Here is a 288,358-nt window from a genome sequence, read left to right as displayed (position 1 = left end):
CTGTGCCAGGTGTTGCCCCCTCTCCAAACAAGCCCTCAGTTTAGCATCACTGGCTTCAATCTTAAAAATTAATTACTGGCTTCCCTGGTGGTGCAGTGGTTGAGAATCCGCCTGCCAATGCAGGGGACACGGGTTCGAGCCCTGGTCTGGGAAGATCCCACATGCCGCGGAGCAAGTGGGCCCGTGAGCCACAACTACTGAGCCTGCGCGTCTGGAGCCTATGCTCCGCAACAAGAGAGGCCGCGATAGTGAGAGGCCCGCGCACAGCAATGAAGAGTGGCCCTCGCTTGCCACAACTAGAGAAAGCCCTCGCACAGAAACGAACACCCAACACAGCCAAAAATAAATAAATTAATTAATTAAATGTTTTTTTAAAAAGTTTAAAAAAAAATTACTAAATTCCTGCCTACTTTTTTAAAAATCTGAGTTTATATGTTTATATGTTCAACATGCTTGCTTCCTCTCAGCCCCTTCCTTCTCATTCTCCCATTGCACTGCTTGCTCTGCAGCTGTACCCTCAGATCCTAACATAGTACCTGGGACACAGTAAAGTCTCAACACATGTTAATAGACAAACAGCTTCCTTCATTTATGAGCATGTTCCCTGGCCAGGCCCTGTGCCAGCTTCTGGGGGAGCAGAGATGCATCTGGCTGGCTCCTTTACCCTGGATCACCACCTCTATGGCCTAGCTCTCGGCCTCCATGCCTGGCTCCCTTGACTGGGGATCCTGGAGAGCAGACCGCCTACACTACTTAGCTCCACTCCCCATGGCCCAGGATCCACCTCAGAACAGGGGCTCAGAAACCATGGAATTAGGTAAGCAGAGAAGCAGATGTTTTGACTCTGATGAAAAGTCAAAAGCAGAGTGGCCAATAAGCTAGAGCTGCTACCATCTCTTGCTGTCTGTCTCCACCTCTCTGTCTCTCCCCCTCTGGATCTGTCCTCCCTTCTGAGTCCTTCCCCACTTTCCTTCCTCCTCCCTCTCCCCTAATGTCTGCCTCTGGTTCATAAACCTGCTCACATTTTTTTTTATGGGTTAGCTTAGAAATAAAGATTAGCTCTCATTTACCCAACGTACAGCCAGGATGACTGGTGGCAATAATCAGCATAAAATACAATTGACAAAGGCTAAAGCTCCACATGGTGGAAATTTCATTGACTAAAAATTGACCAAAGCACCAAATCATCTTGATGTTGATTTGCTAAATATGACCCAAGAAACTTGGGCTTGGTCAAAATAGTGGTCAAGAAAAGAAAAGCTACAGTGGCAGATGCTATCATGAGTCAATTTTAAGAAAAGAGAAAGAAAACTGATTGATAAACCAAGTCTTCATGGTGAAACAATGGCCTTGACTGAAATAATTTCAATAAGATTTGAGAAAAGATAAACTAAATTAAAGAGGAAAATGGACCAAAGAAGTCCATTAACTTTAAGGTGCTGGCTTTGAAAAATAACTTTTCCATAATATTAATTAGTGTTGATATAATTCTTATTAAAATACTAGTAACAGCACAGTCAAATGCCCAGACTGGGGGTGCAGTTAAGGGAGACATGGATGAGTGGTCTTGGTCAACCTGCGTGCTGTCTCTTACTGCTCACTCTGCACCCCCCACTGCCTGTGACGAGCTGGCCCAGTTCCTCCTGATTTGTAATCATCACTGTCTTGCCAGTGGTTTTTGTACTTCCAAAGCAGTTAAGTTTTTACACTAATCGCTGCCTCCTTAATCAATTAATGAGACTTATAAGGTCATTTATCATTGGTAATTGCAACTGGAATCACCAGAGCATTACACTGGCCCACAGATGCTAAGGAATTGCATCCTACATTGATAATTGTACCCTGGCTTTAATGAGATTCTTATTAACATATACATTATTAATTAGACCATTAATGCAGATGTCATTTTGAGTCACACCAGGATTCCCAATGGCTCACATGGTTATTAAGCCTTGCTAACTTGCACAAGGAATTAATACTATATTAAAGGTTCTCTCCACCGTGTATACTAAATTAAACGCTTACTTTTGACATCTCACCCGCCGCATCCACTCATACTTGTTAAAGAGAGGAATAAGAGGGAAGCATTTTCATGCTAAGACTTGAGAGCTTCCTATTTTGCAAGTACCTTTGGTGTCTGGAAGTAGATAGAGAAGGAAAGGCTGAGAGAGTGGGAGGGGAGAGAAATCCCCTCCCTCCCCACCCCCACTCCTTGGGAGAAACCTACTGGTATTTAATTAGCAAGGTTTCCTAAGGTGTCTAAAATAGAATGTTTAAATTTTTTTCTTGTTATAAAGTATCATTTATTCATTGTAAATAATTTAGGAAATACACAGAGCAAAAAGGAGAAAATTTTCATCACCCAGTCTCTCAGCACCCGGTAATTACCACTGTAAAACATCTCATGTGCTATTTTAGCATATTTTCTTTATGCTTAAATAGACACAGTTTCACACAAATAGAATACTCTATATATTGTTTTATAACCTGCCTTTTTTAACTTAATATTTCATGAACACTTTTCTATATCATTAAATGTTCTAGAGCATCATGAATTGTCATGTTATACAATCTCCTTCATTTTGTGGGATGGTCAGCTTGATAGCTCAACTTGGTTAGGCTATGGTTCCCAGTTATTCAGTCACACACTAAATTAGGTATTGCCATGACGGTATTTTGTAGCTGTGATTAAAGCCCCTAATTAGTTAACTGTAAGGGAGATTATCCTAGATAATGTGGGAGGGCCTCAGTCAGCCAGCTGCAAACCTGAAGAGCACAACTGAGGCTTCACTGAGGAAGAACCTGTGCCTGTGGCCTGCAGCTTCAGCTTGTGCCCTTCCTGGTGGGCTGCCCTACAGACTCACCTAGCCAGAGCCCCCAGTTATGTAAGCCAACAAATCTTTGAATACATATATCTCCTACTGGCTCTGTTTCTCTGGTTGAAACCTGACCGACACAGGCTGTGTAGATTTTATTATATAACTATATTATAATTCAGTTAACCAATCCCCCATTGTTGGATATTGTGCTGGATTATCTTGCTGTCAACTTGGCACCATCACTCCTTTTACAGGCTGGAACTTCACTTCCCAGTATGCTGTTTCCTGAATGTTCCAGGATGGAGCTTGCCAACGAGAGCAACCTGTACAAAATTTGGAAGTGAGATGCCAACAGGAAGCCGTTGTTATTGGGAAGCCATGGAAGTCAGACATGACTGCAGAGTCACCAGGCATGGCAGTTTCAACAGACACAGTGGATTTGCAGACCTCCCGGTGAGCTCTCATCCCACAGACCCACTTTGGGGGCCAGATGCATGCAGCTTCTCAGGTTTTCCCACCCGTGCTACCTGTACCACCTTTGCCACCTGTAATTCAGGTGGAAGTGGTTAGCAACTGCTTCTCAAACCCTTCAACTTTCCCCTTCTAGAACCTCACCCCGATGGTTACTCTCAGATTTGCAGAAGCCCTACCTCCTATGTTAAACCCCTTATTCTTATCATACTTGTAATGGCTCTGTTTTCCTGACTGAAATCACTAGTGGTTCAAGAAACAGAGCCTTAAGGATGAGAGTGTGAAATTCTCTCACTAATATTAGAATTAACGACACCATTGTTACATCATGGTAATCCATGGCATAAAGTGACAAAACTTTGCTTAAATTATTACCTATCTGAAGTCAGGTATCTGTGGAAAGAAAGTCAAGTGACCAACTAGCTCTGCAATAGAACTTTTATAGTGGAAGTAAAGATTATAAGGACTGTGGGATTAGTTGGCTATTTCTAATTGTGCTGAAGAATTTAAAAAAGAAAGTGATGAGTTCAGGCTTTAAGTTCCCAACTCAAGGTCTGAGTAAGAAAACATAAAGCTTTGGTGACTGCTCTGAAATAATCCTTGGGTTCAAGTTCCCAGAATTTGCTAATCTGACCGTGTTTTCCATCACTCTGAAACAGCAGGTCTGATAGGCACCAGCTGGGTGACGAGATGTTGCAGTCTAGGGTAATGGGGCATGTGCTCTTACTCAGTAACCTATGTATGCTACTGTGTCTCCCACAGCCAGGATTCAGAGGTCCGAGGATCAATAAGGGGAAGTATAAGTGGCTCACATCACTATTACCCTTAACGATACACCAGCAACATTTTTGCTTCTATCCCCATGACTTTGGCTCTTTGGCATAGAAGTCTTGGTTCCCAGAGGAAGACTACTTCCTTCAAGGGAGGCAACAACGGTCCATTCTGTATTACTGGAATGATTAGACCTGGTTACCAAGGGGAAATTAAGTTGCTACTTCACAATGGGGCCTGCTATAGATTAAATGTTTGTGTCCCCCCAAAATTCATATGTTGAAATTCATCACCCAAAGTGCTGGTATCCGGAGGTGGGACCTTTGGAAGGTAATTAGGTCATGAGGGTGAAGCCCTCATGAATGGAATTAGTGCTCTTATAAAAGAGACCTCAAAGAGCTCCCTGGACCCTTCCACCATGTGAGGTTACAATGAAAAGACAGCCATTAATGAGGAAGCAAGTCCTTACCAGACACTGAATCTGCTGACACCACGATCTTTGACTTCCCAGCCTCCAGAACTGTGAGAAATAGATGTTTTTTGCTTATATACAACAGTCTTGGTTATTTGTTATAGTAGCCCAAACAGACTAAGACAGGGATAAAGAGAAGTCTTGCTGGGACCCAGGAAATTTTCTGGATGTTTTCTAATACTCTCATGTTCTGTGGTAAAAGTGCATGGAAAACATCAGCATAGTCTAATGACATAGACTCCTCAGGAATGAAGGTTTGAGTTATTCCACCAGACAAGGAACCATAACTAGTCAAAATGCTTGCTAAGAGCAAAAAAGATTAAGGAATGGGTAGTAAAAGAAAGAAGTCAAATTCCAGCTACAACCACATGACCAGTTGCCAAAATGGGAACTACTTGCTTTCTTGTTTTCTTGCTTTGATATGAGTATATTTATATCTGTTAACCACTTCTTTTTCTGTTTTCCCCTCACCCATTCTCTTCTAGCTAATATGAAGTGCATTAATAGTGTTTAATCCTATATCTCCATATTAAGTTACAGGGTATAAAAGGGGGGAGGATGATCCAGCTAGATGAGTAAACATCATCCAGAGATGGATAAAGTTTCCTATGAGACTTTGTGTTTCCTCTTTTGGCGGAAGGAGGGGCCAGTGAGCTTGTCTTCAGCTGTACCGAGGAGAGAGGCATCGTTTCAGGTGGAGTGTGCTGTCGTTCCTGTTTTTATTCAGAAGTCAGTCTTAGTGAAAGCAATGTGTGTGGATGCCAAGTTGACAGTGGGCTCTTCTGGATCTTCTAGCAACCACTGCTCCTGTTATCAGACTGGAAACTACATTTGCCAGAATCTCCTTTCCTGTAGGGTTTGTAGGATTAAAGTTTGTCAAAGAGAGGAACTCTTGGAAGGCAGAAGTGAAGCAGAAGCCACTTTTCTCAGGATATCACAGCAGCAGCCATGGTCGCAGTCAGATGTGGCAGCTTCTCGGAGGGCTCCATGAGCTCTCACGTCATGGCCCCCCCTTACGTGGACACATGCTGGGCTCCTCAGGCCTTCTCCCCATCCCCCCAACACACCTTTCCCACCCGCCTGCCATTCCTTCAGTATAAACTGGTTAGTACTAAATCTCCTGACTCCCCTTCCAGATCTTCACTGCCCAGCTCCAACATCCAGAAACTGGGCATCCTCAGACACTGGCCTGGCCACATCATCTTGCAGGCCCCTCAGTTATGATTTTCACTAAATCCTTTGACTGGGGAAATAGTATACCATCTGGTTTGTTTGTTTGTTTGTTTTTTAAAGAAAAGTGTAGAAAATGGGAGCTTATGGAAAGAAGTATTGGAGAGAAATAATTAGCTGTGCAAATGGATCCTTCACCCTCTAAAGCAGTGATTTTCAAATGGGGGCTATCTTGCCCCCCAGGGACATTTGGCAATGTCTGGAGACATTTTTGGTTGTCACACGGGGTGGAGGGGCAAGCACGTTGCTCCTGGCATCTAGTGGGTAGAGGCCAGGAATGCCACTAAACTTCCTGCAATGCACAGGGCAGACCTCCCCCCGCTGCCCCAGCGAAGAATTTCTGGCCCCGAACATCAATCATCCCTCCGTTGAGAAGCCCTGCTCTGGTACATGCTTTGGTTTTAGTCTCAACCCTGCAATTCCAAGTGTTCTCTAGTAGGAACACCTTCAAGGAGGTCCAGGAGGGAGAGAAGCAATTTCAATATTCCAAAAGCTAAGCATACAGGCTCCCCTGATTTAAAGGGGTTCCCTTATTATTGTAAGGACCTTTAAAATGGCGAATTCTCCTAGTTGAAGTTTCAAAATCATTCAATTACAAAAAGTCAGTTTGGCTACAATTTTCCAAACCTCACCCACTGGTGAAGCAGTGTCCCTCCCTGCTCTGCTAGGACACACAGCACTGTTGCTCGGAGGCCTCACTGCTAGTCCACATGGCACCTTGATGCAAATTAGAACAAGCCACCCATCTTCCAAGTACAGTTTTAAATAGGTACGCTATTTACTTCTTAAAAATAATAATTATAACAAAGTCATTTTTTTGTAAAATAAATCAATTGCAAAATATAAAAGAATACTTGGAATTCATTGAGCTGTACACTTAAGATTTGTGTTCCATGTGTTCATTAAACCAAAATTAAATGCTCTAAGTAAAATAGAAAATTTGAGCTTTTATTCACAATAATTAGAGCTAGACTAAAATGATTTGTTCTTAAGTATTACACATTGTATCAGATACCTCTCATGCCCCACCTCACATCCTCTCAGTCACTTTTTTACTCCAGCTGTTTTTGAGGCAACCAGCTGTGTGTTAAGTGTCACCTGAGAGCACGTCACCTCAGCTACCTGCCTATCTCCTATTTTCTGCTCTGGGACTTTTCTGATGTGGTCACAGAGGACATTCTGACAAATGTGCAAACTTTGAAGTACAAGAGGGTTAACTCCTCAGAGAGCAACAACCCTTGACCAATGGGGGATGGACACCAGTAGAGAAATGCTCCCTTCTTCTGCCCAATGGGGTGCATTCCTCATGGCTCCTCAGGGTCCCAGCCAGATGGAGCCCAGGTGCTCACAGCAGATGCCAGCTACATAACAGGGAGCTCCCTACCTGTTTCACTTTTCCCAGTTCCCTGGCGCCAGTTTCCCTAAATGAACCACCTTCACGTCTCAGTCTCTGCCTTTTAGGGGAACCTAGGCTAAGACACGCATCTCACTTTCATGGAAACAAAATGTTTATGATTATTTTAATGCTTACTTCCCCCCATATCTTGTTTTCTCTAGAAATGATCACTAGATTTGACCCACTATAAATCCTGAGTAATTTAAAATCCGTATTTATTTGACCAATTGGTTTCTATACGGTCAAACTGGGGTTGAGGCAAGTCCCCATCTCCCTTTTCTTTTTTTTTTTTTTTAAAGATTTTTTTGATGTGGACCATTTTTAAAGTCTTTATTGAATTTGCTACAGTATTGCTTCTGTTTTATGTCTTGGTATTTTGGCCCTGCCCTGATCCTACCTAGTGACATCCTCCCCACTGGGGACCTCTCTTCCCCAAATCTCCAGAGCACTGTTTACAAGTCATTTGGGCCTGACTCCTGACCAGAATGTGAACTCTCCAAGACAAGGAATAGATCTGCTCCATCTTGGCTTTCTGGGAGTCGAGCCCAACCCACAGTGGGCTTGGGAAAATGGGATGAATTGTAAAAGGCCTAGGATCCAGGAGGCTCTCTGAGGACAGTGGTTATTTCTTGGTAGTGGCACTGGCTGCTGTATAACTTAGTAGCGTTGGGATGATGATGGGCTGATTCTCCGAGGACTCTTCATGGGCAGAGAGGGCCCCCACCTGGGAGCAGGGAGACAGGTACTATGAGGAATAACCTTCCTGAATAAGTCTTCCCTCCAGTTGGGCTGTCCTGTGGACACTGGGGCCTTTGCTAACTGCTTCAGCAATTTAGCACTTATTGAGTACCTACTGTGTACTAGGCCCTCAGATAAACCAGACTCTGGTCCAAGGAATACACAACCTGATGAGGAAGATACTTGTGAGACAGTGATGACAGCACAGTGTGTCTCTGTTACGTGTTTATGAGATGGAAGGGTTAGATTTGATGCAGGCACAAATCAGGCAGCACCTGGAGGAAGTGATATCGAAGCTAAAATGAAGGCTGAGGAGGAATTTCTCAGGGGAGAAAGTCTAGGGGTGGAATTCCAGCGGGGAGGGAACAGCATGTACAAAGACATAGAGGTGTGAAATGGCCTAGCCTTTCTGGGGAACAGTCTAGCCTTTCTGGGGTCATTTGGTATGACTGGGCATTCAGATCTGAGTAGAGAAATACCCCTTAGAGACTGGTACAAGCCAGATCGTGATGCCTGAGAGATTAGACTTTATCCTGAAAGCAATAGGGATCCTCTGAAAGAATGTAGGCAAGCAGAGTGACACGGCCAGGTTGGAGTTTTAGGAAGGTCATCCTGGTGTGATCCACATGCCCTGGAGGCTAAGTCAAGCAACATGACTCTGAAGGTTCATAAAATGCAAATAAAGGGCACATGGGTCACCTGGGGATCTTGTTAAAACACAGCTTCTGATTCAGTAGGTTTAGGGTGGGGCCTGCTATTCTGCATTTCCCAGAAAGCTCCCAGGTGATGCTGATACTCCTGGTCCATGGGCCACACTCTGAGTAACAAGGGAATGAAACCTATTTGCTGGCCCAGTCATTAATGAATGCTGTGAATTTATAGACCACCTTCTGTATTCTCAGGTTTTCTCTTGCACAGGGTTGAAACCACTTTCATTGGGCCCTTCCTGTCCCACCCCTCCTCCACATACACAGAGGAATCAGGAGGTGCCTATGTCCTTAAGTGGAAGCAAGGAGTCATTGGTAGATGGACACTGGGTCACAAGGTCGTTTGTCTCAGGCTAATATACAGGCAGCTCCTAGTCCTGCAGTAAGCATTAAAAGAACACATTCATCACAGCATATGTCCATCCCACACTTCTGGAGTGCTGTGCTCAGCTCCGGGAGGGGGACAATGGAGAACCATAATGCATGAGGGGTGAGAGGACAGGATGGGAAGAGGACCCAGTGTTGAGGGATTTGGGACACTTAACCTGGAGAAGACAGGCTCAATGGGACATGGTCACTTCCAAGTCTCTGAGGGCTGTCACAGAACAAAGGGAGCAGACATGATCTGGGGTACTCAGGAGCTAAGCTAAGACAAATCAATGGATTTGAACCCCAACAGGAGAGCTCTTGCTTCACTGTAGAAAAACAAATTCCAATAGTCAGAGCTACCCAAATAAGAGATGAGCTACCTTGGATAGTAGTCAGCTCCTCGTTATTGAGGATGTGCAGGACTGTTTTAAATAGCAGATTGAATGGGATGATCACTGACTCCTGAGATTCTCTCATCCACTCATCCAGCTCAAGATACCCTATTTACTGCAGTGAGCCCCAAAACCCTGTTGCTGTCCCCAGTGGGACTCCAGAGCCAACCTAGTTATTTAATCCTTTGTGCAAATAATCAAATACTAATCATATTTTCACACTGACCATTCATATCCTACCTCCTTTTCCTGGCTGTACCATGCTTCAGAGAATTCCCCAACACTAGGCTGGAGATCAGGAACCCTGTGTTGGGCCTCTCTCACCACTTTGCTCTGTGACCCTGGGAATGCTGTCTCCTCTCTCTGGACTTCAGTCCTGACATGGTTAACTAAACATCACACCCTGACCCACTGCCAAATATGACAAGTGGAAGTCCACTCAGGATGAAGACTGTCTCAGGTTCACTGATGAGCCCCAGGACCTAAAATATAGTAGATGTTCAATAAATAGTGGATGAACTGCATTGTGCTCAGCACAGTGACTGGGTCTGTTGAACTGAGTTGAGTTGAGTTGAATTGAATTCACAAATGTTTTTGGCCCAGAGCAGCTGAATGTTGGTGCTAGATTAAATTTATAAACCATTTGGCCCCAGCCTCTCACCATTCACCCTTCCTTCCCTATGACACCCCCATCTTCTGTTGACAGACAAAGGGGCTGAGGAGGCCTGGTCTCTTTTATCACAGAAAACAATGTCTCTGAACCATCTCACCTGTGCTGAAAGTTTTAACTTTTTGCTTTCAAACCAGACCTCTCTCCTAAGCTCCAGACCTGTTTGGCCTCTGCCCACCAATATTCCTATGATGATTCCACATGCACCACAAAATCAACATGTCCTGCGTCCCCCAAATCTGTCCCTCTACTGAGTTCCCAATTCATCCCCCAATCCCTTACTTAGGAAACCTGGGGTCATTCTGGACTTTCCTGACTTTTTCAAAAATTGGGCTGATTCCTGAGGGTGGAAAGTAAAGTAATGAATGATTCCTGAGTCTACTATTTTTACGTCACTGATAAACTCAATTTTGCAAGCTTAGAATAATAATTTGAAAAAGACGCAGTGCAGAATTGATCTGCAAGTGTACCTTTCAGCAAAGTACACAAATATTTGCTTTAATAGCCAGATTATAAATTCCATACTCATCACAGTTTTCTTCCAGAAGCTTCATCCCCTCCCCACCAGGCTGGTCTTGCTGACAGCCAACCTGGATCATGCTTTCCTGCCTAGGAGGGGTTGGATCTACTTCAAGGGCCTCAGAGGGGCTATTGAGCACCTGATGGTCAGGAGACCTGGCTTCTTCTTTCCCCACCTGTAGTGGGGTCAGGGAGTTGGATTAGAGCATCAGAATGCAGATGTCCAGGCCTCACTGGTTCAGTAAGTTGGACACTAGAACATGTATCTTCAACAGGCTTCTCAAGTGATCCTGATACAGTTGGTTTGCCAGCACCACTTTGAAAATTACCTGACTAGACCCTCTTAAGAGGTCCTCTGGGACTGATACCTATGAAGCTATGACAGATGCCCCCTTCTGTCCATGCCCAGAATGGGAGCTGGCTCTTATGTGTGACCGGAACCACTACAAACCACATTTATGTTATACCCCAACATGCCTACCACCTGAGAATGGGGCCAGCCACGCTCAGAATCAGAATAAGGAATGAATCAGCAGTCTGGATGGTAATTTATAAGGGCACTAAAATATTCCTGGAAATATAACTGCATTTATTTCCCAGAATGCTCCTTAAGATAGAACCATGTATGCCTGGAAAGTATCCCCTGACAGACAACCTGCTTGGTCTGGGATAAGATGATGACCTGCCTTCTCAGGAGAGTGATGTAAGTGCCAGGGCTCCTATTAGCAAGCAAAAGAAACAGATTCTAGCTGATAATAAGCAGAAAGTAAATGTAGTGAAAGCATAATGAACAACTCACAGTGTGGTTGGGACAGATGCAGAGTCGGGATTAGAAAATGGGCAGAGGCCAGGACCACAGCCAAAATTCCACTACAGAGCCAGGATATCAAGGACACTACTACTGGCCCCAAGTCCTGCTAGCCACAGCTCACTGGGCACTGGATGTCACCACCCACCCCACTGCCGCTATGGCCCCTGGAGGCTGGGTGCTGCTGCTGCACCAGGGTAGAGCCTCCACTGTCTCTTTGTGTCACTGGAGCAGGTGGGTCTGAGTGCCCCTGGCCTACTACAAGGCAGGCCTGGGAAGTGAGTGTCCAGCTTTTCTGCTTCTATAGTGAGTCAGGCCCAAACATAGGCAGGATGTTCAGAAGCCAGGACACTTCCTAACATTTGGTGTCCACTCCAAAAAGACTTGGCTACCTGCAGGGTTCTAGTCTTACAGAATAGAAGAGTCACATTTGGGGCCAGAATTAAATATCTCAGGACAGTAGAAAGAGGATTCATGATGCCATTAACTATCCCCTCTTTCTAAATGCCAAGGCTTTCATTCTGAAGCTGAGGTAAACTATCTGCCTGCCCAGCACACTTTCATGACTCAGAACCTGACCATTCCCCAATTATGACTTCTGTTGGGTCAGGTCAGGAAGGACTTAGACCTTGATGTGCAGGGAGGTCTAAGCTTACGTCCTTGGAATGAGCCATGGAGGCCTCTCTCTAATTGTGGGAACCTGGAGTGAGAAGAGTGTGGCCTGCATTCTGGGCTCTGGAAATTGCGGTGGTGTGCTCTGTGAGATTAGGAAAGCTATGTAGCTGAGAGCACAAGGAGGACACAATGACAAATCGCTTTTATTTTTGCCGCATATCTGCCTACACCGTGAAGGTCCTCCGGGGCTGGGATGACACAGTTGTGTGGCCCTACACCCTCCCCCTCCCTGTTGACTCCCAATTGTCCACAACCCATCATTTCGCAGGCAAATTACTGAGACCCAGAGAGAGTGATAGATGGCACCTCATTTGGCAAAAACCAGAGATTGCAGGAACCCAGGTAGGAGCAGGCTGCATCCCTTTTCCAAGATGTGGGTTGGGACCAGCTTGGATTTGAAAGGGCCAGAATCAGTCAGCTTTTGCCAACAGCCCTGAAATGTCAATAACACACAACAAACATTTATTTCTGGCTCACATCCGTATCTACTGTGGGTCAGCTCTAGCTCTTTTCCACTCCATCTTCATTTCAAGACCCAGACTAGATGAGAACAACTTATTCTGGTCCTGTGGAAGAAGGGAAAGAGCGGTAATAGAAATATCTGACAGCTCTGAAAGCTGCTACTCAGAACTAGCATATGGCACTTCCCTTTACTTTCAGTGGCCAAAGTAAGTCACGTGGCCAAATCGGATGTCAGTGAGGTGGGGCAATTATGATCTCACAAGGAGGGCAGAAAACAAGGGACACAGTAACACAACCTGCCACAGAGCCATCCCATCAGAAGCCACAACAGTGGCACCTAAGCCAGGTCTCCTGCTCCTCTGACCTACATGTCCTCCAGGTTTGTCCCATTTCTCTTGTTTCTTCTAAACTTTCCATAGGGTTTGGTCCCACCGTCCTAGTCCCATTTTAGAGACGTGGAGACTGAGGACCACAGAGGAGCCCCGGGTCACCAACTCCTCCCTAATGCCCTTCCCTAGCCAAGGGGCTCCCCGTCTACCCCATCCTCTTCCTTGCCTACCCCGAGTCACCAGAAATACTTGCTCTCTATGGAGCACCAACACACACCTGCTATCAATCCATATGATCCTCACTTAGTCTCCCGAGCACTCTGTGAGGTCAGTCATTTATAAGGCAGAGCTGGAATGGGAGCTGCCTCTCCAAGCCCCCAGTCCTGAGCAGCAAACCAGACTGGACCCCAGTTTTGCCCAACTCTGAAGCTGGTGTCCTGCCACTGCCCTTCATGCTGGCCTCAATACCTTCCTCCTCAGCCCCAGCCCACATTCATTGCCACCTGTGGTGTCATCCCGGGTCAGGATGTCACAGCCATGGAGCTGTTCCCTCCTCACCAGCCGGAACTAATCTTTAATTCAGACCCACAAAGCTGGCCCTTCAGTTCCCATTGCCAGGCACAGAAATGAGGATAAATGTGGCTGTCAGCGGCTTCCTACCTCTTTGTTTTTTTTTAATTTACTTAGAGTTGGGCAGCAGAGATGGCAGGAGAGGAAGCAGATGGCTCAGTGTGACAGATGGGATCCTATCCAGTGACACAAGGACAAGGTGAGAGAAAGTGTGATCAAGAGAAAATGCAGGCTCTGCGTGAGAGCGGGTGTGCACGGGCCCCTGTGCCAGGATGTCTGTGTTCCGGCCAGCTCGCCAGGCTCAGGGCACTGGGCTGGGGCTCCAGTTTGCCCAGCCCCACACCGTCACCTGACAGTGAGGAGAGTGAGGCAGACAGGGTCACCCAGTCACGCGCTCGAAGGACACCTGACTCCACGCAGTCCCAGCTACACTGTGGTATGTGTGATGGGCGATGGCTGTGGACTGGCTCCCAGGGCTGTCCCACCCTTGCCACCCCCTACCATACGTTTTTACAGAAGTCTACCTTCAGCCCTGCCTTGCCTATGCTAACGATTCTCCAGGCGGGCTTTCAGAGGAGTGTTTCATGCCTAGAACATCCCAACATCTCCAGCGCTAGGGCTCCAATCCAGGACTGGGAGCTTGGAAAGGGCAGCTCCCCTTCCACCTCTGGAAAGACCCCCTGAGAAAGCATGCAGGTGGAAGAAAAAGATGATAGGGGGTCTTACCGGCGGCAGAGCTTTCAGATCTCGCAGTGCCCTGCCCTGGTTATGTCATGGATGGGTAATAGTCCTGTGTACATGGGCACTGTTCAAAGGGGAGAGGAGCATAAGATGAAAGACCCTTCTGTTCTCCTGGGTACACTCAAGAGATTTGGGCAGGACAGGTGGCCTGCAGCAGAACTGGGGAGCAGGGGCACCAGATTGCAGAGCTCAGCACAACAGTGAGAATTTGGAGCTCCCAGGACAATCAGGAGGAAGGGGAAAGGAAAGGAGATGGACTGGGGAGAGGAAGCCCAGAGCCTGCATTGGCAAAGTGCAAGCTTTTTTCTCTTTTGGGGAAGTCTGGTTTTGCAAAAATTATGGAAAGGGCTGAATATCTCATTAACAGTATAGGAAAGAAACAACATGGGAGAGATAAAAGGATGATCCAGAAATGGGACTAACTCAGAGCCAAAGGTGACCATGGGAAACGAATTCCCTTCAGAATTTAGAGAAATCTTGGGGAGCATTGGATCCTCCTCAGAATTGGGGGTTGGAGGTTTGAGTCGATATTAACGTAAAAGGCTGCGTTTGGGACAGTATTATGAAGGTCATTTTGTAGGAGAGATAGAAAGGTAGAAATGGGGAAATTGCTTTCTCCAGGAGCACTGTACTCGAGTGGGGAGGACCTGAGGATGAGCACGTGTGGGTCACAGGACCAGCCTATATCCCAGCCCTTCCCATCTATACCACATGCAATCCTCGCGGTCACCTTGGAGCATGGAGGCTATTATCACTCTCCTTTTACATATGAGGAAAGGGACTCAGCAATGAAGTGATTTGCCCATGGCCACCCAGTGTGTAAGAAGAGGATCCAGGATTCAATCTCAGGTCTATCCAATCCTAAAAGTCAGCTATTTCTTCTCCTGGAAACCAGGTTCCACTTGGACATGATAAGCTTGAAGGTAGGACGAGGCCTTTCTCCTCACTGACCATGTGGTTTTCCTCACCTCCCCCACGTGAGCCACGTGATATACTTGTCATTTCTAGGGACCCCCAAGGCTGGGCCCTGGGGGGTGAAACACAGAGGCACTGCACACTTGGACCAGCAGACAAGACCTTAAGCCACCAGGCCCTAGAGGGGTGAGCATTTCCTATCCAGATGTGCCCAGCCTCCCTGTGATGAAGAAGCCCAGCAGGAGGGCCATCCTCACATGCTGAGATGAGGGAGAAGGCAGGGGACAGGGATTCTCTCAAACCATGTAGGTTCCTGGAGGATAAAGACTTCTGTATCTATTTACTGAGAGTGCTAAAGCCAAGCTCTGCAATCAAACCAGAGGAGTCCAGAGGTGAACAAGGCAGGAACCCCTATCTCCAGCCTGAAATCTCCTCTCAGTCAGGATCTTGGCAAGAAATATAAATCCATTCACTGAAGAGACTTTGGCAAAGGGACCATGTGCAGGGATGTGAGCAGGATGGTGAAGCACCCAGAGACTTGTCACAAAGGGAGTCATTCCACACCGAGGCCTGGAGGGGCAGAGGGAAGAAATGGTGTCTCAGAGTCTCATGAGAGCTGAAGCCACAGAGGAGCAGCCGCCTGCTCACGACAGTCATGGAGGGACTCAGACCCTGCCACAGACATGATGCCAGAGCAGGACGGGAGTGGGCAAGAAATACCTGACCTCTCCTGTCTTCCACCCTCCCATTTCCTGTGCTGCCTCCCTAGACTGAACCTAACCAGATGCCCGAGGGCAAAGGAGATGGTGCATTCCGTGGGGGTCAGAGAAAGTCAGAGACTGGAATGGAAGGGAATTGCAATGGAGAAGAACCATCAGACTTCTCCCACAAGCCCCTCCTGATCAGGGCTTGACAAACCCACTGTTATTTATCGGTTAGAGGTTGAAATGAGAATCCTATAGTCAGGGACAGGCAGATTTTCTTCACTGCCTCACACTTCTAGGAAGTTGTTGATTCTCATGTTGACCCGGAGCCCCTTGGGCCCTCTTGTCTCAGACAAATGTGAAGATCACGTTTCAGGTTGGAGATCACGTTCTCCATCCCCTCCAGCTCAGCGAGCTCCTCCTGGGTAGCACCAGAGAATCTGCCCTGACACTAGACACTCCCTTCATAAGTGTTCCTGAGGACTCAAAAGACAGTCAGCATAAAGAGCCGTCTTCATGGATTCTCACTGCACTGAAAATTACACAAGTCTCCAATTAAACACAGAACTTTTCCCTTCCCACTGAGTTTTCTCCTCTCCCCTTATTCCTGCTCTAATCTGGGACTGGCCACTAGAATTCAAAATCATTCCTGGTGAGAAAAACTAACTTGGAAGCTCTAAGTCACTGGAAGAGGTACAGGTGATCCTTGAAGCGATGCTCCCAATGACTTTGAGAGAAGAGGAATGCACGTGAACCAAAGACCTGTCTGTCACCCTCCATAAGATAATGCTGCAAAGATTTGTTGGATTTCAATAGGTTGGCAAAACCACATTGTTATTAGCCAGAGCCTGTCTGTACTCAGCATGGATTCAGCAAACCCAATATTACTGCAATTTTGATATCCTACGATTTACACGTTTCATTCTCCTGGTCAATAATTTCCCAACACACTTGCTCACCTCCAAATCCCCCAAATTCTTTACATCCTTCAAGGCCTGTCTCAAGAGGCATCACCATCTATCATTCATTTATTCAACAAATATTTTCGAAACCTGCTTTGTGCCGAGCACATTTATGGAGCTGCGGCAGTAATCAAGACAGACTTGACCCCCGTCCTTGAGTGTGTTTTCTTCATCATGCAGTCTCTTCCATCTTTGATCTCTCCCTGAGCACCAGCTCTGATGATCATATCACATTTGACCTTCAACGATGATCTCCCCAGTCTTGTGTCTAGTCCTTCCCTCCAGAACAGGAGCTCCTGAAAAACTGAGACTACACCTTCCTCTGTATTAACCAGTGCAACACCAAACATACGTGAGACTGGAATCCAACCACGATCTTTCTTTTTTTTTTTTTTATAAATTTATTTATTTATCTTTATTTATTTATGGCTGTGTTGGGTCTTCGTTTCTGTGCGAGGGCTTTCTCTAGTTGTGGCAAGCGGGGGCCACTCTTCATCGCGGTGCACAGGCCTCTCACTATCGCGGCCTCTCTTGTTGCGGAGCACAGGCTCCAGACGCGCAGGCTCAGTAGTTGTGGCTCACGGGCCCAGTTGCTCCGCGGCATGTGGGATCTTCCCAGACCAGGGCTCGAACCCGTGTCCCCTGCATTGGCAGGCAGATTCTCAACCACTGCGCCACCAGGGAAGCCCCAACCACGATCTTTCAAGCAGCTGAGGCCAATCTCTTAACCTTGGTCTCTTCATCTATATAATGGGAGACATTATCTCAGGGTTTCCTGAGTTGAATTTTCTGAGTTGATGAATGTAAAAGCACTTTGCACACTGTTAACCTCCCAGCACAGTAGCCCGACCACCCAAAACAGTTAATCTAAAAGGAATTCTGTCCGGCTCTTCCGCAGATCAGCGGTTGCAGTGTGCTCCAGGGTGAAGCTCAGACATCAGAGAGACAAAGCAAGCACTGACGAATCTGCCACCCCACCGCCTCTCCCTGCAGTTAAAAGGCGGGTCAATTACCATCGGCTCATTTGTAATCATTACAGTTGTCTAGAGTTTTCTCTGCTGATTGCTTGGGTTACGAAGCCCCTAATCAGTGGAAGGGGTGTGGGGTCTTGAGAGTGCCTTTTGTCTGCAAGCCCCATCCAGTCTTGCCTGGAAGCTGTGGGGAAAGGATGTCAGGAGTCCGTCTGTCCTTGGTATCGTATCCACAGGCTTTGTGGAGCCTCGGAGGTTTTTCCGGGCTGACCTCTGATGGAGGAGCTGGGGAGGTAATCCCATTCCGGAAAGGGACCCCTGGAAATTTTCATTACTATTAATGCATACCGTCCATATTTCACCGTCACCAAGGCAGGTTTTCTCACTCTTTTGACAGGAAAACAGACAGGTGGAGTCGTTTTGATTTGGACTGCCTAGTTTCTTCCCCAGGGAAGCTGCTTCCTCTAGCTTGCATGATAATTGAATTTCACGGATGGAATCTTCCACATACTTCTCAATTAGGCATGTGTACAGGCAGTGAGATTTTTCAGGTGTTAATCTATGATTGTCACCCCCTTTATTTTAACCTTTAAATTAATTTTCTTAATTTCTGCCAGCTCTAAATCCAGCTTTGCTAAATAGCATTATTCTGACTTAAATGGTCTAACCTGTTTGTCATAAACTGGGTAGAGCTGAAAATCATGTAGGCGGCAGACTTCCTCATTAATCACAGCTGACAAGAAGTCAGAAATGAAGAAACAAAATTGTCTCTGAAGGCAAAGTGGGGAAGGATTGGGAAAAGCAGCCAACTTGGTGTGATGGCCGAGTTGGGAGGGCAGGGGAACAGTGAGTCCCAGCTCCAATTGGGTGACCTTGGTTAAGTCCTTGTCTTCTTGGGGCTTCACTTTCTACCCTGAAAAAAAATGCAGGCAGGGGTGGGATAGGGGGTTCAGATCAGCTGAGTCCTCTGGGACCTTTTCAGCTGTAACATTCTCTGAGCCTACACATGGCTTCTCAGGGAAATGCCACCAAAGTGACATCTCAGTATTTAAGTGCACAGCTGTTGTTGAGAATACCAAGAGGACCTACATTCTCAATACTTCACCATAGCATTCTCCAAAACGAGGAAGGCAAGATGATTTTAGGTAGTAAAGGGACACAGACTTCAGTACCCTGGGAGTGCTGAGTCCCTGTGGAGTCTCCATCCCCCTGAGCAGATCTGTCTGGCACAGTGCATCTTAAATGCCTCCCTGATGCCGGTGCTCCTCCCAGGTTATCAGAGAAGGAGCATTCTCAGACTCAAATCCTTTGTCAGGCAGCAGATCCAGTTAGAATCCAACACTTGAGGACTTCCCTGGTGGTCCAGTGGTAAAGAATCTGCTTTCCAAAGCAGGGGACGGGGGTTCAATCCCTGGATGGGGAACTAAGATTCCCACATGCCACGGGACAACTAAGCCCATACGCCACAGCTACTGAGCTTGCACACCTCAACTAGAGAGCCTGCGTGCCGCAAACTACTGAGCCCACGTGCCCTGGAAGCCGCATGCCACAACTAGAGAGAAGCCCGAGTGCCCCAACGAAGAGCCTACGCGCTGCAACAAAAAGATCCCCCATGCCTCAATGAAGATCCCATGTGCCTGCAACTAAGACCTGACGCAACCAAAATAAATAAATATTTAGGAGAAAAAAAGAATCCAACACTTGTTTGGTGGTGGTGAGAGAGGTTCCTTTGTTTTTCTCCATGTAGGGTAGAGATTGTTTCCTTTTAAGACATATTTACTAAGGAGCTGATTTTGAAGAATATTAAGTTAATGCAGAAGCTGTGTGGCTTGGGAAAAATTAAAAGTAGCATGTGAATGTCTGCTTTTGCAGTCTCTGGAAAAGTATTTAGAGTCTCTGTAGAGAGCCAGGCGCTATTCAGGCACTGGGAAGACAGGTGAGTAACACCTTTAGGTCCTTACCCTCCCTCCCAACCCCGCACTGCCATATCCTGAGTGTGCAGGCCATGCTCCCGTCCCTTGCAGAGGCCTCCATCCAGGCACTGATTCCAGAAACCAGCATCCTCATAGCCCTTGGATCCCCGTGCTGTCACCACTCTGCCCAGTTGGGTGACCAACCACCCTGAGGGAGTTTCTGGAACATGGGACTTTCAGTTTTAAAACCAGGACAGTCCCAGGCAAACAGAGACAAGCTGGCCCTCTTACCAGTGATCCAGCCCAATCCTAAAGCAATGCTACCCTCCACCTTCTCCGTCCTCCGCCTTAGTGGCTGCAGCTGCAAGTGAATCAGTCTCCCTTCCCCCACTCCCCACAGACTGGCAGCCTTCCAAATTCTGGTCTCTGCTTAGCACTGCCTGTCAGTCTTTTGTAACCCTCCCCCACACCCTCAAGAGCTATTTCACACCTCTCCAGCCCTCCCCAACACCCTCCATACACCACCCATCTGCCCCTGCACAGCTGAGTTTGCTCCACGGAGAACGGAGGAGAGGGCAGCAAGCACTGACGACCACTTCTCACCTCCCACTGTACATGCACGCAGTACCCACCCCGCCCACTGCTCTGTCCGTCTGTCCTCCTTGCTCTCTCCTGTACCTGCAGTCACTCGCATCCTACTGGAAGCTTCTCTTCAATTTAATAACACTTGGTCTCTCAGAACCCTTTCACACCCTCCCCACTGAACCACCACTCCCTCTTCTCCTCACATTCCCATCCAAACAGCTCTAAGGAGTTGCCTCCACTTCCCTTTCTCACCCTTTCAGGTCACTCATTCCTCCGTCCCTGCACTTGGGCTTCTGCCTCCTCTAAATTAGCTCTCTCCACATCTCTGATGCCCTGCTAATTGCCAATTCCAGTGCCTTTTATTGAGTGTTTTACAGATATCAACTCATTTGACGAAAACTATGTATGTGTTGTTAAAGTAAAATAAAATATGTCAACCTAGTAAGATAACTTATCTTTTACTCCCATTTTACAGCTGAAGAAACAGGAACAGAGCGGTTAAATAACTTGTCCATGGTCACACAGCTACATGTGATAGAGCAGATGGTTCAGAAGTCTGTGCCCCTCACACTCTCCTCTGGTACCTCTCCGCTGCCTTCACCTCTGTAGTCCATTCCCTTCCTCCTAATCTTTGTCCCCAGCACCTGAGATAGGGTCTGACACGAGAGGGTGCTCAAAAAATGCTTGTGGTCTGAACTAACTGAATGTCTGTGACACACTCAGGGAAGTCACCATCCAGGGGAGGAAGATCAAACAGCAGCCACCAGTGTGTCGAATGGTACACATCACATGGTCCGAGGGCTCTGACAACAGTGACAAGAAAAAACAGTAACAGCCACAATGACAGTGCCCACCATTTCTTGAATTCTAATATACACCAAGAGGTATACTAAATAGTTTTTCTGTTAGCTCATTGAGTTCAAAACAATTCTCCAAGGTAAGTATTATTTTTAAGCTCATTTTACAGATTAAGAAAAGGAAGTTCAGAGAGGTCCCCAGGAAAAAAGCATATGTGAGGGAGCCTCAGACAGAGAGTGGGTGGCTAGGAAGGCTTCCCAGGGGAGGTGCCTCCTGAGTAGGGTTTTGAAGCACGAGCAGGAATTAGTCAACTGAAGAAGAGCACAAGGGTATTCCAAGTAGGGAACAGTGTCTGCAATGGCTCAAGGTCATAAGAGCATGTACCCATCAGGGAACCTCAGACAGCTGGCCTGGCTGGAGGTCAGAGAATGAGATGGGGAGTAGGAGAGGCGAGGCTTTCAAGGGAAGTAGGAAGAGGAGGAGGGGAGCCTCGCAGGCCACAGGAAGGAATTTCAACATGATGGGGCCTCAGCTCTCAAACTGGGGTGTGCATCAGAATTGCAAAACTGCGACCCTAGGCCTCCTCCCCACATAATCAGTAGACCTAGGACAGGGCTCAGGAATTTTGTGTGTGTGTGTATCTTACTAAGGCTCAAATGTACTTAAACAGCTTTATTACATATAACTAACATACAATAAACTGGACATATTTAAAGTATAAATTTGATATAGTTTAAGATACACACACACACACACGCAGCACACACAGACGTGAAACCACCACAATCAGGAGAGTGAGCATATTCATCATTCCCAAAGGTTTCCTCATAATCTTCAAAATCCCTTCCTCCCAACCCCATCCTCACTGATCTGCTATCTCTCATTATAGATTAGTTTGCATTTTCTAGAATTTTATAAATGAGATATAATATATATACCCTTTTGTCTGGCTTCTTTCGCTCAGCATTATTATTTTAAAATTCATTTTGAGACAGGCACATGTTGTTTGTAGAAATAATTCATTCCTTTTTATTGCAGAATAGTGCTCCATTGTGTGGAGGTGCCATATTTTGTTTACCCATTTACTTGTTGATGCATAAATAATACTGCTGTGAACAGTTGTGTAGAAGTCTTTGAATGGGCATAAGCTTTCATTTGTCTTGGGTAAATACCTAGGAGAAGGACGGCTGGATCATATGGTAGCTTTTTAAGAAATGCCAAATTATTTTCCAAAATAGTAGTAACATTTTATATTCAAACCAGCGGGTATTACATCCAATACCAATGAGTGGTATCTCATTGTGGTTTTTAATTTGCATTTCCTTGATAATTACTAATGATGAGCATCTTTATGTTCTTATTTGCCATCCCTGAATCTTCTTTGATGAAGCATCTGTTCAACTCTCTTGTCCATTTTTAAACTGGATTCCTTATTTTCATATTATTGAGTTTTGAGAGTTCATTCTATATTCTGGATATAGGTCCTTTTTCAGATATATGAATTGCAAATATGTTTTTCCAGTCTGTTGCTTACATTTTATTCTCATAACAATATCTTTTGAAGAGAAGTTTTTAACTTGATCAAGTCCAGTTTATCAAATTTGCTTCTGTGGATTGTGCTTTTGGTGACATATTTAAGAAATTTTTGCCTAATCCAAGGTTATGAAGATTTTGTCTTATGCCTCCATGTGAAAAAAAGAACTACAGTTTTAGGTTTTACATTTAGGTCTATGATCCACTGAATTAATTTTTGTATATAGTATAAGATATAAATCCATATTTTTGGTTTTGGGGCCTTTTTTTTTTTAAATTTGGATACCTAGTTGTTCTAGCCTTTGCTAAAAAGTGTCCTTTTCTCCACAGCATTTCCTTTGCACCTTTGTCAAAAATCAGTTGTCACTATACTTGTGGTTATATTTCTGGTCACTTTATTCAGACTCCTTATTCTCTTTATTCTGTCTCATTTATCTATTTGCTTTTATGCCAATATCATGATTTTTATTACTATATGTTTATAAGTCTTGCATTCAGCTAGTGTGAGCCTTCCAGTTTTGTCCTTCTTTTTCAAAAAATATTTTAGCTATTATGGACTCTGTGCATTTTAGTATGAATATTAGAATCAACATATGAATTTCTGCCAAAAAGCCCTGTTAGGAATTTGATTGACATTGTGCTGCATTTATAGATCACAATTTGGGGAGAACTGACATCTGAACAATATTGATTCTTCCAACTTCTTTTTTTTAGGTTTTCTTTAATTTCTCTCAGCAATATTTTATAGTTTCAGGGTACAGTTCTTTTATAACTTTCCTCAGATTTATCCCTAAGTATTTTATATCTTTTGATACTACTGATAAGTGGTAAGTTTTAAAATTTCTATTTCCAATTGTTTGTTGCTAGTGTGTAGAATACATTGAAATTTTGTAAATTGATCTAGTATCCTGCAGCTTTGCAAAACTTATTTATTACTACTAGTAGCTTTTTGTAGATTCCAGTAGACTTCCTACATAGATGATTATGTTGTGTGTGAACAAAGACAGTTTTACATTACCAATCTGAATGTCTCATTTCTTTTCCTTGCCTGATTGCACTGGCTAAGACCTCCAGTACAATGTTTAATAGAAGTGGCAAGAAAGGATAGCCCTGTCTCATTCCTGATCTTAGTGGAAAGGTATTCAGTCTTTAATGATTAAGTATGATGTTAGCTATTGAGATTTTATAGATGTCCTTAATCATGGTGAGCAAGTCCTTTTCATCACTAGTTTGCTGATGGTTTTTATCAGGAATGGATGTTGGATTTTGTCAAATGCATTTTCTGTATTTATGAGATCACGATTTTTTTTTTTCTTTTTTAGTCTGTTAATATCGTGAATCACATTGATTGATTTTTTAATGTTAAACCAACCTTGCATTTCTGGGGAAAACCCTGCTTGGTCCTGACACAAATATCCTTTTAGTCTATTGTTTGATTCAATTTGTGTTTGTAAGGGATTATTAGACTATAGTTCTCTTTTTTTATAATGCCCTTGTCTGCTTTTGGTATCAGGGTGAATGAAGCTGGCCTCATAGAACGAATTGGGAAATATTTCCTCCCCCTTTCCCCCACTCCTTTAAACTTTTTGAAAGAATTTGTGTTAAATTGGTATTATGTCTTTCTTTAATGTTTTGTGGAATTTATCAGCGTGAGAAAGTTTTTATAACCTGTAAATTCAATTTCTTTTATAGATAAAGAGTTTTTTCAAGTTAACTATTTCTCCTTGAGTAAGCTTTGGTAATTTGTGTCCTACAGGGAATTTGTCCAGTTCATCTGAGTAGTCGGATGTATTGGTATAAAGTTGTTCGTAATGTTCCCTTATTATCTGGAGAATCTATAGTGATACCACTACTATTCCTGATGTTAGAAATATGTATCTTTGCTCTATTTTCCCTGGTCAGTCTAACTAGAGGTTTATCACTCTTACTGATCTTCCCAAAGAACAAGCTTTTGTTTTCATTGATTCTTTCTACTGTTTTTCTATATTATTTCATTTATTTTCACTTTGATCTTTATCATTCCTTTCTTCAGTTGTTTTGGGTTTCATTTGCTCTCCTCTTTCTATCCTTAAGGTGGGAATCAAGGTCAATGATTTCAAACTTTTCTTTTTCTAATATAGCCATTTAGTGCTAGAAATCTCCCCATAAGTGCTGCGTTAGCAACATTCCACAAATTTTGGTATTGTATTTTTATTTCATTCTGTTCTAAATATCTTCTAATTTCAGTTTTCATTTTTTCTTTGATCCATGGGTTACTTAGGAGTTAAGTGTGTTACTTAGTTCCCAAACATTTGAGATCTTTCTGTTATTGATTTATAATTTAATTCTAGTGTGACTTGAGAAAATAATTTATATGAAGTGATTTGTTTTAAATTTGTTGAGACTTGTCCTGAATAGACTCTATCTCAGTAAATGTGCCATATGCTCTTGGTAAGAATGTAAATTTTGCTGTTGTTAGGAGTATTCACTAAATGTCATTTGGATTAAGTTACTTAACAGTGTTGTTCAAGTTGTCTATAGTCTCACTGATTTTCTGTCTACTCATTCTATCAATTTTTGGTTATTTAAATCCCCAACAACTGTTGACTTTTCTATTTCTCCTTTCAGTTGTATTAGTTTTGCTTTATGAATTTTCAAGCTTTATGATTAGGCACATAACATTTAGGATTATGTTATGTTGATCGACTCCCTCTTGTAATCATAAAATGACCTTCTCTATCTCTGGTAATATTTTTTGCTCTGAAATATACTTCGATATTAATATAGCCTCTCCAGCTTTCTTTTGACTAGTGTTAGCATAGTATTTTTCCCATCAATCCATTTTTAACCTATTTGTGTATTTATAGTTAAAATGTTTTTCTTACAGGCAACATTTGTGCTATTGTTGTTATGCATTTTACATTTACATATATTATAAATCCCACGTTACACTGCAGTTATTTTAATATTAACAGTAAAATATCATTAAGAGAATTTTAAATAATACAAATATATTGCATACACTTACCATATAGTTACCATTTTGAATGCTTTTCATTACTTTCTGTGAATTCAAAATTCCATCTGGTGTCATTTTCCTTCTGTCTAATCAACTTCTTTTAGCATTTCTTTTAGTGTGGGTGAGCTAATGCCTCAGCTTTTATATGTCTGAAAAAGTCTTTATTTTGCCATTGGTTTTAAATGATATTTTTGCTGAATATAAAATTCTAGGTTGAAAGGCTTTTTTTTTAATCATACAGTATGTCAAAGGTGTTGCTTATACTGTTTCTGATAAGAAATCTCCTATAGTCCTCATCTTTTTTCCTCTGTACATGTCTTTTTTTCTCTTGTTGTTTTTTAAATTTTCTCTTTATCAATGCTTTTGAGCAATTATATCATGATATGCTTTGATATCATTTTCTTCATGTTTCTTGTTCTTGGAGCTCACTGAGCTTCTTAATCTGTACCTTTATATTCATCACTGTTTGTAGTCTGAGAACATACTCTGTAAGTCCTTGATTTTTTAAAATTTATCAATGCTTGTTTTATTTTCTGGCCCAGTATACGGTCTATCCTGATGAATGTTCCATGGGCACTTGAAAAAAATAAGTATTCTACAATTGTTGGATGTCAAAGTGCTTCGTAATGTTGTTGAGATCTTTCATATCTTCACTATTGTTGTTCTAATAATTCTATCAATTACCAGGAGAGTAAAAACTATGGTTGTAGTTTTATATTTTTCTCCATCAATTTTTGCTTTGTGTATTCTGATACTCTGTTTTTGCACATATTCAAAATTATAATTGTTTTGTCTTCCTGATGAACTGACCCACTTTTCATTATAAAGTTTACTTCTTTATCTCTGATAATACCTCTTGCCTTGATGTTTATATTATCTGAAATTAATACAGCTACTCCAGCTTTCTTATAATTAGTGCTTTTGCATAGTACATCTCTTTCCATCCTTTTACTTTCAACCTTTCTTTCACTTGTAGACAGCAGTGTCCACAGAAAGCTGACACCTGTAAACAGCAGTTAACTAGCTCTTGTTCTTTTAACCAGTCTGAAAACGTGTGCCTTTAATTGAAATATTTAGTTCTACATGTAATATTATTTTTGATATGGCTGCCTTTAGGATAGCCACTTTATTATTTGCTTTCTATTTGTCCTGTTTTCTTTTTCTCTGTTTCTCCTTTTGTGTTCTTTGGAGTTAATCAAAATATTTTTAGTATTCCATTTTAATTACCCTATTGAACTTTTTTCTCTTTCCAACATCTTATTATGAAAAATGTCAAACATACCAAAAAGTTGAAAAAGTTTTTCAGTGAACACCTATGTGCCTACCATCAACAGTTTCTCTTCCTATAGAAAAGAATAGAAAAGACCTCATTTTGTCAACCCACCTTCCATATTGGATGCCTTATCTCTTGATTTAAATAGGGTAGAGGTAAACACATTGAAAGGGTTGCATTAATAGAAATGTAATTCTCAGAATTTGGGAAGTGAGGGTCCCATCTTTACATATATCAAGTCTTTACTCTGAGAGGGAGCAGGACAATCTGGACTGTGTCCAGAGTGGATAACCACGACAAGGCAGTGACTGGATGCTGGGTCATTTTGAGGAAGGAACTGGCTGTGGAAGAACAGAGGGAGTTAAGGAGAGACATTTATAGGTCATAGCATTTCAGCCTCGGGGAGGAGGGGGAAGCTGTCTTTGGGAGAGTCCATGATTCAGGACTAGATAGATGGATGCTCCAGGAAAATAGATGTAGCTCAGTAAAAGGAACAACTAACAGGAAAAGGTGTCAAAGATGGGCAAGACTATCAAAAGACAGTGAACTCCCCGTCACTTGAGGTATGCAAGCACTCACTCATTCAACAATATTTATTGAGCCTTTATATGGCAAGCACTGGGCTATGCACTGTGGATCAAGTGATAAATAAAACAGACAGGCATCTTGTCTTCATGAGGTGGTAAATATTAAACGATCCCACAAATCTGTAAGTATCAATAGTGATTCATGCAGGACATGTGCTCTGGCAAAAACTGGAGAACAGGATTAAATGTTTTCTAACTCTGAGACTAAACAGCATTTAAACAGGAAGCCCTACATAAGTGATGGCTTCTATTCTTACATTATTATTAACATAATTATTATTGTTTGTTCTAGTGTTCATTCATTTCACATTTCCTGAGCACCCACTATGGGCTGTGCAAGGAGGCAGAGCTGCATGAGATGGGTCTTTGTCCTTCAAGTGGAAGGGTCGCTCTGTTACAGACCATCCAATACAAGGGGAAGTGCTGTGGTTAGAAACCAGGATCCCAGGGAGGCACTGGCTACCCAGGAAGCAGTTGAGGGTAAGTGGGGGGAGTCCTGGGGTGGGGGGAGTCCTGGGGTGGGGGGAGTCCTGGGGTGGGGGGAGCGGGGCGGGGGGAGCTTCCTGGAGTATGTGGGAGTGAGTTGGATCTTGAAGGACAAGGAGAAAACTGCTGTGTGTTGGTTCCCCTCATTCCCTGAGGGGTCCCCTCCTCTCTCTAACCCCCCTCCTCCTCTCCCAGCCTCATCCCCCTACCCACTTGGCGGTGGAGGGTTTCCGCTCAGCTGGGCCCCTCAGCCAATTAACACTCTTTGCCTCTGAAAAGCTCAAATCAGCTTCTCAAAGGTGTTAGAGATCAGAGCAATTAAGGTCTCTTTCTAATGCAAATCTAAACCCAAAATTGAATGTTTGTCTCCTTGGAAAATTAGGCTCCCAAGTTCTATGAGGAGACAGTGAAATTCAGCAAGGGGAGGTGATAGCTTCAAGAACTAGAAGCCAATTTGTTGGGATGCTCTCCAGAAATATTTGATTCAATCAAATAAAAATTTACTCCACATGGCAGTGGAAGTGATTTCTTTAAACATGAATCAGATCCTCTCTCCCCTGGTCTCTGATGCACTTGCATTAACATCCAAAGCCCTCACCACAGTCTCAAGGCCCCACATAATCTGACCCTTGTCTCCCCCATAACTTCATCTCAGGCTCCTTTATAAAGTGCTTGTCACACTTTGTAATTATTTTATTTACTGGTCGGCCTCCCTCACATCATTAAGTAAATACATCGCCGTTACTGCTCACCCTGGAGCACAATATATAAAGTTATCCAAGTGAAAAACAGCACGATTGCAAATCAGAGTTTGCGATTTGGAATGTGCCCTAGAGCCATTCGGAATAGGGCTCAGATTCAAACTGACCTTGTTTTCCCCTCAACACCATCCCTGGCTGTTGTAGTAGCATCAGGCGTCGCTGACCTCTAGCTGTATCTAAGAGCTCATTTTTCTGGAGAACAACTAACTGCTCTCTCTTTGAGATGCCCCTCGGCGTCCCAAGCACTCTTCACAAATGGCTCATTTTTAAGTTGGACACTACTCACAGATAACCTCCAAATGCAAGAAAATTCCTCTCGCCATGGGAACAGACAGAAATGACGTTTTATTTAACTAAGTTGTTTACTCTTCTTTTTCCTGTCTCCCAGTTGGAATGTATGGAGGGCGGGAACCTGTGTCTATCTTGGTCACCACCTATCAGCAGCACCCAGAACAGTGCCTGGTACTTGATGGATATTCCAGAAATATAAATATTTTGAATGGATTTTCTGAAACTGCCTGTGTATAGGCTCAGTGCCAACACAATGGGCACAGAGGTGGGCAAACCCAGATTCAGCCTTGGAGGAGCTCATAGCTCAGTGGGGGGACCCACAGGACCAAGGATTCATTTGTTCATTAAGCACTTGAGCGCCCCCTACAGGGGAGTCAGAACCTCGGTGCAAAGAGACACAACATAGGCAAATTCCAGCATGTGAGTTTGGGGGGGAAAAAGGAAGCAAGAAATAACCATCTTCCCATTGTTGGCAATTCCCCCAGCTAGGAGGGATCCTAACACCTCCTTTAGCCATCAAACAGACACTGCTTTGGGCACTGAGATACACTGATGAATTAAGGCTGCCCTCGTCCTCAAGTGAATCAGTCTAATAGATGGCAATGTCACATGGTAACAATAGAAATATTTATGAGTCCAAACCTCTCGCAGAAGTGAAGGTGATTTACCACAGAGGAGAGTACAGTGAGATCTGTTAGAAAAGACAATTCCTGAGCTGGGTTTTTTCAGCTGAATAGGAGTTTTCCTGGCAGACAAAGGAGAGGAGAATGGCATTCCAGGGAGAGGGCAAACCAGGTGCAAAGGCACAGAAATGTAAACCAACATGATGAATTTGAAGAACTGCAAGCCATTTGGGGGTCATTGCTAAAGTATAAAGTAAAAAGGGAGATCTGGAGGCAGGAGAAGTAGCTGGGCCCAGATGTTGCAAGGTTTCACCTGGACTTTATGTTACAAGGGGCCAGTGTTGGGGTTTAATCACAAGAATGATAAATTGGCTTTTGCCACATAATAAACCACCCCAAATCGCAGTGGCTTAAAACAACAGTGTTCATGACTTACCCATCTGGGGTCAGCTGGGGGCTGGCTGGTCCTGGCTGGGCTTTGATGAACTGGTTCGGTTCTTCGTGAGTCTCTTATCTTCCTCCTGGGGCCATCAGGCCTGCGTTGACATGTCTTTCTCATAGCAATGGCAGAGGCATAAAAGTGCAAAAGGAGACATGCAAGGCATCTTGAGGCCTGGGCTCAGCACTGGCACATTATCACTTCCACCTCATTCTGTTGACCAAAGGACACCATGTGGCCTAGTCTGGATTCAAAGGCATGCACCTGCAAAGTCATATGAGGAAGGGCATGAGCATAGGAAGCATTGAGGTATGGGGTCCGTCAATGCACTCTAGCACAAGCTATGCAATCAGATCTCTGCATTAGGTCTCATGCCTGAGATGCGGAGGGTGGATTAGAAGGGATAAGGCAGTTTCAGAGATTCAGGCCTGAGCTAAATGAATGCCCCAGGATCCCACGATTCGCTCTTTCCTCTATTCCGGGTACGGGGATTTAGCCAGATCAGGCAAAGGGGAGGCTTATCTTTAGTCTTTTGTTTGATTCTAAGAACTCAGCCTGAGCACTTTGGTGCTTGCAGCAGTAAATAAGGAGCCTTTGAAATAAGCAGATAAAGGCTAATATTCAATAAACTAGTAAACAAGGGTTTTCTGTAACTCTCTTGGAAAAGACATCTCTGAGACAAAAACAGAGCTGAGCTGCAATATTGGATATGGCCCACTGATCACAAGAAAACCTAACATAGGTAATTGACTATTGGCAAATGCAACAGAACCAAATAAAGCAAGTAATTAACAATTACTGTGCTTGGAGGTAATGGAACTACAAATCCAGGCTGCCTATGTGTTTGTCCCGGCATTGATAAGAACAAAGTGGGTGAGTAACCCAGGTGTGAAATTCATTTTATTAGGCTAGATCTAAAAATAGGCTTGAATCAGACAGTGGAAAAGAACAGAATTCATCACCACTTGCTCACAGGGGCACATGGGGATAAACTCAAGCTCTGGTTTTTGTTTAAAAAGAGGGAATTATGGTAGATTGTTTGCAAAAGTGACCCCCATTATTTCCCTTCCTGTATCTATGCTGCTTCGTGGATGTGACTTTGTAACTCTTCCCATCAGGACATGGAGTCTGTTTCCCCACCCCATGAGACTGTCTAGTTTTGACCAATAAACTGTGGCAGAGGTGACATTGTGCTAATTCCAAGCCTTAGCCTCAAGACACCTTGCACCCTGCCACTCGCTCTCTTGGGATTTTTGTCCCTGCCATGTGAACAAGTCCAGGAGAGGCTGCTAGAGACGAGTTAATGTCAACTCAGTTGTCCCAGCAGAGGCCCCCAACCATGTGAAGAGCTCAGCCAAAATCAGCAAAGCCAGCCACAGCTGACCACAGAAGCAGGAGGAATGCCAGCTGAGTCCAGAAAACCTGCTGGCTGAGCCCAACCTAAACGGCCAACCTACAGAATCTTGAGGTTAATAAATGGTTGTTATTTTAAGCCACTACATTTTTTTTAACATCTTTATTGGAGTGTAATTGCTTTACAATGGTGTGTTAGTTTCTGCTTTATAATAAGCCACTAAATTTTAAAGTGATTTGTTACACAGTAACAGATAACAGATACAGGAATATTCTGCATCAAAACAGCTAGAAATAAGCTGGTACTTCAGTAAAAACACGATAATCACCGCTACAAATAACTGGGCACCTATTGTCTACTGGGAACTTTGTGCATCTGAAACTTTGCTGGGTACTTTACATATTCCATGCAGGGTTACATCATCGAAACTCTGCAAGGCAGAGTTATTTTCATCATTTTGCAAGTGGGGCAGATGAGGAAACGGAGGCTGGGAAGACAGTTTATGCAACTTGCCCAAGGTCACACAGCTATTGTTTTCTCATCCTGAGGCAAGTGGGGCTTCTCAGAGGCTAAGAGAGGCCTGGGCCACTTCCAATTTTTGAGGTGCTTTGTATACTAGTAAATGAAGATATGAAGAAACAATTACACGAATGGTGACATATTTTAAATCTTTACATTTATTAAGTGATCACTTTTAATATCAAAGAAAAAAGCAATGCACTATAATTGCTAATCACAAGATAATCACGCATTTATTTTAAAAGCATATTAATTTATAGTAAACCGCAAGTGATATGATTTGGTAATGAGACGCAAACGTTATTTTGTTGGCTGAGCATTTTCTGCTTTTATCAGGTCAGGGTACCTCTGTGATGGGACCTATAACTCATGTAACCTCCCTTGGAAATAACATCAAAAGATGAAATATGAGGCCTTTCAGTGAGGTCAAGCCCAGCCACAGGGCACACCCTGCCATCCCCCAGCCCAACCCAGCCCTCAGGAGAGGCCTGTGCATGGCCAAAGGAGTCCATTCTACACCCTCAAACAGCCCTTGGCTGAGGGATGAGCTTCCAGGGAGGGCTCGTACAGAAACTGAATTTCCTGCTCTCATCAGAGAATTAAGTCATCTTTATTTTCTATCACAAAATGACTGCATTCTAAGATGTTTCACTCCATTGTGTCCAGGCTTACCCAGAACCAAGCAAAGTAGGGATTTACCAAGAAGCCAGACAACATTGCCAGTCTAAACACAGAGAAGGGAAAGGGGATGCAGGACTCTACATGGTCCAGAGGGTTGAGAAGTCATCTTAGAGATAACTTTGAGGCTGGATCTTGAAGCATGAATAGGAGTCTGCTGGGTGGAGGAGAGCATGCCACGTGGCTGGAACAGTGCTGGAAAAGGTATGGGATTAAGAAAAGACGTGTACGCGTAGGAATGGTGCAGATGCCAGTGTAACTAGAGCCCAGGGTGGGTGGGGGGAGGGTGGAGGCAGTTGAGGCCAGAGAGGATATTGGGGAAAAATAGTGGAGGGTATTTTACCCAAGAAGGCAGCCAAGTCTCAATCCCTTGCGGGTATGGCCTCTTGCTGCCAAGGAGGAATCTCAGTCTTAGAACGCAGCTGTGCACCCAGAATAAATCCCTACAGACCTGACTCCATCTGCTCTTTGCAGTAGCCCATCCACTGTCCTCCTTCCCAAAGACTTCAACCGTCCCCCCTCTGCAGGTGGCGCTCCTGCAAACTGCTGCAAGCCGAGTGTTCCCTGGAATCTAAACCCTGCATTTCTCCACTAATCTGCATAATATACAAACCAGGTCTGAGGTCTTTCACACAGACGATTCTATTTAGAACAAAAAATGTAACCAAGTTTTGAAGCAGCAGCCTCACGGTTTTTTCATAATTTTACAGACTTAAGAGTAGAGAAGGGTTAGATTTCCCTGGTGGCGCACTGGTTAAGAATCCACCTGCCAATGCAGGGGACACGGGTTCAAGCCCTGGTCCTGGAAGATCCCACATGCCGCAGAGCAACTAAGCCCGTGTGTCACAACTACTGAGCCTGCGCTCTAGAGCCCGCGAACCACAACTACTGAGCCCGCAAGCCACAACTACTGAAGCCTGCACGCCTAGAGCCCGTACTCCGCAACAAGAGAAGCCACCACAGTGAGAAGCCCACGCACTGCAACAACGAGTAGCCCCCACTCGCCGCAACTGGAGAAAGCCCACGTGCAGCAAGGAAGACCCAAGGCAGCCAAAAATAAATAAATAAATAAATTTATTTAAAAAAAAGAGTAGAGAAGGGCCAAGAAGTTTGGCTTAAAGGTAGAGGAATAACGGAAGTGACCTAGCAGCATTAAGTCTTGGCATCTGGAGCCATCAGGGCCCTCTGGGATCACCTAGTCCAGGGATGGAAAATATATGACACATGGGCCAACCTCCTGCCATCTGGTGTCCAGGGCAGACATTGCTAATCTATTACCACACACTCTTTGGCTGAGCCCAGAAACAACTGAATCCTCCTGTACACAGCACTGTGGGCAGCCTCTACCCATCAGTCAGAGTCAGCCATAAATGAAAACCAGCTGGTCATTCCTGATGGTTTCCATTACTCCCAGTTCACAGAGGAGAAAATAGAGGCACAAGGAGGGTAAGGGACTTGTCCAAGGTGGGCTTTCCTGTCCCTTCGGGCAGAGCTTTCCCCTACACCACATGGCCTCCCTATTTCCATATGGTTGTAGAGGACAAACACTTCCATGCCTCAACTGTAATTCAGGGAATGACTCTAGCACATGGGATGGAGTTTTAAAAGCAACGTCGTTTTTCTTTTGCTTCCAGTTCAAGTTGTTATTTGGTCATGCTTTAAAATGTAGATTTGTATTATCATAATAAAAGGACATATAAACAGTTAGTAGATTCTGCCCACACACTTAATAAAACCCTAAGGAATTCATTCATTCACCTATGGGCCAGGCAGGGTGCTGGGCATTGAGTTTATGAGAACACAAAGGACATCCCAGGTGCCCAGGGAGCTAAAATGCTCAAATCTGACATTCTGCTTAGCTTGGGGGAATGTGCTCAGTTCAACTCCCCCATCCTAGCGCTGAAGGGACCCAGAGATTCCACACATGCCACCCCTCACCCTGTGCAGTCCTCCCTAGAGCCCTTTAACAGGCCCTTGTCCACACACCTCCAATGATGGGGAGACCACTACCTCCCAAGGCTGCCAATTGGACCTTCAGATGATTCAGCCTGCTACAAATTCTTCCTTTTGCTAAAAGAAAATGAGCCTCCCCATGTCCTCCACGTATTGGTCCTGCCTTTGTCCCACGGGGCACTAACTTTCTGGGAACCTAAGAGAGAACTTTGAGGGGGAGGGTTGTCCAGTGAAATAGAGACAAGAAAAGGGGAGAGGAAAGGCATTAAAACCATCCTTTACAGTGTGGCAAGACCATTTCATATCCTTGCTCATAATTCTTACTCATATCAGTGGAATATCATCGTGCCCATTCTGCCCCAGTATATGCTGAGATCCTTATAAACCCAGCTCCTCCAGAAGGCCCAAAATGCATTTGCTATGGGATCCTGTGCAAGAGAGCTGGTTGCTATGGTAGCAATTGAATGTAAATTTCCCAGAACCCCCAAGTAAACTATTAATCAGAAAGATGAAGAAAGGGCCAAGGGGGTAAATAAATCAGTTAAGAAATCGGCTCCTACCGGGAAGGACAGGGAGCAGGGCCACCCCAACCTGCTGAGGCAATAACTCATCCCTCCCTTTGATCCTTTAAATGCAGAAGGAGGGGCGGCTGGAGCCCAAGGGGATGCTATCTCACTCCCTTCTCCAACTGTTCTGTCTGTTATTCTTTTGGAGTCAGAGAGGCTTGATGGTGGAAGCTGCACCTGGCATCCCATCAGTGGAGAATAAGAACAAGGCCCCCTGCTAGCAGGAATATCAAAGGTAAAGATGTTTGACCCTGAAATAAATGTTCTGGCCAGCTTGAAAGAAGCGTTCTGCTGAAGTGTGGTGATGATAGTGGGATTAGGTTCAGCACTGGTGGATAATAGAAGGATTAGAGTGATGGAGCACAAATTTTATCTAGAAGTTTGTGGGATTTGTTTGTTGGTTTTTTTCCCCAGGACTTTATCTTGCTTTCTTTAATGTTTATATTTGGTTCTTAATAAGGATTATTATGGGAAGGCTTACTAAGCTTCCTTGAAGTAAAGTAGACCCACCTAGAACCTGGTGGGTCCCACCACACAGCCCCCTTGGGTGGGTGGGAGTGCTCTAATTAAAACGCTCCTGGGAGGAAAGGAACAAAGGGTACTATCCCGGTGTACACAGAAGCCTGCAAAGGGAACATCCATGTGACCAAGAAGGGATCTCAGACCTCAGGACAGGGAGAGGGACATTCAAGGTAAGCATGGTGGGCTCCACTGTGACTGTGGCCCCTGCTGACCAGACCCAGTGGTGGTCCCACCCCTGGCTTATGTAGGCAGGGCTATGGCAAGGGGGGAAGAGTGCACTGGAGAGGACCAGCCCTGGCTCCACAGCAAACTCACCCTGGGATCTTGGGCAAAGCCCTTCCCTTGTCTGGGCCTCAGTTTCCCAAACTGTACAAGGATGGGCCTGGGGTGACTGAGGTCAAAGTCACCATGTAGCTGGCAGTAATGGGCCTTGATGCAAAGTCTAACATGGGACCCTCTCCCCCTACCTTTTGTTTCTCCTTCAAGGGGAAAAAGGGGTTTAATCAAGAGTGTCATCCTTGGGTAAGAAGTGGGGGCAAGGGAGGGGGGAATCCCACCTCAAAAGCCACCCTGGGGGAGATCTTACCAGAGACTAGAGAGGGATGCCTCCAGGACTCCAACAGAGGGGCCCTCGAAGGCTTCTTTGGTGCTCTCCGGCTCTGAAATTTAAGTCTCTTAATTGAGAAAAGAGGAAGGGGAGGTGACAGAGGACAGAAGGGGCTTTCTACCCTGTAGGCCAAGGTTGAATTAAAGTCACAAAGAGAAAATCCAAGGGCACCCTGCCTCTCTCCCCCACAAAGCAAGTCTTCACCCCAGAAAAAGCACTTGGCTATGCAAGCCACTTTGCCTGCTGCCTCCTGTAAGCCTCCTCAGAGAACTGTTTTAAGCTCATCAAAGTGAGGAGGCCTTGGAGGGAGCACTGAGGCCCAGAGAGGGGAATGATGGACCCACAGCCTCACAGTGAGGAGGTGGGAGAGGCGGGACTCGCAGCCAGGTCTCCCACCCCAGACCTATGCAGTTTCCACTGCCAAATATCCTTACACTGTCTTCCCTGGGCTCTTGCTATAATTCATGTACATTGTACAGTGAAAATGGCAGGGAGAGATCTTGCCGGGATTGGTAATTTTTCACCATGGGAGGCACTGAGGCTTCCCTATTCCCTGGAGGAGGGAAATGAAGGGTTGATTAAGTTCTCGAAACATCCCTGCCTGTGGACCATTTAATAAGTGCCTCGTCCATCTCTCAGGCATTAGGACAGACATCTGGTCTGCTAATCCAACTTGGCCAGCCTCTCCAAGGCTGCTATCACTGGCTGCTGGGCGCCATTTTGTTTGACGTGTTAGGAATCAATGCCAGCTCCCTGCAATTGCTCTCACTACTGCTTGATTAATTACAAATGAGACCTCTCCCCTTGCATTAATGTTCCACTAGAGACAGAGCAACCTGCAATGGTCCAAGAAGCTTTGAGGATCTGCTGATGACCCAGCAACTCCCCTGATTCTCTCAGCATATTTCCTGGATGTGAATAAATCATCAGAAAGTAGGTGTGGGGTCTGCAAATCTTCACACCCTAAACTGTGATTTACGCTATGCTGTCCACTTGGCTAAGTGTCACCAGACTCCTCACCTACATGATTTGGTCCCAAGTCATCCTCTCCCAAACCCCTCCTCAGGAGACCACAGGTGTCCCTGTGACCAATTCAGTATCCTTTCTATGGAGGTGAGGCTCGTCATGTCACACCAGAGGCCTCTTTGGCACCCTAATTCAAGGATAGTTGGGCTTTGTCGATGACCTCCCAGACACTCCTTTCCGAGCACCTCTTGCTGGCCTCCCCTTCAGTGCAGACTGAAGGACAGTCTTGTCCTCTCTCCGCTCGTGTTCTCATTCCCGCCTTTGACCGTCTGTCTGCTGATGCTTCCAAGTCTCTCTCCAGCCAGGCTTCTCTGGAACTGTCCACCTGGGTGCTCCCTGCTCCGGGCATCTCAGCCTCAACATCTCCCACCTCTGTGAGAGCACCTTGGTCATGGCAGCTTAAAGACTCAGGACATGTCTTTTCTCACTCACACTCTGCCTCCATCCAACTGGTCACCAAGCCCAGGCAGACATCTACCTGATGTCCCCAGAGTTCACTTCTACTCCCAGTTCCCACTGTTACTGCTTCAATTCCTGTCAAAACCTGGTCTCCACACTGCTGGTATCCCCCCCTCCAACTTACTCTCCATGCTTCCATCCAAAACTCCTCCAAAAATGCTGCCTTCACCTTGTAGTTTCCCTGCTCATAATCCTCAAGGGCTCCCTGTCACCAGACTCCTCACCTACATGATTTGGTCCCACAGTAAGAATAATCCAGCATAAAGTTCATCTTTTCCTACAAACGCCTCATACTTCCCTACCTCCACATCTTTGCTTACATAGTTCTATCTTCTTCAATCTCAACCAATTGAACTCCTACTCATCTGTCAAAGCCCAGCTCCAATGCCCCTTCCTCTAAGAAACCTTTTAACTACCCCCACCTTAAGAGTCAACTTACAGACAGCCATAGACAGATATGTACCCAATCCATTGCTAGAACAATTATAAAGTCACACAGGCCCACCCTTGACGACTTAAGAACCCAGGACAAGTAAAAGAGGGAGTCTTGCAGCCCACAGCACCTGCTCCCCTCTTTCCACCCTCCTGCCTGACTTCATCCTGCGCTGTAAGGATCTTGTGCACACGTAAGGTTCTTGTTCAAGCCCTCACGCCCAAGATCCACTCCACACCCCCATAACCCCTCTCTTACTCCCACAGTCACCCTTTGACCATCCCTTGGGGCTACGGGTGCAACAGCCTTGCAGAAGAGACAAGTACAAGTCCTGGATGCAGGCTTGGTCCCTTTGGGCAGGAAATCCCAGGATGGAGAGTGCTGGAGTGAGGTCCAGAAAGGGCCTGGGCTCTGGGTGGTCCTCATTACCTGTGGGGAGGACCAAGGGAGGAGGGCAGAGCTATAGCCTCTGCAGTAGAGCTTCTCACACTTGTGTGCACATGGATCAGGAGACCCTGCATTTATAACAAACTCCCAGGGGATGCAGATGCTGCTGGCCACAGACCACACTGAGAGTAGCAAGGGACTGGAGCACCAGGCCCAGGTCCAAGGGTGGACGGATGCTAGATTAGCTGTATGCTGACTTCTTTGCCACTTGATGAGGAAAAAACACTAGAAGGTGTGGTTCTCCAGAATGAGGGAAAGAGCTCAGGAAAAATAGGTTCCCATGAGGACAACTCTTTCTCACCTCCATAGCTCCCGGGTCCTCCCTGCAGACCATGGAGACAATGACCAGGCAGGTTGGTAGATTTGGGCCTCCTGACTTTAAGTCCAGGCCCTTTGTCTACCTGGTGCTGAGAGGAGTCCACCAGACCCTGGGAGCGGTAGTAGAAGGAAATCAGGTCATTTCCTGTGTACATATGCCTGCCCGTGAAAACAAACCTCACCATCAAAACTGCAGAACTAGAATGATCCCAGGTGGCATCTCGGGGACTTAAAGGTAGGGAGACACTGCGCTCCCCCCAGAGGTCTTCCCTTCCCCTGCTCTCTCTCATGCTCTAATTTCACACCCTGGCTAATTACTCCACTCTCTTCTCCCCTCAGCAATATTGCTACCACCACCATTGGGCCCCCTTCCAGCTCTTTGGCCCCCAGGCAATAGGATGTGGCATGAAGGCTGGGAAGCAGAGTCAAGGAGTAGGGAAGGGCAGTACCTCTCTCCTTTTGGTTGTTTCTGGAGTCTTAATAAACCACTTGAGCATATATATATATATATATATATATATATATATATATATATATATAAAATATATTTACTCAGTATATATATATTGTCTTACCTGGAGTCACTGAGCATCAGGACTGAAAGTGCTCTTGTACAATTCTCTCACTTTAAAAATGGGGAAACTGAGACCCAGAGAGGGGTGGTGACTTGCCTGAAGTCCTACAAGTTAGGATGGAGCCTTAGCTAAGACACAGGTCTCCCCACTCCCAGTGCAGCTCTGCCCACTGCCCCACACTGTCTCTTTGCTAAACCCACCCCTCATCCACATTGAGCATATAAGCGACCTCCCTCAGTTAACATCTGAATGAGTTTCAGGAAGCCATTTCACCTATCTGAGCCTCAGTTTCCTTACTGCTCAGAGGAGAGAAGCAAGTCCCACCCCGGAGTTGTGGGGAGAATTGGGGGAGCCAGCACAGGGCCTGGAAGCGTGAAGCAATACGATTAAGTAAAGAAAACAGTCCCTTTATTAGTTCCCTTTGGCTGCTGTGACAAATTACCACAAACTGAGTGGCTTAAAACAACACAAATTTCTTGCAGTTTTTGAGGTCAGAAGTCTAAAATGGGTCTCACATGACTAAAATCAAGGTGTCGGCAGGGCTGCATTCCGTTCTAGAGGCTCTAGGTGAGAATCTGTTTTCTGGCCTTTTTAGCTTCTAGAGGCCACTCACATTCCTTGGCTCATGATCCCCTTCCTTCAAAGCCAATGATGGCTGGTTGGGTCTTTCTCATACTCCTGCACACCTCTCCTGCTTCCCTCTTTCACTTAGAAGGACTCTTGTGATTACTCTGGGCCCACCTGGATGTCCAGGATGCTCTCTCCATCTCAAGGTCAGCAGATTAGCATCTTTAATTCCATCTGCAACCTTAATTCTCCTTTGCCATGTAATATAGCATATTCACAGGTTCTGGGATCAGGATGTGGGAGGCCATTATTCTGCCTATCACGGTCCTAAACCATCTGGGAAGTTGGAGAACCTAAGGAAAACCAGGTTTGAAGAAAAATACACATGCAAAAACATTTTGGCATGTAATCTCAGGGGGTTCACGGGCACCCAAGCATGGACTCTAGTATGAACTCTTGGACTAAAAGGATGATATGGGTCCCCCACCCTTTATGACAATTGTCATTAAGTATTTTAGAGTTCACCCACATGCACATATGCATACTCATATACTCGTGCACACACATATACTCATGCACACATGTGTGCACATGCATACATGTGCCTATACCTGCACGCATGCCCTGTGTGCACACACGCATATTTATACTGATACACACACGTACATAGACATATACATACCACGCAATTTTCCTACACAAATTGGAAGACCTTCGTTGGCTTCTCTGCGTGAGATGCAGCCAGGAAGACACAGGAAAAGTCTGCCCCTGCTTTACTTCTCCAACCAGCTCATTTCACCTCCACCCCCGCCCCTTGGGGTCTGTGGCCATTCTGTGCTTGTCACTGACGTTCATCAGTGACCCTTGGCAGGTCTCCCCTGGTGGAGAGTGCGGACTAGCTGCTGGCTGGCACAAGCCCTGTGGCTTATTCTTCTGCAGGGTGTTCAGCTTGCAAAGCTGCTTCCCTAAGGCTTCAGCTTGAGTTATTGCTCTGTACATTTATTTTTTTGAGTGGCAACACTTTAGGAGCCCCAGCTCTTACACCTGTGCATTCAGAGCCAAAGATGAAATTGATAGAGGCTACTCACAAGGAAGACAAGAGGGTCTGATTGCACCCAGGCACCCACATGTCCATGTACACTCACTCTCGGACATGCCCATCAACACAGGTTTATACACACTTACACACACACACGCACACACAGATCTATTTCTGACAGGGCTGCCTATCAAGACACCCAGGAAATCCACCCCCACCCCCCGAATACATGTACATCTCGAGGATGGCAGGTCCCCCAAAAGAGGAAGTCACAAGGGAAAGAGTGGCCTGGCCCCTTCCTCAGCAGGCAAATACACATAGCTGTCCCCAGCCAACCTCCCACACAAGCCCACTCTCTCAGCCCCACAGTTGCAGGCTCCTTTGAGCTCCACTTCTTCTGCCAGAGTTCCCACCTCATCCTAAATCCCAGCCTCCAGCTTCAGCTGTCAGTCACCATTTACTTTGCTTGAGTTCTGCTGCTCGACATGGTAGCGGATGCTCCAAGTCTCAAGGGTAAAGGGGAGCAGGGTGAGATCACTGTGATCTAGCCTCAGGTGAAATATCTAAAGTTTGGCATACTTTTGAGCCCACAAAAAATGATTCTTGTTGGCATATCTCCAGTAACTAATTATGTAAAAAGATATCTCTTTCCTTCCCAGACTTGAGTCATGCTCCCAAAAATATCGTTGTCTTTATTACATTAACTTTGAAAGGGGCAGGGTCCCAGAGGGGAGGAGAACTAACCGAGGCCCCCAGCTGGAGCTGGATCCCTGTGGTTGGTCTGGGTGAGGCCCTCACCTTCCCAGAGAGACACAACTCGCTGATCTACAGGAATGCAGCAAACCCTTCTGGCAGCTCTTCAGAGGACAATAGTCCATAACCAGGTGGTGATAAGGTCCTTCCACACCTGGATGAAGGGGGAGCTGGGAGGCAGGTGGCACCTGGCCCCTGCACTGCTCATGCCGGTTAGCTCTGTGACAACCACTGGGTCCACAGACAATGGCATGTTCCTGGAGGCACGGCTTAGGGGGAGCACTGAGTAGCCACCTGGGGTTTCCCACTCTCAGCTTCTCTGTCCAGAGCATTTCAGCCCTGGCTGGGAGTGACATAGAGATGGAGGCTCTTGGCTCAAGGTGGAGGAACTGCAGGGAAGACCTGTATATGGGGGCAGGGAAAAGATGCTGGATTAGAAGGTCAAGGCCAGAGAGAAAGAGTGGAGAGGAGAGGGCAGTGTGGCAGAGACTGCTCATAGCCAATGTCATAGTTAATTCCCCTTCTTCCTGGTTTTCTTGTTGACAGTGTGCCGGGGCTCCACGGCAGCCATCAGTGGCCACAGCATATAGTCATGGCCAATGAGATGTAAGCAGAGTCATTTGGGCGGGTTTCTGAGAAAGCATTTTTAGTACTCAGTCTGTCCTCAGACCCCACTCTGGGTCCCATGATTTAGTGGGCCTTGTATATCATGTGGACACACACACACACACACACACACACACACACAAGCACACCCATTTCTTAATGAACACAAAGATGGTCTCTATCATTTGGGATCACGTGCTTAACACTGACACAAGCAATCCATGCCCTAAACATCTATTCTTATTACAAGCACCATTCAGGCCCCAGGGAAATACACTTCCACATCCCTTGCCCTGTTTCCTTGAAACAATACTGAGTCTGGAAATTTTGTGTCTGTGCCTGATGACAGTGGAGATGAATGCTGCTTCTGAAATCAGGAAGGACTGAATGGCAGAAGAGCTTAGGTAATGGGAAAAATTGTTAATTCCTTCCCAGCACATAGCATGAATGTTATGTTCTTACAGACCAAAGTATCATTTCCCTCTTGTGCCAAGCATCTATTTTCTTGCTCCTTTCCCAGTTCCAATCCCCTTCTGGAGGTACTCACTATTAGCAGGGTGTTCACAGCAGTTGTACATGGCAGCTGAAGAACATGTTGCCATACTTAACAATTCATATTACTCTCAAATTTGTATACTTGTAGGTCTAGACAGAACGTACACAAAGCATGATATGAGGCATTTACCTTGGCAATCACGTGGATGTTGAATGACAGAATGCCAAGTTTTATTTCTATAGAAATGTTTACTATGATTTGTTTAACTAAATTTTAAAAACAAAATGAATTTATTTAAATATTTCAATACATGAATTATAATTTATATTTTAACTTTTAATTGTCAAATAATTATGACTTCTGTAGAAAAAATAACTTCTCTAGAATATGTACATGAAAAATGATTTTAATTCTTTGGTTTTTATGTTTACTTATTTTGTTTTGTTGTTGTTGTTGTTTTGAGCCATGCTGCACGGCTTGCAGGATCTTATTTCCCACACCAAGGAACAAACCCAGGCCCTCGGCAGTAAAAGCGCAGAGTCCTAACCATGGACTGCCAGGGAATTCCCTACATTCACTTATTTTTAACTAATGCTTTTTGATAAAAATATATTCAACTTCTGTATACTTTCATTACACTTACATTTTATGTTTTTATCCTTTAGATCAGGGGTTGGCAAACTTTTTCTCAAAGGGTCAGAAATTTCAAGCTTATTAGGCTATACAATCTCTGTCACAACTATTCACCTCTGACACTAATGTGATAACAGCCGTAGACAATATGTAAAAAAATGAGCCTGGCTAAGTGCCAGTAAAACTTTATTTACAAAAACAGGCAACAGACCAGCAGGTCATAGTTTGCCAACCTCTGCTTTAGATCATTACTGCCAACAGAATACAAATCTGTGAAAATCTTGATGATTACATAATTATTGAATTTTGCTGAGATAAAAGCAAAAATATAAAATTTATAGAATAACTATATAATAACTTATAAATTATGTATACCTTGATTTTATTATTCATTCAGACTTTGCAAGCTCATCAACAGAATACCCAGATATATTCAGTCATAATTAAATTCAATTGTCTTTGGTACTTTGTTGATCTTCAGTCATATAAAAATTATAGCCTGACATATATTCTAGATTTTGTCATTTTGAAGGTATTTTTGTCAAAGCAATAAGACAAAGATATGTTATTTAACAGTCTTCTCACTTGAATTAACAACTTTTAAATTGATAAACCTACGGTATCTGGGTCTCCCTTCATACTCTTGCCCTGGTCCCTGCAAATATCTGGAGTAGCCTAAGCCCTTTAGGAGGGGACAGGCTTGGCTGGCTTTCCCTTTCACCATTTTGACCTTCCTGCTTTCCTGGAACACAGACATGATGGTTGGAGTTTGGCTACTACATTGCCACCATGAGGAAGCAGCCAAGTGACTGGCAGAGACTTAGGCCTGACAGCACTAAACCTAATTTAGAAACCACCCACCCCCAGACCCTTACCATGTGAAGAAAATGAATCACTATGTTGTTAGGTCACTGTTACTTGGGTTTTCTGTTACAAGCAGCCAAACACAATTTCCTAGACATAAATTCCAACCAGGAGGTGGCTCTCCCTCCACAGTTCTTCTGATGCATCTATCACAGCTCCCATCACAGGCTGGTATGTGTCACAGTACATTCATTCATTCATTCATTCAATAAATATTCACAAGGGCTTATTCTGTGCCATGGCCCAGAGTAGTTCTGGGGCTACCGTGAGGAACTGGAGAGAAACATGGGGCGAGATCTTCGTAAGGAGCTCACAGCCTGATGATGGAGACAAGCATGGAAACAATTACAATGGATCCTTGATTTACTATGGTGTTAGTTAAGAAATAGGTAAGAAACCATAAGTCTGGGCTGGTATGGCAGCTCTGGCTGTGAAGCTGTCAGGGGCCCAGGCCTCCTCTCTCTTGTTGCTCTGTCATCCTGGGGTTTCCTCATTCACCTGGTCCAAAATGACTCACCCATGTGTCCATATTCCAGCCAGCTAGAAAGGGCAGAGGAGAACATGCCTCTTCCCTTTAAGGGCACAACCTCCAAGTTTCACTCATCACTTACATCCATTGGGCAGAACTTTATTACACAGCTTTATTAACTTTATTAACTAGCTGCAGGGAAGTCTGGGAAATGTAGTCTTTTTTCTGGGCAGCCATGTGCTCAGCAAAAAACTCACCTATCTATTCTATACAAGAAAGGAAACCAGCCATTACTGCCACACTTTCCAAAACACTTCTGAACCACCAAAATAATGAACTCAGATATATAGGCTCATGATTTCTAGAATCACATTCCCACAAGACACTGGTATTTACTGTTCTCACTTGCCCCATATGACCACTACTAGTTAACTGCCTTTTGAAGATTTCATTAAAGTTTTGTTTATCTCCACTTACTACATACATGTGCACATATACCCATACAACAAACAAAAAATAAACCAAAGTTTTTATCACGTTAAGTAGAGTCATTCCCTAAGTGATGAACTGAGAACACCAAAACTTCAGAGAATTGGATGCCAGGCAGTCAGCTAGGTTCACTCACTAGCTCAGTATCTTGGTTCAGCACATTGGCCTCACAACCCAGGATTCCAATCCACGGCTTTTAGGGTCTTCAGAAAAAGCCAAAACTATGTGTGTTATGTCTGTGAATCCTTTGACCTGAGGTGAGGGTTGTGATGGGCATATAAGTGAAGCAGTCCATTTTAACGTTTCTATTTTCATTCCAAGGGCATTTCAATGTGGTACTTTTACGAGGTCATTTTGAGCTGTATCAAAACATAAAAGCTGTTTGTTTTCTGTGTAAACCCACCTTTAATCCCACCCTATTTCTCAGCCTCAATCTACTTCTTGTTCTACTCCCTCCTCACTCATTGTCATTCAACCACAAAATTTATGACCACAGCAAACGGCCCATGATAAATGGGCCTTAGTAAAACATCTGTAAATCCACCATTCTGCTCCCATGGGAGATTTAATAAAAATGAACTCAGATAAAAATACTCATTAAAAATTGAAACAGAGACTGAGAGACAGTGCTTAATTTATAATTAATACATGAGAAAATTACAGTCTCTTTCTCAAGGGTATTTGAAAATATTTTACTGTCATAATTTTTTACCAGCATCAAAATTGTTCTATCAATTCTCCTATTTTAATAATGCCTGTTATGGGGTTTTCCTTTATACATAGAGATAGTATCCCAGGTCTTTTTTGGGTTGGTCCCAGCACTGGCAAATTTCCAGATGGCTTCGACTGGATTGACATTTTTAGTCATTACCTTTCATTTTCCTTTTATGACCTGACCTAACATTAGCAGAAATAATGAGGTTTAGTGGGGTTTATTTTTGACAACTTTGGTAGCTTTAAACAAGTGTCTTTGACCCAATTTTTAAATGGCTGCATATTTTGAGGGGTATTATCTACTAAAGCATCAGATGGAACCTCTGGGTCATTAGTTGCCAAAAACAGATTCATTTGAGATACAAAGGAAAAATTCAAACCACTTCTGTTTGGTTCTTTTTTTTAATAAATTTTTTTTTTTTTTTTTTTGGCTGCGTTGGGTCTTTGTTGCCGCACGCAGGCTTTCTCCAGTTGCGGCAAGCAAGAGCTGCTCTTCATTGCAGTGCACGGGCTTCTCATTGCGCTGGCTTCTCTTGTTGCGGAGCACGGGCTCTAGGCGCACAGGCTTCAGTAGTTGTGGCACGTGGGCTCAGTAGTTGTGGCTCCCGGGCTCTAGAGCACAGGCTCAGTAGTTGTGGCGCACGGGCTTAGTTGCTCCGCAGCATATGGGATCTTCCCGGAACAGGGCTCGAACCCACGTCTCCTGCATTGGCAGGCGGATTCTTAACCACTGCACCACCAGGTAAGTCCCGTTTGGTTCTTTTAACTCTTTCTAAGTTAATGTCTTTTACAGTTTTGGGGGGCACTAAATGGAAAATATTTTTAGTTCTCAAGAAGAGCGAATGGGTGGAATCTAGTGTGTCCTGCTCCTAAATCATTACCACACATACTCAATTTCCTCATCTGTGAAAGGGAATAATAGTGGTACCTAATTCACAGTGTTTGAGGATTAAATTAAGATATGGAAAGTGCTTAGCATGGCGCCTGGCACATAATAAATGCTCACTGGATGATACCTATTGTTCTATTGTTATTCTTCTATTTTCCTTTCTTTTAATTTTTGAATTTTATTTATTTTTTTATACAGCAGGTTCTTATTAGTCATCAATTTTCTACACATCAGTGTATAGATGTCAATCCCAATCGCCCAATTCATCACACCACCATCCCCACCCCACCGCGGCATTCCCCCCTTGGTGTCCATAAGTTTGTTCTCTACATCTGTGTCTCAACTTTTGCCTTACAAACCGGTTCATCTGTACCATTTTTCTAGGTTCCACATACATGCATTAATATACGACATTTGTTTTTCTCTTTCAGACTTACTTCACTCTGTATGACAGTCTCTAGATCCATCCACGTCTCAACAAAGGACCCAATTTCGTTCTTTTTTACGGCTGAGTAATATTCCATTGTATATATGTACCACAACTTCTTTATCCATTCGTCTGTCGATGGGCATTTAGGTTGCTTCCATGTCCTGGCTATTGTAAACAGTGCTGCAGTGAACATTGGGGTGCATGCGTCTTTTTGAATTATGGTTTTCTCTGGGTATATGCCCAGTAGTGGGATTGCTGGGTCATAAGGTAATTCTATTTTTAGTTTTTTAAGGAACCTCCATATTGTTCTCCATAGTGGCTGTATCAATTTACATTCCCACCAACAGTGCAAGAGGGTTCCCTTTTCTCCACACCCTCTCTAGCATTTGTTGTTTGTAGATTTTCTGATGATGCCCATTCTAACTGGTGTGAGGTGATACCTCATTGTAGTTTTGATTTGCATTTCTCTAATAATTAGTGATGTTGAGCAGCTTTTCATGTGCTTCTTGGCCATCTGTATGTCTTCTTTGGAGAAATGTCTATTTAGGTCTTCTGCCCATTTTTGGATTGGCTTGTTTGTTTCTTTAATATTGAGCTGCATGAGCTATTTATATATTTTGGAGATTAAACCTTTGTCCGTTGATTCGTTTGCAAATATATTCTCCCATTCTGAGGGTTGTCTTTTCGTCTTGTTTATGGTTTCCTTTGCTGTGCAAAAGCTTTTACGTTTCATTAGGGCCCATTTGTTTATTTTTGTTTTTATTTCCATTACTCTAGGAGGTGGATCAAAAAAGATCTTGCTGTGATTTATGTCAAAGAGTGTTCTTCCTATGTTTTCCTCTAAGAGTTTTATAGTGTCTGGTCTTACCTTTAGGTCTCTAATCCATTTTGAGTTTATTTTTGTGTATGGTGTTAGGGAGTATTCTAATTTCATTCTTTTACATGTAGCTGTCCAGTTTTCCCAGCACCACTTATTGAAGAGACTGTCTTTTCTCCATTGTATATCCTTGCCTCCTTTGTCATAGATTAGTTGACCATAGGTGCGTGGGTTTATCTCTGGGCTCTGTTATCTTGTTCCACTGATCTACGTTTCTGTTTTTCTGCCAGTACCATATTGTCTTGACTACCATATTGTCTTGTAGCTTTGTAGTATAGTCTGAAGTCAGGGAGTCTGATTCCTCCAGCTCCATTTTTTCCCCTCAAGACTGCTTTGGCTATTCAGGGTCTTTTGTGTCTCCATACAAATTTTAAGAGTTTTTGTTCTAGTTCTGTAAAAAATGCCATTGGTAATTTGATAGGGATTGCATTGAATCTGTAGATTGCTTTGGGTAGTATAGTCATTTTCACAATAATGATTCTTCCAATCCAAAAACATGGTATATCTCTCCATCTGTTGGTATCATCTTTAATTTCTTTCATCAGTGTCTTATAGTTTTCTGCATACAGGTCTTTTGTCTCCCTAGGTAGGTTTATTCCTAGGTATTTTATTCTTTTTATTGCAGTGGTAAATGGAAGTGTTTCCTTAATTTCTCTTTCAGATTTTTCATCATTAGTGTATAGGAATGCAAGAGATTTCTGTGCATTAATTTTGTATCCTGCAACTTTACCAAATTCATTGATTAGCTCTAGTAGTTTTCTGGTGGCAATTTTAGGATTCTCTATGTATAGTATCATGTCATCTGCAAACAGTTACAGTTGTACTTCTGCTTTTCCAATTTGTATTCCTTTTATTTCTTTTTCTTCTCTGATTGCCGTGGCTAAGACTTTGAAAAGTATGTTGAATAACAGTGGTGAGAGTGGACAGCCTTGTCTTATTCCTGATCTTAGAGGAAATGCTTTCAGTTTTTCACCGGTGAGAATGATGTTTGCTGTGGGTTTGTCATATATGGCCTTTATTATGTTGAGGTAGGTTCGCTCTATGCCCACTTCCTGGAGAGTTTTTATCATAAATGGGTGTTGAGTTTTGTCAAAAGCTTTTTTTCTGCATCTATTGAGATGATCATATGGTTTTTCTTCTTCAATTTTTTAATATGATGTATCACAATGATTGATTTGCATATATTGAAGAATCCTTGCATCCCTGGGATAAATCCCACTTGATCATGGTATATGATCCTTTTAATATGTTGTTGGATTCTGTTTGCTAGTATGTTGTTGAGGATTTTTGCATCTATATTCATCAGTGATATTGGTCTGTAATTTTCTTTTTTTGTAGTATATTTGTCTGGTTTTGGTATCAGGGTGATGGTGGCCTCATTGAATGAGTTTGGGAGTGTTCCTTCCTCTGCAATTTTTTGGAAGAGTTTGAGAAGGATGGGTGTTAGCTCTTCTCTAAATGTTTGATAGAATTCACCTGTGAAGCCATCTGGTCCTGGACTTTTCTTCGTTGGAAGATTTTTAATCACAGTTTCAATTTCATTACTTGTGATTGGTCTGTTCATATTTTCTATTTCTTCCTGGTTCAGTCTTGGAAGGTTGTACCTTTCTAAGAATTTGTCCATTTCTTCCAGGTTGTCCATTTTACTGGCATAGAGTTGCTTGTAGTAGTCTCTTAGGATGCTTTGTATTTCTGCGGTGTCTGTTGTAACTTCTCCTTTTTCTTTCTAATTTTATTGATTTGAGTCCTCTCCCTCATTTTCTTGATGAGTCTGGCTAATGGTTTATCAATTTTGTTTATCTTCTCAAAGAACCAGCTTTTAGTTTTATTGATCTTTGCTTCTATTTCATTTATTTCTGCTCTGATCCTTATGATTTCTTTCCTTCTGCTAACTTTGGGTTTTGTTTGTTCTTCTTTCTCTAGCTCCTTTAGGTGTAAGGTTAGATTGTTTGTTTGAGATTTTTCTTGTTTCTTGAGGTAGGCTTGCATAGCTATAAAATTCCCTCTTAGAACTGCTTTTGCTGCATCCCATAGGTTTTGGATTGTCGTGTTTTCATTGTCATTTGTCTCTAGGTATTTTTTTATTTCCTCTTTGATTTCTTCAGTGATCCCTTGGTTATTTAGTAACGTATTGTTTAGCCTCCATGTGTTTGTGTTTTTTACGTTTTTTCCCTGTAACTGACTTCTAATCTCATAGCGTTGTGGTCAGAAAAGATGCTGGATATGATTTCAATTTTCTTAAATTTACTGAGGCTTGATTTGTGACCCAAGATGTGATCTATCCTGGAGAGTGTTCCGTGCACACTTGAGGAGAAAGTGTAATCTGCTGTTTTTGGATGGAATGTCCTATAAATATCAATTAAATCTATCTGGTCTATTGTGTCATTTAAAGCTTCTGTTTTCTTATTTCATTTTAGATGATCCGTCCATTGGTGTAAGTGAGCTGTTAAAGTCCCCCACTATTATTGTGTTACTGTCGATTTCCTCTTTTATAGCTGTTAGCAGTTGCCTTATGTATTGAGGTGCTCCTATGTTGTGTGCATATATATTTATAATTGTTATATCTTCTTCTTGGATTGATCCCTTGATCATTATGTAGTGTCCTTCCTTGTCTCTTGTAACATTCTTTATTTTAAAGTCTATTTTATCAGATATGAGTATTGCTACTCCAGGTTTCTTTTGATTTCCATTTGCATGGAATATCTTTTTCCATCCCCTCACTTTCAGTCTGTGTGTGTCCCTAGGTCTGAAGTGGGTCTCTTGTAGACAGCATATATATGGGTCTTGTTTTTGTATCCATTCAGCAAGCCTGTGTCTTTTGGTTGGAGCATTTAATCCATTCACATTTAAGGTAATTATTGATATGTATGTTCCTATGACCATTTTCTTAATTGTTTTGGGTTTGTTTTTGTAGGTCCTTTTCTTCTCTTGTGTTTCCCACTTAGAGAAGTTCCTTTAGCATTTGTTGTAGAGCTGGTTTGGTGGTGCTGAATTCTCTTAGCTTTTGCTTGTCTGTAAAGCTTTTGATTTCTCCATCGAATCTGAATGAGATCCTTTCCAGGTAGAGTAATCTTGGTTGTAGGTTCTTCCCTTTCATCACTTTATCATTCCACTCCCTTCTGGCTTGTAGAGTTTCTGCTGGGAAATCAGCTGTTAACATTATGGGAGTTCCCTTGTATGTTATTAGTCATTTTTCCCTTGCTGCTTTCAATAATTGTTCTTTGTCTTTAATTTTTGCCAATTTGATTACTATGTGTCTCGGCGTGTTTCTCCTTGGGTTTATCCTGTGTGGGACTCGCTGCGCTTCCTGCACTTGGGTGGCTATTTCCTTTCCCATGTTAGGGAAGTTTTCGACTATAATCTCTTCAAATATTTTCTCGGGTCCTTTCTCTCTCTCTTCTCCTTCTGGGACCCCTATAATGCGAATGTTGTTGCGTTTAATGTTGTCCCAGAGGTCTCTTAGGCTGTCTTCATTTCTTTTCATTCTTTTTTCTTTATTCTGTTCCACAGCAGTGAATTGCACCATTTTGTCTTCCAGGTCACTTATCCGTTCTTCTGCCTCAGTTATTCTGCTACTGATTCCTTCTAGTGTAGTTTTCATCTCAGTTATTGTATTGTTCATCTCTGTTTGTTTGTTCTTTAATTCTTCTAGGTCTTTGTTAAACATTTCTTGCATCTTCTCTATCTTTGCCTCCATTCTTTTCCGAGGTCCTGGATCATCTTCACTATCATTATTCTGAATTCTTTTTCTGGAAGGTTGCCTATCTCCACTTCATTTAGTTGTTTTTCTGGTGTTTTATCTTGTTCCTTCATCTGGTACATAGCCCTCGGCCTTTTCATCTTGTCTTTCTGTGAATGTGGTTTTTGAACCACAGGCTGCAGGACTGTAGTTCTCCTTGCTTCTGCTGTCTGCCTTCTGGTGGATGAGGCTATCTAAGAGGCTTGTGTAAGTTTCCTGATGGGAGGGACTGGTGGTGGGTAGAGCTGACTGCTGCTCTGGTGGGCAGAGCTCAGTAGAACTTTAATCCACTTGACTGCTGATGGGTGGGGCTGGGTTCCCTCCCTGTTGGTTGTTTGGCCTGAGGCAACCCAACACTGGAGCCTACCTGGGCTCTTTGGTGGGGCTAATGACAGACTCTGGGAGGGCTCCCCTGGGGTCACTGCTCCTTCCCCTGGGTCCTGATGCGCACACTACTTTGTGTGTGCCCTCCAGGAGTGGAGTCTCTCTTTCCCCCAGTCCTGTCGAAGTCCTGCAATCAAATCTCACTAGGCTTCAAAGTCTGATTCTCTAGGAATTCCTCCTCCCGTTGCCGGACCCCCAGGTTCGGAAGCCTGATGTGGGGCTCAGAACCTTCACTCCAGTGGGTGGACTTCTGTGGTGTAACTGTTCTCCAGTGTGTGAGTCACCCACCCAGCAGTTATGGGATTTGATTTTACTGGGATTGCGCCCCTCCTACGTCTCATTGTGGCTTCTCCTTTGTCTTTGGATGTGAGGTATCTTTTTTGGTGAGTTCCAGTGTCTTCCTGTCGATGATTGTCCAGCAGCTAGTTGTGATTCTGGTGTTCTCACGAGAGTGAGAGCACATCCTTCTACTCCGCCATCTTGGTTCCTCCACCTCTATTGTTATTCTTTAGGGCAAAGTTAAATCATAAATGTTTTACTCCCTCAAAAAGGCACCTGTGAATATTGGCATAGTCTCATACCATGTCCCCACCAGTTACCAAGGGGAAAATGGTGCCTTCACAATGGAGTAAGGTGGGAGACAACGATATAACCAGGTGATTAAAGTTAAATCAGCAGTGGTGCAATGACTGACATCGCATTCTCCCGACACAGTGCACTGAAAGAGACCAGTGCAGTTTTTATGTGATTCCTGCCAAGAAAGCACGGCCTGAGTCTGGACATGAGAAAACATTGGATGGACCCAGGCCGAGGAACCTGATCCAGAATGAGAGGCCTGTACCATTTAAAACCGTCAGGGTGTACATGAGTAGGAAAGACTGGGGGATGGCTCCAGATTGAAGGAGACCAAAGAGACATGATTACTAAGTGCAACATGTTAGCCTGGGTTGGTCCTGGACCAGAGAGGGAACAGAGACTCTGCGGGACAGTTGACAACAATGAGAGTTCTCTGTACAACTGGTTCTGCAAATTTCCACTAAATTTGAAATTATTTCAAAATGAATTATTATTATTATATATTTCTTCATGCCTTGACGAGGCAATGGGTTCCAAACTGGAAACACAATTGTTCCATTTTAGCTGAAACTATACACCTGCCGCAAGGGAGTGGCCACCAGCCTGAATGTACCTTCTGGTGACTCCAGGTAACATGAGATCATCAGGCAAATAGCAAACTATGAGTCAGAGCACTTCCACTTCTGCTCATGAAGGATTAACAGCTACAGAAATTGCCATCCTAAACAACTAAAAACCAAACAAAATGAGTAAAATGTCTTATACACATATTGGACCCAGGATACAGGACTCAGGAAAAACCACAGGTGAGGCTCTACAGCTGTCCCAGCTGACTGCCTGGAGGGGGTTTCCAAGCCACAGCACAGGGAGGGGGACCCAAACCAAGACCAGCAAACCTGCTGAGTTGGGGAACAGATCAGAGTTCAAGGAGGCAGAGGCAGCTAGAATCGGCAGTATAGAATGCCGAAGATGGCAGAGATGCTCCGTGGGAGCTCCGGAGACCCACAACAGACACGACTAGAAAGCAGATCAGTGGTTGCCCATGACTGAGGGTGTGCAAAGGGAACTGGCTGTAAAGCAACGCCAGGAAACTTTTCGGGGTGATAGAAATTTTTATACCTTGATTGTGGTGATGGTGGTTACACAACTGAAAACACTTGTCAAAACCCATTGAATTGTACACTTAAAGTTGGTGATATTGTATGTAAAATATATCACAATAGAACTGTCGATAAATCAAGCAGCAAAATCACTTGTGGCCTTGAGATGTCTAGAAGCCATGTCCGTGCTGGCCCTGATAATCTCTGGCCTCACCTTCACTGGACTACATTTTTTTGCTGTTTCAGTGTTCAGCAATTTCCCTTTTTTGATCTTGGAAGCACCTTAAAAAGCGCCATTGAGAACTATAGATGGAGCCTGAAGAGTTTCTCAAATGCAATTCTTGTCACCTTAAACTCTGGGACTCTCTTCCACATTCAAAAAATCGTCCACCCGTGGCTGAAGTTCCTCTGCTGCCACAGAATGATGCAAGGTGGCTTTTTAGTCACATGAAACACCCTGTCACCATCCCAAAATCAAATGGCTTCTTTGAGGTTAAGTCTATCAAAGCAGCAAACAGACATTACCTTTGTCCTACTGGCTTCTGTTTGGCACCGGTACAAGAGGAATAAAAATGCCTTGTGAACAGGTTCCTGAACTACTGCCAAAAGTTTTCTTTTGACCTGTTGCTGTGATAAATTGCACCAATGCACTTCCTCATCTGAGTCATCTTTACATTCTTGAAATAAAACTGACTTGACTATAAGGTATTATTCTTCTAACATATCACTGGATTGATCACTATTTCATTTGGGATTTCGGCCTCTATGTTCTTAAATGTGTAACCAGTGTATCAAACAGTTTGAAGTCAGCAGGGCATAAACATAAAATGGTTTTATTTCTTTGTCCATTCGCTTACCTTCAAACAAGTTCTGTCAAATCTCTCCTTCCTGCCCCACACTGGCATTTGAACAGATCACATGGCTTTCTGGTCACTTTTAGTTTTTAAAAAATCCAGGCCAACCTATTACAGGTTTAAAACTTCTGTTACAGTGTAGGCAGCCTCACGTCCAAGTCTAAGCCTGTCAAGAATGTTTCCTTATCTAAGGCTGCCGAGAAAAGTTTAGGGCTCAGAACCCCGCAGAAGAGCTTCAGAAGTGTGCAGGCACCTACAAATACTATTTGATCCTCTTCATCGCCAGTGTGAGTTATAGCAGGCTGAGGACATTCAGAACACCTGGAAATAGCAGATGTCCTTTGGCAAGATCAAAGTGGTGACCACGGTGGCCTTGGGCAGAAGCCTATCTGTAAAGTACAAAGACAATCCCCACCAGGCTGGCAAGGAGTTTCTGGGAGAAGTTACGGGTCTCTGATCCACCAACCACCTAAGGAGGAAGCGAATGACATGCCCTGAAATTAGCCACGTTCACCACGAGCCTGGATGTGGGGGTCTCTGGAGATACTCCCCTACTCCATGGATCCACACTTGGCCTGCTCACTACCCTCAAGAGGAATGTGGAAGAAATGAAGTGCTGATGCAGGTTACAACATGGACAATCCTTGGAAACCTAATACTAAGTGAAAGAAACCAGTCACAAAAGACTACATACTATATGATTCCACTCATCTGAAATTCCAAACTAGGGAAATCTATAACAACAGAGTAGATTAGCGGTTTCTTAGGGTTGGGGGCTGGGGGTTGGGGAGATAGAGGGATGATAGCTGAAGGTTACAGGGTTTCTTTATTTTGAGATGATGAAAATGTTCTAATATTGACTATGGTGATGGTTACACAAATCTGTGAATTTACTAAAAACCACTGAATGATACACACTTTTAACAGGTGAATTGTATGGGAGGCGAATTATCTTTCAAAAAAGTTATTGAGAAAGAGAGAGAGAGACTCTCCCAGCTACAGCGTACAGGAAAAGCAATTTGTTAAGGCACAATAGGTCCCTGTCTATAGGTGTGAGATGTCTGAATTCATAGTGGCCATCTGATCCACACAGCGGTGCAGCTGGGAAGGTTCGAATCAATGATGATGAGGCATGAAGCACGTCCAAGTCCTCAGAAGTATGGGAGGAAGGGGATCATGACTACTGGGGTACTCAGGCCTAAGAGCATCCCCTGCCCCCCAGGTCACGGGGCTCTTCTTCCTGCCCTCCCCTCCCTGGGAATCACTTACTTGATGCTGGTCTGGGGACAAGGAAGGGAAACAGAGAAGGACTATTTCTATGAAAAATAATAATTTTTGTCTGCAGATAACTCCCTGTGGTAGCAAAAGGGCCATTTCTTAGAAAAGAACTCTGAAGTCATGCTTTCTTCTGGATTTCCAATATCAGAGCTTCTTCCCAGCCCTGGTTGTGCTGTAGGTGCCCGTGCACCAGCAGCTTCCCTGCACTGGGAGTGAGCAGCAGAAACTTCAGAGCTAGGATGTCTCTCCTTTCTTTGCCTCTGGTTGGAATGAAGACTTGCTGAGGGACATGAGCTCCCTGGTGATCCTAACCCTTGCCCCATTCCCCACTCCCACTGGGAAGAGGCCTGGGTCCTGCTGTGCCTTAGCCCTATGAATGTCAACTAGAAGAGAAAAGAGTTCAGCAAGGATAAGGCCCCTGATGGAGCTTAGGGGGTGTAGGATAGGTGAGTGATGTTTTCAGTAGCCAACAGTGATCTAAGAGGTTTTAGTCTTCTCCTTGGGGGTGACTCAAATGGAGGGTTTTGCCAAAATTGTTCCATTCATAGAGTAGAGAGGGGTTGAGAAAAAAGCTCCTTTGGTGCATGTCCCCCCTTTTCTATCACATTCAACAAAGGGAGAGCCATTGTGGACCCCGCTGTTGAGAGGCCAGGCTAATTCCCTAATTCCAATGAAGGAGGCTGGAAGCAGCAATACCCCAATAGCAATGAGCACACCTAGTGCCCAGATCTTGACTTCTAAATACCAGTATACACTGAAAGGAACAAGGACTCCTTGGAGAAATGGCTGACTCCAGGGTTTAGAAAGGGAAAGTACAAATGAACCTGGAACATCTTGTCTTGCTAGAAAGTAAGGAAGTACTCAAAGGACGATGGAGGCACAGGAACCAGCTTAAAGGCACTACCAAACACCAAATCTACTGGCCAACCTCTAATCTACCTTCTGTCTCTATGAATTTGCTTACTCTAGGTACCACGTGTAAATGGAATCATACAGTATTTGTTCTTCTATGTCTGGCTTCTTTCAATTAGCATAATGTATTCAAGCTTCATCCATGTTGTAGCATGTATCAGAACTTCATTCCTTTTTAGGGAGGAATAACATTCCTTTGTATCTACATGCCACGTTTTGTTTATTCATTCATCTGTTGATGGACACTTGGTTTGTTCCCACCTTTTGACTATTGTGAAAAATGCAGCTATGAACATTGATATACAAGTATCCATTTGAGTTCATGCTTTCAACTCTTTAGGTACAAACCTAGAGTGGAATTGCTGAATCCCATTTGCTTTTTAATTCCTGCTTCACTAAGTTCCTCTTATAGATAGCATATAGTCTAAGAATTTTTGTCTTAAAGAAATGCAACCCATTTACATTAATTGTTGTAACATATATTTAGTATTATATCTATCACCTGAAGAAAATTAAAAGCTTTTTTTTCTGATAAGAACTTTTAAGATCTACTCTCCTTGTCAAAAGGCACAATCTTCCAGTTATAAAATAAATAAGTCATAGGATGTAATGTACAGCATGGTGACTATAGTTAATAATATTGGATTGCATGTTTGAAAGTTACTAAGAGAGTCATCTTGAAAGACCTAAAGATTATTTTAATGCTTGCTCTTTCTAGTGTTTGCTGTTTGGTGTGGGACCATGTATTCTTTGGTTTTTATCAGAGAGAGAGAGAAAGAGTATACACACATATGTATTACATTATATCTCATGTATTATACATTATAGTGTATTTTATATTGTGTATATGTATATATGAGATACATATTCTGTCTATAATTCAACAGTTTTAATTTTTTTAGAAGTATTCTTTAATCCACATTTTTTTCTAAATATCAGACAAGAGTAAATCAGTACTTCCTGAGTCCTCTTGCCTCTTTTTGAGAATATTTTTAACTTTCATTATTTTGTACCACTTTTACAACTTCTTATATTTTTCTCTGTTTAACAGGCACTTGCTCCCTGTCCTCTTGCACCAGGGCTTCCCCACTTTCAGTTCTTAAATTTGCTTCATCTCTTGACAATATTTAATGCTCTTTCAAGTTCCTTATTCGAAAGGGTACAAGGTGGTATGTCCTTCAAACTCTTGCATACTTGAGAGTATGAAAACTTTAAACTCTTGCATATTTGAGCGTATCTTTCTTGAGACTTCAAATATTAAATGTACCTGGGTGGGGCATCAAATAATTGGATTGCAATTTTTTTCTTTATTCTTCTGAAAACTGAGGGCAGCAAGAGTCTGAAGCCAGTTTGATTTCTCTTCCTTTGTAGGTTCCTCTTTATTCTGCGCATATACTCGTAGGATTTTTAAGATCCTACTACTTAAACATTTTTGTGAGGTGTCTAGATATAGTACCATCTTCAGCGATGTTTGTGTGGCACACGTTGATCTCTTCCGAGCTGCACACTCAGGATTCGTGTGGTGTTCTCTTGTCTATTGCAGCGGTCCCCAACCTTTTTGGCACCAGGGACCGGTTTCGGGGAAAAGAAGTTTTCCATGGACGGGGGTTGGGGGGGGATGGTTCAGGCTTCGTGGAAAAGAAGTTTTCCATGGACGGGGGTTGGGGGGGGATGGTTCAGGCGGTAATGCGAGCAATGGGGAGCAGGAGATAAGCTTCAATTGCTCGCCTCCGCTCACCTCCTGCTGTGCGGCCGGTTCCTAACAGGTCTCAGACCGGTACTGGTCCGCGGCCCAGGGGTTGGGGAGCCCTGGTTTATTGGATGATTGCTTCTCTCCAGTCTCACCCACAGAAGCATGGAGTGTCTGCTTGGCACTGCTTTAGTCTCTGGTCTCCATACCTATCTTGCCATTTTAATTTCTTTGTCTTTTCCCCTGCATTTTTGATGAGAGTTTTCAACCTTGACCTCTACAGCACTGATTTAATATTTCACAGCACCAATTCTGTTCTTTAATCTCACCAAGGGATTAGTGAGGAGTTTTAAATCTGTGATTACATTTTTAGTTTCTATCACAGTGTTTCCTTTTCTCATTAATTCTTTTTTCATTTAACTTTTAAAAAAATCTCATTCTGTGGCTTGTCTGTCCCTCTATTCCTATGGCTTTCTGCCTTTATTTCATAGGGGCCATATCTTTTGACATATGCAACAGAATGTTGAATAGGTTTTTCCTTATTGATCCAGAGTTGTTGTTAAGACCCAAAATGAGGATAAGGAGCTGGGTGCTCAAGTTCAGGGGATGCAGCCCATGTAGACCCCATGACTTGATCCTGTGCATTCGTCTTGGTGGGGGCTACAGGGCATTCATGGGGCTCCTGAACAGACAGCCAGGGCTGCATTTCTTTTTCTTTTTTTAAATAAATTTATTTATTTATTTATTTTTGGCTGTGTTGGGTCTTTGTTGCTGTGCGCAGGCTTTCTCTAGTTGTGGCAAGCGGGGGCTACTCTTCGTTGTGGTGCGCAGGTTTCTCATTGTCTTGGCTTCTCTTGTTGCAGAGCACGGGCTCTAGGCGCGCAGGCTTCAGTAGTTGCGGGTTCAGTAGTTGCAGCGCATGGACTCTAGGGTGTGCAGGCTCAGCAGTTGTGGCTAGCGGGCTCTAGAGTGCAGGCTCAGTAGTTGTGGCGCACGGGCTTAGTTGCTCCGCGGCATGTGGGATCTTCCCCGGCCAGGGCTCGAACCCGTTTCCCCTGCATTGGCAGGCAGATTCCTAACCACTGCACCACCAGGGAAGCCCCAGGCCTGCATTTCTGAGAATGCTCCCACAGAGGGATGACAAAGACCCTCCTGCCAGCTTCCCTCCTTCCAGTGAAGCTGGCAAAGCAGACCTTCCAGAGCCCAGGAGGCTTCTTTTACAGGAAAAAGCTCTAGGGCTTCACCTAGTCAACATCAACCCTGGAGGGAAACTCAGCGTTTTCCCCAGCTTCAAACTCCTTCAGTTTTCTCCCCAGCACTTCCTCCTTGCCTCAGCCTGGGAACAAAGACATTTGAACAAATCCACAGGAGCATGCTAATTAGCAAACAACTCAGGCTCTCACTGCCCTGAGGGGGGTCACAGGCCTATTGGGCACTGCTTGGGCCCAACACCTTGGCAATAGCACCCAAGCCTATATTTTAATGTATTCAAATATGTCCCCTCAAGGAGTTTGCAGGCCCTCAGGGATACAGGGAGTCTGAGCTGAAACAATTTCTCCTAATTGCTGAAGCAGACACCCAAATAGAATTCTGTATATGAGGCTCCCATATGGAAATGGGCTCACTCTGGCTACAGGGTCGGCAAAGACCCCATGTAAATCAGGGTCTGCCAAAGTGGGTTTCTCACAGCACTATTTCCATGGAATGTCAATAGGTATTTTTGAAAATAGGGTTCCAGTGAAAATAAATTTGAGATATGCATAGTAAACAAAGGGTCAGTTTCCTTTCTGCAGGACTTCTTGGCATCTTGCATACTAATGGCCTATTACAGTATTCAGTCAGTCATTCTGCATACACTGAGTGTCTACTGTGCGCCAAGCATTATGGAAACAAACGAGATTCCACATGGTCCATGCTTGCAAGCAGCTCACAGCCGAGCATTCCAACAGCTTTAGTACTCAAATCCTGGTCTGGGCCAGTAGCAGCAACACCAACTGAAAACTTGTTAGAAATGCAGATTCTCCAGCCCCACCTCCAGACCTACTGAATCAGAATCTGCATTTTAACAAGTTCCCCAGGTGATTCATGTACATTAAAGTATGAGAAGCCTGGACTAACACATTGCTAGGGGAGAAAAATAAGGTAAGGAAAAGGGTTACTCTGGGAATCTGAAGACCTTTTGCTGTGGAGCCCAAGTAAAACAGTAAGTAGCAGAGTTGGGGAGTGACTCATTGCCTCACTCCAGCATGGACACAGAGAGGCTCTGGTCAGGAGGACTGAGAAGAACACAGTTCCATTTTGGCATCAGTATTTGTTGAGGTAAGGTTCAGCTTTGAGGAAAAGAAAAACCCTAAAAATAGCGTCTTAAACAACATAAAAGTTTATTCTTCTCTAACTTTTGAGAAGTCCAGCAATAAGAAATACTGAGCTGGTATGGCATACCACAGGATCAAGAACCCATGTTCTGGGCTTCCCTGGTGGCGCAGTGGTTAAGAATCCGCCTGTCAACGCAGGGGACACAGGTTCGAGCCCTGGTCCGGGAAGATCCCACATATCGCGGAGCAACTAAGCCCATGTGCCACAACTACTGAGCCTGTGCTCTAGAGCCCACGAGCCACAACTACTGAGCCCACGTGCTGCAACTACTGAAGCCCGCGCACCTAGAGCCGGACTCCGCAACAAGAGAAGCCACCACAGTGAGAAGCCTGCACACCGCAATGAAGAGTAGCCCCCACTCCCCGCAACCAGAGAAAGCCGCGCACAGCAACAAAGAAACAAAGCAGCCAGAAGTAAATAAAGAAAGAAAGAAAGAAAGAAAGAACCCATGTTCCTTCTATCTTGCTACTCTACCTTGCATTCCCAAAGTTGACTCATGGTTCTATGTGACTGCCGGACCTCCATCCATTACAGCTGCATTCCAGCAAGCAAGAAGTAATAAAGAAGGACATCTCTTCCTACTTTTAAAGATACTTCCTTAAGGTTTATATACCATCTCTATTTATATCCCATTGTGTGAACACATGTGGGACATGCTCAGGGAACAACCTGGAGAGAATTTAAGAGGTGGTTGAAGAACTAGCAGAATTTAAGTTATTATTGTTAATGTAACTTTCTTTGCACCCACAGTGAGTTAGGACCAGGGAATTAAGGAGACTCTGTTTCCATAGGTTCATTCTCCAGAGAGAATGAGACAGTTGGACACAGTTCTCCAACTCTGGTGCTTTGGGAGTTGAATAGGGTCATCTACTCAATGGTTTCCACATAATGATAATAACATTAAGTTCATGGGGAGAATGTGCTGAATTAAAATTTTTTATTTGATACATTTTTCTTAAAACTAGTGCTTGGGGCTTCCCTGGTGGCGCAGTGGTTGAGAATCTGCCTGCCAATGCAGGGGACACGGGTTCAAGCCCTGGTCTGGGAAGATCCCACATGCCGCAGAGCAACTAGGCCCGTGAGCCACAATTGCTGAGCCTGCGCGTCTGGAGCCTGTGCTCCGCAACAAGAGAGGCCGCGATAATGAGAGGCCTGCGCACTGCGATGAAGATTGGCCCCCACTTGCCGCAACTGGAGAGAGCCCTCGCACAGAAACGAAGACCCAACACAGCCATAAATAAATAAATAAATAAATAAAATTTAAAAAAAAAAAAAAAAAAAAAAAAACTAGTGCTTGGAACTACTTGTCTACTTTTTTTTTTTTTTTAAAGGAATTCCTTTATTTTTATTATTTATTTATTTATTTATTTATTTTTGGCTGTGTTGGGTCTTCGTTTCTGCGCAAGGGCTCTCTCTAGTTGTGGCGAGCGGGGGCCACTCTTCATCGCGGTGCGCGGGCCTCTCACTATCGCGGCCTCTCCCATTGCGGAGCACAGGCTCCAGACGCGCAGGCTCAGTAGCTGTGGCTCACGGGCCTAGTCGCTCCGCGGCATGTGGGATCCTCCCAGACCAGGGCTCGAACCCGTGTCCCCTGCATTGGCAGGCAGATTCTCAACCACTGCACCACCAGGGAAGCCCTACTTGTCTACTTTTGAGCAAAGATTTTTTTTAACAAAAATTAGTGAACAAATGACAAATGGAGAAATGAATATTAATGGGAAACAGAATAAAACTGCAAGTTCAACAACTTTTCCATGAGCGTATGGTTTTTACTATATTTTGCACACACAGAACAGAGCCCTGTTTCCTACAGGTAAACTGTTTCTGGTTCTCTTTTGCACGATGAACTTAAATGTGTTGAGATTTCCCAGGGAACTACAAAGTGTACAGCGATGTACAGACACTCCATCCTTGAATGGAGGTGAGGTCCACTGCTCTAGGCCAAGGCCAAGGCAGGCCCTGAAACCTGAGAGGCTGAATCGAAGGACCCCACCGTCCTCTGTGGCCCAAACCAGAAACCTGGGAGCATGTCAGAGTTGCCCTCACCCTCACCCACACACCCCAGCACTCACAAGTCCTGCTCAGGCACCCCAAATTCCTCCCTCTGCTCCTCCTGCACACTGAGAGACAGGAGAGCTTACGGCAAAGGGTCTGGACTATGGAGCTCAACTGCCTGGTGCAAATCTTGGCTTGATTTAGTAGCTCTGTGGCCAAGGGCAAGTCTCCTAACTGCTCTGGGCCTCAGTTTTCACATCAGTGAAGTGGGAATAATAATAGCACTTAGCACTGAGGGCTATGGAGGGTAAAGGAGTCCACAGACCTGAAGCAACTGAAACGATGCCTGGCTCACAGGAGCCATGTGAGCGTCAGCAATTCTCACTATCACTATGGCCACTACCTTAAACGAGGCCTCACAGAGGCCAGTAACCATCTCCTCAAAGCCAAGGTCAAAACCACTAAACAGCAAGGGCCCAAAGCCCTGAACCCTTCACTAACTCATTCAGAAAACTCCAGGGGCTTCTTGTGAACCACAGAATTAAGTAGAAACTTTTAATCATCCCATTCAATGCCCTTTATGATATGGAGCTCGACAGATATCTAAGGAGGGAAGAAGAGAATAGAACAAAAAAATGCAGGAAAGGAAGAAAACGATGAACTAGAGAATTCCATCATCAGCTCTGCTTATTGGCTACTATCCTAAATAAGTAGTCAAGTTGGCAAACACATGTTGACATGTGTTTGTTCCACATCAATCGTTAGATTAAGTTGGTCATCTCAGGAGAATCTATTCCCTGTGCATTTCAAAACCTAGACTGTAAATGGGTTAATGTCAAAAGTGACTTACCACTCTGAGATAGGCAAGTCTGTACCAGCTTGAAGCTTACTCCTTGAAGCTGTGTGTGTGTGTGTGTGTGTGTGTGGTGTGTGTATATGTGCGTGCATGAAGGTATGTGAAAATAAACAAAGAAACACCAGGTCCTGGTGTGCCTGCAACAGAGTCAAGCTAAACGAAAGGCTTTGTCCTCAATACACACATACATACTCATGTTCACATTCATTCATTCATGCACACACGTTCTCACACACATGAAGTAGCCTATGTCCACACACAGGGCCAAAGTCACAGGCACAAAAGCTCACCTACCCACACATACATATGCACATGCACTCACATGCACCTCCAGGCCTGAGCAGGGGCCACCTCCTGGATCCCACATCTGTCCCCCTCTCCTGACAGTGATGGTGCCATGTCAGTAGCACTCGGAGGTCGATTTCCAGGTATAGTAGTGCCACATGTTTCTATCCTGGCCAGTATGTGGCTATCTCCAGATCTTTCCGTCCAGATTCCTGGAATTATGCTGAGCCTTCCCTCCCACCTGTGGCAACCCATTCCCAGAACAGCCTCAGGACAAATGAATCACCACAGTGTTTGTCATCTTGCCACTGGGTAGCTTCCATCTCTACCTTACCTCACAGGATGTGAGTTGCAGGACCTCCTTTTTTAGTTGAAAGGTGTCTTAGAGATCATCCCTTCTGACCTCCTCAATGTGTAGAAGGGAGACTGAGGCTCAGAAAGGGATAGGATTTGCCCAAGGTCACCCAGCAAGTCAAAGGCAGAGCTGAACTTGAACCCTAACTCTAGGGCCAGGGCTCCTTCTACCTCATGGCCCCCCAAAAGAAGCCCCTCTCTTCTACTGGAGTCCTGATCCTACTAGTGGGCCTTCCTGGAAAAGTTAGGGGGGAAGAGCACAAGATAACAGCTACGAGTGGCCAAGAGTGCCCAGTGACACACTGACCACAGTCAGGAGGGGCCAGGGGTGCTGCTGTCCAGCCTGTGAGATGCCGCCACACACTGCCCTCATTTCCCCATGCAGGCCCCTCAAATGACTTACTATTCCTAGGTCCCTGGAGCTCAGGGTGATGGAGCCAGGGGAGGCAGTGGGCAGAGAGGCAGGCAGGGAGGTGTCCAGAGCTCCAGCACCTCCTTTTTCTAGAAAATAAAATATAACTCAGTCATTCCATAAATCATCTTTTTGCTCCCCATGCCTGCTCTGCCCCCACCAGGTCCACCCATTCTCCCTGCCTGGTGTCCAGATCCATGACAAACACAGGGGTACCAAGAGGAATCAGAGCTGGGGCTACCACCTCCCCCAAAACCCACCACTGCAACCCAGCGTGGGAGGAGCAGGAAGAGCTCGGTGGAGGGGTGCTTTCCGGAGGAGGGGATACCCCAGCAAGGCTGGCAAGGGTTAGCCCCGTGGAGGGGTGGGGGGGAGGGGCATTCCAGGAAGAGGGCAGGCAGGTACAAAGGCCAGGAGGGGAGAGCACTCTGACGGATCATTTAGCATGAGTGGGGCAGAAATGCAAGGAGGAGAGGAGTCAGAAGAAAAACACACAGACACCATGGAGGCAGGAGGAGGGCAGTGCTGCGGGAGGGTAGCCTGGGTCCCAGGCGCACTCTGGTGGTTCTCAGAGCTGAACCTGATCCCAAGTCAGCCTCATCACAAGCCTGCCAGAAACAGCGTACTAAAGAAGAACAAGGTCAGTCCTCCCCTACTACCAAAGGGGAAACTGAGGCCCAGAGAGAGGTAGACACTTGCCTGAGGTCACATTGCTGGCAGAAGCAGTGTGAACAACAGAACCTCAGCCCCTAACTAATGATCTGATTATCAGGTCAAATCATTCCTTGCTGCTTGCAAGTTCTGCCCATCCCAAGCTGGGGTATCAAGACGATCCTAGTGACAGTGGTAAGAGCACAAGGTTGTGGATGGTGGTAGCTGTTCCTTACAGGAAACAGCCCACTGAGAGCAGAGATGGGAGCCCCATAGAGACCCGTGGCTAAGCAGGTGTTGGTTCCCATGAGGCCGGATGTTCCAGGCAGTACACAGCTTGAAAGTCCAGCTCTGAGGCTGGGTGAGGCCCTGAGCCTGCGGAAGGCTCTGGAGACAGAGGAAGCATCTTCATGTCCTGTCTGTTGCTGTGTATACTTGGTCAGGAGAGTTATCTCAGGAGAGAAGAAGCAATTATCTTTAGGATATTCTGTCCTATACATTATTCAGTTGAAAAAAGAATGTCACTTTTGCTGTAAAAATCGATTGTAATAAGGGAAATACTTCTACACTCAACAAAATTCTCAGCCTCAGGATACACAAGCATCAATTAATAATGCCGTCATTCCATCTTTTGTCACCCCCCCCAACCCCAATTCAACAGGAGGACACAGGGTCAAAGAATCCCATTGTGGGAGGGACAGGAAATACCCCTCGGGGAGGGGGCCCTATGCTCTGCTAACAGACCACTCCCTAACTTCCTGGGGCAGCACCGGCCGTGGCACAAAAGTAGGGAATGGAGCAGGTTATCCCAGAAGACAGGCAGAGGGGATCTGCCAAAGTCCCAGCAAAATCCCTTAGCTGTCCAGCTTAGCACAGGCATCAGCAAAGGGACCCAACACATAGCTCTGCCATCTGTAAAATAATGAGGGAGTTGGCTCTTCCAGCTATTATGTTCTGTGATTCTGGAGTCTAGACCCGGTTGGCAAACTATAGCCTGCAGACCAAATCAAGCCCATAACTGTTTCTGCATGGCCTGCGAGCTAGGAATTGTTTTTACATTTTTAAAGGGCTGTAAAAAAAAGAAAGCAAATTACAAGGAAGGCTATGTGACAGATACTGTATATGGCCTGAAAGACCTTAAATAAACTATCTAGCCCTTTACAGAAAGTTTGCTGATTTCTGCTTTAGATTATGTTGGATCTGTGCTCCTTCCCCATTAGAGTTCATAGAACTCTCTGGAACTCTGTGGGATAAGTAGGATTTCTCACAGCTGTGCAATCCATGTTTAATTCTCTCTCCTCCACTGTCCTGTGGCTCCAAGGCACTCCTAGACCCTAGCATGTAGCAGATCTTTAGTCTGAATGAATGAAGTCTATGCTTCTTGCATCCCTGTAGCCTATATGCACACTGCTCAGGCTGAAAAATTACTCCTGCATAATGGAGACTGTAACCATAGGCTTATTTTATCCAATTAACCACCACTGAGGGCTTTACAAGTATTCCATGCTAGGCTGGCGCTCAGGGCTGGCTCTGTCCACCAGGAGCTCACAGTCCAATAAGAAAAATCAGACAAGTAATGATAATACAAGCTAGACCATGCAGAAAGGTAGAGAAAGTGAAACGCACACACAGAAGAAGGAAGCAATTAAATCTGAGCAGAATTAACATGCCACTAGATAAATGGGCAAAACCAGGAAAAGACAATTCACAAAAGAGAATGTACTCTAATAAAACAAATATATGAGAAAATCTTCAGCCTCACCAGTAGCCAGAAAAATGCTAATAAAAATTACAGAGATATATTTTTATGATTATTAAAATAGTAAAAAAATCTATTTCAAGTCATAATGCCCAGTGTTCTCAATGGTACAATGAAAAGGCTCTCTCACACAATGGGAGCGAATTGAATAACTCTTTGAAATCAATTTGGTAATAATATCATATATAAAAATTACGAACTTTGTGATCCAGTCATCCCACTTCTAAGAATTGGACCAAAGAAAATAATTCAAAATAAGGAAAAGTTTATATGCTAATACATGCAATGACTACTGTAGCAGTTATTTGGAGGCAATATAAAATCTCACCATGGGATTCTCGTCCCAGGATCCCTTTTCTACACCAGCTACCGGGTTATTCAAGGATGACCCACATTAGTAGAATGTGACCCTGCCCCTAACTACACAAAAGGAGTCTGCTCCTGAGAAAGAGGGACCAGTCTCTGAGGGGTGGCTGAATTATCACATGTAAAGCTTGGGCATGGTGTGTGGGTGTTCTCTGCCACGTGAACAGGAAAATCAGAGGAAGAAGATCAGGTGGGAAAGAAGGAAGGAATGAAGTTGACACAGACACAGGATAATACCTCATGGCATTTGCATCCTTGTTCTGGGGGTCCCCAAGGCCCAGCCAGAAGCCTACCCCTGGCTTCTGTGAGATGCCCCAGTATCATCTGCATAAAGATTCCCTTTCTGTTGAAGCTTATTTAGGTTGAGTTTCTGTCACTTAGAACCAAAAGATTAGTAACACACAATGGAACAATGCACAACCTTTAAAAACTGTGATGAAGACTATGGAAGCAAATGGGAGAAAAGCCTTTTGACCTAATAAGGATAAAAAAGAAATCAGCTACAACATTACAAGCATGCTACACATTCAAAGCATGTGGACAGGACTTCCCTGGTGGCACAGTGGTTAAGAATCTGCCTGCCAGTGCAGGGGACAGGGGTTCGATTCCTGGTCTGGGAAGATCCCACATGCCGCGGAGCAACTGAGCCCATGCGCCACAATTACTGAGCCTGCGCTCTAGAGCCTGTGAGCCACAACTACTGAGCCCGTGTGCCACAACTACTAAAGCCTGAGCACCTAGAGCCCGTGCTTCACAACAAGAGAAGCCACCACAATGAGAAGCCCATGCACCACAACAAAGAGTAGGCCTTGCTCGCCGCAACTAGAGAAAGCCCGTGGCAGCAACGAAGACCCAACGCAGCCAAAAATGAATGAATAAATAAATAAATAAATAAATTTATTTATTTTAAAAAAAAACACGTGGACAGAAAAACTAGAAAGGAATACATAAAATGATAAAAGTTGTGCCAGCAGTGGGATATTAAGTGATTATTTTCTCTCTTCCCACACTGCTGCATTGCTTTCTTAAAGTTAAGAAAAAATTCTGAGGAGATGAGTCATAAACCAAAACACCTGTGATACTGAGTGAAATAATGCTTGTTGCCCAGACAGAGGGCAGATACAGGGTCATGGAACCCAACGGAAGGATATTTTTATTACCTCCACTGGAAAGATCAGAGAAAAAGCCATGAAGGACACAACATTTGAAATGGGCTTTCAGCAATGAGAACAAGGAGCAAGGTATCCAGACAAAGAGGGAATTGAAATGGAGAGAAAGAGAAACAAAAGCTTGGAGGTGGAAGGGTACCATGTTTGGGGAAAGATGAGCCATTCCCTAAGAGCAGAAGGACAGAGTGAAGATCAGTAGGAAATCAGGTTACACTGCAGAGGTTTTAAAGTAGCCACCTTCGGGCCACATTGGCCTAGTTGTTTTTTATTCAGTCAACATAGTGATCACATCTTTCTAAATTAGTTGCTATGCCTTTCACCTCTAACCCTACTCCTAAATTCTGCATTGTGATGCCAGACCTGGGACTCTGTTGTTGTTGGGTTTGACCAGTTGGCGCCTTCTTAGCCTCTGCCAATAGGGGGCACTAGAGGGAGACCACAAGGTAAAGGAGAGGGGGAAACACACACTGCAGGTGGGAGCATTTGTTGATTTGGCTTTAACTTATGGGGTTGACTGTTCACATACTATATGATCCAGCAGTCCCACTCCAAGATATGTCTTTGAGAAACTCTTCCATACGCACTGGGAGACATGTCCAAGAATGGTCATGGCAGCATTATTCATCAGAGCAAAATACTAGAAGCAAACCGAATGTCCAGCAGCAAAAGAATAGATCAATAATATGTGGCATTCCACACAGTGGAATATTATACAGTGGGGAAAATGAATTAACTATAGCTACATGCATCAACACAGATGGATTTTAGAAAAAAACACTGAGTTTAAAAAAGAATTCACAGAAGATAATATAGATTATAATACTACTTGAAGTTCAAATGCTGGCAAAAGTAAGTAACGTATGGCTTTGGGATCTATACATGTGTGCTAAAACTATTACAAAATAGGAAGGAAATGACAAACAACGAAATCTGGGTCGTGGTCACCCCTGGGGGAAGCAAGGAGATAAGATAGGGAAGATGCACCCAGACACATGCAAGAATGCCAGGAAAATTCTAGTTCCAAAGGTGGGTGGTGGGTCACAGGTGCTAATTTTACCATTATGCTTTTCCATGAGTAAATACATCACAAATATCTGTGTGTGTATAGACATATATGCATATACATACAATTACATAATAAACATCTTGAAAAATTCAATCACAAACTAGTTTGTGACCAACAAATAGTATCCATAGGTGGTCTCTGTGGGCTCTGCCCCCTGCTGAGGGCCAGGAGTGGATGGAAGATGGTGGGCTGGACCCTGGCCAGCACCACGTCCAGGCATCCCACCTGTCTGCTGCATCCACAGGCATGGCCACTCCTGAGGGGAGCAGGGAAAGCCCTGGCCTGGAAGGCTGCGCCCCTGGGTTTCCAGCTCTGCCTCTAATTACTGGGTGACTTTGGTCCGGACCCCCGCCCAGCCTCAGTTTCCCCATTTGTTCCATGGGTGGTCAGAGCAGGTGCTTGCTCAGAGCCTTTGTTCTTAGTGTTATTGACTGACCTGGTTTCTTGATGGCAAGATCTGCTGGGAACTTGATGGTCCTGCCATAATGACCTGGGGGACTTTGAGCAAGTTACTTGACTTCTCTCTGCTTAGTTTCCTCAAGTGTTAAATGAGGATGGAACTAGTATCTGTCTCATAGGGTTTTTGTGAGGACTGAAGGAAATGAAACTTGTAAAGTATCTAGCACATAATCTAGAAAGAGGGAGTCCCTAATAGATGACAGCCATGGTGAGGAAGACCAAGCAGCCAGGTAACCACACCATGCCTTAGAGGGTGTCCTCCCACATTGCCACACTCCAGGAAGTGACACCCGGCCAGGCTATTTCCAGCTTTAGCTTTAGCCATAGCTGAAACTGATCACATCACTCTTGCCTTCTCTTTATTACCTCCTCAGCCTGGCATCCAATCCCCTCCAAAGCCAAACCCCAACCTCCTGCCCTGACTTCTCCCTCATGTCACCCTATAATGTGGCTCATTCTTTGGATGCTCCCTCTGGCTCCTGCACCACTCCCATCCCCTATCTGGGACATCATTTTCCCAACCCTGTCTCTCCTGGGCCAAAATTCTCTTCCATTGAGGTTCAGTAGGAATGGGCCCTCCTCCAGGGAGCCTTCTCTGATTTCGGCAGCTAGGGATATAACCATGCCCTTGCCCCACACCCTCGACCCCTCACACCCGCCCCAGCTTTTTGTCCCTGTCTCAGGACTACAAGCTCTGCACCCCAGCATCGCGGCTGTTTGTGTCTGCCCCAGCTGACAGAGAGGCCCTGGAGAGCATGGCTGCATCTGACAGTGTCTGATTGTAGTCTGCTACACCGGCGTGGATTATGGCTTCACTTCAAAAGGAGGGTGCTAGTCCTATTCACGTCCCTTGTGGATAAGAGGCCTGAGGTTTGCTCCATGGCTCACAGGGCACAGGGACTATTTCATGCTTTCTATAATAAAGCCCATTTGCCCACACATGTCCATGGTCGACAAGAAGTCCCTCCACCTCCCTTGGATGGTACAAGAAGCCCCCAGGTTTACACAGTCCAGGTCTTGGGGCCGCTGCTCCTCATGGTCACAGCTGCCTACGTTCTTGCTCAGACCTGTAGGGCCATCCAAAATCAGGTCACTCTGCTGGTCGTTCTACTCCCTTCTGCCCCAAGAAATGCCATCAGGGTTGGGAGACAGTCTCTGCTGAGGCTCCTGGGGTTCCTGGGCTCCCATGCAGTCACCCCCACCCCAGGCCACTCCCCCAGGAGCCACACTGTGGTGAGGTTCAGGCCTCCCCATGCACTTAGGAACCCACCACCCCCCAGGGTAGAGAATGGGGAGGGAAAACAGGTAGGCAGTGTATCCTAGGGTTGCACACTCCTTTTTCCAACCCCCAGAGCACAAAGCCTCACACCCTCTCCCCAGACGCCCTGGGGTCACCATCCCCATTCAAGGAGAGCCTCAGTTAACCTCCACGAGGCCAATTCTCTACTCTGGCCAGAGGACACAAGAAAACCTGCTTCCCTCCCCAGTGAATGGTTAAACAAAAGGCCCAGACCTTTGGAAAAACAGACAGGTTCCTCCCTGGGTAGAGATATCAGGGCTATGGTAAAGCCTGGGGAGAAAATGCTTTTGTTCCTTCTGCAAAGCCTACAGTAGTCAACAAAACAAGACACCAATTAATTTCTCAGTAATTCTGTCTGTTGCATAGCCAGTGTTAGCCAAAATCCAATCTAGCCTACTTTGAAAGAATAATTCTTATCTGCCCCAACCCATAAAATACAAGCTAAAAGGAGAGAAAGCTGCACACAGCAGGTAAGTAATGATCTTCAGAGTGGCAGGAAAAAGACTGTCTCCTCTGTGAGAGAGTTGCTGAAATGCATCCTGGTTCCCTCTGAGCTCTGTGGTTGGCTGAGGAATGAGCCCAGAGATAACGAAGCCCTCATCCTGGAACCTGGGACTGTCACCTGATATGGCAAAGGGGCTTCACAGATATGATTACGTTAAGGGTGTTGAGTTGGGGAGATTATCCTGGATTATCTAGGTGGGCCCTAAATGTGATCACAAGGAAGCTTATGAGAGGGAAGCAGAGGGAGATTTACACAGACCAGGAAAATGCAATGTGACCTCGGAGGGAGAGTTTGGAGTGATGCAGCCACAAGCTAAGAAACGCCCACAGCCACTAGAAGCTGGAAGAGGCAAGGAAATGGAGCATCCCCTGGAGCATCCTGAGGGAATGGGAGTTAGCCTGATAAGATTCAATTTAGACTTCTGACCTCTAGAACTCTAAGAGTATAAATTTCTGTTTCTTAAGCTACTAAGTTTGAGGTAATTTGTTAGAGCAGCCACAGGAAACTAAGATAAGCCCTGACTGCCAGAAACCTGACCTCAGTGACAGCAACTTTCTTAGCCTTGGAGGCCTGGATAATTAGTTTCCCCTGACTTATCTATAGGGGATAAAGAATGTGCATCTAGGAAGAAGAAGGGAAGTGAAACTGAATAGGTAAACTGAGGCCAGATCATGAAAGACCTTAAATGACAAGCTAAAGACTATGGTCCTTACCCTGAAGATTCTGGGAAGCCATAGGTTTGCAATAGGGAAATGATATGAATAGATTTTTAAAAAATACACCTCAGTTCAGTAGAGAAGGAAATGAGAAGCACAAAACCATATGCTAGGATACAGGAAAGAGGTGGCTGCAATAACACAGGGAAGAGATGAGGATGAATGGAGCCTGAAAGAGAGGTCAGGTGGAGGAATGCCCACAAAGGCCTTAAATCTGGCAGAGAAAATGAAGAGAAGGTATGCAGGGCAGCAGGTAATTTCCAAAAAGGACAATGCAGGTTCCGTCTTATTTAGATGACATATACAGGAAAAGGAAGCCATTTGATCACACCTTTCTAGATACGTTTTTAAATGGCAAAAGCCAACCAAAATAATTCACTTTAAAAGAGAAACTCTTTTAAATTCCAAGAAGACCAGCGCAATTCTGACTGATCCAACGATCAGGGAAAGCCAGCTTGCACACTCACTTTTGACCCAAATTTTGAAGAGCATCCAGCTGCATTTCACATGGGCCTCGTGTGATCAACCCAAGCATGCAGATATGGGGCTTTTACAAGGGAAGTGACTGGGGAAAGAGGAAGATCCTTCAGGCTGGGATGCAGGAGCTCATGGGTTCAGTCCTGGCTTTGCCACTGGCTGTGTGGCCTCAGGCAAGTCCTTGCCCCTCTCTGGGCCTGTCTCCCCCTAGATCAGCAGTGTTAAAACTGGGTGGCAGAGCTCTCGAATTCTGAAGAGGCACCCAGCGGCCATACAGTCCTGGGAACTGTAGGGAGAGGGTAGGAGTCCCTCTCGTGCCCTGAGGAGGGCTGGCCATATGTTGTCTTCCTTTGGCTGACATTTATTGACTACTCACTATTTGCCAAGCACTGTTCTAAGGCCCTACTTATAGTACGTGTTTGGCAGATGAGGAAACTGAGGCACAGAGAGATAAAATGGCTCGTTCAAGGCTGCAGAGCTGAGAGAGGACAGACCTGGGATATGAACACACATAGTCTGGCTCCAGGGCCTGTGGTTTTAGAGGCTTGTTTCATGTGCCAGGTTATGTGCTCTCCCTCCTCTGTGCTCACAGAGCTCCAGGTTGTCCTTCATCTCACCCCTCTAGCACGCTGTCCACTTAGCCCTTCCCGGCCACACTGGGAGCACTTTGAGGATCAGGACTGAGTCAGGTTTATCTCTGTCCCTCCACAGCACAGCCTGGCCATGGGCTTGGCTCTTGCTGACTGTTACTGAGGGGCTATCGAATGAAGCTTTGAATGAATGGAGTCAGAGGGAGCCCAGCAATGAAGTGGGTTCTCTGCCCACTTACTGGGCACTCCCTCTGTACCAAACCCCTGTACTGGTGCTGTGGACGAAGAGAGGAATCCAACGGGCCCCTGACCTCCGGAAGCCCAGCCTGGCCAAGTAGACAGATCTGGAAGCTGATAACAAAACCCTGTATGCTACTGTCTAGTGTCACCCAGACAAACCCCACTGTACTGGGGAAATAATAACGGGATCATACGAAATCTGCCTGTGCCCCTGACAGCCACCACACCCAGCCCCAGACTTGGAGCCTGGCTGGCCATGGGGGCGGGCAGGCAGAGGGTGACACCGGCAGGCCAGCCCCCCTCCCTCTGCCACAGAGGGCCCTTCCTTCCATCATTCAGCCAGACACGATCAAGCAGTGCCGGGGCTGGCCCTGGAGGGCACAGACAAGATGGATCAGACACATTCCCTGCCCTTGGGGATGCCCCAGGCCAGTGGGCATGGTAAGCTGCAGACACATAACCGCCCCACTAACACACAAGACTCAGACACTGGCAAAGCACCTCCAGATGCCAGGTTGGGGAAACAGATTCATGGATCACAACTGCTAAACACACATTTAACCAAACTTTGATTTTACAGGTACAGAAATTGTGTGCCAAAGGGAGGGGGCTTGCCCACAGTCACACAGAGACCAGTGGCAGAACCAGGACAGGAACCCAAGCATTCTCTCCCTCTTCACACCCCACTCCTTTCCCCAGTTTGGAAGGTAGAAATCTTCCCCCAATCTCAGCAACTGCTCTCCCAGCAGTTGCTGAGATTTGGGGAGCAACAGACAAAAGAACTCCATGCTCCCATTCCTGACACCCACCCCCCAGGCCCACATGGACAGCAGCCACAGCCCTGGTGCAGCCGCTGCTCTCACACCCATCCTAGGCCAGGGCCTGCCTGGGGACCCGGCCCCTGACCTTCACATCTGCTCCCAGAGCCCCAGGACCTTGTCACCTGCTGAGGCACTTCTGTCCAGGGCGGAAATCTTCGGGAAGGGGAGGAGGAGGAGGTGGGAGCTCCCACTTGCTGAGCACCTACTAGGGGCTGGGATAGTGCTAAGACCTTCCCACATGTTGTCTCCATTCATCCTCACGACTCTCGTCTAGGTGGGTAGGATGACCCCGTCTTTCAGATAAGGAGACTCAGGTTCAAAGAGGGGCTGCCGGGGTCACCGCTGGCCAGTCACCAAGCTCTGCAAGCAAGAAGGGGACTCGGCATCACCCTAAAGACCTGCGGGACTCACCGTCCATTTGTGAACACCATTTCCTGTAGCTTTGTTCCCTCAGTCACGGCTGGGCTTCCTTCTACAAGTGCAGGATTCCAGATTCACAAAGCATGCTCTCATCAGGCGTCTCTCTGAGCCCCAAAGTCCTGTGAAGGAAGAGTGGGGAAGTCAGCCTCCTGTTTCACAGATGAGGAAGCTGGGGCCCAAGAGCCAATAGGTGGTCAAGCTGACCCAGGTCTCCCTGGCCAGAGTTCTCTGAGAACCCTAGACCCAAAGTTAGTTTTTGCCAGGAATTATTTTGGGGTTCATTGTGATCCTGGGTTGAGATGGCAAGAAAGGAGAAAGCTGCTAATAGCTTTTCACGAAGGAGGAGAGGTAGTACGGGCATGAAGCAGGGTTCAGGGTGGGTCAAGGATTCCGGACAGAGACACATGGTCTGGGTCCCTCAGCCCTGACTCACACTATTGGTTGGACCCAGTCGTTCAGGACCATGGGTGTCCCCAGATGGAGTCAGCATCGTCACCTAAACAGGCCTCATTCTCAGGCCCCATTCTCAACCCCCTTTGTAGTACAAGTAGATGCTATAATGGGTTGCAGAGGGCTGAGCACAAGCCGATACTGGGAGAGTCTTGCCAGTATGCTGAGGCAACAAAGGGGGCTCCCAGAGGCAGTGTGTGTGGTTGGCAGGAGCATGGGCTCTGGAAGCAGATGGAATGTAACGTCAGGTAAGGGGCTTAGCACCCAAGAACCTCAGTTTCCTCATCTGTAAGATGGGGATGACAGGTACCACCTCCAAAAGGCTGTGAGGACTGATGAGTTAATGCATGTAAAGCACTGAGCATGGTGCCTGGTGAGCAGGGAGAACTCAGGGGACAAGAGCTGCTGGGAGTAGTAACAGCAGCATGAGTGGTATCAACAGTGGTGTCCCGGAATGGATAAAGGCCACAGGTTTTGGACTGGGTCTGCAGGGCCTTGGGGCTCTGAGGAGCTACCCCAGAGCTCAGGGGCCACTAGACATGGTGGAATCAGGAAAGGCTAGAAGGGAGCAGAGCCTGGGGCAATTCAACTAATGCAGAGGCTACCTTATCAAGTATGTAAATAATGAATATCATAAAAAGTAGGTGCTTGATGGTGGCAATCTTAGTATAGTACAGTTAGCAGTGCCTCATGGCACCCTGCCTTTCCCCCCATGCAATGCAAGGGGTCTAGGGATGTAGGGAAGTGCCAAATGTTTTTGCTCATTCCCTGTTCCCAGTACCTAGCACAGAGCCAGCCACCTACTAGGTCCTCAATAATTTTTGTTGGATGAAAGAACAATCAGGTATGGCTCTGAATCCAGTCAAAGGAGAGCCTTTTTTTTTTTTTTTTTCCGCACTGCACTGCATGCGGGATCTTAGTACACCGACGAGGGATCGAACCCGTGCCCCCTGCAGTGGAAGCGCGGAGTCTTAACTACTGGACCGCCAGGGAAGTCCGAGCTTCTCTTTTCTGTTTTACATAACAGGCTTCAATGTAGATATTCCTTTGAACGAAAAAGGGTTTTTAAAAAAATAAAATTGAAACCCAATGACGTAGTTCATGCTCCTCCTTTTACAGAAAGTCGGAAGGACTTGCCCAAAGGCACACAGCTCAGCAGCTCGGTCAGTGAGTTCCCACAGACTTAGGCTTTCTCCTCCACCCTGCTAGGTCATCTTCCAGGATGCTGAAGCTGTGGGCCCAAGAGCGGGACTGGGCTGGGCACTGCTGGAGATGAAGCCTCTGGGTGCCTGGTGCCAGAAGTGCAGGGAGGGTGAGGATTCTCCAATCGCTCCCATCACTGGAAATGGACCTTGAGTGCAGTCAAAGATGGCGTCCAAGATTTATGCACCAGGACGTTTACCATCATGTTATTTATAATATTGAAAAATTGGAAACGACCTAGAAACAGTTTAATAAATTATGCCACAACCTTTCAGTGGAATATAATGCAGCTACCTAAATTCATCTCTTTGGAGACTGTTAAATGCTAAGTTAGAATCAAGGCAAGATTCAAACCTCTTAAGGCTGACACCAATTTTTAAAAATACATATATACCAAAAAAAAAAAGGCTGTTGGAAATATATCCTAATGTTAAGAATGGTTATTTCTGGAGAGGTTGGAAGGGGTGGTTAATAAAGGGGGTGGTGATTATTTTTTCTCCTACATATTTTTCTGTACTTTCCAAATTTTCTACAATAAGCTTTAGAATCAGAAAGGGAAAAAAAATTAAGATTCCCTGACCAGGGCCAGGTCCCCCTAAGAGGGTCAAGTCTCACTCATCCTTTGATCCAGTGAATATTCACTCAACATCTTGTTTCAGGCCCTTGTGTCTCCAGACATTGGAAATGTCTCAGCTTAAAGGCATACAAATGCCATTTTTAATCAATTTCATGAGTCAGTCACCGGATATTAATAGGCTGTCTCTTAATTGCTCAACCAACAATTAGAGATCCTGAAAACGTTGTAGTACGTATTTTGCATTTAGGAAAGCAATTTAAATGTTCAAGCTTTAAAGCTCCAAAAGATAGTATTTGTGCCTTTTGCACACTGTAGACTGCTCTTTGTCTTCTAAGAAGGAAGCATGCCAACTCTCTCCCCTGCATAGACTGAAGGTTCTTTTTTCTTCCACCTGATCTTATCACGGGTGCTAAAAGTCCCTGGTGTACTGTGTGATTTTGAACCAGTCCCTTGACCTCTCTGGACTTTAGCGTCCCCTTCTGTAAGGGCTTTTCCAGCAGGAGATTCTTAGCTTCTCTCAGTTTCTTTGGCGGTAGGCAGCTTCCAGTGTCAAAATTAAGAGCTTCAGCCTCCAGACCCCTTGACTGTATCCTTACAAGATACCCCTCAAATTCTGGGCTGTTGATTTCCACATCCAGACTTCCAGGCATTTCAGAGAAGAAGTGGCATCCTTCAGGGGTGATGCTAAGATAAAATCAGCATCCTAAATGGGCAAATCATTCTGATCTAAATCTTTGTGGGCTCCCAGTGCCTCATTAAACAACCAAGGCCCCCAGGCTCTGAATCACAGCTCCTCTTCCCTTGCAGCCCTTCAGGAGGACTTCTGATTATCCCATAAATTACATGGTGTCAGAGGGTATCTGCAGGCTCTTCATCTTGCAATCCAGCCACCAACGTTTTTATGGGATATGGATCCTGCCAGGCTCCTACTCTCCTCCATCCCCATGGTTACCAGGGAGGGCCTAGCAGAACATCTTTCTTGGACATTCACTGGCTCACTCTCCACTGATGTCTCTCCCCTCCCAGGAATGCATTAAATCCTCCGGAATGGAGAGTTCTTTCTACCAGAAGCCTTTGTTCTCAGCTCTCCTGCCAATATGAAGTCTAGGTGGCCTGTGGATCCTGCTGCCTCAGTGAAACTGACTGACTTTCCAGACACTCTTACCCCTCTTGGGAGCTCAAAGGGGCTTTGCCAGTGGTCAGACCCCAAATAGTAGCCATAGTGACCAGCCAGCCAAGCACCATAATGATGGAGCCATAAAAACATCAGGTCAGGGAAGCTGTAAAAACATCAAATGTAAAGAAGGTCAACATCCTCTCAGCTCACACCCTAGGCTCAAAATCTCTGTCTCTCAGCTCCAAGGGGCTTGCCTTTGATTCCCGTGCCTGGAATGCCTCCATCTCACCCCTCTGGCCACTTAGGTCCATCGCCCACCGTGTTAACTTGGGTTTTCCCAGATGTTGCACATCAGGAAGCACCTGCTGGAGGCAGGGAAGGGAAGGCAGCCAATAAGGGGGCGTGGTCCAGCCTCAACCCACTGGGGAGCCCTGGGGGTCAGAGTTCTCCATCCCCCTCAGTCATTGGTTGGAGGCTGCTGGGGAGGACACTTAGTTCTCTGGCACTTCTGACCTGCCATGGGCTCTGGCCAGCAGGATAAGCCCCTGGGAAAAGAGATGCAGATGCTAACACTGGAAATCAGGTGTTCATCACAATGGGAAGGGCAAAGGGATCATCTGCTACAGCTTCTTAGACACTTGGCAAGCAGCTTATCTCCCCTGGGAAGCTGTTCTGGCTACCACGTCCTGTGCCGAGTTAGGCCAGCTTGATCCCCTTTCGTAACCTTGCCTCCATTCAAGGGAAGAGGGAATGTGTGGACACTGGGCCCCAGGGAAGAAAGTGAGTGCCCTAACAGCCAGTGGCTATGAGGATAGGACCCACCTGCTAATATCACCAGGTTTGATGGTCCCTCTCCAACCTGATGCCCCTCCATTCCCAAGGTGATACATTTGTTCTCTCAAGAAAATTTGGGGAACCCAGATGCTTGATGATACATCTCTAGTGGCTGCCTTCCCTTCCCTGCCTTCCCTTCTCAGTCTCCTACAACTTGCACTCAGGTCTACCTCTGGGAAACCCAAACAAAGGTAGCAGGCAATGGGCAAAAATGGTCAGAGAGGTGAGATGGGGGCACCTTTTGGAGAAGTCTGTATAACAAGACTGAATAATATAAAAATGTCAGTCCTTCACAAATTAAATTCTCTGCTTAATACAATTCAATCAAAACCACAGTGGAACAACATTTAGAACTTAGTTTTTAAAAGGAATTTTAAGTTAGTGTATCAGTTTCCTGTTGCTGCTATAACAAATTGCCAAAAACTTAGTGGCTTAAAATAACACAGATTTACTCTCCTACAGTTCTGGAGGGTCAGAAGTCTGAGGTGAAGCGTAAGGAGCTAAAATCGAGATGTTGGCAGGGCTTGTTCCTTCCAAAGGCTCCAGAAGATAATCTGTTCCTTGTCTTTTCCAGCTTCTAGAGGCTGCCTACATTTCTTGGCTTGTGGCCCTGTCATCTTCTCTCTCTGCTACTCCTGCCTCCCTCTTATAAGAAGCATTGTGATTACATTGGGCCAATTTGGATAATCCAAGACACTCTTCTCATATCAAGATCCTTAAATTAATCACATCTGCAAAATCCCCTTTGCCATGTAAGGTAACATTCACAGGTTCCAAGGATTAGGACACAGACATCTTTGGGAGGCCATTATTCAGCCTACTACAGTTAGATTAGACAAATAAATGAATTGGAATTGTTAAGAAACTTTTGATGAAATAAAGGGAAATGAAAGTAAACTTGCTTACTTGATAAATAAACTCTAATAGTTAAAAGTATACTATGTGTAGAAAAATCAGCAGTAACACAGTAGCATAGAAATAGATCCAAGTATATGTTAAAGACTGGTTTAAGATAAATGTGGTAAATCAAATAAGTGGGGAAAGAAAGGAGTGATTATTCAATATATAGTTCAGTTGGTTAATTATATGAGGACAAATAGTTTCCTTACAACTTAAAACAAAAAAAATTATAGGTAGATTAAGGAGTTTAATGTTTAGGAGTTTAATCAGTAAAGTAGTAGAAGGAAATATAAGTAAAAAGTTCAGAGACGAAGAACACTGAGCTCAGCATGTTGTCTATGCTGACCATGAATTTTTATTCTGACTCACAAATTCCTTCCCCCCTCTCTCATCTTTGTAGCCACCACCATGACCTAGAGTCCTAGCCTTTCAGTTCTCAGTCTACACTACCCAAAATCTTTTCAAACATGGCCTCTCCCACGTTCTCATGCAAGAGATTGACTTGATTGATAATCTGGTATCAGTCAATAACGTCCCAGAAGGTCACAGAGCTGGAGGAAATAAGGTTTCCCTGATATGTATAAGAATGTGCTACCCATCAAATGAGCAGAGAAGAGGGACAGGCAGTTCAGAGAGATGAAATTCAGTTAATTAACAAACATATGTAAAAATTCAACTTCATGGGTAATAAAAAAATCCAAATGAAATTAAGGCCCTATTTTTATCTATAAAATTAGCAAGAATTAATTGTTATTAACAAACCCAAGCTGATAAGAGTATAATGAAATTGAGGGTACTATGTATTGTACTGTCCCTTGAGAAAGCAATTTGACAATACGTATTGGGGCATAAAAATGTCCACGCTATTGACCCAGCAATTCATCTTTTGAAATGGTACACTAAAGAAAAAAGTCTAAAAGAGAAGAGAAAAAAGCTTTATGTACAAAGATGTTCACAGTCATTTGGAAACAACATAAATAACCCACAAGAATACAGCTGAATAAATTAGGACACATACATAAAATGAAATATTCTGTAGGCCTTAAAGGAGTGTGACTCATTAAAATGGAAAAGCAATTCACTGAAAAATGATCAGCCACCCTGGTGATTAAATAAATGCAATTAAAGCAATAGAGATATCCCATTTTTCACTTTTCAGACTAGTAAAGATTAAAAATTTTGTTAATGTCCTCTTGGGAAAATGGGAGCATGCTCATTTACTGTTCATGGGAGTGTAAATATTGTGTGTGTGGGGGGGTAAACTATCCAAGCATACAGAAAAATATGGACAGGAATATAATAAACACCTGCATATCTCTAACTCAAATTTTGAAATGTTATCATCTATAGCACTTCTCCGAAGAGCAATTTGCCATTATCTATCACTCTTTTAAAAGCATATACTCTTATATACTCCAATAATTCCATTTAATAATATATATTCTCTTTGAATGTATATATTGTTATATACTCCAATAATTCAATTACTAGGAATTTACTGTACAAAAATAGTTCTTTCTGCACACAAAGATACCTGTAGTAAAATGCACACTGAAGTATTATTTCTAATGGCAATAGATTGGAGACAACAGTAAGTTCATGCAGTGGAGAACTGGTTGAACAGACCCTGCTCCAGTCCACAATAGAACACCATCCTGCTTTTGGAACAGAATAAGTGATCTCAATACATGCTAATAAGGAAGTATCTCTAAGATACATCATTGAGTGGAAAAAGCAAGGTGCAGAACAGAATGCACTCTAGGATCTCACTTGTCTATTTTAAAATATATGTATATATACACTTACATATGCATGAAAAGTTTTTGGAAGAATTCCCAAGAAAACTTTTAAAAACAGTTATACCTTGAGGAAGGCAGCCTGGGGGAAACGGAAAAGACCAATATTTTATATGTTTATTCCTTTCTGAATTATTTGCATTCTGTTTTATCATATACAAATGTTATTTTTGTAATTAAAAAACTAATTTTAAAAGATAAGTATAAATACCGTAAGGCAAATGGGAAATGCATATGCTGTAATATTAAGTCACCAAAACAATAAAAAACAAGGTGGATTGTGCACTCTGCATGTAGCATGGCTGTGTGCAGGGGGTCTTTCGGAGACAAAGGTAATCCTGCTGCCTCTGTCCTTCATTCCAGCCCTGCCCATGTGCTCCAGCATTTCCTCCCTGTTCCCAAACTTCAACCTCTCCCTTAAGCACTAACACATGATCAAGTGTCTCCTCATTAAGACAAAAACAAAAACAAAAACTCACTGACCTCTCTGGTTCCCTCACTCTCTTGTTCCTTTCATAGCCCCTCCAAGGTGGCTTCCATCCCACCCCTCCCTGGCTTTTTCCAAGCTCATCAGTGGCTTAATTGCTAAGTCACGGACACCTTTCCACTGCTGATTCACTGGAGCTATCTGCAGTGAATCACATCATCATTTCCTCCTTGAAATGTCTCCTCCTGGGGCTTGGGTTGACCTAGACCCTTCCTGCCTGTCATGGGTCCTGGAAGACCCTTAATGGCCACTCTTCTGCCTGTACTCTTGCCCTGAACTTGGGCAGGTTGAGCGTTGAGCCTTAGTCCTCTCCTCTCGTCTCTCTATAGCCTCATCCACTCGTCTAGCTTCAGAATCACCACCTGTGCAGTGAAGCTGCCCAGACATAGCCCATGGATGCTGCTGTGTTCATTGGCCCACATGCATACCCAGCAACAATACCCCACTTCTACTCTGGAGAATTCCTCTCTCCCTATTCCACATGGTCATAGTGGAACTGCCAATCATAATGGCAGCCCTCCCTTTACCCCAGTGCTGGGTACCCTTATCCAGTCCTGGCCAATCAAAGTTCTCCCAGGACTTTGCTGCTGGCAGAAATTAGCCTCTTTCCACTGAAGATACTAAGCCTATGTGATAGAGAGAGGCTACATGAAGAATGAAGCCAAGCAGAGACCACAGCAGAACTGAGATGTGAACAGACAGACAAAGCTCCAACAACACCACTGAACCCCTAGATGCAGCCACATCTAACAGGATCATCATCCTTTGGACTTACACGAGCCAAAAAATTGCTTTTGGCTTCACATAGTTAAAGTTGGGATTACGTCTCTCACAACTAGAAAAACCCTGGCTAATATACTCCCAAATCTACACCCGAAACTTCAAATTCATAAACACAACAGTCTTCTGGAAATCTCCACTTGGGAGCCACCGTGCACCTCAGGCCAGAACTAAACATGTCTTCCCCTCCCCCAGCAGACCTGCTCCTCCATCTGTGTTTCTTTTCTCAGCCTCTCCAGCCGCTAGACACCCAGGCAAAAACTGAGCCAACAGGAAGCTTAAAATGACAGCTCTTTCTACTCTGTTTGAGATTTTCCAATTCAATTGTTAAAGCATCAAATATTCAGTTGTACAAGCTCCAGGAAACTAGGTTAAAATGGCATCCTTAGAAAGATTGAGGATCACCTGAACAGGAGCTGTGCATTGATGCCTCAAGCAACCGCTTTCCAAAAGGTTAGGCTTGCTCCCACTTCACTGACCCAGAAATCATTGCTAATTAAGTCCACACATATTGGATTTCACTTTTCTCAAACCTAATACTTTTAGCTAATGGCAGTCTCAACACTGCCATTAGAAGTGACTTGCTAATCACTGCACACCTCCCACCCCATCACTCCACTCTTCAAGAATATTCTGTGCATCTCCGTCAACAAAATGCTCCAGCCATCCGAGATCCATGCCATTCCCTGGACATAATGCACAGGTTCCTGCTCCTGGGGCTGCTCTGAGTCTTGTCCCTCGTCCTTCTATTTCCACCTCTTCTCCGCTTCCATTCTCCCAAGGTGTGGCTCAAACTCTGTCTCATCCAGGATGTCTTTGGTGACTCCTGAATGCCCAATTAGGAAAAAATGTCCTCTTATTCCAAAACCCAAAGTACTCGTTTGTATCTCTGATGCCTCTGAGAACATACTGCCTTTGGCCTGTGTGTTTGCACAGCTCTTCTCTCCAGGGAGGTTGCCAGGTCTACCTGAAGCCTCGCCTGAGGCTGGATGGACATCTTCCTCCTCCAGCTCCCACTGCAACGGGGAACGTCTCCTCACACTGCCTATCACAGTGACTGTCACTGCCTCTTCCCAAATCTGGCTCTCCTCTTGGAGTGCAGGGCCAGGCAGACTCATCTCTGTCTTCATGACAAGACCAGATGGAAGAAGGACCCCTGATGCCTTTGCCTGATGCCCTCTAATACTATCTCCCTAACCGGATGCCCAGGTGCCTATGGGAGCTTGAATCAATTGAGCTCGACCCGAAAGGAGCAGTTGCTGCTTTATCTAGGGCAAGAGAGGCGAGAGGACACAGTGGGACTCCTCTGAGGGCACCAGCAATCAAGGCTAAATGCATGGGCCTGGTCACCCCTTCAACTGCTGACAGCCCCTGCCCTGGGATCCTGATGGCAGGCTTGCACAAGCACATCACACTGAAAGCTGCCAAGCCTTCTCCCTTAGAAACACTTCAGGAGCTTGAAGAAAAATCAGGGAAGACGAGGAGGAGCAGTCTGAGAAGAGGAGAAAAATCAAAAGAGCCAGGTGTCGAGGAACCAAGGAAAGAGTTTCAAGAAAAAGAGAGTGATCTGCAGGGCCAAATCCTGCAGCCGGGGAGAGGTCTGGAGAAGGAGCCTGAAGGCACTGGCTTCCCTGACCTAAAGGAAGGGCAATTTGGCTGGCAGTGATGGGGAGGGCGGGATAAGTGCGGAGCAGCTAGACTCCTTCAGACCTGCTCCCATAACTACTAGGAGGAGAAACTCTCTAATGTCACTTCCTTCCACCTGCAAAGTCCTCTCTACCTTCACTGCCCAGCTTGATATCACCTCTCCACTAAGCTGTCCCCCGGATGTCCCCAGATGGGAGGGATTGCCCTGTCCTCTGAGCCTAATGCTTTGACTCTTGCCAAAACGCATTCATCCTGCTGCACATCACAGTTATGTGTGGTCTATCCTGCCCTCTAAGCTATGAGAGCAAGACGAATGGCAAGTGGGGAGGAGGAAGGGCAGCAACTCCTGTAGACCCACTGTGTGCCAAGTCCAGGTCCAGGATGCTCTCTCCGCCTCTGATCCGAAAGATCCCGAGGACAGAGAAGCCTGAATGAACACACCCCAGGCTTTGAGGGTGAGGTTCAAAGCAGCCATCAGAGGCAAGATATTTCTTTTCCTTTTAAAAATGTATGCAAAAAAAAAAAAAAATGTATGCACAAAACCACAATGAGGTACTACCTCACACCCATTAGGATGGCTACTATGAAAAAGAAAACAGAAAATAGTGAGTGTTGACTGGGATGTGGAGAAACTGGGACCTTATGCACAGTGATGGGAATGTAAAATGGTACAGCTGGTGTGAAAAGCAGTATGGCAGTTCCTCAAAAAATTAAATATAGAACTACTATATGATCCAGCAATTCCACTTTTGGGTATATACCCAAAAGAATTGAAAGTAGGGTCTCAAATATTTGCATACCCATGTTCATAGCAGCATATTCACAAAAGCCAAAAGGTAGAAGCAACCCAAGTATTCCACAGATGGATGAATGGATAAGCAAAATGTGGTATATACATACAATGGGGTGTTATTCAGCCTTAAAAGGAAGGAAATCCTGTCACTGCTATAACATGGAGGAAACTTGAGGACATTATGCTAAGTGAAATAAGCCATTCACAAAAAGGAAAATACTGTATGATTCCACTTATATGGAGTACCTAGAATAGTCAGACTCATAGAGGCAGCAAGTAGAATGGTGGCTGCCAGGAACTGGGGGGAGGGGAGGATGAGAAGTTATTGTTTAGTGGGTACAGAGTTTCAGTTTTGCAAGATGAAATGAGTTCCGGAGATTGGTTGCACAACATTGTGAGTATACTTAACACTATTGAACTGTACACCTAAATATGGTTAAGGTGGTCAATTTTATGTTAAAAATTTTTACCAAAAATTTTTTAAACTGTGTAAAACGTGCATTCTATTCCATAATATATCCATCTGATTTTAATATAAAAATGATGCATGATTTTTCTCTTCCAAAATCTTTGATAACAATTGATGCTCCAGGAAGATGCTCTCTGTTTATCCTGACCCAGGAGGGAACCCAAAGACCAGAATCTCTATGAGGGGAGGCCATGTGTCTGACCCTTCCCTGTCCTCTCCGTCTCCAGGGCCTCAGGTGCTCTCCTGTCACCAGCCAAGCTGCCAAGAGCTTCCTCCTCACCACAGTGGCTGGCCAAAACTTCGGATTACTCCAGGCCCTAAAGGACAGAACCTAACTGCCTACCTCAACTAGCTAATGGCAGAGCCAAGGCCAGGGAAGGAAAGCTAAGTGGATGTTAGAATTTGACCAAAAGCAGCTTCTTCGGTTGATGAATTAAGTTTCACAAAGCAATCCCTTTTTTCTTTCCTTAGAGTAGTGATGTCTCTCTCCTGGCTCCCACATGCAGAAACAGCCATACGGAACAAAGGAGCTCAATTATGCTAATATAGATTTTCCATAATTGTGCATGGAGTGCTGAGGCCACCCTAGGATAAGCCCGTGGCTAAAACTCACCCCCTCTTCCGACTTCTATCTTAGCCCTTTCTTTCCACACACCACTGAAAGGGAGTTCCTAAAACAGGCCACTCAGCAACCCTATGCCAGACAAACCGCTAAACCACATAGGACAGAGTCACACAAGTCTGACCCCGTCACTTTCCTGTCCTCCGTGGCCCCCGATTGCCTTCAGGTCAAATCTGAAACCCCGTAGCCTCATTCATAAGCCTCATCTCCTGCTACCTGCCCCATACACTGGAGGTTCCCGGTTCCCACGAGCTTTTACACATTCTGCTCTCTCTCACTGATTCTAAAACTGCTCTCATCCCAGAGCACCACCTCTGTCTCTCTTTAGCCGGGGGCACTCCTGCCTTGTGCTTTGTTCCCAGGTTCAACTGTGATGGCCCTAAATCTGAGGCTGCTCACAGCTCAGCCCCAACAGGGCATGGCATGTAGGAGATATCAACAAGCACTCTAAAGAAATCAACCAGCATAGGCTCCTGGAAGAAGGATCCCTTAGCTCACTGTGGTTTCTGTTCTCTGGAGACAGACCCCAACACCCTATGGTTCAGGCCGTGGGTGGACATCTCACCCAACCCCAGGATGGTTTAAGTCCTTCTGGGGATGTCCCCAACTGGACCTGAGGAAAGAGGAGCCATCTGTCCCTTGTGGCAAAGCTCTGAGCCGTGGGATACTGGAGAATGGTCAGCGTTGTGTCCCCTAACATGCAAAAAGCTGTTAAAGAACGGGGCTGACACACAGATAAGCGAGCTGAAAGATGGGAGGAGGGACTTGGCTGCCTCCTCGAATTCTTGTGTCCCTGCAGTCAACCTGGATATGATTTGTTGATGTGAGAAAGGCCTTTCCATGATTTAGTGGCATAGGAAAGCCCAGTATCTTCCCAATAACCTCCTCTCTCCCTTGTCCTACACGTATGTGAGTTGGGTTTCTGTGATAACCAAAAGCATCCTGACTGAGTGAACAAAGTGCATTCTGAGTTTTGCCTCTATCCTAAGGAATCCTGTAGTCAAGCTTGGAAGACTCCCTGCAGGAAGAGGCCCCATTAAACCCCCTCATCTGCCTGGGGCAACAAGAAGCCTCAACCATGCCTCTGCTCCTTATTCACCTGCTTTAATCTCCCTCCACCTTCCCTTCTAGAGAATTCTATAAAATCCCAAAGGACCTATCCTAACAGGGGGCTGCCTGTCTATCCGTCTTGGTTCCAGAAGCACAAACCCAAAGGAGTTACTCACTATTACTCACTCCTCCCCTGCCCAGACTTTGTCCTGAGACCCCACACAGATAGCCTGGCCAGCAGAGGAGCAACTGGGAGGGAGGCCTGGGGTGGCTTCCACTGCTGGGCTTGGGTACGGGGCATGGGAATGGGGAAGGGTTTGTCTCAAATGATACACTGTACAAGCCAAGAGCTATTCAAAAGTCAATTTGAAGATCCCATCTCAGTGCTGCCTCTCCAGCCCCTCATCCTTAATGAGATGAGACAAGATGAGATGAGATAAGATAATCGGCAAGAGACAGGCTGAAGCACTGGAAAACCCCTGGCTGGTTCAGACGCCTCAGGCTCTAGTCCCAGCTCGGCCCTGACTGGCCATGTGGCCAAGGACAGCCCCTTCCACACTCTGGGCCTCTTTCTCCAGCTGTGAAATGAGGGAGCTGAAAGATTTCGAAGGGCCCTTCTAACTCTGATGTTGGTGGATTCCCCTGTTGCATGGAAAGGGAGAGGTAACAGGGAATTCCCAGGCTGGGAAGAGAGAATACAGCACAGACATCAGGGGTGCGGAGCCATATATATGGCAGGCTGGGAACCCAGTCCCAGGCACAGCCTGAGACCAATGCTTGCCACCCTACCCCAAGCCCCTCACTCCAGACAGCAGGGTGACATGGGGGCCCCATACCAGAGATAAGGCCCTCACGAACAAGTTCTCAGCTCTAGCCCCAGAATGGAAGTCTCTGCAGCCTAAAAAGGCATCTCTCTGCATCCTACTATGTCTCCTATTCCACTTCATCTTGGCCCTTTTGATGGCAGTAAAAAGGGCAAGGAGGACCAGGGGACAAGTCGGAAAAAAGGTACCTTGGAGGGAGGCTTCAGGAGTGGGGGACGGGGGACGAGTCCCTGGCTAGGAGACAGGAGACCCTGGTTCACGGCCCAACTCTGCCACTGTCTGCTGTAAGCCCCCAAGCAGTCCCTTCCCCTCTCCAGGCCCAGGTTTCTGCACAATGAGGGGTGAGAACATTTGACTGCTGAGAACCCTCCACATCTGACATTCTGTCTTTCTGGGAGGGGCTACTCCAATAATGATTCCAGGTCTCATTCTCCCAGGGAGGTGCAGCTTGATAACCTCATAACCTCATTTACCAGGGCATTTGATGACCATTGAGAAGGAGAGAGAGAAACAGTCCTTTTCACTCAATTTACAATCTTCAGTCATCCATGGGCAGCCAAGGTACCTTATAGATGAGACCTGTGCCACCTCCCCATGCCAACCCTGCCACCATTCCCAACCTCAGGAGACAGGCCACATCTTTTATGTGGCTCAGAAAAGTGGGGTGAGAAGGATTTGGGCAGAAACAACCACCTGCCTGCCCCAGGGAAGGTGTAGCCCAGCAGAGCAGGCACCTGTGCTGTGGAAAGACCCCAGGATCTAAGAGTCAGCTGTGTGGTCTCAAGTTGGCCGAGAGACAGAGGAATGCACAAGATCACAAGATCAGGAAAGGGGAGGCATAAGGAAGGGGAGTTGTGGTCTCCTGACTTCTCTGCACCCAGAGCATCGGAGCTTCCTGGTGGACTCCATTTAGCTCCCTGAGTAAACACTCCCACATTTAAACATAGGCCCAGGGCAGCCCAAATATGGAAAAAATGATTTGTGAATTGTATCAACCGCACCTTCACTCTATGTGAATAGATGAAGAGTTGGTTCTACCCCCGCTAGACCTTGTCCTGTAAGATCTGGGCCCTGTCCTGGGACCTTGCTGATGTTCAATCACTGAGACTGTAGGACTGTTTTTACTGCAGGTCGCTTACCCTGACTCATATATTATCCAAAGTAAGTAACTAGATTCATCTTTCCTTAACTGCACGGTGCCTGAGGTTCTCCTTGGTATCTTAAGGATCCCCAGGAAGCACTCCCATTTCTCTGGGGAGTCCTCTGTCCATTCTAGCTCTCCATGTCTGCACCCAGATCAATCCCCCCTCATTCCCAGCATTTCATCACCAGCCTCCAGGCCTGGCCCTCTGCCCACAGCTCTTAACCCCACCCCCACCCCAGAACCATCAACCACTAGAGCCACATAAGTTCACTGAAGGTCTGAGGGTCACAGCAGGGAATTACTTTACAGAATAAGAAAACCATTTAAAATTAAACATGAGGCATCACTCTTGCTAAAGCTTGCCAGCCAAACATACCATGGGGAGTCCCTTATTGCTTCAGCTTCTGGTAAGACTCCAGCCTCCTTATGCTTACTTATTCATTCAACAATACTGACTGTGCACCTTCCATGCTCTGGGCACCCCTCCTAAGTGCTGGGGACATGCAGAAAACAGCACAAAGTTCCCACTATTTTGACGCTTACTTTCTAGTAGGGACAGAAGACAAAAGCAAACAAGCATATGATGTCAAAGTTAAGAAAAATTATTCAAAATATGAAAATAACACCCTTTCAGCTACAGCATTGTCTAACAAGCTGTCTAACTGTCATCAGGGGACTTCCCTGGTGACATAATGGTTAAGAATCCGCCTGCCAATGCAGGGGACATGGGTTCAATCCCTGGTCCAGGAAGATCCCACACGCCACGGAGCAATTAAGCCCATGCACCTCAACGACTGAGCCTGCGCTCTAGAGCCCACGAGCCACAACTACTGAAGCCCGAGCGCTGCAAGTACTGAGCCCGCGTGCTGCAACTACTGAAGCCCGTGCGCCTAGAGCCCATGCTCCACAGCAAGAGAAGCCACCGCAATGAGAAGCCTGCGCACTGCTACGAAGAGTAGCCCCTGGTCGCCGCAACTAGAGAAAGCCAGCGTGCAGCAACGAAGACCTTTATAAATTTATTTTATAAATAAATTTATAAAAAATAAATAAATAAATGTCATCAGACATCCCAGGGCTATGCTGTCCAATAGGGTAGCCAGTAAAATTTATGGTGGCCATTTAAATTTAAATTTTAACTTATTAACTTTGTATTAGTTGATGAAATATATTTAATATAATAAATATATATTTACATGTAATTTCTATTTATATCATATTGAACTATTTATATCACACTATATTTATATCACATTGTTATATATATTGGTATACACATAAACATAAAGTATATTTAATGTAGCAATTAAATTTATTGAGATTTCATTTAATTTAAATAATTAAATATTAAAATTCTGTTTCTCAGTCACACCAACCACATTTCAAGAGCTGACTAGCCCCATGAAGCTAGGGCCTATCATATTGGATGGCATAGACATATTGAATAGAACATTTCCTTCATTATAGAAAGTCCTTTTGGACAGCACTGCTCTAGGAGAGCAACTTTTGTTTGACTTACTATTTGCTATTGATTAGGACCCAGACTCCAAGAAGTAAAATGCTAACTTAAAGAAGACTGATGAGCGGCAAATGATCTTTGTCCAGCAGAGATGCAAATGATTTCTGTCTGGAGGAAAGGGCAACCCCAAAGGTTACGGTTTTGTTGTGCTATAGGACATTAACCAGCTTAGTATCTAACTTTGCAATCTTATTCCAGTGCTCTTTTTCTATTGATTATATACATCAGCTTCTCATACTTCCTTTGAACCAGCTTTGTCATCCTGCTGATTCCCTCACTATGAGTTAAATAAATCACTGGCACATCCCACTGGATGCTTGTGAGAGGGTCATGTTTTTGACTCTTTGGAAATTATACTTTGACATCAGGTAATGATGGGGGCTTGAGGGAAATTTAAGCAGAGTGAGGAGTTAGAGAGCGACAGAATGCAATTTTAGCTAGGCAGGTCAGGGGGGGCCTTTCTGAGCAGGTGACATTGGAGCAAAGACTGAATGAAATGGAGGAGCAGGCTGTTTGGATATCTAGGGGTGCATGGTCCAGCATGGGGGGGACACAGGTGCAAAGGCAGGTGCTGAAGCTGTCTTGTGCTTGGTGTCTGAGGGGAGCTGGGAAGCTGGTGTGGGTTGAGCTATGTGATCCTGATGGGCGGAAGAGCTATGGGAGAGGCAGGGGCCTGATTTTATAGGGCCTTGAGTCCAAGGTAAGGACTCTGGAATGCATTTTACAGATGGCTGATTATTTTAAGGTAGAAGCATAACTCCCTTTCATATTCCAGGGGTAGTGTTGAAAAGCATCCTTTGTGATCTATCCTGCTGAGGCTCTCCTGGGCAGGGGTGGTGGGAGGGAATGGGACACCCTTCACCACGTGCTGAGTCCCATTCATGTAGAAGCACTGTGGATGGGCACCTAGAGGTGCAGAAGGCCCAACCTAGGAGAAACCTCCCCTGACACCCCCCAGCCCCACCCACCCCGTGTCTCACCTAAAGGTTCTTAAAAGAGCTTCTCTAAAGGAGCAATTATCTCTGGAAGAAGACTCTGGCAGACCTTCCAGAAGGTTCCAAAGTAGCCAGCTTTCAAACGAGAGGGTTTTGTCTCATTCCAGATAGGTGAAGCTGGGTTTTCACCAGACATGGTAGCAGGTCTGGGGCTTCAGAGAGCGGATGAGGTTGCTAGTACGAGTCCAAGGATTTGGGATGATAAAATGAAGATAGGAAGGGCTAAAAGATTGGGTGAAATGGGGGAGGGTACAAAAAGCACCTAGAAGTGTCTCTAAGGTAGAAGAGCAAGGGCAGAGGGAAGCTGTAGCCAGGGAGTGAGATGTGACAGCTGAGATTTCAGGGATGGGGAAGGCCCTGGTGGATGTGGGTCCTGGCACAATGGTGCCTGCATCAAATCCCAGCTCTGCTACTTAGAACCTGCAAGACCTTGGGCAAATCATGTACCCTCTCTACGATGCACTTTCCTCGTGTGTAAAATGGTAGGATAATAGTATTCCCTTGGAAGAGTTCATTGTTGGAGCACCAAATGAGATAACATGTGGAGGCCTTAAAACAGTGCCTGGCATGGGGCAAGTGCACCATAAATACTAACTGCTGCTCTTGTTATAAAGGGCTATCCTGAGACTGCAGGGCTGAAGCTGAGTGTGAGTCCAGGGGACACTGAGGTCACTGAGTATGGCGGTGGGGCTTAGGTAGAGAGGAAGTGTGTGTTGAATTGAATGCTGCCGTTGGTGTGTTGAGGCGAGGGCTGTCAGAATGATGACCTGGCTGTCCGGGCATCCTCCAGGGACATCTTCCAGGCTCCAACTCCTGCTCCCCTCCCCCCAGAGGAGCCCAGGGTAAACCCCAAGCCACTCAGAAGCCCTCAGTGCCTCCCAGCATTATAAGTCCTGGGAGCTTTACATGCATCATCACATTCCATTCTCTTACAGCCCTGAAAGACAAGTATGACCATCCCCATCTCACACTTCAATCCATGGTTAGGGGTGAGTTGATCAAGGGCTAAGCTAGGCAGGAACTTCTTCCTTTGCTTCAACCAGAGCAACTCCTTTCTGTTGGTGTCCATGTTGGATTTTCACTGAAGACATTGCTTGACAAAAGAATGCCACAGCTTAAAAAATAACAAGGATGGAAGGACTGAAAAGACCTGGACTTGATCACCTTTAAAAGGCTCTTAAAATTCGGATACTTTTTTGCTCTCAAACTGAACTGAAAACTTCCAAGTAACCCTTAGTATCAGTAGGACCCAAAGAGGTCTTTTCCCGCAAGGTCACTGCTAAGCATGCTCCTTTAGCATCACACAGATCCACAAATAAACAGAAATGTCAGGGATTCTGGGAGGCTCTGCTCATGGGCAGGGAAGGAGAAGGGGTGGTGCCAAGGGAGCAGAGGAAAGGAGTATTATCTTGTTCCTTTCCAGATCTCCCTTGCTCACTGAGATTCGGCAGCAGCCTGCTTGGATACACTTCGATACGTTCCCTGAGAGTGACACACAGAATGCAATGATCCGAGAAGCTTATCTGCTCACCCAGGCGGGTCACAGGACAAAGGGCACGGCAAAGGGAGAGCCCATTCTGCTCCACCCCACCCCACCCTACCCCTGTCCAATTCTGTCAGCAGTATGTCCACTTTCATTGCCCCATGTGTCACTTCTCTTCCCCGAGGGAGGGCAGGACCCTTGCCCATGGTGATGGACATGGCTGCTCTGGAACAATCCCTACCCCTTAGACACTTTCATTCCATCACTCATACTGCTTCCTCCATCTGGGAGGGAATGTCCTTCTGAGTCGGGAACCTCTCAACCTCCATCTCTGAGTGTAAAAATGACCTCTCTCAGGACTTCCCTGGTGGTCCAGTGATAAAGAATCTGCCTTCCAATGCAGGGGACGCAGGTTCGATCCCTGGTCAGGGAACTAAGATCCCACATGCCATGGGGCAACTAAGCCTGCGTGCCACAACTACTGAGCCTGCACACCTCAACTACAGAGCCCACGTGCTCTGGAGACCGTGCACCACAGCTAGAGAGAAGCCCTCATGCTGCAACGAAAGATCCCGTATGCCGCAAGGAAGATCCCACGTGCCGCAACTAAGACCCGCCGCAACCAAGAATAAAACTAATTAATTTAAAAATAAAATGACCTCTCTCCCCCATCTTTATGTCTAGGAAGTGAGATTTTGGTTAATTTTAAAATTTTCTTATTTGTACTTTTCTATACTTCTTGGTTCTGTTGAATTAGCAGGTATTACAAATATAAAAGCAATAAAACTATTATTTTTATGTAGATTTCTTCTTTTATTATGGCTATTTACCATTCAGCGTCCAGGAAGAACTTCCTGAGCCCTAGCCAGCAAAAACTTCTATCTCTACCAAAACCCCAAAACTCTTCATTTCCCTCTCCCACATCCCTGAGCACTGTATGTCTGCAGTTAAGGTGTTATGGCCAGGTCATACCTCCTTCCCAACCAGACTGCAAGTACACTGAGGACCTAACTGGGTGATCCTGTCTCCACTGCCCAACTGGCCACCTCCAATATCTCCACCATTTACCACCACCATTTCCCTTTTCCACAACACCACACTATCACACCCACCACCCACTAACATCATCACTGTCACCTCTACCCCCATCCCTACAACCACTATCACCCATCACCATCACTACACTCACCATCACTGACACCACAACCAACAGCAACCACCAGAGTTACCACCACCATCATCATTATCATCACCACCATCACCATCACCACCACTCCCACCATCACCACCATCACCACCACTCCCACCATCACCACCACCAGCACTCTCACCATCACCACTATCACCACCACCACCACCACCATAACCCCTATGACAGGCAGAAAAATTACTTTCCAAAGATGTCCACAACCTAATCCCTGGGACCTGTAAATATATTACCTTACATAGCAAAAGGACTCTGTAGATGTGATTAAGGATAAGAACCTTGAAATGGGGCAATTATCCTGGGTTATCTGGGTGGGTCCAATCTAACCACATGAGTCCATAAAAACAGAGAATCTTTCCTGGCTGTGATTAGAGAGATTTACAATGAGAGGAGGGTCAGAGAGATGTGACATTGCTGGCCTTGAAGATGGAAGTAGGGGCCCATGAGCCAAGGAATGTGAATGTTCTCTAAGAGCTAGAAGAGGCCAGGAAATAGATTTTCCCTTAGAGCCTCCAGAGTGGAACTCAGCCGGCTGATACCTTAATATTAGCCTAGTGAGCCCTGCATTGAACTTCTGACCTACAGAACTATACGGTAATAAATTTGTGTTGGTTTAAGCCACTAAATTTGTGGTACCTTTTGTGACAGCAATAGAAAATACAACCTCCATCAACAATACTGCCACAGTCACAACCACTCACCCACCATCACTACCCCCCAAAACACTACCCCATTACCATCATTAAAAACACCATCACAAGCACCATCTCCAAAACCACCACCACCATGAACAACAACACATCACTGTTACCATTACCCCTATTAAAAATACCTTTACCCTAAAACAACACCTGTCACTACTATCCCCACCCCCACCACCACCATAAATGACACTCCCCACCACCACAACCCACATCAGCACCACCACTTTTACCCCATCAACAACACTACAGTCACCACTGCCCATCGATACACTCCCCCAAAAAAACACCCATCTCCCACCACTACCCATCGTTACCAATACCAACAACCTATCACCACCACCCACTACCACCACAATATCAGCACCACCACAATCACCAACACTCAACAATACCACCCACCAATTAAAGCACCTGCTACCACTACCATCACCACCACCAATGCCACCCACTTCCACAACCATCACCACTCCTGAGAATGTGCATCATGAATGACTGGTCGGTTGGTTACATGAGTGAATGAGTACGTATATGAATGAATAAGTAAAGGAATGAAGAAAAAGCCCCAGAATGCCTATGAAAGTCAGCTCCATCATTTGGTGATTTGTGGTGTGTAATGTAAATAGATTTGCACGTCAGAGCTTCATCTTTTTAACATCCCTTTCATCTTCCCAGCTACCCCATCTGCTGCCTTCTTCAGCCACTGTCTAGCACTCCCCGAAGCCTGAAGCAACCTCCTCCAAGACAGTGCTTGAGATCAGTGTGTCCAGATCGATGGCTGGCAAGGCTCTGAGACAGAGGAGCTGAAAGTCTGAGTTCTTGGTGAATGAAAAGTAAGTGTGCATCCAGTTGCCTCTCAGCTCCTGGAGCAATGATGTGGGGCTATCCAACGAGCTCTGAATAACAACCTAATTTAAAGTGTGGAGCAGGAAGGGAGAAGCAGTGCCACTCAACCCAAATTCTGGGGATGTTTCTGGTGCCTTGGCTATTCTCACTGCCTATGAGACCCCAGTCTTGTCCTCCCAACTTCCCTCCCTGCCACTCAGCATATAGCCCTAACACCCTGGGACATGGCTGGGAACCAACAGATCTAAGTCCTAGCTTCTAGCTCCTGCCCTGGCAATGGTTTTCTGGGTCTCTGTCTCCCATCTGAGCAATGAGTAATTTAGGAAAGATGTGTCTTGTGCTCCTCCAGTTCTGATGGTCTGTAACTTAACATTTCTACCACGAACATTTTTTTGTTGGAGGCATCAACATAGGAAGTCAGTCATCCCTCTCTGTTCACATCCTTGATGGCAGACACAATTCCAGAGTAATGACTGAGCATCCAAGAAGAGCTGGAACCCTTTATCTTTATATCCAATGGCTCAGTCATGAATTTTAAGCCAGAAGGCCTCAAGGGGAGCTGATCCAAAGCCTGAGCTGAAAACCTTCTCAAGACGCCCAGCCAGGCAGTGCCATACCCCAAACCAGGGCCAGAGTTCCTGACATCCCTGCTCTGCTGAGCTCTTTCTGCAGCTCCAGGAAACCTGGAAGAAGCTACTGGATAAACCCCAGTAGTTTTCTTGAAGTCTCATCTCATACCCACATAGCTGCTGCAGCCCACACACCACCTGAAGAGCTGAAGTCCCAGCCCCCAGTAAAGAAATCTTAGGACTTCTGAGGCCACATCATCCTATGAGCCTCAGAGAACCCAAAGGAACAACAGCTGTACTCACCTTTGAAGCACTTCCCAGGGCTGGGTAGAGGAAGGAGATAGGAAGAAGAGAGGGAGGGATCGGTAAGTATAGCCTTCCTCCGTCTCTGCTTCCTGTCTCTTTCTGACTCTCTTTTGGTCTCTTTGTCTGTCTGTTGGTCTTTGATCATTTTTCATCTCTATCTCTTTCTGTCTCTTCTTCTCTTTCTTTGTCTATATTTCATTCTGTGTTTCTCTCTGTCTGCCTCTTCTCTCATCTCTTCCCTCCCCCTTCTCTCTCTCTCTCTCTTTCTCTCTCTCTCTCTGTCTCTCCTACTCATCCATCAGTGGTTCTGCTCTTAGAATTTAAAAGATTGGTGCCAATTTCAAGGTCTTATTAATCCAGCTCTAGGAAAATCCCTGTTCGTGAAATAAGACATCCAGGAGTTACAACGATTCTTACAAAACTCCATGGCCTGGTGGAGAGGGAGGAGCTCAGGCCTAGGAGTGAGAGCCCTGGGTTTCTTTCTCAGCCCTGCTCCAACCTGCTGGGTGACCTTGGGAAGCCTTCTTGGGGCTTCAGCTTCTGTATCTATTTGGACACACTGATCTCAAACACTAGCTTCAGCTCTGACAACCTAGTATTTGGAAGGATCCAGATGTTCAGATTCCCCAGCTCAGCCAGTGTAAATCCTAACTGTGGGCCTCATCAACCACTTGCTTTTGTGCACACTGGCAGGGAATTCCACCAGAGTTCCCCATGCCAGTAGGTGTCTCTATGCTCAGTTATTAGGATCATGCACTAATCCTTGCTTCTTTATGTTCCTCCGTTTAAATGTGGATGAACATGAGTTGGGTTTGGCAGCAGATAAACCAAGCCACCCTTTGGGAAGATCTATCTATGATAGGTGGATTGGAGGGGGCCTCTCAAGTAGCCTGGTTGGGGAGTGAGTCTAAAGGCAGAAAACCAGAGAGTAGTTATTCCCTTTTTCAACAGATGTTTACTGAGCACCACCTATGTGCCAAGCACCTGACCAAATCAGACACTGCCTTTGCCTTTGTTATAATACGAAGAAGAAAGAAAGTGATTCTTCTCTGCTGAATGAGTTAACATTCTGTGGGAATCCAGAAGCAACAGTGTTTTCCTTTGAATGAAGAAATCAAGAAATGCTTCACAAGAAAGTGATAGCTGATCTGAGCCCTAGTGGGTAAGTAGGATTTCAATGGACAGAGAAGTGTGGGGGAAAGGTGTAGTCCAGGCAGAGAGAACAGAGAGCAAAAGAATAGAGGGACCATTCCTTCAGAAACAACTGAGTAGAGAAACTGAGTTGAGATCAGACTGTAGAGGGGTGTGGGAACCTACAAAAGGAGGCTAAGGAAATAAACTTTATCCTGGGGATATGGGGAGCCACTGAAGGTTTTTCAGCAGGGTAGTGACAAGCTCCAATTTATGCTTTAGAAAGATCTCACTGGCCATCAATGTGGCAGCTGGATGGAATAGGAGAGACAGAATGCAGAGACTCTCTGGAAAGACCAAGAGAACGGAGAAGTAGAAGCTGTGCCAACAATCAGAATAAATTTGTACATCAGCATACATACCCTAAGCTACAGGGTAGGGGAAGAAGCCAAGTGGAGTGAGTCAGGGACAGGAAATGAGGTCTGAGTAAGACTTGGCAAAAGAGAATTCACCTTAGAAGACAAGTCTGTCAAAGTAGGGAGAGAGGGAAGGAAGAACATCACAGAAGCCCCACGAATGAGCCCTGTATTTGAAAGAAATCACATGTGATAAATCAGCATACATCAGAGCTGGTAGGAGCATTCAAAACAGTTCAATTCTGCATCCTCACTGCATGGATGCGGCAACCAAGATCCAAAGAACATGAAGGACTTGCCTGGGTTCTCTAGCAAACCCATGGTAGAGCCTTGTCTAGAATCAAGAACTCCTGCCTCCAAATCCCACAGTTTACCCCCTCCCATATTTTGTCTGGCTAGTGTGTGGCTCCATCTTGCCAGGAAAAAAAGGACAACAGCCACAGGGACCACAGGAAGGTGCCTGGAATCCTAGCTCCTGTGAGGCAGACAGAAAGCTGTGGTATCAGGGGGTGTCACTCCACTCAGAGTTCAGTGAGGGCAGAGCTAGGGCAGAGTCAGTGAAGGTAGAAAGAAAAGATGGGGAGAGGGATATTTTGAAAGAAAAGTTAGCAGGCTTAAGTGAATGATGCTCCAAGAAGAAAGAAAACAAGAACCCAGGCATCCAAAAGCTCTGGTGATGTTGGATCCATATGGGATGTCATCATCATTAGGGAGAAAGACCAGGTTAGAGGTGACCCCCAAAGTGAGGAGACTGGGGTGCTGGAGAGGGCAGAAGACAGAAGGGCTTGTTTGGAGTGAAATTATGAGCTTGGTTGGGATAGGCTGAGTTCTAAGTGATGGTAGAACCCCAGTGCTAACTTTTTGAGCACTTACTCTATCATGGGCACGTGATAGAGTTTTCAGCCTCACAAAACTCCTTGAGATAGCACAATTATTACCCTTATTGGATAGATGAGAAACTGAGGAATGGAGCTGTAAATAAATTTGTCCAAGGTTCCCAGCTTGTAAATGTCCAAGCCAGATATCAAACCCAGGTCTGGCTAACTCCAAAGCCTGCTCTTCTTATTACTGTACTCCAGTTCCATCACCAAGGAGCTACAAAGAGGAGAGAGTTGAAGAAATAAGAATAGATAAACTTGGAAGTAGAGAGGAGAGAGAGAAAAGTGAGAGTATGGCAAACCCCAAGCAAGACAATGAGCCCAGTAAGGAGTCAGAGAGGAGCATAAAGAGGTAGAGGGAGAATAAATAGAGTCTTTGTCACAGAAGCCAAAGTTGGGGGAAGTTTCAAGCCAAATGTCAAGACAATTCTTGAAGTTAGTCCAAAGTGTCTTGTGTGAAAATGTGCTGATCACAGTGAACACAAAAGAACCTTGGGTAACAAGAAATCCCAGTGTTTGCAGGTGCCCAGGTTGCCTAGAAGACTCAGAAGGGAAAGTCAGAGTGCAGATGAGAGCTCTAGTTGGGGCAGGGCTAAAACAATCAGATCTGTGAAGGCATATCAGGAAACATGCCCTGACACACTCCAGGGAATAGCAAAAACAAACTCTGGGGATGGGGAGAAAATCTGAGTTCCAGAGTTGCCTTTTGTATTATTAGATATGTTCAGTGTTCAATAGCAACAAAAAAATATAAGACATGCAAAGAAAAAGAATGTGTCATACATGGGAAGAAAAAGCAATCAATAGAAACTGTACCTGAGGAAATCCAGATATTTTAAATTAGCTCTTTTAATTATGTTCAAAGAACTCAAAGAAACCATGTCTAAAGAACTAAAGAGGGACTTCCTTGGTGGCGCAGTGGTTAAGAATCCGCCTGCCAATGCAGGGGACACAGGTTCAATCCCTGGTCTGGGAAGATCCCACATGCTGCAGAGCAACTAAGCCCATGTGCCATACTACTGAGCCCAAGCTCTAGAGCCCGTGAGCCACAACTACTGAGTCCGTGTGCCACAACTACTGAAGCCCACATGCCTGGAGCCCATGCTCCACAACAAGAGAAGCCACTGCAATGAGAAGCCCGCGTACCACAATGAAGAGTAGCCCCCGCTCGCCACAACTAGAGAAAGCTGCAAGCAGCAACAAAGACCCAACGCAGCCAGAAAGAAAAAAAAAAGAACTAAAGAAAAGTATGAGAATAATGTCTCAGCAAATAGAGAATAACAATAAAGAGGTAAAAATTATAAAGACAAACCAAATAGAAATTCTGAGGTTGAAAAGTACTATAACCAAAGTGAAAAATTCACTACAGAAGCTCAGTAGCAGAATTGAGCAGGCAGAAGTATGAATCAGCAAACTTGCAGTTAGGTCAATTGAGATTATCCAATTGAGGAAGAGAAATTTGCAAAGAGTGAATTAAAATAAACAGACCCTCAGAGACCCATGGGACACTACAAATATTCCAGTATTCACATACTGGAAGTCCCAAAAGGAGAGAAGAAAGAAAAGGCAGAAAGAACATTTGAAGAAACAGAATCAAAAACTTCCCAAATTTGATGAAAAACATGGATCTACCCATCCAAAAACCTCAACAAATTTGAAATACAATAAACACAAAGAGATCCAGACATAAATACATCATAACCAAAATATCAGAAGCCAAAGAATAACGGGGAATCTTAAAAGCAGCAAGAGAGAAGCAACTCATGTACAAATGAGCCCCAATGAGGTTAATAGCTAATTTTTCATAAGAAGCCATGGACATCAATAGCCAGTGGGATGACATAGTCAAAGTGCTGAAAGAAAAAAACTGTCAATGAAGACTTCTATATCCAGACAAAAACATTATAAGAAAAAAAAAAAAAAACACCTAGAGACCAATATCTCTTATGAATACAGACGCAAAAATCCTCAACAAAATACTAGCAAACTGAATCAGGCAAAATATAAAAAGGTATTATACACAAGGACCAAATGGGACTTTTTTCCCAGGAATGCAGGGTTGGTTCAATATATGAAAATCAACCAATGAGATATACCATCCTAATAGAATAAAGGGGTAATAATCATCTCAATAGACACAGAGAAAGCATTTGACAGACTCCAACGTCCTTTCATGAAAAAAGCACTCAAGAAACTAGGAATAGAAGAGAACTTCCTTAACCTATGAAAACTCCACAGTTAACCTTACACTTAATGGTGAAAATCTTCACGGTGAAACCATGAAAGCTTTCTCCCAAGATCAGGATCTTCTCTTACTACTTCACAGCATTGTACTGGAGTTTTTAGCCAGGGCAATTAGGCAAGAAAGAGAAATAAAAGACATCCAGATTAGAAAGAAAGAAGTAAAACTAGCTCTATTTGCAGATGGCATAATCTTGTATACAGAAAATCTTATGGAATACATATACACACACACACACACATAATTAGACTATTCAGCAAGGTTGCAGGATACAAGATCAATATACAAAATACAGTAGTATTCCTGTATACTAGCAATGAAGAATCCAAAAATGAAATTAAGAAAACAATTCCATGTGCAGTAGCATCAAAAGAATAAACCATTTAGTAATAAATTTAAGAAAAGAAGTATAAGACTCATATACTGAAATTCCAAAACATCATTGAAAGAAATTAAGAAGAACTAAAAAAATACAAAGACATCTCAGGTTCATGAACTTAATATTGTTAAGATGAAAATACTTCTCAAACTGATCTACTTATTCAACTCAATCCCTATCAAAATCTCAGCTAGGGAGCTTCCCTGGTGGCGCAGTGGTTAAGAATCCTCCTTCCAATGCAGGGGACATGGGTTCGATCCCTGGTCCGGAAAGATCCCACATGCTGTGAAGCAACTAAGCCTGTGCGCCACAGATACTGAGCCTGCGCTCTAGAGCCCACGAGCCACAACTACTGAAGCCCACGGGCCTAGAGCCTGTGCTCCGCAACGAGAAGCCACGGCAGTGAGAAGCCCGCACACCGGAACAAAGAGCAGCCCCCGCTCAACGCAACTAGAGAAAGCCCGTGCACAGCAACAAAGACCCAACACAGCCAAAAAATAAATAAATAAAATAAATAAATTTATTTTAAAAATCTCAGCTGGGTTGTTTGTTTGTTTATTTTTAAGAGACTGACAATCTAATCCTAAAATTCATAGGGAAATGTAAGAGATCCAGAAAATGCAAAACAATCTTGAAAAATAAGAAAAATGTTGGAGGGCTTACACTTCCTGATTTTAAAACTTACTACAAAGCTACAGTAATCAAGACTATTTGGATCTGGTGTAAGGACAGACTTATAGATCAATGGAATAGAACTGAGAGTCCAGAAATAAACCCATATATCCATAAGCAATTGATTTTCCCCAAGACAGTTCAATGGGGAAAAAATAGTTTTTTCAACAAATGGTCCTGGAGCAAGTAGATATCCATATGTAAAAGAATGAAGTTGGATCCCTCTCTCATACCACATACAAAAATTAACTCAAAATGGGCTAAACACCTAAATGTAAAGGCTAAAACTATAAAACAATTACAGGAAAACATGGGTGTAAATCTTCATGACCTTGTATTAGATAATGATTTCTTAGAATGACACCTAAAGCACAAGCAACAAAAGAAAAATAATAAATTGAACTTCATCAAACTTAAAAATGTTTGCTCTTCAAAGGGCACTATCAAGAAACTAAAGAGATAAGCCACAGAATGGGAAAAAATATTTGCAAATCTGAAAAAATATTTGCAAACCCTTATATCTGATAAGGGTCTAGTATCCCAAATATTTAAAGAACTTTTAAAACTCAGCAATAAAAAGACAAATATCCCCCCAAAAAAGTGGACAAAGGACTTGAAGAAATAAACTTTTCTCTAAAGAAGATATATAACTTGCCAATAAACACATGAACATTATTAGTCATTAGGGAAATGCAAATCAAAACCACAGCGAGGGCTTCCCTGGTGGCACAGTGGTTAAGAATCCGCCTGCCAACGCAGGGGACACGGGTTCGATCCCTGGCCCAGGAAGATCCCACATGCCGCGGAGCAACTAAGCCCGTGCACCACAACTACTGAGCCTGCGCACCTAGAGCCCATGCTCTGCAACAAGAGAAGCCACGACAATGAGAAGTCCACGCACTGCCACGAAGAGTAGCCCCCACTCGCCACAACTAGAGAAAGCCCGCGCACAGCAACGAAGACCCAACACAGCCAAAAATAAAAACAGATAAATAAATTTAAAAAAAAAAAAAACCCCGCAGCGAAATACTACTTCATACCCACTAGGATGGTCATAATAGAAAAGACAGACAATAACAAGTGTTGTCGAGGATGTGGAGAAATCGGAACGCTTATGCATTGCTAGTGGGAATATAAAAGGGTACAGCTGCTAGGGAAAATAGTTAGGCAGTTCCTTAAAATGTTTTGCAGAGAATTACCATATGTCCCATATAGTCCACTCCTAGATATACGACCAAGAGAAGTGAAAACATATGTTCAGATAAAAACTTTTACATGAATGTTCACAGTAATATTATTCATAATAGCCAAAAAGTAGAAACAACCCAAATGTCCATCAACTGATGAATGGATAAACAAAATATGGTATATCCATACAACACGATATTATTCAGCCATAAAAAGTACTGAATTACTGACACACGCTACAATACAACGAACCTTGAACTCATAACGCTAAGTGAAAGAAGCTAGACACCAAATGCACCACATTATATGATGCCATTTGGACATGAAATGTCCAAAATAGGCAAATCCATAGACAGAAAGACTAGTGGTTGCCGGGGCTAAAGGGAGAGATGAATGGAGAGTGACTGCCTAATGGGTACATGATTTTTTGGGGGGTGATGAAAATGTTCTAGAATTAGATAATGCTGATAATTGTACAATCTGTGATCATACTAAAAACCACTGAATTATACACTTTAAAAGGGTGAATGTTATGGTATATAAATTATATCTCAATGAGAAACAGCAGGTAAAATTTTCCAAAGCAAATACTGAGTGGTTGCTTAATCCCTGAGAACATCAAGAACTCATTTAAATTATCGAGAAAAAAACAGATTTTATTCAACTGTTAAATTCTTTTGAATTTATTACCCTGAAGGCTAGCTTATGTTGCATTTTGTACTACCTTCTGACAAAGTGGTATATTAATTACAGCTGGATTTATAGAGAAATGTCTGCAAGGTTGTTATCTGAAATGTCAACAGTGGTTGCCTCTGGGAGATGGTATCTTGTGTAGTTTTAAATTTATTCTAATGCTTTTATGTATCACCTACAGTTTCTATATGCATATATATCAACTTTATAATCACTAAAATCCATAAAGCTCTTTTTTTTGGCAAAAGAAAAAACACTGGCTATTTTGAGAAAATGTTGATAGATAATTTAAAAACTTCTTTCTACTCACATGAAACCCATAGCATTTTGCTAGTTGCTCCCAAGGGGGGAAAAATGCCCAATTAGCCGAGTGATCACAATTCAAGAATTATTTTTTGGATAATGAAAAAGGCCTTGTGCTAAGCCGTGCTGTGTGAGAGAGAAGGACGTTTAGGGCATGGTTTCTGCATTCAAGAGTCTTTTGATGTAGTAAAGGACCTCAGATATGTAAATAAATAACTGAAAGAAGGCAGAACAGAAGTCTAGCAGAGAGGCGCCTGAGACCCTGCAGAATCCCTGAGGAAGCTGTGATTCACCACCACGGGATTCAAAAAGACTGGACAGCTTTAGAGTCTGGTCTTGAAGGCGAGCTGGATTTCACTTGGGAGGGAGTGGGGAGCCAAGGCCAAGGGTGAGGCATTTCTGAGCCCTGCCCACCTTTCCTGCCCCCCACCACACCTCCCCTTCGAGGCCCTGGCCTTCCTGAACCACTTATACTTCTGGGCACTGGCTGCCGTTTCAGGCCTTCATGCTGTTGTTCACCTGGAATGCCCTTCCCTCCCTCATCACCTCACTCCCTCCTGCTATTCTATAAGACTCAGGTTCCTGTCACTCTTCCAAAAGAATTCTCCTTGACTGAAACAGGTTGAGTTCAAGGCCTCCTGCCTGTGCTCTGACAGCATTCTGTGTCTGTCTCTATTGCTGCACTCTGCACCCTGCATTGTAATGATCTGTTGAGTATTTGTTTCCTCCACCAGATTGTGAGCTCAGGTGAAGGAGGGGCTGGGAACCTCGCACAGAGCACAGAGCACTAGTGCTCATTACTTAATGAAACACACACTGTAGCTAGTCCGGGAAGTAGGGATGGCAGCCACACAGTTCTGTGTGCCCAGCACACTCTTCTACTCCCTTCTTCTAGGAGCCCACCCTGCCCTCCTGGCCACAGAGTTGGGCCAGCAATGCTGGCTGGGCCAGTTATCACTCCCCATGCCCCAGATAGTGAGATTGGTCCAGGGATGCAGGAGGCTCAACCAGGCAACTCAGAGTCCCTCCCCCAGGGCAGCTGGGAAGAGGTACACTTTCCCCATTGAGGAGTTCTGCCTTATTGCTTGCCAGGTAGACAGAGAGAATGACACACAAGACAAGCACAAATGAGAGGAAAGCAGAAATGGTGTGATGGTAGTTACTGACAGTCTTGGAGACCCTGGTTCCAGTCCTTGAGAGTCCCAGAGCTGGGCTCATTATCTTTCAATAAATACCTTCGTGGGTATAAGCTAGTCAGGCTGGGTTTCTGTCACTTACAAGAATATCAGTAAGACAGTAAGACATACAGCTGGAAAGATCAGTGAAGGCCAGATTGGGGAGGATTTCTAAATGCCACATAAGGGGTGTTGGAGTTTATATTATAGGTGCAGTAATGGGTAATGGGTAGTCAGAGCCTCAGGAGATGACACCAGCAACACGTAAGTTTTGAATTAGAGGGAGAGGGGAGATGGAAGGCCAGTTGGAAATGCAAAATAAAACCACCCCCATATATCAGAGAGGTCAAGGAGAAAGAAGGTTGAAGAAAACCCTGATTTTGTTATGTAGGAAAGAGCAACAAGGCTTGTGATAAATGGAGAAGGAGAAAGGTGGACATGTTGAATAAATTGTCATTTCTAAAACACTGCAAACAGCCCCATGTGCAAACATTAGTCACTAATACAAATGTCTCAGGGGTTTTATAAACAAGCAAGCCATTGTCAAGACTTACATTTGGCAGATGATACATCCATCATGTGTAAATACTTCACATAGCATCGATTACCCTGATCAATTTTAGGCATCTATCATTTTCCAGGCCTGCAACCCAGCACAGGGAAATTACAAAGAAATAGAATGTTCTGATCATTCTACAGCTATGGATGGCTCATAGGAAAACAGTGAATAAATCCATGGCAAAACTCAGGTGGCTTCTGTAGCATAAAGAAAAAAATTGCTATTTTGTTTTTCCATAGAATTCTTTCTTAACCCAGATCAAGAAACCATCATTTTCAAAATTCACTTCAAAAACCATCCTCATCTTGGGAGGGAGAAAGATCAATAATGATATCCAAGAAATATGGACAAGAAATGCTTAAAACTAGGAGCCACAGTCATCGGACCTGATACAGCAGCATGACATCTGCTTAAAGGAAGAGAAAGTAGGACTGGAAAGGTGGAAGGCGGTAGGGAGGTTTTATTGTGTAGGCAAAGGGGAGTTGTAAGAGGTTTTTTAAGCAGGAAAAAGACATGGTCAAAACGGTTCAGAAAGAGCCTTTTCTAGGCAGGCATGGAAGGCAATAAGATCTCTGCAAGTGGGGAGAAAATCAGCAGACTCAGGAATGTCAGTCAAGAGAGATGATGGGGGTTGGAATGGGATGTGAGTGAGGAGCCATTAAGACAGAGGTGGTAGCTGAGGCCCTGCAATGAGCAGGAGAGAGTGACAGACATGCTAAGGAGAAAGAAAGCAGCTGATGCTCATTGAGCCCTTACTGGGTACCAGCGCTACCTTGGGCACTTCCTACATACTATCTCATTTAGTTCCTCAAAACAATCCTGCAGGGTAGCCGTTATTATTTCCAAATTTACATATGACAGAAAGGAGGCTCAGAGAGGTTGAATAGCTTGCCTGAGACCACAAAGATCTTTTGGATACAAAAGCCTGTGTCTTTTTCAATACGAGACACTACCTCCTGGTGTACATTATTTATCCCTCTCAACTTCATCAGGTAGGAGCTGAAGCTAAGATTTAAAACTTGACTGACGCTTCCAGCCAGTGAGTGCCCAATTCAGGATGGGAGCCCAAGTTCGACCTGCTCCTGTTTCCCCCTCACCTCCAATTCAGCTGATCTGTTTAATGAGCCTTTGTTCTGCCACACTGTGTAGCTCCCTTGTGTTCATTGTTAAACCAGAAGGTCTTATTGGGTTTGTTTTAAAGGGGACCCTAAGAAGGGCCTGGGGGAGGATGTGGGATGGGGATGGCTCTTCCTCCCACCAGGAGGAGCCTCAGCACCTTTGAAAATAATTCCCCCAAAGTCTCCTAAAACCCTAGGTCTCTATCCAGCAACCCTGGCCTGCTGAGGTAATTTCCAAAGCCCCAGCCTTGAAGGCTCACAAATCCTCTGTTCATGTTCAGACATATAAATTGCATTAGAGGAGAGGAGAACTATGCGCCTGCGCCTGGTGGTGTGATCTCCGAAGAAGAGAAGGTGCTGGAGTTCAAGTGCACACACATGAGCACACTTGGCGTCTGGCCCATCTCTAGCAGAGCCCGGAGGGAAGGCTGGGCCTCTCCAGCCCTCTCCAGGCTAAGATGAAAGGAGCCCATTTCCCTCTTAAGAGCATCCTAGTTGTGAGGGAGAGGATCTCCCGCACTAGCAGGCTCACGCACACACACTCCAGGTCATAGTCACTAGAATTGACAACGTTCTCTCGAGAGGCTTGGCCCAGAGGGTCTAATGGAATATACGGGGCAAACAACTTTTCCTGCAGACATACCAAAGACTCCGGATTTTTTCCTTCAGCACTTCTATCTAGTAGTTTATCAGAATTCCCATGAACAAAATATTTTTCAATCTGTTCACATTTACCTTAAACCCCTGATCTGTTTTAGGTTTTGTGCTGGGTTCTAAGGACCCAGAGGTGAATTGGAAATGGCCCCTGATCTCAAGTTCTCAGTCCAGGGGGGAAAGCAGACAGTGAATGGGGTCAAGGACTTAAAAGAGCTCTTGGCAGGTTTGGATGCAAACAGACCTGGGTTCACATCTCAGTCTTCATGCTTGCTAGTTGTGTGGCCTTAGGCGAGTCATTTGAATAAATGAGCCTCGTTTCTTCAACTGGAAGTTAAAATCTACCCAGCAGAGTTGGTATATGGAAAAGAGAGAGAGGATTGGTATAGTATCCAGGACAGAAAAGATGTGCCATATATGCTATTGATTATTAAGAGAAGAGAGTAAATATTTTCAGTTGAAAGAATTAGTGAAGGTTTCCTGGAGGAGGTAATATCTACGTAAGACCCTAAAATATGGATAGATTTTGACACATAAAAAGCCAGGAAACATGGTTGTGAGGTATTAAAGGGAAGGATACATAGGTGGCGTGCAGGGGCTTTTTAGGGCAGTGAAATCCTTCTGTATGATACAGTAATAGTGGATACATGTCATCATGCATTTGTCAAAATGTACAACGCAAAGAGTGAACCCTAATGTAAACTATGGACTTAATAATAATGTATCAACATTGGTTCATCAGTTGTAGGAAACATATTACATTAACACAAGATGTAAATAATAGGGGAAACTGGAGGGGGTGCTGCGTGTGGCAACTCTGGACTTTCTGATCACTTTTTCTGTAAACCTCAAAAACAAACAAACAAACAACAACAACAAAAAACAAGCCAGGAAAGAGAACTTTAGACAAAAAGACCAGCATAAACAAAGCTCGGGTGGCTGTGACATGTGGCTGGAGCATGAAGCACCTGAGAGAACAGTGAGCCCAGAGAGGTGGGTTGAATATCATGTTATGGTGTTTATGTTTTATCCTGAGAGTATGGAGAGATGGCAAATATTTCAAACAAGGTGCTAAAATGATCAGTCTGCATTTAAGGACGATCAGTTAAGACTGCTGCTGAACAGACATGAATCTGTAACAAAGGCCAAGACAAGAAACAATGAAAATCTGAGTTAAGACAACAGCAGTGAGATGGAGAAAGGGGGCCAGATGCAAGACATATCCTGAGGTTGTCTTGGTCAGGACCTGGTGATTGATTACTTGATTGACATGAGTGGGAGAAGGGGAGGAGTCTAGTAGAATGCCTGGTTTCTGGTTTATGCTAGATGGGGCGGGCAGGGCCATCCCTTCAGAGACCTGGAATGTAGGACGGCTAGATCCGAAGACATGATGACCTGGCCAGCTTCAACACGTTTTTAAGATAACATTATTTCAGATGTTGTACAAAACACATTAGAATTTTCCTGATCTGGCCCCTTGCGGCTGTCTGGGGGATCATTACCTATAGACATGGGCCCACGCTTGCCTGTATGGACACTCAGCCTGTTATAGAGGTCTTTCCAATGCTGAGCTGAAGGCTACCTCCCTGCAGCTCCCCCCCCACTGGGCCCAACTCATCCCTCGGGGGCCTCACAGACAGGCTTTCTCTGCCCCAGGACAGCCCATTCGAGATTTGTAGGCAATGTCCCTTGAATCTGTCCTTCTTCAGCTAGAGAGCTCCTAATCCTTCACTTGTTCTAACACAATACAGTTTCCAGGCTGCCCTCCCCACCCCAGACATACTCCAGGACACAAAACCCCAGGAATGTCTGGTGCAGCCCAGAGTGTGTAGAAATTTAACATCCTTCCTTCTAGACATTATTTCATTAGAGCATCCTGAGAGCCTCTTGGCCCTTGCGGGTGGCCCCTCATACTTCCCACTCATCTCCATCAATTCCATCACCTGAGCCCTTCTCTCACTTACCTCTGTTGAGCCAGAATTCTGCAATTGGATTTTTAGCTCCAAGAGTAAGACTTGATATTGATCCTGGATAAACTCCACCCTGCTATGGGGCCATCTACAAGACAAACCAGTTGGAAACTGGAACACAAAGAGCTCCAGCCAAGCCTTTTGGAGGACTTAGAAGCAGGTGAGGGGCAGCTGAGATGGTCCTGGCCCTGCTCTGGCCTCAGCTCCTCCATCTTCCACATGGGCATGAATAATCTGCTTTCCTGACAACCAGGAGAAGTGATCATACCCAGGTGATCATACCCCACCCCCAGGAGCAACAGACTCTGAGAGGTCAACTTATACATCTTTCTGCTGCCGGACAACACCCCCAATCTATCTGAACAGGAAATTCTATAGAAGTTCTGATGTGCAAAAGTGTCCCCATGTGCAAGCAAGTGTCCCTATAACTTGGCAACACAAGGCTTTCCCAGGGTGGAGCACCCTGGTGGCTTCTGGGGACCGCTGATCATGATAAATCATAAAGCTGGGAATTCGAAGCGTGGAAGACGGTCCCACAGCCAGTCAGGGACACAAGCCAGCCTCCTCCTACCGGCCAAGGGCGCTCATCCCCCATCCCAGCAGCTTGCACTGTGGGAACCCAGCCATCTCTCCAAGAAACACAATCGTGCTGTTCCCAGCCCTGAAGCCCTATCCAGAGCTGATTAAAGGTCTAACTTGCTTAGTTGCCTCCTTATTTCATTCAATATTTGGCCCACTGGAAAAAATAAAATTAAAAAACAGAGGCAGGTGATGTTGCTGACCACAGCAATGATCTAGAAGACAAACCTAAGGGTCACTTACCTTTGAAATTCAATTCATTTTGATTCATCAAATACTAATATAGGGTTTAAAATGAAGTGATCCAGAGTTACATTGGCAAAATGGCAGGGTAAGGATTTCCAAAAATCCTCTCTGTACGAGCAATGAAAACACTGGCAAAAATTGTCAGAATCAACTTTTTCTGAACTCTGGAAATTAACCAAAGGCTTGCAGCAATCCAGGGAACATTTACTCAAGAAACCATATGTTCATTCAAAGACTTGTACATGAATGCTCATAGCAGCATTCTTCATAATTGCCCAAGTGTGGAAACGACCCAAATGTCCATCCAGTGAGGAAAGGAGAAATGTGGTATATCCACACACGGCAATATTATTTGGCCATAAAAAGTAATGAAGTACTGATACAAGCTACAAAATGGATGAACCTGAAAACATGGTAAGTGGAAGAAGCCAATCAGAAAGGCCACATAGTGTATCATTCTATTTCTATGAAATATTCAGATAGGTAAATTCATAGGGACAAAAAGTAGGTTAGTGGTTGCTAAGGGCTGACAGCAGTGGGAAATGGGGAGTCATGTGAATGGATATGGGGCTTCTTTTTAGGGTGATGAAAATATGCTGGAAATAGACAATGGGGATGGCCGCACAACCTCATGATATAATAAAAACGACCGACTTGTATACTTTTAGAGGGTGAATTTTTATGGTATATCAATTATATCTTAATTTTTTTTAAATACCCAGTAAACTAAAAATACAAACAACAAAACCCAAAAAGCAACAATAGCAAAAAAAACATAAATTATCTCTGGTAAAGCCAGAGATATTTTTATTTAACATAAAAATAGAATTTGGATAATAAAATAAAGTCTGACCTTTTCTTTTTTTCCTCTGTGCTTAGTCTAGCTTGACTTGCTCAGAGGTGCCGCTGGCAAAGGCCTCGTGCCCCACACTTCAGACCACAGCTCCTACTGTGGAAGGCTGCGCCGCCGACACCTCAGCTCCGGGCCGTGGGCGGAAGCTGCGCTCCACACTCAATTCAAGATGGCGGGGCTTCAGTAGTTAAGAATGACGCACTAGTTAAGAATCCGCCTGCCAATGCAGGGGACATGGGTTCGAGCCCTGGTCTGGAAATATCCCACATGCCGCGGAGCAACTCAGCCCGGGTGCCAGAACTACTGAGCCTGCGCTCTAGAGCCCACGAGCAGCAACTACTGAAGCCCTCACACCTGGAGCCTGTGCTCCACAAGAGAAGCCACCGCAATGAGAAGCCTGCGCACCTCAATGAAGAGTAGCCTCCGCTCTCTGCAACTAAAGAAAGCCCGCGGGCAGCAACGAAGACCCAACACATCCAAAAATAAAATTTAAATTTAAAAAAGATGGCTGCGGTGGCGGCGGCGGGTCGTGTGCAGAGACACTGCGCCCGGGCACTACAGAAGCACAGCTGCTCTCGCCCCGCGAGAACTCCTCTGACTGACTGACGCGACCCGGATAAAACCCCCCAGATGGCCTGTCGGAGAAGCGTGTACTTCAGAGCGCAGGCTCGCACCTCTCCATTGTTTTTTTTTTTTTTTTTTTTTTAAACATCTTTATTGAAGTATAATTGCCTTACAATAGTGTGTTAGCTTCTGCTTTATAACAAAGTGAATCAGTTATACATATACAATATGTTCCCATTTCTCTTCCCTCTTGCATCTCCCTCCCTCCCACCCTCCCCATCCCACCCCTCTAGGTGGTCACAAAGCACCGAGCTGATCTCCCTGTGCTATGCGGCTGCTGCCCACTAGCTATCTATTTTACATTTGGTAGTGTATATATGTCCATGACACTCTCTTACCCTGTCACATCTCACCCCACCCCCTCCCCATATCCTCAAGTCCATTCTCTAGTAGATCTGTGTCTTTATTCCCGTCTTGCCACTAGGTTCTTCATGGCCTTTTTTTTTTTTTTCCTTAGATTCCTTATATATGTGTTAGCATACTGTATTTGTTTTTCTCTTTCTGACTTACTTCACTCTGTATGACAGACTCTAACTCCATCCACCTCATTACAAATACCTCCATTTCATTTCTTTTTATGGCTGAGTAATATTCCATTGTATATATGTGCCACATCTTCTTTATCCATTCATCTGTAGATGGACATTTAGGTTGCTTCCAGGTCCTGGCTATTGTAAATAGAGCTGCAATGAACATTGTGGTACATGACACTTTTTGACCTATGGTTTTCTCAGGGTATATGCCCAGTAGTGGGATTGCTGGGTCGTATGGTAGTTCTATTTGTAGTTTTTTAAGGAACCTCCATACTGTTCTCCATAGTGGCTGTATCAATTTACATTCCCACCAACAGTGCAAGAGTGTTCCCTTTCCTCCACACCCTCTCCAGCATTTATTGTTTCTAGATTTTTTGATGATGGCCATTCTGACCGGTGTGAGATGATATCTCATTGTAGTTTTGATTTGCATTTCTCTAATGATTAATGATGTTGAGCATTCTTTCATGTGTCTGTAGGCCATCTGTATATCTCCATTGTTTGATCAAAGAATAAAACTTTGTGGGCTTCCCTGGTGACGCAGTGGTTAAGAATCCGCCCGCCAATGCAGGGGACACTGGTTCGAGCCCTGGTCCTGGAAGATCCCGCATGCCGCGGAGCAACTAAGCCCATGCACCACAACTACTGAGCCTGCACTCTAGAGCCCGCGAGCCACAACTACTGAAGCCCACGCGCCTAGAGCCCGTGCTCTGCAACAAGAGAAGCCACCGCAACTAAAGAAAGCCCACGCACAGCAACGAGGACCCAACGCAGCCAAAAATTAATTAATTAATTTAAAAAAAAAAAACACTTTTCTTCTGAACTGAACATTGTCTCTTTCTATTGGCTCGAATGACACTAGGCAGGAGGACCCTTGTTGGGGCCCGACTGGAAAGTGGCAGCAACAAAACTGCATCTGTTCTGCTATTTAAAACTCTTCAATAGTTCCCAATTGCTCTTAGATTGAACCAGACTCTGCATGACTCCCCCTCCCCCTGCAGCCCACACCAGTCTCCCTGCCCTGCATGGAAGCCACAGCGGCCCCTGTTGTGTCCCAGGACTCATGCACTCTGCCTGGAGCACCCTTCCCTTCAGGGCTGCTCACTCTCAATCACTGGGTCTCAGCTCACAGTCCCCTCCTCTGTTCATCCACTCCACAGCACTCGACTCAATCCATACCCACCACGTATGATTTGCTTCCTTGTTTGTTATCTAGTGCCCACCCTAGAAATTAGCTCCATGAGGGCAGGGACTTGGCCTGCTTTGTTCACCGTAGCACACGGTGGTCACTCACTGCATGCTTTTTATAATGGATTAGTGATGTCCTCTCAAAGCTTGTTGTCATTTGGAATTAAACACTTTTTTTTTCTTCTATTCCTTGCAATATGTCTCTTTCCAAGAAAGACATTTAGTCTAATTGGTCCCCTGATCAGGATCTTTTTGAATCACATGAAAGACATATGACGATGGTAGGGGTTGGGGTCATGACACTTGTCTAATAAGGGGATATTCCACTCTGTACTGGAATGTCTCAGGCCAAGATGAACTAACTGCTGTCCTATTGGCCATGTTAGCAGCTTGAGGGGCGCCAGGAGGCACTGCTGCAAAGAGCTCTCACTTTCCTGGCAGAATGACTTATTTTCCCTGTTTGTGGACACACTGAAGTGAGCCGGCCTGGTGCCCTTCCCGCATTGTGTGACTGCCGTGTTAAGGTGCCATGCTGAGAGGAAGGGCTCCTCTTGGCCGTTGATCGGGAGATCCTGCCAGACCGTCTCCAGCTTTTTTCTTAGCTAGTATCAGCCCCCTCCTCACCTCAGACTTCCACGAAATTTCTCACGCAGATGTCTCTGTTTCTCAGGCATGGAGAAGATACCCACTTAGATGATTTTCATACTGTTTTCATGAATACCAACAGTACTTCCTTCTGTGCACATCCCTGTGCATAGGATTTTGCATTCTTATCTGTTTATTTCCTCAGATACATTCTTAACACTAAAATTACTGAGTTCAAGAGTATTCATACTTTACAATTTGATTACCAAGTTGCTCTCCATAAGGGTTGAACCAATTTATGCTCCTCCAGGAGTATATAAATTCCTGTTTTTGAAGGCATTTCCCAAGAATTTTTAACTCCCAAATCCCACCTGACCATATTTTACTTTTCACAGAGGTTGAAAGTAGACTCCCTGTCTCACTGGAGAAATTTGGTGGAGGGGGGGATCTGTCCTGTAGGGGAGCAGCGTGGACGAAGCGGAGAAGGGTTGCTGCCTCCCGGATACATCCTGGGGCAGTGTCTCTGGCGGTCGCCCGCCCTCTGGGTGAAAGTATCCTGATTTCAGGGGCCCCAGACAGCAGAGGAGGAGTTACAATGAAGCAGCCTTTGTAGGATTCTCTGAAACATTCCAGACACTTCCAAAGAGCTGCTTGGAGAAGAGCCCTGCCAGGACTTTCCTCAAACTGTTCTTTCTGTGTCTTTCCCCACCTCCCCAGGCCACCCCCGCTTCTGCTGGCTAAGGTCAGGCTCATCTTAAGCAACAAGAGAGCACTGCTCCCCTCCCCTCCCATCAAAATGAGGATTTAAATCAGAAAATACTGTTGACAAGTGTGCAGTGAGATCGGAGAGCGCCTGTGTTACTGGTGGGAGTGTGATGGTCCGTAGCAATCCAAAGCCAGAGCAATGTTCACACTCTTTTTCTCCAGGAATTCTATTCCTCAGGATCTGCCTAAGGGAATAACCAGGTGCTGTCACAGGTTTCACATACGAGGATGCTCACTCAAGCATTATTCATAGTAGCAACAAATTTGGAAACTACCAAAATATCCTATGATAGTGAAGTGGTTACACAAATCCAAAGACTCAAATACTGAACAGCCATTCCATATCATGTTTTTGAAGAATATTTAATGACATGGGAAAAGACAACACATGAAGTGAAAAAAAGAGACTGCTGTCAAATTATATCTACACGACGATTTCAACGTTGTTAAACGTAGGTAAGAAGCCTTGACGGTTACTCACTAAAATGTTTATGGTGGTTTCTCCAGATTAAGCGTGGTTATAATTATTTTTCACTCATTTTTGCACTTCCCAAATTTTCTTTAAGGAGCCTATATTATTTTAAAATTTGAACAAAAATATTAAAAATAATGTCCTATCATTTTCCAAGGCTCAGCTGAAATTATACTTTTTCCTGGAAACCCTCCCAATGGGTGTGACAAGCGTTTCAAAGATGTGGCCATTAACGTGACAAGTTTCTGTACCTGTCAGCTCTGGTCGTTGAACCTTAGCCCTTGCACCTCTTTTGTGGCACTCATCTTGGTCTCTCTTGCTTTACAGTTATTTAATAAAGTGCGCACCTGCTGCCCTCTCCCCAGCCTGTCCTCCGGATGGCAACCCGAGGGGCAGGGACAAAGTCTTTGTTTTTGTCCTGTTTTTCTAGGGCAGAGGACAGTGAATGTTTATTGAATTTGTTGACTGTGATCAGTCAGATTGTCCAGAGAACAAGAAATTCTAATTGTATTCCAAAAACCTAGTTCAGTGGAGCTCATATTCCAGATTGGATCAAGACCTCTGCTTCTGACCATGGCCTGTAAGAAAGGGCTTGGCCAGCCGCTGGGCAACCACGCAAGCAACGGTCCACCCCATGCTCACAACTCCTTGGTCGTACTTGCTGTCTCCCTCCATCTCTGGCCATGCCATGCTCCTTTCAACCTAAGGGCCTTCACACTTATTCCCTTGGCATGTTCCCTTTGTCCCCAGAAAGCCGGCCATCTTCTTGTTATCTGTCAAGTTCAACTCTACAATAGGCTGGTATGGTCCTCCCAATAGTCATGTCCCTTCTTATCCTTTCCCACAGTTTTCATTCTATATTTGTGTGAACATTTGCTTTATGCTTGTCTCTCCTGCTTCACCAGAATCCCCAGAAAGCCAGGTCTGTCTTGATTATTACAGCTGGTCCCAGCCTCTGGCACAGAGCTTGGCACAATCAGGGGCTGAATGAACGAAAGGAGACAGATGACATGGAAAGGACCTGGCAATTAGTAGGCATATTTTTCCACTTCCCTCCATCCCCAGATCCCAGAGTTAATCCAACTCCCTGCATTCAAGCTGATGATGTGGCATCAGAGTTTTAGAGCCAGCCAAGGCACAGAGAGGTGAAGAGTCTCGTGGGGCACACAGCTTGTTTACAGTAGGGTGGGGTCCAGAGCCCAAGCTCCCAACTCCTGGCACAATACTCCAAAGAGCTAGCACGTGGGGTTGGAAGCAACCCGAGGACAGGCTCTGTTTTCCCACTTCCCAAATCCCTTCCAGGGAATGAGTCCTGATATGGTAGATGAGAGTGAATAAAGTCTTTCATGCCGTTATTTATCAACAGGGCAGGGAACCTGGAGCTTTGGGCTGTTTGGATCTAGGTCAGTGCAACAACAGTAATCCCTTGCATCTTTACACTGCATTGTCATTTGTAAATCACTGTTGTTCTCTTGTTTTAGCTTCACAGAAATCCTGTGAGGATGGGCAAGCAGCTGATTAACCCATATAACACATGAGAAACAAGAAGCCCAGAGAGGCATGTCAGTTTGCCCAAGGCCACACCACTGGTTAGTGGAAGAGCCAAGCCTGGAAGCCAGGCCTCCTGATAACTAGTCCAGAGCTCTTTCAGTATTTCCAGCATCTAGCCATGACACTCAAATATTTGCTTCTTTATTTTTATTTTTATTTATTTATTTGTTTGTTTATTTATTTATTTATTTTTTTATATAAATTTATTTATTTATTTATTTATTTATTTATGTCTGTGTTGGGTCTTCGTTTCTGTGCGAGGGCTTTCTCTAGTTGCGGCAAGCAGGGGCCACTCTTCATCGCGGTGCGCGGGCCTCTCACTATCGTGGCCTCTCTTGTTGCAGAGCACAGGCACCAGATGCGCAGGCTCAGTAGTTGTGGCTCACGGGCCTAGTTGCTCCGCGGCATGTGGGATCTTCCCAGACCAGGGCTCAAACCCGTGTCCCCTGCATTGGCAGGCAGATTCTCAACCACTGCACCACCAGGGAAGCCCTGTTTGTTTATTTTTGACTGTGTTGGGTCTTTGCTGCTGCGCGCAGGCTTCCTCTAGTTGCGGTGAGCAGGGGCTACTCTTTGCTGCAGTGCGCGGGCTTCTCATTACGGTGGCTTCTCTTATTGTGGAGCACGGGCTCTAGGCACACGGGCTTCAGTAGTTGCAGCACGCAGGCTCAGTAGTTGTGGCACACAGGCCCTAGGGTGCTCGGGCTTCAGTATTTGTGTCTCGTGGGCTCTAGAGCGCAGGCTCAGTAGTTGTGGCTCACGGGCTTAGCTGTTCCGCAGCATGTGGGATCCTCCTGCACCAGGGATCGAACCCATGTCCCCTGCACTGGCAGCTGGATTCTTAACCATTGTGCCACCAGGGAAGTCCCAAGTCTTTGTTTCTTATAGTACTTTTTAGTCAATAACATCTCAGTATTCTTGGCCATTTGAAAATAGCTCAGGGAGGAGCTGATGGTGTGATGGGTGTGGCCCCCCATGACTCTGGCTGTCTCCGGGCCCTGGTTTCCATCACCCTCATCATGTGGTCTGGACCTTATGGCTTAAAGTTCCTTTCTTGGCCCCTCTGCTCCGATCCTGACTCTAAGAACAAAACAGATCCTGTACTCTTCCTCCAGGCCCAGCCCCTGCAAAGCAGGCAGGACAGGCATGGGGAGTGTTTGTGATGGAATCAGAACCAGGGATTATGTGTACCAGAGAGGAAAGTGCAAGCACTTTCCAGTTGACAAGAATTTGGGCTGTGAAACAAACAGAGAGAGAAGAGAAAGGATGGGGGTCAGGAGCAGAATTCAGAACTCTTAAGAATCTGTCATAGAGATCTTAAGAACAAAGAATCATAGGGACTTCCCTGGCGGTCCAGTGGTTACAACTCCATGCTTCCACTGCAGGGGGCTCAGGTTCAATTCCTGGTCAGGGAACCAAGATCCCTGCATGCTGCGCAGCCAAAAAACAAAAAAAAGAACAAAGAATGATATATTGGGAAAAGCCCAGCTTGGATGTTAAGTTCTGACTTCCAGTTAGATTTCATGCTATAACCTTAGATAGGTCACTAATACATCTCTGGACTTTCATTTTCTCATTTGTAATATTGCATGGGAGGGGAGGGGTTAAGATGCCAAGCTTCCAGTCTTCCCAATTTGTTCTGGTTGACCCCCAAACTGTTGCTGTGACGGTTCCCAGGAATACCTTACATGAAGGATCACTTAGTAAAATATCCAAAGAAAGCAAGTCCTCATTATCTGGGACACCTTAGAACAGTGCTTTAAGAACATAGGCTCAGAAGCCAGACTCCTTGAGTTCAAATCCAAGTTTGCCACTTATGAACTGTGTGACCTTGGATAAGTTACTAAATCCCTCTGTGTTTCAGTTTCCTCCTTTGTAAAACAAGAATAATATGTATACCATTGAATAGGGTTGTTGCGTGGATCAAAGGAGTTAATGCAAGTAAAGCACTTAAAATAGGGCCTGAGATATGGTAAACATTCATTAAGCGTGACTCTTATCATTACCTAGCAAAATCTGATACTCTCCATTCCACTTAAATGAAATTTACTGATAACTGATGCTTTCCCTTGGCCCAAATGTTAAAAACTATAATTACTTTGGATATAAATTAAGAACTACAATCATTTTGAATGTAAACCTTTCTAAAGCACACTGTAAAATGTCTTGCTTTCTTAAACAGGATCTATTAATTATAGTTCACCTCCTTTCCTGATTCAGCCTGAACAAGAATGGGAGATCACTGTAGACTAGATCATTTCTAAAAACCTTCCTAGTCTAAATTCTAAGATCTCACAGGTAGAACAGGTAATGTAAGCCCACCTCCATCCTGGGGTGGCTTGTGACATGCCCCTGTCACGGCCGAGTCCCCGGGGGTGGATGGGTCCCCGAGAGCCCAGTGCCCATGCCATCCCTTCCACCTTCTGTGCTGTCTGACTCTCTAGGGTCTTCTTGGGCCGAGCATCAGGGTCGACAGCAAAGTTATGCTCCCAGGCTCCTGTGCTCTCCCAATATGTTGAAACTCAAGCCGTCTGGCAAGAAATTTGGCTCCAGTGGTGCCAAGGATGGCAGTCTGCCCACTGCCCCACTGTGTGCCAGGGTTGGCCTGCAGGCTGGAGCTTGCTTCCCTTCTACCCATGGCTTGCGTCAGACCAGGCAGGGACCATGGGCTACCTGGCTTCCCACGTGGCCCAGGAGAAGGTTTCTGGCAAGCCCACACCAGCACTCAGGACGCCCCTCTCAGCCCCTTTGAGGAGAGGTCCTCGGAGCTGAACGGGAGCCAGTGATGGTGTGGTTCCTTGTCACTGGCAGAAAACCTCTTATCCCAAACTGGAGAGCCTCTGATTTTTTCCCCAAATGGGAGAACCTCTGCCTCTTGCAACCTCACCTGAGGCAAGGTTAGACGTGAACTCCTGAAACTTGATGAAGGGAATCTCTCTAATGGTCCACAGAAAATGGAGGGAATGTCTCTGCTTAAGCTTTAGGGTCAGACAGATAAGCCTCCAAATGTGTAGTCAAGTTACCTAACCTCTCTTGCAAGACTGGTGTTTTTGGGTTTTTTGTTTTAGCTCTCAGAATGGTGTCTGGTATATAGCTTAATAAATATTAGTTGACTCTTCCCCTTCCTGGAGGCTTCCTCATCATATGCCCAACACACACAAACACACACACACACCACATGCATGTACACACACATGCCTTTCCCAACGAGGGCCTGGAAGCCTGGATTAAAGAGGAATTAGAAAGAAGATAAGGGACCAGTCCACTCCTCACCATTGCCTCCCTTCCAAGCATGACTCTTTCCCTCCTCCACCACACTGCCAAGACGACCCCAAAGCCCACTCCCTCCTCCACCCCAGATAACAGCAATTATACCGAACAGTTCTTGAGTACTTCCTCTGTGCCAGGTGCTAAACACCTCTCATGCATCATTCCACCAGCCTAGGAGCCAGGTCAGCCATCCTCAGGGGTCCCAGCCAGGCCGGGCTATAAAGACAAAAACTTCTGGGTCTCCTGCAGTCCCAAAGTCCAATTCCTTTAGACAATACCAGCCCAGAAGATCGCCAAGCATCATTTTCTGATGTCAAACATTCCTGAGAAAGTGCCTTACCTTCCATGCTCTCCCATGCTCCACCTTTTTTTAATCTTCAGATTATCATTTAGATTTTTTCCTGAACTGATATAGCAGTGTTCTTTTTAAAAAAATGGTTTTTTACATGACAATTTACCAAAGTCTTCTTTTGTTGCCTTTTTACTGGTTGATCAACTTTGCTTTTCAGATGAGTTTTACTGATTTTGACAAATTGGAACTACAAGAATAGCTTTCTCGTCCTTTCATAAATATAGAGACCCTCAACTCTGAAACTTGAAAGGGAAGGAAATTATCCATTTAAATAGACCAGTTGTTTTGCCCATCATCTCCCTTTCCCCTTCCTTTCTCTCTCTCTATACATATTAACATAATTTCATAAGACGTCTCCAAGCAGCATTTCCACTGTAATTAATTGCCTTTCACTCAAAGTGACACATTTAAGAAGTGAAACAGCACAAAGAAAGATATATTTAAGAAATTGAGAGCTCAGTTAACTTTGTTACTGATTGCTGTGAAAATGAGATGCTCTTCCCTAGGAAAAGAGGGACTCTCAAGGATTAAAGAAGTTTGCCTCATTTAGGGAAAAAAACTACAAGAAACAGAGTGAAATATTATCAGGGTTGCCTCTGCATGATGGAGTGATGGATAAATACTTCCTTGCTTCTAAAGTTTTTCTGAGCTTTCTCATTTTTAAAAACTAAGCATGACTTGTTTTCATAATAAAAATAAAGGAAAAAACACACTCAGGGTGATGACGGCTGTGATGAAGGTGCTTATCTAACGAGTCATTTCCCATCTCTCACTTCCTGTCTTTTCCTGGGGGAAACACCAGGGCAGAGGAGGGAGGAGGCTATGTCATCAAGAAAGACTTGTCCCCAGTGGGCAGATGGAAATTCAGAGGTTGCACAACTTGCCCAGAGCCACAAAATCTTTGGCAAAATTAGAATACACTCTGCCTGTTGGTTATCAGGTTGTCTGCCCAGAGCTCAGTGCTATGCTTTCCCCATTGCTCAATGCCAGTGAGTAATTAAAGGTATCCTAAGCCATTCCAGAAACACAGCCTCCTAATGAAGACTAGGTTCCAGACAACCTCATACACATTAGGATGGCTACTATCAAAAAACAAAAACAAAACAGAAAATAACAAGTGTTGACGAAGATGTGGAGAAACTGGAGCCCTTGTGCACTATTGCTGGGATTGTAAAATGGTGCAACACCTATGGAAAACAGGATAGAGATTCCTCAAAAAATTTAGAAATAGAACTACGTTATGATCCAGCAATCTGAATTCTGGATATATATCCAAAAGAATTGAAAGCAGGGACTTGAAAAAGTATTTGTATACCCATTATTCATTATTATTCACGAAAGCCAAGATATGGAAGCAACTTAAATGCCTATCAACAGATAAATGGATAAACAAAATGTGGCTTATATATACGGTGGGATATTCTTCAGCCTTAAAAAAGAAGGAAATTCTGGGGCTTCCCTGGTGGCGCAGTGGTTGAGAATCTGCCTGCCAATGCAGGGGACACGGGTTCGAGCCCTGGTCTGGGAAGGTCCCACATGCCGTGGAGCAACTGGGCCCGTGAGCCACAACTACTGAGACTGCGCGTCTGGAGCCTGTGCTCCGCAACAAGAGAGGCCGCGACGGTGAGAGGCCCGCGCACCGCGATGAATAGTGGCCCCCCGCTCACCGCAACTAGAGAAAGCCCTCGCACAGAAACGAAGACCCAACACAGCCAAAAATAAATAAATACTGTTTTTTAAAAAAAAAGGAAATTCTGACACATGCTACAACATGGATGAACCTTGAGGACATTCTACTAAGTGAAATAAGCCAGACACAAAAAGACAAATACCGCATGATTCCGCTTATAAGAGGTATCTAGAGAAGTAAAATTTATAGACATAGAAATAGAATGGTAGTTGCCAGGGGCTGGGGGGAGAGGAGGAAAGGGAGTTGTTTAACGGGTATAGAGTTTCAGTTTTACAAGATGAAAAAGTTCTGAAGATTTGTTTCATAACAATGTGAATATATTTAACACTACTGAACTGTACACTTAAAAATGGTTAAGATGGTAAGATGTGTTTTTACCACAATTAAAAACAAAAAGCCTAGATTGAAGGCACGAGCAGGTTACTATCTACTGTTTCCATAGACTTGAAGAGGAAGGGTTATTACATTACTATAATAGCCTTGGTAGTGCTCTCATTGGATCACATTGGTTCCTTTGTGTAACATACATGCACACCCATGGCAAGAGCCAGGAATAGGTGCACCAGACACGGAGGGACTGGAGCCCAAGAATAAAGAGGGCCCTGGCACCAAGCTTGTTGGCTCCCAGCTGAAAGCCCCTGGGTGGGGGTGGGAAGCAGACAGGATTGGCCTCAGAGCTTCACTGGTCTGAGCCTCTTAAGAGAGGAGAGGGTAGCTTCTGCTCTGGGAAGGAGAGGGCTGTGCGGCTGGCAGAAAGTAACGGTCAGGCCCCTGCAGAGACGTGAAAGGTTTGGGACATGAGAATTACTTTCCAAAGCAGAAATCAGAAGAAATCAGCCCCTTCCACAGCTGAGCTGCCTTTTGTGTGCAAGTCACTGATTCCCTGAGGTTTGTTCACAGCTTCGTGATATCTCCCTGACTCCTCCAGCCTCTGCTCTCCATCACCTACCTTGACCCCCACCTCTTGTGTCTTCCTGATTTTAATACCTGTTTCCTGCCTTTGTTCATGCACTCCTTCATTTGCTCTTCCACTCATTCTTCTGTGCAGCCAATCATTCAATATATCACAGAGGTTAAGAGGACAGACTCTGGAGCCATACTGCCTGGGTTCAAATCCCAGCTTTGGCCTTTTCTAGCTGTGTGACCGTGAGCAAGTTACTTAGCTTCTCTGTGCCTCCACTTCTCCATCTCTAAAATGAAAATAAAAATAGTGCCTACCTCAGAGTACTATTCAAAGACTAAAGGACTTACCTCCATGTAAAGTGCTGAGACCCATGCCTGGCACAAAAGTATGTTAGGAACTCAAAGTATGCACTCAAAGTATGTTAGGTATGATCATTCATTCATCAAACATTCATAGTACCTACCACATACCAGGGACAGGCAAAACAATACTGGGGCCATGAGAAAAAGAATCTAGATAAAGTGCCCCTGAGTTGTTCCCAGTCTAGTGGGGGAAACAGCTTTATAAGCAACTAGATATAAACCAAAATGGGAAATAAAGTGCTATTAGTGGGTGGGATAGGGAAGGTGGGAGGGAGACGCAAGAGGGAGGGAATATGGGGATATATGTATACATATAGCTGATTCACTTTGTTATACAGCAGAAACTAACACAACATTGTAAAGCAATTATACGCCAATAAAGATGTTAAAAAACAAACAAAAACAAACAAACAAACAAAAAATGCTATGGGGCAAGAGGACAGAGAGAAAGGAGAAGCTGATTTAGGGGAGACGTCCTCACAGAAGTCAGGCATTTGTGCTGGACATTGTAATAACAGTATAAGATTCAAGAAGCTGAGACTGGAGACAGCCTCTTCCAGGTGGAGCTTGAACCTAGAAATATGTAAGTACTCGGGAAAAAAAAGAAGTGCTGTGTCCCTGGGGTCGGGTTGCCAGAGAAAATGCAGGACTCTCAGTTAAATTCGAATTTCAGATAAATATATAAATTTTTAGTACAAGGATGTCTCAAATATACTAAAAAATTATCTGTTAACTGAAATTCAAATATAACTGGGTGCCCTATATTATTTTTGCTGAATCTGGCATCCCTACCCTGGGGAGAAAATGAGCCCTTTTGAAGCCTGTGCCCTGGGCCTGAGCTGTGTCCTCACCTCACCCATGTGTGGTTTGCCACCTTCCTGAGTCATTTGGTATTGTTGACTCCAGGCTCCAGAGGGACCCTGATGAACTGTCGGTGAATCATTCGGTGCCACTTTGTTATTAACAATCACGCTCCCCATGTCCAAGACAGAGATGATGGAAAAATCCCACATTTGTTCATTTTGTTGAAGGTCACTGGGTCTGCCGTTTTTATGTTAGCTTCTTTATTTTTCTGAGATGACATCTCTTTTTTTTTCCTTTGAGATTCATTAGCACTATGATGGAAAAGAATTCATTCCCTTCTTTGTTGTTAGACAGAGAAAGAGAGAGAGGAAAATTTTAAAAATACCAGCATAATGGAGTATCTGAAAACTGTAGCCTTGGCTGGGAAATGCACTGAGGAGACCGAGGTCTCCATGGTGGGCCCAGAGTGTTACAGGCTGGTGGCATTTTGTGCCAACTCTCTGGGAGCCTCTCTCTGTAGCTTCCACCCACGCTGGGTCTTTAAAGCTTCAGGTGAGCAGCAGTGAGTGAAGAGGACCGCCACCTGCAGAAGAGGAACCTGGCCATCCGCAACCAGGTCAGAGGCTGGGGAAATAAAAGGCGGTCCTCAGGACCCTCCCCTCCCTCATCCATAAAACATGCCTCTCGGAGTCATTTCACGCCCCAGCATCTGCCCACTGTTCCAGAAAGGTACACCTATTCATCTCTCTCAAAAATGTTTATGGAGAAAAATTATCAGCAAGAGAAAACAAATTCTCTGGCAAGATATTGCCCTTTGTGAGATAACTATTGCTGTGGAAACGTTGACAATGGGGATGGTGTCTGGCTTGAATGTGGTACGCCTGGGAGGACTGGGAGGTGCTCCTCTACAAAAATTCCCCAAGCAGGGAGATTCTGCTGCCTAGGAGCCTGTCTATCTGGCTTGGCTGAAAGATATGGTTACAATGAAATTTCTGAGACTAAAGGGAAGTGGGAGGAGGTGTCCTTTTCTTCTCCAGGCACTCAAAGCTTGCTCAGGCTCCTAGGCCAGAAGACACAACACAAAATGTAATCACTGAGATGAAAGGGAAGAACCTACAACCAAGATTACTCTACCCGGAAAGGATCTCATTCAGATTCGATGGAGAAATCAAAAGCTTTACGGACAAGCAAAAGCTAAGAGAATTCAGCATCACCAAACCAACTCTACAACAAATGCTAAAGGAACTTCTCTAAGTGGGAAACATAAGAGAAGAAAATGACCTACAAAAACAAACCCAAAACAATTAAGAAAATGGTAATAGGAACATACATAACGATAATTACCTTAAATGTGAATGGATTAAATGCTCCAACCAAAAGACACAGGCTCACTGAATGGATACAAAAACAAGACCTATATATATGCTGTCTACAAGAGACCCACTGCAGACGTAGGGACACATACAGACTGTAAGTGAGGGGATGGAAAAAGATATTCCATGCAAATGGAAATCAAAAGAAAGCTGGAGTAGCAATACTTATATCAGATAATATAGACTTTAAAATAAAGAATGTTACAAGAGACAAGGAAGGACACTACATAATGATCAAGGGATCAATCCAAGAAGAAGATATAACAATTATAAATATATATGCACCCAACATAGGAGCACCTCAATACATAAGGCAACTGCTAACAGATATAAAAGAGGAAATGAACAGTAACACAATAATAGTGGGGGACTTTAACACCACACTTACACCAATGGACAGATCATCCAGACAGAAAATTAATAAATGATACAATGGACCAGATAGATTTAATTGATATTTATAGGACATTCCATCCCAAAACAGCAGATTACACTTTCTTCTCAAGTGCACACGGAACATTCTCCAGGATAGATCACAACTTGGGTCACAAATCAAGCCTTGGTAAATTTAAGAAAACTGAAATCATATCAAGCATCTTTTCCAACCACAATGCTATGAGATTAGAAATCAATTACAGGGGAAAAAAAAACGTAAAAAACATAAACATATGGAGGCTAAACAATGTTACTAAACAACCAAGAGATCACTGAGGAACTCAAAGAGGAAAACAAAAAATACCTAAAGACAAATTACAATGAAAATATGATGATCCAAAACCTATGGGATGCAACAAAAACAGTTCTAAGAGGGAAGTTTATAACAATACAATCCTACCTCAAGAAACAAGAAAAATCTCAAATAAACAATCTAAACTTACACCTAAAAGAACTAGAGAAAGAAGAACAAACAAAACCCAAAGATAGTAAAAGGAAAGAAATCATAAAGATCAGAACAGAAATAAATGAAACAGAAACAAAGAAAACAATAGCAAAGATCAATAAAACTAAAAGCTGGTTCTTTGAGAAGATAAACAAAATTGATAAACCTTTAGCCAGACTCATCAAGAAAAAGAGGGAGAAGACTCAAATCAATAAAATTAGAAATGAAAAAGGAGAAGTTACAATGGACACCACAGAAATACAAAGCATCATAAGAGACTACTACAAGCAACTCTATGGCAATAAAATGGACAACCTGGAAGAAATGGACAAATTCTTAAAAAGGTATAACCTTCTAAGACTGAACCAGGAAGAAACAGAAAATATGAACAGACCAATCATAAGTAATGAAATTGAAACTGTGATTAAAAATCTTCCAACAGACAAAAGTCCAGGACCAGATGGCTTCACAGGTGAATTCTATCAAACATTTAGAGAAGAGCTAACACCCATCCTTCTCAAACTCTTCCAAAAAATTGCAGAGGAAGGAACACTCCCAAACTCATTCTACAAGGCCACCGTCACCCTGATACCAAAACCAGAGATACTACAAAAAAGAAAATTACAGACCAATATCACTGATGAATATAGATGCAAAAATCCTCAACAAAATACTAGCAAACAGAATCCAACAACACATTAAAAGGATCATATACCATGAGCAAGTGGGATTTATCCCAGGGATGCAAGGATTCTTCAATATACGCAAATCAGTCAGTGTGATACACCATATTAACAAACTGAAGAATAAAAACCATATGATCATCTCAATAGATGTAGAAAACTCTTTTGACAAAATTCAACACCCATTTATGATAAAAACTCTCCAGAAAGTGGGCATAGAGGGAACCTACCTCAGCATAATAAAGGCCATATATGACAAACCCACAGCAAACATCATTCTCAATGGTGAAAAACTGAAAGCACTTCCTTTAACATCAGGAACAAGACAAGGATGTCCACTCTCAACACTCTTATTCAACATAGTTTTGAAAGTCTTAGCAATGGCAATCAGAGAAGAAAAAGAAATAAAAGGAATACAAATTGGAAAAGAAGAAGTAAAACTGTCACTGTTTGCAGATGAAATGATACGGCAAGGATATACAATGGAGAAAAGACAGTCTCTTCAATAAGTGGTGCTGGGAAAACTGGACAGCTACATGTAAAAGAATGAAATTAGAACACTCCCTAACACCATACACAAAAATAAACTCAAAATGGATTAAAGACCTAAATGTAAGACCACACACACTCTAAAACTCTTAGAGGAACATAGGAAAAACACTCTTTGACATAAACCACAGCAACATCTTTTATGATCCACCTCCTAGAGTAATGGAAATAAAAACAAAAATAAACAAATGGGCCCTAATGAAACGTAAAAGCTTTTGCACAGCAAAGAAAACTACAAACACGATGAAAAGACAACCCTCAGAATGGGAGAAAATATTTGCAAACAAATCAACAGACATAGGATTAATCTCCAAAGTATATAAACAGCTCATGCAGCTCAATATTAAAAAACAAACAACCCAATCCAAAAATGGGCAGAAGACCTAAATAGACATTTCTCCAAAGAAGACATACAGATGGCCAAGAAGCACATGAAAAGCTGCTCAACATCACTAATTATTAGAGAAATGCAAATCAAAACTACAATGAGGTATCACCTCACACCAGTTAGAATGGGCATCATCAGAAAATCTACAAACAACAAATGCTGGAGAGGGTGTGGAGAAAAGGGAACCCTCTTGCACTGCTGGTGGGAATGTAAATTGATACAGCCACTATGGAGAACAGTATGGAGGTTCCTTAAAAAACTAAAAATAGAATTACCTTATGACCCAGCAATCCCACTACTGGGCATATACCCAGAGAAAACCGTAATTCAAAAAGACACATGCACCCCAATGTTCATTGCAGCACTGTTTACAATAGCCAGGACATGGAAGCAAACTAAATACCCATCGACAGACGAATGGATAAAGAAGTTGTGGTACATATATACAATGGAATATTACTCAGGCATAAAAAGGAATGAAATTGGGTCATTTGTAGGGACTTGGATGGATCTAGAGACTGTCACGCAGAGTGAAGTAAGTCAGAAAGAGAAAAACAAATATCGTATATTAACGCATATACGGGGAACCTAGAAAAATGGTACAGATGAACCGGTTTGCAGGGCAGAAATAGAGACACAGATGTAGAGAACAAATATATGGACACCAGGGGGGAAAGAGGCGGGGGGGGGGGGGGATGAATTGGGAGACTGGGATTGACGTATATACACTAATATGTATAAAATAGATAACTAACAAGAACCTGCTGTATAAAAAATAAATAAATAAAATAAAATTCAAAAATTCAAAAAAATGTAATCACTGAAAGAAGCGACCCCCGGCCCCAACCCTGTCTCAGCTGCTTCAGGCAAGAGGGTTTTAGTCATCAGGTGCCATAGACACAGGACTGAGGACATACAAGTTTTTTAAGACCCTAGAAAAATCCTTGCACACCACAAACGTTCTCATCTACTCCAATTTACAAAATGAAAATTCCAAAATTGAAATTTAACTAAATGTCCATGAAATACAGTATTATGTCAACTCCCTAAATTGTTCAATTTGTTATCCATAAAAATGTTATATTTGAAAACGTTGAGTGGATTCTTTCACTTCAAGTTTTCCCTAACTCTGCATGATGATTTCTGAGAAATCATATCACTAAAGATTAAATTGGCAAAATAATCTTCAAAACTAAATTATTGAAAATGCCCTCAAGACTATTTTAAAGCAAAATAATTGCATTTGTAGTGGAATATGGGGGCATTTTGATGTGTGCTATGACATGCGGTGGTGCATGTAAAAGTTAGACTGCTTGGCTCCCACAAAGGTAATTGAACAGCCTTGGTCCCCTGGGACCGGGCCCAACGAAAGGTTTAAAGAGAACATGTGGACACAGACAGGGTAATGAAGGTTTTTGTAGCCAACTGAACTGCTTTGTTCTTATAAACCCAGAGGCCATCTAAGCTGGAAGGATCCCCGGCCATCATGGAGTCCAGTGCAAAGACAGGGCCAGTCTCTGAGTCTCTAGACACCAATCTTCTTTGTATAGGATGAGACACCTGAGGCTCAGAGAGGGGCAGATCATCCCATAGGTCACACAGCCAAAGCATTCATCAGGCGCCATAGACACAGGGCTGAGGACCTATAGGCTTAGAGATGGGACTCCAGGACTCCTCCCTCCTAGACTTTGCCTTGGCCACGATACCATGCCTGGACTTCCTTCTTCCTTCACCAAAACACTGAGGCAGCCCCCTTGTCCTTAGCAGAATGTCTAGATATCTTTAAAGATCACTGATTGCTTTGATTTTGTAGGGTCCAGCTCATACTCTTAGGTGCCTGTTGATGTCTGCCATCCACTTGTTCATCCTATGGCTTTCCCAACTTTAGTCTAGGTTGGGATAAGGCCCACCTTATCCTGTGCAAAACACTTAGACCAAGATCTCCTTTCCAGCAGGGCTCAGCTAGCTGACCAGCTGGCAGATCCAAGTGCCATACCTACAGTTTGAGAACTGGACTGTGCCCTCTGCCGCCCCCTTGTGGCCACTAGGAGAGGTGCGCTGCTTGGGACCCACCCATGTGTGCCAAGCCCTTTTGAGCGAGCTTGATTACTCTTTCTGGAAAGGCTTCTTTATTCCTGGATGGCTGGCACCTGGACAGCATTCATCTCCTCCACACCTACTCTTCCAGTTTATTGCCCATGGCAACTTCAGCATCCTCACTGAGCAATCAGTCCATCAACTCCCTGGTATTAATTGAACACAGGTCAATGGTGATAAACCTGGGGATGGGGGATTGCAGAGGGGATGTAAGATGTAGTCCATGACTTTGAGGCATTCAGAGTCAATAAGAAGAGTCAAAACACACAAAAAGATTTTAATAATTTGATGTTCGACTGTTCTGTGCCAAGAACTTTAAGAATTAAGAAATGAGGTGAAATAGTTGAGGAGACCCTGGAGAGAGCAGATTTGAACTGGTGTTTGGAAGAAAGTAAGTATTTCAGAAACAAAAGTGTAAAGGAAAAACACTCCTGGGAGTTCCCTGGTGGTCTAGTGGTTAGGATTCTGGGCTTTCACTGCCGTGGTGTGGGTTCAATCCCTGGTTGGGGAACTGAGATCCTGCAAGCCGCGCGGTGTGGCCAAAAAAAAATAAAATAAAATAAAATAAAGGAAAATATTCCTACATATCTCCTTTAATCTCATTCTACCACCACACTACTTCTGGCACCAGATATGTGAGTTTTCCAAACATCAAGCAATTCTGTGACACCAACTGGGTATCCAACAATTTAACTCAACTCTGACACTATCTACCAGGAGATAGCATCAGATCCCACAGATTAAGGGCTTAGTTCCACAGACAGTACCCCCCCACCTTCAGATGGCCAATTGCAAGTCCAGTTACCTGTGCTTCTGACAGACCAGTTATAACTTGGAGATTCCCACTACCCCCTCCTCAGGTTTGATTAATTTGCTAGAACAGATCTCAGGAATTACTAGATTACTGGTTATTACAAAAGGATATAACTCAGGAACAGCCAGATGGAAGAGACACAGGGCAAGGTATGTGGGAAGGGGCACAGAGAGCTTCCATGCATTCTCCAGGGCACCACTCTTTCCAAATGTGTTCACCAACCCAGAAACTCTCCACACTCTACTCCTGAGTTTTTAAGGAGGTTTCATTACATAGGCACGACTGATTAAAAATTAGCCATTGACAATTAATTCAACCTCCAGCCCCTCTCCCCTTCCTGGAAGGGGGGCTGAAAGTTTCAACACTCTAATCACTGGTTGTTAGTCCCCCAGCATCCAGCCCCCAGCCCGAGGAGGTTTCCCAAAGTCACCTCATTAACATAAACTCAGGTGTGGTTGAAAGGGGCTTGTTCAGAATAACAAAAGACACCCATTTCACATTTGTGCTCTTAACACTTAAGAAATTCCAAGGGTTTTAGGAGCTCTATGGAAGGAACGGGATGAAGACCAAATATATATCTCTTATTATAAATCAAAACATCATAAGAAGGAAAAGAAGAAGAGTATTCTGGAAGGAAGTAACAGCCATGAGAAGTAACAACTAAGAAAAACATTATGGCTAAAATAATATTTCCAAGATAAAAGATAAAATGGAGATGAACTCTCTTCTTATTACCTTCTCCTCTGGGTGCTCCTACCACTTTCTTCACTTTGTTCTTCTTCTTTGCACAGCACACATTGCCCTTGGACACTAAGGTCCTCCCTGCTATTCATTAGGACCCTGTTGGTTGCAAGTAACAGCAAATTAAATTAGCTTAGGCAAAAAAGAAATTTATGAATTGAAATAATTGAGAAGGACATGGACAGCAGTTGCAAAGGGTATGACCAAACCCAGGGTTGACACAATGTCACAGTGTCATCAGCTTTCCTGAGTGTTCTCTCTCTCTCATTCTCTCTCTCCCTCCCTCCCACACCCCATCTCCACCTCCATCTCTCTCTTCCCCTCCCTCCTCCTCTCCCTCTCCATCTCCACCTATGTTTTTCACTCTGTTCTCACTCTGTGAGAGCCTCATTCTCTCCTACCACAGCTGGGTTTCCTCCAAAAGTCAGGGAGGATAGCCTCCAAGGTAACCAGTACAACCAGTACTTCTAGTAGTGACCCCAGAAGTCTTCCCCACTAGTTCCATCAGAAGACTCCCCAGGAAAGACTTCTACTGGCCCAGTAAATGATAGAGGCAATGACCCTTCTATGTTCTTCCCTTTATCAAGGGGCTAGAAGTCTGGGAAGTGCATGTTCCAGAATCCCTGCCTTCAGAGACAGCAGTTCTTCAAGGAGAAGCACTTGCCAAGATGTGAAAGGCAGAATAAGGCAGAAGCCAGGTTTTCGCTCCTCTGGCACTGTCAAACTTTAGGCTTAGGCAGACATGACATTTTGCAGTGGTCTCTAAGTATTTTCCTGAAAAATCTCGTGCCTCAGAATGGGAGGCAGCTATGATCAAGGCCTGCACTCATTCCCCCAAGCTATGCTGTTTTTCTTCCAAAACTGGTCCTTATAACAGTACAAAGGGCCAACCTTGACCCTCACCTGGCAAGAGGCAGTGGAGGACAATCAAAAGGGCAAAGCCTTTGTCCCTCTGACACAAAGCCCTAAGAAGACTACAATCATGAGGAAGCAATGTGACAAATCCAAACTGAGGGATATTCTGCAAAACAACTGGCCTGGTCTCTTGAAACATGTCAGTGTCATAAAAGACAAAAAATAAAGACTGGAATGCCAAGCTCTAGATGAGAAGAGACTAAAGAAATGTGACAACTAAATACAATGAATGATCCTGAATTGGATGCTGAATCAAAAAAAAAATGCTATAAAGGACATTTTATAAACAATTGGTAAAGTAAACCAAATATCAAATAGTAATGTATTAGTGTTAAACTTCCCAAGTGTGATAATTTTACTGTGGCTTTGTGGAAGAATGCCACTGTTCTCTGGAGATGAGCTGAAATATTTAGGAGTAAATCAAGCGCTTTCAACTCATTCTCAAATGAATTAGCAAAATTGATAGATAGATAGATAGATGGATGGATAGACACAACTAAAAAGTGTTGCTCACCATCTGGTTCTCCAAGAATGAAGTCTCTAGCCACTGCAGTCGCTGACCTTTAACACACCCTGAAAGGAGTTCAGGACGGAGATCAGGAACAAGGCACTTTGATCTGGAAAACCCGGCAGAACAGGTCTTCAGATAGATATTTTCAGGAGGAAATTTTATGAACCCAATTTCTTGCATCTTCTCATACCTAGAAAAGCACTAAAATCATTAATGGAGACATCTGCTCCCTGTGACCAGCAGCAACCTTCTGCAGAGATGTGTGCTTGATTGCATGTACCCCCTTCACCAAAATCATATATACACTGACCTGCCCCCCACCTCTTTGGAGCAGTTTCTCAGAGCTATCTGAGAGGCTGTCTCCCAGGCTATAGTCCTCAGTAAGTTCCCAAATGAAACTGAACTCACAGCTCTCATGTTGTGCAGTTTTGTTTTGTTTCTTTCACTCGACAATAGGTAGAGTGCAGATGTGGCAAAACATTAACAATTAAAGGGTCTGTGGGGTTGGTTGTACTATTCTTGCAATTTTTCTGTAGTTTGAAATCTTTCACAATAAAAAGTTTAAAAATTTTTTAAATGCATCCATCCTGACTCCAAAACAAACAAACAAACAAAAAAACCAAGGAAAGAAAGGAGGCCTTTAAATCGAACATACCTGAGTCCAGCTCTTATTAGCTGTGTGACCTCTGAGCCCTCACGTCCTCAGCTGGAAGATGGGTGTTAGTGCCCACCATATGCGCTTCTGTGGGACGACGAAGCCTGGAGCACAGTGGCCAGCATAGCGTCCTCTTGTGTTCTGTGTCCACATTTGTTCTCCTCCCTTCCTCCCGCCTAATCCCCACTTCTCAGAATCCATTACACTGGCCTCTGAGGGAGATTTGCTCAGGATAAATAAGAAGAACCATATGTCCCTTAGGATGCACAGGTGAGGAGACATGATGCCCTGCAGGGACACACTGCCTGAGAGGCAGGCTGGCCGACCCTCTGAACGCTGGGTCTTGGGAACAAAAGTAAGAAATGCCTCCACCCATGATTTCTTGGTTCACACCGTGGATCAGAGCTCAGAGACTAGCCAGAGCTTCTCAAAGTGGGATAGTTGGCTCGTCTGAGCAGAATCAGCTGCGGTTCATGTAACAATGCAGATTCCTGAGCCCCACTAGGCTCTGAGTCGGCTTCTCTGCAGTGTTGGCAGTGTACATTCTAATGCTGTTTTCTGAGGTGATTCTGAGGCACACTCAGAGTTTAAGCACCCTTGACCCACACCGTGGCCAGGGTGAACGTGCTACTTTATAGCAAAATTGGTCCATTGGAGAAGTGGATTCCTGTGGTTAGAGCCTAATAATAACATTAAAAGGTTATACCCACCACAAAAATGTCCACAAATGGGGACAAACGGAAATACGAATTTAGTTGTACATAAAGATAAAAGCAGGAGACTTAGGAAAGCAATGTTTCTCTCTGGGCTTTGCCAGCTCCAGACTCAAAGTATATGAATGAAATGCTGCCCCAGTCTTGGGGGTGAGGGGACCCCCCAGATCCATCACTGTCTGCACCTTGGGACTACAGCGATCAGAGCGAGCTCGAGGCCCAGGCAGAAGGAACCCCTCCACTCAACATGACTCTGGGAAGCCACAAAAGCCAGCAGTTCCCTCCTCTGGACATGTGCAATAAACGGTGATTCTACAGCATCTTGCAAACCCCAAGGGCTCCAGAAATTCCAGTGACTGAGAGGCTCACTTAGATTCTGCCCTGGATCTGATGGGACCTCTCCCACTGGCCTTACAGGACTCTGTCTGGGGATGGTCACTCTGTGGGCTGCCACCTGGGTGAAAGAAGCTGACAGGGATCACCTGGTTTTCCCTGGGGCCAGGTGAGGGCTTGTTAGTGGACATTTGGTTTGGAAGGTGCTGGGCTCCTCTCTCTTCCAGCCAGATCAGATCATTTGGCCGGGAGAGCTCCCCTCTGATCCTGAGAATCTTCTATTCCAAACCAGCTCTGGGCAGGCATTTACCCACATGGTCAGAGTTATTTTGGGAGATTCAACATCCTGCACTCAGCCCCAGGGAGGGAAAGAGACAATTGGGCAGTCTCCAGCCCCACTCCATCCCCAAACTGAGACAGATGACAGACTGCCCTTTGCAACTTTAACTCTTTCCTGGCTCTGGCTAAGAACAATGCACCCCCTCAGGTAAGGCTCAGATGGCAGCATGGTAACCACTGTCATTCAAGAAAAAAATAAAATGTAGCAGTAGAAAATTATGCATGGAAAATGACTTTTAAAAATTGTCTTTAAGAAAAACAAATACCGTATGCTAACACATATATATGGAATCTTAAAAAAAAAAAAAAAAAACACGTTCTGAAGAACCTATGGGCAGGACAGCAATAAAGACGCAGACATAGAGAATGGACTTGAGGACACAGGGAGGGGGAAGGGTAAGCTGGGACAGAAGTGAGAGAGTGGCATGGACATATATACACTACCAAATGTAAAATAGATAGCTAGTGGGAAGCAGCCGCATAGCGCAGGGAGATCAGCTCGGTGCTTTGTGACCACCTAGAGGGGTGGGATAGGGAGGGTGGGAGGGAGGGAGACACAAGAGGGAGGAGATATGGGGATATATGTATATGTATAGCTAATTCACTTTGTTATTACAGCAGAAACTAACACACCATTGTAAAGCAATTATACTCCAATAAAGATGTTTAAAAAAAATTAAAAAATAAAAATTGTCTTTAAATATTACAACGAAAATGAGAGGATGGAAATTGCATCAGAAGAACATCTGTGTGTGTGTGGTTTAACAATGAAGAAATAAATCACTTTCCCAACTGTAGGGCTTAAAGTAATATTGTACCTTTTAGGAACTCCGAAGTTTATTTTGGAGATGAGAATCAGATTAAAGGCCTCAGATTTATAGTTTTACACACTAGCACACAAAGTCGTTCGCATTAGAACCCAGGTAAGTGTAATCTTGGAGGTTTCGATGTTTGCTGCCTTTATGCCTTCTTTTTCAATTGTTCCCTACAGTGTCGGGGAGCTGCGCTTTGTACAGGAGACGAGCTCTGTGGAAAGAAGGGAGAAAGGCAGGCAGCAGGGAGCAGAGTCTGCGATGATTCTACAAAGGTGACAAGTGCCCTTTTGCATGTGGAATGTCTGTGGTTCCTCACTGGTGTGGTTTATTAGGGCCTGAGGTGATAACTCATATTTAAGAACCCTGCTTTGTTGGATCCCTATGGGATTCAGTTTCACACACAGTCACTCAGGGCCTAGCGTTTGGCAGGTGCTGAGGGAATCCTGGGGGTGGACAGCAATGAGTCATGCACAGCCCCCATGACTTGCCCTCCAGAAGTCTCTCAAGGACAGGAGAGTCACACATCCTGGGCACCTGGCATCCCCCAAAACAAATCAACCTGGAACTGTGAGACCCCCATAGACAAAAACCTGACGGTGCCAGTGGGCTTGTATTTGTCTTCCGAGGCTGCAGAAAAATGCTGCTCTGTTTTTGATCATCACAAAACAAGCACAGCCTTCCTCCACTGGTTGGCCTCAGCTCTGGCCTGCCCTGGTCCTGGCTCCTCACAGAAGCAGTGCCTGACTCGGCCTAACCAGCCCTGGAGATATCTTTATTTCTCACTGCTCCTCCCCACCCCATCCCCACCTCATTTCCTTGGGACCTGGGCTGACCTCCTGCCCTCCCTGACCCTGTCTGGTTCCTTTCTGTCACACTTTCTGCTTCCTCCTTGCTCATGGGCTCCAAGCCCCTTCCGCTGTGCCTTCAGGCTGCCTGACCCAGAATTTTATGCCCTCAGACTCCTCTGGCCTACTTCTGGCTTTTCCTGGCCTAACCTGTCATGCTGCCAGGTGACGATAGTAGCCTTCAAGACTGCCATCAGACCAAAGTTTGAGACTCAAAAAGTCACTGCATTTGGTGGGTTGCAAACCCCATAATTTAGACTGCAATTGCTAGAGGACAGGCAGTTTGACCATTAAGATGCATCACTGCAAATCAACCAATTCGCTTTTCTAGCACCCACTTGCTGATCAGGTGCCCTACTGGCATCAAAGGAACTTTTAAACTGGCTCTAAAACTTCAGATACAGCAGAGTCCCTGGAGGGCTTTCTGGGCCACAACACCCAGTTTCTGATTCTGAAGGTCTGCAAGTCGAAATTTATATTTCTAATGGGTTCTCAGGTGAAGCTGATGCTCTGGTCCTGGGACCTCACTTTAAGAACCCTTGCTCTAGTCCAGTGGTTTCCAAACTTGGCTGCACATTGGACTCATCTGGGGAGAAAAAAAAAATATAGACTAATTCCTCAATCCACCCTCAGAATTCTGATTTAATTGGTCTGGAATACAGACTGGTCACTAGATGTTGTATAAGCTCTGTAGGTGATTCTAAATTTTCAGCTGGAGTTGAGAGGTCTGCTCTCATACATTTCATCAGCAGAGGCTGGGCTAGGGGTGGGGAGCCCCCTTTATCTCCCATGAGGACACTTGCCTGAGATCACCAGATAAAATATAGGACACCCAGTTAAATTTGAATTCTAAATAAACAACAAATAATATTTTACTATAAGTATATCCCAAATATTGCATGGATGTCCATTTTTGTTATTGTTATTTTGTTTCATTTTTTCTAAATCTGGCAACCCTGCCCTTAGACACTCCATGACATGGAATGAGAAACAATGATCTGCCAGCTCCCATTTTATAAATAGTAACATCGAGGCCGTAGAGGTCATGTAGGAAGTCAGAAGAGAGCCAGGATAAGAACTCAGCAGTCTTGACCTCCATCCAAAACTCTTTTCCTTCCATCACACTTAACTGTGCTAAAGACACTTGTAACTTCTTGTTAGGGGGTTATTGTCAGTCTCCTAGAGGTGACTTCAAAGGGGTCAGTCTGATTTATGTCCTCTCTACTGCTGTCCCAGTCCTCACCTCCACCCTCCCTTTCTACTGCTGCAGGTACCATAGAGGCTGTCCTGGGGTATGGCCATTCTCGGGGCCATATAATTAATGGCCATCTCGAGGAGGAAGTGGGCTGGAAGTGGTCCCGGCCACATACAGCTGTGAGGGAGAGCCCATAATTGGGTAACACAAGGACAAGTGGGATTTGGCACAGGCAAATGACAGGCAAAGCATGTTGGGAGAGGCCCACTTAATTCACAGAGACACTTGGAATTAGTTGCAAATTCTCTGGGAAGAAATCAAGGCAGCAGCATAAACAGCTCAATTAAATTGTCCGCTCAACATTCAGTGCGCAGTAATGGTCAAAACACAGTCTTTAATCTAGATATAGAGGATTATCTTTTGACCAGCAATGAGATTCCTAAGATTAGTTGTACCTGAGGTGGAGGGAACAACAGAGCTGGCTCAGCGACACCGCGGACAGGCTTGCGTGTCAGCACGACTGGGACTTGTGTGGAAGGGGCTACCTGGACCCCGCAACCTTCCTGGAGCCCCCTCCGGATGCTGGGAAGACAGGGATGAATCTCGTTCTGCTTCCTCTGCGGAAGAGACACAGTCTGGGAACAGATCCCCTGAACACATCTGCTTTAAAAATGTGGCAAGTCTGACATGCTCCCACCTCCAGACCAAAGCTAAAGCCACTAGCACCAGGTCCGAGGCAGAGAGATGGCAAGCTTTAGCCCTCTGCTATTCTACCCTCCATGATCAGCCACTCACGTTCACTCATTCATTTCGCAAATATTGATCCCATGCCTGCTAGGTGTCAGGCCCTGTTCTTGACACAGAAGATATGCAGTGAACAAACAGTAAAGATCCCTACCCCATCGTGGGGCAAGACAAAGAATAAACAAGAACAATAAGTAAAATATGCTGTGTGTGAAATGGGAATGAGTGATAACTCAGAAAAATAAAGCAGAGATGAGGATAGGAAGTGTTGAGTGTGGAGGACAATTCTAGATATGGTGCCCAGAAGAGGCTTCACTGAGCACGTGCCATTTAAAAAAAGCCCAGAAGGGAGTGAATGGTGACAGCAGTGGGGAAGCATTCCAGGCAGAGGAGATGTAGTGCAAAGGCCCAAGGTGAGAGAGGGTTCAAGGAACAGCAAAGAGGCTGCCTGGCTGGAGTGGGAATTTAAGGGGACTAGGTCATGTGAGGCCTTATGGGCCACTGTAACTATTTTTGGCATCTATTAGGGACATGGGGATTTTTTTCTTTTTTCTTTTTTGGCTGCAAGCATGCCATGTGGGAACTCCCCGACCAGGGATCGAACCTGTGCCCCCTGCAGTGGAAGCACGGAGTCTTAACCACTGGACCGCCAGGAAAGTCCCGGGACATGGGGATTTAATGGGGGATTTAATCAGATTCATTTTTAATAGGATCACTGGTTGCTGCGTTGAGAAAGAAACCAGGAAATGGGTAGGATACACCTGCAATGATACAGTCACGGGATGAAGGAGTTGGACCGGGGTAGGAGCAGTGGAGGTGGTGAGACATGGTAGGATTCTGCATATTCTTTGCTGATGGGTTGGATGGAGCAGGAATAAAAAAGGTGTCAAGGATGACTGAGGGTTTTGCTTCAGGTCTTCACTGAGGATTAATGACTCTCAAATCCATGCTTCCAGCCCAGACTCCCAGGCTGGTACATAGCAAGGGACTGACATTAACATTTGACAGACTGAACTGAAAAAGTTCTGTTTGATGAATCTGTTGGGATGGTGGCACCATTTTTCTAGGCCTCCACCAATGGCAGAGCCTACCTCCAGATATTGGGAGTGCAGAGAAAAGAGCTGCCATGTCCCCACCTTGGTCTAAAATGAGAAGTTGAGACAGGGCAGAAACAGGAACAGGACCACACCCAACCCTTCCAATAAGAAAACTGAGGACAAGAAGGGGGGATATAAAAGTAAAAAATGCCAAGAATGATGGCCATAGAATTGGGTTTGTGATGTCAAAGAGACTGGATGCCAATCCCAGCCATGCCTCTTGACTCAACCTCTTCCCTTCACTGGTCCGTCTTCTCTCTGAAATGGGGTGGTTGGCTTTCTGAAGAGTCTGTCCAGCTCTAACCACCTATAGTGTTCTGATCCTTTTCTTACAAGTCCCTGTCTCCTCTAACCATTTGACACACTGCTTCTCCAACATCGTCTTTCGGGAACGTTTCTGTTTCCTTTCAGACTGATTATTTCTGACTCTGAGTCTTGTAAGATGTCACTATTAGTTCCCAAAGGAAAACACCCATGTGTTTTTTTGCCTGCTTGAAATAAATACTATCTTAGATCAGTTACCCATCTGTAAACTGGGAATAACATGAGATTGTAGGGATGCTGAGGAGGGTTAATTATATACAGAACATGTAGGGGTTGAGCAGATACACAAGTGCTCTGGAAGTTTTTGGCATAATACTATAGCATTACAATAATTTTGGCTTGCAAATTATACCCCAGCAGAGGCATCACATGGAAAAGTGGGTCTGACCCCGTGGCCTGCTGAAAGTGAAATGGGAAAAATAAGTTGTGAAATATAACTTCTCTTCCTAAACCTTTGGAAAAGGCAGAGATCACTCTTCCATGTGCAACCCACGCACAGGGAACAAGTTTCCAGATCCTGGAGAAGACTTTCTTGCCCAGGGTGTCCTGGCCTGTTGCCAGGATCTGGCCATTCCTCCTTCCTGAACCTAGAAGCAGAGATGGGAAGGAAGGGAGCAGGAGGGGATTTGTGGTTGGTTGAAAGGAGGGGCTCGCAAGGAGAACGTCCTTGCCTTTCAGGTTTTCTTTTTGAGCCTCTCTTACTTGTGGGATAATTAAGTGTTTATACAGTAGAGGAATGATTTAAAGGGTAATCTGAGATAGTTAAGTCTAGGGACACCCAAAATAAACATCTTAGCTCAGGTCAACTTCTGGGTCCTCTCACCATCCCCCAGACACCCCACAAACACACACACCCCCACATCATAGATTTCCTGTGAAATTCTAAAAAAGTAGATCTCAGGCAATGAAGGGGCTGTGTAGTTGTTGATGATGTCTGTGACTATGGCATCATATAGTGGGTTTGTAAAATTTAACTGGCTCATAGAGGATGACAGTCCTGTCTGACCAGAGGGGAAGAGCAAATAGCTTGATCCTGAAGGGACAGTTTGCAGTCAATTCCACTGCTTCACTGTTTGTGGCTGAGTGGACAGAGCACAGGATTCAGAGTAAGACCCAAGTTGGAGTCCTGGTTCTGCCACTTCCCCACGGTGGCCTCAGGCAGGGGAAGAGGCCCTCCCTGCCCAAGAGCCTCAGACTGCGAGTCTGACCTCCACCTCCAGTTCTGGCCAAAAGAGTCACTGGCCTTGCTCCCTGCCCTAACAGGCCCCACTTTTCCTACGGGATACAGGAAAAAATAGATTCCCCCAAAGCCCATCTATAATATACAGGTTGCCAGTGGAGGTAATTAATGATTTGGACTATCATCCTAATAAGTTAGCATACTTAGAGAATTTCTCAGGTGTCAATTCATACCTTAGGGTATGTCATATTCTGGAGCTTGATCAGCCTAATTCAAAGGAGCACCGGCTCTACTGGCAGTTACCTCATTTCTAGGCAGCTCCTCTTCCTCGGCAGAGCATATGCGGCCTCCCAGGAAAAGCTTTACCGAGCAGGCTGTGCTCCTCACTCGGCCTCAGTTTCCGCATTTTAATAATCAGAGGACGACCTTAAATTGCAAAGTAGAGACTAGTAGAAATGACACAATTTCGGCGCCACCAGACCGGGAACTGGCATCCAGGCCCACCTGGGTGACCTTCCTCTGAGCCTCAGTTTCTCCGTCTGTAAAATGAGGGCCCTGGATTAAATGGAGCCTTGCCAGCTCCTACAATCTTAGGCTTTAAACGTTCCCACAGCTCGCTCTGCCAGGTTGGCCGTGAACAGGGTTAAAGCCACGACTTCCTCAGAGGTGAAAAGGTAAGCAAACATTCCGACCTCCCCTTAGCTTGGCTCTCCAACTGGTGGGGGGCCGGACCCCTGCCGCCTATCCTGGCCGCATCCGTCATCTGGATTGCTAAAACGCTCATTTGCATAAGGATTCCTCCGAAGGTCTGGCACAGTGGGCTGAACCGGAGTCTTCGTCCCTTTAAGTAGGGAATAGACACCCTGTCCCTAAGGGGTCTCGGCACCGTAATTCCTCCAAGCGGGTCACGCCGTAAACTAGAAAAGCCCCGTGTCCCCAACAGTGGGGATCCCTGGGTAGCACAGCGCGCGGGTCCCGGGGAAGGGTTTGGCCTCTGCGCGCTGCAGGCTTAGGCTGGCAACCTCTCGCCCTAGGCGGCGGCGGACTGCGAGCGAGGCGGGGCCGGTTGCGCCGCGGGACCCCGACGCCCTCAGGCGAGACCCAGGGCCTGGCGCCGAGGCGGCCACAGGAGGTGGCGCGTGCTGAAGAGGGGAGCTGCTTCTGCCCAGGACCCGGGCGCAAGAGGGGCGGAGCCAGGGCCGAGGTCTGGGAGCAGGACGTGAGGGGGTGGGCGGGGCGGGGTCTGCGGGGGCGGGCTGGGGGCGGGGCGCGCGCTGGCCCGGGGAGGGCGGGGCCGCGGCGCGGGGCGGGCTCTGGCGGCCCGAGTGTCACACACGCGGCGGTTCGGGAGGCGGCGACAGCGGCCAGCAGCAGGCGCCGCCGGGACGGGCACGGGCGCGCGGGCTCGGGCGGGCGCCGGCTGCCTCCTCCCTCCCTTGTCGCTTGCTCGCTCGCTCTCCGGCCCGCTTGCTAGCCGGCCGGGTGCCGAGCTCTCTACAGCGTTCTCGGGAAGGAAGAAGTGGGGGGCCGAGGACGCCGACAAGTTCCAGCAGTACCAGGGATCTGGGCCAAGGCGGTGGCTGCGGTTCCGACGGGGCAGGAGCGCGCTCCGTGGCGGAGCGCACGGCCAGAGCGTCCGAGGAGGGGGGCGCCCGGGCCTTTAGTTATCTGTGGGGCCGCGGCCGGATCCCATGAGACGCGCCCGCGAAGGGCACAAGATCCGAAGCCCGGGAGGCGCGCGGAGGAGGCGGAGGGCGGTGCTGCAGCGGCCGGAGCCCGGGAGCGGCCGGCAGGAGGCGGCGGAGAGAACTTGAACTTGGCGTCGGGAGCGGGCGCCCCGGACGCCCCTCGCCGGGGCCGGGGCGCCGAGGGACCTGGGCGGCAGCACTGCCCCCCGAATGGCCGCGGCGGCGGACCCGGCTCCCGCGCCGCGGCCCTAGGCGGCCTCTCGCCATGGCCAAGTGGCTGAACAAGTACTTCAGCTTGGGCAACAGCAAGACCAAGAGCCCCCCGCAGCCGCCGCGGCCCGACTACCGCGAGCAGCGGCGCCGGGGCGAGCGGCCCTCGCAGCACCCCCAGGCCGTGCCGCAGGCCCCCTCGGCCACCTCGGCGTCCTGCGGTACGGCCGCCGCCTCCTGCTTCTCGGCCTCGTCGGGATCGCTGCCCGACGACAGCGGCAGCACTAGCGACCTCATCCGCGCCTACCGCGCACAGAAGGAGCGCGACTTTGAGGACCCTTACAACGGGCCCGGCTCGTCTCTGCGCAAACTGCGCGCCATGTGCCGCCTGGACTACTGCGGCGGCGGGGAGCCAGGCGGGGGCCAGCGTGCCTTCTCGGCCTCGTCCGCGTCGGGCGCCGCGGGCTGCTGCTGTGCCTCCTCCGGCGTGGGCGCTGCCGCGTCCTCGTCCTCGTCCTCGGGCTCTCCGCACCTCTACCGCAGCAGCAGCGAGCGGCGGCCCGCCACGCCAGCCGAGGTGCGCTACATCTCCCCCAAGCACCGCCTCATTAAGGTGGAGAGTGCCGCAGGCGGTGCCGCAGAACACCCGGGGGGCTCCTGCTCAGGCGGCCGCACCTGGAGCCCGACGGCCTGCGGAAGCAAGAAACTGCTCAACAAGTGTGGCGCCTCGGCCGCGGAAGAGAGCGGTGCCGGCAAAAAGGACAAGGTAAGGCGCCCCTCGGCCTCACCCGAGGTTCCAGAGCCACTGTGCGCACGGGTAAACTGAGGCACCGCTCTAGTTTCGAGTTCCTACATCCACTCGGGCTAGGACCTTGGGGTCAGGCCTCTCAACGGTGCTTCCCAGTTCTGCCTCTGCACGCGCTTTGCCGCCGATCGGCGGCCTCCTGACACAGTCTCTTTCACTGTTGCTGCCAAAACGTCCTCTCTCTGAGCCCACAGCCAGGTGCCCGTTTCGGAAGTAGCCTGACGAGAGCGCCCCGCCCAGCCTTGCCCAAGAAAGAGACACCCAACTAGCCCTTCAGCCCCCCGAGAAGGAAAGTCAGAGAGGCAGAGCTGTCACGGACTTAAAAGCGTGTTTACTCTTGTCTACCTCCTCTTCCTCCTGCCCCTGATTCTATACATGGGAAACTGAGGTCCAGAGCTGGGAAGGGACTCGCCGGATATTACCCATTTCCGATGGCAGATTCAGACCGGCTGTCTTTAAATGGATATATGTAAATCACTCTAAACGCCCTGCCCTGACCCACCCCCCGCGCCAGGTTTCGAAATGGGGCGGCCTTTTGTACTGGAGCTGCACCGGGAACCCCCAAGCGTGCTCTTCCAGTTGCAGTGAGCTGGCCTACAAGAGCGCTCCACTTAGACCTGTCAGTTCCTCCAGCCGCGCATGGGAGGGGTCCGCCTACCCAGCCAGCTGGAAGGAGACCCACCCCTCCAAACCTCACCTTCCTTCCTGACCTTACCCCCACCCCATACAGCCCCAGGGATGAGGCGGACGATTTTGTGCAACCCCCCTCCCTAACAAATCAGACCATCTTGATCCCCCACCTTTGAAGCAGGTTAGTTAATTCCAGCCAGATGGGGCCCTCTCCTCCCCCTTCACACTCCTGTGACACCCTCCTTTCCCCCATGAAATAATACTTGTTCTGTCTACTTCTGGTGGAAGGCAGTGTTTTGATTACATCTGAGGCCCAGTGCCTTGCAATGGCTATCAGGCCGCTGTCCCTCTTGTTCTCCTCTGGCCCCCTACCTTCTCCCAAAGGTAAACTTTTGCCCAGGTGTGGGCTGGGGGAGACTGATGGAGTCTGAGTTTCTTTTAGGACTGGATGTCCAGACAGGAGGGAGACAGGCTCCTACCTGCCAGCTGGTGCTTGGAAAGGGATCTTTTTTGTTTTCCAGGCAGGAGGAGTAAGGGGATGCCCCTCCTGATTTTTTTCTGCCTGACTTCCTCTCCCCAAGGTCCTAGGTCCCCCGAGTACCCCCTCCTCCCCCCTCTGGGTCTGCTGAAGGCATCGTGGGCAGTCGGTGGATTCCACCTCCCTCTGGGCCAGTTTTGGGGACATATCTTGGAAGCATGGACTCTGGGCTTCCTAAGCACCCAGGATGCCATACCTAAATGACGAAGAGCTGGAAGCCAGGTGGCCACCCAGGTGCTGCCTTGGGGACAGAGGAGGTTTCTCCGAGAGCCCCCAAGATTATGGGTTTGTGGTTGATCTATGAGGGAAACAGCAGAGAGGCTCCCTGCTGCCTTATGTGTGGCCCAGGCTTGGCTAGGTGCTGGCCTGGGAGAACCTGAAGTCCCTGGGGATGGAAGGACGGCCCAGCCTAGCTCTCCAGAGAGATTGTGCCTTCCCCCGTTACTCCATGACCACCTCCCAGGTGGGCAAATCTCCTTTCTCTACCACTGCTTGTCGTTCTGCTTGCTCACTAAAGTCTTCCTTTATGGTTTTCAAAACTTTAGTAAATGTTTTTTCTAATTACAATTAAGACTGTTTCAAATACTGAGGAATAATAAGTTTTATAGCTGGAGTGTCAAGTGTGTTGAAGACTTGGCTTGTTTGTATTTCTTACAGGTCTTCTCTGTGCTCTCCCTTGCTGGGTACTAGAGCAGGGTCTAGTGAATACTGTGGCCTAGGCCGCAGTGTGCATGATAAGTGCCGTGATGGGACGTGGTCAGGGAGGACCATTATTATGGTTGGCTGCAGAAGAGAGCCTGGTGCTGTAGGGGACTACAGGTAAAGGCCCTGTGGCTGGAATTCAGAGGTTAGAGTTGGGCAGGACCCCAGAGGGACAGGAGGGCCCGGGTCAGGGAGGACCTTGAAAGCTAAGCACAGTGAGGGCCAGTGAGGGGGTTAGGCTGCTAAATGATGTGAGCAAATGTGGTTTTTAAAAAGATCTCTCTGGGGACTTCTCTGATGGCGCAGTGGTTAAGAATCTGCCTGCCAATGCAGGGGACATGGGTTTGAACCCTGGTCCAGGAAGATTTCCCCATGCTGCGGAGCAACTGAGCCCGTGAGCCACAACTACTGAACCTGTGCTCTAGAGCCCGTGAGCCACAACTGCTGAGCCCACGTGCTGCAACTACTGAAGCCCGCGTGCCTAGAGCCTGTGCTCTAATCACTGCAACTAGAGAAAACCTGTGTGCAGCAACGAAGACCCAACGCAGTCAAAAAAAAAAAAAAAAAAAAGATCTCTCTGGGCTGCATTTTCACATACTAGGTTGTGATCCTTGGAGTTGGAGGGATTGTGGCTACCAGATTCCTTCTAACGAGTAGGAGGGGAAGGAGCCCGGAAGGGTCATATTATGCAGTGGTTCTCAAACCGGCACCCGGAGGACTGGTTAAAACACAGATTGTGAGACCCATCGCCTGAAGTGCCTGAGTCACCACACCTGGTGTGGGCCTGAGAATGTGTATTTCTAACAAATTCTCAGGTGATCTTTTGCTGCTGATCCTGGGACCACACTTAGAGAACACGAATGCAACAGTGGCTTCTTAACCCTCCCTCTGGGTCTTCTGGTCAGAGCTGCTTTGGGATGCAGACTCTGGATGCCCTCATCTCTGCCCTCTGTGTGGGGCTGCCTCCTAATCCGGGGCTAACACCCACCCCCCATTCCTGGCTAGGCAGCCAGGAGGCAGCCTGGTTTTCACATTATTTCCAGCCAGATAGCTTTTGGAAGGTCAGGCATACTGCAGATCCAGCCCTGAACACCCCAGAGCCCGCCTTCTGCCCCTCACCCACAGATCCAGGAAAACCTACTTCTAGCCCACTTAATCTCAGACCCAGCTTCCTTTTTTCTGTTGTTAGGAGTTAGGAAAAGAACCCCTAGGACTGTTGAATGCCCCCTGCGTGCCAGGCCCTGTGTTTTTAACATCGGCCTGTGTTGAGAGTTGCTATGGCTTGGGAGTAGGAGCTGTTGGTCCACAGATACTCCTTTCAGGGCCTCCATTGCCACCTCCCAACCAGCTTTATCTTTGGGGGGCCCTTCTCCTGCTTCCCTTAGTTACCTGTGCTTCCTTCTGACACATACTTGGGCATCTTTCTATTCTCCCAGGTAAGTCCGGGGGCACACACACACCTGGTCACGTATGCCCCACTCAGCCAGCCTCCAGTTTGGGGCATTTTCCCTTTTAGAATTATCTGTAACAGACTGTGTTTTCAGTTTAACCAGCTTTTCCCTGCACTTATTTTTGTGCTCAGAGATCTCTCGGTACAAGGGCGAGCTAGGAGGAAGGGAATAAAGGCTGCAAAAGACTTGGCAGTAATCTTTGGCCTAAGCCTCCGGAGGACATCTACACACATTGTCTTTTCATCATTTGTTTCCCAGTGTTTTTGTCTTGGGGAATTTAGTGAGGTCTTCACCTAGGAGGCAGCTTTGAGCTGGATCTAGAGACGGAAGTGGAATTTCAGCGCAGGGAGAAGGCTGACTGCAGCCTGCGGGAGCACTTAGGTGCCTGTGCTGAGTGTACATGCATACGTGTGTCCATATATGTATGTGTGTGGGCGTATGTGTGTGCAAATATATGTATGAAACCTTAATGTGGAGAGTGTTCTTAGAAACCGGAGCTTTCTTGCAGTGGGCCTCACTTGGGGAATGAGAGGTGACAATGTGAGATACGTGGGGGCCTGAGTTTAGACCCCACAGGGGGATCCTTGAAGACTGTTGAGTCAGGAAAAGGATAGACTCAGAGCCATGGTTGAGGAGCATCCCAGGTTACAAACAGCTGCCACAGTCTGGGGGAAACGGGTTTGGAGTTAGGAGGCAATTGCAATACAGTCCGAGTGAGACACAGTGAGGGCCTCAACTCCTGGGAAGAGAAAAACGAAACTTTAGTAGGTGGAAATATTATTCCTTCAGGTTGTCTTTATAAAAAAATAATGATGACAAAGAGGCCAGTAACTTGGTAGGTCTCCTTTTGTGCAGCCAAACAGGGCTCATCCAGTTACGTTTTCTGCTGAAGTCTTGTTTCTTTTATCATAATTAAGTAAATGTTTCCACTGCAACTGAGAAAGTCAAGATGCACCATGACATCAGTTCCCCAAGTTTTAAATACATGCTGATGTGTACCAACAATTTATATTTTGTCAGCATCCACAGAGTTGAGTTAAATAACATGTTTCCTAAGGAATAAATAATATCATGTTCAACTTTTTTTTTTTTTTAAACACTCAGCAAACAGTTTCTGAGCAGCGTGCTAAGCAGGGGGGAATTCAGAGAGAATAAGTGGTGGCCAGCTTTCCAAGAGGGAAGCTTTTCAGTTTGTAGTTGAACACGAGCTTTTCAAGATCTAGTCTGGGAGACAGAGATGGGTAATGAGGCAGTGTTGCAACATGTGGCATGCCAGAAAAGAAGGGTGTGCACAGGGCTGGGAGGGCCTCAACTCTGTGAATTCAAGGAGGGCTTTCAGGGGGTGGCAGCATTTGAGCTTCTCCATGCAGAAGCTTGTGCCAAGAGAATGGTTGGAGGCTCTGAAGGGTGGGTGTGGCAGGAGGTTGCAGATGGAGGTTGGAGCCACAACAGGAAGAGAGTGTCTCACGTGTCTTTGTGGGGAGTTGTGACTCGTCTTTCAGTCCTTTTCACTTCAAATCATTGATGTATAGCTTGACTGAAGCCAGGGTCAAGCATGAGCTGTCAGTCATTTCTATTTGGTTAACAGCCACATTCTCCAGTTCTGAGAAAGTAATTGATTGGAAAGGTAAGAGCCGAGCTTGGTAGCTGTGGTTTGGCTTGGAACACTTTCTCCTTTGAAGTCCTGTCCCTTGAAAGTAGTGTGAGAAAAATGCTGCATATCAAATCCAGTTTTTCCCATTGATTCCCCAGAAGAGAAATACGTTCTCCAGGCTTCAGGCTAACCACTTAATTGGTCAGTGAATCCTCACAATCACCCGAGAAGGGGTTTATGTACTGTATCAGTTAGCTATTGCTGCATAACAAATCACCCCAAACTCTGGTTTTAAACCAGAGGTTAGCAAAGTTTCTTAAAGAGCCAGTTAGTAAATAATTTTAGCTTGCAGGCCAGACAGCCCCCATCACAACTATTCTGCCATTGTAGCTTGAAAGCAGACATAGACAATACATAAATTAAAAGGGTATAGCTGTATCCAGTCTTTATTTACAAAAATGGGCAGCTGGCCTGTGGTCTGTAGTTTCCAACCCCTGCTTTAAATGATAAGCCTTTATTATTGACCATGAACTCACACGTCAGCTGAGTAGTTTTTCTGGCCTCAGCTGGGCTCACTCAGGCATCTAAGGTCAGTGTGGAGTGTGTGTGCTGCCCTGCCAGTCCTAGCCGGGCTCTCTTACATGTATGGGGATGCCTGGTTTAGGATGGCCTTGGCTATATCAAGTAAGCTCTGTTCCATGTGGTCTCTCATCTTCCAGCGAGTTAGCCTTGTTCATATGATGGTGTCAGGGTTCCAAGAAATTACAGAAGCCCATACAGTTTCTTGAGGTTAGAAACTGGCCTACTGTCCCTACTGTCCCTTCTGCTGCATTCTGTTGACAAAAGCAAGTCATAAGGCCAGCCAGGATTCAGGGAGAGAGGAGGAGCTGCGAAGTCCCATGGCAGAGGACAGGGATACAGGTGGGCCATTAATTGGGGCCTTTAGTGCTATTCCTCTACCATGGATAGTATTGCCCCCATTTTACAGTTAAAGAAACTGAGGCTTAGAGGTAATAACTTGCCTAATGTCACGCAGCTACCAAGTGATGGGGCCCGGTTTATACCTGTTCAATCTGAATTCAAAGCCTGTATGCTTTTTATCAATTTGTTCCTCTCCTTTCAATGATTTAGATGGAGATAGTAAGACTCTGATTATTTATTTATTTATTTTTTGGGCTGCGTTGGGTCTTCATTGCTGCACACCGGCTTTCTCTATTTGCAGCGAGCAGGGGCTACTCTTCGTTGCGGTGCGCGGGCTTCTCATTGTGGTGGTTTCTCTTGTTGCGGAGCATGGGCTCTAGGCATGCGGGCTTCAGTAGTTGCAGCATGCAGGCCCTAGAGCGCACGGGCTTCAGTAGTTTTGGTATGTGGGCTCAGTAGTTGTGGCCCGTGGGCTCTAGAGCGCAGGATCAGTAGTTGTGGTGCACGGTCTTAGTTGCTCTGCGGCATGTGGGATCTTCCCAGACCAGGGATCAAACCCGTGTCCCCTGAATTGGCAGGTGGATTCTCAACCACTACATCACCAGGGAAGTCCCAAGACTCTGATATTTACTGAAATGTGTGTTGTATGTCTCCTGCTCCCCTTCACTTAATGCTCCTCTTCTTGCACCCCCTCCCCCATCCCTTTCAGTCTGGGCTTTGATGGTCCCCAAAGGCGCCCCAGAGCTGGCTTTTCTCTCTCCCTCCCTCATCTCCCTCTGAGTTCCATAAATGAGATGTTAATGCAGCACTTGAGTTATTTCATAGAGAAATTCTGCACACAGAGTTGCCACTTCCCAAGGGACAGCTGCACAAGATCACAAGATGTGTGTCTTGTAACTTACGTCTTCTCATTCAAGGACTGGCGAGGCTGTGTGTGCTCTTTTAAGAAAAAAAAAAAACTGGTATCTTGGCCCTTGTCAACAAGGAACCTAAGTTTCCTTGAAGGAGATCAGATGACCATCTTCTAATCTGACAACCTCAGAACATGACTGATTTCCCCAGACTGAACCCCCAAGACTTGACCTCGTCCTCTCCCCCAAAGCATTTCTGACCCATAAAATAGATGTTAAAAGGCAAATCTGAAACAGGTGTGTTTTCCTCTGGCCGTTTAAGCAAAGCTGAACCTGCCTGTGGTCGAGTGCTTCCTTGGGCAGTTTCACTTGGAGCTGACTTTCTCATCTTGTGCTGAGAGAGCCAAGTGGTAGTGGCCTGTGGCGAAGGGGTAGCTCAGGCTGGGCCCTAGAAAATAAATTGGGATTTGTGGCTTTGAAGCAGAGAGCTGGGTTGCTGGCTGGCTGATGGCAGCACCTCCGTCGGCTTTCTGAGGGGGGCTGTTCCTGCAGGATGGAGACAGGCTGCTGGTGGTGTCTGCCACACTGACTTGTAGCTGGTTTGGCTTGTGTTGACTGAGAAATTGCCATATGCAGGCCACTGTCAGGAGCTGTGTGGATACAGGGATGAACCAGGGGTTGGGTAGTGCCTGCCTGTAAGGAGCTTATTTTCTGGTGAGGACACAGGAACCAAGGTTAGAACACAGCTCTGTATGGCAGAATTTATCTATAAACAAAGTGGTGTGTGTGAGCTGAGAGCCATCCTGGCACAGAAGCTGTTCTGGGCAGAGCCTTGATTCCGTGGACCTAAAGGAGAAGCAGGGTCAGGAGGAGGTTCATTTCAACTGGGGGAAGCAAGGAAGGCTTCTTGGAGGAGGAGGCATTTGAGTCAAGAAAGAGTAGTCACTCGAATTTATGGAGCTTTCCACAATAGCAGTATTAGCCAGTACTTCCATTGCATATACTCTAAGCCAGACATTGTTCTTTGTGCTCTACATGCGCTAACTCTTACTGCTCACCAAAGTCCCTTGAGGTGGATGCTACTGTCATTCCCATTTTACATATGAGAGCATGAGGCAGAGAGGTTAAGTAACTTGTCTAGGGTCACCCTGCCAGTAAGTGGCAGAGATGAGATTTGAAGCTGGATTTAGGGTCTTTGTTTTGAACCACTGTGCCATATCACCTCAGGCTGCACAGTCTCATGCCTGAATTTTCTCTGCCTTATTTGTGGCTAGATTTAAACTCTTATAAAAATCCCGTCTGTTAGCATTGTAGGACCTACCCAAATTCCTGCATTTGGGTGAGTATTCCACAGCTTAAAAGACACTTTCACACCCATAATTAATTTGATTCTAAGAGTCACTCTGTGAGGAAGGTGCTGTAACGCCCATTTTACAGATGGAAAAACTGAGGGTCTAGGGAGGCATGGAGCCCACCCTGCCTCCCAGCAGGTACTGGCCGAGCCAGTGGCCAGGCTGTTGACCTTGTGTTCTGAGCCCAGTGCCCTTTGTGCCGGGGTGGTGTGGAGGTGGTTTGGCCAAAGCTCCAGTCCACAGGAAGGGTGACAGCCTGATTGATTTCCGGTTCTTTCCGTGTTTTGATTCTGAAACGAGTTACTGAGATCATTAAGGAGCATCGACAGAGGACCTTGCTTCCACAATGGAATTTTCCTTCTCTTCCTGTTTGGTATTTTCCAGTAATATTTCTATTAATGTTTCACTTTCGGAGGCACTGGCTTCCTGAGAGTTTGCACTTTCTCAATTGATGAGCCAGGAAGAACTGAATTTTCCTCTAAATCATTCAGTTCCTTTCCATCTTCTCCAAGGGGAGCTCTCTCTGGATTTCCCATTATGCTGTAGAGGAAGGATCTTGGAGGTGGTTCCAAGGGATGGAGAGAGAATTAGTCAGGGCCCTGGGGAATGACTCAGGCCCCGAGTTTTCCAAGCAGGACTTAAGAGTTATGGTCAGAAAGGGGCTTCCCAAGGCCAGGGAGGGGAGAAATGACTTGATAGGTGGGTGGGCTGGGGCGGGGGTACCGCTGGTCCACTGTTGGGCCTTCACTTACAGGCTGGACCCCGAGTCCTCAGCTGGGCCGTGAGAGCCCATACCAAGTCCTTTCTCCTCATTCATTCATTAAACAGACATTGTTGAGAATGGGCTACATGCTGGGTATTGTTCTATTTAGATGCTGGGGATACAGCCGTGGACAAAACATAAAAATTCATGCTACCCTGAGTTTGCCCTCTCATGAGAGGATTCAAGCAAATAAAGTATGTCGGGTAGAGTGTAGAGAAAAGTAAAGCTGGGGTGGGCCTGAGTTTGGGGTGGGGTGCTGTTTCAGATGGGTGCTCAGAGGGCTTTGCTGAAGGGTGTGATGGTGTGATTCACACGGCTCTCGGAGAGAAGTGCATTCCAGGCAGAGAGAACAGTCAGGGCAAAAGTCCAAGGCAGGAGCACGCCTGGCTGCTTCAGGGAGATTGGCATGACTGAGTGGAGCAGGTGGAGAGGAAGTGGGGAGACGAGTTCTGAGAGGTGGAACAGGGAGGCTGAGTGTTTCGGGCCTCTCGCTTTATCTCTGGGTGAGATGGGAAGTCAGTGGAGGTTCTGAGCAGAGGAATGACGTCATCTGGCTTTTGGGTTTTGAAAGGATCACTCTGGCTGCCTACTGGAGAATAGACTGGAGGGGACCAGCCAGGAGGCCAGCTGGGAGGACACCTTTAGCCATGGGAACTGGGGTGCTAGCGGTGGGTGATGAGAGGAGACCAGATTCAGGACATGTCCTGAAGGTAGAGCTGCAGGATTTCCTGACAGATGAAGTGTGAGATGTGAGGGGTGAGGAGAGTCACAGATGACTCCAGGTTTTAGCTTGAGCAGCCGGGAGGGTGGATTGTCATTAGCTGAGATGGGAGGACCCTGGAAGTGCAGTCACAGTCCAGCCAGTGGAGTTGAGCCAGCAACTGAGTCCTGGGACTAAGAGCCAAACACGCTCTGAGAACCCAGAGGAGGCATGGGTGGCCTCTGTCTGGGGCTGGGGGAAACCACCAGGAAGAGGAAGTCATCTGGGAGGTGGGTCCAGAGGAAGGTGCACATCGGGCATCCCAGACAGAAGGGGTCCTGTCGACAGTGACTGAGATTGGAAAGGGACCCCTGCTGGGTGCAAGCAGGTGTGGCCAGAGCCTGGGGATTGACTGGTGTAACTGCACGTGATAGAGGAAAGAGGCAGGGAGTTGGATGTGAAGGGCCACCTGCCACTGGTCGAAAATTGCCCCAGTTCTCCAAATTGGGAGGCCACCTGCTGTGTTGTGTGCCTCAGCTGGGCACCAGAGCAGGGTGAAGAGGAGGCTGGAACCTGCCTGTTTTGCTAAGCAGAGCATTTCATTACGGAGCACTTGTGATTGTTGCGAATGTTCTTTCTCATCTGGGGCTCACCAGTAGGTGGGCTACGAGGAGGAGGCAAACAGAAGGAGGAAGAAAGGAACTTTCCTGGTTTCTACAGGCCACAGCTAAACTCTAAAAATGAAAATGACCAGAAAGTTCTTCACAGTGAAGCTTCACTGTTTTGTGGGGCGTGCACTCCCAGAAAGCCAGACAGCCTCGTAATCCTCCCGGTGCATTCCAAAGCCGTGCATGTGATTTGGGGCCCGCGTGGCATTCGCGGAATGACGCAGCCCCTACCTGCTCTCCCGTGTGGGGCAGATGCGAGTTGGCCGTGCTCTAAGGCTGTTCCTCAGAACAGCAAGCTTGGATTTTTTGATATATTTCAACGTTTATCTCTGTGTTAACTTTTTTCTTCCCCCTTCAACAAAACTAAGACAGGTTTGGTATAGAAAATGCTGATTAGCAAAACTAAAATAGAAACCAACTTTAACTCTATGATTCAGAGAAACAGCTGTTAACATTTCACTGTTTTTCCATCTAGCCTTTTTTTCAGTGCATATATATGTGTGTGTGTGTGTGTCTGTGTATATATATATATATATATTTCCCTTCACAAAAATTAATATTGTGTGTATCTATTTGTGTTCTTTTTGATTAAAGACATGGAAAGATGTCTACATTGTCTTAAACATTCAACAACAGTAATTTAATGTCTGTATAGTATTCGATTTGCTTATTTAGGCTGTCCCTAGTTTTCACTAATTTAACAGTGCTATAATGAACATCTTTGTAACTTAATTCTTTGCATAAATAAGTCTGTGATTACTTCTCTGGGATTGATTCCCAGAGGAGAATTGGTGGGTAGGAAGATAAAAATTTTGATACATTCTTTCAAATACTGGAAAGACCTTACAAGTTTTCTCCTGCTTTAGTCTAATGCAATTTAGTTTAATTTGCAGTTTCTTAGGTTATTAGTGCATATGTTTGTTGACTGCTTGTGTCTCTTTTCCAAAATTGTGTACTTCTATCTGTCCATCCTTTCTGCCATAGGGTTTATCTTTTTATTGATTTGTAAGAGCTCTTTGTGGATTAAGGATGGCAGCCCCTCGCCTGCCATTTGGGTTGCAGGGTATTTTTTTTTACAAGTTTGTAATTTGCCTTTCGGCTCTGTATCTGGTGATTGCTTTTGTTGTTTACACTGAATGGTTTTCTGTTGCTGAATCAGTCGATGTTTCTCATGATTTTTGAGTGTGCTGCTTAGAAAAGTTTTCTGTACTCCAATGTATTTTCTTCTAATACTTTGATGGTTTCTTTCTTTCTTTCTTTCTTTGGCTGCGTCAGGTCTTAGTTGTGGCACATGGGATTGTTCGTTGCAGCATGCAGGCTTTTTTGTTGCACTGCGCGGGTTTCTCTAGTTGCAGCATGCGGGCTTAGTTGCCCTGTGTCCTGTGGGATCTTAGTTTCCCGACCAGGGATCGAACCCACGTCCCCTGCATTGGAAGGCAGATTCTTAACCACTGAATCACCAGGGAAGTCCCTCTTTCTTTTTTAACGTTGACATTTTAATCTGGAGTTTAATTTCAGGGTATGAGGTAGGGTTTTAATTTTATTTTTCCGGATGACCAGTCTGTGTCTGGACATCCTCTCCTCCTTGCTTGCTCTGTGAGCTGTCTGTATTTCTTCAGGTGCCTTTTTAGACTTCAATATTTTGACTCCGTCTTGCCCTGACTGCGTTAAGTTCTCATCAGCTATTATGATAATGATGATTTCACCTTGTCTTTATAAAATGACACCTTCCGTCTGCAGATACCCATGCACTTATTATACATTCAACTCCTGACACCTGAGGGAAGTAACTGGGTATTAGCACTTCATCTTTGGATGCCATACCTGACGCGGTGGGTGGGATGAGGCCAGGAAAGCTTCGCCTCACCTCTACTGGAGTCAGCTTCCCCCTCCAGGACCAGGGGGCCGGCTGTCTAGGTATATTCAGTGCAACCACTTACTGTTCGCCCTGCCTATGTAGCCTTATCTGGGTGGGTCCATTTCAGCTTTCACACGGTGACTTTTGTGGAGAAAGGGGTGCAGCATTCAGTCATCCATGCAGCAAACATTTTTTAGATACCCACCATGTTCTAGCACTGGGCTGAGTCGTGCAGACCATCAGCAATGAGTAAGCCCCGGCACTCTAACTCAGAGCCCAGGAGGGGATATTGGGAAGGCCCAGGAATATCTCTACTGCAAGGCAGAAAGTGTTCAGTGCCAGGATACAGAGGCAGGTAATGACTCTGAGTAACAAGAAGCATTGGAACCTGAGGTGGGCACGGGCAACACTGTAGTAGACCATGGGTAGCAGAGCTCAGACTGGAAGGATGGAGAGGACTTGAAGGTGTGGTATGTGGGGACTATATTATTTTGGTCATTTAAATTTTTTTCGCACCCACCAAAGTCCAGTGCAAGTGACATGAATTCACAGAGTTCTTCCCCCACCCGCCGACCTTTTCTGTCCCCTCAACCCAGGTGTCCTATGTCTCCAATTAGTGAGAGACCCTTTCCGAGGCTCTGTTGCATGTTCTTCTTTTTCTGGCTCAGGCCAGTGTCGGGATAATCCATCCTGCAGTGTCTGCTGTGGGGTTTGTGACATTAATGAATTGGTGTTGATGGAACAGATTAAATCCAGGAGTGTTCACAGTGAATAAATCAAGGAAAAAAAGATGCAGAATTTTCTGCATAAACACGGATGAATATTTTTATGGTTCTAAGAGGCTGAGGGTGTCTGCCTAATTCACTATGCTGTGTGTCACACCATGTCAGTGAACCCTACCTAGACCAGCCATGGCAGCACAGATCACCAGGAGAGCATTTTTCAAAATTTTTGTTTGCCTGGGCTCCACCTCACACTAATTACACCATGGTTTCTGGGGATAGAGCCTGAGTATCAGTACTTTTGGAAGGTCCCCATATGATTCTGATATGCAGCCAATGCTGCAAGTTGCTGTCCTGGAACTTAGTTTGGGGTTCCAGGGGAGCCTAGGGATCATCCAGTCCAACCCTCCTGCATCCGTGCCTGAAAACTTCCAGTGATGGGGGGATTTGTCACATGACCACACACTCCTTTGCACAGCTGAGCTTTCAAGTTTTTTCTGCTGTTCCCTCCAACTTAGTACAGGTTTGTTGAGTACCTGGTGTTTATGGGAGCTCTGCTGGCTGACCTCTTTCTCTCTGTGGATTCTGTTATTGTTTTAGTTGGACTCTGAGGTCAAGCAGAACCAGTCTAACCTTACTTCTTCCACATGACGACCCTCAGATGTGTGATCGTATCTTCAAAGGCAGAGGGAAGCTGCAGGCTGTAACATTTCCCCACAGAGCCAGATTCCCAGCCAGGACACCAACTGCTAAGGGCAAGTACCCTTCAGCATCACAAGTGTGGAGGGCATTGATGGACCCCCAGTCCAGGAGCTTCCTGGGCAGGAAGTGGCAGGCTGGAGCGGGTTCTGCGTTGGGGGGCCGAGGTTGACACTGAGGAGTTAATCCTTCTGAAGCGTGACCAGATGGGGAGCAGAGCATCATTGGATTCGATTCCCAGGTGGATTTTGGGGGTCTCAGGGCAAAGAGAGCAGGAGAGCAGCAGTCAGGAGTAGATTCCGGGGGAGCGGGTGGGATCTTGCCATCAGGACCTCAGCGCTGAGCAGGTAACAAGCAGAGCAGAAGCTGCCCGGCTGAGAGCGGCGTGGTGTCAGGAGCCAGGTATTCTCGGGCCAGGTGTTTGCTACACCACTACACACCACAGGTGCCCAGAGCTGTTGATCCAAACACGGCAGGACCCTAGGGGTGTCCACTGTGGTGATGTGAAATGAGCACTGGTTTTGGGGTCAGAAGTCTGGACTCAAATCCTGGACCTGGTGCTCAGAAACTTAGTAATTTGGGATTAGCTTCTCCGGGCCTGGAATGCCCATCTGTCCTAACATGGGCGTAGTAATAATAGAGGGTGTTTCCTGACCCCTCACTCTGTGCCTCGTGCCTGTGGGACACTTTCTGTGTGTGATCCTCACGGCCAGTCTTTGAGGTGGTTCTGTTAGAATCCCCTTTTTACAGATGATGAAACATTCTGGAGATGAGGTTCAGGGGCAGTACCTAGGGTCTTTGTGAGGATTTAATAAAATTATTTGTTTATATGACTAAGCACAATGCGTGGCATGTAAGAAGAGCTTTATGAATTCTTTTGGGCACAGTCTGTCCTGGGCCTCAACCCAGCCTCGAACTCTGGGCTTCTTATAGCCACAGTCAAGCCAGTGGGACTTCCCTTTCTGGCCAGGTGAGGTTGTCCTCAAAAAGTATCCCTGTCCTTATCTTGACAGTCAGTTTGTGGTTGACCTATGATTCTCTGCAGTGGGAGAATAGAAGTAAAAACTCTGCCTGGATCACCACTCTGTTCTGAGTGCTTTATGAATATTAACTCACTGAACCTCATGACACCCTAGGATGTAAGTTCTATTGAGTCCCATTTTACAGATGGAGAAACTAGGGCAAACAGATGTGTGGGTTTTTTTTTTTTTTAAGTACTTTGTCAATAGGTGGCACAGCTAGTAATGAGCAGAGCTGCAGGTGGGGGTGTGAAGCCCAGGAAGTTAGTTTGGCTTCTGTCTGCCCTTAACCTCTATGCTACACAGCTATAGGGAACAGTGACAGAGGTCAGTTCTGTATCATCTGGTTGTTCCAAAACCATGAGGCCAGAGCCATTTAAAAACCATAGCTCTCTGCTGTTGATAAAGCATCTGGTTTGGGCCAGGCACTCTCCATATGTCTTCTCAGGATAATGCTGCCAAAGTAGCATCAGGAAGGCTTCATGGAGGAGGTGGCACGGGAGCTGGACCTTCATGGATACAGAGGATTTGGATATTTAGAGATTTGTGAATGTTAGGAGGACATCCTGGGAGGGGCGTTGCGAGTGGTCCGAAGTGACTGAAGGAGAGGCTGTGAGAAGACAAAAGAGAAAATATACAAGAGTGAGAGATAAGGCCAGGTGACAGAAGGCCCGAGGAACAGGCCACAGAGTTTGGTCTGTCCTCTGGTAATGAAAGGTGATGGAGCACAGGAGTGACAGGGTCAGATCTGGGCTTTAGGAAAAACCTATCTGTCTCCATCTTAAGAGGATGGGTTAGAGAGGGTTGGGGGAGGGAGGCCTAAGCTGAGCCTGGGGGTGGGGAGCCCCGTTAGGAGGACACCAAATGCTTTAGGCAAAGGCAGCAAGGGCTTGACCCCAGTCTGCATTCTTTATTTATTTATTTTTAAAAATATTTATTTATTACTGAACAGCTAGCTCCTCTATGAGGGAAGTTGTGTGGGGTGAAGGAGGTAGGAGAGCATGCACTGTTTGTTCTGGGGGGCCGCAGAGCTAGTCACCTGACCTTGAGACTGAGGTTCAGCTCTCCCATCTGTTGACAGCACCTCGGGGAGTTGGAGGCAGCCCAGGATGTCCGGGCAAATGATAGCAGGTCGAAGGAGCCACAGTAAAGCTGCTGCTAGAGGCTTCAGAAGAAGGGAATGTAAAAGGGAGAAGGGAGTGCTGGGGTTCTGGCTGCCACTAGGATGCTGACCTTCAGAGGACATCCTCCACAGGAGGAGCTCTGAGAAGCAGTAAGTGCTCAGGAGGCTTTGGGTCCCCAGGGGGGAAGAAACATTAGCCTTGATGAAGATGTTTGCTGGGCTCAGTTGAAGGGTCCCCTGAGGATCCCTGGCCAGTTCCTCTCATTCATGGCTGAATCAGAGGCCCCTCTGGCCAGCAGAGCACGCTTCCCAATTCCTGAAGAGATGCTTTGTAAATAAAGATCTAGGAATAATGTGCCATCAGGCCAGCTCAGGGGGCTCTTGCCACATGCTTGGGGCACACGCTTGGGGAATTCAGCTGTCATTCAGCTCCTCCTTACTAGGCTTCTGCAAGGCCTGGGATCCATCTGAAGGCCATCTGTGGCGTGACTGTGAAGTGACAAGATGGTGGGAATCGGTGTCATCACTTCCGAGTCACCCACAGGACAGCTGAGAACATTGTCAAGGCCTGGATCACACACGCAGGCCTTGGGCCTGATGTTGTCAAAGTGCAGACGCCCAAACCAGGCGTGCATCTGGGGCCTTGCCTTCCTTCTCTTGTCCTGCCCCACCCTGATTTTTGTGTGCACCCTTGATTCTGGTTCTTTATCACCCGCAGACTAGGGCAGAAGTGGGCCTGGTTTTGAAAAAGCTGAGGAACTTTTCTCCATCCAGGCAAACCCTTTGTGTTGAGGAGTCCTTAAACTTATTAGACATGAAGCCTCCAGAGGAAGCAGAAATTGCTTCTGATGGCTCACAGAGATCCCTGAATGAGGAGTTTGGAAGTAAGAAATCAGTGGATGAGGGTGAGGGCACATTTTTTTGGGGGGGGGCACTATTTAATTCCTCTCCTAAATTAGAATGCCTTTCTTTATACCTGTCAGATCCTTTGGGGAATGGTTATTCCAGAAAATTTCATAACTTCTTTGCTTTTGATGGTTTCTTCTGGTTTTACCTATTTCTCTACAACCCAGCAAGTACTTTGGAACATTGGATTCCTTCAGGTTCAGAGGCTATAGTTCTGTCTGTGCTCAAATATTTCTTACTCTGCAAGTAAATTTCAGTTGTACACCTTCATTCAGTCAGAGGGTCATTTTAACTGGGACATTGCTGATGGGTGGGAAGGAGACTTTAAATTTATAAAGGGTACTGAAACAAAACAAGAAGTTCATGCCGTCTTGTGTTCCCCAGACTTGTCTTTAAAAAATTCGGAAAGGGAAATCAGGGCTTCCCTTGTAGGAAGAAGGAAGGCTTCCTTAGAAGATCTGGATTTTTGAATTTCAAAGGCTTGTTTGAATGTGAAATCTAAGGTCATCCTGTATTCACAGTCTAAAAATCAGGAAGAAGTGAGTTAGATTGTCATTATTAAGTTTATCCCTGCAGCCATTAGGGGCATGACATTTTCTATTCCGTAGTTCTTTAGTGGTAAAAGAGAATCTTACCCATTGCTGAATAAAAGACCACTTGAGCCCTGTTGCTGAAGAACTGTGGCATGTTTCCCTGCATTGGTCTGTGGTTGGATGGTCAAGACTGACAAACATTGACAGGTGGACCCAGAATCACAGGATGTGTCTCAGGGATTTGTAGCAAGCTGTGTGTGTTTTAGATCATCATGCACTCGATTTTAAAACACTCCGGAATGCCCTCTCCGATGCTGGCCTAGGGACCTGAGAGCAGCAGTGTGGAGCAGTGAGAGAGCACTGACCGTTCAGGCTTAGTCTGGGTTCAAGTTGAGGGTCTGTGACCTTGGGTAAGTCACTTGACCTCCCTGAGCCTATTTTCCCATCTTTAAATGAGGGTGTTTATCACTATCATGAGGTCAACCAATAAGGCCACTGTAAAAGGACCTTATAAATCAAGGTTGCCTTAAAAATGTTGTAGACTTGGTTCCAGGTCAGAAAGAGTAACGGGAAACTGAGGGAACAACACAGAGAAGCTGAAAAGTTGCTACTCTCTGGCCCAGTGGTTCCCCTGTTAGGAGTTTATCCTAAGGAGAGAGTGAAGAGAGTCACAATGATTTAGCTACCAGTATCCTACAGCATTTGGAAAAACAAAAAAAAAAGGAAATTACCTAAATATCCAACTGTGGGAAATGGCACATGCATATGGTGGAAAGGAATGCGGCCACCCAAAGTTGGGTTGAGTAACTCAACTGCAGAAGAGTCAAGAGGGGAAAGGCTCACCACAGAAGACTGTAAAAGTAGGGTATAAGAAACCGAATAGTTGTAGTCTCCCCCTACCCCATTCCCACCTACACAGGTAGAAAAAAGGCCAGAAGTAAATAGACCCAAATGTGGATAGTGGTTGTCACTGCAAGGTTGGATATTTTTCAGTTTTTAAAAGCAAGCACTATTTAATCACAAAGGTACACTTTTTCCAAGTAAATTAATGACATGGCAAAGGCAAGGGGAATGGGAAGGTGAGCCAGTGCAGGCTCTCTGCCTCCCAGCCAGGCTCTGCCCAGCCTTGTGAATGAGCAGTTGAACTTCAAAGCCAGGGCAGAGAGAGCGTCTCATTGTGTTGGAATGTGGGCGATGAGGCTCACAGGAAGTGATGACAAGCCCTTTGTTATATAAGCTCACCAGGCTGGCTCGGCGGTGCCAGCGCTGGCCCTTGGTGCCCGATCAGGACATCATCTGTCTGTGTCTGTGGTCACAGCCCTCTTATCGGAACTGCGCAGCCAGGCACCGGAAGATACAATGCACACCCTCTCTTCCTTTACTCCCACTGGCACATTGGGCTATTGCATGCAAGGAGAAAGGCCAGCGTGAAGGAACTTACTGGCATTATTTACGACCAGGGAAGGTGTGGGGATTTTCCCTTGACCCTTCAGAAGACATCTATCCTGGCTGCCTCCAAAAGCCAGGGCTACCTGCCTTCATCTACTTCTGTTTCTCGGTTCCTATTGGTCTGTGCTGTGTTTACAGCCGTGGTCCTGCTGAAGGAGTTAGTCCCGGAAAGAGGGGACGATTCCCTGGGGCTGGGAACGTGGCTGCTCCAAAGGCAGATTGCAATTTCCCTCTCTGTTAACTTCCCTACAGCAGGCAGGCCGAACCGGGCCATGCACAGGACAGGTGCCCACAGAAGCCATGCAGTCTTGGAGTTTCCTGTATGGAAGGGTGTGTCTGTGCAAGCGCTGTGGCTAAAGATAGTGGAATGTTGAACCCATTGCACTTGCCCTCGCACCAGAGATTCTGAGCTACTTTATATTGAGAACCTATTGTATGCTGTACTCTGCTGGGTGCTTTAGGTACAACACTAAACTGTAATCCTCCCAGGAACTCTGCAAGGAGGTTATTGTCCATTTTTTGTATAAGAAAACAGACTCAGGGCAGGGGACATGGCCAAGGCCTGTCAAATTTCCGTGTTTTTATTGACATTCCTGTCTTACTGGATACCAGGGACTCAGCGTGTACTCATTTTTTATTTACACTCGCAGCTCCTGGCTCAGAACTTGGAACACTCTAACCACTCTGGATGAATTGAACCTTGAGACTCCATGCTGGGTGGCTTTGGACAAGTCCCTTCTCCTCTGTGGGCCACAGTGCCTCCATTTGTAATGGCCAGGTGTTCTTCTCTGTCAGCAGGCCCCGTCTTTTCCAAAGACTTCCCAGGACAGCCATCCCCAGACCACAGATTCCTGTGGAATGCAGTTGGTCTTATAAGAGGTCTTTTACTATCAGGCTGAGGCCCGAACATCAGATGACTGTTGTCCCCAATTAACGAGAAACAAGAAATAAAGTTGCGCAGCTTTATAATGAAACCACATTTCTCACTGCCATTTCAGTTCACCCAGTGTTTAAGGCACACGTTCTGCCCTTGGCAGGCTCATGTGTTTCATTCCTTGGCCTGATTGCCCACCTTTCACCTGAATTGGTTTGAAAAGCCTTGGGTAGTTTCCAGAAATTAAATCCACTCTAGAGGACGGAAGATTTACCACCCCAAGATGTTTAAAGAAGTGTGTGGCCTCCTCTGGGGGCCCTACTCAGAGAGGAGCGCAGAGGGGCTTTGGGAACAAGGTTGTTCCTCCCAGGGGGGCCCCTTGTTCTTGTTTGCATGTGTCAGTTCCCACGCCTCAGCAAACTTTCCGTAAAGGGCCAGGTGGTAAGTATTTTCAGCTTTGGGGACAACATGCAGCCCCTCAATTCTTCCCTTGTTGTTAGAAAGCGGCCATAGACAATATGTAAATGAGTGGGTGTGGCTGTGTTCCAATAAAACTTTATTTACAAAAATAAAACTTCGCAGACGTCTAGTCTAAAATGTTAGGCACATCTCTTCATAATCACAGCCCATGTTGACTTGTTCCCTCTGTGTTTTGTACATACTTGTTTTGACCTCCTGATTGTATGGAAGCTCCCCCCACCCCCACCCCAGCTCCCACCCCTCCCCATACCCGTGGGTTTTTTGCAAGCTGTCTCTGATCTAGACATGCTATAAGAGCTTTCATCAATACTCAGTTGCACAGAAGTAGCCCACATTCTCATGTCAAAAAGTATGTCTTGTAAAAATGCACCATTTTTTCCTACAACTGTGTTGTCCTGTGTAGGGTCTCTTGTTGTACAGTCTGGCTCATTATAAAGATGTAGGAAGTTGATATATTATCAAATTGCTTACTGTTACAGATTTTTAAAATGCTGTCAAAAGAAAAGCCCCATCCCTGATGTCCCATAGTGCTTGAGTCTTGACTCTTCTGGCTGGTCCTTCATCTTCTGTCTTTCAAAAGTGACTCCAGTCATGTCATTAAACACTCTCCATAGCGTCTATCATGTCTAGACTCATAGTGTGACATCAAAGCTGACCCTTACCTCTGTGAAAGGCTCCCTCTTGCTCCATGATTCCCGGCCAGCCGGTTGGAAATTGCTTGCCTTCTGCCAGGATTTTACCTCCATGCCCTTGTATCTTTACCTGTAATGTATCTTTATGCTCCTCATCCTTCCCAGTGGGAGCACCTCACACAGGGCCGGACCTGGAGTGGGCCCAGGAATGCTTGTCAAATGAGTGGCCTCAGTGAGATTGATTGAGGGCCCAATGTGCTCTGAAACTTCTGGAGTCCCCAAACCTCCAGTGACTCCAGCACAAGGAAACACCCAAACCCCAGTGCCCCCCAGGGCAGCCAGCACACTCTAAATCATGGCACCTAGTGGGCCTCCAACAGGCAGAGTGGCTTTTGTGCCCACCTTTGTGATGTGGTAGTGAGACTTACAGGAGGGTGGGGAGGTGGGCATCTGTGAAGGGCAGCTTCCCCTCCACAGGGGCAGGTGGGAGTGATGATAATAACAGTTACCAAGCCCTGAGCACCTGCTGTATGCAGAGCTCTAAGCCAGGGACCTGTATGTGATCTGCACAGGCTTCAGGGCGGTGGCACTTAGGGATCCTTCAGCTCCTTCAGCATCGTGCCCAGCACCTAGTAGGTGCTCAAAAAATACGTTTTGAATGAATAAATGAATTAGGCTAGAAGGAGGTTTTTCTGGAAAGATTTGTTGTGGCCAGATGGAAGGGCCACAAATGCCTTACTAAGAAGTTAATTGAACCTTTGCTCTGTAGGCAGTGGGGACTCAAGGACAGGTTTGTGCAGGGAGGGGCATCTGTGCAACATGTGTCACGCTTACCCCATTATTTGCCCTTTCCGGTGTGGTTGAGATGCCAGATAATGAGGTGCTGGGCTGCACAAAGCACTTCCTTGTGCCGGAGAGAGGCAGGGCCGGCCTTGAAGCCAGTTGGCCACCGGCCTCCTCCCTGTAATTCATGTGCAGCGGCAGGTGGGAGTGAGCTGCCAGACGGAGCCAGGGCTTGCCTGCCTCTCCAGGTCGCCGCCTCGGCTTGCTGGCTCCAGCACAGGGGCTGGCTCCAGCACAGGGGCCGTGGCCCTGACGCGAGGCCTGCCCCTCTGAGCTTTCCCTGCTGCTAGCATGTTCTGGGAGGATTAAAGGCAGCTGGCCGGCTCTTCCCAGGACTTGCTGACTCAGTTGATGGTTCCTATGGCAGGGGAGGGGGGAGTACCATTGCCTCTTGATTTCTCTCCCCATGTCAACCCCACCACTCCAGCTCTGCATTCCCAGGCTGGGTCACCTTGGGCTTCTCCCGTCTAAAGGCAGCTGGTCCCACAGCTAAGTGCTTTTGCCCCCTTGTCCCCCAGAGACCACTTTTCCAGGGAAGATGCAACTCATTGTTTTTAGGTTGGGAAATGCACAGTCAAGATGTCAGTCCCTGGAATCTAAGTATGTGGAACCGTTACTTTGTTCATAGGGGGCTGTTTTAGTGGTTCAGGTCCCTACAAGTGTACTGGGTGAGCCCCCTGGTGTGGGCACGGTGAAGAATGCAGAACAGGGCATTGTGGAATAGGTGGAGACAAGCTGGGGGGCAGGGCAGCAGGCACAAGGCGTTCCACCACACAGCAAAACGATCAGGGTCGCAGGGGCATCTGATTGATTGATTGTGGGCAGGTTCCTTGGAGGACATTTCAGTCTGGCCCCGAAAAGTGGCTGTGGGAAGAATGAGAAGTACTCTAGGCAGAGGGCACAGCTCGGCCAAAATCGTGGAAGTCAGCAAGTACGGCTGGGGTCTGGTGGGAAAGTCATGGGGCCTGAGCAGGCGGGGCTGTGGGTGACCTGGCAGATGGAGGTCTTCGAGTGGCTCTGAGGGCCTGGCTAGAGAGTTAGCCATGCGGTTCTGTAATGTAGTAATGGGTCTGAGGGGCTCCTGGCTGGGCCTCTGTCACCCAGGGACCCATTGAAAACCCAGGGCCTGGCCCATGGTGAGAGTTAAGAGGAATTTGACATCTAGGCTGGGCTGGGTTGTTCCAGGAAAGCCCATGCTTGGCCAGGCTGGAAATGAGCCTCTGCTATTCTGGCTGTGACATCTGCTTCCTTGGGCTGGCCTTGGAAGAGCCTGTCACAGTGACTTCTGAGGGAAGCCAGCAGATGGGCAAGATGGAAATGCCCCTCCTGTGGAGCAGGGGAGCACTGACCCTCACACGGGCACTTAGTTTGCCCTGGGCCCTCACATTGGTATTGTCTCAGCTGCCACAGGGGGCAGAGAGAGCGGGGATTTCCAGTTCCCGTTTTAGGGATGGGGAAGTGAATTGCTTGAAGTCCCCACAAAGTCAGGGAGCCCCCGAGCAGGGCTGGGCCTCCCCACTCCCAGCCCAGTGTATTAGTCACCACACAGCACAGTCCTCAGTAATTAAAGGGCATGGGCACAGTTAGGAGGTGAAGTTTGCAGTTAAATGACAGCTGAAGATGATGGGTGATTTCTGGCTTCACTAATATATGTTAAGCTCCTACTGTGTGCCAGGTGCTGTGCTAAGCTCTTCTTGGCTTCATTCTTGTGACAACCCTTGTCAGTAGGTACTTTTCGTATCCCCAGTGAGTGGAGACTGAGGCACAGGAGTTTGAGTAACTTATGTAACAACCCAGCACAGGACAGACGTGGCATTTGAGCCCAGGCGGTCCCACCCCAGGGTCTGCTCTAACCCAACGCCCTGGGGCCTCTGTGAGGCCAGACGTGGGCACGATCCCCTCATCGGCCTCGGCAGACTCCTAGCATGCTTTATAATTAGAACAGACTGCAGCTCCTGCTAATGACTTCCTCATGAGATGCATACTCAGAAGCTCGGGAGAATATTGAAGAACAAGAAAGGAAATAGGTAGAGAATGAGGTTGTTTCCACTAAGGCCCAAAGCACTATTTATAAAAAGTACGTGTGCAAGCCAACTTCGACTGGCTATGTTTTGGCAGTCGGCTGACTCCTGCCATAACTCTGTCTCCTCTGCTGTCCTTGATGCATTCGGTACTGGCCCCATCTACCACCCCGTTATGGAGGACAGCTGACATCTTGTCCCTCCAGTAAGAGCACAACTCTGATCTGGTCACTTGGCTTCTCAGAACCTCCAGTGTCTTCCCATTGCCTTTTGGAATAACGTGGAGTTGCTTTAACCTGGCATTCAAGGTCTCCTACAAGGTGGTCCCCATCTCCTTTTCCTGATATGCCAGAGAACATCCTTCCCTAAACTCACTGAATTTTTACCCCTCTGCACTTTGCCCATGGCCATTTCCTGAGGCTGGCGTGTCCATCTTCCCTCCCACCACTCCATCCTGTCTGGCAAATGCAGGTTCAGCTCAGATCTTGCCTGTTGACAGAACGCTGATACAGCCTCTCTATTCTGCCCCCCCACCTGTGGGTCATGCTTCTGCGCCTTGCTTGTGATGATCTGACCCGCCTCACAGGTAGTTTTGCGGTGCTGTGACTGTGCCCCTCCCCTGCACAGAGCTCCTTGCTGGGTGATGGATTCACCTGTATGTGTGCATGGTGATGGGAAAGACAGCTCAAACAGAGCCTTTCGGGGCAAAGGTAAAATGAAGGATCCTGATTACTGAAAAGGGCTTTCTGGGTATCAGGCATGAAGGGCTTATTTCCGATTGTGTAGAAAACAAAGGACCTGGTGGTGACTGTACTTAGACCCTTCGTCCCTGGCTGGAAGAAACTGAGCTGTGACTTTTTTTTTTTTTTTAATTTATTTATTTATTATTTATTTATTATTTTTAGCTGTGTTGGGTCTTCGTTTCTGTGCGAGGGCTCCCTCCAGTTGGGGCGAGCGGGGGCCACTCTTCATCGTGGTGCGCGAGCCTCTCACTATCGCGGCCTCTCTTGTTGCGGAGCACAAGCTCCAGACGTGCAGGCTCAGCAGTTGTGGCTCACGGGCTCAGTTGCTCCGTGGCATGTGGGATCTTCCCAGACCAGGGCTCGAACCCGTGTCCCCTGCATTGGCAGGCAGACTCTCAACCACTGCGCCACCAGGGAAGCCTCTGAGCTGTGACTTTTTAGTGTGGAGAAGAGAGGATCTGAGTGAGGATAAACGTCCTAAACTCTCATCTCTTCCAGTGCCTGCAAGTGCCGGGTCCTCTAGAAGTTAACTTCCCTCTAAACACCTGTGGGGCAGGTATCTTCTAAATCAACCCTGTTACCTTTCCCTGGGACAGCTGCATTTCTCTCCCACCCCTGCACACTCCATCACCCCTCCTCTTGCTGACCACGTGTTACGCCTCTGCTTCAAAAGGCATGTAAACACGTTCTCTGTTTACAGTAAAGCCCCAAAACAGAGCCCTCAGTCCACCCCCAAACTCCATTTCTATGTGTCTTTGTTACACACCCATACAACCCCTTCAGCATTGTAGCCTGGTCACTTTACTCTCCCTTCCCTCACTTGCACACCCCCCTCCAGATGCCTTACTGCTGATCCGCCCGACTCGCGTGTAGTCACTCCCGCCTGAGCCCACGGGAGATGCCCCACCTTCTCCAGGAGGTCACCCGACCCCCACCAGCACTGCCTGCCTGCCCGCTCTCTCTCGTGACGTGACCGTATCTCATCTCCTTTAGCAGAGTGGCCAGAGCCTGTGGGTGGTCCCCTCTCTGCATCCCCCGTTCCCCTCCACCTCCACTGCATAGGTGCTAATGCATGTCTGAGGGGGCCACCCTTCTGCAGCCCGGCTTCAGTGATAACAGCCTTGCCAACCATTGTGTGGCTTCACACGTGGTCTCATTCCCACGTGAGACAGCACTCAGGTCACCTTGGTCTCTGTTTTCCCCGAAGGGTGGCTGGGCCTCCCCCAGGGTCAGACACATTGCCAGCCAGTGGCCCAGGTGAGACCACAACCCTTCCTGGCTCTCTCTGCCTCTCTGAACCTGGAAGTTTAGCCACTGTTTGCGTTTCTCTGAGGGAACTGAGCCTCCGGGGAGAGAACTGTGGAGGCAGTTTGCAAATTTCTGAGGACAGATAATAAGTCTTGTCCTCTGAGAACAATCACTCTGCAAGGCTTAGGCCGCTGTCCACACTCCTGTCTGTGGTGCAGCTTTAGAACGCGGCCTCAGAATCCGAATGAGCCATTCTGGCTCAAAATATGACTGTGGCCCAGGGATTTGTGGAGAGCAGGGCAAGGCTGCCAGATCCTCTGTCAAGAACCGCCTAGTGGAATTCCTCCTTCTCTCCCTTCTCCCTTCAGCCCTGAGCTACCCTGGAGAGGGCTTAGCCTTTGGGAACTAAGTTGCTGGGCATGGCCCCCGCCAGGGTGGGTGGTCGATGGCGGGCCCTGGGCCAGGGGTGTCTTGGACTTGAGAGGTGCCTGAGCTTCCCTGAGGTGTTTCTTACATCAGAGCTGTTTCCGGACAACTGCGGGTTGTGCGGTCAAGTTAAAGAGGTTGTTCAGAAAACCAGACTGACACCTACAGGAAATAGCATTACAAGGGGACCTTGTGGCTTTGTGACCGCTGCTCTGTAGATGGGGGAGGGGCAGGGGGTTGTAAAATCCGAGGGTTTGAGCCAAGAATCATGGAATCCATTCATCCACACGCCCCTTGGCCACAAAAATAGGATGGAGTCCTTGGCCCTGGGGCCATGACCCCCTTTCTTTGGATCTTGAAGCCTTGATATCTGCAGTAGCACAAACAGGCTGATGACAGAGTAATTCCAGAACCGTAATAAAGTCTTGCACTTGGTTTTCTCTTGGGCTTATTTAAAGTGCACCTTTTTTTTTTTTTTTCTGTAAAAAGGCCCAGTTTGTCAGTTTTCTTATTTAGATGCAATGACAAATCAGAAAAAAGTTTTGAAATTTTTTAAGACCCCCATTGCCTGGTTGGGACCTATAGTGGATGTCTAAAGGCCTGACAGCAGCATCTGACAGAGCACTTTATCTTAAGAAAGCTTTTCATCATTCTAACAACAAATTATCCACATTTTTCAAGAGAAGAAAACCGACTATGGCGAACCCTTTCCTGCGCAGTATTGTCCAGGACTGTCATGCCCTCCTGCCAGCCCGGCCTGCCTGATAAGCTTCAGGAATTCAGAAACATGTTCTTCGCGGCTGACAGTCTGTCTCAGAAACTTCCATCCCCTCACTTCCTCCAGCCCTTGTCCAGCCTGCTCCCAGTGCCTGTCTTTGTTCTCTCTTGGTCAGACACTCCCTTCCTGGGGCTTCATCTGCCTTTTCCCCCTCTTCTTGTCACCTTCCATTCACCACCGCTTTGGTGGGTGGTCCCTGCCCACTGCCACTCTGGTACACTCAGCTTCTCCTAGACCCCAGGCAGACCTGCTGTTTTCCTTTGCTGTGTGACCTTGGGCAAGTTTCTTAATCTCTCTGAGCCAGTTTCCCTGCTTGTAAAATTCATTTTTTTACTTCCTGAGCACCTTATTATGTGCCCGCCCCTGCCTTAGACACAGATACCAGAAAGATAAGTAGGCATAGACCCTGCCCTAGAACCCCAGTTTAGGAGGTCTTAATAATCATGACAGGATGACTTCACGGGTGTTTGGGAAGAGCAAGTGACATTCTGCCATGGAAGGGTTTATAAACTGTAAAGTACAGTGCACATGGAAAGAGTATTGGTTACTGGGGCTCCTGGGTCCATCGCTTTTACAATAGAACAAGGCCACTCTTGAGTCTGGAGGTCCCTTCAAGCCTGGTGCCTGTGCACCCACCCTGTTCTGTGGCATCCAAGCCCTAGTGTGCATGGAATGCATGGGGCTGGGCACACATATAAGGGGGGTGCAGAAGTGGAGAGGGCGGGACCTGGATGGCCAAATCCAGACTGTAAAGTAAGGGAGCCGGGAAGTTCTGGGAGCCATTTGTAGTTCTCTAAATGTGGTTTGACCTGATTTTTAAAAACTCTTATACAACTCATCAGGAGTTAGTGAAACTGCCTTTAGTCAGTGAGAAGAGAGCCAGATTTTTTTTAAAATCTTGCTAGAATGTCACAGGATGTGAAATATCACTTCTTAGCCCTCACAGCTATTTGTGAGCCTGGGTCTATCCCCCTGGGAACTCCTGTAGGACTGCAGTAGTATCTCGCTCTGCTCGTGTCCCAGAGCCCAGCATGAGACCTGCCCCAGAGTCAGCCCAGGGAAGCTGAGCGGAGGTGCAGACAGAACTATGGGGCTCAGAGGAGAGAGCTCACTTCTAGCTGCGGTGGGGGGGTCACAGAGGAAGGTACATGCAGGCTGAACCACGATGATGATAATACAGTGGAGCCCCTACTGCTGCCAGGCACAGAGGTGGGCTCTGTTATTATCCTTACTTTACAGATGAAGAAACTGAGGCTCAGAGAGGTTGAGCAAGCTTCCCAAAGTGACACAGCCAGGATTTGAACTCAGCTCTAACTCCAGAGCTCATGTTCTCAAGCACTGTGCCTTGCAGCCTAGGCAGAATTTGAACGTGCAGTTACCAGAAAAGGGAGCATCCTTGGAGGGCAGAGTGTGGACAGAGAGCCATGGCAGGGGAAGCTGGGGGCTGGTGACTCCTGTGGTTGAGTGTTGGGTGGGGGCACAGTGAGGGGCTGACGTTGGAAACAAGCAGACAGCCCTCTCCACCACGCAGGTGGGAACAGGAAGTTCCTGAGTGACATGGGGTCTCCTAGCAGGCATTCCTTCACGCAGGCTGGCAGACAAGAGCCCTGTGAGCTGGCTCTTTCTGCAGTTCTGCAGGCCCTCAGCACCTTGTGTGAGCCCATTCTTATGTGTCGTAGAAGCTGGCAGGACCCTTCTCCACGAAAAGAGAGGGCGCTCTGAGGGGTGGTATGTGGAATTGGTTTGCCCCAGCCCCCAGTGTGTGACCCCCACACCAGCCCCTTACTCTCTCTGGGTCTGTTTCATCACCTCTGCAGGGAAGAGTTGCCTTAGTAGAGTCACTTTCAAGTTCTTTGAGCATAACATTAAGAGCCAAAATCTGGGACAGAGCAGCTGAGTTTGAATCGTGACTCTAACTCACTGCCTTGGTGACCTTGGGCACATTACCCAGCCACCTGGTGCCTCAGTTTTTTCATCTGCAGAATGGGGACAACATAAGAATCTACTCCATAGGAGTTGTTGGGAGCATCAAAAGAACTGCACATAGCCCCTGGTCACTGGTCTCAGTATTTAATGTATTATGATCGTACTTGTCCCATCCTTGCTCTCTCCAGCCCCTGACTGACCCCATGACTCAGTGGAAGGGGAGGGTCTGGGGCTCAGAGGCTCTCTGGTCACCCGCAGAGCTCCTGCAAGGCCAGGGATGCCTCGGTTTGCCCCATCTGCTGAGCGCGTTTGCACTGTAGAAGTTGAGATCATTGCTGCCAGTGGCCGCCCAACCTCAGCCAAGCTCTTGCAACATTCCCCAGGGTTCTTGGGGTTCCTTGTGCCTCAGTCCTGCATGGGCAGAGCTCCAGGCAGGTGGCATATTTTGGCAGGTCCTCAGTGGTGTCACTGGTAAAGAGTTTCCTGTGACTGTGCTAGTTAGGACTGTAAAAATACAGTTTTTACAGTCCCCTTTTGTTCTTCCCAGGTGCTAATAAACTGTTTAAAATTTGGTTAAAATGCTGCTTCTCAAAAAAAAAAAAAGAAAAATGGAGTTGTTTTGGGAATTCTGTTCCCCTCTTTACTTTCAGGTCATTGAGGTTGGTCTGGGGAGAGGGCCTGGTCCCATGCATTAGAGTGTGTTGGGTGAATGTGTTTGGTATTTATTTCTGCAGGGTCCTATCTTCCTGGAACAGCGGGGCATGAGCTAAAAAGCACCTGCATCCCAGGCTCTGGGATGGGAGCATGAGCCCATCCATGTCTGCTATGGTGTAAGGGAAAGCTCATGGGCTGGAATTCCTTGCCTCTTGACTCACTGTATGACCTTGAGTGAGTCACTTCCCCTGGGCTGGGTTTGTGACATCCTGTGGATTATTGTGAGATAATAGTGGGATTACATGTGCCTCTCTTCTGCTAGAGATCAGTGATTCTCAGTCTTGACTGCATGGTACCATCACCTGGGGGAGCTTTTAGAAAACGCTGATCCCAGGCCCCACCTTAGACCATTTAAATGTTATTTAAATTTAAACGTTATTTGTGGGCCTGAGCTTAGGCATTGGTGCTTTGTGAAAACTCCCCAGAGGTTCTAATGTACAGTCTTTTGCGAACCAAAGGACTAGCCCAGAGGTGGGCACACTGCCGTCCTTGGGCAAAATCCAGCTGCTGCCTTTTCTTTTTAAATAAAGTTTTATTGGCACACAGCCATGCACATTCATTTAGTGGAAGTGAGAGAAGAGGGTGTACTTTCATAAGGTTGGACCAACGCCTGCCTCCCTTACCCTCAGTCCCATGCTTTGGGATACCATAAAAATCCCAGGAGGAGCATAGAGATTCCAGTGGCAGAGGATCTTAGTCTAGGTCCTTCTGCTGGCTCAGCCAGGTTCTGCCTGGAGATCCCTGTGACAGGGAGTTCACTGCCTCCTAAAATAATCCTGTTCTATTTTGAACAGCTGTGTCTGATCAAACAGTCTTCCTAAAATTGAGTTGAAATCCTTTCCATAACCTCCACCAACTGATCCTCATTCTGTCCTCTCTGACCCCACAGAACACCTCTGCATCCGGTTCCAGGGATTAACTGCCCGTCCTGCACTGTGCACACATGCCCCTGAATCTTATCTAGAACATACACACTTCTTGGTCTCTTTAATTATACTCATGAGACTTGAAGTTCAGGCTCTTTATCATCCTGGTGGCAGCTCTTAATTAAAGTGCAGGGCCCAGAGCTGGACATGATTCTCCAGTGACGCTAGGATTTTTGCAGATTGGAGGGAGACAGTCCCTCCCTGGTGGTGGAAGTCATAAGGTCACACCACTATCAATGCAGCCAGTGGGCAGGTTGGCTTTTCAGAAGCTGTTAGACCACGTGAGCACAGCATCACTTTAATAAAGGTCTCAGGCACCTGAGACCCCTGGGTTATTGCATATCTATGGCAAGTTATGGCATTATTTCTCCTTCCTGCCCACAGTTGGTCTTGTGGAGTGTCAGTGGGCTTCCCAAAGGGCTCTGTCCCTTCCTGGCTTGCCCCGGGGGTGAGAGGCACTCACCCAGCCCCCTCACCTGGCAGATGGGAAGTGTGGTCGTGAGAGAGCTGGCCTTGGGTTTATGACATCGCTGGGCCAGGAACGAGGTTAATATTTTTAATGACAAAGGGTGAGCCCCATTATTACCCCAGCTCATTAATCAATGGCAGAACCCGTTTTACCTGTTAGGTGCCCTGGTGTGGGGAGTTCATGAATGGGAATCCAATTTTCTCTTTAAAACCCAAGCCACCTCTCCCCTTCTTAAATCCAGGAAGCAGTTCTGGGGAGGGTGTCGATATTTTACAGCAAATTTTTTCTTGGGTGGAAAAGGCTGTGGGAAGCCTTTGAGGGCCCCCCCTGCCTTACTCACCAAGCCGACTCACCTGGCCAGGGGTGCAGGGAAAGTGGCAGCAGCTGTACAGTCCGCCCAAGCCAGTCCCTAAGCCCACGACGCTGGGCCACATAGCTTCAGTTAGGGGACCCAGAATGGATGGGGAGCTCCGGGCCATCTGTTTAAACCTGTTGCCCACAGATTGGAGGATGGGCATGACAGAATTGTGGGGAGAGGGGAAGTGTGGCTGGATCACTCAGGTGGACCAAGTCGGAGCCCTTTCCAATTGGCTGGTCAGCTGGGGCGATGGTTTAAATGTCCCCAGGGAGTACATTCTTCTGGGGTCTGTGGCCCCCTCCCCAGTTAGGTGGCCCCGTCACCTGTGTTATCCCCATCTAAGAAATGGGCATGATGGAGCACCCATAAAGATGAAAAGGTGCTCCCTTTTATCTTAGGAGAACACTGCTTTGAGTTATTCCTGGAAACCCCCTCCCCCGTCCAGGCACCATCATCACCACCTCTGGGCTGTGAGGGCCTGTAGGGATTTCAAGCTGGCCACCCTGACCCCGGGGCCACCTCCTCTACAAGGGAACATCTTCAGTTCCTCCGGTCCTCATTGCATATGTGGATACTTGTTTTTTTCCAACCTGCTTGGCTTACCCTAACAAGGTGAAAAATGAACCAGTTCTACCACAAAATCCCCTCCCACTTTACAATGAGAAAAATGAGACTTACTTTACAGTCAACTTTGAGAATAACAGTAACTTACTGCAGGTTGGGCACTGTCCAAGTATTAACTCTGGTTAATGAAGCAGCGGGCCAGGATTCAGGTTCACCTTCTGGCTCTCATTCCCCTCCTGTGCTGAGTGATGCTTCTGTGTGCAGAGGTTTGGGAATGTGGGGAGGGGGCCCCAGGGTCTCTCCACTGCCTCATGGCTGCTGTGAACACCTTCAGAACAACGCTGGTGCTCATTCCCTCTAAGGTAAGGATGTGCCTGCGCTACTTCTGGAGGCATGTTGGGGGGAGTAGGAGAAGGTGGGCTCCTGGGCAGAAAGCAGAAGGCAGTAGGGGATGGAGGGAGGTAATTGCTGGAAGCCGAGCCCACAGCATGGCAGCTGCAGGCGGAAGTGGCCGCTTCCCCAGGTGTGGCCCTGGCAGGTTGCAGGTGTTTTTCAGTCACAGGGCAGCCGAGGAAGAGGAAGGGAGACTTCCAGCACCCAGCTGACTGAGGGAGTGTCAGGGGTGGCCTTTGCCCGGGTTGGCACATCTGAGCCAAATTGGCAGAGCTTCTTCTTCTTCCTTTCAAACCTCCCTTCAGAGATTTCCTCCTGCTGTCAGGAACGAATCCAGGATTTTAGAAACTCATGGAGCAGGCCGTGGGGTGGCACAGAAGAGCCAAAGGTTGGGAGGGAGTCCGGCCAGAGTTGAAACCTGCACTACCTTGTGTGCTCTGAGGCCTTGGGGAAACTACGAAACCTCTTGGGCTTCGATTTTCTCATCTGAAAACAATGTAATTAGGAGGATGAAATAAGACAGTGTTAAAATCGCAGTCTTGCCTGACACGTAGTAGGCGTTCCCTCCATCGTCAGCATCACCTCTGAGCCTCTTGCCACTTCTAATCCTCTAGCACGCTTAGGCTCTGGGAGGGTCTGGTTTAAGGTTCTCAGGTCCTGGCCCCAGAGGACCCTAGTCTCCAGGCGTTAGTCCCTGGGAGTCAAGCAGGGCCTCACTTCCTGGCAGAGAAGTGTGTGAAAAGAGGAAGCTAATGATGGGTTGGGGATGTCTCCTGATGGTGTGTTGTCAGCGAGGGGCCAGGCCTCCACGATTGCTTGATTAACACAGCAGCAGTGGATCAAAGTTTGCTCTTTTGAAATTAATAAGTCTGGGACTCGTTCAAGATACCTTTGCCTCCCTTTAAGGACAGAACACTTCCGGTGGCAGGTGATTTATGACCTTGTTTGGAAGGAGATTTTACAACGTGCTCCAATAATTAGGGCCACTTCATGCTTGATTCATGAGGCTACTGTCAAGCGCTGTGCTGGCATTTCATGGAGACCAGTCCTCGGTGGTCTAGAATGTGCTCTTGGAGTGAGTGGCAGGAGAAGCCAGTCTCCTTAAGTAGTGGATGTACACCGGACCATTGAAACCCAAAGGGGGGCTTGATTTTTAAAATAATGTTGGAAGGACTGAAATGCCCGTGTGGTCCAGTGCTTCCCCCAAAAGCATAGTGATCTCCAGTGGAATTAGAAAAATGAAAACTTGGGGAGTTTTTTTATGACACTAAATTCATTCACTTTAAAGGACTTCGCTTTATTCTCAATTTCCTTTTAACTGTTTGTGGTTATTGTTCTTTCCTTTAGAAAATGTCGGTGAGGACACATGGTAGTTAGGTTTCTTGTAGTGTTCCTGTGTCTTTTCCCCTCCTCTTTTTTGTAAGTACAGTTGTCCCTGAAATCCAGAATTCTGGCCCTGAATGGGACCCACTTTACTCTTCCCATTTTACAGATGGGGAAACTGAGGTCCTGACAGGGAGTGTGACTTAGCTAATGGTGCCCAGCTGGAGAGAGGAAGGGATTAGAGTTTGGGCCTCAAGCTCCCCATGGAAACTTCTGGATGTGGAGGACCATCAGGATCAGCTACAAAATGTGTGGGGCCCACCTAGTGCAAAATAAGAATTCACAGGCCCCTTGTTCAAAAATTACTACTAATTTCAAGGTGGTGACAGCAGAGCATTAAGCCAAGTTCAGAGCCCTGTGTGACTTCACAGGCCACATGCCCATGTAGCTGGGCACCATAAATGTCACACTCCCTGAAGTACTGGCATTTAAAAATACGAACCTATAGTACTTAGCTCAAGAAATGAAATGCACTGGACTATGCCTTTGAAGCTCCCTGAAATCCCCACTTAGAGCATTTCCTCTGTTCTCCACAGCCCTTTGTGAGGAAGCCTGAGGTTAGAGAAAGAAGCCAGTGGGAGGAATTAGAGACATGAGGCCCCTTCTAAACCTGGAGGAAGGAGGCAGGACAGGTGGTGGTTATCAGGGCTTTTTCTGCCATCTCACCTGCTAGTGTTTGCTCTGGTGGCGCCATATCTCCAGGGAGGGGTGTTGTGCATCACTGAGGACCAGTGGGTCTGGGGTCACCTGTCACAGGAGCCTGGGCCAGGCAGATAACTGAGTTGATGCAAAAAGCCAAGGTTCACGGCCACGGCTGTCGGTCAGTGCCCTGGCTGGACTTTGCTCATTGGATTTTTTTGGTTTAGGGCAGACCACAGCCCTTCTCTCTTTGCCTATTGGCTGTGGCAGAGGGCATACATCTGACCTTACAGCATATCTGGAAAAAAACAAATCAAGGTCCGTGGCCTCCTGGAGCATGTGTGCCTTTGTGGACATGCATGTACCTGCATGTCTAGGTGCAGGTGCATGTGCTAGGCGAGTATGTATATATTTACTTATTTGATTTACTAAGCACTTAAATGATGCCTACTTTGTGCTATGTGCACAATTCTAAGCGTTTGACAAATATTTAAGACACTTAATTCTTAACAGCAAACTAGTAAGCTACATCTTAGTATTATTCCCAATTCTTAACAGCAAACTAATAAGCTACGTCTTAGTATTATTCCCACTTTATAAATAAGGATACTCAGGATGGAGAGTAAGTCATGTGGCTTGCCTAAGGTCATGCAGCCCATTGGTGGCCCAGCCAGGAAGTATGCAGGTGGCTTCAGTGAAAATGTGCCCTAAGCACGAGGGGCCCCTTATTGGCGTGGAGCAGGCTTCCCCCTGGAGAGAAATGGCCCAACAGACCCTCCGTTGATTCATTAGCTCGTTGACTCATCCAGCATTTACTTGGACCCCTTTATGCCAGGCTGGGACTGGGCATGGGGGTGTGGATGGGCAGAGCCAATCAGACCACCCTGTGTTGAAAGCTTCCGGCACTGTGGCATCACCCTGGGGTTCTCAGGGCAAAAGCTGCAAGTCTGAAATCACTCACATGTTTACAAATCTGGCACCTCTGGGTAGGATGTCCAGGAGCAGAGGGGGTGTGGAAAATGTGTCCATGAGCCTGGAAAGCTCAGTGGGCCTGAGTCCACCAGTGCACCCCCCAGGCTCTGGAGGGCTTGACCAGAGAGGAGCCTTGCGGAGCGGCGGGTGATGAGAGGGAGGGAGCGAGTGTGCACACCCACGTTGCCTTGCTTTACTGAATTTCCTTCCAGGCCTTTTTCTATGCACTTAAATGTACTTCCTTCTCTCTCCCTCTCTCTTTTTTTTTTTGGTGTTATATTTTAGAAAAATTGAATCCTCCTATTAGTTCTGTTTTGAAACCGGGTTTTTTGTCAATTGCTGAAGTGCCAAGAATAAGGTTTTTTTTAATCAATAAAGATTCTGTAACCTCTTTTGCTGGCTAAATAGGGGATATCTTCAGGCAGCTCACCCCATCCTGGAACGGGTCAGAATCCCGGCTGCTGGGTCAGAATTTTCTCCCTTCTGCACTTTTGGCTGTGGCCTGAGCCATACATGTCTGCACAAAGGAGAGTCGTTTTTAGACTATATCAGGAAAGGTATCACTATAGGCCGGTGGCTTCTCTGACTGTGGAGTCAGGAGCCAGCATGGGCTGCCAGCATCCTCGGCTGCAGGGTGGGTGATGTGTGGGTACCACAGTGCTCTGGTGCTCCATTAGCCAGTCACGGGGGGCTGCAGTCCATCTGCACGCAGGGTCACCATGGTGAGGGTCTGTGCCCCTCAAGGCCTTCCCAGGTGCTCACATGCTGCACCAGCTCACCCGCTGGACAGGAGCTTGGGCTCTCCCTGAAGCTGCGAGGCAACATTGCAGGCCTCTGTAGGGACTAGTGGCCCATCAGGGTCCCCATTTGGTTTTGTCCAGGTGCTTGTTCAGGGAGCTGCCCACTTGTTCTCTGGAACAGTGGCCTCAGCCCAGGAGAAAATGGCCCAGGGCTTCGTGTGGGGACGCTGCCTGCACTAGGGAGGGTGGCTTCCGGGGACGACCTGATTCCATGATTCTGTACAGTCCCCACTGCCTTTGCAAAGCTATTATCTGCTCAAAACGCTGGGAGGGAGATGGAACAGGGAGATCCTTCTTCCCTTGGCGCAGATGAGGAAACTGAAACTCAGAGGAGAGCAGCAACGTGGGCAGGCTAGGGGCCAAGTAGGACAGGAGCCTGGGACGATCTGATTGGCCCTCCTATTGCTTCAGCTGGAGTAAACTCACCGGGTGTGAGGTTCTTCCCAGACCCAGGCAGCGATGCTGTCAGCATCCACCAAGTCCTTCCTGCTCACCAGTCCAGCCTTCTCCAGCTGGCTTGTACCTACATCTATCCCCAAGCTTCGTGCAGGTTCTGGGATGGGGCACCCAGCCTTCCCACACTTGTGAGGCAGCCCAGAAGCCGGGGCCCAAGAGCAGCCTCCAATAGTCACTCCTGGGAGTTAGTTGGTATCTGGCTCCGCTGCCCCCTCGCCCTTGGTAAAATGATTCTGAGCAGTGGGTTGTGTGGACAGTTTCCCAGAGTTTCCCTTTTCAGTGGAGTTTTGGTTTGTCCACCTTGGTAGCTGGCTTGATTACCCAGCCAGCTTTCCTGCTACCTTCCCCTCCCTGGCCCATTTCCCCATCCCTTGTGTCAGCTCCCAAATAAACCACTTGCACCTGAATCTCGGCTTCAGGGTCTGCCTCTGGGGGAACCCAGACTAAGGTACCTGGCCTGTGGCATCTCAGAGGTGGGAACAGCATCCTTTTCAGGTTCTCCGGTGCCCTCGCCCATGCCAACAGCATGTTATCCCTTGGTCCATTGACTCAGTCTCCTCCTACCCCTGGAGGAAGATGTTTTCTCAGTGAAGGTGGGAGAGCTCAGGCTCAGAGAAGAGAAGAGATGTGCCCAGAGCTCCACACGTGGTGAGAAGCCAGGACTCACTGAAGCTCGGGTCCTTGAATCCAGTGTTGCCCTGTACGTCCCTGCCCACCCCTACTCCCGCCCAGCACACCTTGTGGGGGCCCTGCTGTGCCCAGAGGCTGGCTGCCACATGGAAGGAACCTGCTCCAGAGACTGCCTCCCAGCAAAGAGCTTGTTACCTGGCACATCATGAGCACGGGTAACTGTGATTGAACAAGCCACTGACGCCGTTACAGATGGGTATGACATTGTAAAGCTCTGTCCCCGGTAACTTTCCCATACATTAGGAGGGTGCCAAGGACATATAAGAAAAAGTGCTTTGGGGTTCAGGGACAGCTTCTTAGCCTAGAGGACTGCACGTGAGAAAGTGTTAATTGAGGCTTGGTTGCTGGAGGGTTCGAGAACATGGCATTATTTTCAAAAGTGAATCACCATTTATTGAGCACCCACTGTTAAGCTGAATATAATTGGAAACCCTCAAATACGGTGGCGGTAATTATGGCCGATGCTGCGTGTCCTCCATAAAAAGGCAGTGGCTCTGGGGGAGGGCAGCTGTTTAGTGCTGCTTGCGCTAAACACTTAAAGACACTCTGGCCTGGCCTGCCTTGAGGCTCTCATGTTGGAAATGTGCATGAATCATCCTAATGGGCCTCATCCGGAGACAATGACCCTTCACTTAGTATGGGTCCTGCACCACTGTTGCTGGTTATTGAAATGCCCTGTGCCAGCCTGAGCCCCATCTCCCCTTAATCCTGGCTCTGAGCATGGAACACAGGCTGGTGGGAGACGCCGCCTTGCTCGGCCGCTCCTGCTCTCTCCCGGCCCTGTGTGGAGCACGGAGGCCTGGTTTTCAGAGGTGCCATAACCCTCAGGAGAGGCCTTGGCGTCTGGGCTCTGCATTTTGCTTTACATACTTTTTCTGTGAGTCCACGGGAGAAGTTGTTCTTATTGGACAGAGCCTCCTGTTACTGTGAGAAAGCCCCACGGGCATTCCCGATCCTTTCTTGGGAAGGGAACAGTGGATGGGACAGAAAAATGACTCAAATTCAGCCATCTAAAACCCACTTTGGAAGCAGGCAGGCTATAAATATGTATGTAGGTCACCAAATGACTTAGATTTTCATGCGGCTGGGATTTGGTGGGAGTCTGGTTTTGTCACCCTGCTAATGAGCATTCTGTTACTGGACATCCGGGTGACCTCTGCAAGACCCTTCCCCTCCCCAGGCCTCAGTTTCCTTCTCAGTTAGAGGAGGGAATCCATCAGGCTGGATGATGGGTTGAGATGATGCTGATCGGAACTGACATTTCTTGGGGCTTGCCGTGTGCCAGGCCTGTTCTAAGTACATCACTCAGGTTGGCTTATTTAATCCTCACTCCGCTGTCATTTTATAGGCAAGGAGGTTGAGGCACCAGAGGTAACTGACTTTCAGAGCCATTCCATTTCCCTGCTCCTGATGATACAGCCTCCTACCGAGTGCCCTGCCAGGGGAAGAAGAAAATCCTGATCTCACCCTTCCTGTCCCGGGTCTGGTCTGAGAGCACTTTCTAGGCAGTGGCCCCAAACCTCAGGAGGGGCACCTGTCCCCCTTTGAGCAGGAAGCTTGGAAGAAAGGACTGTCTGGGAAGGTGGGTGCAGGTTGATGGGGTTTGCAGGAGGGCTGGGCAGTGCTGAGCCAGAGCTCAGGGGAGGAAGAGGGGAGGCCCAGTGGGTGACCCCAGGTGGACTGAGCCTGGCCTGGGGCTGCCTCCCACAGGGAGCTGTCTGCGGAGATGGGTGGAGGTCCTTGCAAGAGGAGCTAGGGTGTTTTTTCTCGGGGGGTAATTGTGGTGGATATGCCCTGAAATTTTTAAGAAAGACTTTAAGAGAGAAATTAGATAGCCATCCAGGTACTGCAGAAACCATGTGGACCTGAGAGTGAGGAAACATTTGGTCACCTGTTTCTGGCATTGACCTTCACTCCCCCCTCCCCAAGACCTCATGCTCCCCAGTAGATTCATGCTTTTCAGGCTGTGGAGAGTGGAGCATATTGGGGTTCCTTTGCACAAATTACACCCATAAAAGTTTGAAACCCACTGGACTAGACCGTCTCCCAGGGCCCTTTTAGCTCTTGACCTCACATGTAGTGACTCTGCAGACCCCAGGTGCTTCTGTCCTCAGGAGGGATGCACTGAATTCTCTTTCCATAGGTCCTGGCTGCAAGCAATTAAGAAATTCTAGGATAGAGCTATTTCTGAGTTCAAAAAAGAACCTCCCACTGCTTGAGAGCTGCTGAGAAGCCAGTCCTACCGCGTAACAGCAAGGTTCTGGGGTAAACAGAGGGCCAGGCCGGGCTCCGCTCCCACAGCCTCCCACCCGTGACCCGCAGCCTTCTCCACGGGGTGAAACTGAGGGAGGGTGGGGTGTGCGCGTGAGAGAGAGGGGGGGCCGAGAGAGCAGGGCCCGAAAGGCGCTGACAGAGGCTGTAATTTGGAATGCATTTTTCCTGACAAGTTGGAGCCTGCAGGTGTCTAGGCAGGCAGCTGTGGCCTTGGGAGGGGCAGGACTGGAAAGACCAGTGGAGACTACCACCTCCTGACACGTGGGCCAGCTAACTGGCTGGTCTGTAAAGAAGCATTTACCCTGAAGTACCCAGGGTCTGCACAAAGAAACAGATGGCGGCTGCTTGAATAGTGACGACTGTCCCAAATGACTGAAGCATGAAGTTGTGAGCTCCTGCCCCCGGAGCCTTGTGGGCAGAGCACTTGACCTCCATGCGTGAAAGTGGGGCCTAGAACTTTGAGGTGACTCTGCATGGCTGAGTCAGACCTTCAAGGAGAGAAAGGGAACCGGTCCTAGGTCGGTGTGGAAAAGCATCCTCCCCACCATCTGATTTCCAGGAGTTTCGGCTGAATGCAGGAAGGTAGCTAATTAATCTTCCCCAAGTTAATTTTCTTACCATGTCGGAAATGATTTATTGCTGTGCCTGTAAGGAGAGTTAGTCTATGATGGTCAAAGCCAGGGACAGGGAGAGGGAAGCAGGGACTGCTTGCTTGTATCTCTGCATGGGGCGGGGTGTCCCCATAGCCCTGCGTGTGTCACAGCCCGGTCTGTGGACCCCTCCGAGCCCTGGACGCAGGCGTTAGACTGGGAGCACACTGCTGGCTCAGCATGTGGAGGGTGGCCCTGAGGTTCTCTACCTCTTAGCCAGGTGCCCCAACTAGGTGCATCTTACCCAAAGCATAAAAGGGGAAAAGAGGATCATTCACAAACATTTTTCTTTTTGTGGTTGAGAAATGTGACAGCTGTTGTCATGCCTAATTGCAGCCAATTTTCTCTGTGTAATCACTGGGGCCTCAGCTGGGGTTTCTTCTCAGCTGAGAAGAAACCCCAGCTTGTTTTGTCTTCCCGACTAGATTTTCAGCTTCTCGTGGGCAGAGACCCCAGCTTGATCATGGGCTCCCAAAAGGTGCCACCATAGCCTATTCTTTATAAACTACTGTCACGTCCCCAAATCATGTCATTATTTGCTTTTCACAACATTCATGTGAAGTTGAGAAAGCAAACAGTTTTGCCCCGTTTCACAGATGAGTTGCTGAAGCTCAAAAAGATAAAGCAGGTTGCTCAGAGTTACCCAGTGAGGGTGTAGTAGAGCCAGCTCGGGTCCAGAACTCTCTGTCTCGGCTGTTTCTGCTTGGCTGTGTCCTTTCTGTGGTGCCACCCGCCTTTCTGTGTTTTTGCTCAGCCCCAGGCAACTGCTGCAGCCCAGCTGCGGCTGGTCAGCCTTGGGGCTTTGCAAATGCCACCCGCCTCGGTCACAGCGGAGTTTCTGCAAACAGCCACCCACCAAGGCGTTCCTTGAAGGCTGTGTTCTGCTGTGGGGCAGCCGAAGCTGCGCTAAGGAACAGAGCACAGACAGGTGGTATCCAGTTGCCTGACCTCAACCCAAAGCATACGCCCACCTTAGAGCCTCTGCTTGGACACCCAAATGGCTGGCGCTCCAGTGCCCAGGCAGTGTGTCCTTTTATTAGCTGTTAGATGTCCTTCCTGACTCACTGAGTTTGCTTCTGTATAGTTCTCAGTCTATACAGAACATCTGTCCACTGCCTCTTCTCCAGGCAGCCCTCGGTCGTTGGAAGCTCTCTTCAGACCCCCAGATCCCTGTTTTGTTAATGCCATCTCTTGGTCGGCATGGCAACAGAGCCTCCATCTTGGGGACGTCAGGCCTGCCAGGGCCTGTGTCACAGTGGGTCCCATAGGAAGACCAGGACTCCAGCCTGCCGGTCCCCTGATGGGGGCAGAAGCATGGAGCCATCTGGCTGCTGCTGCCATCTCATGCCCTGCACGCTGTTTGCTCACCTTCCAGGAGCCCTCCTGACTCCCAGAGTTGGGGAGAGGGCCGGGTTGCCCCTGTTCCAGAGGGCTGTGTGGCTCCTGGGTTTCAAGCTGGCAAGCCAACACTCAGTGCCCCAGGCTGTCCTCTCACGGTGCCCCCCTCCCCACGCACAGTCAAACGGCAGGCCAGTCACACACCAGCCTGGATTTTCAGCCAGGTGTGTTGAATTATGATAGGGTCAGCACCTATCACCTCCCTAAGACAGAGAGAGCACGTCTCCTCTTAGCTGTTCTCTGAAGTGGCTCGAATGCGAGGGGGCTTGGTCATTTAATCTGGGGCTCCTGACCTTTCTGAGATGTGCCCAACACTTTGCAGGCTTATATAAACATGATGGAGGGAGCAACAACTTCGTCAGTTATCAGATTCCCAAAGAGATCCATGACCCCCAAACCGTTAAGAAAGCTAACACATAGTCTTAACGGTGAATTGATGGGGAAATGGTCCAACTGGGACCATGTAGAACATTCCCAGGTTTGTTCACATGCAGTTTGCTTTGGAGTAGAGCGGGAAGAAGTCATGGGCTCGGAAAGGACCCAGGACCTCATGGGGTGCCGCCCCCTCACTTTCCAGGGAGACGAGAGCAGCACAGGGTGGGGGAGACTTGTCTTGCCTCAGCCGGCAAGTGGCTGAGCTGGGGCAGCCCGATGCTGCCAGTTCCCACAGACAGCAGAGCATAGGTGCCTGTATGGCTTGGAGGAGGTGCCTGTGGGGCAGTGGGGACAGTGCAGGCCACCCACTCCTGGAAGGTGGCGGCTACTCCGTCTCCTGGCCCCTTTTTTTTAGCAGGTGTGAGTGATTTTTATCAGGGATACCGGTACATTTCAGCAGTGGCTTCTCTCCGCGGTCCCAGCAGCCTTCCCTGGAGCCAGGTAATCTTCCTGGAGAGTTTGCTGCGAGCCAGCTAGTCTTGTTCTGAAAGGGTCTGTGCTTCCAAAGAGAGAGCCTTGCACATCCTCATGGCCAGGACAAGCTTTGGCCCGGGCTCCCCTCCTGGGCAGGTCAGGGTCTTGCCTCCCACACTGCTCAAGCGTGTTGCTCAATCCGAGCCAGCCCTCAGGATTGCACAGAGGAGGATGCCATTACCCCTGCGTCTCAGATTCTGGAGATGGACCAAGGCATGCTGGATCGTCTCTTACTCCAGTTGACCCCCAGGGAAGAAAGCAAGACAGAGCTGCATTTAACACTGACTTCTTGCTTCACTTTAATGAACAAGGCTGAGAAATATCTGGGAAAAGTGGAACTCCAGAGTAGTATCGGGAGGCTTAGCTTTAGATTGGTGGGCGAGGGGGCTGGCTCTAACTTAGCCTTTCCCAAACTTTAATCATAAGAATCACCTGGGTTGCTTATTAAATATACAAGTTATCCAAATATACTAGGAATCTGTTTTTTTTAACAAGTGTTCCAGGCCATTCCTATCTTCAGGCAAGTTTGGGAAGCAGTTTATCTACTGTACCGAAAATAACCTGTGAAGAGGAGTGCTTTGGAAGTTTAGTTTTGCTTATAGTATGTTAATAAGTTTTTCTTGTTTGAAAAATGTGTTAACATTACATACAAGTCTCCTTTTATTTTCCTTTCATCACCCAACTACCAGGCCCTCCCTCCTCCCAGAGGTGTCAGTTTGAAGTGTCTGTCTCCCCAGACGTTTTTGTTAAATTAAATAGAGATACAGGTTTTTGTTTAATTTTCATAAATAGGTATCATCTTTTTTTGGGGGGGGGGTGGTGCCATGCCGCTCGGCTTGTGGGGTCTTAGTTCCTTGACCAGGGGTTGAACCCCGGCCCCCAGCAGTGAAAGCGCTGAGTCCTAACCACTGTACGGCCAGGGGATTCCCAATCATCTTGTATTTACCATTCTACAGCCTGCTTTTTTCCACTCAAAGCTATGTCTTGGAGCACTGTGTATAGAGCTATAGAGCGACTACTTGCTTTTTTTTAACCTGCTACATAATATCCCATAGTGTGAAACTGGCACGGTTTATTTAGCAATCCCCCTGTTGATGGGCATAGCAGGTGCTTGCAGTTTCTCCTTATTACTTGCTCCAGTGAGCATCCTTGCCCATGTCTCCTTGTGCACATTTGGGAATAAATACTGAAATGTGAAATTGTTGGGTTAATCCATGTGCATTTTTGGATTTTAATGGATGCTGCCCAAAGTTATCCTTCACAGTGACTCTACCAATTTACCTTTCCACCCAGAGCCTATGGAGAGGAACCAGTTCTCAACGCAGGTTCCACTGTCTCACTAAAGCATATGGGCATGTGGCCAAGTGGAGACACCCACTTTCCACTTCCCTTTGGGGATAAATTGGAAGACTACCTCCAATCATGAAACTAAATCCCCAAGAAAAAACACCCAGGCCTCAGACTGCTGGAAGGGAGGGACCAGTTCCACCCAGCAGTGTATGCAAAGCAGAAAGGAGGCTTGTGGAGCTCCAGTCTGCAGCCAGCTCCCAGAGCCTTGTCAGTGAGGCGTTGGGTGTGCTGGAATTCTAGAATCCTCTGGACTGCAGTGGGCCATGTACAAAAATGGGAGGTTGGAACAGGTCTCTCAAGGACACACCCCCAGCTCCCAGTTTCACTGCTTTATGAGGCTATAAAAGTCCTTCAGGGGCACTGGCTAACCTGGGGTCTCCAATTTTGTTTGACACCAAGAAAAGGCCTGCCTGGGGTTTAGCCGTAACCCTGCTTCTTTTTGCAGAGATGGGCCAGTATGCCTATCCCAGGAGGCCAAGAAAGCAAAAGAAGGTGTGTTGTGTGAGTTAGGTAGCCACACTCTGATGGCCCATCTTTCTGCTACTCTGCTCCATGGTGGAATGGTGGGACCAGTGGCCTGGGTTCCCCTCTCAGCTCTGCACCTGCCCTGTGTAAGGCAAGCAAGCCATCTGAAGGGTTCAGTGCCATGTTGGGTCTTTGCCAATCCAAGATCAAAATCAAGGAAGGCTTCTCACGTGCCCAAGTGGCCTGACCTGTGGAGGAGTCCCGGCTGGCTCCCTTTTGCTTGAATTGTTTAATTAGATTTAAGAGACTTGTCCGCTAACTGGGGCATTTTAAAGCAAAGCAAAAGCAACCCCCCCAGGAATCCAAGCCCGCTCCTGGGCAAACTCGCTTCCTTTCTTTTAACTCAGAAAATCAACAGCCTTCACTCAAGCCCCCTGCCTGGCCATCCTGACTTACAGTGTCCCTGGGTCACACTACCCAGTGCTTGCACCTGAGGCCTGTGGCACGTCGCACGGCACTCTGGTTAAACTCCCCACTCAACTCTCCTAACACCTGGTTAAATTTTTACTCCAAAAACCGGGACATGATTTTGTGAAAGGTCAGACAGCTCAGTGAGTGTTTGCTGAGTTTCACGTTGCTCAAACCTCAAATTCCCTCCCCTCTACCAACCTCACTTTGAAGTTTGAAAGGAAATTGATTAAATATACATTTTAGGAACCTTCCGATTTGCTTCTTAAACTAACAGAATTCTAAACTTTTTTTTTTTAAACGGAAGGATTTTCAACTGTCAGCAGGTATAACTGGAACCATATGTCAGCGGAGACCAAGAGCTTTTCCTGGTTTTAGGATTTGTAAATTCTTATTGAAACGGAAGTAAGCAGGGCAGGCAGCCGGAGGGCCCCCCGTGACAGCCCACGCTCAGATCTCATTTTAATTAGAAAATACAGATAGCGCCTGCTGAACCGAAGGCCTCCTAGAGCTCCCATCCCAGGGCGAACAAAGATTTAGTTTACATCCTGCTAGCCTCTGTGTTTGCAAATCATAGAGCACTTCCGGGAGGAGCTGGAATGTTGATTTCTAGATTACGGAGAGACCGAAGCCCAGCACCCTCCCCAGCTAATCCCCTCAAGTGATTTTGATTTCTTGGGGAAATATTTGCTCCCTTCTTCATTGCAGAATAGACGGAGGGTGTTCATACTGAAAAGAGACAGTAAGGAAGGCCGGGATGAGAGAAATGAGATTAGATGTCATCTACAGCAGGTTCATCATTTTCTCCTTTGGACTTCAGGCCCCTTGAACTCTGAGACCCAAAACCCTACATGCACCGGATTGGCATCTGAGCTGTTCTGTATGACAGTGGTTCAGTTGTCTAATTTTCTCCCTAATGTGTTCTGCAAGTGGTAGAGTAGAAACATCCTATGAAAGACATGGCGGGCCCTAGCGCTCCCTCTCCCCCATCTCTCCCTGCCTGGTGTCATTTGAGCTCAGTGAGTCTCCAGAAAGCCCACGATTACAGTGTCAGCATCTGGAAGCTCCCCTGCTGGCACTGGAGCCTGACCCATGGCCACAGTGGAGCGGTGGCAGCGGGGCTGCACATGCTCAGACTGCGGGCGCTCCAGCCTTGGGTCTTCCACCGATAAGCCTGCTCTTGTTAGGGGAGCAGCGACTGCTATGTGCTATGCCTCCCGTCGGCCCTCCCGGCCACACGCCAGTGACAGGGCTGCGGGCATCACATTCCCGGCAGCTGGAGGTCACTCGCTCATGCTGCCAGGGTTGCTGCCACAAGCTGCCATTACCCGGCAGACAAAGGGGGATTTTCCCTTCCCCTGGGTTTACAGGCTGCTCAAATGCTTTACATTCCAGGAGCTGGGAGAGAGTGTAGGCTCCTGTGGTTTCTAATTAAACCCACAATTTAAATAACAATTCATGAAACCCCAAGGGTTGAGAGAAAAGCTAACCTACCCCCTCCCGAGAGAGGCAGCTGGGTGGCCCTGGCTGGGAGGCTGAGGACTTGCCCTTTGCCAGATGTGTGACCAAAGGGGCAGAAGTCACAGTGAGTTTGTGGTGCAGCAAGGGTGCAGTGAAAGGGAACGGGTTTGGCGGGTTCCTGTCCTTTCCCCTCTGGTGAGGGTGCCCCTCCTGAAGGTTAGGTAGTCAGAAATGGGAGGAAAAGTTGCTGTGTTTACTCTTAGCCTCCAACTGAGAATTTTTACCCTTCTCCAGGGAAAATGTGGAACTTTGAAGTGTTCAAAACTCAGATTCTCACACTCTCAGGGGACTCCCCTGCTGTCCCCACTGCCTAGCCCCAGGTGACTGCTCTGTTTGGTGTGGAACTTTGCTGTTTTCAGGAATACAGACAAGTGAGGAGTCCAGGAAGGGCTCTGGGAGGCAGAGGGTCCAGCCAAGGTGCCCGCTCTGGACCTCAGTTTCCCCATCTGTTATGGAAGGGTCTTCTGATGTGTTGCTTCCAAGGCCCTTGCTGGCCTTGGCAGTCTATCCATTCATCCCTGAGCTGCTTTGGTGTTTTCACTGGGCCTGTCTGGGGCCTCAGTCATCTTTGCAGAGCGTTGATCTCACCAAGTTGTTGCCTGGCTACCCAAGGGATGGTTGTGTTCCAGATTTTGGGGAAAATGGAACGCTGGACATAATTATCTCTAAGCAAGCTCTTCTACGCCTCAGCCAGCACCAGGAGCATGTCAGCATTTCTAGGCTCTCTGCGAGCTCATTTCCAACTTTCCTCCATTTCCATTCCATTAAATCGAGCAAGTCACATTCCCCAAAGACACCTTCCAAGTTCTTGCCTCTGTGCTTCTGTCCCGAGATGCCCTTCTGTTCTCACTTCACTGTGCCCGGAGCAGCCACCCTACCTATGCAGGCTCAGGCCCCTCCCTTACGATGGAGCACTGCAGCGTGGGTCCCTCGTCACCCCTGCAAGAATCAGAGTTCCCTGAGGGTGGGCACCAGCTCAGATTCCTGCCTCTACCTCCTACTCCTTGCTCATCTGGCACAGGCTCAGCTTATATTTGTTGGAGCAAAGCCTGGCTGTGAACAGAAGTGAAGTAGACAGCCACAGGTGGACTCACACGCTTGCCATCTTCCCTGCAGGTGACCATCGCTGATGACTACTCGGATCCCTTTGATGCCCAGAATGATCTCAAAAGCAAAGCGGGAAAGGGGGAGAGTGCTGGCTACATGGAGCCCTACGAGGCGCAGAGGATCATGACAGGTAAGCAGAGCCCTTGGCACAGAGACTTGCAACTCAGCAGGGAGGCAGACGGGCCCTGTGGTCACCCGCCAGCCTCTGGAGGCGAAGATGTGTACTTTCAAGGTGGTGGTTGGGGGGCAGTGCCGTGTTGAATCTTTACCACAGTTTATCTGTTCGTGTTTCACCGACCTCAGGAAGAAAATGGCAGGGCACAGTGACAGTCCAGATACCAGGGTACCAAGTACAGTTAACCAAGATAGGGACTAAGAAGTAAATGGGGAGGAGGGAGGGAAAGTTCTCTTAGAAATTTTGGATTAAAGAAAGATACGGCACTTGAGATGGAAGACTTAGCTTGGAACTTCCTAGCAGCCAGGGCAATAAAAGAAACAGGCTGGGTCACCTTGCTTTTATTACCTAGTAGAAGGGGGCAGACTAGATCATTAGGGACAGAATTATCCCTGGCCCCATACAAGAAAATCTTTGTTTTAGGGCTGGAAGCAGCTTAAAGAGCCATGGTCTACGTGGCAGGTTTACAGAAAACATAGAAACTTTCCTCCTTTGGCTGTTTTCCTATTGGCCCTTGATGATAAAACCTGTCAGAGCAATGGTGTAGGGCCCAGGAGAATGTGGCCAGGTATGTGGTATCCTGGGGGTCTCTTTTTGCCAGGATAATACTTGGAGCATCTTTAAAGAATGAGCAGTTATCAGATATCAGCCATCTCAACAGACCCCAGGCATGGGCGGATGGTAGGGAGATCACGGGCAGAGGAGAAACCCCCCACGAACATCCTCCTGGCTCAGGAGGATGGTCCAGGCACAGAAGAGCAGCTGCGTGGGTTGGCCCCCTCTGACCCTGCACAGGACAGTGATATGAGCAGAGACACCACGTGCTGCAGAGCGCGGGCAGGTAGCCCCCTCCGAATTTTGAGGCCTAGTGAATTGGTGCCCTGTGTGTCTCGGGATTTGGGATTCAGGTGCCTCCTTCTGTGACTCTTTTATTGTTTATTTGTGTTCATGTCTTTGAGCACTTTCTCTTGATTCCTTCTGAATTAGAAGGAAGAAGGGAGGGACTTGCCTGGCGGTCCAGTGGTTAAGACTCTGTGCTTCCACTGCAGGGGACATGGGTTCGATCCCCGGTCGGGGAACTAAGATCCAGCATGTGGGGCGGCCAAAAAATAAAATAAAAATAAAATAAAATATTAAAAAAAAAGAAGAAGAAGAAGGAGGAGGAAGGGAAGAAACAGTTACTGAGCACTTAGCACATTCTGGGCTCGCGTTGAACGTTAGCTCTCGGGCTGCGGAGACCCTGTAGTATAGTTGCTGAAGAATCTGGGTGTGAGTCCAGGCCCTGCTTCCAGGACTCTGCCTCATGCTCTTCCTGCTCATGGAAAGCAATTCTCTGGCTACCAGTGTGGCCTCCAGAACACCTGGCCACTTTGTGAAGGGCTGAGGCAGGAAGCAATTGACCAGAGGGACTTCGGCCAGCCTGCTGGAGGGCCACCTCTTGTGGCCATTCCCATCTTTCTAGTCTCTCCTGGCAAAGTGGCAAAACTCAGGAAAGCAGGTCTGCTGGTAGAGTCTTCACCTCAGGCCTGTAGGGACACCCACTCCCGCCATCACGCCCCATCACCTCCACCCACGTGCCAGCACCCCCATCAGGCTCAGAGAAGGAGCCCTGAGCCCAGCTCAGCCCTCAGGACCAGTGGTGGCAGCCATGGCCCTGCGCCTCCCTGTAGCTTCCACTAGTCTTGCACTCAGCGGGCCTTGGCCTGGGTTAAAGGAGTGGTGGGTCCAGGAGTAACTTTGGGACACTGGCACATTCAGACGTCAGGGCAGCAAAGGATCTTTGAGATCATCCAAACCCAACAGCCTTATTTTACAGATGGGGAAACTGAGGCTAGGAGGGAGAGGGACTTGCCCGAGGACACATAGTAAGTTGGAGGCGGACTGGCCAGCATGGCCTGTGCTCAGCAGGGCAGGCTTTGGGGTTGAGTGCTGAAGGAGGTGTAATGTTGAGTTTGATGCCCAGGTATCCGGGCATGAGGAAATGGCAGGAGCTGTTGAGGCTGGAAGCCTCTGCCAGGTCCCAGGCTCTATACTGGGCCCCTTGACATACACACTCATTAAGCCTCCCTGTGTCCCTGCAAGGGAGGTGTTGTCTCATTTCACAGGTGAGGGAGACTGAGGACAAGTCACTTCCCTGGGGTCACAGCAGCAGAAGGGAGAGGCCCAGACCTGCATCTTTGGAACATGGGGGCAGGGGGCTGAAGGGGATGGGTGGGAACATCTGCTGGGAGCCCAGACTTTGGGGAGGGTCCGCCACTGCTCAGCGTCTTTGGAGTGGAGCTGGGCCCCTCCTGGGTGCTGCCATGGACCCCAGCAGTAAGGAGCTGATTAACTGGGTGGAATTCTCCTGTGAGACTTTGACTTTTTAATGAGGCACACCCACGGGGGCCAGGTCCAAGGCAGGGCAGTGTGAGTTTACTGGAAATCTGTTAGGATCTCAGGCATTCTCTCTCCAAAGAAGCATCCTTCTCTTTTCTGCTCTGTGCTTTTTTCCTACCTTGGAGATTATGCCCAAATTTACCCGTATTTTTGTTTTTAAGGAAATACGTGATTAAACAGGACGTTTTCTGGGTGTAATGACCTTGCAGCAGCTCTCTTTGACTTGGAATTCTTTGTGTGTAACATCACCATCACCGCAGTGACTGATGGCAGGGATGGGGGCTGGGTTAGCCAGCACCATATAAATGTTCCAGGAAGTAGCTCACTGAGCTGCCACGAAGCTCCCAGGGGAGGGGGAGGTGACAGAGGTTGGTGCTGGGGACGGCAGTGGAACAGGGGGTGTGGCACAGAACAAGTTATATTCAGCCTTCTAGGGAGACCTTTTTTTTTGATGCTGTAACATTTATGTGTATGAGTACACGTAGCTTCTAGTAACGAGGCAGGCATCTTTGATACGTAAGACTAATGCTGCCAGGGGAATTCCAGTGGTTAGGACTCCATGCTCTCACTGCCGAAGGCCAGGTTCAATCCCTGATTGGGGAACTAAGATCCCACAAGCCTTGTGGCCAAAAAAAAAAAAAAAAAAAAAAAAACAAAGAAAAAGAATAATGCTGCTGGGAAGAGCATGGCTTCTCTGCCTGAGATGGCATGCATCTCTGTACTGATTTGAAAGGAGACCAGACTGGAGTCAAGCAGATCTGGGATGGCCACTTGTCGACTAAGTGACCCCTGGGCCTCAGTTTCCCCCTGAGAAGCAGTAGCCTTGGAGTGAGCAGTCAATAGTACTTCTAGCTGCTTTTGGCTGTGAACTGGCTGTTTGACCCTGAGCAGCACATTCTGTGCCTGTTTTTCCCTGTTTAAGGAATGATGGGTCAATAATAACAGCAACAGCAGTGGAGGCCGCTGCTAAGTTCTCTCGTACTTGTTTACAGCACTTGGTGTGAATTCTCATTGGATCTTCAGCGTCACTCTTTGAAGTGTAGGTGCCCATTTTACCAATAAACTGAGGCACAGAGAGACTAAGTAACTAGTCCAAGGCAACACAGCCGGGTAGTCAGTTGGGGGGCTGTCTGCCAAGGCCCTGTTTAACCGCTACACAGGACTTCTCTCCAGGGCCCGTCCAGCCCTGGTGCACTCCCTGGAGCTTGATCTTCAGACTCCCCAGCATGGCCAACGTGGCCTGTGATTAAGTGGTAAGGTTTTGTCCTGTGTTTCCTTGGCACCATGCAGCAGGTGGTGGGGAGCTTCTGGGAGGTGTGATTTTGTGAACAGAGAACTCGGCCCAGCCCATTGGCTGTAGCTAGGATGGAGGGCATGGAAAAGCATGCCTGTTTTTCTAGGGGCTCCTCTTACCGCCTTCTCTCTGTCTGCCTTAACTTACCCTCTCCCACAGACTCCCCTTTGTGTCAACCACAGGAATTAGGTTCTGGCTCCAAAAGGGAGGCTCAGCTCTCCATGGAACCTCAGAACCCATGTATGCCTGGGCCTCATTTTCTGGCCCCATCACCTCACCTCAGCAGCAGCTCTGGAGATATTTCCTTAACACCCTAGGGTTCTATGGGACCCAGTTGGAAAGCTAGTGACCCAGTCCAAGCTTTCCTTTTTATAGGCAGGAAAACTGAGACTCAAAAAAATCATGATCCTTTTGAGATTTTTTTTTTTTAACACACTGATTAAATGTGAAGCTGTCTTGTGAGGCAGTGAGTTGCCCATCCCTAGAGGCAACCAAGCAGAGGCAAGACAACCAGCACTGGGAGATGATATGAAGGTTGTTAAGTCTCAGATGTGTGTTTGGTTCAAGCTACCCCTGAGGTCTGTGTCAATCCTGAGCTCCGAGATGTCATGATTCACTGTGTCCTCCCCCATCATTAGACACCCAGGACCAGCCCCACGAAGGGAGCACCTGAGACCAACCATGAATAGGAGAGGATCTGGTTAGGGCTGGCAGCTTCCTTTCTCAGTGCCAGCCTGACTCATGCCAACTGTGCAGTCCTGGTTCCGCTTTTCGTCTTTCTTGGCCCATCTCTTGAGGTCAGATTCTGGTTTTGGCCTTTTCCATGTGTGAATTGAAGAGGAAGGATCACACCACTTATTGGTTTCCTTTCTGCTCCCTTGTCTATGTATTTGGTGTCCCCAGGCCAAACCTCCCATTGAGCCGATAGGTAGGCCACCTCTCTCCAAATCCCTGCTTAGCAGCCCATTCTTTCCTTTTTCCCTGAGACTTGATCCTGGGGCTTGAGGGCCCCTGATGCACAGAGACCTGCTGATGTGGTGGGAAGGGTGCTGGGGTCTTTTTTTTTTTTTTGGCTGCGCCACACGGCATATAGGATCTCAGTTCCCCGACCAGGGATCAAACCTGTACCCCCTGCACTGGAAGCTCGGAGTCTTAACCACTGGACTGCCAGAGAAGTCCAGGGTGCTGGGCTCTGAGTCAGGCTGACTTGGGTGACTGTGTGTGTCAGGATGCTTAGCTTGTTGGGGGCTGCTTTGTAAAATAGGGCACACAACACTGATGTGAGTCTTGGGTGGAGGAACAAACTTTGTACATGTGCTTGAGATTATTGATACTGGGGGGCAGAGGGCCTGTTTGGTCCTTCACGTGGTTTTCTGTGCTGTTGAATTCTCTGGCCAGTCCCTGTAGGGGCCCCTGCCCACTTGGAGGTGGGTGGCAGAACACCGGAGCAGGTGGTCCCCAGCCCCTCTGCGGTACCCTTGGTACCCTGGAGCCCTTGCTAAGCCCTGCTATGTTGGAATCTGGACCGCGTAACCTGGGCAAATAGCGCCCCTGCCTTTAGCAATAATATCCATGAAGCAGGGAGACAGGCATGGACCTGGGTGGCTGGTTGGTGCACAGAGGTGAGCAGGTGAATCTCCAGGAGTTCAGAGGAGAGACCACAGCTTCTAGTTTGGGCCATCCAAGTGGGGTGGGAGGTGGGAGTGGTAGGGATGAGAGCTGGGCCTGGCAACCAGGAAGAGGGAAGAGCTTGAGCAAAGGCATGGAGATGTGGGAATTCTCTGCTGGAGAGGAGTGGCAGGAGGTGAGGCTTTTGATAGGATCCTGATAGGAAAAGCACATGGGGCAAGAGCTTGTAAAGTCGGATTGTATCATGAGACCCTAGTTAGCCTAAAGGTGCAGAATATTTCTCACCTGGGATCCTTCTTCCCCAGGCCTTCAGCCCCAGGAATTCTCAGAGGTACCCAAGGTGGTGGTGGAGACAAGGACGGTGGTAGTTTGTTTTTTCAGAGGGCTTTCCTCTCTGCCAGGCACTGCTCCAAACACTTTCCACGATTAGCTCGTTTAATCCTCCCACTGAGCCTGTGAGGTATAGGTACTAATATCATCCCCATTTTACAGATGAGAATACTGAGTCTCAGAAAGGTTAAGTAAGCAGTAAAACCAGGAAAAGCAGCGCCATCTGGAGCCCTTGCCTTCAGCTGAAGCACTCTCACATCCGTCCTGGACTCCCAGAGGGTCTGCAGAAATAACTGGGAATTTTACAGTTACTTAGGCCTCATTTTTAGGTGTGACTCTCACCCCCCCGCCCCCTCCCTGTCCTATATAAAATTGTTCAAAGTGTCATCTCACAGGATGAATCATATAAGTATTAATTGAAAGCATTTTCATATAATTTTTAATATGTAAGCAATTACGCATTAAAAAGTCCTTAGCATGTTTTTATTATTAAATCAACTTTATAGCACAATAAGAGGAAATTAAAAGAAAGCCATTTCACACACAGCCCCACTGCCCTGGCGTGGCCGTTTTCCTTGCTTAAGACTTGCCTTCTGCCCTTTTAAGCTCCATGTGCTTATAGGCATGCTCCAGGTAAAGCCAGTCACCTATTTTTAAGGCGGGGGGTGGGGTTGGGGGGTGGAGGCGTCCTTTTGTATCTTCTTTTCCTCTGGCATGGCCTATTCTAGCAGCAACATGCTTTCCCTCCAAGAGAATGGTGGTTGCGTACCACGTTCAAGTCTCTGTATTCCAGTGGTGGCCTGTTTCAGGAGGAAGGAGGCAGGAAATGTGGATTCTAGCCCTGGCTCTGCCCTGGTCTGCTGTGTGACCTGAGGCAGGTTGCTTGCCCTCTCTGGGCCTCAGTTCCCTCATCTGAAAAATCAGATTCTGCCTTCTTTCCTGGGCTCCATGAGGATCTTTATAAGCACTTAGGTTCCCCGCTTCTGTGGTCACATTGGGCTTCTCCAGCTGTCCTGGTCAGGACTGCACCTTCCCCCACCCCACCCACACTCACTTCCACTTGGCACCAGCCCAGGTTTTGCCAGGTTGTGAGGAAGAGCTGGCCCTGGCACCATCCCAGGAGCGTGCATGCTGCCCTCTGCTCTCAGGACAGACAGGGCTGGGAGCTGCAGGTCTGCACCCTCTGAACAGCCAGCGTCCAGAGGCCTTTCCTGGAGCTGCTATTCTTGAATCCCAGAATGAAAGCCCCAAAGACCCGCAAATGCTTCTCAGAGAAGGGGCCCTCTTGAGTCTTGACTGGCCATCAGAGAGGTCACCTCCAGCCACCCTACCTGAGATTTCTGCCTTCCTCGCATGTTCCCTGTCATCTCTGCCCTCCTGGCTCAAGGCAGGATTGTTGTTTTTTTTTTTAATTGAAGTATAGTTGATTTATAATGTGTTAATTTCCGCTGTACAGTAAAGTGATTCAGTTGTACATATATATACATTCTTTTTTAAATATTCTTTTCCATTATGATTTATCACAAGATATTAAATATAATTCCCTGCGCTATACAGTAGGACCTTGTTGTTTATCCATTCTATATATAATAGTTTGAGGCAGCACTGTTTTCCTGTCCTTTTGGTGGTGGGAAAGTAGAGGGCCCTTCTGTCTGGGCCCTGAGCCCAGGCCCTTCCAGCTCCACAGTGCCCGGGGACTCTACTCCTAGAATGTCTGTGCACTCGCCTCTCTTCCTCACCTGGCCTGCTCTGCCGCCCTGCTACCCGAACAGTCTCCACACCCTTCATTCCCCTCACCCTCTGCAGGCCCTGTGCTCCTCCCTGGCCTGCCTGCTCTCCGAGTTGCCTCAGGCTTCAGCCTGTCCTGGGGGTAACAGCTCTCCGCCGGCGGGGGGATATCAGGCTGGAGCTGTTCTTGAAGAGCAGTCTTTCTGTCTTGCATCCTCTTTCCACTTGAGGCCCAGAGAGGGGTACAAGCTGGCCAGAGTCACACAGCAGCAAGCCACAGAGCGGGTCCCCTGACTTCTAACATAGGGCTCCTGGTCTGGTTTTGAAATGTTTGGAAACCTGCCCTTGCCCACTCCTGCCTGACAGATAGAAGGCTCGGTCATGGACTGTGCATAGGTCCCTGGCTGATCTATCATTTACCAGAATGACTTACCTACTGGACAGGAAGGAGATAATCAAGTGTAAATAGATTTTGTATTAGTCACCCGATGACTTTCCTGTTCTTGAGAAACAGCACAGCTCACACACACGCCCAGTGGTGCTTTACCTGCTGAGCTCCAGGCCCAGGGAGGCCCAGTGGGGAAGAGGAGCTGCAGAGGAAGACAGCAGGAAGCCCAGGTTCCCATGGTGACCAGTGAGCCCACACTGGCAGTTGATTCCTATTCTCTCACCCCACATGCCCCTTGCCCTTTTGACCCTTGACACTGAGCTTGTTCAGCTTTTCAGGAAAGTTGCGACAGGACTGGGACAGGCCACGGAAAGCTGACAGTCATTGACAGCATTCCTGCTGTGTGCCAGACCTCAGTCCCTGCCCTCCAGGTGCCCCCTGGCGCATAGGGAAGGTTGACAAGGACCCAGACAAACAGGGATGTCTGTAGTAGAAAACAGCCCAAGCAGAGTGATACTAGAAAGAGAACAGAGGAAGGGGTGCTAGGGGTCCTGAAGACCAGTGTGGGCTGTGCAGAGAGGGGGTATTGAGCAGAGCCACACTTGACGTCTTGACCCAAAGTTGCCTTCCCATCAAGGCCTTCTGTGGCCACTTAACTTACATTTCAACCCATCCCCAACACTTCTCACCCTCCTTCTCTGCTTGGTTTTGTTCCTTAACTCTGCTCACTATTTAGCATACTATATATTTTACTCACACTTTATCTGTTTATAGTCTGTCTGCCACTAAGATGTGGGTTTCACAGGAGCAGAAATGTCTGCTTTGTTCCTGCTGTAGCCTCAGTAGCTAAAGTAGTATGTGGCACAAAGTAGGGGCTCAGTAAATAGTTGTTGAATGCATGAGGCTATTAATTAATTCCAGGGACCCAGGGCTGGTAGACAGATGTGCTGGGGCCCCCTCGGGAGCCCAGAGACATCCCATCCTCCTCTGAAAAATGCCAGATCTGGAAAGTCTGAGTTTAACCAGTTGCTAAATGGGTGGAAAGGTAGAGAAGGAGCTGGCTTGTTCTCTGGGTGGGAGTTGGGTGGAAGTCGGGCAGAAGACCCTTGGTGCCTTGCTCCGTCTTGGAGGTCAGTCTGTCTCCATGCTGGTGGGCTACCTGAGGTCTCTGGTTGTGCCTCCTCTCTCTGTTCCCTCCCTGGCTGAGAGCTTGTTGAAGGAGAGGACTGGGTCTTACCCATCCTTATGTCTCCTCTGGGCCCAGTACATATTTACCAGTTGAATGAATGAGCCCAGGAATACAAGTCTATGTGGAGAATAAATGAACGAAAAGGAAGCAAACAGTAAACAACTACTTGCTATAAGCAACTTTTTCCATTTGCCAAGACACAGTTGTCTGAAGTCACGGGGCCTTAGTCAGGGAGCAAAGTGCGAAGCATGTGTTCATTGGACGGGTGTTTGCAAGAGTCCACTGTGTGTTGGCACCGTTCTGTGCTCTAGGGGTTGAGCAGTGAACAAAGCAGAGTCCCTGTTCTTGTGAAGCTTTCACCGTGGGTACAGGATCAAAGGGGAGTGTTACGTAACTGTGATTCCCGTAAACTCATTTCTGGGAACTCTGGTACTGAGAGGTCTGTATCCAGACACTCTGCAGCCTCTGGTCACTTCAGCTCAAGGACTTTCTCAAAGTCAAGTGCAGATTGGAGGCTTGTCCCCAGAGCTCTGAACCACCTTCAGGAGGTAGGATGGTCTCAGTGGTGTCTTCGGGGTTTGAGGGGCACAGCTTTGGCCCAGTGGCTCCCTGCCATGTTCCTCTCTCTTCTTGCCTCAGTGCAGGAGCACAGACTCTGGAGGTTGTCATGGATTTTCCCAGAGCAAGCAAACACCATCCTGTGCGCTGGCACCAGCCTCACAGGGTGAGGGTCCAGACCCCCGGGAACGCAGCCCCTAACTCCTCTCTCTCTCCTGGCAGCTGTGAGAGAACGGGCATCCTCCCAAAGGTAGAATGAAGGAACGGGAATGCGAAATAGAGGAGCTCACCTCCCCATCCCTGCCTCTTGCCCTTTAGAATTCCAGAGAGACATTAAAAGATCTGAAGGCACAGAAACTGATGGAAATGCCTGTCCAAAAGCAGACTCAGGTCAATTGGCAGCAAAGTTTCTGGCATCCTCTGCCCACCCACCAGTGCGCCTCCTGTGTGGGCAGAGCATGGAGGCTGCGGGGGACACCACCCATCCTGAGCAGGTTAGGAAGTTGTTTAGGACGTTGTGCCGCCTGGGTGCGTAGGATGGACTGGAGCAGAGAGAAGCAAGAGGCAGCAAGACTGGTTCTGTGGTTCTGTGGCTACAACAGTCATCCGGGCCAGGGGACTGAGGCCGGAGCCAGGGCCGTGGCTGAGGGGTGCTGCAGGTGGGAGCAGGTGGGTAGGGCGGAAGAGCTTGCCAGCCTTGGGGTACAGTTGGTGAGAGGGAGGGAGGAGCTGGGACCCTGGTGAGTGGGAGGATGAGTGTCAGTTACCCGATGGGGACTGTCCTATCCAAGAAGGGGAGGAAGGTTCTTGTGGGGGGATTGAGTGGGTTCATATGTGGCACCGTTGCATTCATGTGTTCAGAGGAGGGCCCCGGGGGAGAGGAGCTGGTTTGCAGGGGCTGCCCAAGCAGACCGCCCGCCATAGTTTCTGCCCCTCCAGAAGCCTGAAGAGGGAGATTTAGTGATTTGCCCCACACCCTATTATTTGACTAATTAATTAGTACCCCCCTCTAACTAGGACTCAGCTTGGCTTTCTGGAAGTTTGTAGCGATGACAAGGGGGCTGTATTTAAAGGGCCCTTTTGTAGATTATGCCGGGAATCTCCCTAAGGCTCTGGGAGGAAGCGGTGTCATTATTTCCATTTTGCAGATGAGAAAGCTGAGTCATGGAGGCTAACTGGAACCGTGCCGAATTCCAGGCCCCCTCTCCCTGCAGGGTCAGTGCCTGGCCGCGCGAGAGAAGGATGCTGAGTAACAGCGGGTTTGCGTTTTTTTGATGCAGCCTTTCTGTCTAAGGGGTGACAGGTGCCTGAGGTCCAGTCCTCCTCCTCTTCCTCCTCCTGGGTAGTCCTGCCTTTCAACTCTTTCACCTGGCTTAGTCTGTGTGTTTTAATGTGGTACTCTGCCTCCTTTTTGGTCCTTTTCCAAAACTGGCAGTGTGAGCATCATAAATAAACAAAATGCCTTTTTTCTCTCCCTTCTAGAATGCAGGCTTCTAATTGTACCTGGCAACCAAAAAAGTGATGCACTGGAGAAGGGGTCACCTTCTGGGGCCCGAGCCTTACTGTGGGTCCTCCCTGGTCTGGTTCCACAGTAGCTCTTTGTGCAATCTCACTGGTACAGCGCTTACCACATTGCTTTGTAATTTATCTGCTGGGTTGGGGGCCCCCTGGAGGACAGGGACCACAGGGCTTGGAACTCTTGCCCTCAGGCTGTCGGCACCTGGTGCTTGAGATACTGGCCCAGAACTTTCCGGTAAAGAATGTCCCCAGGTCAGAATGTGCTGGTTTTGGTGGAGTGTTGTGAAATGATTGGTAAACTCTTCCCCCAAGATTAGAGCTTTCAGGTCTCGAGCTGGGTCACGAGTCCCCAGTCGGCTCACCCCTCCATCCTGGCCAGTGGGTCCCCCTGTCCCTCTCGCTGATCCTGGGCTCAGCTTACTGCCTGTGCCTCTGTAGGTTCACTCCCATCACCAGGCCTCAGGTCTCCATGCAGGCACTGGCATGTACACTCGTGTCCCTGAGCCCCAACCGCAGAGCGCTCCAGATTGGGCGTCCTTTCAAGTCTGCGCTGTCCTTGTCACCCTCCCTTGGCCCTTGGTGTCACCAGCTGCCCCTCCCCCCCACCAGCTGTGTGCCCAAGTGTTTGAGCCCTCGTCTCCCTCACATGACCAGCCTTCCTCATGCCTTTCCTCAGCACCAGCATCCCGCCTGCCGAAGCTGGGACACCTCTGGCCTGACCCAGCTGGTCTTCCCAGCCAGCAGGCCCGGCACAGTGCCAGGTGGGGGAGAGTGGGCTCCTGTCCATCTCTTCTTCCCTGGGTTCCAACTCGGTGCCTTCGCTCACACTCTTCCTTCCCTTCTAACCCCAGCTCAGCCTGCCAGCTCAGGGTCTCCTTCCCTCAAAGCCCTTCCATCCCCACCAACCAGCCTCTTTCGAAGTCAGAACTGACTGGTCAGCATCCAATCAGGAACCCTGCCCTGCAGAACTCCCTCCTCAGCCTCCCTAAGGCCCAGGGAGGCAGTACCTGGAGTTGTTTCCATTGTACATTGGTGAGGAAGCTGGAGCAACCACCAGGGGCCATGAAGGGGATTTCTGGCATCCTGGGAACTGTGTTCCCAAGGCCAGGCAGGGGCAGGTCAGGTGGTCAGTGGGGTAGGGGCCCCTCCCTGAGGGAGCCCCTCAGCCTCCCTGGGCTGAGGATGGTGGAGACAGGGACAGCAGCTGTAGGGTCAGACTGGATGGATCGATAGGGGCCAGCTCCCACCCTCCTCAGTGGCAAAAAGCAGAAACCTGAAGGGGGGCGGGTGTCGCTCCAGCAGCAACTTCACAGCTCAGCAGAACTGCAAACAGCCAGTGGGCGACAGCGCCCCTCCTCCCACTCCACCCCCGCCTTCCTTGGCCTCTTCTAGGGCCTTATTCCCATTCGCTAGCTCAGAGCTGCTTCCTTGGAGTCTGCGCGGGAAAGAGTTAATGCTGGGCCCTGCTGCCCTTGCGGGAAAGGGGGTGGGATGGTTGGAGTATGGGGAGCGTGGTGCCAGAGCAGGTAAGATAGAGGGGCAGCCCCGCCCTTCCAGGTGAAGCGGAGGAGGGGGCTTTGTCCAGCATCTGTTGAGCCCCAGCTGGGCTGGGCGTTTGGAGCACACCTGGGCCTGCCCCCTGGAAGGCCATTCCAGTGGGAGGTGGCACGTGCTGTGGAACTGCATCAGTGGATGAGGAGGTGTGGTCATAGAAGTGAGTACCTGGGGGCTGCAGGAGAGGGCACAGACTGGTATGCTTGGCTTGGGGGGGCGTGGGTTAGAACAGACCCCTCCACCTGGTGACTGGGCTGGGAAGGGTGGTGGGAGCAGAGGCAGCGAGGCGCGAGGCCCAGCCCCATGCGCCAAGGAGGCCTGGAAGGAGGAGCTGCAGGACTGTCCCGACAGACCCCAAGGAGGTCCCAGTGTTCTGCTGAGGAGGCCTCAGAATTGTGAAAAGCACCCACCCAGGGCAGTCACCTAGGCTGTTGGCTCGCCCACCTCTGCCCAGTCCTCCTCACCCCACCCCCAGCTCAGCCTAGACTTTCATGCAAAGGAACCTTGTTGAATTGAGCCTCAGAGAAAATCAGGCAATGTTTGCATTATTTTCATAATTTACACCCAGAAATTAGGAGGTAGGGTTTGTTTGTTATTAATACACTCAGCCTGTTTGACCCCTAGACTTGAAACTAATTTTCATCTGGACCAAGATGTACTGTAAATCCCAAGGATCCCAGTGCTAATGAAAAGCTCCAGGTGGCCCTTTGGGCCCCCGCCCCATGCCCTGCCTCAGTCCTGAACATTCGCAGGCGAAGGGCGGAATCTCCTGGGCTGAGACCGAGGAATCGCCTTTGGTTTCATGGAACTCTCAGGCTTCACAGCTTGCCAGGGATTTGGTGCCCAGTCCTGGAGTCCGCAGGAAGTAGTGCTTCATCTGGAATCCGCCGTCGGTTTTTAGCTGCCTTTGACCTGAACTGTGTGTGGTGCTGTTTGAAAAACTTGAACTCGGGTGTTAAAACCTTTCCCCTCCCTGGAAATCATCCTTCATAGAGTGAGGATTTTAGAGCCATGCTAGACTTGGGGACTATCTGGTCCTCCCTCGTTTTACAAGTGAAGAAACAGAAGGCCTTCGGGGTTGGGTAGGGCTGCCACTGAGTGGTGGAGAGGTGAGGTCCCAGTCTAGGGCTCCGTCCAGTCCCCACACTGTTGTTTGGTAAGTGATCCAAGCCCTTGTGAAGCCGGTGTCCCCTTGTTTCTGGGGAGTTCCTTACCGTAAATGACCCATCTTCCCTCCTTCATGCATCCCTCAGGCTTTACAGTGGCCGGCACCCATGGGAGGTGTCGCCTCTGTCCAGTCCTGGGGGAGAATGAAACTCCTCGACCCCCACCCCTGCCTTCCTCTGCTGGAGCCCCATCTAGGTCAGTCCTTCACTCTGCCTCTGGGGCCCCGTCTGCAGGCAGTGATGTCTCTTCCTTCTCTGGGACTCAAGAGTCTACAAGGAAAACATCTTTGTTTCAAGAAATCTGTGGGTCTATGGAATATTTCTAATTAATATTGTCAGATTAGTTGGCCTTTCTCTCATTTTCTTCCAGGATGGAGTGATTGTCATAAAAGTTTACACTAACTTTTCCTTTTACTGATTATAAAGTGCTTTTTTAGACATTATCTCATTTCATCTTCAGAATGACCCTGGAGGCAGCCCAGTTATTCTCGTTGTTGAGACAGAGAAACTGCAAACTAGGGAGTAGAGGCAGCCCGCACAGAGTCACCCAGCAGCAGGGCCGGCACGTGCGCCCAAGTCTCGGGTTGCCAGGTCCAGTGTTCACTTGCTGGATCACATCAGGCCCTGTCCCTGCCCCTTTCGTTCATTGACTGGAGCCTGTGCTCTGAGCTACATCCTACGGGACAGGTCATGGGAGTTAAAGACAGTCACAGCCACTTCTGCCCTTTAGAGCTCACCTCTTATCTACAGAGGCCTCAGCGGGGAAGTGCGGGTGAACTGCTGTGTGCGCACGTCAGCATTCAGACTCACGTCAGCATTCAGACTCGTTGACGGACGCTGGGGGAGAGAGCTCTGCGTGCCGGCGAGTGCGTGGCCTCCAGGGGAACCAACCTGGGTTCCCTCTGGAGCCAGCCGGCCCTCCTTCCCGCTCTCAGGTCAGGGGCTGCCTGTCAGCCCCGTGTCCCCTGGCCACACCTGGTCTCATCCTGCAGTGAGGCGGGACTGCAGAGGACCTGGATGAGGCTTCCAGGTCAAACCGTCCAAAGGGCTGGGCCTACAGGAGCCACCCAAAGCTAAAGGACCGGGCTGCCCAGGGCCTCCCCATCCACAGAGAGCCCGTGTGTTTTTGCACACAGGGTGAGGGGAGGCACAGTCGTGTCTGGAAAAAGCCCTGGGTTTGACGCTAGACGCGGAGCTATAATTATCATCTTTAATTACACGACAGTGCCTCTGCCAGGGAGACGTGCTGGCCGATTATCTCCTCTCCTGACAAGGGTGGTTCCATCTCCCTTTATAAGTGCTGACATAAACAGCACACATGCACTTGAGATTTCAAAATTATGAAAGGCCCATTCAGAGTCGCCTACCAAGGACCCCTGACTTCTTTTCCCAGAGAAAGGGGCCAGCCAGGTGGAAGCCATACAAGTGCTTTCTTGCCGGCTGCTGAAAAAGAATGCCCGCTTACCTCTGCATTGCCTTGATCTTTAACACTAGAAGAAAAGAACACATCTTTTTCCCGATGCTTAAAAAAAGAAGAATAGTAGAAAACCACGTAACAATAGCCGTTGTGTTTGTGTTGATGTCCTGAACACATCCATGCTCCTCGATTCTCACACCACCCTGGGGAGGTAGACAGGGCACATGGTGTTATCCCCATTATGTAGCTGGGGAGATGAAGGCTCAGAGAGGTTAAGGCACTTTCCTGAAATCACACAAGAAACCAGGACTGGAGCCCAGTACCTGACCATAAGCCAGGCTTCCACACACACAGGGCAGTTTCTGTGGTTCATTTTGGGAGCTCCCTCAACCTCTGATGCTCTGGGGCTCTTGTGTTGCAGGTAAAGCCATTCTGGCCCAGGGTACCTTGCACATTATAGGGCTCTGATGAGGGCAGCCCCCAGAGACTTTGGAGGGCAAATCATGCTAGAGTCCCCAGGTGGACAGATAAGCCCCGTGTTGCAGACGGAATCCTCCCTGGCCTCAGAGCAGGTCCACCAGGGCAGAAGCACGCAGTGCAAGAGACATGGAGGCTCTGTGGAACACCCGCCCAACTCTCTGCCCATGGCCCTGTTCTCCGGGCAGCCAAGAGGCCCCTCACCCCAGCCCGTCTGTAAAACGTGAGGAATGTCAGTCCAGCACCCTGCCCACCACCCTGGGTCAGGGTGAGGGGCAAGCTGCCATGAAGATGTGAGCTCAGGGCCTTCCAACGTCAGTTTGTGTCATAGTCACATGGGGAAGCGAGGGGAGGTGGGTGTGCTGTGTTGCAAATGCAGATTCCTAGGCCCCACTTCTTATAAGCTCTCACTGGGGCCCAGAAATCTGCATTTTAATAGCTGGCTCCATGACTCTGGGACAGATGGTCCCATGGTTTGAGAGGCCCTGCTTTAGCCAGGGGTCTCCTTCAATTCCTGGCACTCTGGTCTGTTCTTCCAGCAACATCGCACTCCCTGACGACTTCTTGCCTCACTCTCTTTCTACCTCCACTGCAGGGGCGTGGACATCCATTCTGGTGTCTCCTTGACATCCCTCTCTGCAAATCCTGAGCACCAGGGGCTGCAGAGAGGAGCAGAAACCCCTGCTCTGGGAGTGGGCAGTGTCGGGGGCCCAGGCTTGCAAGCTCATCTTGTTAGCTTCACAGCTGTGATCTTACAGTGAGAATCTTGTAAATCTTTGAGTGGCCAGATAGAACAAGGCCAGGGTGGAGGGTGTGTTATGGTTTGGGGGAGGAATCGTGAGCTGAAGGACTCTGGAGCTCATCCCAGCACTGCTGACTTCTGGTTTGAGTGTGGGCAAGGAGCTGCCCCTCGGGGCCTCATTTTGCCTGTCTCTAAAGTCAAAGCTTCGACCTGATCCTGAGGTGACTTAAGTGCTGACCTCCTCTGGTGGTGGCAGTAGCAGCAACAAGACACACTAGAAGCTCACAGATCCCACTGGGCCTACGGACATGATCCCCCCCCACACACAGAAGCCCTCCCGGGCACTGCCTGCTGGGCTGCAGCCTTTGTTTGTTTGTCACCAGTCAGGATCAGACCTTCGCACGCCCTGTTTCACTCAGTGTCGGCAGCTTCCACTCAACACCCTGGAAACCTGTTTGGGAGCCGAAGCCACACTAGAGACCCTGGGAGGTGTCTTTCCAGAGAAGCCTGCTTCCAAATGGAGAAAATTTCACCGTGCCCACTTAAAAAAATTTTTTTTTTAATATATATTTTAAAGGGCTGTCATTTTGCATGTGCGTCATCCCAGTAAAGAGGAGCAGCATTTGAGCCCCTGGGTACCCTGTGTCCCTGCAGCACATGTCATTCCCCTCTGAAGAGGGGAGCTCTCAGAGAGGGGAGGGGAGGGAAGTGTCGAGGACCAAGTGAGGGGCCATGAGCCACCCTCCCCTCTCACCCCTCCCAGATCCCTCCTTCTTGCTGTCACCAGATGATTTCCCCAGACACGGCCTGACAGTGTTACTTCCCTGCCCATAGACCTTCACTGAGCCCCACAGACCCAGGTGCAGACTTTCCAGGCCTTCCTCAAGCCACGCTTCCCTCTGCACCCCACTCAGGGACCCCGGGCTCCAGGCAACACCTGCAACACCTCCCTGCTCTCCTGTGTCAGTTCTCACGATAACCTCCTTCTCCCAGGAGCCTTCCCCAAGCTCCTTGCTCCCACAGGACTCACATAATGCTTCTCATTCCTCTTTTCCTGTTCCTGCTTCTGAGTTCTGAGTGAGCCTCTCTCTCCTCCAGCAGCCTGGACAGGGCCTGAGTCATTCCCCAGAGTCTAGCATGGTGCCCGGCACTTGGGGAGAGCTTGTTGAAACGGGATGAAAACAGGCCTTTCCTCCACATGCGTCTGAGCCTTGCCTTTGAAGTTGGTTTAATGGCTGCAAACATAATAATCAGTTGGGATGTTGGATCTCCTGTTTGTCCCTGAAAAATGAGCACTCACACACAAATAATGATTTTGAGGCTGTCAGAGCATATGCTCTCCTGAATGTGAAAACAGGCGATGCAGAGACAGTTGGCCTCACCCTGGTGGAAGATGTCGCGGGTCTCTGGAGTGTCTGTGGTTCGGGGAAGTTTACAGTTTATGGAGCCGTTTGTGGTCGGGGAGTCCAGGCCGCGGGGTAACAGTCTGGTCTGATCCTGGCCCTAGTGATTCCCCCCTGCCAGTGAGCTGCCGGCTGCTGGTCACTGGTGCCCTGGAATCGTATCTCTGAGATCTCAGAGCAACAGGAACAGGGAGGTAAGCGGGGTGTCACTTTACAAGGGAAAGAAGCTCTGCCCCAGCAAGATGCAGCAAGTGCCTGTCACACGGCTTGCCTGCCTCCCAGCTCTATCGGCTTTGTTATACTCCGTGGGTACCAGGAGCCAGGAGGACACATGGCTCCTGTTGTCCCCAGCCCCATTTCAGGGCCCTCTGTCCTTCAGTGGGGTCCTGCCTGACCTCAGGTCCCCACAGCCCTGTTGTCCATTATTCCACTTGCCCTTGTCACACAGTGAGAAGCTCCTGTCCGCCCTAGACACCCTGACCGTCAGCCTTGGGCCAGAGGAGCAGAGCCTCAGTGTCCCTCTCTCTTTCCTGTGTGGAGGGCACAGGACTCCAGGCAGGCATGGGCCGAGGGGCGGTGGGCCTTAGGGAGGCGAGAGGAGGGTGGTGTCAGGTCAGCCACAAAGAGATGGCTGGGGTGGGGGCAGGCTGGCAGGACTTTAGGAGCATTTTGTCCATTCACCGGTCATTTTGCAGCCCCGTGCCATGACACTGACATAAGTGAGACCCTGGGAGGCAGCCATGGATCCAGGTGAGGCACCAAAGTGTCTTGGACTTCACTTTGTGGGGTGGCGGTCCACACCAAGATGGCACAATCACTTGGGTTCCAAGGGAAAAGGAGGCAGGAAAGGCTTCCCAAGAGCTGAAGCTTGACCCAAGTCTTGACAGACGAGCAAGCTGGGAGGAGGGGACCCACTAGTGGTTTCACGGGTGCTTAGCTGGGTCCTGAGGAAGCTCAGAAGTGGGTGCTGTGTTGGGGAGGGGGAGAGACGGCCAGTGCCATGCCCAGAGTGAAGAGAGCAGCCCCAAGTGGCCGGCGTGACTGCAGTTTCAAGGCTTGTGGAGGGCACGTGAGGAGATGTGCGACTGCGGGGTGTTTGATGGCCAGTTGACAGGGTTTTCCGAGACCCTGGAAGGGTTGGGGCTTTACCCTAGGGACCGCTGGGAGCTAGTGAACTGTAACCCGCCCCTCACCCACTTCCCACCCATCAGCTTACCTTTACCCCTGAATCAAATCAAGCTCGCTGAGACCCCCCTGCTGGTACCAGGGGGGCACTGGGCCATTTGGGGTGCACAGATTGATCCCATTGAGCCTCTACTCTAAAACCGAGGTCGAGTTGGAAAATTAGTCTAGGATAAGAAGTTGGGGATCCAGAGTCAAGTGGAAGTTAAAGCCAGTACTGGAAAAAAATGTCTTGAGGCCTTGAGTGCTTAACTAACATATGAATAGGATAGATCATCAGTGCTAGAGTGGGCAGCAGAGGGGCAAAATGCCTCCCGAGGGCGGTCAGGGGTAGCACTTGAAGGAGGTGAGCTCTAAGCCTGGTCTGGAAGGGCTTGGGAAGCTGAAAGGAGAGGTCATTGCTGGTGGGGAGCGTGATGTGGGGAGCAGGCAGTGACCTTGGCCCAGGGCCTGGCACAGAGTGAACCTGCTGACTTTGTGATTCTGAATATATCCAGCATGCAGGGGACGGGGAGCCAGCCTGGTGTTGTAGAAATGAGCGTTTTAGACTCTCGCCTAAGTGTTAGCTGACCTACCAAATATTTTTAAAGAACTGCTGCACTATTTAAGTCCTTAAAGCAGGCTTCTGCCATCTGGGTACCTATGCATGTAATCACAGCTCCTGCACACACCCAGGCCATGGGCTTGGGTTAGGGACCCTCCATCCAGGGTTGGCTAGGCTGCAAGGCTGTTCTTCTGACGTGCTGCTTCTCCCTCCTGAGCAGGCTTCCCTTGGGAGCCCCAGCTGAGCTCGAAGGCTGTCATGCAGGTGAGAACCCGGGGAGCTCTTCTGGGGCATGAGGACAGAGGTGGGCTTCAGATCCTCCTGAAAATTGAGACACACAGTCAAGCCTGCGGACAGGTGGCCCATTCTGTGTCTGCTCCCACCTACAGACCATGGCTGGCTGCGGGTGCACAGAATGGCTGCAGTCACTCCAGCTCAGGGATTTTTCAAAACAGCCATTTCAGGTTGTCCACCACATAGAAAAATGTCCATAAAGCACCCCAGCACATCTCATTTTAAACAGCAGGAGCTTCCTGATGAACCCTGTAGGAGGAATTAGTTGCAAATTAAACCCCCAGGAAACAGAACGATTTGACCTATTGTATAGAATTGTTGGACGTGAGCCAATTGGATGTTGAAAGACATCTGCCTAAGATGATTTGGCTCTTAGAGTAATTGCTCTTGAGCCGTCCCTTCTGGCAAATGTGAGGGAGTGCAGTCAAGGGTTCTACAGCAGTGACCTTCTCTACAGAGCAGATGAGAAAATTTTGAGCACCCCTTTTCTCTCTGTTCCCCCTTCCCTGCCCCCTACAATGTCACTCCCACTATTAATGTCCTCGGCATGGTCAGTGAGGGAAGCAGGTCAGGAGGAGGGAGGCTTTCTCCGAGTGAGGATGAATGAGGTTTTCATGGAACTTGGGTGACAGAAGGCTCCTCAGCAGGACCCCTGAGGCCCTGTTCTCCCTCAGGCTTGGAACACACCGTGACCAGTGCCTGCGGGGGAGCATTTTTACAGACTGGCAACCAGTGGCCAGCGGCTGCTGAACGACACGGTGGTCAGCCCACTGAGTTGGCAGGAAGGCTCAGAACAGCAGAGCCTTCTCGGAGTCAGTGGTGGGCGTACCGGGCCCTGAGGCCAACAGGTTTAAACACCAGAGGAGAGCTTGCCCTGAAGACAGGTTGAGAAATGCCTCCGGGGGACGGACGTCCCTGGCGAGGAATGGCCTCTTTGTCTCACCAGGATGGAGTGTGGAGCCCTGGCGGTCATTTGGCCAGTGGCCGGTGCCTCCTTCCAGGGAGACGTGAGTGAAATCTGAAGTGCTGGTGTGTCTGCGTGGCGGCAGCTGTAGCGTGACAGCTGCCACCCCCCCCCCCCACCCCCCGACTCCTTCCCCTCTCACTGCCCCCACCCCCATTTCCAAGCCAGCAAGGAAGCTTGTCTGGCAGCACCAACTCAGCTGTCATACCACATCAGTTTTTGTAGGTTCCCAGCTAGTGGAAAAGTGCCAAACGTGAGCAGATGATATACTTAATGAAATGCTCAGGAAGAAAATTTTGGTTCCAGTTACTGGGGGCTTTCTATATAGCATAAAAGCACTCCTTTCCCCAGAGTGTTTCCAGATTGTTGGGTGGTAGGTACCATGCAACAAAAAATGTCATGTTTCTAAACCCTGGAATCAAATCATGTCTTTTCAGAACCTTGTCACACATTGTAGGGTTCTTCCTTTGGGGGATAAATATAGAAAATATTGATAGTGAGGTAGAAGTTGATTCTGTTTGTTCAGCATCAGTGAAAGACCTAGTACATGACTGAAATCACAAAAGAAAAATGAAATGGGACGTCTTCTCCTTGTGAACATAAACCGATGGAATGGAGAGTCATTTATACCAGATGTCAGCTAGAAATAAGGCTGTGTGTCTATCTGTGCACATGTATGTATATGCTGCTCTAATCTGTAACGTCTGCACAGGGTTTTATGGTTCACAAGGCTGTTTTTATATCCTTTGTCTGGTTTTATTTTATAACAGCCTCATGAAGTTGATATTAGTATTCTCCCCACTCCACAGAAGAGGATGCTGAGGCTCTACTGGGGCAAGTTGACCCCCAAAGGGTGTGAGCTGGTAAATGGCAGAGCCAGGTCTTGAACCTAAGACTAATGAGTCTGGTTCCAAACTGTGCACACCAGTCAGTCTATTAGAGCTGCCAACATGTTTGGTACCTGGGATTAAAGCACTACATTACTGGGGGAAGTGAGAGGCTAATCATTTGAATTATATTTGCACTTATTCCAAGACAGTCAAGGTTTGAAACATGCTGGAGTGCGGGGAGGGACAGAAGACAACACTGTTTTCATGCACAGCACTCTTCCCTTGTTACTTATTGGATCAAGTGGCGTCATTTGGCCATTGAGGAGTTGGAGGCCCAGAGAGGTTGGAAGACTCTCCAGGGCACCCAGCTCGGAAGTGGCTTGGATCTGAGAGTCAAATCCAGATCCCATGGACACTTCCTGTGCTACTGGGTTGCTACAACCATATATAAATGTAAAATGTGGAAAGGAAGGAACAGTATGAAAAGGGGTGATATAGTAAATAAATGAACAACTGAGATCGATGATCAGCCTAACGTTTAGTCACTTTACAGACGTGGAAGCTGCAAGGAGCCCAGGGTCTGCTGGCCGTGAGCTCAGCCAGGCTCCTGACCCACAGCCCGAGCTCTGCCCATTGCCCGCCAGGTCCTGGCTTGTCTGAATTTTCTGCAGGTCTTTGAACCAACAGATAGGAATGCTCTTGAGTTGATCTCTGTCCTCTATTGCCAGCTTCATAGTTGGAAGAGAACTTTAAATTCCAGACTGCGGCAACCCCTCCCTACCAAGTGAGACTGCAGTCTCAGGCTCATTTCAGAAATTCCGTTATTTCTCAATGGTGAGTCCATGTTAGTCCTCCAGTTATTTTTAGGTGGGAACTTTTATATTTTCTCTTTCATACCAGTTAGGCTTCCCTGCCTAGCAGGGGTTATATTTTCTGTCTAGCAATAATGTTGGAGCTGCCTTATTTTTAGCTTGGTTCATTTTTCTTCCTGTGATTTCTTTTTTCTTCGAATTTAATACACACTCAAATAGGCTTTCTTTCCCTCCCTGCCCCCCTCCCCGCCCCAGTTCGCATTCACTGCCTCCTAAGAGTTAATCCAAAGGCAAGTGCTAAGTCTCATTTTGTTCCAGGGAAGAGGAAGAGGCTTCAGCAGGCCTTGAGTATCTCTTGTCACATGGGCTGCTACTTGTCATTTTATTAAAGTCTCTTCACCGATCACTCACCCTGTGTGCCCCTGATAAGAAATGCTTTTGACCCCTGCACTCCACCCCCATCCCACCTCTGCAGAGAAAACCTACTGACCAGGGTAGCGTGAGGGACTCTGAGGGGCTAGACTGCTAGAGGGCCTAGCGTGTGAACATGTGACTGTGTATGTGTATGTACATGCATGTGTATGTTCATACACGTGTATGCATGTATGTTTGTACATGCAAGCACACACACACATACTCTGGTGCTCCCCAGACCCTATTTCCATCTCTGGCACCCATAGCATTTGATTCTGGCTCACGGGAACCCCACAGATAACACTTGAAATAGGACCCACGGTTGATATAATATGTTGTCATCATTTAGTTCATTTATGCCACCCTGCATGCGGTGGCAAGGCAGCAGTGAGAATGCAGTCTAAAACTTGAGGAAACAGGCCCCCAGGGACCTGACTAGCCCAGCCCCCAGCACAGGATAGGTGAGGTGGGGCAGACCCGGAGCCCTGCTCACCCCTTGGCCTCCTCAGAAGCCTTCGGTGGCTCCCTATTGCCTCTCCACTAGAGTGTGATCCTTTTAGCCTGGTGGTACTTAAGCAGATGACACACATAATCACGTAGCCCCAGAGAAGACTGTATTTTAGGCTGCGAGCTTCTCTAGGGCAAGGACCAGGCTTGACTGATCAGCATTTCCCCATAAACCAGCAACACGGGGGCTCAGTAGGGAAGAGCAAGTGAAAGAACGAACTAGTGAAGCAGGTTGCCACGTCCAGACCTCCTCCCTCACCCATTTGCCGTATGGATTTCCAGGGTCAGGATCTCACTCCATTTCCCAAAGCACCTTTCTTGTGTTGGAGCCGGAATCCTGTGTCACTCCTATGGATAAGAACTTGTCAAGCTGCTTGTAATCCCTTCTGATGCCCTCGGCAAGGAGTCACCTTTCAGGAGGCAGCCTCTTTTGCGACTGGGCCTGAAGGTCTAGACCTGCTTCCCTGAGCACCCACCCCGCAAAAAGGGCAGCCTGTTTGCTATCACACATCTCAAGTTGATTTTGGTTCATAGCTTGCTGATCAGTGTTGGTTGATGGGAATTACCTTGACTTGTCACTTAGAGGAAAGGATAACAAGCCCCTGGGAGGGTGGGGTCCTTTGCAGTGAAACCATGGGTCCCAAATGCTTTCAGGGATCAGGCCTGTCCTCGTAGCTGTGTTTTGGGAAAGCTTTAGTTGTTTGTGGTGCCGAGACTTGTAACTACAGTTCTTTAACGTGTCTCTAAGCATGGAGTGCCTCCACGGATGACCAGGGGCATGTCTGGGGGCTGTGTTATAATTAATATGTACATCTTAGAGTTAAAAACCAAAACATGGTCTCCTCCAAACTCTATTTCCTAAACTTCAAATGTGTAAACATGACATGAAACGGTAATTGTTTAAAAACAGTCACAAAAGCAGAAGCTGTTGATCGGAAGCCTGTTCCACAGGAATGTTAAGTAGAAGATGAGGGAATTCCACAGCCATGGTGCTTCCCGAAAGCAGCAGGGAGCAAGAAGGACAGTGTGCACGGGCTCTGATGAAGGCAGATGTGGCCAATCCCAGCTCTGCCCCACGACCTCACTTACCTACTCTTCCTGTTGCAGCCTCAGTTTCCCCATCTGTCCTGCAGTTAATATAAAGCTGTTGGCACCATGCCTGGTTCAAAGTAGACCCTCAACAAGTGCTGTCACGAACAATAATAATAAAGAGGATAGTTTCATGTGCCACGTCTGCACGTGAAACTTCCTTTAAAAATATATTTTTAATTATTCCATTAAAAAACCATGTGCTCTGGGTAAGAAAACATACAGGCATATAGGAAATTAAAAGATGAACTCTCTCTTCCAGAAACAAGAATCGTCATTAACAATTTGTTTTATATTCCTTTAGCCCTTTTCCCATTAGCTTACAAAAATACACATCTCTACATACTACCAGCATTTTTTTCCCTACATAATTGCTATCCTACTAGACATCGTTCTGCATCACAGATCTTGTCCAAGGTCATTAGTCCTTTTGAGTGGTTCTATAATGTGACTGTAACACAGTGTATTCAGTCATTCCCCTATTCATAGACTTTTAACTTGTTTCAAGTTTTTCGTTCTTATATTCTGCAGCAAACACCTGTGTATATTTATTTCTGCTTGTAGGTCTGGGTATTTTTGTAGAATTGATTTCCAGAAGTGGAACTTCAGGCCTTAGGGTATTTAATTTGTGTTAGATTCACCAATTTGATCCCTGAAAAGGCCATTTCCAGTTTATACTCCCTCCACCAGTCAGTGAGTTTGGCTCCCTTCCTAAGGTAGACAAATGTTTTAAAAATATTTTTTCCTGTGCTAAATTCTAAATTTGCAAAAGACTGCTTACGTTAGGACTCACAGGGGATGTGTCAAGATGGATTGGACTTGAACTCGGCCCTCAGAAGCTGGAGTGGGGGTGGGAGCTGATTGTGTAGGTGGCTAGAACCGTGGTAGAGTCTCAGGGTCCCTGGGCTGAGGGACCCTCACCACTAACATTGAGGGCGTGCAGGGGTGGTAAGCACCATCCTAGTTTCTTGAAAGGAAGCGTTAGTGACAGTGTCAGATTCATCTTTGAGCCACTGTACCACCTCTAACACACTGGGGGTTCGATACATGAGGTCCCAACCCAAGCAGAAACTCGGACTTGGGGTTCTGGGGCTCCTAGAGGGTAGCTGGTTGGAAAAGGCCACCAGTGGTGAGAAGGCCATCTCCACTCAGCATCTCATGGCGCCTCTGCTCTCATGTTCCAGGCATTGATGGCACCTTTCACACAGTATGGAGTCTCTTCAGGACACCTTTTTAGGGCCCCAAGAGGGGCTGTTCTTGTGTTTCCCAGCATAAAAACATTCATTATCCAGATGTTTCCTTCCAAAAATTCTTGAGATGGTCGTATGGATGGTGTAATCTGTGATAGCTGTTGACAGGAAAGAGCCGCTTGAAAGCAGTTCTGAACAGTGGTAGCTTTCGGGTTCCTAATTCTTGTGTATAGCACCTCACACACACCTTCCCTTTCCCCACCCTTCTTTCAGACAAAACAAAAACACTCCATCGGGTTTTCTGTGCTGCGACACCAAGAAATACAAGATGTAATAGTACAGTCGGAAAGACCGGTAGAGTAGGAATCGTGTGGATTTCTCACTCTGACTTTGGCAAGTCCCTTTGATTCTGGGTTTCCTGTTTGCCCTATTAAATGGGGTTGCTGGCTCTGACCATTAGGATCTGTCTATAACCAGATGGTTATAAAAACCAAATCACACAGACTTTTTGTGGGCCAGAAAGTTCTATCTGGAATGAGGGAGTCTTGCTGTTGGTCTTTTTTGTTAAGTTTGGATTGGCTCTTGGCAGGTGGTCACTCCTGGGCCAAGTAAGGATCCCCACTGAGATCCCCACTCTTGCAGTGGCTTTGCTACCATGAGGTCTCCTGAGGGTGGAATTGCAGGTTCCTCTAAGAGAGCTGAGGCTTGGCTGCATCCCTAGTTCTTCAGGGTCAGGAAAAGTGGCAGGTCCCCTTTGCATTGTGATAAAGAGGTTTTCTTATAGACCTGGCTTTCTGTGTTGATACACAGTCTTTTCAGGAACTGTTTGAGAAGGGAAGCAGACAAGCAGCCCATCCTAAGACCATGCATGGTAAGCATGTGAGGAAGGATTCTTCATAGAAGCGTAAGTTAGGGTTCTCCAGAGAAACAGAACCAATAAGAGAGATTAATTATAAGAAACTGGCTCGTGTGATTATGGAGGCTGGCAAGTCCCAAGATGAGTCAGAAAGACCCAGGAGAGCCAATGGTATAGTTCCAGTGCAAGTTTGAAGGCCTGAGAACGAGGAGATCTGATGGTGTAATTCTAGTTCAAAAGCCAAGAGGCTCAAGACCCAGACAGAGCCAGTGTTTCAGTTTGAGTCTGAAGGCAGAAAAAAAGTTGATGTCCCAGTACAAATGCTGTCAGGCAGGAAGAATTCTCTTTATTGGAGGAGGGTCAACCTTTTTGTTCTATTTGGGCCTTCAACTGATTGGACAAGACCCACCACTTTAGGGAGAGCAATCTGCTTTACTCAGTCTGTGGATTTAAATGTTAATCTCATTAAGAAACACCGTCACAGAAATATCCAGAATAATGTTTGACCAAGTATCTGGGCAACACTGTGGCCCGTTCAAGTTGACCCACAAAATTAATCACAGGCAGGAAAACACAACTTTGTGTTGGTATAGAGCTTCTCCTCGCAGAGGGTTCTCATTGCATATTGGGGTTGAATTTTGGAGGAGTTTGCTGGAAGGTGGTTAGGATGCCAAAGTCAGGGACCCTGCACACTGTAGGATGGGTGCTCTTGTGTATGTCCCCTCTTCCTTCGTGTGCTGGAGCTACAGCACTGGAACAAGAAGCCTGTGTGAACATCCACTCTTTGTAGAATCAGACTGAGGTCTCTGGAGCCAGAAAGGCCTCCGAGACCATCTGCTTCACCCCCTCCCGCCTCACCTGGAAGGAATCTTAGCCCCAGTGGATCAGGCAGCTGACCAGGGTCACACAGCCAGTGAGCGGAGGGCCAGGCTGGTGCCAGGCCAGCAGCCTCGTCATCACCATCCAGAAGGCTGAGGTTGTCTACAAGTCCTCAAGGAGATTAGTTCCTCTCTTGAAGCAGTTCCAAAGCAAGGAAGCCTGGGGCAGAGAGCTTGCCAGATCTCAGCAAGTCGCTTCCGGCCGGACAGCTGTGCTGGGCACGCGGCACAACGCCAGCAGCACCCCTCAGCATGAGGCAGTGACCCCGCGACCAGCCCCAGGGCTGCCACCTCCGCCAGATGGATACGGGTGGGGTTTGACCAGTTTGACTGCAAACCTGTCACATGGCAAGGAGGGCTGTTAGGTACAGATGGAGAGAAGGGTCATGCCTGGAAGGGGGCCCTGGCTCTGCCCTGGAAGACTGGCACCCTGCACCCAATGCCAGTTTGTAATCACTTGCTTAGAGCCAGCCAGCCTGGGACCAGCAGCATGCATTGGCCACCCCTCTAAAGATCTAGAATGTGCTTAAATACCTCTTTGATGGGCAGCTCTCTTCCTCCTGATACCATCCTTTGCTTTCCTCCCAGGCTGCCTAACGATTCCTGTAGGTACCTGTGTGTGGTCCTGATCAGATAAAGCCCAAGATGACCTGAGTTACCTTGACTAATGAGCAAACTGATGACCAGAGGGAGGAAGTAACCTGCCTGGCGTCACTCAGCACGGTGAAGCTAGGACCAAGTTAGCCGACCAAGTCGGTTCTTTCAGTGCTTGCATTTCCTGCTGACCTGAACATGTTCCTGTTACTTTGGATCTGGTGGAGCGGAAGGAGCACCAACTGGTGTTGGAAAGGCGTTATAGACAGCTGCATGTTTAAGAGCATGGGCTTCGGAGCCAGGCTGCCTCCATCCCTGGCTTGCTGTGTGACTGTCTTTAAAGTGGTGATGCCAGCAGCACCCCCTTATAGAGGTGTTGTGAGAATTAAGTGAGAACTTGGAGGCACTGCACTTGGCACAGACCTTGGTACACCGTAGGCACTCTCAGCACTCTTAAAGTGTATTATTGAGAGTTGAGTCTCCTAGACCTTGGCTGAACCACTCAGCCTATCTGAGCTGCAGATTTCATACCAGGCAGGTGAGGAGGGGGCTTGGGTGTGGTCTTGGATCCTCCAAGGCTTGCTCTGGGAGGTTCCGTGAGAAAGGGCTGGTGATGCTGCTCAGTGAGGGGTGTAGCCGAGGTGGTCTGGCGAGAAAGCCTGTCCCCCGTGGCTTTATCACATTAGACTGCGGCCCAAGGCCTCTCTGGAAGCTGAGACCTCACCGTGCCCAGCAGACTGGACGATCACACCAGAGGGGTGGCTAGCTAGCCCTCTCTGTAAGTACAGTCCGTCAATACTTGGAAGACACAAGGCTGGACCGTCTCTGGCTCTGTTTGCCGAGGCCCCTGGCAGTCCCCCCTGGGCCCCGGCCTCTGTCTGCAGCACGGGGGTCAGGGGACGCCCGCCCCTCTCGAGGTTGACCTGAGGGTACTGGTGCCACCCCGACTCTGCCTCGTATCCCAGTGGAAATGCTTTCTTTTCCACTTTTGTTCGCTGGAGTGTGTTTTTCTTTCTGGAACCCTGGGCATCCTCTCTCCACTATTTGAAAGGGTAGAGACCTAATTGTTTGGAGGGTCGGACCTTCAGGTCATCACAGTTGATCACCACGCCCTGGTGTTTCCTGCCAGCTTCTGTAAAAGCTTTTTTTCTGAAAGCGCAAACCTGATTGAGACTGCTGGCCCACATTTTCCAGTTTCCTACCCCTCCTCCTGGCATTCATGGCCCTCCATAGCCCAGCCCCAGTTTCCTTTTCTAGCCACTCCCCATCTCCTCTTCCTCAGTAGCCCCGGGCTTGGGACAACTCACAGTCTTTGGTTTTACCTCACAATCCTTCAAGCTTTCCTCTGTCCACGACTTGGCACGTGCTCATCCTGCCTCTGTTGCCCTTTATCCTGGGGCCCTGTCTTCACCCGTCTGAATCTTCCTTATTTCCTTGAGTATATTCTACCCTGGGCCCCCCATTCATTGTCTGTGATGCCAGGCAGGTCCCTCGGCTTCTGTGGCCCTTGAGGGGCCTCTTTGCATTAGGACTTGAGATCCTCTGAAATGCCACCTTCTCCCTAAGGTTTTTCGAAATCCCTGGGACTGCCTTTGCTTTCTGCCTCTTCCAAGCTGCCACCGTCTGTACCACTTTAGAACTGGGTTGGTCCCAGCGGAGGCTCTGAGGCTGCCAGTCACCCTTGCCTGTCTGTGTCACGGGGACAAGGAATGACATGCAGCCAACACCCAGGACAGTGCCGGGCACAGGCAGGTGTTCAGTAACTCGTAACTGTTATTCACTCAGCACTTAGGGATGCTGGTGTCCCGATTCTCCTGCTAAACCACGGCTCCTTCGGGGGTGGGGGGAGTCTTGTCTCACACCACGTGAGTGCTCAGCATTGGCCTGGGGTCCACCTTAGCACCCAGTACGGGCTCAGTGATGTTTGAGAAAGAAAAGCAGGCAGGCTCCCCGATTGCCTGTGAGTGTGGGTCTTCCGTTGACATGGAAGCAGAGAGCTGTCTCCTGAGAAAGTTGCTGCTCTAGATGGACGCTCGTTGATGCACTGCCTTGAGCCTGGGAGCAGCCGGGATCCTGGAGCGGCAAGTTCGCCTCAGTGAGTCTCTGCAGGGGATGGTGACAGAACTCAGGCCTGCAGCCGCTCGGAGGCCTGTGCACGCGAAGGCAGTCACTGGAAGAGTGCAGAGTGATAGGCAGGGTGGAAGGGCCTGGCCATAATTGCAGGCAGCTCCCGAGAGCTCTGTGAAGAGGCCCATGTGGCCTTTTAAATCGTGAGCAAAGCACATTCGGTGTCATCAGGGGTGTGGGTTTGTCTCCCTCAGGGACCACAGAACAGGGCCCTCCAGGGGAGACCCCGTCCTGTACAGATGTCCAAGGGCAGGGATCAGACCGGGCTCCCTGACTCAGACCTGGGCCTTCCCCTCGCCCTTGGGCTGAGCGTATAAGAGCAAGCGGTGCAGGTTCCACCGGGCAGTGACAGGCCCGCACTGCTCCCGCCGACGTGACCATTGTTCTTGTTCCACACCCTTGCTCCACAGAGCTCACCCTCTTTTTCTGGGGTGTTTCTATGCACGCCTGGAAAAGAGATGGTAAGAGAACTCCAATTAGTCAGTCTCGTGGCTTCTAGACAGCTCCGGAAACCAGACTAGATGGAGGAGGGGGTGGGGCCTCTGCCTGTGTTGTGTTGGGTTTGTGTCCAGGCCCCGTCTCCAAGCTGCCCTACCCTTGCTGCCCGGCGGGGTCCGCCCCGAGGACCCCTGCTGCCCCATGCTGCCACCTCAGCCTCCGGAGGCCCCCTGAATTCAGGCATTCATTAGGAGGAGGGTCTTTCTCCAGCAGATGTTTTAACAGTTTAGATGAGGAGAGCGTCCCCTGCCTTCCCTTTGATGTGGTGCCCGGAACTTGGCTGGATTTCGGCTATGTCTAATTAGGAACAGCTGCCCACCCCTCCTGTGGAACTCCTCACTTGGGCTGTTGTGCAGGGTGTGCTTTTTAACACCTCAGGCCTGACTGAAGTAGATGCCCCTGCCTCCAGAAGATTACAAACAAGACAGTCTGATAAAAGAGACATGAGGAAGCATCTGGGAAAGGTAGGAAGAAGAGCCCTGGTCTAAGAGTTAGAGGACCTGCGCCCTCGTCCTTCCCCAGGCCTCAGTTTCCCCATCTGTAAAATGTAGTCATTAGACTCCTGGGCACTGAGCCCTCCCCCGTGTGTTTTGTGTTCCACACAAGAGTTGATCTGGAGCAAAGCTCCCATGTGGAGGCGAGAGATTGCTAAAGCAGCAGCTAAAATCAGAAGTTGTGGATCCAGAAATGGAAGGTTCATAGATGGGTGGTGAAACCCTGCCATTTCCAGCACAGAGTTGCCTGTTAGAGTTCGTAAGCAGGCCTTCTGTGGCTCTGGGGGATGAAGGGTGATCTCAGAGGAGGAGGGGTCCTGGAATGGTATTCCAAGGATGCCCCAGTAGTGGTAACTGAAATAAAGTCAACATTCCCGGAGTGCCTTCTGTGCACCAGGCGCCGTTCTAAACACTGAACGTGATCCTCATAACATCCCGGACACTGTTGTCCCCGCTCCAGAGATGAGGAAACTGGGGCAACTTGCGCTGGGTCCCCCACTGGGGCCAGGATTCGGGCCCCAGCGGTCTGGCAGGATCAGTGTTTTCAGCCACCACACCGTGCTGTTGAACCTGTCGCTTTCCTGGACCCAGGGCTTTGCCTCCCAGGTGGCGGGTGCAGGGCAGCACCAGTCAGTGGTGCTGCATTGTCCTAATGGTGCAACCCTAGCCCGTGGAGGCCTGAGGGCACAGCCAGGAAGGCCCAGCACTGGCTGAGTAGAGGTTTCTTGGGCTGACAGGGGATGGCAGGGCCTGGGACTGGAGGCCTCCTTGGCCACACATCTCTACTGAGCTCTGCCACCCTGTCATTTGGGATCTGGTGTGGATTCCCAGACAAACCAGCTGGGAAGATTAGAGGTGAGGGGCCTGCAGGCCAGCATCTATCATTTCCAGCTAGGCTCCTGCATGTCTGTGCCAGCCTCACCCCGCCCAGCTCCACCCTGCCTGGGGCTTCTCCACCCTGCACCTCTCCTTAGACAGTCTTGGGGGTGCTGTCCTGTGGCATTCAAGGCCGTCCAGAACCACTTCCAGCTGCCTCGGCTTCCCCTCTCACTGGGCCCCCTGGACGGCCCACCTTCCCCACATACACCTCGTGCTTCCAGCCCCTGTGCCTCTGCTTCGGTCCTTCCTTCATCAAACAGCCAATTTCCCTGCCACACCACCGTGCCATGCCCTCATGTCTAAATTCTTTAAGCCCCTCCCAGATTTCCCCCAACTGAGTTGTAGGGTCACATCTGCTCCCTGTTGAGGACCCTAAGCCTCCTCTGTCTGTGTTGGGGGCTCTGGCCCTCTTTCCCCGAGGGCTCCCTGAAGACCAGGACTGTGTCTGCTTCATCTCCGTCTGCTCTCGTGCTGGGCATTCAGTAGATGCCTAGCGGGGTATGAGGACAGAGAAGGCTGGGTGCACCAGCGAGTACATTGATTTCCTCGGCCTGTTTCCCAGAGGTGAGGCCCAGCCCTGCCCTCCTTTCTCTGTTCCTGAAAGGAAGGTAAAGAGGTAAAGAAGAGGTTTTTTTTCTTCTAGTCTTTTTCATTAGATGTGTGTCCGCCTGCTTTCAGAATACTGACCTGAGGCTATGCATAATAAAAAGAAATGTATATAATGAGGCTGTTATAATAGATATCAAGATCCACACAGAAGGAAGGGCAAGTGAAAATGATTCTACCTAATACCTCAGCTACCCTAGCTATTGAGGTGAAGCATCAAAATTAACCCTGAGCTTCCTGACAGCCAAAGGAAATAAACAAAACAAAAACACACAAACAAAAAACTGTGAGGGGGAGGCACGGAGTTGGTGAACACCAGAGCAAAGCGTAGCTTGTTCCCAGTGGACTTGGGGAACTCGAAACACTTAGAGCCACTCAGGAGGCCCCTGGTTTGCACCAAGCTCTGTCCTGGGCCCCTCACTCAGATGATTCCCTCGGCTCTCCTTGCCTCTCAGGGCCACAGCCCTTGGTCAGCACACCAGCCTCACCCTCCTGGCTCTGTGCCCTTGGTGAATACGCCCAGGGCCCCTTCCAGTTCTAACATTCTCCGATTCTAAAACAAAGTGCTCTATTTTTTTTTTCCCCTCCATATATAGTTCTACTTGAAAACCTTTCTACTTCAGAAGTCGACAGAAATCCCTACCCTGTCAATTTAATGTTCCTGCTCCCTGCCTAAGAGGCATAAAATCACAGCCTGCCGCCCAATATTAAAGGTCATTTTCCATGAATTTATAGATGGTTATGTCCAGATAACTTGTGACTTAAAACATACAGTTACCAGCTCCCCTATTAGGTCAGTCTCTGGACTGTCCCAGATAGGTTTGGGTAATAAGGAGGACGGGCCTGGTCATTAGGCAGGGGACAGTGATGTCTGGTGAGCTGGCCTGGCGCAACTGCCCTTGACTTCCTGGGGCTCTTGGCAAACATCTCCTGGGAGAGGAGATGTTCCCTTAAATGGGTGTTTTCTCAGGCAAAGGCAGCTGCTTCCGAAACACACAGCTCCTATAAGCCCAACTTAAAATCGTATTTACTTTCATGTGGTCCTCTCTTAACTATATTTTTTCTTTACTAACATACTTATTCATTATTTAAAACAACTTTGAAAAATTATCATGCAATAATTCCTCCCTCTATACACAGTAGCTGTTTATCTTCCTGTATCAGGTTTTCTGTCCTTTATTCATGTGTATCTGTACTTACAACATTGCTGTCATCAGAGTTTAGATATTATGGGCAAAGTGTGTGATGACGGTGTTCAGCAATTCCTAAGCAAGGAATAGAATTCCTCTGGGGCATCGTTCACATTGCCCAGGACTTGTTTAGAAAGCCCACATTATACGGTTTGCTCAACACATAAACAGTCTTGTATTTCACTTTTTAACTTAGCATAATTTCATGCACGCTATTCCATGTAGCTACATAATCTTCAGATTTATCATTTTAATGGCTGTTTAATATTCCATCCAGTTAGCATGCCGTAATTTACTTAACTGCTTCCTATTGTTGAGGCCTTAATGAAAATTTGAATTCACCATGTAGTAGGAGGGAAGCTTCTTTTAATGATTACCATCATAACATCCCCTGCCCTAACTGCATGCCATTACTAACCCAGCTTTGGTAAGGTGCAGATGCTTTTGGAACAATAAATCCTGTCTGAGAGGTGTATGCCCAAGTCCCTCTGATTTAATAGCTAATCTGTTCCCTGCACATGTTTTCCTTTTAAGCTAGTGTTTATGTAGAATATCCATCTCTTCTGAATATTGTGTAATACTGGACTATATGCATTTTTCATATTGTTCCAGGTACCTTATCACTGAAGTCAGGGACTTTCATATATTGGAATTTGGGGGTAAAGAGGGGTTTCTGGCTGTCAGTTGTCATTCATTTATCCCACCCACATTTATGGAATATCTGTTTGCAGCTGGGCTCTGTGAGAGAGAGAGAGAGAGAGAGAAAGCAAGGATGTTCATGATTATTGGGGGCCCACAGAAGTGCATCCATAAGTTGCTTTGTGGCCCAGGATTAAATGATGATTTGCATGCAAAATGCTTTGTAAACTGTAGAGTACATGTCAGTGGTTGCTGGTCCTGCTTGTGAAAGAGGATGAAGTGGAAGGTGGTTTTCCTATGCCAGTGCCTGTCAGCTGCATTCCCAATGTCCCCATCCCTTGGAATTCTCCAAAGACAGGAGGCTAGACTGCACTCCTTAGAACCAGGGGCGGCAGTGATGCGGATGATGATGACCCCACAAAGAAAGCACTTTGGTAGATTTCGTAATTTACAGAGTTGTCTCCAGTACTTTACAGTTGGTCTTCGCCTTAAAATGACCAAGTCCTGCCTTTTATAGCTCTTCTCTTCTCCTCTTACTCCCCCACAAAAAGGAAAGCGTTATCCTCAAAACTAATAAATCATTCCAGTTTACTCATGGGACCCAATAAAGCCGTGTTTTGCCAAAGTAAGGGACATCTTCTCAGAGGAGACATGATTTTAGGCAGCCTGAGAACCACATAGTGAGGTTTTTCCCTTTTTTTTTTTTTTTTAATGATATTCTTGTCTGCTTACATTCTTTTTATTTATGTATGTATGTATGTATGTATGGCTGTGTTGGGTCCTCGTTTCTGTGCGAGGGCTTTCTCTAGTTGTGGCAAGCGGGGGCCACTCTTCATCGCGGTGCGCGGGCCTCTCACTATCGCGGCCTCTCGTTGCCGCGCCCAGGCTCCAGACGCGCAGGCTCAGTAGATGTGGCTCACGGGCCGAGTTGCTCTGCGGCATGTGGGATCTTCCCAGACCAGGGCTCGAACCCGCGTCCTCTGCATTGGCAGGCAGATTCTCAACCACTGCGCCACCAGGGAAGCCCGGTTTTTCCCTTTTCATTTACTTTCTTTCTAAAAAGAGAAGGTTGTTCTTATTTACCAAAGAGAGTATCTTGGTTTGCTGCTTAGACCTCCCGCCTGCCCCCACCAGCTCTCCAGTACTTGCCGTCTTCCTTTTCAGCAGAGAGAAAGTGAGCCTTGGGCTTGCCTTCCGGCAGTAGTACCCACCTAGTTGGTTTTGTTCTTGTTCATTCTTTTTATGTTTATCATCTGTTTTTGGTAAGGATAATGGCTTATGGGATGGTGATTAAAAGTTTCCTTTTTAAGTGAATTTATTTACTCTGAAACATGAGGCTACATCAATAACAATGGTAAATAATAAGCCAGGTGGTACTTGAAAACAGCAAAATCATGAAGTCGGTATGTAACTCAGTGAAGTTTGGGAGATACTACCACAGCGCTATTTAATGTCAACACTAAAGGTCACTACCCAACATTAATTAGTTTCTGTTGTATCAGGGCCTGTGCGAAGAGGTGGATTTTTTGTTGACCCTATGAGCTGGCCTTGTATCATGAAGCCCAGTCTAAAAGAATGCTCTTTCTCAGAAAGGCTGACGTCATTCATGTGTTTTGTCAACTGCTCTTCAAGGCACATGACTCCTGTGGGTTTCTACTATATCTTTATGGCACTGGAACTCTGATTTGGAGACTGCCTCGAGATTCCACTTAAATAGCTCACTCTCACCACCCTCAGTGCTTTTTTATCAAGCCCCACCGCCCCTCTCCCACCTCCTTGGACCTGGTGCTCCAGCAAAAGTAGACAGTGAATAGACACACAGTGGAATATTATTCAGCCTTAAAAAGAAATGAACTTCTGACACACGCTATAACATGGAAGAACCTTAAAAACATTATGCTAAGTGAAATAAGACTGTCACAGAAGGCCAAATACCATATGATTCCACTTACATGAGGTACCTAGGTAGTCAAATTCATAGAGACAGAAAGTGGAAGGCTGGTTGCCAGGGGCTGGGGGAGGGGAAATGGGGAGTTAGTGGGGGACAGTTTCAGTTTAGGATGAAGATAAAGTTCGTGAGATGGATGGTGGTGATGGTTGCACAACAGTGTGCATATACTTAATGCCACTGACTTGTGCACTTAAATATGGTATAATGGCAAATGTTATATACATTTTACAAATAAAACAAGAAAGTGAGCAGTGAGCACATTCTCTCCAGCTGCACTGCCTTGGCTTGCCCTGGTCCTACCACAGGGAATCCTGTCCCTCTCCTGTTTCCACTTGTCAGAGCTGTCGGTTCAAATGTCATCTCTCCTCCTGCCTCATCCCTCCCAGGCCCTGCAGGAGCCCCTTTGCTGCAGAGTATTATGGTGATTTAGGTGCCCATTGTATCTCTTCTGGAAACAGTGGGCTTGCCGAGAGCAGCCTCAACAGCGAACCCCCTCCTTTCCCCCTGTCCTCACGTGGGCCCTGCACACAGTGGGTGTTTATGATCAAAGCAAGAAAAGTGCCCCTGTGTGAGGAGGAAGCACCTGATCGTAGCATCCTGGAATCCATCATTCAGCCACTGCTGGCCTCTCAGGAATAAGCAGCAGCTGAAAGGAACATGCCCTGTCTGGGGCCTCATCTAGATGGGCGGTCGCCCCTCAGCCCACACTGGAGCCAGACCTTGGCATCCTCTCCAGAAGATTAAGAGCTTTCCTTCCTTATTCACAAGTGAAACTGGACATCTGCTTTCAAGTTTCTTGGCTGTATTCAGTGTGTTAGAAGATAGGCAGGCCCTGGGGGAGGTAGAAATGCAGGAAAAGGGTCACTCCTGGGGCTTTGTAGGGGAAAAATCAGTGACCCTGTGTCCCCTGGGGGTGGTTCTTGGCTTCTTAGGTCTTTAAAATGAATATGTGAGCTGGGTGGAAACTTGAGGGTCGTTTGGCCCAATCTTCTCGTTTTATAGCTAGGGAGTGACAAGTCCAGAGACCAGGGAGTTGCCCTAGTGGGAAGACCACCCCCGCCTCTGTAAGCGACGGGGCTCAGAGCTCTGCCTGTCCCGGGCTGGTGTCAGAACACGCCCGGAACATCACGCTCACTTCTGGGCCGTGCCCTTGAAGACTGCAGGCGGTGGCAGGGAGGCTTCTCGTTCTGTTTGGTCCAGAGCCTGAGATCTCTGTGAGGAAGCCTTGAGCAGGGAGAGCAGAGACCCCGCCCTCGAGGGTGGGGCAGAAGTTAAATGCAGCCTCCACCTCCCTGGCTGGCAGCTCTGAATTCCTTTGGTGTCACCTGGTGGGTCCCAGGTGAGGAAGCACATGCTGTGCATGCTTTACATCTCTGCTTCCTTCCTTTTTGACTGCAGAATTTCAGAGACAGGAAAGCGTCCGGTCCCAGCACAAAAGCATCCAATTATACGATACCCCTTACGAACCCGAGGGCCCAAGCATGGACTCGGACTCAGAGAGCACGGTCAGCCCCCGACTGCGGGAGAGCAAGCTGCCCCAGGATGACGACAGGCCCGCCGATGAGTACGACCAGCCATGGGAGTGGAACCGGGTCACCATCCCAGCTCTGGCAGGTAAGGAGCCACAGTGGCCCTGCTCAGAGGCGGCCGCTGACCCGCATGGCACTCACCTTTGTAAAGGGAGTAAGTGCACGGGTCCCTGCCTGCTCAGGTAAACCACAGGGTTTCTAGTACAGCTGGGCCCTTCAAGGAGGAGGAGGGTCCTGGAGGAAGTCCCTTAGGCCAGGCCTAGGGGAACTCCTGGGTCTGGCCTCCAGGGTCTCCGTTCCAGTCCCTCCCCCCATCCCCAGAGACAGCCCAGATGATCTCATTGTCTGACTCTGTCTTGGTCCTGTTGGTAGTGCTCTAGTTCACTGAAGCCAAGATTTCAGATTTCAGAAGGAAATCTTAGAAGCTAGAAGAAAATCAATCTGCAGAGTGGCTCCTATTGGGCCTTGTGGAGCCCAGTGGCTCCATCCTGTCATACAGCTGCTACAGGCCTGCATGCATCCAGGGCTGCTGCGTTTCCTGTCCCAGCTTCAGCACGAGCCCATCCACAGAGCACAGGCCGTGGCCACATCCTGACCTTGGGAGCTGACCCCACCCCTGTCCTAGAGCCCCTTGAATGACTCAGGTGCCCCTCCTCTCCCACAGCCGTCTGGAAAGCAGTCTGCCACATGTGTCACCTGTCCTAAGCTATGTACACACCCTTTGATCCTAACCCCAGTCCTTAGGATCCAGGCTGAGGTTATGATCTAAAGCACAGAAAAGGCATGATGATCATGAGAGATGGAGAATGACCTGAATGTCCAGCAATGGGGGTCGGTTAAATGGAATATTGTGCAGCCACTACAAAGTGATGTTGACACAAATTTTATAACAACCTAGGGAAATGCTTATGTTTAATGTTAAGAGGGGAAAAGTCAGATGCAAAAACATTTTTATGCTTCTAAGAGTTTAGGCATATAAACAAAGAGACATTGAGTGACTAATTTAATTCTTACCACATTGAAGGTCAGAAAGGGAGAGTTTTTATTTTTATTTAAGATTCATTTTGCCTTGAATCTCCCATTTTCATGCACAACTAGACCCTTCCTCCCTTCCTAGCCCCCCAAAGTGAGGCCTCTGCCCTCCACTCATCTTGATTCCCTTGCTCGAAGTTCTGACTGTTCTAGCACAGACTGCTCACGGTTCCCTGGATGTGGCACACTGTGCAATCCCATGCCTTCTGTCTAAGTGCCCTTCCCTGCTGTGTCCTATCTGGAAAAGTCCTGTGCCTCCTTCGCCATCCCTGTGAGCCCTCCTGGTACGCAGCCACATGTCCCACGGGCTTCCTTGCTGCCTCTCTGAGCCTGTTGAGCTTCCTGCACGTGACTCTGGTGGGGCACTTCCCTCACCATATAGACTCAATGCTGTAGGTGCTGGGCCCGCCTGCCAGGCTGTGAGCGCCAGCCAAGAGCCAGAGCCGAGAGTACTCATGTGGCTGAGGTCCTTGGTCACCTCAGGTCTCTCCTGTGCATTTCACAGCCTCCTCTGCCCTCGGCACAAGGGAAACCAAGGCCTGTCCCCTGGCGTGGCTGACAAGGCTGTGCTCCTCCTGGGTGTGGGAGGAACTAGAACGGAGCCGATGATGTCCCAGAGGTGGCTCTTCACAAACACCAGTTTGATTAAAGGGCCAAAGGGCTCATGTGACAACTGTCCTAGACACCAAGGGCCCATGGCAAGAGATGACATTCCAGGCGGTGTGGCATCTCACCCTCTCCTGGGCTGACCACCTTGCAGGTCATGTCACCTTAGATGCTCTAGTCTAGTCTGGTGCTTTGCTGCTCAAAATGTGGTCCCTGGACCAGCAGCATCACATCACCTGGAAACTGGTGAGAAATGCAAGGTCTCAGGCCCCACCCCAGACCTGCAGAGTCTATCTGTTTTAAAAGACCCCCAGGTGATTCGCTGGCATGTTAAAGTGAAAAGCCCTTACCCTACAGGACATCATCTCTTCAGAAGCCTCTCAGGCCAGAACTTGCCCACTTCTGCCCAGAGCTGGTTTTAAAACTACTATACATTTAGTTTTTCACAAAGGATCACAAGGTCTTAGATAGAACTGTCTCCAGATAAGTTTCTGAGCCACAGGTATCCACTGTGGACTTGGTTATATGTTGCTGAGTTGCTATCACAAGTGTCATTATAGGTCAACTTCTTAGGCTGCTGATAGAAAGTAGACTCAGACTCATGTCCCCACCTGTGTCTCATCAAGTCACTTACCTCATCAATTGTGTGTCTTGCTCTGGGGTGGATACCGATTGTGCTTTTCCCCAAGAAGCTTTTGGCTCGGTTCTGATTTCTGGGGCATAGAAGGAAGCTGTTTCACTTGGGCTGGAGGGATTCTGTGAGCACCAGCCTTTATTCTTGACCAGATCCCTCCCCACATCTGTGGACAGAGCCTGTCAGGTGCGGCATTGCAACCAAGGAGCACCCTTCTGTCTCCTAGCCCCAAAGTGCAGGTGGAATGAGGTGGATGGACCACCTCTCAGGTAATAAGGACGAGTTGAAACAGCTTGATTAGGTTGCTAAAGTGCTGCCGTGGTCCCATCTGTAAACCCGGAAGGATGGCTGCTCAGAAACAAAGGATAATGTTCCCACCTGCATCAGTAGTGTGTGTGGCACGTGCTTTAGCACATCATTGGTGGTGTCAGGGAGCAAGGCAGTGCTGGGCTGGGCCTCGTCCTCCTTATCACAATACCTGTTTGAAGTGCCCCACACAGTTTCTCTGGGCCCTCGGGAGCTCTGTGATGGGCCCCAAGAGGCTGGGGTGCAGGATCTGTAGCCGGGGTAGAATCCACTGGGCAATATCGTTAGCATCTCTTTCCATCCCTTGTTTTTTGTTTGTTTGTTTGTTTTTTTGCCGCACCGCGCAGCATGCGGGATCTTAGTTCCCCAACCATGGATCGAACGCGTGCCCTCTGCAGTGGAAGTGCAAAGTCTTAACCACTGGACTACCAGGGAAGTCCCTGCATCCCTTGTATTCTGATTCTGCCTGTTTAGCTTGCATGAGGGAACCTGGTCAGTGTTTTCAGATTTCCAAAGGTGTGTGGTGTGGGGACCCCCAAAGGGCAGAGGTAGTCCCGCCAAGAAGGAGTCATAGGGATGTACGGTCACAGGGAGTGGTAAGAATTTCAGGTACACCTGAAAGTGTATAATGAGCTTCCTCTCACCGAGATTTGCCAGCGGAAGCTTGAATGAGGCAGGATTGGTGTTGGGAGGGCTTTGCCCTGCAGTGGGAGGTTGGCCTGCAGCCCTCTCCAGGGCTGCTTCCAAGCTTCATTCCTTCAGGATCCCAGCATGCTGGTCAAAGGACGGGAGAAGGGAAGACCTGTGAACTATCTCTGTGATTCAGTCTACGAAGCAAAAGTGCTTTCCGCCTTTCAAAGTGCTGTCCTGCACTGCATTCGTGAAACGAGGCTGTTCTCAAAGGGATGCTTTGGCATTCTCCGCAGAAGTAGGCCTTCTCAGCCAGTGCAGCCTTTCGGGAAGGCTTGATTATCCCTTCCCGGTTGTCACGAAAACAGCTCTTGCAGGGTGTGAGGTGGTCCTAGCTTCTTGGGAATGATAGTCTTCCCTTTTCTCAGAATTCTGTGGCCAGGTGAATGAGAGACACCACAAGCTCCCCAGGAGCCCTGGGCTTCCCTTGCCTGCCCTCCCTCCAGGAAGCTGGTGGTGGCCTCAGCCAGAACCCCTGCCCGCACCCATCCAACACCGGAGTCCCAAGCCACACACAGGGCCTGAGTTGATCCCAGCCCCAGGACAGATGCCCAGTCAGTTTTACCACCAGCTGCAGCGAACAGAGCGGTGCAGTGGCTTGGATCAGGCTGACAGCCCCCTTGCCACCCAGCAGAAACACCTGCCTTCAGAGCTGGCTGGACGCAGTTCTCCACCCGCTCAGTTCTCCAGGGGGTGAGTTCTCCACTCACCGCCCCTGGAGTCTTTACATGCGGCGGGTCCAGCCTCCCCGTTGCAGCTCCCTGCCCAGCGTGGGGCAGGAGAAGCAGCCTGGGTGATTCCACGCTGTCTTGGGGGTGGCGCAGCTTGTCTGACCAGCCCCTGGGCTTTGTGGCACGAATTGTGGGATGGACAAAGGAAGCCTGCCCAGGAGGTGGCCACACAGGCAGGGGGCTGAGGAGCTGGGTGGATAACCTGGCAAAGCAGACATGGATTTGGAGTCTTCAGATCTCTGAGGGGCCATTGGAAGGACAGGGACTGAACCTGTCCCGGGGCCTCTATTCCCTCACCTGGGAAATGTGTCCACTGCAGAGGGCCCTGGTGGGGCTTAAAGGGCACTGCGTTGGGGAAGTGCTGGTATTTACAGAACACTTGTGCGTGCATTATCTCATTTAATCCTCACAACCACCCCCTGGGACCTTAGTTTCCTCCTTTTACAGATAAGGAAACCGAGGTCCAAAGAGAAGAAATGATTGCCCAGGAGCCTATAGCTAGTCAGCTGCAGAGCCGGGATTTGAACCTGGGAAGTCCCACTCCAGAGCCCAAGCCCTTACCCTGTCAATGTCTGGGCTCTCTGACACCATCCAAGATGCTGCATATAATGTGGCTGGAGCCCTCGCCCTCCCAGAACCCACAGGAAATGTCACATGCCTTTCATCGCCCTTGCACCAATTTCTCCCTGCGTCTGCAGCTGGTAGGATACGTCCCTAGAGCGTATGTCCCCACTTGGAACAGTTCCAGCTGAGGATTCTGTGGGAGCCCAAGTTCTGGAGGTTCATGCCTGCATGGGGTGACCAGAGCCATCCCACGGGTTGGTCCTCTTTGCCATCCCTCAGCACAGGAAGGGGTCCCCACACCATGGCATCCCACTCCCCCTTGTCCAGCTAGGGAAACTGAGGCCCAGGGAAGGGACGGGAACTGCTGGAGACCTCATAGCAGTCATGCCGTACACGGAGGATGCATCAGCGTTTCCTTTTAATTCAGTGGGTCAAGTTAAAAACTACGTCCTTAATGATTTGCAGTTGCTTCTGTGAAGCGAGTGATCAGAGTGCCTGCTCAGGGTGCCAGGTGGCAGGAGAAACAAAAGTCATTTCATTTTCGATTCATCGTCTGGAGATTTGTCTACCTCGAAGCTACTTTTCAGGCAATGTCCTGGGTTCGGCCAGCGACAGGCCTGCCTCCCAGCGAAAAATAGAAGACAGACATGTGACTCAATGCTGAACATATTTATTTTGGGTACTTGTCTGGCTTCCGCACTAGCTCCTTGGCCAGTTTCTCTGCCCTGGAAAGCTCAACACAGTGTCTTGGTGTTGGGAGCCATTGGAACAGTAGCAGGAGTCAGACAATCCCAAGTTCACATGCCAGCTCCACCACTCACCAGCTGTGGGACCTCGGGCTGTTCAGTCTCCTGAGCTTTAGTTTTCCCATCTGTAAAACGGGGATAGTCACAATCCTTATCACACTGGATCTCTGTGTTGATCAAGGGAAAAAATTGGATGAAAAGACTTCGTACCCTCTAAAGGGTCACACATGAGAGAATGGTTGTTGGCGCTCAGGGAAGGCTTGCTGTATTAAATCAAACTTAATTTTATATATTAAAACAATACTGCATAAAGAGGTACTTAGGGGGCACAGAGGGCCCATTTATGAAGTTCATTCCCAGTTATTCCTGGCAGCGAGAGGCATGGATAGTGTGGAAAGCAACACTTCTGTCGGAAATACTCCATCTCGATTCTAGCAATAGTTCTCACCATGAACCACCCGGTTCTTCCATCCTTTATTCAGTCCCTCCCGAGGATTGGGCCACTGGTCCCCAGGTGTGAGAGGGTCTCTACTGCCTTTCTCCCCCACAGCCCTCCCTCCCCATTCTGGCTGTGACATGTTTGTTGATTGGTTGGTTTGCCCAGAGCGTGCAGCAGAATCACCTGGAAGAAGTATCAAACATTACAGGGTCCCACCCCTAGAGTTCCTGATTCAGTAGGTTCCAGGGATGAGGCATGAGAATTTGCATTTCCAACAAGGTCCCACGTGTTGCTGATGCTGCTGATCTGGGGACCCCACTTTGAGAACCTAAAGTATACTCAGTACATACTATGTTTTAGGTGCTGGGGTCAGGGAGGAGTTAGGGAGGGGGTGTCACAGCTCTGCTCGGGTGGTGTCCGTGCCACCTCCTCCAGGAAGCCTCCCCTGACGTGACCAGTCCCTTCCCCACCCTCATCCCAGGTTGGGCTGGGTCCCCTCTGTGCTCCTACCACATCCCGTATGGATGTGCATTGGTTTATTCTGGAACCGCCAGATACATACTTGTTACTGTCAGCATGGGGGGTGCTAATGCTGTGTTGGTCACCCCTTAGGCAGGCACCCTCTTGAGTTTTGACATTTTCCCAGCTCATCAAGTGAGGCTCAAAGGGCAGAGAAAGGGGAAAGTAAGGTCTCAGGTATGTCTGTTTCCTAAACAACTGTGAGTCATCTCTGAGCCAGTTCAGTTGGCTAATTTAAAATAATCCTATGAAAGTAAGGGGATGATGGAGGAGGGGCAGGCAATTAACAGCTAGTGAGCACCAGTTAGGAGGCTGGCATGGGTTAACCCTATGAAGTTCTGCAAGGTGGGTGTGGTTTCATTGTCATCACACAGATGACACTACTCAGGCTCAGAGAGGGTGAGCAGGTTGCCCACAGTCACACAGCTAATGAACTCGGCTCAGGCTCTCTCTCCACTGCTGTGCTGACATCGAGAGTGCGTAAAGGGCAGGTCTGAACATTCCCTTTAGCTGTGCTGGGGCGAGGTGGCTTGGGCTGTTCTGGAGGCAGAAGCAGTTGCGCCCACTTCGTGCTGAGCTCGTGACTTGTCACTGTCACCGTGAAACGCAAATGCTCTGAAGGTGGTAGTGCTGACATTGAGTCCATCAGACTCTGCTCCAGGCTCACTGTTCCCACCAAGCCCGTGACTCATCCTTGTGTACTCAGAATAAACAGGCTCGGACTCTGCAGAAGTTTCCACGGGGAATCTTAGACCTGCCACCATCACCTGGCACACCAGCACATGCCACCTTCTCCTTACCATTGGCCCCACCGGGACTCTTGCAGTGCTTCCTGCCCCCTGCTCAGGTTCCCAGAATGCCTTGGGCCTGGGAGGAAATTAACAATTGTGTTTGTACTCGGAGCTTTTTGCTATGTAATGAGTAACAGTTGTAATTAATGTTTAACACGTGTGAACAGCAGGTCTGCAGAGAGAAGGGGGCTTTAAACAGAGAACTGGGATCACTCGCTTCCTTTGGCTGAGGGACAGGTTTTTCCAGTTGTTTTTTCTGTTTGACATAGACATATGAATGAATTCATTTAGTAACTAGAAAAAAAAAAAAAGAAAAACACTGGTGTTTCATAGCTTTGGTTTGCCTGCTAATTATATTGATAGGAATGTTTTTTCTTCAAGTGCGTTTGTCTCCTGTGTGGAAGAAACCCAAAGGTTTAGTAGAATATCTTTGCTCTTCTGCTTGGCAGGTCAGAGATCTTTGTGTGGATAGAGATTTTTAAGCTCTGTGAGGTCAGAGACTCTGCCGGCCTTGTTCACACCTGGGTCCCCACGTAGATCAGTGCCCGGCACATAACGAACACACAGATATTTGTTAACTTATTGAATAAATCAGGTCTCAGGAAAGCCAACCCCAAGTTCTCTTCAGGACACAGAATACATAGGTATCATGCAGCCTGCTCACACAGAGATGATACGTTTTCACATCATTCTTTTGTGCTGTCTTCTCTCCAGATGAGGGTGAGGAACCTGCATGAAGAGGGCTGTTGTCTGCTGTGGTTGCAGCCCCTGGTCTGAACTCAAGGCCGAGAGTGTGTCCCTGGGTGTTTGAGGATTGGCCCGTGCGTCCGGATGCCATGTTGTGAGTGAGGAGACTGGTGTGCCAGTAGGTGGCAAGCAACCCCTTGAGAGCCATGCACCTGCTTGTCACCTCCTGTCATTCATCCCTTCCCCCACCACCATCTGTGGAGGGGCAGCAGCAGAAACATATAAGCAGCTAGGCTGGGGCTTTGGGACTCCTGGAAGGGGAGACTCATTTCCACAAATGCCCAGCCTGCTCCCTGCAGGTCCTCTGAGGCTTGTGGATGGGGGAAGTCCCTTTCCCAGGCCCTAGGATGGATTCTAAGTGTCTGTGGGTGTCTGCAGGTTAAAGTGTCAGGAGACACACTACATCAGACCTGAGGGGGCGTTCTCCATCTGACACTGAGCCCAGCTCAGAACTAGGAGAGCTGGAGGGTCTGGATTTAAAGCCCTGTGCTGCACCTTGCTAGCAGGATGACCTGGGGCAAATTGCCTGTTTCCTCATCTATAAAACCAGGTGGTAATTGGTGCCAGGAGTCAGGGGCACAGTCAGTGCTCAGTGGAGGCTGGCTTTTGGTATCATTATCGTTACTATTGTTGTTTTTGAGAACCTGTTGCACTGTAGACAGGATTTGTGCTGAACTTGTTAGAGGCCCCTGGGATTCAGAAGACGTGGGTTCAAGTCCAAGTTCAAATCTAGCTGTTGACATGGGGCAAGTCCGTCCCTTTTGCAGCTCTTGTTCCTCATTTATAAAATGAGTTATGATGGTGGAGGTGGCTTGCTTCAGCAGCTGTAAAGTCCTCTGCGTCTGGGTCATTTCATCATTTTCATCAGGATTTGTCCCTACTCTTCCTGCAGCCAAGCAGCAGCCCTTGGGGCAGGGTCTTTGCACCAGGCAGCGGTGTCCATGCTTCCTTTTTGGGGTGCAGAATAGGAGGACGAAGGCATGCCCCCTCATGCCAGGCCCTCCTTCCCCAGTCCAGGCTTGGGTGTACATGCATGGACAGCATTCCTGGAAACCAGATGGGATTCCTGGAGCCCAAGCGGGCTTCCCCATGCCCTGCTTCTCGGGGAGTCACCACTGCCCCCTCTCATAATGAGAACCTCTGTTCTCAGGCACTGCCCACGAGACGTGGCAGCTTGGTGCCCTGGGGCCTGCGTGTGTCTGCAAGGAGGACACAGAGGCCTGTCATAGGTGATCCTGGAAAAGCAAACCAAAACATTTGCTAGGCTGCCCATCGCCTTACAACCTACCTAGAGGCACAGCCTTCACTAACCGGGCAGAGGGGAGAGTGAGGGCTGCTCTTGAACTGCAGGGGAGAAGGGGGCTTCACCTCTCTGGGCCTTAGTTTCTCCAGCTGTAAAATGGGAACTCTAATACTTGTCTTACTATGAGGAGCAGGCGAGATGAGGCAGAACATATGTTTAGAAAGTTGAAGCAACAGAGGACTGTTGTCATAGAAACAGAGTTTTAGTCAAGTGCAAGTGTTTGCGCATCGTCGTGAAAGCTTGTGGCATTTCCATAGACTCTGGGTCATGGGGGCCCCCCACCTTCCCAAACCAATGCGCAGTCTCCCTCCTTGCCCCCTCTTGGGGGCTCATGACTGCCCGGGCTGCAGCCCCTTCCGTGCCTCTGCACCCCTGCCCTCCCCACTCCCCACCTGTCCCCCCACTACAAACCCACCCGGCCCTCAGCGGTGTGGAGGAATCAGTGCCCAGGACTGTGTGGAAAGGATGCCTTGGGCACCTTCATTCTGTTCTCTGTGCCCTTGTGTTTTCAGAGTCATAGGACATCCATGAACAAACACCAGGCCTGGAACACTGTGCAGGCCCCTCCTGTCAGCCCCGTATTCACTCCCACCTCATCCACACGGGGCCTAAAGAAGCCTCTTTAGCACCTGAGAGCTCCGTGCACAGGGTTTTGTTTTCAGTTCTCTAATCCTTGTTGCCTTATGCTTAAAGGACTCTGTCCTGTACTAGAGAACTGGGAGGGCCGGAGACTCAAGGCCAGCCAGAAAGAAGCAGCCACTGAACCTGGAGCACATCGCAGGCCTCACCTGGGACCCAAGACCCTGGGCCCCCTTTGCTCCCTTCCGGTTCCCTGTGAATGATCCCTGTCCTTAGGGGCCACCATCCACACTCGTGGTCCGCCCAGAGGGCTGGGGGATGTTTGGCAGACTGTCGACTCTTCTCTCTCTGCCCGTCCCCAGAGAGGGGCACTTCTAGAGGCTTTCCAGGGTTTCCAGGAGGCTGCCCAGTGTTTCCATCCCAAAGCAGAGGGACAGGGACTGGGGTCCGGGGCTCGCTGCCTGGTGTGACAGCCTGCTTCTATCTGCTGCAGCAGGCTATTCGCCTGCAGCAGGCCCCGTTCATAAAAATGTAGGTGAAGGGACTTCCCTGGTGGCGCAGTGGTTGAGAGTCCGTCTGCTAATGCAGGGATACACGGGTTCGAGCCCTGGTTCGGGAAGATCCCACATGCCCACCACAAGTACTGAGCCTGCACTCTAGATAGAGCCCGTGAGCTACAACTACTCAGCCTGCGTGCTGCAACTACTGAAGCCGGAGTGCCTGGAGCCCGTGCTACGCAACAAGAGGAAACACCGCAATAAGAAGTCTGCACACCGCCAAGAAGAGTAGCCCCCCTCATGCAGCAACAAAGACCCAGTGCAGCCAAAAATAAATAAACTGCACTTACCAAAATTGAAAAAATAAATTTTAAAAAAAATGTAGGTGAAGTTGCACCAGCCTCCTCGGTTCGTTGTGAGGGTCAGAAGAGAATGTCACATCGGGTCCTCACGTATGCTTGCCCATGCACAGGAAGCACTCAGTAAAGGTCAAGCCATTTTTCAAAACTATTTTAAAATAATAGTTTAAAAAAATGGGTAGGGAGTCCAGCTCTTAAGTTTCCTTTCTTTTTTTTTTTTATTTTTTTATTTTTTAAAATTTATTTATTTATTTATTTTTGGCTGTGTTGGGTCTTCGTTTCTGTGCGAGGGCTTTCTCCAGTTGCGGCAAGCGGGGGCCACTCTTCATCGCGGTGCGTGGGCCTCTCGTTATCGCGGCCTCTCTTGTTGCGGAGCACAGGCTCCAGATGCGCAGGCTCAGTAATCGTGGCTCACGGGCCCAGTTGCTCCGTGGTATGTGGGATCTTCCCAGACCAGGGCTCGAACCCTTGTCCCCTGCATTGGCAGGCAGATTCTCAACCACTGCGCCACCAGGGAAGCCCTTAAGTTTCCTTTCTTGATTGATGAATGAGGATTTTTGGTCCTGCTGACCATAAATCTGGATGGAGATTCATTCACTCAACAGATTCTAAGCATCTACTATATATCAGGCACTGTTCTAGGCACTGGGAATTCGTCTTTGAAAAAAACAGTATATGTCCTGTCCTCTTGGAGCTTCCAACTTAGGAATTCCAGCACAGGTTGGAGGAGAAGATGGTTTCTGATACAAGGTACTTTATCTTCTTGAGTACATGAAAAGGAGCTGCTCTGAGCATGGATGTGACCATGGGGAGAAGGGACCACCATGTACAGGGGGCCTGCCTGGACTTTGGTACATCATCTGTTACTAACCACCTCCACAATCCTTTATGGTATAGGTATTGTCAGCCCTGTTTTACAGAAGAGGCAGCTAAGGCTCAGAGAGGTTTAGAGTCTTGCCCAAAGTCACACAGTAGTGGCAGAGGCAAGGTTCAAACCCAGATCTTCCTAACTCCAGAGTCCACGTCCTTTCCATGATGCTGAGCCGCCGCAGTTCCTCTGTTCTCTGGCCTTGTTGCAGCCCATGGGCTGTGTGTCAGGCATGGGGAAGTTCAGAAGAGGCTGAGGCACGAGGCCCCATCTCCATCCGGTTCTGAGAAGACACCTACATAACGCACTGTAATACAGACTGGTGCGGGGTCAGACAGCGGCACAGACAGGGGAGGCGGGGTTCAGAAGAGGAGAAAGGAATTCTACCTGGGGGGGGTGTCTAGGACAAAACTCCCCCCCAGGAGGTAACATTAAAGCTGAACTGAAGAATGGCTAGGACTTTTGCACACAGAGATAGTGAAGAAAGGGATTCTATCGGACAGGCACAGCATAGCAAAGTCCTAGAGGCAGGAAAGCAGATGATGGATTTGGGACCAGCCATTCTTTGTGACTGGAGCCTAGGGGGGGGTGTGGAACCTAGAGGGGTTTTTTTAGGGGAAGATGCATCCAGAAGGTCAGGTTGTCACCAAGTCACAGAGGACCTCAAGCACCAGAGTGAGTTCTCCGTCCCAGGGAAGTAGGAGCCAGCAAGAGTTTCTGAGCCCAGAGACCTGTGCTTTAGAGGCCCTTTGGCATTTTGGAACCTGATCTCTCTGGCCAGCCCTGAATGATAAACAGGAAGGAGCTGGATCCTGAAGGAACACATTTACTTCATCTAAGCAAACATTCACTAAACACCATCTCTATGCCCAGCACTACAGTCAGTTTAGGGACAGACAAGAGATTGGAGAGGAAAAAGAGGCCTAAAATAAATCCCAGGCGCTGCTCCTGCAGAACACCCGGGCTGACTGGGGAAGAGTGGCTGGGAGCCCACTGAGCTACAAGAGAAGGGCCAAGTGCCGTGAGCCGCCCAGGAGGAAGGTAGTTCTCAGCAGGTGGGATCAGGGGAGGCTTTGTGGAAGGGGGACTTTTGTGCCAGACCTTCGAAGCTTCTAGACTTCATACAGGTGGTGGTCATTTCAAAGACTAAATGAGTGAGGCACAGCTCCTGCCCAGCCAGCCCTGCTCCTTAGCTCTGAGACCCTGGAGGAGTTCTTCCTCCCCTCCTCCAGGCCCCCACTCCCTTGCCCACAGGGTGGCAGGGTTGTCGTGAGGGTTAGAGCTCGCGTGGGCGCCTGGAAATGCCGTCTTCTGTCATTGACAATGACCCAACTTCAAGGCTGATTGGTATAAAATCTATAATACATGTAGGAAGGGGACCACCAGCAGCAGAGGCTAATCTGCAAGGAGGAAGGGCCTCCCGGAAGATCTGAGCTGGGTCTTAAAGAATGAGATGTGTCATTAGACCAGAGCTTTTGGAAGGACATTTGGGACATCACGAAGGACCACCTCACCCGCCTGGGAGACAGGCTGCTAGAGCTGTCAACCGGGCCACTTCTCCCACTGCCACCAGGATACTGGTCCCCATCATCACACCAAAGGCAAAAGGGCTCCAGAGGCCTGTCCCTGCCCGTCTGAGTCTCCCCTCCCTCCCTCAGAACTCTGACTTCTGTTTGTAATTGCCTATAGGTGGAATTAATTAGATACTGTCATTCTAACAACTCACAGGGGTGGCATATTTTTTCTCTAAATGCAGATATTCTTTTGAGGGCTGTGTCTTCCTTTATCTTTTGCAGGAAATCGCTAAATTAAAAGAGTTGTCTTTTTAAATTGCAGATTAAAGAGAAGCTTAATTAGAAGGAATGAAAGCAGTTGTGTTTGGAGCTTTTGTTCTTAACTTTTTTTTTTCTTGTGCTGCTGAATCACTTGGAGTTTGTATATTTTTATTTTAGGTGGAATGATTTGCCTAATTAAGCCTGTCATTCATCACCACCTGTTCCCTCTAAAATGTATGGCTATATTATTAAGCTTGCAAGCGAATGTATGAATTAATTCAGTGGGGATTTACAGTGTTGACTGGGACATTATTAGGTTTTATCCAATTTATCTGGTATGAAAACCGATATTTTTCCCCAGTACAGTGAAACAGCAGCTCATTAAGTTTCTTCATTCAGTCATTCTTTGAACACCTGTTATGTTGTGGGCATGCTCTAGGCATGGGGGGTAGGGGCAAATGTGGTGTAGCCCCTGCCCTTGAGGGGCTCATGAGGAGCCAAACAAGGAAACTGGCAATTAGGGTACCATAGGCTGAGATCAAGGGGAGTCTGGGAAGGAGGTGAGGCCAGGGAAGGCTTCCTGGAAGAGGTGACCCCTGAAGAGCAAGTGGAGTCAGTCAGGTGGGCAGTGGGGAGGGGAGGGTGTCCTGGTAATACAGGCAGAGAGCACGGCCTGGAAAGGGACCTGGTGAGATCTGAGACGAGACAGGTTGCCAGGTCGTTGGTCGTGAGAGCTTGGGTTCCTTCCATGATCGGTGTTCCATGCTCCATGCCTCTCTTTTCACCTTCTGTGCCAGGAGGTGTGTCGTGGGATTGTATACTGGGAGAGAGCCCCCAATTCTGATTTTAGCCGGTGGAACACCCAGGTTGTCAGAGGTGAAAGTGCCTTACAATTCATCTGGTTTCTCCCTCTCCTCCGCCTGTGGCAAAACTAAGCCTAGAACCTCATCTCCCACCTAGCCCCTTCCCCGACCCCCACGCCTCTGCCCACTCCGGCACTGTTCACCCCCAGGGGCCAGAGGCCTGAACTGCCTCCTCTCCATTCCCGACACCAGAAAGTTAGCAGAGGGGAGGCTTCGTGGGAAAGTACACACTGGCCCTGTGCTCCCTGCCCCCATCCCCTGCTGTGCCCCGATCTCCGTCTCAGTGTGGCATCACACAGGGGTCTTCCCTGACTCGCCCCACACGTAATCAAGTCCTGTTGGAGTCGCCTCCCGCATCCCTCTCATCACTGAGGGATTCAGGCTTCCCTAACTGGTCTCTCTGCCTCCAGGGTTGCCCCCAAACCCACCCTCCATCAGCAGTCAGAGACGTCTCTAAAGCCCAATATGAAGAATGGCATTCCTTCATTCAACCCATCGTAGGATCAAGTCTCAGCTCTTTAGAAGGGTGACCAGGCCCTCACCTGTCTACCCGATCCCAGTGCTCACCGCTGCCCAAGGTCACCCATCCAGGACTCTGCAAGTTAGGGGGCTCAGGTCAGAACCTGCTTCACCTCTTCCTCACACCCCCTCCCAGAACATAAACCCCATTTGCCTGGTTGCCATGAGAGCTGGTGTGGTTCAGTGGGAGCCCTGGTGGGGGAGCTGGGCTCCTGGGAAGCCAGGGAAGGGCCCGTGGTGACATGTGTGCCAGGGCCCCAGCTCTGAGCTTCACCCCCTATCACCACTGTGAAAGCCCAGCTCATCAGCCAAATGGAAGAGCCCTTTCTGACACACAACCCCAGGACGTATTCCCTACAAGGGCCTTGAGGTCATTGCCATCTTGCTGTCTGTCCCTGTGGTTGGACACAGAACAGACCCGTAGCTGGAGAGGAGGGCAGGAGCCCCCAGCCAGTCCTCGCTCTGCCCCTACTCCACACTGCCTGTCCTGGCGTCACAGGCTGTGGGTGTCTGGAGGTTGGAGCTTGGCCTCCATCCTGCTTTCTCACGGAGCTTAGAGTTTTCTGTGAGTCTTCTTCACCTGGGCGATGCCAGCCCCATCCTCCAGGCCAAAAGCCTGTAAGTGACCTTGATCTTCTGTCTCACTCTCACTCCAGTCTGAAGACACAGACCAGTCCTGTGCCTCTGCCGGAATATGGTTTCTCACGGTCACTTCCACCCACCTCTCCCATGCCAGCCCATCCTGCAGGAGCTTCTTCACTGCTCGGCCTTGCTCCCCTTCCATCTTGCTCTCTTTTTAATTCACAATTTTTTTTTTAAGTAGGTTCACAGCAAAATTGAGACGAAAGTACGGAGAGTTCCCATATACCCGCGTCCTCCATCCCTTGTCAGTCCAGCAATCCTGTTAAAAAGTGCCAGGTCAAAAGCCTTCCCCGCCGTCAGAACATCAGAATGGCTCTTCATTTCTCTCAGGATAAAACCGAAGTTCTTCCCAAGGCCTCCAAAGCCCCACCACCTGGCCCTGCTCCCTCCCACTCCCCTCAGCCTCAAACCCCGCCCCCACCCCCGCCCCCCCAATCCCTCCAGTTGCCCTGGGCTGTGTTGTTTCTCTGTCACCCTTGGCCTGTTCCTAAATTCAAGGCCCTTGAATTTGCTCTTCCTTTCCCTGGAATGTCCTTCCCCCAGATGTCCATGTGGGTCGGCCCTCCTTTCCTCCAGTCATTTATTCAGATGCCATCCTTCAAGAGGCCTGCCCTGTCCTGCTTTTGTTTTCTCCAGAGCACTTAGCACCAGCTGGTGTGCTGTGGATCTGACTCATTTCACTTGTCGTCTATCTCTCCTTACTTGGACCCTGAGCTCCAGAGACAGGGATTTCTGTTTTGCTCACTGCTGTTTCCCCAGCCCTGAACTGTGCCTGGCACATGTGAATGAGAGTCTAGGGTGGACAGCCTGCTGGACCCCACTGCAATCATGAGAGTGATCACATACACATGGGTCCCACCTGTTTAGGGCCTTCCATTGGCAGGAACCTCCTCGCCCCTTCCCTCCGTTTTCTGTAGTGATTAACAGAGAAGAGTGTCTTGGAGGGATGGAAATGCTTCGCAGTCCTGATGGATGATCTTGCTCCGTGCCTGAGACACACAGCAGGTTCATACACAGTCCTCCGCCCCCGTGGACAGCACATCACCACTGTCAGGGCAGGGGTTTCCCAGCACCTTCTGTGAATGTGAGGTTGATTGCCGTGCGGCTGGAGTTGGAGGACAGCTGGCCACATCCACGCTTGCTGGTTGGGGGGAGATTTTATACCATTGTGTGTCCATGGGCCTGCACCTTGATGTGGCCTTGGGAACATCGTTCCGCAGGCCCTGGCCCAGCTTGCTAAGCGCACTGTGTATGCTGGGCCCATAGGATGTAGTCCCTCATGTGATCTCCACAGCAGCCTGGTAAGGTAGGGAATGGGGCCTCAGAGAGTTGAGCAGCTTAGCCAAGGCACACAGCCGGTCACTGGCCAGCTTAGGAGGGGGGACTCAAGTCAGTTTGGAAGCTTCTGTGAAGTGCTTAGTACTGTGTCCACATTGAGCAGACATGATAATAAAAATAATAAAATAAATCATAATAAAAGAAAATATTTATAATAGCGTTGACTGAGCACAGACTGCACGCCAGGCGCTCTGCTAAGATGGCTGTACATCACCTGGCAGAATCCTCACAACAATCCCATGAGGTGGGTACGGTCGTTATCCCTACTTTTCAGATGAGGAAATTGACGCCCAGAGAGATAACTTGCAAGGTGGACTAGCCAGTCTCCAGGAACACATCTGGCAACTCCAGTTTTAGCTCAGTCTTTTCTGCTTTTTGTGGGGTGTCTCCAGGGTCCTGCCCTCAAGAGGCATCCTCCCCAGCCCGTGGAGTGAACAACACTCCCACAGGTCCAGGGCGGGAGGAAGGCACACTGGAGGACCCATTCCGCTGTGCCGGGCACTGCTCCAGCCTCCCCTGGGTGCTGGGCCCAGGACAAGGAGCAGACTTGGGTGATGCAACATGACCCTCGATTAGAACTCTCTAGGGTTGTCCTAGGAGAAAGGGGGCAGATGTGGCCCGTGCCAACCCAGGTGGGATGGGAGAATGGGAGGAGGAGAGGAGCCACTTTGAGACAGGTTTTTGGCAGAAAATGAGGAGGAACTGTCTAGGGGACTGTGCCCCCTCTGGGAGTGCCGTGTCCCCTTTGATGGAGGTTGCAGGAGGGTTCCTTTGGGGATAAGGCTGAGCTCCGTGGCCTCTGGGGATTCAACCGGCCTCTCGAACGCACCATCTGTTTTTGATGGCACATGCTTGTCCCGTTTTAGGAAGCCCACGTCTTTTGAGCCATGTTTGTTCGTTGCCTGGAACTCTTCTGCCTGCAAGTTGTAAAGCCCCAGCGAAAACCATCAACCGTGACCCCACTATGTGCCACTCCTTGAGCTGAGCTCTGGGTAACCAGGTAACCGTGCTCTTTCTCTCTCTCCCCCACAGCCCAGTTTAACGGCAGTGAGAAACGGCAGTCATCCCCCTCGCCTTCCCGGGACCGGCGGCGCCAGCTTCGAGCTCCCGGAGGGGGCTTCAAGCCCATCAAACATGGGAGCCCTGAGTTCTGTGGGATTCTGGGAGAGAGAGTGGATCCTGCTGTCCCACTGGAGAAGCAAATGTAAGTTCTTAGGGAGCAAAGCCCAGTCTCAGCCGCCAGTTCATGGAGTCACTGTGGAGGCTCATAGAAGGTCAAGGCCACCGTCAAGTCTGTCCGATTGGGATTAGAGTGCGTGTCTCCTGATTTCTGGCCCTGTACTTCCTCTCTCCACACTGTATCACCTGCCTTCCTTTGGTTGGCTAGTAGGAAGTTCTGTGAAATCGTCCACATGGTGCACCCCTCACTCTTATATGCTCCTTTCTAATTTCATCATCCAGCAAATGAGTTTTTGAAAAGCTGAATGTATACTAAATCTTGCTGCCTGATTGTATATTAGATTTATTTTTGTAGCTGTAGTGATGGTTTTGCCCCACATCTGCTTGATATTAATTGGGCAAGACCTGGACACTCTTGATTTGGGTTTTCCCCAGAGATTTCCCAGCTTTAATCGGCATCCAAGTCCCATCCCTGCTGCCCCTTTCCCTCCCTGCTTCTCCCCAACACTGCTGGTCAGTGTTTACTGCCCCTCCCCTTGACCGTGATGATCATCTCCCTTCTCTGCTGGGGTGTCAGGTCCCTGCTCTGCTCTGAAACTTTCAGTGGCTCCCCATCACCGCCAGGATAAAGTCCCATATCCCATCTGCCACTCACTCTGTGAGTTGCCCCCAGACTGCTCTTTCAGTTTCTCATCATTCCACATACCTACCCTAGAGTGAGCTTCTCCAGGAACTTAATAAAACACATCCTGGATCCTGTGCTGGCACCATCAGGTGTATCATCCTCTTAACAAGCGAATGTGGGATAGATGGGGTTATCATCTTATTGCAAAATGAGAAAATCGGGGCTCTAAGAGATGTGGAGCCTTGGCTAGGATCTCATGGCTCAGAGTGCAGAGGTAGGATTCGAACTCCATGACTCAACCCTACACTCTCCCCTCACTTTCCTCTCATATACACTTCTCCCTCACCCTTAGCACATGGCCGGCACAGAATAGGCACTCAGTAAGGCCAAGAGATTAGCTGAACCAAGCCGGTTCCTTACGAGACTTTATTGTGTGTGTTATGTACTATGTTAGTCTCCGCCCAGGGGATTCTGGTCTCACCCGGCCAGCAGTGCATCCCTCACAGGAAATGCTCCCTTGCTGAGCAGGATGCAGAGTTTTCCGAATGATGTCATGTGCTCCTGTGCCCCTTTTTAAGCGTGTGCTGCAGGCTCCTTTGTGACAGCCCTGCGCCTGCTATACCAAGCACATTGGAGGTGGGGTGCGCTCCCAGCGGGTGTTGTGTTAATCGCTTCTCACAGCCACACAGATTGGGTGGCAGGTTTTGCTTATTTCTGATTAAACTGTGAGCTTTTTAATCAACAAACAAAATATGATCCAGAGATCCCTGGGAGTTGGGAGCTATTCAGCATGCATCCTGACCCAGGTCTGCCTGGGTCAGTCTCAGCAGCCAGTTCATGGAGTCACTGTTGAGGCTCATAGAAGGTCAGGGCCACTGTCAAGTCTGTCCAATTGGGATTAGAGTGCGCATCTCCTGATTCCTGGCCCTGTGCTTCCTCTCTCCACACTGTATCACTGCCTGGGGTCAGCGGCCCAGCCTACCCTCTTCCCACCCCCAGATGGAACTTCATGGGCCCCTTGAGGGCAGTTCTGCCTTTCCTTTCCCGTTCCCACCCAACAAGGCCCTCGGCCAAGTCCAGAGTCATGACTGGCTTTTCCCATCCCCCCTCATCTCATCTCTCTGGGATTATTCTGGCCTGGTGGAGACCCTGCCTCATTACCCGAGAGATGGGCTTAAATAACATCCCATTTCCAGCGGAGCCTGAGGACCCAGGTTCACTGTATCCCCCACCTGGACTGGTGTTGCCTCAGAGATTAGGGGGCCCCTTCAAGCCCCGACTTCTCTCCACCCTAGCACAGAGGAGAGGGAACATGGGGACACTGAGCGGTGTGCCCCAGTCTTAGAGGGTTATTGAGGGTGGACAGTCACACATCTGCCCGGGTACCCCTACCACTTGCTTGCTCTCCTGGGACGGTGGAAAGGCTACTCAGGTACTCAGGGCAACTGCTCCCGGCCTTCTTCAGGCACCCCACCGCCCCCTCCGTCCTGCGTCATTATTATCATCAGCATATAAACATGTGCCAGTCATGAACTTCTTAAAGCAAATAAAGAAGTAATCCTGACTGGACATCCCCCTCTGGCTCTAGCCCCTGTTGGGAACATAAGCTCCATGAGGGCAGGAACTTGCCTAGGTCACCACTGCTCAGTGCCTAGAACAGTGCCTGGCACATAGTAGGTGCTCAGTAAATAGCTAGCTATCCACTCAATGGACAAAGCCCCCAAAAAGGGACTTTGGGAAATTTTCCCCACGTTTGTAAGCACGTCCTCTCTCCCTTCCATCACCTGCCACTCTCTCACCCACCACAATCTGCTTCCCTTTTCTGCCCAGGTCACCAGGTGACCTCCTCTGACCTCTGTGGCAGCCAGCACAGTAGACAGCTCCCTCCTTCGGAGACAGTCTCTGCTTCTGGTTTTGGTCCTGCCTCCCCCGCGGGATCCTTGCCTCAACCTGACCTGAAGGTTAGACTGTCCGAGGCTCAGTTTCCAGCTACATGCTCTCCCTGGGTAGTCTCAGGATGCTGGTGGTGATTCACCAGTGCACTTCCCCAGCCCACACCTCTCCCAGAACTCCCAACTCCTACGTCCAGCTGCCTTCGTGGAATCTTCACTTGGCTGATGAATGGGCATCTTGAATTTAACACGTTCAAAACTGGACTCCTGATCTTCTCCTGGACACCCTCTCCTCCCCAACTTCCCCACCTCCACAAACGCATCACATCTACCTAGTTGCCCAAGCCACAACCCTGGAGTCATCTTGATTCCTTTGTTTGCATTATACCAGCATCTAGTACATTACTAAGTTCTGCCAATTTTCCATCCAGAACACAGCCCGAATCCATCCATCTTCTTATCTCAGATCCTCCCATCTGGACCACTGCAGAAGCCTCCTCTCTTGTCGCCTGCTTCATTTCCCCTCTGGCCGCTCTTCAGGGAAGCCTGGCTTACCTTTTGTAAGATCATCCAGAGCAAGTATCTCTTAAGCATCTCTGTTTAAAACTCTCATTGCCCTCCCTATGCTTAGAATAAAATCAGACTTCTTCCCTTGGCCCACAAGGCCTCAGGGAACTGGACCCTGCCTTCCTCTCCATCCTCATCCTGTACCACTCACCACACTCACAGTGCTGGACCATTCTTGCTGCCTTTCTGCTCCGTGAACACCCCAAGCTCATTCCTACTTCTGGACCTTTGCATTTGCTGGTTCCTCTGCAGAGAACGTGTTTTCTTTGGCTCTTTACATGATCGACTCATTCTCACAGTGCAGATTCTCAGGTCAAATGCCATCTCCTTTGGGTCCTCCCCTGTCCATTCATTCCATAGTAGGCACCTCCCCTGCCCCAGTCACTGCCTTCTCACAAACGCAGTATTCCTACATAGCACTTGTCACTATCTGACATTGTTTCCTGAATCTATTTGTTGATTCTCCATCTCCCTGCATTAGTCCTGTGAGATTAAGGGTGTAGTAAGTGGTGAGAAAATATTGGATGAGCTCATGGATATTGGTTGGACTGGATGGCTATGGTTGAGTCTTCTTAATCCCTATGGTTCCGGCCTGAGTGGCCAGCTCTGCAAAGTCCAGCACATCCCCAAGATGGCCTGCTGCCTGGAATCTCTTTTCAGTCCAGACAAAGCCTCCTCGGGCGCAGGGGTTGGTCCCCAGCCGTGCCCCCCAACCCCAAGGACCACCCAGGCCCATCCTGTCTCCTGGTGGCCATCCTCCTGCTGACAGTCTGGCCAGTGGCTGCCCTCTCCCCATCCTCCAGTCTAGTGTCCTTTGCCCCATCTCTCCCAAACTCCCGGTTCTCCTTTGATCCTCGACCCTGAGTCCCCTGCCTTTCTCTCCGTGTGGAGTGACTGGAGCAGCGGGGGAAGGAACCAGCAGCTTATCCTGTTTACCCACCAGGGATTACCCTTAATGAGGATCCAGAGCCCCCGGAGGCCTGTCTGCCACCACCTCCCTTAGTGCCACTTGTCCTGTGTTCAGGGGGCGGATGCGGACAGCACTTCCCTGGAGACCACATCTAGGCCTTCCCTGAGGCTCTGCTTCAGATAGCTGAAACTTGTTTTCCGAATAAAACAACGTTTTGTCAGCACACTGGGGCTGTGTTACACAGGTGAAATTTCCCAGGAAAGCAACCATGGCAAAACTGTTAGCTCTTATTTCTAAAGTTAGCTCCATCCTTGTCTAACCTCTTCTCTCAAACACAGTCATGTATCCTTTTTTAAGCATATCCTGAGCCTTCACATCTCTGGGAGTGTGAGCGGTCACCTCCTGGGCGAACAGTGACTCGGTCACATGCTCATTGGATGGGGATACTCACATCATACTCACTCTCCAGTCCTTGCTTTCCTAGAGCTGGTTGGGGTTTTTTTAGGTTATAATTATGTCGTCCCCACTGCTGCTAACTGTTCAGAACACTGCCTTATAAATGGCAGAAAGTGCAGAGAAAGGCAGTGCGACACTTTTCTCCAAGCAGAATGTCTGTATCAGAACTCTCACGGGTACTGTTCACAGGGCACTCCTGGCCAGGTCCAGGAGGCAGCCTCACCCATACACCTGGGAGCTTAAAATGCAGTCCGCGTGGCGAGCAGCAGCCTGAAATAATGATAGTTGGGGAAGTGACCCTTAGCCGTCAACAAGTTCAGTCTCTTTCAGCTGATGCTCGTAGCTGCCATTTGTGGAAACTCACCCCATTGCAGGCTGTGCACCAGCCCTTCAATGCATCGTCCCATTTAATCCTCACAACCCCAAAACAAGGGTGGAGTGATCCTAACTTGATAGGGAACCGAGGTGTACCCAGGTTCAGCCACTTGCCCCAGACTGCCCGGCTGGCCAGTGGCAGAGCTGCATCTGTGACTCAGCGGCCAAAGTGTGATCCATCCTTGACCATCCAGCACCTCTGGTTCTCCTCCTGACCCCATCTCTGGCCACCTTCCCACTGACCCAGCCCCTCAGAGACTGTAACGTAAACAGAGGCCCGTTCTGAGTACACCCACTGACCGGCATCTTAGGATCCTCACTCTGCCACTGAAATTTTACCTTCAGCTTTTTCAGTCTTGAAAATCAACGTTCCCCTTTTGTTCTGCAGTCAAGCATCTGCCACTGCACCCCTCCCTTCTGATTCTGCCACTCACCACATGCTGTCCGGAAGCAGTGACACTGGGATTTCCACGTGCCCAGTCGATGCCAGATGCACTTGGCAGGAGCACTGGTGTGACCCCCCCCCACCCCAACTGCCTGCTCTCCTGAGTGATGAGCACCGCCCACTAGTCCCACAGATGTCACAGAGCCAGCACGTGTCCTTCCTGTCAGCGCCCTCTGACGGCTTCTGTGTCACTCAGATGGAGAAAGCCAGAGTTCCTGCATTGCCTTGCGCGCAAGGCCCCCGACCCAGCCCTGCCGCGTGGCCTCTTCGGCCTCAGCACCCACCCCACCGCCTTGCCTCACTCCAGCCACGCTGGCCTCCTTGCTGTTTCCAAAACATGCCAGGCACTCCTGCCTTTGCTGCCCTTCCTTGTGCCATATACGCTCTTCTCCAGCTGCTGTCCTTCGTGGCTTCCTCCCTCACCTCCTTCAGGTTCACGCTGAAATGTCACTCTCTGCAGAAGGCTTCCCTGGCAGCTGCTTAAAATAGCAGTCCCTCCCGCCAGCTCCAAGCCAGGCGACCCTGCTTCGTTTCCTCCATAGCCTCCACACTAGACCGTAAGCTTCATGGCGAGGAGATCGCAGAGGTCTGCTCACTGTTCTCTCCCCAGGACCTGCATGCGGCAGGCATTCGGTCAATGTCTAGTGAATGACTGAACACACGGATACACACATGTGCACAGGCACACGCACACACACAAACGCACGTGCACTGCCTCGTGACAAGGAGACCCGGGATGCCGACAGCTGCCCTCAGAGAGGCTGAGCCTCCTCGGGGAGGAGCGGATTTCAGGGTGTCAGCTGTGGGGGGTCTGTCCCTGCTGGGTTCTGACCCCGTCTCTTCTCCGCAGATGGTATCATGGAGCCATCAGCAGAGGAGATGCGGAGAACCTGCTGCGACTCTGCAAGGAGTGTAGCTACCTTGTCCGGAACAGCCAGACCAGCAGGCACGACTACTCCCTCTCCCTGAAGTGAGTACACCTTGGCCACCTCCTGGGCCCTCGGCAGCCTCCAGCGATGCGCGGCCTGGCCCCAGTGTCTGGGGCAGGAAGACCCGCCAGTGTCCCCCAAGGAAACTTGCCAGCATGAGTTATTTCAAGCCTCGCTTTTCCAATTGATCTTATTCTCCTGGGATACAGAGGAGTTTTTATGTGCTCTGTTTCTGCCCCCCACAAAGAGGGGGGGCATTCTCCTAGAATTTATATTAAATATCCAAGAATAGCTTTCACATCTACGGTGAGCCAGGGACTATAGAAGCACTTAGCATGCCTCATCCCTCTCTCAAACCTCACACAGCACTTTGATGAGAAACATCTTGTCCCCATTTTGCAGATGAGGAAACTAAGGCTGAGAGAGGGGCCATGGCTGGCCCAAGGGGCAGGGCCAGTACTCAAGGCCGGGTGTTTGACTCCCCACTGTTCCTGCTGCCGCCGTGAGAACCACCCTTTCCTTATGTTCTAGGTTGCTGTTTGGGAAAGTTTCACTTTTAGGTGTCGCACAAAGGTTGTGAGGAACACTGGGAAGAGCCAGGAAGAATCTTGCTGGCGTTATCACCTGTCAGGTCTTTCTGGATACGAGGCCATTGCTTTCAGGATAGGTGGCCCTGCCATAAGAAAGGGTTTTTTGATTGAGGGCTTCATCATTCAGTGCTGTTACTGGATGGAACCCAACGGATTGTCTGAAACCCATTTTACAGACAGGAAAACTGAGGCCTGGAGAGAGGAGGGATTTAAAGAATTAGTGACAGAACTGGGGTATAAACCCAGGCCCTTCAGCCAGCACAGACCACCAGGAGTGGTGCAGCCCTCTGCCTGCTTCCTTTCTGCTCTACTCGCCATTGTTCAAGGCCATGTGATGGAGAGAGGGCCTGCTGGGATGCAGCTGTCAGGAGAGCCCTGTGCAGGCCGGGTTGTGTAGTCAGTAGGGTCAGTGCAGCCAAGGAGAGAGAGATTGGCCTGTGTTCTCTGCTCAGGACTGACCCCACCTGAGAGGGACAGTGATAAACTGCAGAGCAGAGCCTGGGCAGGAAGCAGAGGCATTGGAAGTCCGCCTGGAGAAGGGAGGGTGTGTGGAGACGTGGGGGAACCACAGATCTCTCAAGGACATCAGGGCAGAAGTGGTAGATGGGAGAGTTATGGGCAGGCAGATTCTAGGTCAGTGAGAGGCACAGTTCTCTAACAGAGCCAATCAGGAATCAGAGCGATCCAAAGCTGCCTCAAGAAGTAGCAAGCATCTCATCACTGGGGGTGTGCAACCAGGAGCTGGACAACCGCCTTGCCAGGGAGGATGTGGAGGGAATTTCTAAGCAGCTGGGAGGGCACTCAGGACAAACGGCACGTGCATGCTTCATCATCCACCATCAGGCCTGACAGCTTAAAGAATCAGGCCAGTTATTGCAGCCCAGGAAAATTCAATACACTAAACCCTGGCTGGGCTGGAGGCGGCCAAAGCCAGAGGGCCACAGTGGGGAACAGGTGCATACCGCTGGCTGTGCTGCCCAGGGCCAGGGGGTCTTCAGCTCCCCACTGCTCCATGCAGCCCCCTCCCTCCCTTACTGTTCGAGGTAACCTAGCAACCCAGGTGCCCATGAATGATGCTTACATATCTTCACCTTCCCACCTCAAGGTGAATTGTGCCTTTCTGGACTGCAAGAAGTAAAAGAAGCAGGTGACATCAGAGATGGGACTCCTGTGTCACCACCCTTCCCTGCTGACCCAGACAGCCTGCCCACGCCCTGGGCTTCCTCACTCTCATCACGCTGGCAATCTCTGAGTTCCTCAGTGGATCTCATTCTTCCTGGAATCCTGTTGTCTGGGACCAGGCCAGAGGCGTCTTCCCAAGAGGGCTGATTGAATGCACAGAGAAAAGGATGGGGCTCCCCATGCCAGGCCCAGTCATTCACCATGAGGGCCAGGGCCCCATCGCGCTTCTGTTTATTCACTGGGCGCATGCTGGGCCCCTGCACTGGGCAGGCCTGGCTGGACACTGGGGCCCCTGGTGACCCCACCACAGCCCTGCCTGCAAGGAAGAAACAGCCTCCCAAGTTCCCGGGATGTGTCGGGGCTGAGGCGCCAGCATGGGAGCACACAAGGAATCTCGAGCCAGTGGCAGGAGTACTCATGCCAGCAGTGCCTGCGTGGTCCATTCCTCAGTGCCCTGAGCCCATGCCCTCCGTTAGACAAACAGGCCCAAATGCCAGCTCACAGATGGGTCTTCAGAAGAGTGTTTCTGTCAAAGTCCTAAGAGCATAATTCCCTTTTCGTTCCTGGTTTGCTCCCTTCCCTAGACTGTAGGACCACTCTTGAGATGGAGAGCTCCTTGATTCTCTTCTGCTCTGTGACAGGCTTATAGTCCAGGGGCCGGGCTTGCCCACTCGCTGGCCTTGTGGCCTTGGCAGCCACATCACCTTTCTGAGCCTGTGTCCTCATCTGTGCATGAGAGGTGACGCTGCTCTCCTTACATAGATGCTTTTCAGTGTCTCTGGCTCTCGGGAGTTCCCCTGCCCGTGGGCTCAGCCACCCATTGTCCTTGGAGTGCTGTGGCCGGATCCCCTGCACCTCCCAGGCGAGGGGAGGAGGTGGAGGAGACTGAGGACGCAGCCCAGGGGCCTGCGCTGGGATCCCAGATCAGAGCACTCTGCCGTCAGGCCCAGGTTTGTCTTCCTGGACCCGTCCTGTCAGTTCTCATTATCAGGAAGTGCAATTTGGATGACTGATCTCTGCCCATGGGTGCTGGAGGTGGAGGGTTTAGTTTTGCGTGCTTGTCAGGAGCCATTAGCTCCCAAACACCAGAGGGGTGGTCTTACCTGGTCAGCTTTCTCTTGAAGAAGGCCAGAAGTGGGGAGGAGGGCTAGGCCATCCGTGGCTGGCCAGGGCAGCCTGCTAAGCGGAGGTGGGCTTGTTTTCCAGAGCAGCCTCAGTTCCCAGTGACCAGTCAGGCTGCCGGCCAGGGAGTGACACCTGGCATTCATCACCTCAACCACAAATGGAACTGCCCTGGTACTGAATGTCGTGGCTGCTTGGGGCAAGTGCCAGCTTTGCCAGCCACCATGGAGGTCCAGGGACTCTCACATCCCAAAGCCTGCCTGGTGGGGGTAGGGTGGGGAGTGGCATTATCAGGAGTGAGGTGCAAATTTACATTGGAATTCCAGCTATGTTATCATGTGAGCCTTGGGTCATGCTATGAGGGTATTCTAGGGTGGAGGAAAGTGTTTGGGGGAGTCTGGCCCCAGAGTACAGGGCCCTCCACCCCTCCCATCCTTCCCTCGGCAGATATTTATCAGAGCCCTCGGTACCAGGCACTAGGCTGGGCAGCAGAGGGAGCAGAGGTGAGGACAGCCCAGCCCAGGCTGCAGAGCTCCCAGTCTGGGCCTTGTTGCTTGCAGGTCTGCACAGAGGCCCTTGGGGGCCGGAGCTGGTGCTGGAGTGAGAGGGTCTGGAGAAGCTGCTGCGCAGAGGTACACTTGAGCCTTAAAGAAAGGGTAGGCGTTCCCCAGGCAGGGACAGTTGGTGGGCATCTCAGGTGGAGGGGACAGGCCAGGCAAAGCCCTGGAGATGCAGAAGAGCCTGGGCAGGACTCGTGCCCTGCAGAGGAGCTGAGACTCAGTTCTTAGTGACGGGGCCACTGAAGTGCCCACTCTCAGGCACCCGCCTGTATGCTTAAACCCCACTTCCACCCTGCAAATCCACAGCACTTCACGATTTAGAAAGCCTGCGCGTTCGCCTCGGGACAGCCCCACGGGGTGGCCAGGGCAGAGATCACCATCCTCGTTCTCACCTTAGGGTAGAGGAAGCTGACCGACCAGCCGAGACTGGAGTGGAGGCAGAGGACTCCCACCCAGCCCAGTGTCTCCCCACCCCCTCCCAAGCACTCCTTTCACCGGCCAGAAGGTCATCGGTGTTGAACCTGAAGCGACCGTAGAGGCCTGCCTGGTCCAGTCCCTTTGCTTCATGGCTGGGGAGACTGAGACCCAGAGGGGATTTGTGACTGACCAGCTCCCCAGCTGGCAGTTGACCACACTGACAAGAGAGATGGAGGCTGCTTCCCACTGTGGGGACCAGACAGATCCCTGGACCAGCCTAAGCTGCCACCCACCTGCCCCTTCACCAAAAACCCCCTGCACCCGTGGCAATCCAAGACGGCGCCTGCCTTCCTCACCTCCTCGCATCCAAGTCCCCTCCATGGCGGACGCCCCCACCCGTGAAGCGGTCTTGCAGAGGTCCTGCCTCATGGCTTTTGAACACTGCCCTCATCCCCTCCTTCTGCAGAACTCTCCCTCTTCCCCTCTCCAGCCTGACCTGACAGGGCGTCAGACCCTTGGCGCCCTCTCAGCCATCAGCACACACGTTGGCCCCAGCACCAACCATTGACCCCTGCTACACTCACTCTAGCCTCGGGGAAGCGAAAGGTTGAGCTTTTAGAAGTTGGGAAGAAAACATGACCCTCTAACACAGTTTACGGTTTGGAAAGGCAAACAGTGGGGGAAAGGGATGAAAAATCTCATTAAAAGTGTTCTTTAGGCACTTTGGACTATGAATGACTCTTTGCAAGTTCTAGTTTCATGAGTTTTTGCAAAGGAATCTGGACAAGATGCGGGAAACAGGACTCCAAAGACCAGAGGGTTTGCCGCTGAGGGCCGGGGAGGCAGGGAGAACGCCAGGGCCTCCTCGTACACCGGGCAGGCTCTGCCTGCTCTGGGTGCCCCCCCGGGATGGAGGCAGACAGAGTGGCCCTCCTGAGGCCTCAGCAGGGATGCCCCTGCTCCTTTGACAAGGGCCCAGCCCTGTTCTCTTTAAGCACTGAGAGCCCCAACTCCAGTGGGGGACATGGCCCCAGGGAGCCCTCACGAAGGGGCCTTCAGCTTTCAAATCCCCAAAGGCAAACTGCACAGCATCCTTGCAAATGCGTAGCCCAGATTCTGACCTCAGGAGACATTTCTGGGGTCTGACCTTTTTCCATCAGGGTACCACTCAGCCCCGATCACTCAGGAGACTTCCTCAGCCCATAAGCTCTGCCCCTTCAGTGTCTTGTTATTTAGTGGGCTCCAGTCTCCAGGAATTCATAGCCCAAGCGGGGAAGAAGTGGTATTTACACGGGTAACTCACATACTCCTAGAACGTGTTTAAGGCTCCCCAAGGCAGAAAGTGCTCAGGGCTGTGAAAGAGGGAAGGAACCAGAAGAGGGGGTATTTGAAGGCTGGGCAGATCTTAGACCTGTGGACAGGGTAGAGAGGGCAGCCAGGCAGAGGGAATGGCACAGAGGCAGGAAGTGCAGAGCTTGTGTAAGAACAACAGATAACATTGATGGGAGCCAAGGAGAGGGGTGGCCCTAGTCATCAGGCTGAGGAACTGGGGACTCTAACCTGTAGGGCAGGGAGCGTTCCTGAAGGTTTTGAGCAGCCTCGCAGTCATGTCCCCAGAGCTGTATTCTAGAACCATTCATGAACCAGGGTGTCAAATGGAACACTACTCTGCCTCTGTCTCCCCGACATGTCCACAGACATGCCACCCGAGCTAGCACAGTCCAAGAGGTGGACAGCACGTGGGCACGCGTCCCAAGGGGAGATCCAGGGCAGCCCTTTTAAAGATGTAGAGGGAAAAGCATGGGCTCTGCAGCCAGAGATACCTGGGTTCGAATCCTAGCTCCATCTCTTACCTGCTGTGTGGTTCTCGGCCAATGACTTTACCTCCCTGATCATCACCTAGAAAGCCATGTAGGCCACTCTCATGAAGTTGTTGTAATAATTAACGCAGCTCAGCAGGTATATGCCAGTCTCCGCTCCTCCCAGCTTTCCCGGAGCCTTTAGAAATTGCCGTGGAGGCAGCAAGGTGGACAGGACTGCACCAGGTCAAGCGCCCTCGGGGTGCGTCTGGGCTATATCTGCTTCTGGATGACACAGGCGAGTGTCTTCCCCCATTCCATAGAAAGAGGGTCTGGCATTTGATTCGTAAATTTGCTTCCAGGTCCAAGACTCTATGGTCAGGACAAGGTGTCTTTCTGCTCAGTCCTAAGGATGGTGGGAAGGCCCCACCTCCTTCTCCAGGTGGGAAGGAGGGGGCGGGACAAGAAAATGCCTCCTGCTCTGATTGCTAAACGAGGACCTTCAGGTTCCTGCTTGGAGCTGGGGGTTTGTGCTGACTGCTGGGCAGCCAGTCTTCACCCAACAGATGCTTCCTGGGAGGGTGGTGAGTGTAGCGGGGCCAGAGGAGCTGATGGGCTGCGTTCCAGGGGCGCTGGGGGCACATTTCTGTTAGGGTTGTTTTTCTTTCTTCTCTCCCCTCGTTGATTTATATAGTAGAGGAGAGAGTTTTCAAACAGTAGGCATGTCTGTGTCTAGGCAGGCGGGCCAGTGATTAATCTTAGTTTGTTGCTGCTGACAGCCAGGAGCAAGAAATAATAAAGGTTTGTGGGGCGGGGAGGGGCGGGGGATGAGGAAAGCCTGCTCGCCCTTCGATCATCGTCAGGGAGCACGGACTTCATTTCCCTCTGCCATCTGAGCACCCCTTTTCGGGTCGACATCTGAGGCTCCAGCCTCTTAGCTCCATGGGGGCTGCTCCCATGGCCAAGCCCCCAGACCACAGTAGAGCCTCCCCGGCCATTGTTGGGTTCCCTGCCCAGCATGACCTCCTGCTGCAGGATGTAGGACTCCATCACCACCACTTGCTCTCCTCCCCAGCCTGCCCCTGAGGGCAAAGCTTCAAGAAAGGCAGGTGTGTGCCGCCCGGGGCACTGCCCAGCTCTGCTGACCAGGGCCCTGGGTTCCTGGCTGTCTACTCCTGTGACTGCACCTCTCTGAGCTGCCAGGTGGGTGTGAGGGCTGGAGGAGGGGGAGTACAGAAGAAAGAGAGGTGGGGGTCAGGCAGGCCGGCACAGGGGTAGCTGACTGACTCCAGGCAGACAGTGATGGCAGGAAGGGGTGGAGTGAGGAGGGGTTTTGACGTGGGCCTTGGGAAGTGAGGAGGGTTGAGGCAGTTGGGGATGGGCAGGGTAAGGAGCTGCCCCTTCTGAGGAAACAGCAGCCCAGGAGGAGAGAAGCTGCCTACTTTCCAATCCACAGTTTTCAATATATCCTATCACTAACTCCTCCCCATCTCCCCAGGATAGAGGCAGCTCTGTGCAGCAGAAGACATGGGCTCTGGATCAGTCTGGATTGGGCTCTTGAACCCCAGCTCTACCACTTACTAGCAGGATGGTCTTGGACAAAGGGACTTAACATCTCTGAGCCTCAATTTCCTCATCTATAAAATGGGTTTTACATCTCTGAGCCTCAATTTCCTCATCTATAAAATGGGTTTTACAGAGGTATTCCTGAAGAGATGATATACGTGAAGTGGTTGCCATGTGCCTAGCAGGCATTAAGTGAGTGGTAGCCCACTGTCTTTGTTACAGACTTTGGAGAGCCATGGGTTATTGAGGAAAGAGCTTGGTGTGGTCCAGAGCCTTGAGAATTGTCTGGATCTGTCCATGCCCGCATCTACTCCCCTTTATGGTGGTGGGATTTTAGAATTTATGCAGGCTGCAACTTGAGAAAATCCTGCATTGTTATGACTGAGACTCAAATCACAGGGCTAGAGTCAAATCCAGGCTGCCCTTGTTCTGGCTGTGTGACCTTGGGTAAGTCACTTAACCTCTCTGATCTCCCAGTTCTTGATCAGTACCTGAAGATGATGACCACTTCAACAGGCATTCCTTTCTGTCCCCCTCACTGTCCTGCTGACCCTCTATCTCTCCCTCCACATCTTCAGACTTTATGAGTCGATTACAAGAACCAGAACCTGGTCCAGGACAGTAGCTCTCATACATTGAGTACACTTGAGCAGAAATCTTGGGATTTAGGGAACAGAAAGAGACCTTTTACATCACCTGGCCCAATGCCCTGTACAGGTGGAGAAACTGAGACCAGAGAGAGGAAGAAGCTTGTTTGCCTCCCGGCTTCCCATCCAGGCCCTGTTTTCTGGCAGCACTTGCATCGGCCTGAGACAAAGGGCAGGCAGGGGAGAGGGGCCGTCTGCGTCTTTGCTCTCACTACACAGAGGATTTCACATCCTTTCAGGACTGATGGAGGGAAAATGAACTTTCTGCTCAATTAGTGTGCAACGTGTTTTCTTCTTCTAAAAGGTTTAAAGGAAATGGTGCGATTAGGAGCTCTTCAAACTCCCCGTGCAGGAGACTAAATGAAAACAGTGAACTTCAGAGATAGAGGTTTTCAGAAACCCCGTCTGACCGTGGAGGTGTCTGGAAGGCAGATGGGGGTGAAGGGCTGGCTGCTGAGGAGGCTGCAGCAGTTCATCGAAGGACTAGGGCAGTGGGAGTAGAACAGAGGCCGTGTCCTGGTAGAATTGAAGAGGGTGAGAAAGAGCGAGAAGTCAGGGGCCTCATCCAGATTTCTGAACAGCCAGGTGAGTGGGGTGGCACCACCAGCTGCAACATGGACCTGGAATGGTTTTGAAAAACCCAGGAAACTCATCCTAACTCAGCTGCCCAAAACCAGAGGCAAGGGGTGCCCGCACTCACACTGCCAACCCATTGTCCAGAGCACCCACCAGCCTGGCAGTGCCCAGCATGCCTGCTGATGGGCTAGGTTTTCCCTTCCTGACTTGCTGCATCTCCCCTTCCAGCCAAGCACACGGCATTGCCCTTTGCTCCCCTGAGAGCTCCCTGGTCCCCTCCAGAGTCAGAGCCACCCTGATTACATTTCCAGCTGGTTTTTAATTATCTCGTATCAGCCCCCATAAATCTCCCCGTAAGGCTTGCCTGCCATGGGAGGCGTTCCAACTGTTGCCAGGAAGCCTCTCGTGCCCTGGGACAGCTTCCCTTCTGAGGCACTGGGTGGTCTCTTCAAATGAGAAAAATATTTCTTTCCAATCACATTTCTAACATCTTGGTAATAGGACTTATTTAATAATATTTTTGTAAAAGCCATCTGGGAATGGCTTGACTGGGAGGGCATGTGGGGTGCTGCAAGGACAGGCCATAGTGACAGATACAGACCTTGTATCTGCCATCAGCAGATACAGCAACATGGAGAAAGATGCAGTCAGGGACCAGAGGACCAGGGCCTGAATCCCACTGCTTCCACCAGCCATGAGGGTCACCCAGCGAGTTATTTCTTGTCTCTGAGCCTCAGCCCTGAGACTCAGGGACACAGCGGAAGGGAAAGCTGTTAGTAAACCCTGAGTGTCTGTATGAATGCAGGTGGTGTTATTTACAGAGCCTTGTGCTTTCCCCGGGGGAGTACTGGGGGGGGTCTTACTTTGCTAACAGCTAGGTAAATAACTCAAAGGGCCCCGGGAGGAAATGCGATCAGCCCCCACCTAGAGGCATTTGGCGGGGCTTGAAGCAACCAGCTTCATTCAGTAAAATCCCAAGGTTTCCTGTTCCCCATACCTTCAGGCCCTTGCAGCCAGAAGGGTCTTGAATCATCCAGGTCAAGACCCTGGCTTTCGGATGAGAGAAACAGGCACAGGAAGGGAAAAGGACCTTCCCAAGGTCCCGCAGCGAGTTGCTGGCGGAGCCCAGATGTCTCGACTCCCATCCCAGGTTTATTACCCTTCTGAGCCCATAACACTATATTTTCTTTCCCATTTTCTCCATAAACGTTCGTGGTATTTGCGGCAGATTTATAAAATCGGATGTCAGATTTTATAGCTCTCGTCTTTGCTCCCACAGTTCAAATGCTAAAGCTATAAAAATGATGTTTTGCTGTGTATGAGTGTGGGTGTGTCACACTCACACGTGCACACACTTCCATTTTGTGCCTCGAACCTGCCCTTTTCTGAACGAAATTGGGTCATTTGTAGAGACCTGGATGGATCTAGAGACTATCATACAGAGTGAAGTAAGTCAGAAAGAGAAAAACAAATATCGTATATTAATGCATATATGTGGAACCTAGAAAAATGGTACAGATGAACCGGTTTGCAGGGCAGAAATAGAGACACAGATGTAGAGAACAAACGTATGGACACCAAGGGGGGAAAGTGGCGGGGGGGGGGCGGTGGTGGTAGGATGAATTGGGAGATTGGGATTGACATATATACACTGATATGTATAAAATAGATAACTAATAAGAAACCGCTGTATAAAAAAATAAATAAAATAAAATTTTAAAAAAACCCTGCCCTTTTCCGGGCAGCCCTCCCCCAGTGAGCAGCCGCCATCCTCCTTCCAGCTGAGGGTGCTTTCTGCCACTTTTAATACCTTTTTTTTTTTTAAGGATTGCTTCACCTAGGGGGAATATCAGAAACAATTGGTTTTGGCAAAGCTGGCTTACTAGAAATGCTTTAATTAGAACTTTTTTTTTTTTTTCTATTTTCCTTTTGAAAATCCACACGCTGCTCACGGCCCTGGGCGGCTTGAGGACCAGCTTGTCACATTCTCAGCACAGACTTTCAGGGCAGGGGCAACAGTTCAGCAGTGTAGGTGTCACTGTTGCGTTCCTACCAGGCACCAGGCCTTTGACTAGATGGGGAGACAGAGGCACATCAGACTCTAAGCTTGTAGTCTAGGCACGGGGACAAGAATAGGTGACTGCTGTGATGGAGGGAGGTGTAGCAGAGAATAAGTAAGGGAGGAAGAAAGTGAGTCTGACTGGGGGCATCTCAGAAGGCTTCCTGGAGGAGGTGGCATGTGGGCAGGGCCTAGGACGATAATAATGTATTGGGAAGTAACAGAAAGGTAGAAGGATGATTAGGTTTGGTATTAGAGGAGAGGTCTCTGCAGTGTCCCCTCTCCCTGTGGTGCTAACTCCCTGTGGTGCCAACTTTTCAATTGTCCCCTCCACGTAAGCTCCCCATGGCCCAGGTGACTAATAATGTTGTGGACAGAGATGTGCCTTGTAAACTCTGAAGTCCTAGTCAGTTCTCTCTCTGTCTCCCCACAGCTTCTGCATCTCTGGTCCTTTATCTTTTCCACAATTCCTTCCCACCCCCCAACTTGCCAAAGAGTAGCCACGTGCCCCTCATTTCCACCTGACACTAAAGGTGTGTACCCCACCCTCGCTGAACACAGCCTCCCAGGGAAAAACGCATTTACACGGTGCCGGGCAGGTGCTTTGCAGTCCCTGGGACCTGGTGTTAGAAATTGAAGAGGCTTCTGCAGCGTATCCTCTGAGGCAGGTAGAATTGTGCCAATAACAATGATTAAAAACTTGGGGCACTATATGAGTTCTGACACAAGTAATGATGAAACCACTGCGGTGGCAAATGCATGAGGTGGTGTGTGCTGGACACACCCACCTTTCAGATTCACAGTCTCCAAATGGGAGCATAATCCCGTTTTGAGTTCAGATTTTCAGGCTGGAAAAATACTTTTTCCTGTCCTCAATTGTTCCAGTCTTACCCCCTAAAAATCTTCTGTGATGAAACGAGGGTTGACTGTTTTACTTTTGTGAAAGTTGCGCTTTTAAAAAGCAATCAGTTCCAATAGTAAGTAACTTTTGGGAACTCAATTACTTGCAGCCGTGCCGAAAAAAACTGTAATTAATGTGGTCAAACCCTAGCCAAATAATAAAATGAAAGCTTTGTTGTGTATCAAGGCAGAAATCAATTTCATTAGGGAGCAAAGAGCCGGAGATTTAATTTTGAGAAAACTCTCCACCCTGTGGACAGAGGTTGTCAAGAAGCTGCCAGAATGAATGCCCAACATGAGAGGATTCGCCCTCCAGAGCCCAGATTACTAAGGGCTGGCAGTGACCTTTCAGAATTACATTTGCAGACCTTCCAAGTGTGGCCACAGCCAGTGGGGCTTTTGCTTCTTAATGTTCTTGGACTGGTGCCCCCTTTGGTTTGGTCAAGAGGTGCATGTTGTCTGTACCCACTGACGCTCGCATGCCAATGAGATCCTGTCCCTTGGGATGGGGAGGAGGAGGAAGACAGAGGTGGACTCTGGAGGTCAGAAGACACCAGAAAGGAGTTCAGGGATGGCTCAGGGTGTCCACATGGTGATGGAGTCGTGTCCAGACAGCAGGACTAATGGCCAAGTGGGACATACCCATTGGGGACACTGTCCGGTTGCAGGCCAGCATGTGTATGAGAGATTGTGAGCAACAGGGGGCACCAGGATGAGAGAGGACAGCTGGAGAGGAGCAGCCTCAGGTCTGTGCCTGCTTCTGTATTCCGCTCTCCAGGGGGCCTTCCCAGGGCAGGCAGAGCAGCTGTGGCCTGCTGGAATGTGCTAAGTCACATTTCAGCTCAGAATGTAGAAGGACTTTCTCATGGTCAGAGCCATCAAAGGTTGGAAAAGGTTGTACCTGTAAGGAGTAAGCTCCCCAGCACTGGGGGTAAGCCACAAAAGCTGAACATGAGATGTGAATGTGGACTTTGCATCATCAGATAGAATTAGAATGGTGGTTTTCAAACTTGAATGTGCATCGGAATCTCTTGAAGAGCATATTAAAAGCTGATTCAGGTTCCAGAGAGGCCCAGGGAGTCACAAGCTTAGCAAATCCCCAGGGACTTTGATGTAGGCATTCTGGGGCACATTTGAAGAAACTCTATATTTGAGAAACCTGCACTCCTCTTCCAACCCTGAAACTCTGGGATGTCTGTAATGAAGGTCAGTCCTTTTGTTTAATATCTGAATAGTCATTCCTTCTTCATTGCGTGGTGTAAGCATCTCCTACGTGCTAAGTTTCAAAGGTTTAGCAGTTTGTGGGACCTCGGTGGTCACCTAGTTCTCTCCCTTTGTTGTACAGATGGGGAAACTGAGGCCCAAGAAGACAGGAGCCAGGGCTGGGACCAGGTCCCTGACATTCAGTTCAGAGCTCTTTTCACTTGCTTTCAGTGACTTTAAGGAATATCATAAAGTCCTCCCCATTTCACAGATGAAGAAACTGAAGCCCAGAGCCCCAAGGACTGTTGGGAGGTTTTCCACTGAAAACCACCATCACCATCATTCACATGATGTGCAAAAGGCTCTTGGCCAGGGTGTCTGGGTGGCTTAGAGTCAACTGTGTGCCTTTGAAATTCCAGGGAGGAAGAACGGACCCTCAGGTTAGAGGCAGGACCACTGAGCAGGTAGGTCTTTTTTAGCTTTCAGTTTTTAAAGGCCCTCCTGGATTTTTCCTTCCTTACTTGTTTGAGTAAAACTGTGAGTTGGATCAGGTGCTTTGTGGGCGAGTCCCCTTCTTTGCCGTGCTAATGAATCAGTTGGTCAGTTAGCAAGGGACGCCCCAGCCAGGAAAGGAGCTGGGTCTGCAGGATAGTGAGGGTAAGCACTGTGCTTTAAGGACAAGGATGAGAACTGGGGTGTGGGGGGATTGCTGCCTTCTTCCCCCTCCCTGCACGCCCACCTCCACCTTCCACCTTGTCACAGGCATCGCTTCCTACTCTGAGCATACAGAGGCTATGGGGAGTGCCCAAGAATCCCCTACAGCTAATGGCACGGGGGCAGGGTAGGGGGGAAGGGGCACATTCTGGATTCACTGGAGAATGGGAGCAAACCTTCACCCCTTTCTGGGCCTTAATGCCATCTGTAAAATAAGAGCAGGGAAACACATGGTCTCAAACGCCTCTGCTTGGTGTCTTGTCTCTCTCAGAAATGTTGAATACAGAGCAATACACACAATACTGCCATAGACCAGTATTTTTTAAGCAGAGAAGCCTCTTTCCTCATCATTCCCATTCTGTTTTCATGTGGACCCTGCTGTGTAACAATGTGCTTTTGAGAGTGTTGTGAAATACCACTCCATGTTTGGGAAAGTTGATCTCAGGGTCGTAAACACCATGCCCATAGTCACCCAGTGACAGAGCTAGGGCCAGAACCCAGGCCTCCCAACCCAGCCAGGCAGGCTGCCCAGCTGGAGGATGTGGTCCTGCTGCCAACGTGGCCATGAATGGCAGACCAGGCAGACAGGGAGACACGCTCAGTGCTCAGCCCGGGCAGCACGGAGCCAGCAAGGCAAACCAGATGGGCAGCAACTTCTACTCAGGCTCCTGCAGTGCAGGTGGGAACAAAGCCATGTCAGAACTCCTAGCCTTAGCACCTGCCAAACTTGCTCATGCGCCATCCAGCTCGGACCTCAAGATGGTTCTTACGGGTGGGCAGTGAAAACTCCATCCCACAGATGAGGAAACTGAGGCTTGGAGAGAGGCACAGCTCAGAGTGGCAGAAGGGGACTCAGACCCAGGTCTGGGTCCCCCTGGGTCTGCAGGCGGTGGTCCCTTTGCCCTCGTCTTGCCTTCCTCATCCCGGAGTGCTCCCCTCATCTCACTCTCCAGCCTCACCTGGCTCAACCCCAGGTTTCCAGCTCCCCTTTTGCGTATAAAAGCCCCTGTGCCCCTCAAAGTCCTCTCCATGGCAGCTGGTGCTTACCCTTATGGCTGCCTTTGCCCAGTCCCTGTTCCGGACCTTCCTTCAGGTACCATATGTTCCCCCTGCACCTGCTGGTTGGTGGTGAAGTGGGAGTTGGCCCTTGGAAACAGCCTGGAGCCCTTTGCAGCCCTTTGGCAAATTCTGTGTTGTGTCTTAAGCCCTTTAATAAGGAGCTGGATGACTAACCTTTATCAGGTGTTCATGCTTCCTTCACACAGGCATTCTCACTTCTCCCTCACAACTACTGTGAGGGTGGACTCTTTGTTACTCCCATTTCACAGAGGAAGGATTTGAGGCATGGGTGACTAGTGAGTTGCCACTGTTGAAATTTGGGGCTGGATTATTCTATGTTGTGGGGTGGTCCTATGCAGCATCCCTGACCTCCACCTGTAGATGCCAGCAGCTCCCCTGTCTCCAGACTTTGTCAAATTCCTCCAGGAGGGAGGTAAACTCGCCCCAGTTGAGAACCAGTGCTCCAAGAAGAGTATGGGTGGAGAGAGGCTTGTCCTAGTAGAAGGAAACCCCCCTCTACCCCACCCCAGGCCTGAATGCGTTCTGTCCATCCCGTTGGCACAGATGTTAAGAAGCCTTGCTTTTGCCACTGTGCTGTCCTCAAGCCCGGGGATTCCCTGTACCTGCATGAGGATAGCCATCCTGCCCTGCCTTAGTCCTCCTGGCCGAGGCTGGCACACCCTCCACACCACTGTGATATCTCTCATTAGCTTGAAAACTTCAGCACTGGAGGAACCCCCTCTACCTTTTCCAGATGGGGATGCTGAGGCCCAGGGAGAGGGGACCTGCCCAGCCAGTGACATCAGTGGGATCAGAGTTTGAACCCAGGCATCTGACTTCAGTTCAGCCACCACCATCAACCCCACATGCTTCAAACACAAAAGGGTCTTTGTGTTCCTGGAAGAGTCCTCTTTCCCCTTCCTAAAGCTCTGAAACATTTCATGTCACCCCTCCCCCTGCCTCCACCTCTTCCCTTGCAGTTTTCATGTGCACTTGCTCGAGGCTGAGGACTGATAGGAACACCGACCAGAGAGACTGCAAAAGTCATCCAGCCTGCCCCCACGCATCATTACCCTCCCACTTACACACCCCCAGTGATGGGAGGCTCACTCCCTCAGCTGTCAGTCTGGATCATTAAAATTCTCCTGCCTGACACTATGTTAGTCTACTCCTGAGAAAATTGCCCCAGATCAGCTCATTTTGACCTATGCTGCTTTGCGTGGCACAAAACAAGCCTTATGCCTCTCCATGTTTGCCGCAAGATGCATCTGCCGGCTCTCCTTCTGCCTGGAGATGGCTTTTCATCGTGATTTACTGAAGTCCCTCTCCCTGATCCGCCAACTTAGAACTTGAGAAATGCCCGGGCTTCCTGGGGAGGCTTATCACTGCCAATGCGCTTATTGAAAGTCTAATTATTTGGTTGTAAATCAAGTTGTTTGGCTCAGCGGTGTTAACATTTAGATATTTGTTCCCCATAACTTGGCACATGTGTCTTTGGCTTGTCCCCCTGAAGGCTATTTCGGAAGGCAGTGGGTGGCATGTGACCTCATAAGCCCCTTCCCCCAGCTTCCTCAACCCCTAGAACATCTCAGCTGGAAAGGGCCTCCGTGCCCCTCACCCCATGCATTGCACAGTTGGAGAGCCCCGACACACAGCTAGAAGGACTCACGTCCTGGTCCCCTGGCTCAGAAAGCCCTGGTGTCCTCTCGCTGTGACTCAGGCAGGTTGCTTCTCCCTCTGGCCCTTGGTGTTCTCGTGTGTGCAGTGGGTGTCTTGCAGATAATGCCAGCCCTCCCAGCTTCTTTGTGAAGCCACAGGTTGGTCCAGTCACAGACCAACGGCAGCGGTGGCAATCACATTGTACACGTTTGTTCTGCCAGGCTCCCAGGCCCTGTGCTGGTAGTTCACAGCATGTGCAGATGCCAGCCTGACATCCTCAGGAGATGTCAACCAGGTTCCTTTCCCCTGAAGGCCCCCATCACTTGAGATCTGGGTATGTTTTTCCCACAGCAGGCAGGGCTCTTTTCAGAACATGCTTCTCTGCAGGCACTCATGAGTGTTTCTGGAGTGGCTTGTTTCACAGATGTGACGAGGAGTTTCTCTGTAGACACTTACCCAGCAAAATATCCCATCTCCTAGGAGGTCAAAGAGCAGACGTCCTGAATCAGAGCCATCTGCTTGCAGAGGCAGCGTTGCTGAGCAGGGGGCGGGGTTATGGCAGGAAGTACCTGTTTTGTAGGCCCCTAGGTGGCCATGGAGGCAGGAGGTATCTTGCCATGGTCACCCTCCAGGCTGGCTCCCTTGGGATGCTCCCTCACCCAAGGTCACAGCAGATCAGCATTAGAGCCGGGCCTAGAACTCACCTATGCCCAGTTAATTCGATACAAACGTCCGTGTCCATCTCCACCCCGACGTGGGTGCCCACTTGTGGGGTCAGAAGGACCTGATGGGCTGGTCTCATGCCCTCTCCACGCTGATCACAAGACCTGTGCTCCGAGGGCTCTGAGGGTGAATGCTGGTTGCTGTTGTCATGCTCATGGAGAGCAGGTGACACCTCCCTCCCCTGAGAATCATCCTGCAACCAATTGTTGAGGGCATTCAGATGCCCAATTTCATCCTTCCTCTCCTCTTAACCGATCTGGCCTCAGGAATCTTTGCACAATGTAAGATTCAACATTTTAATTAAAATAACCCACAAGAAGAGGAAGAGATGCAGCCACTTTGAGATCTGCTGGGCCCCAGAGCATGGAGGGCCTGGGCCCTCAGGAAGACGTGGTTTCAGGAGGGAACTTGCATCACATTCGTTTTGTTTATCTAGGCCTGGGCAGGGGAACTGGCTGGCTCTGTCCCCGGGAATGATTTCTTGTAGAATCCCAAGGAAAGAAAAAGGTTTGACCCATTCTTCTCTGTGGCTTGTGGCTTCCCTCAAGTGAGACTTCTCTTTCCAATTTGAGAGGCAGGTGCCTTTGTACCCCCTGCAGAGGTGACCCTCTAGGTTCTCCCCATGGCTCTGCCCCTCACTAAGCTGGCTCCTCCTGGGACCAATGCTGACCAGGCAAAGCAGCCACCGTGTCTGGCCTTGAAAGAGGCAGCTTCTACCCTGGCTGGACCGCACTCGGGGACCTGGCGGAGTCGCCACCAGCCTGCCCTCTGGAGCTTACAGTCCAGAGAGGAGGATGCACGGGGCCTCATTTCCTGGCTCAAGATAGACGCTCACTAGATAGCTGCTGGGTGGATGGATGGACAGCTGAACGGCGTGCTCGGCTGTGTGCCAGGCATGTGCTGAGGGCCCAAAGGGGAATAAGGCTTGACCTGCTGAGAAACGTCCCAGTGAACAGAGTTCCTGACCTCAGGAGCTCACAGAGCTGCAGGGACCTGGACACCTGGATCCGTCTGGCTGGGTGGCTGAGCGGGGGAAGATGAGGCTGCAGTGGTGGTGTCAGGGCCCTGAATGCGTACCACAGGTTTCAAAGTCAGACAGACACAGTGAAATCCTGGTCCCACCGTGTCCCACGGGACAAGGCACACAACCTCCTTCAGCCTCAGTTTCCCCATCTGTAAACAACAGTAGTCACACCAAGCAACTTATCAACCTTGCCGTGGGCTTAAATGAGGTAACATGTAGCAGTGGCTCAGCTCAGTGCCTGGTGCACAGTGGGGTTCGAGCATTCATTCTGCAGTGGCAGTGGGGAGCCCTGGATGGTTTTGAGCTGAGGTACAACGTTCTGGGGCATCTCAGTGAAGAGAGCAGCTCCCCAACCGCCTTTCAATAGAGGTAAACCAGAGATCACCTCTGTGTGTGGTTTCCTGTAACCAGGTCCTACATGCTAGTCCCAAAGGGCAATTTCCTTGCCTTCTCCTGCATAAATATTATATGCAAGTATTTTTAAGTCACTTCATCATGAAAGGAAGCGATTTAACATAACTATTACCCAAGATTCTTCATGAAATATGCATCAAGCAATTAGGTCTAAAAGCAAGAGGTGAGGCCTCGCACCCCGTTCGGGCCAGCAGCTGCAGGCTGAGTGATGTTTTATTAAAGCCCATGATTATGAGACAAGGTGGGGTCTGTTATTAGGCCCAGCGCGCCAGGCACGTTTGATAATCCTGGTGATGAGGAGGTGTTTTTGTGATGATAATGAGCCATTTGAACGCCCTGACAGCCACAGCATCCCCAGCCTCTACCAGCCTTACAAGACTCATTAGTCAGGTCACCCACTGGAGACACCCCTAATTGTGACTTAGCTCTCGCATGATGTCCTATCAAAGGAGATGGGGCTGACACAGGAGCTTGGCAGGCGGCGGCCTGTCTGAGCTCCCCGGGGACCCATGCCTTCTCAGAAGCGACGATGGGAGGTGGCCTGGGACCCGGCCCACCTGGCCCTGGACGCGTGGGCCCCAGGTTCTTGCCATAACCTCAGCCTACCTTGCTGTGTGCCTTGAGCCAGAGTGCTGCTCTCTCTGACCTGTTTCCTCCAGGGTACCCCAAGAGGGTGAAATGAGATGGTCCCCAGGTTGCTGCTTGCTCCAAAAGCAGCGTCCAGAGCACCGCAGCGTCCCTGGGCATGCTGGTTATCTGATGCACCCTCTCTTCTCCCTGGAAAATTTAATCTTTTCTCTTCTTGTGCTGGATGTCGTCTTCTAAGTAGAGTTGGGAGTCTTTAAAGCCATCCCTGGCAGCTGTTTTTAAATCTTCAACTGTTGTTAGGCGGCACCTCACTCGTGGGGACCTTGTGACCGATCAGGATATATCACTGCAGCACACCCCGTAGGTATGTGCTGACAAGGCTCTGCCTGACCTTTGCATAAGTCTGGGTTTGACAGATTATCTCAGAAAGAAAGCCTCCTTACCTCGCAGGGCCCACCAACTCCGTGTGATCGTCCCTCCATGGCTGGGGGCTCCGCCAGTCAGGACACACTGTCCCCGATCCCCGGGATGGCCTTTCACTGCCAGCCCCTATGCTGCTCTGACCCGTCATTAGCCCTGCAGGGTGGGTGTGGTGGGGACTGAGGCTCAGAGTCAAGGAGTCACTTGCTCAGGCTCTGATGCCTCTCGCCCACCACGCACCCGGCCTCACGTGGAGTGTTGGGGGCTAAGTAGGGCTCTCTCCTGGAGCTGGACAGCGCTGAGGTCAGGAGCGTGGGCTCTGGGAAAGGCCCACCAGGGAAGGAAGCAGCATGGCCACTGCTGATTGCTGTGTGACCCCGGGTCAACCACCTCCCATCTGAGTCTCAGTGCTTCGCACATGGCCTGGCTCACAGGAAGTGCCCAGGACACATCAGCCTGAGGGCCATCCGGGCCAGTACCCTGTGACAGCGGCACTGGAGGCCGTGGGCAGCAGTGGAGGGGTGTGGGGCGTGAGGCTGCCTAGACCCCTTCCTGCAGGAAGCCCTCACCGCATGGGCAGCAGATTATGCTCATACACGTGGAATCCAGGACCTTAGGCCCAGAAGCACCCTCAGAGGCCATCCAGTTAGTCTCCCCATGGATCCAGTGGGGGCAGGGAATGAGCCCAGTACGGCCCAAGGAGAGCCTCAGGTCCAGAGAACCAGAGGGTGCAGTGCGTGAGCCCAGGGGGAAGGGCCGTTCCTGCCGGGGCTGCAGGGTGAGGGCCAGCTCTCCCTCTGCTGGGAATGGTCAGGCCCTGGACTCAGGGGTCACGGGCCTGAGTTCTCTGCCTTGGGCTCTGAACTTTGTAACTGCCTGCCCCCTCAGTACAGCCCAGCTCAGGGTTATAAACTAGTGTGTACTGAAATACGAGCGTCAGAAGAACAAACAGTAGGCCTGGAGAGTCAGAAGGGACTGCGGGAAGGTACCAGCGGCTGCCTGGGTCCGTTGAGGTGGAGGCATTAGTGTGAAGTTTCTAATATCTGGTGACCTCGCAAGCCCTCGGCCTGGGAACAGAGGAGCTTCAACTTCTGTCTCTGGCTCTGTCCTCTGTTACCACCATCCCTGCCCACTTCCCTCGCTGAATATTTTAAGAACAACGGGTGTGAAAATATCCCATTAACCCGTATGAGTTATTTTCTTTAACCTCCTTAGAAATTAAATCAGCTCCCCCTGCAACTTTGTACCTGCAGTGCCATCAGAGCTTTGGCGTTCAGACTAGCTCACAACTGGTTGCTGTGATCTAACACATCCTGCGCTTTGCAGCCCCAGCTGTAGACTGTGGTACATAAAGCCCAAAATACCCCACACAGAGGGCATGACATGTCCAAGGCCACACACACCCGCCCATGTCACTCACCTGCAGCTCCAGCTCTGCTCTCTCCCATACACACCCCTTCTCCAGGCAAAGCTGAGCACGTGGTCTTCAAGAGTGCAAAGCTTTTTAACTGTCCCCGGTTTTTTTAGCCACACAATTTCAGCCCTGCATTCAAGCAATTACAGTCCTTTCCAGGCCAGCACAGATTTGCCATCTCTCCATGGATGTGGGTAGCAGATAGCGGAGTCTTCACACAGAGGGAGTTGCACGTTTTTTCACTTAAGGCGCGCACCAGTTCCTTTCTAACGCTTAAGCAAGTGTGCCTCCTGCTTCTCAGATGTGACAAGGCAATTCTCCGATGAAATGACCCTACACTGAGGAGCAGAACTTGCCACAGGCCCTGTAATTAGAACATTGTCAGCCTTAAAAAATCTTGATTTAAATTTCAGTTCTTTATAGGAATTATTCTCTCTTGAAACATAATTGCTCTCCGAACGATTTCCTTTAAGCTAAGGGTGACATCTCTAAATACGTTATTATGAGCAGATGTATTGCTCAGTGCCTGCACTTCATTAAACATTTGCTCTGCCCATTTGAAAATGGTCCTGGAGTCCAAATTGACGCATTAATAGAGCAGGCGCCGTTAAGCGTGGGGAGCCCGGTCCTGGATGGAAGAAATGTGGGAACAGCTGAAGCAAGAAGAATCAAAGCTCAGAAGGGCTACAAACTGCAAACCTGTGTCCACACGGAGGTCTCGGCCTTGCCTGTGGTGGGCCTGGTCTCCTAGGAGCCGGGCCTCTAGGGCTGCTCACAAGTTATCAGTGCCCAAGGATGGGCTCTGGAGAAGGCTCAGGAGGTCAGAGCCCCAGCTTTCTCACTAAGTGACACACCCTCAGTAAATTTGGACTGTGCTTTGGAAACCAAGCATCCACAAGTGTGGTGGCTAAATCTTGGAGCTGAGTGAGCAGGGAAAGGGCAGCCTGAGCACAGGCAGGTTGACGGAGGGGTTAGTGACCCCATGTGGCCAGAGTCCTGGGTGGGAGGCGAGAGAGGTCTGCTAGGGCCAGGTGGAAACAACACCCCACCCAGCATGCTGGTGCAGCTGGCAAGCTGCAAGGGTCACGGACATAGGGCTCTGCTCTGATCTCCGAGGAACCCATCCACTACCCATTTCAGCAGATGCCGAGCATGGTGGGCACAGAGCCTGCGCAGTGCTCTGGAGCTCTCAGGGGAATTGAGAAGATGGATAAGTAATCACAGTTCAGCAAGGCAAGTGCTGATGGAGGCGTTATATCCTCTGTGCGGTTGGAAGAAGGAAGGAGCTCTGCCAGTGGGAACCTGGAAGACTTCCTGGCAGAGACAACACTCAGCCTGGGCCTTGGAGAAGGAGGCAGGCAGGGTTTACTGAGCAGAGAGAGGAAGCACAGACAGGAGAGTGCCGGCGTTGGGGCAAAGCCGGGGAGCACACATTCTCCCCAGATTCTATTGGCTTAAACTAGTCACGTGACTACAGTGGCTACAAGGGAGGCTGGGAAATGTAGTCCCTGGCTGGGCAGTTCCTTACTGCTGAAGAGAGAGCATCAGTTTTTGGAAAACAGCTCGCCTGTCATCCTGCCACACTCTGTTTCCTAATCTTTAAACTGGGGGTGATGACCCCTGTCCTGCCTACTTGTCAGGGCACTGGGGACTTAAACATTGTGCCTGCTAGGCAAGGCTTAAATTCTCATCTGCATCAGTAATAGGAAGAGGGGCCAAGTTTGGCGGTTTCTTTGTTTTCCTGAGGAAGTCCCTCAAAGCTCCCGAGGTCGAAAGACTCTCCTGCAGCCGTGTTTGCCGCTGATTCCCTGTCTGCTGCTGGGATTGAGGGGGCTCTTAGGTGCAGCTGCATTTCAGCCGATCCTGGACTCTATTCCTGGCTGGGAGAGGTGCAGCTCAAGGCTGCTTCTTGGCTGGGATCTCTTCTGTCCCAGGCAGCAAGGAATCTTCACACCTTAGCAGGAATATGGCCAGAGGGAGAGTTCTCTCGGATAATGAGTGTGAATTCATGACACACCTCGGTTCAGAGCAAAAGTGAGTAGCTCTCTGGGAATTGCTTTCCTGATTGATCTTGGGCCTTCATCATTCTGCACATCCTAATAACCTCTGCGCTTTGTTCACAGGAGCAACCAGGGCTTCATGCACATGAAACTGGCCAAAACCAAAGAGAAATACGTCCTGGGTCAGAACAGCCCCCCGTTCGACAGTGTCCCAGAAGTCATCCACTACTACACCACCAGAAAGCTGCCCATCAAAGGGGCCGAGCACTTGTCCCTCCTCTACCCCGTGGCTGTGCGGACCCTGTGAGCCCCTCCCTGCCCTGTGACGGGGCCCAGACATGGAGGAGCCGGTGGCCCCCGCCGACCTGCCCGGCCGCTGTTGCCAGCCGTGTCCAGTTTGTGTCGTGTGTATGGTACTAGCACACCACTGCATGTCTCTAGAATGCTGTTGCCACTCACGGGGGCTGGAGAAGGCCTGGATAAAGACTGAGGGACGGCCAGCCCGCCACCGCAGCCCCCACCCCCAACCCCTCTTCGAGTTTCTGTGAATTAAAATATTTGCAAATCCAAAGAGATGCCTTCCAGGATGAACAAAGGAGAGCAGCTCCGAGGGGCGGGGCGGGAGCTCCCGGGGTTGCGGCTCTTTGTTCTCCAGCTGTCAGGAATTCACACCTGTGTACGGGGTGCAGTTTTCCCACCGGGGCCCCACTGGTGCTGGGAGCCAAATGCTGGTGCTTTGAGAGCCCTGAAGGCCCCGGGAATCCCGCCTCCCGTCTGGTGTGTGTGTGTCAGCGTGTGTGTGCGAGTGTGAGCACATACGTGGGAGAACATGGCCACACACAGATGTAAGCCCACTAATCCACTTTTAGTCATTCAGTGTAATCATTAAGAGATCTCCAAGGAATCATTGTGCAGTCAAAAAAAGGATTCAATTATTTATGAATAGGGTGTGTAAATAAAATAGTCATTTAATATATATTCTTATCCCTTTTTTTAATATACTGCAGTGGGTCTCTGGGGTGGGGGCAGTGCTTAACTGCGGGTTTCGTCCCCAGAGCAAGGTGTGGTGTCCCCTCTGGGCACGCGGGAAGGAGGCAGAGCCCCCAGCTCAGGGCTGGGGCAGAGGGGTTTGCTTTGCCCCCTGAGAGTCAAGCTGCAGGAAGGGGCATTCAGGCTCCAGCAATGGTAGCCTCACATGTTGACTCAGCGCCCATGCTCCCCCTTCTGCCTACAGCAGTGCAGTGATGGCAGGTCCGTGTTAACCCCTCAGGTGCACAGCACCCAGCGGTGCATAAAGGGCTCTCCCCATTAACTGGGGTCACTGCTACCCTGTGAGGCATTTAACATGTGGGGAAAAGGAGGCTCAGAGAGGGAAAGTAGCTTGTCCAAGTTAACACAGCCCATAAGCAGAGGACACTCTAGAGCCAGTGCTTTGGCTCTACATGGCCTTGCTGTCACCCTGCTCCTGGGAGAAGGCAAATCCTGACCTCTCAGGGGACATGGAGCCAGAGCTCCTGGTCATCCGCACTGCCTCCACACAGATAAGAACACCCGCACACACACTCCCACACTCCACCCCTATCTAGCCCCTGCCCTTGACAGGAGCGGGGGTCTTGCTCACATAGAGCAGACCCTCAGTGAGATTGCTGTTACTCAGTTCCCCTTCCTTTCCCTCCCACCCACCTACCACCGCACCATGCATGTTAAATGCAATGGAAGAAATAGAAGAATCCCACCCAGCAGCATGAAAGGCATGGCTTCCATCCACTTAAGGAGGTGCAAGGGATCCAGAGAGAGCACAAGTGTCAGCGCCTTCGCCAAGCACACCTCAGTCTGCCTGCCAGTGGTCTGAGCACAATGGAAGTTTGGAGACCATCGTCCCCAGCAGGAGGGGGCTGAACCGAGTTTGAACATCACCAGCACTGCCAGGCCTTCCACGATGCTTCCGACTCACCGTTCACATTAGAGACAGAGGCCCAGTGAGGAGAGAGGATTTGCCCCAGCCACCTGTCAAGCCAGGGCAGGGCAGGACTAGAATCCGTGCCCCTTTAGGTGGCTGCTGTGGAATTTAGTGGGTTGTGGCCAAAGCTGTTTCCTTGGCATCTGCTTCCTGCCCAGTCCAACTCTTGGGTCAGCCTCCCGAGTCCTTGTCTCAGTCCGGGCAGCCCGAGACCCTCCCACCCATGGATCCCACAGGCCCGTCCACCTCATGGTTGCCTCGTTGCCTATGACCTGGGTCTAGTCTCCAAAGCCTCAATCCTGACCTTTTACCTGCTTTGCGTTTTCCAAAACATCCTTTAAGGCAGGAGTACCTGGAATGATTCACGCTTTCCTCTTTATTTATTTATTTTTCTGGTGAGTGAGACGATGAGTGAGGAGTTGGCACTTATCCAAACAGAGGTGCCGAAGGAGACTGGATCCCAAGGATCCAGTTAGAGGTTGGGGACGAGGAAGGCAGCCCATGGAGCCGGGGGTGGGGTGGATTTTGCATTAGTGCCTCGTCCTCCAGCAAGTGCAGATTGCCACAGGGCCCTTCCTGAGGCCGCAGGTGGGGCAGTGCAGGAGCCCACGACCCTTCTCAGTGGACAGTCTTCAGAGCAGACCTCTCCTCAGAAGAGGCTCTGCCTGTGGTCTGAGGAAAAGCGAGGCTGCTTCACCCTCTGGTCTTGCCTTTGCTCTTTTAAGGGATTCCTGGGCCCTCCCTCCTTCCCCTGCCTTCGTTTTCCTGAAGTTTCCCCGGGAGGCCCAACCGCCAGCTCCCCCTTGGGACTGAGGCCGGCAGAGGAGCCAGCTTACAGGATGGGAGCTGCTAAAAGGAATTTTTTTCCTTAATTTTATGAACCTCTCCCTCTTCTTCCTCTAATTGTGACCGTTTCCTCTGTCGGCGTGTATTCATGTTTTCTTGGACATCTAACAATTGAAACAGCTTTTCCCTTTCAGAAACACTCACATTCAGGTTACTGGCGTTGGTTTGGGTTTTGTTTTGGCTTTTTTTTTTCATCTGCTGCCAATTAATGGGGGAAAAAATGAGCTGGATTTCTTTGAGGGAAAAAAAAAAAAAACTCCCTGCCACACAATATCTCGCCTCAGCATTTTGTCTCAGAACACAACCTCTAGCCCCTAACAGGCTGCGTTGCTCAGAGCCACAGGACTGTTGGGTTTTTTCCCCTTTCTTTCCCTCCATCGCTGGCTTCATTATTGACCATAATGCCCCAACCACTTTAGCAGTAATGTCCTTGAGCACTGAGGAGTCAAGGCCCTTTGGGCAGTGCCCCGCCCGCCCCAGAACAAGATGACAGCCCAGAAAGAAAGGAGGCTTTGTGGGGAGAGATGGCCCACCTGCCTGTCAGGAGAGAGGCTCACAGAGCACCTCTTCTAAAGAAAATGGTGAAAAGGCTCCTCTTCAGGAAGCTCAGCCAATCCCAGCTGAGCTGTGCCTCCCCTCCCAGGGCAGCTCCAGGCTGGTGCCCCTCAATGGCCAGTGGGTGAGCAGAGGGGAATCATGATGTAACTTCCAGCAAGGGCCTGGCCTCAACAGGTGGAGCCCTTGGCAGACGCTCTGCTTCTCCTACAGTCACAGGACCCGGAGATTGCCTTTTTAAGATTTGGAACACCGAGCTCTGGCCGGCTTCAGGGAAGTGCTTGCTGTCACTTGACCAAGGGCCCAGCAGGGACAGACAGCCAGGCTTACCATGTGCTCTCACAGACCCCAGGGACAGTGCGTGCAGAAATGGGCAGACAGGGCAGGCTGGCATTTGGAGTTGGCCCATCGATGCTCATGAAGGGTCCTGGCTGGATCAGATGGTCATCCAGCAAACTGCCATGTCTGTCTCTACCTTCCAGAATCGGTTACCAGCAAAGACAAATGGGGCAAGTTGTCCGGTGGAGCCAGCACAGCCCAGGGCTGTAGATGCAGGAGCACCTTCCAGAACCCCCCAGAGACCCACTCAGGTACCCTCTAGGCACTGACAACCCCCAGCCCCTCCCCCCTCCTCAGGGCTGTTGTGTCACTGCCAGGAGCCTTGGGACTGCCACCTACTGCGAAAAAGTGTCCTGTAAAGATCTACTGATACAATAATTCTGTGCGATAAGCTGTATAATGTATATTTAATGTGAAGCTTTTAATATACAAGTGTCTTGTTTAAATGTACCTCACTGAGCACGCATGTTTTATTTCCTTAAAATGCAAACGTGTGCCCCAGGATCTAGTTTGATTGCCGCCTACTCGCAGAAGCTGAAGTTCTGCCATCATCCCCCAAAGGTGGATCTTGCAAGAAGAAGGAACCTTCCTGCTTCCTAATTAAGAGGAAGCTAGAGCCCTAATGAGCTTGTTAAATGGAAACAAATTAATTTGTTCAGCAAACATTTGTTGAGTGTCTACCAGTCCTTGGGCCTGGTGGATACAGAGGAGAATAGGACCCAACCCCTACCCTCAGGAAGTTTCCAGTGTGGCGGAAAAACAAACAGGCAACTACACGTGATGTAATAGAGGGGGGCCGTGGGTGCCCAGATGAGGGGGAGTTGAATCTGCTTGCAGCGGGTCAGGAACAGTTGGGCCTTGGCGGATGAGTAGGGAGCCTGGAAGCCTGGTGTTCCCGGCAGAGGTAACAGGTGGGGGGATGGTCGGGGGAGTCAGATAGGCCTGGTGTGGCACAGCCTGCACGGTAGGAGATGGCAAGGTCTCTGGGCCTCCGAGGGCTTCATCCGGTGGAGGTAGAAGAACAGAGCAGGGCAAGGAGAGGGGCGTTCATCCCCTTGCGGCAGGAAGCCATTTTTGGTCTCCCTGAAGACTAGGAGATGCTGGCCTGTTTTCTGGAAAGCGGCAGGCAGGGCGTGACTGGCACACTGTTTCCCATTGTGTGCCCTCATGCCATCATCATCATGATGTCCTTATGCAGCCTGAGCAGGAGGGTCTGCAGCCCAAGCCCCTTCCTCACACACAGGTCAGCACCTGAGGAGGCATAGGGACTCCCGGCTCGCCTGGAAGCCTGCTCTGGAGTGGAGGCCGACCCCCACCTGGCCCTGGAGGAACTCACTGCCTCTCCCTCTCTCCCAAGGTTGTGGCCCGCTGTGCCCCAGTGGGCCTCTTCCTCCCCCACTACCCCCAAGTCTCAGGCTTCGATTCCATATTCCAATGACCCAGAATCCACACCTCCAACTCCTAAGCCCCTCAGAGCACGCCCCCCACCACGGCACACACACACACACACACACACACACACACACGGCTCCCTGTTCAAGGGATGGCAAAGCCCTGGCGTGTTCCTGGGCCCACCAGGCCAATGCCAGTGCTCTGTGACCAGGAATATTTCCTGAAGAGAGAAGAGAAAAATGTCTCTTGTGGTCACTTTTATGTTTGGGGGAGTTTTTTATTTCCATTTTGGTTCAATTTAACAAACATTGAGCATGAAACAGGGCCTGGAACGAGCTGGTGATCTGGAGCAGGAAGCTGAGCACAGGAAACATCTTCCTCAACTAGTCGACAGGAAGTGGTGGACGACCTGCCCTCCCTCATCTATGCACAGAGACCGAGCGGCGTGGGCCAGAAACTGAGGTTCAGAGAGGGATAGGAGTTTGCTCAAAGACACACAGCAAGTCCATCTCCACATACCACAGGTGCTTGAGGGTGGCCAGCTCAGAGGTTTACCCTGGCCAGTGCAGCAGCTCTGGGAAGACTGGGGTAGGGGTGGGGATTCTTCTAGGACAGAGTTTATGAGCCAGTTCCTTCTCTCTTGCTCCCTCCTGAGTGGGAGCGTCCCAGCCTCCAGTGACTAGTATCATCTCTGGCTTTGGGGGACAGTTTTGAAGGGGCCATGATCTGACTGGGTGGCAGAATGTCACCAGTGTGGTTCTGGCGCCCTCATGTGGTTCTCTTCAGCATTGCAGCCAGTCTCAGGGGGAGGAAAAGGCAGCTGTTAAGTCACTTGGCCTGTTACAGAGACAGAAACTGAAGCCCAGGCTCATATCCTAACTCCATCCTTTCCAGCTGTGTGACGTGGGCAATGTGCAAAAAGCTTCCATTTCCTCCACTGTAAAATGGCACGAGAAGTGACCTCACGGGTTATTGCAAAGATTACACGCAGCGTTGGATGAACGCCCTTCGCATGCCTGAGCTTTCGTCAAACTTCAGACGTCAGCCAGGATGAGAACAAGGTGAGCTTTCATAAGAAAGGCAGGGGTCATTACAGCCACAGGATTTCAAAGGAAAGAGGGTCTGGGGTTCCAGGAAGGCTGGGGCATTTTAGGAGGTGAAAGAGGAGTCCACTTTACAAATTAAAAATGCCCCAGCTCTATTGAACATCATGAAGGATCAGCGCTCAAGATCCGTTTCATCTCCAGACTGAAGTCCAGAGTGGCTCTCTCCATTCCCCCCTACCGCGGCATCTTCTGCTGCCCCATCTTTATTTATTTAAATTAATGCTAACATACTATATTATTTAAATAATGAGCAGCTGTTGTGTTTACTATTTAAATAATTGTCACATCTGTTTATTTCAATATTGAACCTATTTATTGTCTTTATTGTTTAAGTATCAAATCCATGCAGTGTCTTTACTGTTTAAATATTAAACACATATCATGTTCATTATTTGTCTGTCTCCACCCACTAGAATGTAGACTCCACATAAGCAGGGGTCTAGGAGAGCTCCTGGCACATAGCGGGTGCTCAATAAGTATTTGTTAAATGATTTAACAATGGTAAAAGTTCCCATTTACAGCGGGCTTACTGTGTGTGCCCTACACATTGTGCACACACCGGTCCCCCACCATGAGAGCAGGTGAGAAACTGAGGCTTAGAAGGTGAAGTGGCTGCTGGGAAAAGCATTAGTTCAGTTTAGTGGTGGGGGCCCTGCGTTCCTGCTCTGTACCTCACACCCCAGAGGACAGTCACAGCCCAAAGGTTAGCAGGATCGAGAGGGAACTACAGAGTCCCTTCTTCCCAGAACAAAAGAGAAGGGTGACATTTAGAGCTTCGGGTGACATATTCCCTGAGCCTCCATTGCCCCCTCCATGCCCACCATGTGAAGGAGAATGAGCCTCCGTCGTGCTGGGTCTGCCATCGGGGAAGCCTCCCTCAGGGAGGCAGAAGGTGGGCTCAGGAAGGATCCTCATGCTGAAGTGGGGATATTGAGGCTCTGAGAGGGGGAGAGCTTTGCCCCAGGTACAAAACCAGGAAGTGGTGGTTCTAGGATTCAAACCCAGGTCTGCTGACCTTGCAACATGCCACGTCTAGTTCAGTGCATCCCACCTTTGCCTCATCATATAGTTCACGTGGGCCTCTTGTAAATTACAAATTCCTAAGCCCTTCTGGGAGATTTTGAGTCAGTAGGTCTTGGGTGGACACCAGGAACCTGTGCTGGTAACAAGCTCCTCAGGTGCCTTATGATTAGAGAGTCCTGTGTAAAGGGCCAATCTCCCCGCTGCCTGCAGCTCACCATCCACAGATCCTTCCCCAAGTGCCAGGCACCAGTTCTCAACAGTGCTTCTGTTCTCAAAAATGGTGGAGGCGGTGCAGTCCCAGCCTCACCTCTCGATACATACTGAGCTCAAGCAGGTCACAGGACTTCCCTGAGCACACAAATGATGTGTAAACCAGAGGGAATGACTATCAAGTAACTGCTTGGACGACCCAAAGACTATTGTGCAAATGTTTGATGTTGTTTTATTGACTCAGCCCTTGCTAGATAAAAATGTGTTTGTATTTCACAAGTATGTGTCACTTAGATACCAAGTAAAGTGTCCCAGGATCCCACCCAGAGGTTGGCAATTGTTCTGAGCCCTGAGAGCTACCAGGGGGCATAGGCTCTGCCCATAGGTGTGCCTGGGACAAAGGCAAAGTTGGGGAACAGGAATGAGGTCAGGGAGAATGAGAAACCTGGTGTCTCCTTCCTTACACACTTCTTCCCATCCCATGCTTCTTCTGGAGCCCACCTTGTTTTAAGTCCTAGTCATGCTTTATGGGTCACCTCTTCCAGGTAGCCTTCCCTGATTGCAGCTAGTGCATTTTCGCTCTTCTCTGCGCACTCACAGCACTTGGTATATGTCTGTTTCAAGCCCTGATCATTTCTCCTTAGGACTAGACCCCAGTTTCCTCTCTGGGCTGCAGGCTTATTCACGCACACATTCCTGAGCCCTGCAGGTCCCTGGGTTTCAAACTTTAGGTTACTATTATGGGTCAGGGTATCAGTTTAGAACTGTTGCTTCCCAAAGAGTTTGAGAAGAACTGCCTGAGGCTTGTGTTGGAGCTAGAGAGGCCAACTGGCCTCTCCCCCGGAAATTCTGACTTCATAGTAGGTCTGCTAGAATCTAGCTTTTCAATCTGTAAAGTGCATACGAGTCATAAAGGATAGCACTGTGGGGCAGCTCTGTGTCAGGTAGTTAGGTCAGGAAAAGCAGAAAGAAACCTCTGTGTAAGCTGAGCAATGAAGGGTGAACAGGACTTTGCCATGAAGCAGGCAGAGCCTTTGAGGCACAGAGGACATTGTAAAAGAACGCAGGGACGTGAACCAGCAGTGGCTGGCCTGTGGCTGGAGCCTGGGGGTGTGAAGGGGAGTGGCTGAAAAGGGAAAGGAAGGTCACTGACCCCTTGCTAGGGAAACACTGCTGGTGACCTTATCTGGGCAGAGCCACTCACGGTAGCCAAGGCTCCGATGACAGCTTGCATAAAGCTGTTTTTGTGGACATAAGGGCCCATAGAGCCTGAGTGCACTAGACAAGTTTCTAGAAAGCATTTTGGTGGGAGGGGGAGGGGGAGTAGAGGGTGCTTAAGCAAAGATCCAACAGCAACATTCCCATGGCCCTGTTCCTAAGAACCCAGACCCTCTCCACCAGCATTTTATTTGGGTAAACACCCTTTTTGCCAAGCACTGAGCTGGAGGGTCAGAACCAACTCAGACAGCTCTGCCCTAGTAGGAAAGGGAGACAGACACCTTCACAAATGATTATAACATAAGCAGATATTAGAGGTGCCCCAAACTTTGTGCTATGGGAAGGCAAAGGCAAGAGCAACCAAGTTTGCCCAGGTTAATCAGAGAATGCTTTTCAGGGGAGAAGGCAAAGGGCCTTGAAGGGTTAACATGTTTGATTGCTGAGAGTCAGTGGTGAAAGGGGGGAAAAGGTCTAAGAAACAAGGATTTGCAAAACATTGAGAGACTACGCATGGCTGAAGCACAGAATGTAGCTGGAGACGAGGTGAACAGATTAGGTAGAGGGGCCAGGACATCGAGAGCCCGTGAGCCAAGTTAAGGAGTTTGGATTTGTTGAGGAGGCAAGAGGGAACCCTTGGAAGTTTTTAAGCTGAGGACTGAGATGATCAAAACTGAGTTAGAGGATGTTATCCGACAGCTGATATGGAGGCTGGAGGTATGGAAAACAGTTTAATAAGAGACTGAAGGATGAATAAAACAATGAGTGGATGAGGACAGAAAAATGAAAGGATAACTTTATGATGAATCCTGAATCAGAAAATAGAGGTTTTTTATCTCCAACATTCATATGCCCAAGAAGAGCCAATTAAGGACCTGGGAGGTTTCTGACGAGGAACTAAGAGCTGGAGGAGCAGAGGCCAGCGCTGTGACCTGCAGCATAAAAGAAACGGACTGGCTCAGCTCCAGACACGCGTGTGCCTGTCAACCTGGATTCCCCTACTCTTTCAAGTCTGTTGTCCCCCAATTGTGTGTTTAATTTCAATCTTTGCCTCCTCTTCGGGTTTTACCACAGGAGAATAACCTCTCTATTCTAATCTGAAATGAATTATTTATGCTTATGAACATGCTGGATGCCTGCCTGATTTATTTATTTTTCGAATAATACATCTGAACAGGAGTTCACACAAGACAGGGCAAACATACTTCTGACATAAATGCCTTTCCCCAACTGTTGCCCGATTTTAAACACGCCAAGCTACTGCGTGGCCTTGTCATTATCCTGTGGAGCCCCAAATCTATCTCTGCACACTAATTAGATGCCAGGTGCCTGCATCTGACAGTCAATATTTGCACTATCAGACCCCACCACCTGACTTTTACAATCTTATCTCCTGCTGCTATGACTTTCTCTGCTAGTCCAAGTTCCACTCATTCATCTTCCAAGGCACAGTTCAAACACCTCCTCCCCTATGAAGCCATCCCTAGTTCTCTCTTAAGGGGAAAGGCCCCTCATGCATCTGAACTTCCAGAGTTTTTGTTTTTATATCCTTCGAGTTTTTGTTTTTATATCCTTCGTTGGACTCTAAGTTCCCCGAAGAGAACACAATGGCACACAGTAGGTACCTCAGCAGAACATTTGCTGAAATTAGGTAGCATGATCTCTCACATCCCAAGAAGCAGTTAATCAGGCCAGCTCAAGCAGATGAGACAAAATTTTGGAGCCAATATCTACAAAGTGCTCTCAGGGGAAGTGGGCCAGGAGAGCCACCCACCTATAGCCATACCGTATTTCACTCCAGTGGAGTTGCTTATTGGACTAATCCCAAGTGAAGAGCATAAGCTTCACATATTGGATGAGCCTCCTGAGGAGCCTCGCTGTTGCTCTCCAGGCTCTTTCCGTTTCCTTCAACCCCTCACATCTGTGTGCCTTCCAGTTTATAAGTTAGAGTCAGATCATTATTCCCAGTGATTCTTACAAGGGCCAAAGGATGCATGCAAGGCCGGCGTTACTTTTCAGAGATCTGGGGCTCAGGGACCAGTGACTTGTCCGAGGTCACCCCCAGCAAAGGTCAGGGCTATGACTTGACCTAGGCCTCCTAACTCCGGGTGCAGTGAAGTCCAAGACGTGCAAGTTGTCTGAGACTGAAAAGAAACAGTGTTTTTTAATGATTTGTATATTCTAAAGTACACACAGGTGTTCT

At 48.4% G+C, this 288,358-nt stretch overlaps 1 protein-coding gene and 2 long non-coding RNA genes across 6 annotated transcripts; 1 reads left to right on the top strand and 2 right to left on the bottom strand.

Annotated features, from left to right (window-relative positions):
* Nucleotides 1-75,608: 75,608 nt before the first annotated feature.
* Nucleotides 75,609-135,134, bottom strand: LOC118897556. The gene is made up of 3 exons (XR_005020458.1): nucleotides 135,038-135,134; nucleotides 133,603-133,707; nucleotides 75,609-75,730 (listed from the first exon to the last, which is right to left on the bottom strand). It is a non-coding gene; the product is annotated as an uncharacterized LOC118897556 (long non-coding RNA).
* A 2,600-nt stretch (nucleotides 135,135-137,734) lies between these two features.
* On the bottom strand, nucleotides 137,735-144,438 carry LOC118897554. Its single transcript, XR_005020457.1, has 3 exons — nucleotides 143,578-144,438; nucleotides 140,385-140,546; nucleotides 137,735-138,100 (listed from the first exon to the last, which is right to left on the bottom strand). It is a non-coding gene; the product is annotated as an uncharacterized LOC118897554 (long non-coding RNA).
* Nucleotides 144,439-144,624: 186 nt separating this feature from the next.
* On the top strand, nucleotides 144,625-278,485 carry SHB (SH2 domain containing adaptor protein B). Of its 4 annotated transcripts, none has more exons than XM_036856238.1 (6): nucleotides 144,625-145,938; nucleotides 192,943-193,063; nucleotides 230,817-231,032; nucleotides 248,528-248,699; nucleotides 254,795-254,914; nucleotides 258,725-259,465. In XM_036856238.1, the coding sequence occupies exons 1-6, from the start codon at nucleotides 145,228-145,230 to the stop codon at nucleotides 258,861-258,863; spliced, it is 1,479 nt and encodes a 492-aa protein (XP_036712133.1). In that variant the 5' UTR covers nucleotides 144,625-145,227; the 3' UTR covers nucleotides 258,864-259,465. The 4 variants fall into 4 exon arrangements, with proteins under 4 accessions (XP_036712133.1, XP_036712135.1, XP_036712132.1 ...); XM_036856240.1 differs by lacking the exon at nucleotides 258,725-259,465 and adding an exon at nucleotides 258,328-258,716 and having other exon boundaries at nucleotides 144,626-145,938; XM_036856237.1 differs by lacking the exon at nucleotides 258,725-259,465 and adding an exon at nucleotides 277,633-278,485 and having other exon boundaries at nucleotides 144,627-145,938.
* The last annotated feature ends 9,873 nt before the right edge of the window (nucleotides 278,486-288,358 follow it).

This window comes from Balaenoptera musculus, chromosome 6 (assembly GCF_009873245.2).
Source record: "Balaenoptera musculus isolate JJ_BM4_2016_0621 chromosome 6, mBalMus1.pri.v3, whole genome shotgun sequence".
Taxonomy (NCBI): Eukaryota; Metazoa; Chordata; class Mammalia; order Artiodactyla; family Balaenopteridae; genus Balaenoptera; species Balaenoptera musculus.
Note: the sequence above shows the minus strand (reverse complement) of the source record. Positions and strands in the feature narration are given on the sequence as shown.

Excerpts from the sequence above, each read along its gene's own strand:
- SHB (XM_036856237.1), top strand. The coding sequence starts at position 145,228 with ATGGCCAAGTGGCTGAACAAGTACTTCAGCTTGGGCAACAGCAAGACC. Across the intron at positions 145,939-192,942 it reads GTGCCGGCAAAAAGGACAAG|GTGACCATCGCTGATGACTA; the intron begins GTAAGGCGCCCC and ends TCTTCCCTGCAG. Across the intron at positions 231,033-248,527 it reads CACCATCCCAGCTCTGGCAG|CCCAGTTTAACGGCAGTGAG; the intron begins GTAAGGAGCCAC and ends TCTCCCCCACAG.